General features: G+C 36.2%; 3 protein-coding genes across 4 annotated transcripts; 2 read left to right on the top strand and 1 right to left on the bottom strand.

Annotated features, from left to right (window-relative positions):
- Positions 1–4338: 4338 nt before the first annotated feature.
- C10H12orf29 (chromosome 10 C12orf29 homolog) lies at positions 4339–18987 on the top strand. The gene is made up of 7 exons (XM_003259622.2): positions 4339–4641; positions 9049–9166; positions 11706–11801; positions 12472–12588; positions 14398–14595; positions 15631–15800; positions 17052–18987. The coding sequence occupies exons 1-7, from the start codon at positions 4552–4554 to the stop codon at positions 17238–17240; spliced, it is 978 nt and encodes a 325-aa protein (XP_003259670.1). The 5' UTR covers positions 4339–4551; the 3' UTR covers positions 17241–18987.
- CEP290 (centrosomal protein 290) lies at positions 17844–120597 on the bottom strand. The gene is made up of 54 exons (XM_030819885.1): positions 120281–120597; positions 119584–119712; positions 119334–119411; positions 117886–117955; positions 117537–117583; positions 115045–115188; positions 109570–109623; positions 108953–108973; positions 108675–108827; positions 108103–108285; positions 107353–107442; positions 104673–104795; positions 103613–103727; positions 99465–99634; positions 96542–96704; positions 95075–95175; positions 94915–95002; positions 93470–93582; positions 91857–91941; positions 91178–91320; positions 88448–88612; positions 87959–88108; positions 85827–85942; positions 83830–83932; positions 83509–83739; positions 79675–79848; positions 73975–74086; positions 70869–71074; positions 69794–69945; positions 67859–67970; positions 64854–65309; positions 63606–63770; positions 62203–62310; positions 61851–61985; positions 60400–60666; positions 59659–59766; positions 58840–59039; positions 55892–56105; positions 54812–54949; positions 53426–53647; positions 46653–46775; positions 40918–41063; positions 40431–40586; positions 37334–37457; positions 32792–32926; positions 31504–31590; positions 29631–29795; positions 28688–28810; positions 27636–27808; positions 24391–24532; positions 23168–23241; positions 22473–22567; positions 19190–19269; positions 17844–18236 (listed from the first exon to the last, which is right to left on the bottom strand). The coding sequence occupies exons 2-54, from the start codon at positions 119683–119685 to the stop codon at positions 18006–18008; spliced, it is 7431 nt and encodes a 2476-aa protein (XP_030675745.1). The 5' UTR covers positions 119686–119712; positions 120281–120597; the 3' UTR covers positions 17844–18005.
- A 79-nt stretch (positions 120598–120676) lies between these two features.
- On the top strand, positions 120677–178416 carry TMTC3 (transmembrane O-mannosyltransferase targeting cadherins 3). Of its 2 annotated transcripts, XM_003259624.3 has the most exons (14): positions 120677–120867; positions 126730–126946; positions 131712–131930; positions 132695–132794; positions 138557–138672; positions 139124–139296; positions 144748–145000; positions 151006–151154; positions 153110–153230; positions 154701–154812; positions 167990–168093; positions 169895–170064; positions 172019–172245; positions 174255–178416. In XM_003259624.3, the coding sequence occupies exons 2-14, from the start codon at positions 126758–126760 to the stop codon at positions 175064–175066; spliced, it is 2745 nt and encodes a 914-aa protein (XP_003259672.2). In that variant the 5' UTR covers positions 120677–120867; positions 126730–126757; the 3' UTR covers positions 175067–178416. The 2 variants fall into 2 exon arrangements, with proteins under 2 accessions (XP_003259672.2, XP_030675744.1); XM_030819884.1 differs by lacking the exon at positions 120677–120867 and having other exon boundaries at positions 126277–126946.
- Positions 178417–236812: the final 58396 nt, after the last annotated feature.

Genomic DNA, 236812 nt, shown 5'->3' with positions numbered 1-236812 from the left:
CAGGGGTTCTCCATGAGAACCCCTTACCTCTGCAGCAAACTTTTACCTGAGCATCCAGGTGTTTCCATACATCTTCTGAAATCTAAGTGGAGGTTTCCAAACCTCAATTCTTGCCTTCTGTGCTCCTGCAGGCTCAACACCACGTGGAAGCTGCCAAGGCTTAGAGCTTGCATCCTCTGAAGCCACAGCTGAAGCTCTATGTTGGCCCCTTTCAGCCATGGCTAGATTGGCTGAGACACAGGGCACCAAGTCCCTAGGCTACAGACAGCATGGGGACCCTGGGCTAAGCCCATAAAACCACTTTTTCCTCCTGGGCCTCTGGGCCTGTGATGGGAGGGGCTGCTGTGAAGGTCTCTGACATACCCTGGAGACATTTTCCCTATGGTCTTGGGGATTAACATTAGTCTCTTTGCTACTTATACAAATTTCTGCAGCTGGCTTGAATTTCTCCTCAAAAAATGGGTTTTTCTTTTCTACTGCATCATCAGGCTGCAAATTTCTGAACTTTTATGCTCTGTTTCCCTTTTAAAATGGAATGCTTTTAACGGCACCCAAGTCATCTTTTGAATGCTTTGCTACTTAGAAATTTCTTCCACCAGATACCTGAAATCATCTCTATCAAGTTCAAAGTTCCACAAATCTCTAGGGCAGGGGCAAAATGCTGCCAGTCTCTTTGCTAAAACATAACAAGAGTCACCTTTGCTCCAGTTCCCAACAAGTTCCTCATCTCTATCTGAGACCACCTCAGCCTGGACCTTATTGTACATATCACCATCAGCATTTTTGTCAAAGCCATTCAACAAGTCTCTAGGAGGTTCAGACTTTCCCACATTTTCCTGTCTTTTCTGAGCCCTCCAAACTCTTCCAACCTCTGCCTGTTACCCAGTTCAGAAGTCACTTCCACATTTTTGGGTATCTTTTCAGCAACACCCCACTCTACTAGTACCAATTTACTGTATTAGTCTGCTTTCACACTGCTGATAAAGACTGGGAAGAAAAAGAGGTTTAATTGGACTTACAGTTCTACATGGCTGGAGAGGCCTCAGAATCATGGTGGGAGGTAAAAGGCACTTCTTACATGGTTGCAGCAAGATAAAAGGAGGAAGCAGAAGTGGAAACCCCTGATAAAGCCATCAGATCTTGTGAGACTTACTCACTACTATGAGATTAGCATGGGAAAGACCCACCCCCATGATTCAATTACCTCCCCCTGGGTCCTTCCCACAACACATAGGAATTCTGAGGGATATGATTCAAGTTGAGATTTGGGTGGGGACACAGCCAAATCATATCAATAAATAACATAAAAGGTGACATGAAAATCACAGATTACTCTAGATAAAAATATATTTTTAAATTGTCATGTATGTTTAATTAGAAATGTAAAAGACTAAGACAAATATGAATTCCCACTTCGGTTATGTAAAAACATAAGCTGCTATGAACTTTTTGAAGACAATGCTTTGGGATAAAAATCTGATATGTAAAATAAACTAAAATTTAGAAAAAAGTTTTTAAATGTAAATTGAACATAATTAAAAAAACGAGGTAGTGTGAGAGGTAAATGAAGTAGAGAATAAAGATTTGGCTAAACCCTTGAAAATATTGGCAGAGATACATAGAAAAATATAACTACATTTTGTTTTGCCCTACCTTCTAACTCTAGAACAAAGCACCCATGAAGTAAGTACTTAAGCTACTGGGAGAAACATCCCTAAGAAATATTTTAAGTGGGTTTTGCCTCCAGATAAACACTGTCTACACCTGCGAACTTGTAGCTTCATTGGACTGTTTTCAAATATTCTCACCAAACGCTATTATGGCATGTTACATGTAACATCATGATTAAAGCCATTGTGAGAATTCCTGTTTTACAAAGGAGAAAGTCTGAAAAAAAGTGTTTACTTCTTGAAGTTAGGTGCAAACAGCTACATTCCAGTAGACACAGCAAAAACAGGTCAAACTCATACAGGATTTTTTTTTTTTTTTGTCATTGCAGGGCACATAAAATAGATCTGTACATTTTGGTAGTCTTTAGAATGCCTGGAATCTTACCTTCTCTATCTTTTTAAACTCTCTTTTCTTTTCCTTCTCCCTCACCCCCGTTTTTCTTTTCCTTATTCTCTTCAGTTCTATTCTTTACTGTTGTGAATTTCATTCTGGTCTTAAAAAAAAAAAAAAAAGCTATTACGGCCAGGCATGGTAGCTCACACCTGTAATCCTAGCACTTTGGGAGGCAGAGGTGGGCGGATCATGAGGTCAGGGGTTCAAGACCAGCCTGACCAACATGATGAAACCCTGTCTCTACTAAAAAAAAAAATACAAAACCTAGCCGGGCGTGGTGGCACATGCCTGTAATCCCAGCTACTCAGGAGGCTGAGGCAGGAGAATCGCTTGAACCCAAGAGGTGGAGGTTGCAGTGAGCCAAGGTTGTGCCACTTCACTCCAGCTTGGGTGATAGAGCAAGACTCCGTCTAAAAAAAAAAAAGCTATTACTGCCCTATGAGGATGATTACTGTAATGAAGAATGATGGGAAATTTGTCTCCAGGGCTGGGAGTAGGCCTGAAAATTCTGTAAGTATTTTGTGTTGGCCAAAGCAGGCTCACATTGCGTGTCTTTCATCTTTGGTGCTTACTAGAGCACTAACATATTAGAGAAGAAAGACTTTCTTCTATTTTGTAATCCTGTGACACCACTTTAAGTACAGTGGCTGGTAGCAACTCTTTGGTGACCTTTCAGAATTATGAGAATTGGGCAAAGTTATTGCCCAATTGGCTGCTACCCATCAGAGCAGGAGTCCAGTTTCTAACCGGGAATTGATCCTGTGCCTCTCTCCTGATGAGGATTTGTGTTTCTGCCAGAAGCTTTGCTCCAGGTACTGATGAAACCAAAGTTTTGGAAATAGAAAGTGCTTCCTGAGACATGACTAGCTTTGCAACTACTATTCAAAGAATAAGTAGAGTGTGTTTTAGAAGATGAGTATTTCCCACAAATGACAGAATGTTGGACTTAAAAGGTTCTGTGGCAGTTTGGGAGGTGACAGTTGATAGTTGTGAAAGTTGTTGTCTCTTTGAGATTCGTGAGACAAGCCGCTTTTTAGAATGCCTCTGAAGGAGCAAAGAAGTCACTGGCACTCGAGTATAAAATGCTAAAAAGTTTCTGGTCCCAACAGCACACAGCCAGCATCAGGTGTTTTCTTTTTTGATAAATGTGGGCGGGGTGTGATGTGGGAGAACTTTTTGTGTTTTCCTGTGAGAAAAAGATAGTAGAAAAGAAAGTAAACACTTTGAAATGGCAAATCTCTTTCTTCCTCCCTCCCCTCTGAATCTAGCAATAAAAAAACTGAGAACTTTTTTTAAATTTTATTTTTTTTCACTGTCAGTATTCAATATAACTGTGAACTTTTTAAAGGAGATGTTTTATTCTTTGAGAACCCCCTTACTAGTTAGATGCCTCTAAGTGAGATACAGTTGTTTAATTTTTCCAAGGGCTAAGTCAGTAACATGTTGGACAGTTGTGTACAAGCAGATAAGACAAAGAAATGAGACCTGAGCCTAGCCCAAGCCCATAAAGGATGGCAGTAAAGTCAAAATTTCCCTACAACTTCAGGCTAGGAACTACTACATGCAATGAGATGGAAAGGTTACTATTCCTGAATATTTAGTATTTATTTTATTTAGTCATTGTCCATCTTATCACTTACCCTCAAAATATTCTTTTGAGCAGTAAGTTAAAGCTGTTTTTAGCTCGCAGTTGATTGACTACCATTACTCAAGCCATTTGGGCTGTTGGAGCTCACCTTTAATTAAACAAGATTGCTATGAAAAACTTGAGAATGAAATCTGGTTGTAGGTATTCCTGTACTTTTGGATTAGTCTAAGGCTGAAATTTCGCACTCACTCCGAAAAGAACATCAGAACGGTTTCGACCATGTTATGCTGCACAATAAGGCGTAGTTCAAACGATAACTTTTTTTTGATCCCAGGTGTTTTATTATAGGGTTTTCTGATAGTCTTACCAGAAAGGCAGTTTTCATTCTGCTTGGGAACTGGGGATGTCTCTAGCTATTTCTAAACTTCTACAGTGCTTCCCCCACAAACTAAAGATAACAGGCAAGTAGTTTCCATTGGAACTGTGTTAAATCGACATCTGAAATGTTCATTGCTTATAACTTGATCTTATTTAATTTCCAACAAAATCATTGGTTACTAGGTATTGCTAAGTACACACGTTCGGGAAACGCATTTCTTCCCCCCCCCCCCCCCACGGTTATTAAAACAGAGGTGGGGGGCGGAGGACGCACGTGGGAACGCACCAGGTGCCTCAGCTTCTGCACTACAACTCCCAGAAGGCGCCGCGGCCAGGAAGCCGCTTCTGGACGGGTGATCCCGCCCCTCGCTGGGCTTGGTAGTTGGGGCGCAGCCGCGGTGGCTGGGCGCGGAGTGTGAGTGGCCTGAGCTTCGAGGGTGACTGCTGCAGGGCTTCTCCACGACTGGACCGGGCGCCGCTCGAAAGCGCGCCCTCCATTCGCACTGCTTGTTGTGCTCATCATGAAGCGCTTGGGCTCCGTGCAGCGGAAAATGCCGTGTGTGTTTGTGACGGAGGTGAAAGAGGAACCTTCCTCCAAAAGGGAGCATCAGGTACGGAGGAGCGCCGGGCAGGCTTGGCGGCCCGCGTGGGCTCCTCCCCGCGGCGCTGGCTCAGTGGGAACCCGGCGAGGGCGGCTGGGCGCGTTAGAACTGCCCTGCAGGCCAGGAGCCTCTGTAGGTTTCGCCGGGGAGGTCTGGGGTGGGAGTTCGTACGCCCTGAGCTCCAGGTTCTTGTACTTTTCTTAGTTGTGAGGGAGGGAATTTGCGAAAGAACTTTCCTTATCAGGAGATTCAAACTTGTCCTCGCAGGGAAATGGATAACCCACATCCACAGCATGTCCCTTTCCTTTCAGGTCAGCACCTTTTGGGGAAACCCCCTAATCAGGTAATTGCCACAGTCCGAGCTTTACTACTTTTCAAGAGTGCAGTAAGAAAGGGTGGATATTAGAAGACTTGCTTTACCTGTTCTGTCCGAACCAGTGGCGGTGTTGACAGTAGCCTAATTAGGTCACTGAAGTTCACACCTCATATTACCAGTAATTACTTAATTTATTCTGACTTTGGTGTTCTCAAGGTTTTCTATTGCAGCAACGTGTTTTCCATAGTGTGCCCTCGGTAAATGCTAGTGAGTAACCTATATTTGGGTAATTTTTTCATATTGTACTATAAAACGTTGTAGTCTTTGATCAGTAGAATCCCCAGTGATTAGTTGGGTGCTTCCCAACTTTGCTGATTTCAAACAAAACCAACATGTCCATTGGAAATCCATCTCACTTGAGTTTCATCATTGGCACTGGCTTGCTCGTCTTCTAGACTAAAACTTGTTTATGGCAAAGATTGCCCTGTTATCTTTACTCCCAGCTTCTAGGACCTGGCACGTGGTAGGCACTGGATAAATATTTGTTGAATTAAAGAATGAACCCCGGAATCATTTCATGCCAGTTTTCCATTCACTTTGATGCTTTTTACCTTATAGCATCTGATCTTTTCATGCTTTCTATTGCTGTCACAGCTGTTACAGTTAATATTTCATGTCCTGCTCATTGCACCGCCTAATTGGTCTTACTTGCCACTCAGACTGATCATCACCATGTTCTTTCCTCGTCAAAATACCAGTTATTACTCAATTTGTAGCAGTAATTGGCTTTTTTTTTTTTAGCTGTAACAAAAGTAATCCATATGAAACATTATCATCTGTTTTAGTATTTCACTGTACTGTGATTTTCAACTTCGTATGTTGGAGGGGAGTAGTTTGTAAAAGTATTCTCCACCAGGGAAAATAAGCAGCCCCTTCTCTTACCTCTCTGCAGTTAAGAACAGCTTACAATATCGTTTATATAGCATAGCATCCACATTCTTGATTATAATTCAGGGCCTCCCAGTAATGAGGCTCAATCTACCTTCCATCGTCCTTAAAGTGGATTCTCTGTTTTAACCATCTATTTCATCTTGTGAACATATCAACCCCAATCCGGTCTCATATTTTTGCTCAGACTGTTCACTCTGGATCACCTCTAGAGTGTTTTTAATTTTTCAAGTCAGTTCTTCTCCATAAAATCTTAAATCAACTTAGCCATCTCAGTGATTTCCGCTACCCAGAAATTGTAGAGGGCCACTCAATTGATATTCCCTATTTTAATACACGTACCTTGTTTTTCCATTAATAGTCTAAAGCCTTTTATGACAGGTGGAGGAGAACTTTGTGTACCCCTCAGTGTCTCGTGTTGTCCTTTGGATATGTCGATAGCAAAGAGCAGATGATTGATTTTTATGGAAGGAATGTTTATACTCGTCAGGAGCTCCATGGGGCAGAGTAGTCTTCCCCCCCATAGGATCTTTGATAAATTTAGATACACACACACTGCTACTGGACCAGACCCTGTGGCTCTACCACCCTGGGTTAAATTGATATCCTTTGAAACCAGCATCATAAGTTAGTGAAAACCAGTTGTATTTTTAAAGTACTGAATCCCTACTAGATGATTATATTTTAAAAGTATTGAATCGGTACTAGAAGGGGCTAATTTCTTAGTTTACCTGTTGGCAATAGTGCATTAGTCTTAAGCTCACACATAGCAGTATGTTTATATTGTACAGTGTTGTTTCATTTTGTAAGATGATGCTACTTCAGATACAGACTATAGAAGTGGCATAAGTCTTTTTCAGAAATGAAAATGAATTATAGATAAAAAGTTAGTAGGAACCCAAGAAACTGTCTTTTCCTCATTCTTGGTGCCCTTCTTCTTCCTGACAGTAGAAAAACCATAAATTAAATATGTAAACAGCTCACTACTGATAAAGCTGAAAGGTACAAAAAGTGAGTACTCTCAAAGCAAACAAACTCAAAGGAAAAACAAAAGGCAAGTGATTCTTAGTAGTTTTAACAGTGAAAATTGTTAGGGGAAAAACATGAAAAAAACAAAATCAGCCTCAAATCTTGAGTACTCATGGTGCAAAGACATAGAACTAAAATGGTTCTGAAGTATGTGGTATAACATCTCTAAGATGGCATAGTGGGCCAGCTTGTGCTATCAGCGGGGCTGTATTTATAGGAGTGCTATGAGGTCTCGCCTAAGAGGTGATGCCAGCAGGTTTTACTCCTTTTTTATATTCTGCTTGCATAGTCTAGGACAAGGCCGTTCACAAACTAGATGCTCAAACTTTGTTGAATGAGTTACCACAAAGATTTTTAGATCAACATAGACTCCTGAATACAACTTTCAAAGTAAACAATTCATCAGACTACATGGGGATGTCAGGTAACTGTGAAGAAAACTGTTGTCAAAGTGAAGCCTAACCCAAGAGTCAAGAGATTTGTTTTATAGAGGCAACTTTTCTTTTGCCATCTTGAACATTTTTTAAGTAAATAAACCATAGCTGATACAGCTCAGAAATTTAAGTTTGTAGTACTGTCATGTCTAATATAAATCACTATTAATGGTAGGAAACCATCAGGGGGTGAACTTTCCTTTCAAGCAGATAATGTATTTTCCTAAGAGTATTTGTTGAACTTTATGATGATACATCTGAAGATTTTTAGGATATAAAACTGAATCAAGGATAAAATTGTTCTGAAAATTAAGATGCTTTTAAAGTCTGTGATCTGTTGTGTTTAGACAGAGATGCAAGCTCTGTGACAATGAAGGTATACTAATGATAATTGCTTCATGAAAAGGATGAAAATCATAGTTTTTCAGCCTGTGCTTATAATAGCAGTTGTTTATCATGCAGTTGAGGAGGAAAAACATGAAAAAAGTAAATCCAGAAATCATTTGATTTTGGCTCTTAAAGAAACTTCTTGGTAGCAAATAGAAACTGATGTCAATTATATTGAGAAAGATGCACTGAAAAAGAGACAAGAAGTATGCCAAAAGGTTCTTTGTGATACATTTGAAGGGTGATGACGTGGGTGATTGATTTATGCCTTTGTATATTTCATTTACAGATTTTCTATAATGAGCATCAATTAGCTTTGCAAGGAAAAAAAAGGTTAAAAAAAGGCAAAAACAAAGTATGAACTATCTTCCATCTCTTTTGCCTGCTCCCTGAGAATGTGACCTGAGACAGGAGTACATTACCACATCCTTGCTAAGACTCCTTATGAACCAAGTCTTAATTAAAAAACAAGTTTTGTAAATCACAAAAATGTTTGTGCTTATAAAAAAAGGGGAAAGTCTCATGTACTGAAGAGCAGATTGACTCTTGGGAAAACTGAAAATTATGATTGAAAGATACTTGTATTGAACTACCAGAAGCACTTACGAAGTTTAAGTTAATTAAACATACAATCTAGTTTTACCTTCACACAGATCCAGACTCAGTGTCTGCCTTGCATTCTTCAGACACATCAAAAAACCTTACCTTTTGTTTTTTTCCTCAGATATTTACATGGTATTCCTTTGCTTCAAATTTGGTTAAAGGTTGCCTCCTCAAAGTTTCCCTTTCCACCATATCCAAAATAGCACCTCCTCCCTCTTTCCTTTACCCATTTGTTTTTAGCACTTGCTTGTCATAGCTAACATTATATTATGCGTTGTGCTTCTTTTGTCTCCCTCATTAAAATGCAAGTTTCACCCAAGGCAGGTACTTTTTTGTTCACCTCTGTATTTCCAGTGCTGAAGACAATGCTTAATCTTAGGCATTTAGTAAATAATTGCAGGTATATGATTAAATATACTGAATGCCTGTGCTAGGGATGCAGCGTTGCAAAGAACAGAGGTGGATAAAGAAACGTAAATAATTACAGAATTGTGTAGAAAATCAGATGTTGCTGTGATAGCACAGAAGGGAGGGAACAATTCGGAACTTCACAGAATAAATATTTTTAAATTATTCTGAAAGATGAACCGGAGATCATCCCTTAAAACTAATGAAATTAAGAAGATTTCAGGTGAGCATGTGTGCAAAGACATTGAGGCTATCTATCTTAAACCGATTTTCTCTCTCTCTTTTTTTAAGCCATTTAAAGTTTTGGCAACTGAAACTATAAGTCACAAGGCATTAGATGCAGATATATACAGTGCAATTCCAACAGAAAAAGTGGATGGAACATGTTGTTATGTTACTACCTATAAAGGTAAAATAAAACTAATATTTACTACAAATATTACTTATTTTTCTTAATCACTTTACAGTCTATCTGAAATGAGGCATTTGCTCTTCATAAACCCTTGGAAACCTAAGTATAAGTAGCAAAACAAAAAGGTCACAATTGTTACAGTTTACTTATTATATTATTGTATTTTCTTCTTAGGGGAAAAAAGGAAGGTAACTAAAATATTTACTTAATACCCTTAAGGTCCCAGGCAGTATGGTGCTTGATATATATTATCTCCAATTTGTACAAGTAGCCTCTCCATTTCACAGACAATAAAAATGAGGTTTAGTAAACTTAATTTGTCCAAGACCCAATAGTGACTGAATGGCTGAACTGGCAATGGGACCTATGTTTGTGTGACCCTTAAGCTTGTTCTTCCTGCACTGATTCCAGGGGCTTTATTCCTCTTGGCAGTGTCTCCAATTAATTTCACTATAATGTAGTTTAAGAGGTAGAAATGCAAATAGAAATTATCAGTCATTTTAAGAAGAAATGTATGGAAAAGAGATTTTTTTTTTTGCGATTATTTTTGGATGGTGAGATTACCTCTCACTTCCAGAAAAAAATAGCTCTGGACACATTCCTGGGGCATTAAATGGACATCTGGACACATTCCTTGTATCAGGAAATTTATTCTGAAATGCAGTAAAATAACTGGGCCAAAGCATACATAATATTTGCCATCTTAACCATTTTTAAGTATGCAGTTCAGTGGCATTAAGTATGTTTACATTGTTGTGCTACTATCATCACCTTCCATCTCAAGAATTGTTTTCATCTTATAAGACTGAAATGCTACTCGTGAAACAACAACTCCTTGTTCTCTCACCACCAGCCCCTTGTAACCAGCACTCTACTGTCTCTATGAATTTGACTACTCTAGGTATTTCATATAAGTAGAATCATAGTGTTTATTTTTTGTGACTGGTTTATTTCACTTAGCATAATGTCCTTAAGGTTCATTCATGTTGGTTGCATGTATCAGAATTTTATTTTTAAAGCTGAGTAATATTCCATTGCATGTATCTAGCACATCTTGTTTATCCAGTCAACCATTGGTGGACAGTTGGGTTGCTTTCATCTTTTGACTATTGCGAATAATGCCACTGTAAACAGGCATGAACAGGTATCTGAGGCTGTGCTTCCACAGAAGTGGAATTACTGGATGATATGGAAATTCCAATTTTTTGAGGAGCCACTGTACTGTTTTGCATAGTGGCTGCAGCCATTTACATTTCTACCAACAGTGCACAAAGGTTCCAGTTTTTCAATTTCCTCACCAGCACTTATTTTCTGCTTTTTTCTGTTTGGATTTTTGTTTTTGTTTTTTGATAGTAGCCATTCTAATGGATGTAAATGAATTGCATTTTTTATGTTTACTGGTAAAAAAGAAACAAAAGGTCCATTGAACCAGAAATGATAATATCGTTTTAATCTGGTTCTTCATATTATTTATCTGGATAGCTAATAAGTAGTACAGAATATTTGGACCACTGTACAGCAGTTTCTTTATAAACCTTGGATTTGTATATTTGAGAAAACTGTAAAAGATTTTTCAGACTCTGATGTCTATTAAGAAACTATAGTATCATTATGCATGAGGATGGCAAACTGGGTTAGAATTTAACTGCTAAAGTCAAGTCACAGAACCCAGAGTGACAATGCTTACAAATCCACATTTATTACTACTAAATTGTTACTACTAAGGCATTAAAAGTAAAGATGTGTATTATAGCCAAGGACTGTCTCACAGTAAGGAGTATGGAGAGGCCAAGTAAAAGCTACTATTGTTCCCTGCTTTAGGGCCTTGGCAGGACACATTTTCTTAGATCAGGAACCACTTATGTGTGCAGGCAAACAGCTTGGAACCAGGGAATGCAAAATGGACTCACAGCTGGGGATTTTTATATTTTTACTGGTCACGTAGGTAGGCATCTTGATGCTAAGTAACCAGCTTCAACAGCAGAGCCCTCCAGCATTCTCAGACCAAGCTATCAGTCTCACTCCTACCAATAAAGAATACTAGCACAGTGCCCTGCAACTCCTCAGATCCATGAGTACAAATCAACATTATTAGTATTTTCATGCCTTGATCAGGGGTCAGTGCCATGCAAAACAACTCAGCCTGATTCCAGATGTGTCAGAATTAACGCTTACAGCACAGTGTTATGTTTGGGGGGGAGGGGTGGGGTGAATACAGTTATCTGGTTATGTTTCCATTTTGTAGAGGTAGCTTCAGTTGCCCATAAATGCTGCTTACTCATACAATATGACTATGCAGTGTCCTTATAAAAAAGATCATATATTTACTTTTTGTCTCATCCCCTTCATTCTTTAACCAGAGAAATAAGTCTTCTCATAGCATCAGGTACTGCTAGGAGGTATATATTCTTAGACTGCATATTTTCCTTTGTCTTGAGAAATTAGCCTCCTGTTTATTGACGAACTGTATTCTGAAATGTCTTTCAAGATAAGTTTTGTTTGCGTCATACTTTTCCTTTTGTTATTACTTTTTTAGATCAGCCATACCTTTGGGCTCGACTAGATAGAAAACCCAACAAACAAGCTGAAAAAAGATTTAAAAACTTTCTACATTCAAAAGAAAACCCAAAAGGTTAGTTTTTTTTTTTAACTTTTCATGTTTAAATAGCTGAAATTTGTGGCATATTTATTGCTATGGTATTACTGTACATTATATCTTTCTGTATAATTTAAGCAATTTAGGAAAACTATAATTGAATACTTTTATATATAAAAGGATATTATTGAAAAATATTGTAAAATATTTTCATATTTGTCACTCTTCTTTATGAGTCTATTAAAACATACAAATTACTGCATATTGAAATGAGTGACATATTTTGTGTAAGAGACAAATATGTAATTTTATAAATCAAGTACAAATCTCAGGAAATTAATATTTTTAATTATTAAAATGCTTTTAAATATCTGTAGTAGATACGCTCATTGTATATGCATTCATGTATTTATGTTTATATTTGTATTCATAGTATATTAAAAATTCATAAATCTAATAATGGAATATGGTTACTTTAGTTCGACTGTTAAATACTGTATACAAATGGCGTATATGTAATTGAATATTTAAATTGTTAGTACCCCAATCTTAGGTACAGTCACGTTGTGGTGATAATGAACGGAGAATAATTGTATCACACCTGATATTATGAGGTTTTAGTAGCTGTTCCCATTTTGAGTCTGTTTAGTATTTTACATTTTTTAAGTATCACCACATACAATATTATCTTTTTAATATCTTTTAGAATTTTTTTGGAACGTTGAGGAGGACTTCAAACTAGCTCCAGAGTGCTGGATACCAGCAAAGGAAATAGAACAAATAAATGGGAACCCAGTGCCTGATGAAAATGGACACATTCCTGGTATCATGATATCTCTTCTAGTGCAGTTTTGTGTTTACTAGTAAAATGATCAAAATATCCATTCAATCAGAAATTACAGCATTTTAATCTGGTTCTTCATTAATATATATAGCACAGAATTTCTGAATCAAATTTATGTAAAGTCCTACATTTTATATCAAAGATGTTTCATATCAAGAATGTCCTCTTAGGTTTATAATCTTTTCTAAGATGGCCATTTTTTACTAGCTGTAGTCTGTGACAATAAAGCGTCAAAAGAGAATAGCCTTGATGCCAGGTGCAGTGATCACACCTGTAATCCCAGCACTTTGGGAGGCTGAGGTGGGTGGATTGCTTGAGCCTAGGAGTTTTAAGACCAACCTGGGCAACATGGCAAAACCCTGTCTCTACAAAAATTACAAAAAGTTAGCTGGGCATTGCATTGTGCGCCTGTAGTCTCAGCTACTTGGGAGACTAATGTGGGAAACACCTAAGCCCTGGAAGTTGAGACTGCAGTGAACCATGATCGTGCTACTGCACTCTAGCCTGAGTGTTGGACTGTGACCTTGTCTCAAAAAAAAAAAACAAAAGAAGAGGGAATAGCTTCCAAGTTCTTGTCAGGATAAATGAGATGATCTAGTCTGAAATGAGATTTAAGAAGTGGCTATACCTTTAGATTAGGGATGGGAAAATTTTGCAAAGGTATGCTGAATAGGAAGATATCCCAGATTAAGGTTATAGGTTCTCAACTGGCATGTCTTGAGTGCCCATTATGTGCAAAGTCCTCTTAGTTTCTGGTAATACAAAAATGAAGGTCAGAACCCTTGTCCTCAATGATCTTTAATTAGACATTGGGAGAAATCAACCAATAATAGTATGATTTAAGAACTAACAGGAATGAATACATCAGGTACCACTGGAGAAAAGAGGAGGAATTCCTCATTCAGCTTGTGGTTAGTGGAGGCTCCCAAGAGGAGCAGACATCTGTACTGAAGCTTAAGGACCAGGAAGTCAGCTGACAAGGAAGAGGGAAGATCAGCTTAGGCAAACTCCCAGGAAGAGGAGAGGGCATGGGGTATTTTGGATATTTTATATAACACTTTATTGCAGCTAGAATGTTCAGGGTATATGACATCATGAAGCGGCTGTAAAAGTTGAGGCCAGGGCTCAGATCGGAAAGGCCCTTTTATTCTATCTAAAGGAGTTTGAAGTTTATCCTGAAGATAATGATTTTTAATCAGTGGTACAGCAAAAGCAAATTTAAGTTTTAGAAATAGAACTATGATAAAAGTGGGTTGGAGTTCACTGGAGGCTAGGTGACCAGCAAAGAAGTTATTACAGTAATCTAGTGTAATGAAGGGAGCCAATTCTGGCAATAAGAATGAGAAGGGTAATAGCAATAAACGTGGCATCAGTAAATTGTTCGGTATGTACTGGAACATTTTAATAAACTTGGAACACTTACTGCATTATGTCCATTGTCCCTGAAGCTTGAGAGAAGGTAGAAAACTTATTTTATATAAAAAATTTTGAGTGCTGTGTCTTAGAATAATGCTCAGTTCTTACTGAATAAGGGTGAATTTTCTAGGAAGAGAATGCTAGGTGCTGTGTAGTGAATAACAGGTTAATTCTACAGAATAAAAAATGAACCCTTATGATTTTTTAAAAAGTAATAAACTGTTAACTTTCCCACTGAATTTTAAAGTAATATCTCTTTGTGATAGACACCCAGAAAACATGGGAAATTTACCACAAAAATAGAAATTACCTATAGTGTCAATCCAAAGAAAAACAATCTAATAACAAATAATTTTCTTCTTTATATGATAGGTTGGGTACCAGTAGAGAAAAACAACAAACAGTATTGCTGGCATTCCTCTGTAGTTAATTATGAATTTGAAATTGCCCTGGTACTAAAACATCATCCTGATGATTCTGGACTTTTGGAAATTAGTGCAGTGCCACTTTCAGATCTCTTAGAACAAACACTGGAGCTCATAGGAACAAATATCAATGGAAACCCATATGGTGAGTGAAGACTTTTTCTTGTTCAGTTATTGTAACTGACATTTATAAAGAGAACTTTCTAGGTCAACTTAAAAAACATACACACACTAAAGAAATGACTAACAAATTTGAGTTAGTTTCCTAGGATTATATCCATTTCTGTTAACTTTACATTCGCGGAGAAATGAAACCATTTTATTAATCCAAAAGGTTGATTTTTATCCTTATTCTTTCCTGTAATAATATTACACAACTATGTATGAAAAGTAATGACTCAGTTGTAACCCCCTTGCTTTTAAAAATTCAGGTGAGTCGATTGATGAAAATGCACTTTTCATTGTTATTACAGCATCAATTTAAATAGCCAACGGTATAAAGTAAGTAAAGAATTGGCAATGAATACCATGTTAAGTATCAAAATATATATCATGATGAATTGAGTGCAAGTACTGAGAGCACTATGGGTTACACCTTGCTGACAAAGGGATGGGAAGACAGACCTAAGGATGCTAAAGCTATAATAGGAAAATCCTATATAGAGATCAAAAGTAGAATGCCAGGTGTAAAGAAGCTAAGATGGTAATTAGACAAGTTATCAGAGATACAGTGCAGCTGTTTGGCAAATGTTGAAGAATAGTTGAATGTGGCCAGTGCCACACTGGTACCAAAGGTTGGTAGACTTTGTCTGCAAAATGCCAGAGTAGGTATTTTAAGTTTTGTGGGCCACTCTTCTGAAAGGAGCTACAGACAGTACTTACATGAGTGGGTGTGGCTGTGTTCATGGAAAACTATTTACAAAAAAAGGTATCTGTCTAGACTTTTGGCCTGCAGGTCATAGTTTGCTGAACCGTAGTGAATTCCACACCAAGGTGGAATTTAGAGTTACTGGAATAAGGTGCCAGTGCACTGGGTTATATTCTTTTTAAGGAAACCAACCAGCCTGTCTACCTTTATTCCTAAGTGTTTCAAAAGACTTTATTTGAAGAGGTACGTTTTCTAGTTCTTTCTGAAAGTTCCTTTAAATGAATATGGCTAATGGCAAATTTTCCCACTTAGGGTTAGGGAGCAAGAAACATCCATTACATCTTCTTATACCACATGGAGCATTTCAAATAAGAAATCTACCTTCATTGAAGCACAATGATCTCTTGTCCTGGTTTGAAGGTTGCAAAGAGGGTAAAATTGAAGGAATAGTATGGCATTGCAGTGATGGCTGTTTAATAAAGGTAATGGCAAAAATAGCTCCGGTGGGGTATGTCATCTTATATTCCTACAACATAGTAGAAGTGATACTAAAATTCTCTCTACAAATGGCAGCAATTCTTATTTGCAGTAAAGAAATTTAATTTTCTCATCCCATGTACCACCATTTTTTAAGAGGTAAAACAGTGCTTCTCAGTGTGTATTGTGGGGGCATTGATCGTAACAGGTGTGCTTCAGAATTAAAGCGATACTATATATCCCCTGCGTGGAAATTCATGTTGCACAGTAGTGCTGTCTGAGACATCTTGTACTAACTTAACTTAGCATCTCCCAGACTTGAGTGTAGAATCTGTTGAGTAAAAAGAGTGCCAAGGTAACAGTTGATATATACAGAATGAATTATCTTATACTTTGTTCCCTTTCTGTCTCCTGGACTTGTCTATTTGATTTCTCACAGGTACTTGAAATTCATAATATTCAAAACTGGGCCTAGTTGTAACTCTCTGACTCCACATAATTCACTGAAGTAAAAACTTGGATATTAATTTTAACCCCTTTTCATTACTTCGTACATCCAGTTATCAATTCCTAACAGTTCTAATCTATGTACTTCTTCCCAACCGTTAATTTTAATTTAAGCCAAGATTCATGCTTTAAGTATCATATCACCCTCCAAAAATAGTATCTTTCAGTTTTAGCCCTGTCCTCTCCATTCTTCACAAACGAATGAGCATATTACTTTCCTGCATAAATCTGTTCAGTTATATTAAATATTCATGATCTGGCCCCTGCTTAATTTCCCAGAACTGCTCTCCACCTCTGCCCCCGCAAACATACTCACATTGTGGTTGCTGTAACCATATTGACATGATTGCAATTAGAGCAAAAAACTCCATTCTATCATATAACATTCCTTTCAATTAGAATGCCTCCTTGCCCACATTTTTCAGGTAGCTAGTCTGTACTCAGCAACGGGCTCTATGATTCATAACATTTTATGGAGCCCCTGTTAATGTTCCTGGCATGTTTCCAGATGCTGGACATACAGTCAGCAAAACAAGGTGTCTGCCTTCATGAAGCTCACATTCTAATGGGGAAGATAGACAATAAACAAATATGTAATAGGAGAAGAACAGCTATGAAAAAAAAAACCAGTAAGATAAAGTGGAGTCTTACACAGTACCTGGCAGACAGTAGGCACTCAAAATAAATATTTTTAAGTGAATGAAGATAGTATCTGTATGCTAAAGCTAATACCTTTTTTCTCTTTCCAGGTCCATCGCCATCATCTTGGCTTATGCTGGCCAATTCCAGATACTTACATGAATTCAAGACCAGTTATTATCAACATGAACCTGAACAAATGTGACTCTGCCTTTGACATTAAGTGTTTGTTTAATCATTTTTTAAAAATAGATAATCAGAAATTTGCCAGACTCAAAGATATAATATTTGATGTATAAAATGCAAATAAAATTAGTTTATCATTATATTCTAATCTTGAATATTCTACCATATTTAAAAATATCTTAAGGTTCCTGTTCATTATGAAACATCAATATGTTTTCTACCATTTGTGAAGAAATGAATTTTCCAGTTTCAAGTACCTATTCAAAATTTTATTAAAAACCAGCAAATTAATTTTAATCTCTAGCCATAAAAACATAAGTAATAGTAAGCTCCTAAGCTTCTACAAAGGCTGGATTCTCTCCACTATAACTAAGTGGTAATTTAAAGACAACAATTTAATGTCACTAATTTTCAAAATTAAATAGTTTAAGCTCAATTTAATTTTGCTAGATATTTAACAAAACATACGGCTCAACCTCATAACCTATATGTGTGTATGTCTACATCTGTATATATATCATAGGATTTGAGAATCTTAACATGTATAAATAAGTATACATAAACTCCAATTTTAAATATTAAAATTGCTGAATTTGCCCTCATAGTCTTTAAAAAACTTAAAACATTATGAATGTAGAGAAATTCACCAGAGCTCATTGCCTATTTGATGGCCATAACAAGTCTTCAAGTATATACTTTACTTTTATAATAAGTTGAAAATTTCATATAATTTTTTTTATTAAGAATTCCAATCTAAGTATAAAGGTACAAGGTAGTGAGAAGGAAATACTACAGTTCAGAGAACTGCTTATTTCCAAGTATATTTTAACTTATAAAGTTAATAAATAGTTAAATGAAACAAAGTTTATAGGTGACCTTTAGTAAATGGGGAAGTTAACAGGACTTTCTTCTTCATCTTCAAACTCTTCAGAAGCAGCAACAGGGCTAGTTAATTCAACTCCTAATTGTTCTGAAAGTTTTTTTACCTTCTCTTCCAAGAGAATATTCTTCTTCACTTCTTCCTTGTAATTATACTTAAGATCTTCAATTTCTTCAAAAAATGAAGGATCAAAATTTTCCAGTTCTTTTTTCAGCTTTTTTATTTCCTCCTAATAGAAACATTATCTTTAAAAGTTGCATATAGGAAATATACATATTTTAGGTTTGAACTAAGAGATTTAATTGTAAATATGAAAGCCAAAGTATTCCTGAATGGTCGAATACAGCAATAAAGGCAGAAGAATTAAGATTTTTCTTTGTTCCATTGTACAGTGTAAATAACTAAGTTGTTAACTGTCAAGTCCAGTTATCTATTCCGTAAGTTGTGTTCTAGTCTTTGACTAAAATTTATCATCTCTTACAGTGGGACTTAATCTTTCTCGAAAAGCATGTAAGATCCTCTCGATAGAGTAATCAATCAAAAAGATTTTGTGATTCATAACATTGAAGTTAGTCTGGTTAAGACTTTTGGTTTAGACTTCATTTATATTTTCCTTACAAATATCTAATATTTAATGAATAATGATCAACTTTTTATAAAGTTATTAATATGATCAGGGAAACCTTTGGGACTTCTGACAATTAGGCATCTGGTGAAGAGACAATTCAAGCCTTAGTGACTATTTAGAATAGCCAGTGATCACTAGCTAATTCTCATATCCATGCCTTTTTGTCCTGTTTACAGTCTTAAAAGAGGTAAAACATAGCAAATATTTTTTTAAGGGAACTATAACCTTAGGATTCCTGAAAAGAATTTCAAAAAAAACTAAAGACACTGTTGCCAATGTGACCCAAAACTTAAGAACATGCTAATGGCATATATTTGTTACAATTAAAAAACAAATTTACTACTTAATCCTATGTTGAGTCTGAATTTTTTGTTAGCTTTTATTTAATAAATATGTTAGGAATAGTCAAATGAACATAATTAACTTTGCAATATAAAGGTCAAATATAAGATGTCATTACTGAATTTTTTAGGATACGTACTTAAAGATGGTAATGAAAATAGTTTTCAACAGCTGTTTTCACAAAACGATACTAAAATATAATTAAATATTACCTTCAAATGCTGCTTTTCTAGATCTGACATTTTGAGCTGTGTCTCTAGATCTTTTACTTTTTCCTTTAGTTGATCAGCATCTGTCGAAAAAGTTATACAAATTAGACTCAGCTTTTTCCCACTACGAATGAGTTCAAGGTAATGGATTTGTTCTAGAGAACAGAGATAACGTTTTATGAAACCTAGAACCTGGAAAATACTGGATTTTATGGCTGAAAAACTTCAGGATGTAAACACTTGATGCTACCTCCCTCCATCAAGTATTATAATTCCATAGCAGGCAGAAAGAGGTATGTGCTAGGTATTAGAAGTGTAGGCCAAGTTATTTTTTCTTCACATGATAGAACTTTTACATGGAAAAAATCCTAAAGCAAGGGAAACTTGTTAGGTACGAAAAGTACAACAGAAGAAAAGCAGACCGTTGGGTAAGGGGCTATAACCATAAGCTAGCCAAATGCTCCCGCTATCCAACACAACAGTGGCTATTCCATGTAGGTTATTACACATTTACTGCACAATTACTATGTGCAAAACATGTCATGCAGGCTGTGTAATACAAAGGTAAGTAAGACATAGCCCTGATACTTTGGTAGGAAAACAAAAGTCTCCAAATACAGTACAAAAGTTCTAATTTATTGGATTCACCCTGCAAGTTAACATACCTCTAACTTTATCAGCAGGCAAATAGGATTTTTGCTTTAATGCTATCTTTGCTAGATATTTCTTTTCTTTAGATTATATTACACTACATTTAATAAGTCATATTTTACAGCTTATTGAAAAATAATAAAATACTAAAAGTCTCAAGAAAGTAAGGGGCAGCAAACATTTTCATGGCTGGGACAAGTGTCTTTCTTTTTTTTTTTTTTTTTTTTTGAGACAGTCTTACTCTGTCGCCCAGGCTAGAGTGCAATGGTGCAATCTCGGCTCACTACAACAACCACTGCCTCCCCGGTTAAAGCGATTCTCCTGCCTTAGTCTCCCTTGTAGCTGGGATAACAGGCAAGTGCCACCATGCCTGGCTAATTTTTATATTTTTAGTAGAGACAGGGTTTCACCATGTTGGCCAGAGTGGTCTCGAACTCCTGACCTCAGGTGATCCGCCTGCTTCAGCCTCCCAAAGTGCTGGGATTACAGGTGTGGTGTGCTACTGTGCTGGGCTTGGGATAAGCATCTTAAAAGTTATCTTGCCATTTATATAGACGGTGATTTAGAATTTCCAAAACAGTTCTGGTTTGATTTTAAGCCTTAATCTTTGAAAAATGACAGGTAATCTGTCTACTTCACATCAGAAATAAGGAATTTTGAGGGTTCAGAAATTCCCTTAAGAAACAGGCTTGGAAAGATTAGAGAACTATCTGTGGCCATATGACCCTTAATGCACATGCACCTGATCTCTAATCTCAGAAGCTAAGCACTGTTGGGCCTGGTTAGTATATGGATGGAAGGAAAATTATAAAATTTTCCTCACATCAACAGCATTAATACTGTGTCTAGTGTGGTACATACCAAGCTGGCTGATATGAGACATATTTTGAGAGTATTTAATATGTACTTTTTGTTACCAAGATGTAGCATTGCATAGCGGGTTAAGGGCTAGGAATGCCAAGGAGCTGTGGAGTTTCATAGATTTAGATTTTAATCCTGCCTCTGCTATTTCCTAGCTGGCTTGGGGAATGGTTACTTAACCACTCTGAATCTGTTTATCACATAAAATGGAGACAGTAATACCTATCATATATGGTTGTAAATATAGAATGCTTGTAAGGCAATTAGCGTAGTGTCTAGTACAACTCACACATGATGGCCTTTATTACAAATTAGTAATAGGACTACATAGCATATTGAAAAAGCTACAAGAGATAGTCAAAGATAGTTCAGATATAAATTGGTATAATCCTTTGGAGAGAATGGCATCTCTATCATCCTATCAAACAATGGCATAATTAGGTCAATAGATTAATCATATTTTATAAAAGCAGAAACTTGGAAGCAAACTAAATATCCATCAAAACATAAATGGTTCAATGTGCTTATACATGCAATAATACACTAGAATTATTAAATGGATGAGATAGATTTATGAACAGACCTCAAAAGATGTCCATGATAAACTGTTAAAGGCAAATATGCTAGAAATGTGTATAGTATTAGTTCAATTTTATGTTACTTGCCAAGAAAATATATATACGTATATGCAAACAAAGTCTATTCTCTATCCATAGTAGTTTTGGTCTATAAAGTTAGCCCAATTCGTGAATATCAAACCACTGCTGCTAGGGGAAATATGTACAGACAAGCATATATATACAAACACCTACATATCTCACACAGATGATAATCCTTAAATCCTAAAGATAACTCATCCTGGTAAATTCTATTTATTTACATAAGAAAACAAGGTTCAGAAGTGTTACGTGACTCTCCTAAGGCTAAAGCACTAAACAAGCTTCAGAATTGGAATTCAAATCCCTTCCAACAGGCCCCAGAGCCACAGCTTCTTGCACTATGCTGTGCTGCCCTCTACTGTCTCCATCCTCTGCTCATTTCTCTGTGAAAACTGAAATGAGAATACTGAGCACTGCCTTGTTGGACTTCTGCTGGGGACATGTAGGTTGGATTATTCAAACTTTCCAAGGCTCTGTGGATGTTTGCAAATGTGCTGCGAGTGTTGATTTGGGGATTACATACACGCTTTAGTGAGGAGGTGATTTAGAAAATACAGAATCCACAAATAATGAGGATCTATTGTACATTGTACATATGAACATACAAACACATGTATGCATATGTGTGATATATATGTATACAAAATATGTGTGTATGTATATGTAGGAATGAGGAATGATCAGTAATCACTTTTGAATGGGAATGGAAGGGAGCAGATATTTTTACTTTGTAAAAGGAAAAAATTATAGGCAGTATTTACTTATTTTCAATTTTTAAAAATGTTCAGAGGACTTGAAAGAGCCTATACTTAGAAACTGGAAGCAACAGATTTAGTATTCATTGCTTAGCACTGTATTGTGATTAAATCTGTAACACCCAGATGAAGAACAAAGAGAAAAACACTTGGGTACTTGCTACTCTATAGTATAAACAACACAAAGAGAAAAATGGGAATATTTTTATATTAATAGCATGGAGAGACAAGAGACCCAAAGCTTATCAGGAATTTGATTTTATAGGGAGACAATGATCAGAAATCTGAGCCAAAAAAAAAAAGGGCAAACCCAAATTCAAAAACTTGGGGGTAGTTAACATGTTTTTTAAAATACATTACCAGGTATGGTGCTTTCAGCTCCACTTTGGTCCTTGTTAGCTTCTATCTGATGGATTAATTCTGCTTTCTCTTTATCCAGCTGACTATTAGCTAATCTAGAACACAATGATAATGTGTTAAAAAAATAAAGCAGATATTGCTTCATAAAATATATAGGCATTTCTTATGAACTAGTGATGTACAGTAATCAGAACAAGCTAGTCTTTATCAAAGTAAACATTTACTCTCAACGCTACAGTGTCACCATTCTCAAACAAAAAGCCTGGAATACAAAAGCCTTCACGTTTTTCTTAATATCTGACCTGATGTCATTTGCAAGTGTGGTTTTGTTATAAGAGGAGCCTAATGAAAGCAGGCTACAGAGACCCCTGAAAGTAAAAAATTGCTTGTTCTCTTTCATTAGTATTTTCCTCTGGGAAGCTAAGGTTTAACTCATTCTATGCTCTTAGAAAAGTTTAAACTAAATTACAAATTGGAAACTTATATTAGAGTTGGGTTTATCCTTTCTTTCCAGTGTGTATTATGAAAAAGAGAGTGATTAGCATTAGAGGGAGGAAATAAGGACCTAATAAGCCTGTTAGGCAGTAAAGTTGAAAAATGCTTGTCTCTAGTTGTAGCAATTCTGAGTATATAAAAACTAATAATTTTTTTTTTTAAAGAAAAAAACAAAGTAGTCATATGAACACATGATGTACCTAAGAACTTGAAGCTCCCGTTTAAGGCCTTGCTCTGTCTCAGCACCTTCAGGAACATGTTTAAGAATCTTAATCTTTGGGGACAATGAAAAATTAGAAGATAAGGTTTGCCATGGAAATATGAGGATTTATAAAGATACACATTTTTAACAAAGCATAATATTAAAATATGGTTTTCAAAAGCACGCATAGGCAAATTTCTATGTTCTATTCACCATTCATTCAACAAGTATTGAGTAACTACTGCATAACTGGCATTGTCCTAGGCACAGAGGCTAACAGCAGTGAACAAAATAGGCAATGTTCCGTCTTGCATGGTCCTCATTTAGTGGGGAAACACAAAGAATGCATGTTTAATATGATATGATGTAATATAGTTCCAGATGGTAGGAAGAGCTATCAAGAAAAAATAATCCAGGGTAAGAGGATAAAGAGTGATGGCAAGTAGTATAGGGTTAGGGTTAGGGTTAGGGAAGGTCTCTCTGAGGAGCCTCTATTTCAGCAGAGACATGAAGTCTGGGAGCAAGCTATGAGAATATTTGAACAGTATTCTAAACAAAGGAAACAGGTGTAAGGACTTGATGAGTTTGGATTGTTTAAAGTACTGAAAGAAGGTTAATGTGGTTAAAACATTGTGAATGAAATGAAGGGAAAAGTGGTAGAATATGAGATTGGGAAGAAAACTGGGTGCCAGACCTCATATGTTGTTTTGGGATATGAAAAGAACTTTTAGGTTTTATTTTAGGGTGACGGAGAACCACTGGAAGATTCTGAGGATAGGACTTTGTGCTTTGTGATGTGCTTTATGTTTTAAAAGGGTTACCTGGCAACTATGTGGAGACAGACCGGAAATAGAAATAGGGTGAAATAATGCAAGAGTGGAAGCTGAGATACCAGCTTGGAAATTATTGCAGTTATTCAGGTATAAAACAATAGCTTGGACAAGACTGGTAGTGATGTCTCAAGATGCCAAGAAGTGGTCATATTTGGGATATAGTTTGAAAATAGAACTGACATGATTTAATGATTAAAAAAAATGTGGAGAATGAAAAGAATGAAGTCGCTGATGATCCAAAGTTTCTGGCTTAAGCAAATGGGTGAATGGGGTGCCCTTCAGTTAGATGGGTCTTCTTAATCGAGTCCATTTTTATCTATATAAGACAATGCCAGGAACATCTTGTGATATTATGCATTATTTTATAATGTAAAGAAAAATTACTTACCTGTTGTTCAAGGTCTTCATTGTATTTGTTAACTTTTTGTTCTCTCTCTGTTGCTTCTTTTACAAGCTGTTTAAGGTCAGTAATGCTTTGATTTTTTTTGGCAATATCAGTTTCCAATTCTTTTAACTTGGTTTCATACATTCTAAAAGTATAAGGAAAAAAGTATAGACATGGCAAATAATTTATGTCACTGATTTAAAAGTCAGTTCAAATAACTGTACTAAAAATAAGCAAGAATATCTTATTTTACTGTTTCTTCTAGTCAAAGTTTTAGCTACATATTTATTTAGAACTAAAAAGTGGTGGCAAGAGATAAGGTATCCCTAATTAACAGATGGCCCAGTCAAAATAAAGGATTTGGGTATTTTCCAAGGATGGAGCCTGAATTGACCATTTTAAAATTAATACCTTTTTTTCAATCACAAAATAAGAAAATGCAAAGTAAAATTCTTCAGAATATAAAATTCTGTATTACTAGATATTCTTAGAAATATAAAGATGGCAAATAAAAAGCTTTTCTCACATAAACAGACACACAGGTAGAAAAACACTAAGGGAGACGAAAAAATTGTGCAAAAGCATGGGTAAGAAAAATAGTGTATGATGGGAGAGGGATAAAGCTTGTAAAAATCTGAATAGATTTATAATCATTAAAGAAACGATTAATAGTTCAAAAAAGTACAGACTCCAGAAAAAAAATTTCGTAATTGAACCAAACGGTTCTACAGGTTCATCATACCTAAAGAAAAATAATGCTTACAATATCCAAACTTTTCCAGAGAAATGAATAGAAAGACTGCATTCTAAGTTAAAATGGCCAGTATAGCTTTGGCAACAAAATCTGCTAGGATAATACAAGAAAGGAAAATTATGATTGTCTAAATATATTCAAAAACAGCTTTTGATAGATCTTAGAAACTTAGATTAGAAGGGAATGTTTTTAACCTGACAGAGGCTATCACAGATCTACCACAAGTAAACAGTGAAATATCAGAAGCTTACTCCTTCACTTCATCTAATTTTCTGTTCAAAAGCTACCCAAACAGAGAGGCCTCCTCTGATCACCCTATCTAAAATAGTCCCCACATCACCCTGGTTTGTCCCAGTAGTCAGGAAAAGGCCTGACAAAAAATATGTGTTAATAAGTTTGTTGAAAAAATAATAAAGCACCTATAAAGATGTCAGGATGAGCAAGACCTGTGTCATGGATCCCAAAAGAGATCTCTCTAAACTGCTTTATTGAGAAGGGTATATAATCCTCCCAGAATTAAACTTTAGTAAATTTTTTTCTTTTTCTTTCTCTTTTTTAATGGATTTAGGGAACCTAAATTTGAGGTCAAGGATCAAAACGAGCCTTCTCTGTGTCAAGAGATTTTTACTTAGACTTATGTCTTCTGCAAATGGTTTACTGAAGGCTTATGGTATGCTCAGTGACCTGTATCATTCTTAGATGAAAAACATGTATATGATCTAAAATGCAAAGTCATCTTCAATTATGGTTAAATATCATCATCACCTCTACTAACCATTTATAAACCTTATAAACTCTTTTTGCACTAACAATTTCTTTTGTAGCCCCATAGAGCCCTCTTAGAAAGAACTTGAGCCCACAGAAAGGATATAATTTACTTAAGATCATAGTAAGAATTAGGGTCTTTCAAAACCAGGGAAGCTACCTGGTCCTTTGAAGAAACCTAGGCAAGGTGGGATTTTAAAAAAATAATATCCACCATAAAGCAGAGTCTGGCAATAGGAGGTACTAAGTAAATATCTGTTGAATAAACAGATTTCAGAGTAACTCAAAATTCATTCTGAGTCCATATGTGATTATAGAAGAAAACAAAGGAACGACCAAGAAATCAACTGATAGGGCTGCTGGCTCAGAGCCACTACTAGGGTCCAAGAAGACAGTAGAAGAGACCCCTTCTCCCACTCCATATCATCACATTTGTTATTTCATCTCACCTTGATACTGGCTTTATGACAATAATTTTTCCCAGTGTGTAGATGGGAAAAGTGAGAGCTAGAGTGGAGAAGTGTGGATTCTGGGTACTCTAGGTTTAGTATTAGGACAGGAACCAAGGACTCCTCCAGGACTTCATGTCCATCGGGGCTGTCCTTTAATGTGCCTGCTTAATCTTTCTCCTTAGACTTGGTTGACAGGGGCAAGTACAGTGCAGCAGGCCCTCTGTGGGACTTGCTGTATCCTCACAGTACTAAGACTCCCATCCTAGTTGTAGTGATCACTATCTTGCCTCCCATCAAGACCATTCCAAATAGCAGACATGGAAGATGAAACCCTCAAAGACATCAAAGGGGATATTGGAGGTGCCTGGACATAAGGAACTGTATGAGAATGTTGAGATAAAGATGAGTATGCCTTTTGAAATGGGGGTGGCAGATGTGCTAGATGGTAAAAGATACCACTTCATACAGGATGGCTTTAATGGGAAAAGACACGGGCAGGATACCACTGGTCAATGACTTCCAGACTCCTTGAAGCAGCTGCTTAAAATTGGAAATGAGAATGACACAAAGAGCCTTTTACCTACTCATCACAGTCATGATGAACCACACATGATTATAGTGGCAACAGACTGAATGTTTACTCATAAACTCCCGCTACCTCTTTCATAGCCACAAAAACTAGTTTCACAGGTTGGAATCCCATGTGTTCAGGGTGGGAGAAAATCAAGTACCAGAAAGCAGAAGCTAGTAAGACATCAAAGCTGCTGCTGAATTCATCTCTTGGGGCTATCTGAAGAGAAAGTTGCCCAGGATATAACTCTAAAAGCATTGCAACACAGCCTAGATCCAGTATGCTACACATTGTGACAAGACAGCTCAATTATTCCTGGCTCATACTTGAGAAAGCAAATTATACAATCAAGAAGCTGAAGCTGCGGTTGGAGAAAAATAGCACTCAGGAGAAGCTGAGCAGCCTCAGCCCAGGCTCATGGCTGATGACAGCTTCATGATGCACACACAGCTCCAACTCCTTCGCCCAGCCCCAGCTCTACTCTGTTCCATGCCCTGCCACCCAAACAAGGTTAAACAAGTTAAACATTTCAAGGAAGAAAAAGTCTCCAACAATACTACGTCAGAAAAAAGAGTATTATGTTAAAACAAGAACCAAACAAACTGTTCATCAGGAAGAAACCAGGTTATTCAGAATAGTGTTGTCTTTTAAAACAATGCCAAAATTTGAAATGATTAAACTTTGTACAAGTTTAAAACTCTGTTACCTTGTAACCACAATGGATTTCCAGCTTTTACTGTCAGCACCTTCAAGCTGTGGACCTCTGCTTTCTGCAAACTGCAATCTCTTACCAGTCTCTTCTAGTTGAACTGTGATCTTCTCATTTAATATCTCTAAATTATTCTTTGCTATCCGTAATTTCTCTGCAGCATCAGTTTCCTATCATTAAATGCTAATTAGTATTTTATGAGAAAACATAATACTGTTCTCATAGATTCAGCGTATTCAAAATTATCATTACAAATTGGAAAACATAAATAACCTGGGGCTCTAAATGCTGATTAAAATTTCAATAAATTCAACATTTCTCTCCTTTAAAGAAGCAATATGGCCAATAATAATTAAAACAACAGATCATGAAAATGAGGTCAGAGAAATATATTTAGTTACTAGTGATTACTTTAAATTTGACATTTTGTTCCTCTATATATTTAGAAAAATGGGATAGTTTATACCTTTACACATGTAAAAGATTCTTTGTTTTGACTTCCTAATGCTTACGAGACCTAGCTATAAGCATAAAGTATGTGTAAGTAATGTAGATTATTTCTTTTTCTTGTTTGTTTGAGATGGAATCTCGCTCTGTTGCCCAGGCTGGAGTGTAGTGGTGCGATCTCGGCTAACTGCAACCTCTGCCTCCTGGGTTCAAGTGATTCTCCTGCCTCAGCCTCCCAAGTAGCTGGGACTACAGGCGCCCACCACCACGCCCGGCTAATTTTTTGTATTTTTAGTAGAGACGGGGTTTCACCATGTTAGCCAGGATGGTCTCGATCTCCTGACCTCGTGATCCACCCGCCTCGGCCTCCCAAAGTGCTGGGATTACAGGCATGAGCCACTGCACCCGGCCTAAACATATTAACTTTTATTATCAATGTTTTTCATGGTGGAATGTGATGGCAGCAGGCATAGAAACACAATTCCTCAATCTCTTAATATCTAACTTTATTGACACTCTCATCAAGGATCTACTTTCAGTTTTTCCAAGAGGTATTAAGTAAAATAAAAATCAAAAGTTATAATCAGTCATAAAAGTCATACTTTTTTAAGTTCTTTACGAAGCCTTTCATTTTCAGCAATAATTTTTTCTGTGCCTTTCGTCTTGGATTCATAGTGTATGCTCAACTGATGCCCAAGATGAGCTTTAAGTTTTTCTAATTCAGCCTAGTGAAAAAACAAACAAAATAAAAAGTATATATTATCAAAACAAGGAAATAAAAGATAATCTTATAAACTCATAAATCTTACTTCAAAGTAGTTTTAGAAACCATATTTGATATGATTAGAATTGAAGTCTTCATTTGAATATTAGAACAGAAGTTCCCAACTTTGGCTACACATTAGAATAAATTGATGACTTAAAATAACAACGACAAACATATCTGTGTCAGGACCCACCCTAAAATAATTAAATCAACTTCAGGGATAGGAGCTTGGGCATCTGTATTTTTACAAAGAGACACAGAGGCCGTGGTGGGCGGATCATGAGGTCAGGAGATTGAGACCGTCCTGGTTAACACGGTGAAATCCCATCTCCACTAAAAATACAAAAATTAGCCAGGCGTGGTGGCGGGCACCTGTAGTCCCAGCTACTGGGGGAGGCTGAGGCAGGAGAAGGGCATGAACCCGGGAGGCAGAGCTTGCAGTGAGCCGAGATTGCACCACTGCACTCCAGCCTGGGTGACAGAGCAGGACTCCATCTCAAAAGAAAAAAAAAAAAAAAGAGAGAGAGACAGGTAATTAATCTATGCTGTCAGAGAGAAAAGTGAAAAGTATTGGTCTTGAAATAACAAGAAAGATCAGGTAGACCTAGTCTATAACCCTTAGCCTTGCCTCTCATAAGTTTTATTCTATATGTATAAAATATGTACTGTATTCATTAAGGCCATTTTATATAGTAATGAGCATATTTGAAATTTTCCTAAATAGTAACAAATTAAAACGTAAAATATTCCCCTAAAAATGATCACATTAAAAAAATTACCTTCAATTTTTCATTTTCCTGCTCAATACTAGCCATTTTTTCACTAGTCAATATTCCTGATGCTTTTTTCAACTGTTCATTTTCTCTCTGGACTTTTTCAACTACTTTTTTCATTAAACCAATGGTTTTTTCCAGTTCTGGGATTGTCTTTCCACTTCTACCAGACTACGAAAGAATATGTTAAATCTTTAATCAAATATTTTAGAAAGTATAATACAAAGTACCAACAATACAACAGGCTTATTATACTCAATATTAATAATTCCTGATATTTGAAGTCAAAACTGTATTAATTCAATTCATCCTTAAAACAATTCTGTGAGATAGGAATTATAATTTCCATTTTAAATACAAGAAAACCAAGACTAAGGAAATCTGACATTCCTAAAATCATGCAGCTAATAAGTTAACAGCTTAAATAGTCTAGCCTTGATGTCTGATCAAAATGATTAAGTCTAAATATTCTATTTAGCTAATGTTCTCTCCAGTATATCAGTTTTTCTTTATATGAAATAAAACCACACAAGAGAAATTGTGTCTTTAAAGAGCTTATGAATAATTAAATTTTAATTGCAACATAATAGAGGCAATTTTCTCTAAGAAATGCTATTGCTTAGAAATACAGTTTCTGTTTAATATAAATAGAAGAGATATCTGGAATAAAAAACCTTGAATAAATATATCAACAGAGATGAGTCATCACTTAATAAGTTTAACTGCTTATCATTTAAAATAAAAATAAATTTTAACAGTTTAGCCAAACAGTATGCTTAATTTCTTTTTGCATTTTAGTTAATCATCCATGAATAAGAATAATCCTGAAATACAAACTTTTACATCATTTTAGTATGCACTTTCATAATTAACTTAGATAGAAAAGGTCGAATTAACACATATTTTCACTGATGAAACAAATGTTGCTGTCAGCAAGATATTGTTCTGAATATTTTTCCTTTTTTTTTTTTTTTTTTAAAGATGGGGTCTTGCTCTGTCACCCAGGCTGGAGTACAGTTGTGCGACCACGGCTCACTGTAACCTCCGCCTGCCAGGTTCAAGCAATTCTCCTGCTTCAACCTCCTGAGTAGCTGGGATTACAGGCATGAGCCACCACGCCCAGCTAATTTTCATATTTTTAGTAGAGATGGGGTTTCACCATGTTGGCCAGGCTGGTCTTGAACTCCTGACTTCCAGTGATCTGCCCGCCTCGGCCTCCCAAATTGCTGGGATTACAGGTGTCAGCCACCGCCCCCGGGCTGTTCTGAATATTTTTCTAATAACACATAATATTTTCACTGAATCCATCATATATTTAATATTACTACCAGAATGACTGCATTATGATTGCTTCCATTTATGACACTCAGCAACATGAAATCAGCAGGAGCTTAAGTCTTTGGCCTTGACCTCATAAGCAACATTTATTCATTATATAAGGTGAATAAAAAATAACATAGGGAGAAAATTACAAGAACACAAAAAAAGAGGGGGAGGAACAATATACTTATAAAACATTATACCAAGAAGCTGGGAAGATATCATAACAAATGGTTACAAAATGGCAGCATTGGACCAAGGACCAGTTAGCAGTTACCTCCATAAACAAAAGTATTCCTGGAAGTTAAATGTTTTCAAGGTATGGAGGCATATTCAATAAAAAGAGAGATGAGAGTACGTAAGATATAACAGATGATAAAATACATTAATTTGAGACACACAGAAATGCTTACTGTTTTATATTACAGATGCAGAATAAAAACTGAAACTATAGGGCACTTGTAGAGGCATATCAGTACTTTTACAATATATCTAAACTTTTCATTTCTGGCTTATCACTGCTGAAACCAAAACAAATGTATGGTAAATTCTCACATACCCCTCTAACATGGCCAAGTTTCCGCTCAACTTCTGCTTTTTCTTTCTTAAGAAATTCACACATTTCCTTCAAATCTCTGACTTGATTCTGAAAGATAACAAGCAAACATGTAATAATTTAACATAGCTACAGCCATTGAAAAGAAAAGGCAAACAATTCATGTGAACCATCAATCTCTTCACTATATTGCCAAATCAAATAATTGGGTCTCTATACTAATGAGGAAGATTTTGAACTAAGACATTAAATTAATACAAGAATACTGTGTATATGAAATATAGAAGTATTTCCCACTTTATTGTCTGATGCAATAATACAAATTTAGAATTCTGATTTTAACTGTCTCATATATTGCACATATAGATCCTTACCCAAATGTACACAGCAAAAGGCAAATGAACGTCTAACATTGGTTCTATCAATGTAAAAACCAGAATAAGAAGCAGTACCAAAAAAAGGGAAAAAAAAGTGTGAAAAAAATGGCAGATTAGTGCCCTGAGTAAATAAATAAATAAATAAAGAGTGAGAAGTAAGACTTAGCTTAACTATATCATTACCAGTGGAATTAAAAGATTGCTAACATTCTAGATTAGAAAACAGAACTGAAGCAATTAGCTAGCCAAAAGAATAAAAGCTTCCCATAAATAGGGTAAGACTTGGAAAACCAAAGATTAAAAAATCATTACTAATATCAGAATAAAGTAAAATTTCTAAAAGAAACAAATTATTCTTATATTTTACAGTGTGATAATTTTTAATGAAATATACCACGTATCTTCCCACCTTAGGACATCTGAACTTGCTATTTCTGTTGTCTGTAATTATTTTTCTAGTATCTGTATGACTCACTTCCTTTATCTCTCCTTAGCTCTCTGTTCATATATCATCTTATTAAGGGAAGACCTCCCTTACTACTCTATTTTCAGTTACACCCCTTCCCTCTCCCCATAATCTTTACACCAGTCATGCTTTATTTCTCTCCTTAGCACTAACATCAGATGACATACTATTTAGTGACTTGTTTATTGTCAGCCTTCTCCACTAGAACGTAAGTCCCAAGAGTATAAGGAATTTTTTGACTGCTGTTTCCCAGCACCTGCAGGAGTGTTTGATAAAAAGTAGGCCTTCAACAAATAAATGCTAAAGAGCAAATGTATAAAGTATACCACCACCATGATATATTAGGAATATGCATTTTTGACTTCTTAATAAGCTAATAAAAGTAAACATAACAACTAAGGAAGGAGTTTTAGGCATTAGATTTCCTAATAAAAAACATTAAATTCACCTTTAATCTTGGCAAATCTTTATTTGCTTGTTCAAGCTGAAATTTCAGTTCAATATTTTCAGATGACAACTTCAAGTTTTCCTTCTGAAGCTCCTGTTCTCTCTGACAATGATCATCTGACCCTATTCCTGAAATCTTCAGGGAAATGAAATTAGGAATATTTTTAAAGTTTAATAAATAAAAGCCATAAAAGACATACTGGATAAGAAAATACTGTCAAAAGGTAACTTTTTTTCCTCAAAGGAATATGAGAAAATCAGAGTGTTCTGGAGAAAGCCAAAAATAAGTAAGTTAGAATACAAAACTTGCAGAACAAAAGTTTGTAATATGGTTTGTTTTAATCACAATGGAAGCAAAGCAAGTATGACTTAATATTGTCCACACATATAATGCCTTCATGTATAATTTCATAATGGTTAAACTGATTTATGGTGGTTTTACTAGTCCAAAATAAAGCATGATTGTTATCTAACCGTTATGGGTTGAACTGTGCTCCCTTTACCCTCCACATTTATATATTAAAATCATAATTTCCAGTACCTCAGAATGTGACTTTATTTGGAGACTGAGTCTTTACAGAGGTATTCAAGTTAAAATGAGATTTTAGGGTAAACCCTATTCGACTATGACTGGTATCCTTATGAAAAGAGAAAATTTGGGGATTTAGACACAGAGACATGTACAGAAGGAAGATGATATGAAGAAACAGGGAAAAGATGGACATTTATAAGCCAAGGAGAGAGGCTTGGGAAAGATCTTTCCCTCTGACTGTTCAGAGGAAATCAACCCTGCTGATTTCTTGATTTTGGACTTCTAGGTCTCCAGAACTAAGACCATAAATTTCTATTGTTTAAGCCACCAAATCTGTAGTAGTCTGTTACAGCCACCTTAGCAAATGAATACACTGGGCTACAAAAGAACTGCCATAATTCTTTACTCCTTCGGAAAGCTCTCCTTCATTCTTTGAGCTAAAGTAATGGTTCCCTCTTTGAAAACCATTAATATTATATTTTCATTTCTTTTGACCTGAATCTACATTGGGTCATTATTTATGTTCATTGTTACTTTTCATTCTAAACTTTATTTTTTTAAACTGTGCTTAATTATATTTTTCTATGCATTTTTCTATAAATTAGAATACTACCTACCTCATAGGACTGTTATAAGCATCATAGGAAATAATTTTTTTTAATTATTCAGCACAACTTTCGTTTTTTCCTCCTTTCTCTCTCTATTGGCTTGATGGGCTGTAAAGTCAGTTACTCCACTGACATTATGGGTCTTAAAATATATTATTATAAAATACCTATTACACACGACTTTATAACATCTTTTAGATCCAATGACTGCATGTGTCCATCTGATTTTTGTTTGAGGAGATGTGTGTGCATATGCACATATGTAGTAGCAAAAAAAAGAAGACAAACATTTTTGTTGATATATGTAAATCACAGGAATACATTTCCACTTAATAAGAAAGCCCAAGTATACATTCAAATGCTACCACTATTAGGTTAATACTAGGCAAATTCTACTGCTACAGTTTATAAATGAAGGCATTAGACAGGGTAACTTTTAAGGTTATTTCAGACATGGACATCTGTGATTTCCTGTCCCTGAGCTCTTCTATCTCCCAAACTTCCTGTCTTCTGTGGTTCCTATTTGATTCAGCAAATGATAAACACCTATGAATATCACTGATTGGTAGATATAAAATATATTAAATATTACAGTAGAGGGTAATTCTATCTAACAGATCTCACATGAGGATATTTTTAACACATTTCTCACTAAAATATGATGCAGTTACTATTAGTGATTATGGATCATTTTTTTCCCTAGAATTTTGAAATAATAAAACTAAAGGTATTCGTTGAGATTGTCCAAATTTCTGAAAAATAAATTCTAATGAAACTCTCTCTTGTAAACAGAATTCTTGTATAATGAACTTCATGAGACTTCCAAACTCTTACAGAAGAATAATCCGGTTAAAAGCCATAAACTACTTAAAATCAAATTCTTAGTGGATAGGAGTTAGAGATAATGCATAGTGGAAGTCTCAAATTCTTATTTATTAGCACGTGAAAAAAAGTGTTATGAATTAAATCACTTTCAGCCATTTTCTCTTAACATAGATATTTAATTTTAGTTGATGTTTCCATGACAGGTGACTGGAATATCTGAGGTAGACAGTATAAAGAAAAAAACGATAAATGCTAAACAAATTTTTGTTCTGTACCTCAATGTAAGCTAGCCAAAAGTAGTATATACATAAAAAGTCCATAAACTGTAGAGTTAGACTAATATTCTGCAAAGTGCTTTTTGTTTGTTTGTTTTTGTTTGAGACAGAGTCTTGTTCTGTTGCCCAGGCTGGAGTGCAGTGGCACAATCTTAGCTCACTATAACCTCAAACTCCTGGGCTCAAGTGATCCGCCCACCTCTGCCTCCTGAGTAGCTAGGACTACAGGTGTGCACAATCACACCCAGCTAATTGTTTTTTTTTTTTTTTTTTTTTTTTGGTAGAGATGGGGTCTCTCAAGGCTGGTCTTTGACTCCTGGCCTCAAGTGCTCCTGCTGCCTTGGCCTCCCAAAGTGCTGGAATTGCAGGCATGAGCCACTTTACCCAGCCTATGTGAAAAATATACTTAGGCACACAGCCTAACACCATTTATCATTACCATTATTATTATTTTAGAGACAGGTCTCACTCTGTTGCCCAGTCTGGAGTGCAATAGGGCAATGTAACATCGAACTCCCGGGCTCAAATGATCCTCCCACCTCAGCCTCCCTAATAGCTAGGATTACAAATTTGTTCCACCACATCTGTCTAAATTTTTTGTAGAGACAGGGTCTGGCTATGCTGCCCAAGCTGATCTCAAACTCTTGGCCTCAAGCAATCTTCCTGGCCCTGCCTCCCAAAGTGATTAAATGAGTAAGCCACAGCATCCTGCCTGAGCCTAACACAATATAGACAGCAACACATCCAAGTTTCTTTTTCTCATTATAACAAAAGTATCTGTTATAAAACATGGCAAAAAAAGCCACTGAAGGAACTTAGTATATATCTTAGGACGTTGTACAACACTGTAACAAAATTTTACTGATACAATTTGCTGTAGTGAGATCTTACTTCTAAATACAGCTGGATGGATTAGAAGTTTGTAAGGCAAAACAATCACCTCTAAAGTGCCTTATTTTTGCTATTCATTTATCTAATATAACATTAAGTGAACACCAATTGTAAAAAAAAAAGCACTAAATTAGAAATGCATATTCACTAATTTTTGTAGGAACTAATCAAAAGTTAGAGCTTAAGATAAAGTTTACTAATAGTTAATGCTTTTTCTAAATCTTACACACTTTTCCATTTGCACTATATATGTATGTAAGCTACTTACTATAAGAAAATTCAGTTAACAAAGAAAGAAAGGACGGCCATGTATCCAAACCAGGGACGCGTCCTTTCTTGGCTGGACTGATGCATCAGTTTCATCGCCTGCCTGTGCATCATCCTCAGCACACTGAGCCACTGCATCAGTGTCACATAATCACAGTCCTCCATAGCAGATTCTACGGATCCATGTAGTTGTTGTGACTCACATTTTCAGCTATGTGTCTCTTTCCTTTCTCACTCTTGCCTATCTTATTCTCTTCCTCATTTTTATGTTTATCATTTTGACAACATTCTTGATTAATTTTACCAACCTTAGGATCTTAGTTCATTTTCAAAAAGGGAGTTAAAATCTGCCAACTTACCATTTGTTGATGTAAATTGACTTTATTTATTGTTTGGTCTTGACTCTGATTTATTTAACTCAATAGGATCTAAAATATGTTCTAATTTGTATTTTTCATCATTACTCTAATACCATAGAATATTTCTAGGTACCCAATTAGGTAAGTCATCATTGGTACCTAGTCTCTTACCATTTTTAATTCTGAGTATTGCCATGATCTTTTTTGGTTCTGAACAAAGTGTTTCTTTTGTGAAAAATATCATGCCCTTGTATTTATTAATAATGGTAACAAGGATAGAAAACATAGTTGTATCACACACCTGATTCTGCTTAAGGTGGAAGAATGAAGAAACATGAAAAGAAAAAAGAAACAAAAATAATACACTAAATATTTAAAAAATCCAACAAATAATTTTACATTAATGATTAATGAGGTTTTATAAGCTAAAAATATACCATAAATATCTGAATGAAAACAGTCTTGGAACATGTTTTCCTATTTTATTTAACCGTATACTGCTGCTACAGCAAAATACATAACGATAACTACAGATTTAAAATTTCTAGAAATCATTTATGAGTTTTATGAAAAGCTTAAGAATCTTAAGTTTACTGTTACTATATTAAAAAGGATTAAATAAATTATTACACATCACTACCTGTTAAAAATAAAAGTTGAATTTACTGTATTACTATTAATGAGAAAGATGTAATGCTTTTGGCCAGATTAAGAAAGAAGTTGATTTTACTTTCATGCATTTAAACATGGAAAAAAGAAAAAAAATAATAAAAGATATACACTTACTGAAGGCTTAGAATATGTATCCTTTGAAAACTGTTTTTCTAAAGCATGAAGTTTTTCTTGGAGGTATCTATTTTGTAAATGTAAATCTTCTACAACAGAATCTCGAGGAAGAGCTTGGTGGGCCCTAGGAACAACAATCACAGACTCTTTACTATTCACATTTCATCTTTTTTCTGTTGTACTATATAAAAATACAAGATAGAAAAAAAAAGTTCAGTGTGTTTATTAACACTATATTTATTTTAAATTCTTCAAACCTTCTAAACTTTACAACAAATAAATTACGATATCAAAATTAGTATTATAAAATAATCATCTACAGAGCATTCACTGAAGGCCTCCTTTAAATGATGAGTCAAAAAGTATATTTTGATTTACTGAAATACATTAACATTTTTAAAGAACAGGCATCTATTTATATGGAATTACATAAGATAGTTAAACTAAAATACTCACTATTTTAAAACATTATATAATAACTGCATAATATCCATGGTCTTCTCAAGAAGCTCAAGGATCTAAAAAGACTCTCAATGATTTCAGATAATCATTTAACACTTCAAGTCTAAAAACATCCGCTTGACCTACAAGACCCTCCATGGTTTGCCACCTCCACATCTATCCAACCTTATTGTCCAGGAGTGTACCTCTACTTAGGTAAATACAAATTCACTCTTACCCATACATGAAACATTTACTCTTGCCTCTTATCTCTGCTAGGGTTCTCCTCTTTGATATGCCCCTCCTCTTTAATATCTAGATGATTCTTAAAATCTAGAAATTCAAACTAGAGTTCAGAGAGAAGACAAATTCAATCTTTTCTATATTCTCCAATTACTTCAGCCCGCATGAACTCACATTATTAGAGAAAAAAAAAGAGCCTCCAAAAGTAATAGCAGGTTTCAAAACTAAAATTTGATCCTTGTAAAACCTGCAAAGAATAAAAGTGTTTTGTTTTGAACATATGTTTAGACAAAGAAAAACACGGAGGGGAAATATCCACTGCTGGAACAAGAGAGTAACTATAAACAGATGTCAAGAGAAAGAAAAATTCCTCAATAATTTGTTTTTTCCCTATAAACTTCTAAAAGATTTTTAGGAAATGGTAACTTAGAAGGAAAAGGAAAGAATGTGGATTAGAAGCTCATGAGTGTTCGTTTAAATAAGTTCAACTTCGTATGTTCACATCACATTCATAATGACACAATAGTAAACAGACATTAACACAGACTAATGAATGTAATTTTTGAAGATAAATAGAAAATGTGTATTTACAAAGGGTAAATATTGTCATATCCAAATGTTGCTGGTAGATATCAGCCCTTTACAAAGATCAGTAATATGGTCACAGATCATTTGTAAATACAAAGAAGAAAAAATAGCAAATCACATAAAACCAGCTGAAGTTTACCTTGGAAGAAATGAGCAAAACCGAAGATTAAATAGTTTTAGCTGTTGTTAGAAGAAAATTAAAAAGTTTTAAATGTTAACACATGATTTTATTTTGCTTTTCATGACTGTGACTATATCAGAAGAAAAAAAAAAGATATAACTTGGAAAGAGATTGTAAAGCACACACACACACAAAAATCTCAAAGGCTCTGCTAAGAAATGACATCGGGTGATGCAGGGCAGGGGCGTCTGGTTCCAGGTACAATGGAGTAAATACATTCAATCTTCTCTCTCCTAAATGCATAGTGCAACCATTTGAGGACTTTGCAAAGGAGTAGAAGGCAGATTACAATAGAATACCAGAACTTAAAATAGCAGCAAACAGGTGATGAGTTCACCTTTTCTTTTATTCTGTTACTGCCTGCCCTGAAGACATTATTTGAAACCTGAAGATGGGTGTCTGCACTGACGGAGAGAGCTCCAGGTAAAGCTTCTAATTCTAGCTCAAGTAAAGAGAAAGGGAATCTTTTAACACTCAAGAGAGAATATGAAAACACCTCACTTTTTTTTTCTTCTATCTGTTCTTTCATACCCCAACCCTTAAGCCATCCCATAGCAGTGGTAATAGAGGCTGCAATGGGAACTCATAGAAGCTAATATTTTTTGGGAGGGAAATCTTCTCCAATTGGTAGAGCTATGATACTAAGAGGGTAAGGTAGAAGTCGTTTTTTTCTTCCTCTTTCTACTCTCCTCTTGCTTGCTTGGCTGCAAAGTGTGCAATTCCTGAAGTACACGGCATCGCTGGGTAACTAAAGCCCCAAATGGAAATCCCTAAGGAAATAAAGTATCAGAGAGATGGCGAAGAGGGAGGAGCTCAAGAAAGGGACCCTATAAAGTTGTTTATGAACTTCTGGGCTCACTCTTGAGCTGCAAATGTATGGATCGATCCTAATCAGAATACCAAAGTTTCTAAGAACTGAACTACTAGTACATAGCTCACATACCAGACCACCTATTGTGAGGTACACAGGCAGGACAGATCTGAAGAGTATTGTAAAGGCTTTGAAAAATGGAACCACAGGCCAGGCACGGTGGCTCACGCCTGTAATCCCAGCACTTTGGGAGGCCGAGGCGGGCGGATCACGAGGTCAGGAGATCGAGACCGTCCTAGCTAACACAGTGAAACCCCGTCTCTACTAAAAATACAAAAAATTAGCCGGGCAAGGTGGCGGGCGCCTGTAGTCCCAGCTACTCGGGAGGCTGAGGCAGGAGAATGGCGTGAACCCTGGGGGGCGGAGCCTGCAGTGAGCCGAGATCGAGCCACTGCACTCCAGCCTGGGTGACAGCGAGACTCTGTCTCAAAAAAAAAATTTAAAAAAAAATGAAAAATGGAATCACAGCCCAAGAAATGAGGTTGGAACTTGTGGCCTGAACCTAATTAGACCGATTGCATGCTAAAACAAAAGTATCTACATTTTCTCATAGAATTTAAATAAGAATGAGAGTCTCACAACATAATATTCAAAAGATCAAAAATACAATCCAAAATTATGTGGCATATGAAGAACCAGGAATATCTCAATTCACATGGGAAAAGACAACATAACCCAAGCTTAAGACAACACACATTTATTATTTCAATTTCCAGGGGTCAACCAGTTTTTCTTCATTATAATGGGTAGAACATTTCCATCTAATAGCTTACCTCATATACAATATATCATTTTCTAAGTCAAGATTTCTCTTTTTTAATTCTTCCAATTCTTTTTCTGACTCCAAAGCTCGTATTCCCAAAACCTGATCAACCGTCATGCCAGTTGTTTTTAGTTTCCTCTGCAAAGTAAGTTTCTCTTTATCGGCTCTGTGGAATTTAATATAGAACCATGAAATATACCATTCAGTGTTTGGCTTTTCAATTGCATACTCATTACCAAACCAAATTACAATAATTGTAACATCCTATATTTGTCATAAGCTAATTTATAACAAGATCACAGGAAAATCCATCTACAATTGTTACAATATATTTAAAACACATTTTAAAGAAAATAGAAAGTAAGTAAATCATAGATAATAAATGATCATTTAAACTAGACCATTTCTCATATTATCACCTATGATAAAGCTATATAATTTCCAGGTCACTAAAGGATTTTACATATAATTAGTTTTATAATGATATTTAAACTCACTTGGCAAAAAGATCCTTCAAAGTATTCAACTGCTTTGTTAAAGTAAAGACTTCCCCCTCTTTCTCTTTTAACTTGTTTCGAATTCCTTCTATTTTGGCTTGCCATTTTTTACCTTCTTCCCACCTAATTAATTCTTCTTTAGCATTCTGTAACAATAACGAAGAAGGTAGGAAAATTACCAGTGTTATTTTAAATTTTCTTTAAGATTTATCAATTATAATTTGCCTAGAAAAATTGTAAACTAATATTTCATAGAGAATATGTAAATATGTTCATTTTGCTATACAGGTTGACCATCCCTTACGAAATGCTTGGAACCAGTAGTGTTTTAGAATTTGGATTTTTTTTAATATTTTTGGTATATTTGCATATACATAATGAGACATCTTAGGGATGGGTCCCAAGTCCAAACACAAAATTCACTTATGTTTCATATACACCTTCTACACATAGCTTGGAGGTAGTATTATACAATATTTTTTAATAATTTTGTACATGAAACAAAGTTTTGACTATGACTCATCATATGAGATCACATCAGAATTTTCCACTTGTGGCATCATATTGGTGCTCAAAAAATTTTGTATCTTGGAGCATTTTTGGATTAGATGTTCAACCTGTATAACTCCTAGAATCTTCGGGCATGCCGAGCTATTAGGAAAACTGCTCTTAAGGCTAACTATGCTTTATTCTATCACAAGACAAATAAAATTCTGGGAGACAGTTCTGACTAATGCCAACACCCTTCAGGAGTCTTTAAATGAAGATTCTAATACAACCATGACTAGAGTAAGCTTCTAACGAGAATCCTCTGTACAAACGACCAACCTCATCTATTATCCCATGACAATTTCCTAGCATCAGAGCCCCTTCAAGTCTTCAATGCACATTACTTCACTCATTTGACAGGTACTTATTTAGTGCTAACCATGTGCCAAGTACTACTCTAGAGGCAACAGGAATAGAACAAATGAATAAAATCAGATAAAAAACTGTATCTTCATGAATCTTACAATCTAGTTTCTGCTAGTTGGTTAGGTAGATTGGGGAGAAGGGAGCAAATAATACAGATAACAAAACAAGAAATAAATCTAAATCTATTTTGTAGTAAGTTCATTTTAAACGCTAAAAAGAAAAAAGAAAAAGAAACGGAAGGGAATCAGGGCATTTCAGGGGTAGGTGTCATGGTTTATTATAACTATGATAAAGGAGCCAAAGAAAGCCTATCCAATGCAGAATAGTCTCATGCACTGAACAACTTTCAAATGTTCTACTGGATATCAATACAGTAAAAAATTCTGCTTACACTGGTCTGAGCTAAGAATTTATCTCCAACTAACACATTCACAATAAGTAATTTTTTAATGGTTTTACTATACACTAAGTTTTCTAGGAATACAACAGTCTTATAAAAGGTAAGATTATAGACATTGTTTTGCTGAGAACTGCACCAACAATATGTTTATCAATTTGGAAATCCAATTACAAATGGCAATACCGTCATGACCCATCAGTTGCCAATAGAACACATTTGTGTCAGTCTGCAATCGTAGCTTTGAATTCACATTAATGAAGGTGCAAGCACATGACTAGTTTATTATATTTTCCAATGGAGTCATGCCAAAGCATTTACATGTTGAAATATGAATATTCCTTTTATGTTCCCCCTATATATTTCATTTCGGACATTCATAATGACATTTTTGAAATTATGTAAGTAGGTGGAGTTTATGTTAATTATGCATTTCAATTATAATAGTAAAGGGGAAATTATGAAACATTATATTTTTTATTAAAGGGAATGTTGAATCTGAAAGGGTTGAGAACCATGGTTTAAAGTCAAATTCCTGGGGTGATGGCTCATGCTTATAATCTCAACACTTTGGGAGGCCGAGGCAGGAAGATCGTTTGAGCCCAGAGTTCAAAGACCAGCCAGGGCAACATAGTAAGACATCATCTCAAAAAATTTAAAAAAATGAAACAAAGCCAAATTCTCACTAAGATTAGTTGTCCTATCAAAACGACCTTCTCAAATACTAGAGAACTATATTCTCCAATTCTCGTCTCTAATACTAATCAATTTTTTACCTTATTTAATTCAGCTAATAAGTGCCTTTTAAAAAATGTAAAAACTTCAGTCTGGGTGTGGTGGCTCACACCTGTAATCCGGCACTTTGGGGGGCCAAGGCAGGCAGATCACCTGAGGTCAGGAGTTTGAGACTAGCCTGGCCAACATGGTGAAACCCCATCTTTACTAAAAATTCAAAAATTAGCCAGTCGTGGTGCCAGGCACCTGTAATCCTAGCTACTTGGGAGGTTGACGCAGGAGAATCACTTGAACTCGGGAGGCGGAGGTTGCAGTGAGCTGAGATTGCGCCATTGCACTCCAGCCTGGGCGACAAGAATAAAACTCTGTCTCAAAAAAAAAAAAGTAAAAACTTCACTAAGTGGTTGATAGTTATTAATTTCATTTTTTCTGAAATATGTACAAGAATTTTTCTGTACTCCCAGAAATGTGAATACTAGTGGGGGACATAAGGTATGTCATTAAATAATCCTGCAGCACACAGTACTTTGTTGGGTTTGGACAATTTTATCCCAACTGGCATTACCTGCTAAATTAAGATTAAGGGAAGCAAGACTGAAAGAAAACTGAAAAACAGAAAAACAACAAACATGAATGGTACCATGGGTATTGTGGTGTTATTACATATAGGCTTTTTTCCATGGTTCCTGGCTTATAACTCTCATAGCCCTTGTCCTGGTCTTTAGTTATAATATTGAGTGTGTTAGGCCTTTGGAGCATACCTCAGAAAAGAGTCTCTCTAACCTTCTCCTGTCCTCCTTTCACCTGCCTAAGGTAGGACTGTAATCTTCTCCTGCCTTTCTGACTGTGGGTCTTAAAACCCTAATATGAGGGGGTCCTGCCCCATACCCTAGGAGAAGAAATACCGATGTCATGAAGCTTCCCTAAAAACCAAGAGGACTGGGTTCAGAAAGGTTCTGGAGAACTGAACATGTGGAGGTTTCTAGAGGAAGGTGGCACCCCAGAAGGGCATGGAAGTTCCACACCCCTTCCCCCATATCTCCTCTTACACATCTCTTAACCTGTATCCTTTGTAATAACCTTTATTATAAACTGGTAAATGTAAGTAAATGTTTCCCAGAGTTCTGTGAGCCACTCCAGGAAATTAATCAAACCCAAAGCTGGGGGCTGGGGATGTGGGAACTCCAGAAGTCACAGAGGCCTGGACTTGTGATTTGATCGGAAGCAAGATATCTGTGGGATCTGACACTATCTCCAGGTAGATGGTGAATTGAATTGGATGACACCCAGTTGGTGTCTGCTGCAAAACCAACTGCTTGCTTGCTGATGTGGAGAAATCCCCACATATTCTGGGGGTCTCAGAAGTCTTTTGCATTGATTATTGTTATGGTTTGAGGGCAAGATAAACATACGGTTTGAGAATTTTTTCCAAAACAGGGATGTTCTAGACTGAATGAGAAGAGGGATGAAGACTGGATAAGGGGGTAGTTCTCTTTTCATGTTTTCTGTACCAAAAGCTTCATATGCATAGATTTCAGAATAATATTATTATAACATTTAAAAATTTATACACATTCAACAAATACTGAGCATCTACTATGTGCCAGGCATTGTTCTAGGTGCTGGGAATACAACAATGAATAAAATAGGCAAAGTTCCTGCCATCAAAGCTGATGGTCTAATAAAAAAAAAAATGAACATACAGACAAGTACATGTCTAGTATGTTAAGATAGTAATAAATGCTAAGGAGAATGAAATGCAAGGCACAGGGGTGAGTTTTGTGACATAGGTAGACTACAAACGCTGTTTACAGAGAAAACGGTACTAAAATTTCCAAACAATATGAAAGCATTTCTTGAGTATAAATTAGAAATGCCCAAGCACTGAACCTGAAAAAATATTCTCACTAGATTCCTGAATGCCAATTTTAATACTGGGCATAGACCCCTGTTTTCTCTTTCTAGATAGTAGTAATATCTTATACTGCTATGGATGTGATGGCTTACAAAAGACTTCCGCATATCATGTCATTTTATGTAAAATAATCCTGAGAAACTGGCAACACAGATAGTATTATTCCCACTTTAAGGAGGAATAAACTGAATAAATAAACTAAATAAACTGTAGCACAGAAGAGTCCAGGCAAAGCCACAAGGCTCTTAAAACATCCTGATAGGAATCAGGTTAGAAACTGGTATAGAAACACATCAGTTAGGAACAAACATACCAGTTTCTAACCTATCGCCATTTAAGGATAAGATCAGGCCTACCCCCAATTAGGGAGTTAGCAAAGACAGAAATCCAAAAGAGTAAGGACACTTTGATCTTACAGTTTTCACCAGCAAAGCTTCTGACAGCAAGCATGATGTGACTCCGTGCAAATAGTGTCATCAAAATTACACTGACATTAATGAATTTTCATAGAAAATAATTTTTGGAGGCCGGGCGCGGTGGCTCACGCTTGTAATCCCAGCACTTTGGGAGGCCGAGGCGGGCGGATCACGAGGTCAGGAGATCGAGACCACGGTGAAACCCCGTCTCTACTAAAAATACAAAAAATTAGCCGGGCGTGGTGGCGGGCGCCTGTAGTCCCAGCTACACGGAGAGGCTGAGGCAGGAGAATGGCGTGAACCCGGGAGGCGGAGCTTGCAGTGAGCTGAGATTGTGCCACTGCACTCCAGCCTGGGCGACAGAGCGAGACTCCGTCTCAAAAAAAAAAAAAAAAAAAAAAAAAAAAAAAAAAAAAAAAAAAAAATTTTGGAGCATACTCTACTAAGAAATTTGAATTCCATTACCTATTTTCTATTCAATGCCTTTAAAGACAGAATTTTCTTTTCCATTTTCATGTGATTGAAATTATTTTATAGATATTAAATATTTTCTGGGTAAATTTTATAATAAAAATTTTCCTAACCATAGCTCCTCCATACTGATTTTCTTCAAGGGTAAATATTACTGCTAACATCAACATTTCCCAGTTCACTTTCGATATTTTGAATGTTACCAACAAGTTATCTCCAATTTATTGTCCATAACAAATTTAATTACATGCATTTTAGCCAATTTTAGTTTTTTGGGGGGTTGATTATTTCAATCAGTAATTTTTATTACAAAACGGTTTACTATGAACTATACAATTTTAAGCAATTTCTCCCACAGAATTAATCTATGAGCAGATTGGTTACTGATTATTACTGCAAATACTGAATATATTCCAAATCACTTTGCTATCTGAAATAACACCCTAGTCTCCTGAAAGATTAAAAAGGACCTATTTGGGTCAAAGTGGGGGGTCTTAAAATGTCTATCTTTCCGTCCCAAAAGTCAAAAGCACCAACCTGTGTAAATGATTACTTTGGAGAGAAATGATACACAGTTGAATATATGTAAGGTGTGAAGGAACTTTAGAGGTACTCTAATGTCAGAAAGGTGAATGGAATTGATGCAGTAATTTCCAAGTAAGAGTTACATTACAGGTATCTCCTCAAGTAGACTCTAAATTCCTACAGAACAGAAACTTATTTTAGACTTTTCTACGTTATCCAATACTGCTTATAGTCCTCAAAATTCATATAGAATTAATCCAGCCAGGTCATCAAATTAAGGCAGTATATTAACTGTTAATCAACTATGTATTTAACTTACTCTGTCACTACCTTAAGCATATTAGTATGTTTCTTCACATACCTTTTCTTTCATAGGTTTTAGGTCTGCTTCATCCACCTTTCCTTCTAATTGGCTCTCTAGTTTTTTAACTTTCCTTTGGAGTTCTTCAATTAGACTTTGTTTATTATCTATCAGGGGTTTGTCCTAAAAAATAAAATGTATCTTTATATTTTTACAAATAAATGTAAAACAAAATAGTAAATATTTCAATTATATAATAGCAACTTTCTGAAGCTATCACTGACCATACTTTCTAAATGACACTTAATACATAAGATAATCTGGGTGGAGCCAAGATGGCTGAATAGGAATAGCTCCTGTCTCCAGCTCCCAGCCAGAGCAACACAGAAGACGGGTGATTTCTGCATTTCTGCTTGAGGTACCGGTTTCACCTCACTAGGGAGTGCCAAACAGTGGGTGCAGGACAGTCAGTGAAGCGCACTGTGCGCAAGCCCAAGCAGGGCGAGGCATTGCCTCACTCGGGAAGCACAAGGGGTCAGGGAGTTCCCTTTCCTAGTCAAAGAAAGGGGTAACAGACGGCACCTGGAATATCGGGTCAGTCCCATCCTAATACTGCGCTTTTCCAACGGGCCTGGAAAACGGCACACTAGGAGATTGTGTCCCGCACCTGGCTCGGAGGGTCCTATGCCCACGGAGTCTCGCTGATTGTTAGCACAGCAGTCTGAGATCAAGCTGCAAGGCGGCAGCGAGGCTGAGGGAGGGGCGCCCGCCATTGCCCAGGCTTGCTTAGGTAAACAAAGCAGCCAGGAAGCTCGAACTGGGTGGAGCCCACCACAGCTCAAGGAGGCCTGCCTGCCTCTGTAGGCTCCACCTCTGGGGGCAGGGCACAGACAAACAAAAACTCAGCAGGAACCTCCACAGACTTAAATGTCCCTGTCTGACTGACAGCTTTGAAGAGAGTAGTGGTTCTCCCAGCATGCAGCTGGAGATCTGAGAACAGACAGACTGCCTCCTAAAGTGGGTCCCTCACCCCTGAACAGCCTAACTGGGAGGCATACCCCCAGTAGGGACAGACTGACACCTCATTCGGCCCGGTATCCTCTGAGACAAAACTTCCAGAGGAACTATCAGACAGCTGAATTTGTGGTCTCACGAAAATCCGCTGTTCTGTAGCCACCGCTGCTGACACCCAGCCAAACAGGGTCTGGAGTGGACCTCTAGTAAACTCCAACAGACCTGCAGCTGAGGGTCCTGTCTGGTAGAAGGAAAACTAACAAACAGAAAGGACATCCACACCAAAAACCCATCTGTACATCACCATCATCAAAGACCAAAAGTAGATAAAACCACAAAGACGGGGGAAAAAACAGAGCAGAAAAACTGGAAACCCTAAAAAGCAGAGCACCTCTCCTCCTCCAAAGGAACGCAGTTCCTCACCAGCAACGGAACAAAGCTGGATGGAGGATGACTTTGACGAAATGAGAGAAGAAGGCTTCAGACGATCAAACTACTCTGAGCTACGAGAGGAAATTCAAAACAACAGCAAAGAAGTTAAAAACTTTGAAAAAAAATTAGAAGAATGGATAACTAAAATAACCAATGGAGAGAAGGGCTTAAAGGAGCTGATGGAGCTGAAAGCCAAGTTTCGAGAACTACGCAAAGATTTCAGAAGCCTCAGTAGCAGATGCGATCAACTGGAAGAAAGGGTATCGCTGATGGAAGATGAAATGAATGAAATGAAGCGAGAAGGGAAGTTTAGAGAAAAAAGAATAAAAAGAAATGAACAAAGCCTCCAAGAAATTTGGGACTATGTGAAAAGACCAAACTTACGTCTGATTGGTGTACCTGAAAATGATGGGGAGAATGGAACCAAGTTGGAAAACACTCTGCAAGATATTATCCAGGAGAACTTCCCCAATCTAGCAAGGCAGGCCAACATTCAGATTCAGGAAATACAGAGAATGCCACAAAGATACTCCTCGAGAAGAGCAACTCCAAGACACATAATTGTCAGATTCACCAAAGTTGAAATGAAGGAAAAAATGTTAAGGGCAGCCAGAGAGAAAGGTCGGGTTACCCACAAAGTGAAGCCCATCAGACTAACAGTTGATCTCTCGGCAGAAACTCTACAAGCCAGAAGAGAGTGGGGGCCGATATTCAACATTCTTAAAGAAAAGAATTTTCAACCCAGAATTTCATATCCAGCCAAACTAAGCTTCATAAGTGAAGGAGAAATAAAATACTTTACAGACAAGCAAATGCTGAGTGATTTTGTCACCACCAGGCCTGCCCTAAAAGAGCTCCTGAAGGAAGCACTAAACATGGAAAGGAACAACCGGTACCAGCCACTGCAAAAACACGCCAAATTGTAAAGACCATCGAGACTAGGAAGAAACTGCAGCAACTAACGACCAAAATAACCAACTAACATCATAATGACAGGATCAGATTCACACATAACAATATTAACGTTAAATGTAAATGGGCTAAATGCTCCAATTAAAAGACACAGACTGGCAAACTGGATAAGGAGTCAGGACCCATCAGTGTGCTGTATTCAGGAAACCCATCTCACGTGCAGAGACACACACAGACTCAAAATAAAGGGATGGAGGAAGATCTATCAAGCAACTGGAAAACAAAAAAAGGCAGAGGTTGCAATCCTAGTCTCTGACAAAATAGACTTTAAACCAACAAAGATCAAAAGAGACAAAGAAGGTCATTACATAATGGTAAAGGGATCAATTCAACAAGAAGAGCTAACTATCCTAAATATATATGCACCCAACACAGGAGCACCCAGATTCATAAAGCAAGTCCTGAGTGACCTACAAAGGGACTTTAACTCCCACACAATAATAATGGGAGATTTTAACACCCCACTGTCAACATTAGACAGATCAACGAGACAGAAAGTTAACAAGGATATCCAGGAATTGAACTCAGCTCTACATAAAGTGGACCTAATAGACATCTACAGAACTGTCCACCCCAAATCAACAGAATATACATTTTTTTCAGCACCACACCACACCTGTTCCAAAATTGACCACATAGTTGGAAGTAAAGCTCTCCTCAGCAAATGTAAAAGAACAGAAATTATAACAAACTGTCTCTCAGACCACAGTGCAATCAAACTAGAACTCAGGATTAAGAAACTCACTCAAAACCGCTCAACTACATGGAAACTGAATAACCTGCTCCTGAATGACTATTGGGTACATAATGAAATGAAGGCAGAAATAAAGATGTTCTTTGAAACCAACGAGAACAAAGACACAACATACCAGAATCTCTGGGACACATTCAAAGCAGTGTGTAGAGGGAAATTTATAGCACTAAATGCCCACAAGAGAAAGCAGGAAAGATCCAAAATTGACACCCTAACATCACAATTAAAAGAACTAGAAAAGCAAGAGCAAACACATTCAAAAGCTAGCAGAAGGCTAGAAATAACTAAAATCAGAGCAGAACTGAAGGAAATAGAGACACAAAAAACCCTTCAAAAAATTAATGAATCCAGGAGCTGGTTTTTTGAAAAGATCAACAAAATTGATAGACCGCTAGCAAGACTAATAAAGAAAAGAGAGAAGAATCAAATAGATGCAATAAAAAATGAAAAAGGGGATATCACCACCGATCCCACAGAAATACAATCTACCATCAGAGAATACTACAAACACCTCTATGCAAATAAACTAGAAAATCTAGAAGAAATGGATAAATTCCTTGACAAATACACCCTCCCAAGACTAAATCAGGAAGAAGTTGAATCTCTGAATAGACCAATAACAGGTTCTGAAATTGTGGCAATAATCAATAGCTTACCAACCAAAAAGAGTCCAGGACCTGATGGATTCACAGCTGAATTCTACCAGAGGTACAAGGAGGAACTGGTACCATTCCTTCTGAAACTATTCCAATCGATAGAAAAAGAGGGAATCCTCCCTAACACATTTTATGAAGCCAGCATCGTCCTGATACCAAAGCCTGGCAGAGACATAACCAAAAAAGAGAATTTCAGACCAATATCCTTGATGAACATTGATGCAAAAATCCTCAATAAAATACTGGCAAACCAAATCCAGCAGCACATCAAAAAGCTTATCCACCATAATCAAGTGGGCTTCATCCCTGGGATGCAAGCCTGGTTCAACATACGCAAATCAATAAATGTAATCCAGCATATAAACAGAACCAAAGACAAAAACCACATGATTATCTCAATAGATGCAGAAAAGGCCTTTGACAAAATTCAACAACCCTTCATGCTAAAAACTCTCAATAAATTAGGTATTGATGGGATGTATCTCAAAATAATAAGAGCTATCTACGAGAAACCCACAGCCAATATCATACTGAATGGGCAAAAACTGGAAGCATTCCCTCTGAAAACTGGCACAAGACAGGGATGCCCTCTCTCACCACTCCTATTCAACATAGTGCTGGAAGTTCTGGCCAGAGCAATCAGGCAGGAGAAGGAAATAAAGGGTATTCAATTAGGAAAAGAGGAAGTCAAATTGTCCCTGTTTGCAGATGACATGATTGTATATCTAGAAAACCCCATTGTCTCAGCCCAAAATCTCCTTAAGCTGATTACCAACTTCAGCGAAGTTTCAGGATACAAAATCAATGTACAAAAATCACAAGCATTCTTGTACACCAATAACAGACAAACAGAGAGCCAAATCATGAGTGAACTCCCATTCACAATTGCTTCAAAGAGAATAAAATACCTAGGAATCCAACTTACAAGGGATGTGAAGGACCTCTTCAAGGAGAACTACAAACCACTGCTCAATGAAATAAAAGAGGATACAAACAAATGGAAGAACATTCCATGCTCATGGGTTGGAAGAATCAATATCGTGAAAATGGCCATACTGCCCAAGGTAATTTATAGATTCAATGCCATCCCCATCAAGCTACCAATGACTTTCTTCACAGAATTGGAAAAAACTACTTTAAAGTTCATATGGAACCAAAAAAGAGCCCGTGTCACCAAGTCAATCCAAAGCCAAAAGAACAAAGCTGGAGGCATCACGCTACCTGACTTCAAACTATACCTCAATGCAATAGTAACCAAAACAGCATGGTACTGGTACCACAACAGAGACATAGATCAATGGAACAGAACAGAGCCCTCAGAAATAATGCCACATGTCTACAACTATCTGATCTTTGACAAACCTGACAAAAACAAGAAATGGGGAAAGGATTCCCTATTTAGTAAATGGTGCTGGGAAAACTGGCTAGCCATATGTAGAAAGCTGAAACTGGATCCCTTCCTTACACCTTATACAAAAATTAATTCAAGATGGATTAAAGACTTAAATGTTAGACCTAAAACCATTAAAATCCTACAAGAAAACCTAGGCAATACCATTCAGGACATAGGTGTGGGCAAGGACTTCATGTCTAAAACACCAAAAGCAATGGCAACAAAAGCCAAAATTGACAAATGGGATCTAATTAAACTAAAGAGCTTCTGCACAGCAAAAGAAACTACCATCAGAGTGAACAGGCAACCTACAGAATGGGAGAAAATTTTTGCAACCTACTCATCTGACAAAGGGCTAATATCCAGAATCTACAATGAACTCAAACAAATTTACAAGAAAAAAACAAACAACCCCATCAAAAAGTGGGCAAAGGACATGAACAGACACTTCTCAAAAGGAGACATTTATGCAGCCAAAAAACACATGAAAAAATGCTCATCATCACTGGCCATCAGAGAAATGCAAATCAAAACCACAGTGAGATACCATCTCACACCAGTTAGAATGGCCATCATTAAAAAAGCAGGAAACAACAGGTGCTGGAGAGGTTGTGGAGAAATAGGAACAGTTTTACACTGTTGGTGGGACTGTAAGCTAGTTCAACCATTGTGGAAGTCAGTGTGGCGACTCCTCAGGGATCTAGAACTAGAAATACCATTTGACCCAGCCATCCCATTACTGGGTATATACCCAAAGGACTATAAATCATGCTGCTGTAAAGACACATGCACACGTATGTTTATTGCGGCACTATTCACAATAGCAAAGAGTTGGAACCAACCCAAATGTCCAACAACAATAGACTGGATTAAGAAAATGTGGCACATATACACCATGGAATACTATGCAGCCATAAAAAATGATGAGTTCGTGTCCTTTGTAGGGACATGGATGAAACTGGAAAACATCATTCTCAGTAAACTATCACAAGGACAAAAAACCAAACACCGCATGTTCTCACTCATAGGTGGGAACTGAACAATGAGATCTCATGGACACATGAAGGGGAACATCACACTCCGGGGACTGTTGTGGGGTGGGGGGAGGGGGGAGGGACAGCATTAGGAGATATACCTAATGCTAAATGACGAGTTAATGGGTGCAGGAAATCAACATGACACATGGACACATATGTAACAAATCTGCACATTGTGCTCATGTACCCTAAAACCTAAAGTATAATTAAAAAAAAAAAAAAGATAGGCAAATTTACTAAATTTATAGTAAGAATGGTTCTGAAATTTATCAACAAATTAAATTTAGCAAAATTTTATGGTTCTTTTGCCAGTATTCAGGGAAAAATATAGTGCAATAAAAGATTTACTTCAAAAAAAAAAAGATAATCTGGTAGCTGTTTCTGCATTTTAATACAACATACTAATATGCTACTCTAGAAGTATAAACACAATAGAAGTCACAAAAGAAATTAATTAATCAAAGTGATCTGAAAGTCAGTTTTAACAAACACCATAGATAAAATGATAAAAGCAGAAATAAACTACCACCTCTATATTGTAAATCAGATGTTATCAGAGTTAAATATAAAATTACCTGTAATCCACTGGTTAGTCTTTTAATTTGCCTTTTCAGTTCATCATTCTCTTGATCAATTTCCTCTTTCTCTCTAAGTATTTTATTATAGGCTTTTTGTTTCCTTTGCAGTTCATTATTTAAGTCATTCAAATGATCAGTTAGTGAGTTTTCTCTGTTTTTACTTGTTTTAAGTGCTTCTTTCAATTTTAAAAGATTTTCATTTAAATCTTCAACTTGTGTCTAATAAGAGAAAAAGAAAGGTATTATTCAAGAGTCATCAAGTATCAATGATAAAAGGAACATAAAACAGAAAATATACCATTATAAAAAAAATTCAGTCTGAATTAAGTACACAAGAGAAAAAAAATAACCACAAACTACATATCTTTTTTCACATTCATGTCAAGTCTACCTTGAGGAAAAAAGTCGACTTTGAGAAAAAATAAAATAAAACTAGTGTAAAGCAATTCGTCTTCAACAAACACCCACAAACAAAATTTTATCAAATACGTACATTTCATTTTGGCTGAATTAATTAAATAAACAAGTATATAACAATATATATGACAACGTTTTAAACACTATGAAGCATAAGAGTAGTACAGAACAAATCTCTGACTTGAAGTAATTTCTAACCTAGTTTATAAAGATAAGATATAAAAGGGTAACTTACAATACTAGACAATATGTATGCCACTAGAAAGGAGTTCCTAGCTGTCCTATGGTGAGAATGATGGGGACACACTGTATGTTTCCATCTATAAGATATTCTGGAAAAGGTGAAACTATGGAGACAGTAAAAAGATCACTGGTTGCCAGGGTTTTGGTGAGGTGCAGAGGGAGGAATGAAGAAGAGACACAGAAGATTTTTCGGGCAGTGAAAATACTCTGTATAATACTATAATGATGGATACATATCATTATACATTTGTCTAAACAAACACAGTGTAAAATACCAAGAGCTAAAACAGAGGTAAACTTGGACTTTGGGTGATTATGATGTATCAATATAGGTTCATCAATTGTAACAAATGTACCACTTTCGGGGTAGGAGATATATGGGAAATCTCTGTACCTTCCTCTCAATTTTGCTGTGAACCTAAAATTCCTCTAAAAATATAATGAAGTCTTAAAAAAATCCTAAGTAAAATATTTCTTAAATTTAATTTCATTAGAAACAGTAGTTCATAATGGCCTATCCTTTCCTAATCCCCAAGATGATGATCAGTAAACGAGTATCATAAAGAGACTTATTGTTGAAAAATGCATGTGTGTCTATGTCTATCCACCAATAGTGCATTATAAATTCCCTATTCATCAGCAAAATTACTATATATCATAGTGAATTCTCTTCCAATAGGAATTATCAGGAATTTTGTTATATTAATATGTGTTGATGTTCACCTTTAGCTCTCTAGTATGTCGATCAACGATTTGTTGAACATTGAGATGGGCCTCTTTTTGAGAAGTTGCAGAAATAATACGTTCTTCAGCAGCTGCTGTCATTTCTGCCCGGAGTTCTAAAAGTGCCCGACTAAGTGCCTAAAAATTACAAAAAAAAATGTAATTTTTAAAGGAAAACTGACATTTTATATGAATATATGATACGAAAAATAAACAAGCTTTATTACTTCCTATTTTTCTAAAATATTATGAGTTTAATGGAACATATTCCACAAATTAACAACTCAACTTTTTCAAATAAATCTTTTGTAATTACACTCAATTCTTTCCACACTGAATGTGAGAGTTCAAAATCTTAATAATGATTTTGAGAATTCAGCATTAAATCAAGCTATTACAAAAATCAGGTATGTTTTGTTTTCAAACATCCAAGTTTAGATATTTATACTACTCAGTACATCCTTCCATATGAAATTAATTGAATTTAGGTAGACAAAAAAAGGACTAGGAAAGGCTTAAAGTTTACCCATAAATTTCATGAGCTAGCACAGAAAAACACCAGCATCTTCTAAAACAATTTAAATAGATCAAATCTGAGATAAACTAAAAAAAACCCCTAATAAATCAGAATACACTGACCAACTCCTTCTCACAAAACCATCTCTATGACCCCCTTTTTTCACCTCTTTTTGTCATTATCATACTTCCCTCAATCCCTCAAAGTGTTCAAAATTGTTCATTTGTTAAAAATAGCCTCAGTAGCATAAAATCCCAGTAGAAAAAAGGAAAATATAATGTAATGTATATTATATTTTTGTAATGTACATTAAGATTTTTCCTAACTTCATATAGATAATTCACAAATCTGATTGACAACAGCATAAAAAGATAAATTGGACTATATCTGCCCTCAAAAACAGCATTGTCTAAAATACTGTTTAACAGCATAAGATAAAGCTCATACTTTTTATTACAACATGGAGATTTATACTACCATCTTTTATAAATTTACAAATCTTCTCTAAAAGCAATCTACCACATATTTTTCCTAAATGTTGATAATTTTCTGTTGTTACTTACTTTCTGTTGTTTCTCTTTCAAGGCTAATTGGCTCTTTAGCCGTTCTACTAGATTTCTCATTGTAGTTGTTGGAGCTCTTGAATTTGCTTCTTTTTGAGCCTGAAGTTCAGATTTTAAACACTGTGACTCCTTTTGTGATTGGTCCAGAAGATACTTTAAATCCTCTACTTCTGCTTTTACTTTTTTCACTTCATCTTCATGGTTTTCTTGGAGCCTGATGTAAATAAACATATGTGTGTGTGTGTGTGTGTTTTAATTTTTTTGAGACCCAGTCTCACTCTGTTACCCAGGCTGGAGTGCAGCAGCGCAATCTCAGCTGACTGCAACCTCCACCTCCCAGATTCAAGTGATTTTTTTGCCTCAACTTCCTGAGTAGCTGGGACTACAGGCGTGCACCATCAGGCCCAACTAATTTTTGTATTTTTAGTAGAGATGGGGTTTCACCATGTTGGCCAGGCCAGTCTGAACGCATGACCTCAGGTGATAAGCCCGTCTTGGCATCCCAAATTGCTGGGATTACAGGCATGAGCCACCACACTTGGCCAAACATATGTAATTAATAGAGTGGTTGCTGCAATTAATACCTTGATTAATACAAATTTCATATAGAGCAAATGTTCAGTCCTAAGTATCCTTACAATCTAAATCTTGATGCAGGCATCCAAATCCAAAGAATAATAATTCTTTATTTCACTTAACTACTCTTAAACTTAACAACACATTTTTCTTCTAGTTTCTAATATTTTTGGCAACAATCTTATCAAGTTATTTTGTGACTCTAGTCAAATACACAGAGAATGAACAAAAAGGCATTTTAAATATTATGGCTCTTGTAAAATGTGATTGCTTCCTCTATATGATAGTTTCCTAACCATACTACTAGTAACATTTTTGACTGGATAATTCTTTGTTGGTGGTGGGGCTGCCTTGTGCATAATATGATGTTTAGCAGCATCTTTTGATTCTACCCACTGGATACCAGTAGCACCCCCTAGCCATGACAATCAAAACTGTCTCCAGACATCGCCAAATGTCCCCAAGAGGGACAATGGTGCAAAACTGATCCTCTGTATTTGAGAAATACTGCCCTATATTGACATATTGAAAAGACTAACATAAATTTGCACAGAAATCACATGTATTATTAATTTGTTTACAGTTCAAATTCACTAGCATTATATCTATAACTATATATATGGAAGTGGATACTGTCAAAAGATTTAGTTAATTCAATTAATCTTATTGCTCATTCAGCATTAAGTCTGTTAAACTGAATTAATATATTGTTGTGCATATGCACACTGCATCCGTACTGAGACTTTGACCAATAAGAGGGAGATAGTGTTAAGACATGAACAAATGTTACTCTTTGAGGCTTCTTGCTTTTGGCAAAACTTAAGTCTAACTTTAAAGAGTCATCATCAAATTGTGAAAATATCAGGTTTTACTTAAGAAATCACACAGATCCGAGATTGCGCCACTGCACTCCAGCCTGGGTGACAGAGCGAGACTCCGTCTCAAAAAAAAAAAAAAAAAAAAAAGAAATCACACAGATCCATAATTTCCTAATATACATCAAAATATGCACACAGAGAATACAGGTACAATTTTGGGCTAAAATGACATAAGGTACACAACAATAACTTCAAGTATTTCATGTGGCAAAAAAATGTATTATATAAGGTATTTCAAAAGATGATTTTCTACACCCACAAATTGGATGCAAAAGCACAAGTAATTTTATACTCCAAAACATGACAGAAATTTACTAGACCAAAAATAACATCTCTTGTACAAAATTTAATAGAATGAGGAAAAGAAACTGAAAATACACATATGCTGTTGCCAATTTTCTTTCTTTTAGAGGGGAATTGCTTAACAGTGGCAGCTCCTTAGCAAAGCGACAATAGTGTTAATTCTGTCAGAGGCATTTGAATAAGTGAGTAAGGAATCAAACACTCTAACAGGGGCTTGAGAGCTGAAATGGAATTACAAGTCAAGTAGCTCAACTTTCTCATGTTTTTTCAGATAATAAAATTTAGGCCCATAGAGATAATATTACAATGATTAGAAACTACGTAACTATAAACCTATTTTGAGTTTAAAATCTATGTTCTGATAAATTGGTTGAACAATGTTTAGAATCTCTATTATGTGGCAGACACTCATAAGTGTGTAAACAAAAGTTTTCTATCTGTATGTTATTTTACAGTTTTCAAATTACTTTCATACATGGTATAATTTGACCTTCATATAACCACCCTGAAAGGGCCAGGGTAAGTACTGTTATTTCCATTTTAAAGATGATGAGGCTGGGTGCAGTGGCTCAGGCCTGTAATCCCAGCACTTTGGGAGGCCGAAGTGGGCGGATCACTTGAGCTCACGAGTTCAAGACCAGCCTGGGCAACATGGAGAAACCTTGTCTCTACAAAAATACAAAAAACTACCCAGGTGTGGTGGCACCTGCCCGTAGTGCCAGCTACTCTGGAGGCTGAGGTGGGAAGGTGGTTTGAGCCTGGAAGGTCAAGGTTGCAGTAAGCCGAGATTATGCCACTGCACTCCAGCCTAGGCAATAGAGCCAGACCTTGTCTCAAAAAATAAATAAATAAAAATAAATAAATAAATAAATAAGATGAAACTTAGGCTCAAAGAAGGTAAAAACGAGGTTCTGGAAAAGAATTTGTATTGGCTTTTGAGTCAGACTGACTAGTTTCCAATTATGGCTTTCCTACCTACCCCCAGGCACGCTATTAAGCATTCCTGAGGCCATATCCTCTCTTTAAAATGGGGAAATGATAACATTTGTAATAAGTAGTACTGAGGATAAAAATGAGACAATATACTTAAAAGTCTTAGAACAGTGCCTGGCATAGCAAACACTTATGTTTATCTTTATTATATCACTATTACCATTTTACCTATTTTTACAATACATTTCGAAGACTTACCGTAATTTGATAATTTCAAATTCTTTTACTTTTAATTCAGTGATTTCTCTTTGTCTTTCCAAATCTTGTGATACTTTCTTTAGTTTGACCAGGAGTGAGGAGAGAGAGTCATCTTGTTCTGCTACTGTCTGTTCCATCTCAGCCAGACGAATAAAATGCTTGTTGGTAGGAACTGGAGTGGGAGACTGTTTCATTAAATCCTATAAAATATTAATATATTAGCAATAGGCATGTATAATTCAATGCCATACTTATTCTGTATTTTTAATTTGGTTCCTCAAATGATCAAAATATAATATCGAATCTAAAATGTAATGATTTAATAGGCAATGAAGGCTTAAAGAAGACAGGAAATGCAGACCTTATTATTTGTATTTACAATAGCTAGCAAAATGTCTGCAGGTAGCAGGAGATCAATAAATGTTGACTGAATTAATGAGGTAAGGCTCAAATATGCTAAGGTTACACATTAAAAGATGAAAGGCACGTCATTTCATACATATGGAACAGAATGGTCAAAAGAGGCAAATATGAGCTGAATTCTGGAAGTTAGATATAGGTAAACTCATAGTGAGTAGAATTGGAAAAGAAAGGCAGGTAGGCAGGCAATAGAAGATTGAGTATATGGCTAAGAAGTATAAATATAATTTTGTGAACAGTGGTTAGCTACAGGAGGAAGAATGATCAGAGCTATGTTTTCAGAAGATTATTTTGGCAACAAAAAGGGTAACTTCCATTCCAAAAAAGAAGAGAGCTGAATTTTAATTTACATGGTCTCAAAAATCAATAAAGAACGGAACAAAGTTCTTAGAATCTTACCCAAGCCGTTTGTTTGAATTTATTTAGTGAACTATCAGCCTGTAGTTCTAATTTGTGATGAAGAATATGAAGGTCTTCCTCATGTTTCTTCACAATTTCTCTTTGCTCCTGTTTTACAGAAAATCGAAACTATATCTTAAATTGTAATTAAAATAAATTCACATTTTGAAGACCTTATATATTTTCTCTTTAATCTTCTAAAATTCCTTTGAGATGAGGAAGAAACAATATCTCCATGTATGTATGTATTTAGATCGGTATGCATGTCCCCTCAGACAATGTTCAAGTTGACAAGCCCAGCCTCAGTTCATAATTTATTCTTAACATTAGAATAACACGTATCTATCATCTTTTAACTTATTTCTAAAAAAAATTAAATGTTAGCTTTCCCCCACAAATTTCTAACAAATCTGATTTCTACTGATTACCAGTGTGATATATTTCATTCTACCCTATTGCCTCAACCCTCACCTATAAACTCAATTAAAATATTTTTCAAAATCATGTGATTTCACCATGATAGCTACTCCTGGTTTAGTCAGTGTATAAGAGAAAGATAGATGTACACAAACTTCCAGTTTTACTGACAGAGGTGTAATCCAATCACATGCAAGTAACAATTCTTAAATAGAATCATTTGAAAGCAAGAAAAGAAATATCACTTTAGGGTAAAATAATATTTAGCATTTGCTTAAAAAAACTAATGCATAAAACAGCATAACTCATAATATAATAAAATACCTCTCTGGCTTTTTCTAGAAGATGTTGATACTTCTTTAATACTTCTTCTTTTTGATTTAACCTTGCTTGCATGTTTGCAATGGTTTGATGAGCAATTTTCAACGTGTGGTGAGATTTTGGTTCCATCTCTTTTCTGCCTAGCTCAGCTATGAGCTTTTCTCTTTCTGCAGTGGCAGGCAATCGAAGCCTCAGTTCATTGATTACTTTGTCTTTTGACAGTATATTTTGTTCTGCTAACCTTAAAGCAGATTCTTTCTCTTTTAGTTTCTGCAATGATTAAATTATAATAAATCATTAAAGTATCTTTTTTTCCTTTAAAATGCTTCATCTGAATTTTAGATTAGTTATTAGCCAAAAAAAATTCACTTTATTTTTCACATCATATGTACAATAGCCATTTGATACTTAATAAGGTTAAACTGACTAATTCTAATTGACAGCAGTTATTTGCATGCTTATTTATAAGACTATTACATATGTTAGAAACTTCATTGTTATGATGAAAATAAAAATTAAGGTACTTTATTGAGATATTACAGTTTAGAACTATACATGTATGGTGATACTAGATTTAGGAAGAATATGTAATAAATTATTTCTTTTATTTTGGTCCATTGACTAGCAGAGCATTAGGAGACTAATCTATAAGTCAGTTAAGTACAAAACTGGAATTTTAGAGGCCCAAGTCAATAAATTACTATTATAAAATCTGCAGCTTATTAAAACAAAGAGAAAAAAACAGAAAAATTTTTACTCTTCAGGAGGATTAAGGTGGGTATTTTAAATTAAGTAATTCAATGGCAATTCACATAAATGACAAATCTTACAATTACTGAAGAAAATCTAAGTTTCCTGAACTGATTAAAAATGTACAGTTTTACTTGAAAAACTTCTTTATGTATATTTTTAAATGTATTTGCAGTTTATTTAGATGAAAACTAAAATGAAAATCACATTCAGTTTACATTATGTTCTGAATAATTTAACGAAGATGACAGATTTGATCACCTACTAATCAAATTCAAGATCTAGGTTAAAACAGAAAGTAATTTCTAATTTACCTTCAACCCTTTAACCATGCATTAAAGGCAATGAACTGAAAATTGATTCATAGATTATGTAACATGCAATTCAAAATAAAACCAAAAAAAAAGAATAAAGAGATCATATAAGAGAATATATTGCTCATAGAGCTACAATTAAATGCTTTTTGTTTCCTTTCATATTCAGTGTACCTAAAGGTAACAAGTAGTAATTAAATAGTGAATTCAAATTAACTATATCTGCTGTTCATTATTGGCTATTAGAAACATTATAGGAGAATAGAAAAAGAGTCAAATCAGCAACAGATTCACCATTCTATGCATTGCCCTCATAAAGAAATATTATTTAGAAAGCCCCCCAAACATACCAAATAATACACTAATCAAAATGCAAATTCTTCTAATTACCTCTTCTAGAGATTTGCAAGTTGCCCGTGTTTCTAGGATTATTTGAATGTTCTCCTTGATTTTTCTTAGAGCGATCTCAAGTTGATTTGGAAGGGGCAAACTAGGGTCAGGGATTGATCCTGTAGCTTCTTCAAACTATTAACAAATAGTATGTTTTTTAAAAAAACAGTTACAGCATTGAGAGTAACTATTAATTTTTACAGCTGTATGATAAAACATAGATTAAACCCCTCTTATATTTTAAATATACAATATAACATCAATTAAAATTACATCTGATACAGGAAATATTTCTGTGAGTTAACACTCTAGACTATGCTACAGAGTAACAAACAAGATTAATCATTCATACCTTTTGTGCTGCATTTAGTATTTCATTTTGCTGACGGTCAAAAATGTCTAGTTGACGTTCCAGGTCAACTTCTCTTTGATCCCAGGCCATTTGCCTTTCTTCATGAAACTAAAAAAAAGACAATTTGTGTCAGACACATACACAAAGACAACAGGCATATAACAGGCATTTTATATATATTTTCTTATCTAATCCTCACAACACATTGAAGAAACTGTAATTATTTTCCTTTTATGGAAAAAAATACAAACTCAGAGAGGTGAAGTAACTTGTGTAAGATCACAGAGAAAGGCAGATGTGAAGTAAGGATTTCAATCTCTCCATCCATCCATCCATCCATCCATCCATCCATCCATCCATCCATCCATCCAGCTATACAAAAGATATTTGATGACATATATTATGTGCCAAGCATCATTCTAGGCAATGCAAACATGGCAGTAAACAAAACCAAGTCCGTGTCACCATGGAACTTACATTCTGGTGAAGGAAAGACAGTCAATAATAAACAAGTAAGTATGTAATACGTCAGAAGGTTACAAGCGCTTTGGAGAAAAATTAAGTTAGTTAATCTCTATTTAGGGAATCTGGATAGTAGGATTTACTGTTGTATATTAGGTGGCTGGTGAAGGATACACTGATAAGGTAAGACATTTGAGCTAAGACCTGCAGGCACAGAAAGTATAAATACCAAAGGTATCTAGGGTAAGAACAATTTAAGCAGAGGGAACAATCTCTGAGACAGTCATATGTTTGATGAATTTCATCTGTCTCTGAAGCATATACTTTATTCTATAAGAAGCTGCCTTCTTACTCTATCGGTGAGAGCCAGTAGAAACGTGGAACTGTGAAAAGTCAAATAACCAATATCAAAATAAAAATTAACTTACCAAATGAGGTTCCTTATGTATTGCTGTTTTTAAGACTACTGTTATAAAAGCTAAATAAATACGAATTTTTAGAATAGTTTAGAAAATAAAAAACAAATTATTATATAATCAATTAGTAATGGAAGATGAACTTAATTAGAAGGATAACATAGTCACTTGTCCAATATTCTTGTTTAAAATCTTAGGGGCTCACGCCTGTAATCCCAGCACTTTGGGAGGCCGAGGTGGGCGGATCATGAGGTCAGGAGATCGAGACCATCCTGACTAACACGGTGAAACCCTGTCTCTGCTAAAAATACAAAAAATTAGCCGGGCGCAGTGGCGGGTGCCTGTAGTCCCAGCTACTCGGGAGGCTGAGGCAGGAGAACGGCGTGAACCCGGGAGGCGGAGCTTGCAGTGAGCTGAGATCACGCCACTGCACTCCACCCTGGGCGACAGAGCGAGACTCCATCTCAAAAAAAAAAAAAAAAAAAAAAATCTTAGGAAAAAAACGAAATAAATATAAAATAAAACCTTGTTCTGTTGCACAATTTCTTCTTCAAGATTGCTGATTGTACGTTCATATTCAGAAATTATGTTATTCAAATATTTTATTTCTTCTTTATCCTTGACTAATTCCCGATTTAGTTTAAGTTCTTGAAGACGAAGTTCTTCTATTTTCATATGCCAGTTGATTACCTAAGATTTATAATTTATATACACAAATATAAATGCTATATCAACAAATAACATTCCTCCATTGATGATAATGATTTTAATTGAAAGTAATGGGCATTCTAACATAAATAAGACACAATGTTATCTTTTGTCAAGCTACATGACAAAATTTTATTTAGGATTTCCATAGACTTTTCTACAAATATGTGGGATTTTACAATAAAAATCTTCAAATTATGTTGGAATGGACATCACTAATATTCACTTTCATTTGTTATACATTCATTGAACACTGACTATAAGCAGGTCATTGGAACTTTGATATTACTTTCAAAAACAGAAATCCTAAATGTTTCTAGCCTAGAGAATAGGATGTAGTTGCAAGATAATTATTTTTCATTTAATTCTTTCTAAATGAAGAAAAAACCATATTAAAAGTAAATGTGGGCCCACTACTTGTAGATCAAAGATAATTATGAAAAGTAGAAATCAATTGATAACTACTACAATGTTTAAGAATAATTAGTGTTTAATTAATTTAAATTTTTCTACAGTATTTAAAATTCTTTGCTATTATACAACCTGAACATTCCCACTAAAATCTTTGGTTAGAAAAGCCTAATTTTATTTTTACATATAATAGACATTCAAATCGCCAACATTGCTAAGTTATAAAATCTAAATTAATGAATCATAATTGGAATTTGTATCTTAAGCATTTTTCATATAGGCACATATTAAGAAATTATCATGTAACTCTTTTGAAGATAATGAATTTAAAATTGGCTGGGCACGGTGGCTCATGCCTATAATCTCAGCACTTTTGAGAGACCAAAGCAGGAGGATTACTTGAAGCCAGGAGTTCGAGGCCAGCCTGGGTGACAAAATGAGACCTTGTCTCTACAAAAAAATTTAAAAATTTTAAAAAATTAGGTAGGTATGGTGGTGTGCACCTGTACTCCCAGCTACAACTACTCAGGAGGCTGAGGCTGGAGAATCACTTGAGCCCAGGAGTTCCAGCTATGTTTGCACCACTGAACTCCAGCCTGGGAAACAGATCAAGACCCTGTTTCTTAAAAAAAAAAATCAAGTTTAAATGTTTACCTTTTGGGCTCCTTTGATATCCTTTAAAGTGCTTATTAACTCTTCCAGGCCCTTTAATTTTAATTCCATTTCCATTGTTTTGTTCTCCATATTTCTATGTTCTTGTTGAGAATTTTTCATTTCTTCCATTATCTTAAGTTTGTCATTTTGTAGTTGAATCATTGTTTTGGAGAACTTTTCCTGTTGTGCCAAGGGTAAAGCTCCACTAAACTGTCGTCGTAGAGACTGAATTGTTTGGCGCAGATGTTTTGCTCTGTTTCTCCCCTCCAAACGAGCATAATAGAGAGCCTGTTCTTTTTCATCAAGCTTCTGCTCTAAGCGCAAATTGTAGGCCTCCATCTTCTGCAGTTTAGATGTAATTGACTCCAACTTACCAAAAGCAGTAGCCTCACTCAGTTGAAGAGAGACATTATGTTGGTGTAACTTGGCAATAAGTGCCTTTTCATCAGACTGTGCCTGATATTAAAAAAAATATATTTGAGTTCATTGTAGATTCTGGATATTAGCCCTTTGTCAGATGAACTCAAACAAATTTACAAGAAAAAAACAAACAACCCCATCAAAAAGTGGGCAAAGGACATGAACACACACTTCTCAAAAGAAGACATTTATGCAGCCAAAAAACACATGAAGAAATGCTCATCATCACTGGCCATCAGAGAAATGCAAATCAAAACCACAGTGAGATACCATCTCACACCAGTTAGAATGTCCATCATTAAAAAATCAGGAAACAACAGGTGCTGGAGAGGATGTGGAGAAATAGGAACACTTTTACACTGTTGGTGGGACTGTAAACTAGTTCAACCATTGTGGAAGTCAGTGTGGAGATTCCTCAGGGATCTTGAACTAGAAATACCATTTGACCCAGCCATCCCATTACTGGGTATATACCCAAAGGACTAGAAATCATGCTGCTATAAAGACACATGCACATGTATGTTTATTGCGGCACTATTCACAATAGCAAAGAGTTGGAACCAACCCAAATGTCCAACAATAGACTGGATTAAGAAAATGTGGCACATATACACCATGGAATACTATGCAGCCATAAAAAATGATGAGTTCATGTCCTTTGTAGGGACATGGATGAAACTGGAAAACATCATTCTCAGTAAACTATCGCAAGGACAAAAAACCAAACACTGCATATTCTCACTCATAGGTGGGAATTGAACAATGAGAACTCATGGACACAGGAAGGGAACATCACATTCCAGGGACTGTTGTGGGGTGGGGGGAGGGGGGAGGGGGGAGGGACAGCATTAGGAGATATACCTAATGCTAAATGACGAGTTAACGGGTGCAGGAAATCAACATGGCACATGGATACATATGTAACAAACCTGCACATTGTGCACATGTACCCTAAAACCTAAAGTATAATAAAAAAAAAATAAATAAAAAATAAAAAATAAAAAAAACTGCTATTATAAAAAAAAAAAATATATATATATATATATATATATATTTGTAGTAAGTTTCAAATTTTTCCAATGAAAGTTATCACAGATTAGCCGGGCGCGGTGGCTCACGCTTGTAATCCCAGCACTTTGGGAGGCCGAGGCGGGCAGATCACGAGGTCAGGAGATCGAGACCACGGTGAAACCCCATCTCTACTAAAAATACAAAAAAATTAGCCGGGCGTGGTGGCGGGCGCCTGTAGTCCCAGCTACTCAGAGAGGCTGAGGCAGGAGAATGGCGTGAACCCGGGAGGCGGAGCTTGCAGTGAGCCGAGATTGCGCCACTGCACTCCAGCCTGGGCGACAGAGCGAGACTCCATCTCAAAAAAAAAAAAAAAAAAAAAAAATCAAGTTATCACAGATTTAAAAATCACAATTTACTAAGCAAAGTTTTAACACAGTGGCACATGAGATCTACAAAAATGTAACTTTGCTTTAATACAAATAATTACCAAAGAATTGTAAAAGAAAAAACCTAGAATCAAACAAATTTAAAATCCTAATGTAACTGAATAACAGTGGGGTATGTTACTGGTGTTTTTTTTTTTTTTTTTGAGACAGAGTCCCCTCTGTCACTCAAGCTGGAGTACAATGGCGAGATTTCGGCTCACTGCAACCTCCGCCTCCCGGGTTCAAGTGATTCTCCTGCTTCAGCCTCCTGGGTAGCTGGGATTACAGGCATGTGCCACCACGCCTGGCTAATTTTTGTATTTTTAGTAGGGACGGGGTTTCACCATATTGGTCAGGCTGGTCTCGAACTCCTGACCTCGTGATCCGCCTGTCTCGGCCTCCCAGAGTGCTGGGATTACAGGCGTGAGCAACCGTGCCTGACTGTTACTGTTTTTTTTTAACTTCCATTGCAAATAACATAATACTGATTAGGACAATGTATATGTTTTTATAATTCCCAACATATATAATGGAAGAATATGTAAAAAGTTACATATAAATACAAGAGAAAATACTGTTATTAAAGATTTACTAACCACAGTTCTCAGCATCCTAATTTTGATCAGCAGCACAATTCATCTATAGGCATTTAAATGCTGTACTGGATTAATGAACAATATTCAAATTAAAGAACTTTCTAATCAGATTCCAACTAACAAGAATAACAGCCTCTGGTTGGTATATCTTTTGATTAAAAATGTAACAATGGCCCAGCATGGTGGCTCACACCTGTAATCCCAGCATTCTGGGAAGTCAAGGTGGGCAGATCATTTTAACCCAGGAGTTCGAGACCAGCCTAGGCAACGTAGTGAAACTCTGTCTCTACAAAAAATGCAAAAAAATTAGGTGTGGTGGCACGTGCCTGTAGTCCCAGCTGTCTAAGAGGCTGAGGTGGGAGGATCACCTGAGCCCAGGTGGTGAAGGCTGCAGTGTGCCTTGAATGTACCACTGCACTCCACCCTGGGCAACAGAATGAGACCCTATCTCGAAACAAACAAACAAAAAGTATAACATATCCCGCTCCCAACATCTAATGTAAATTTAGGAAAAAAAGTGGATTCTATATAGAAGAGCCAATACTGCACATACCTGAAAGTCTAGCAGTTGCATTCTGAGGGACTCTACTTCCTTTTCCCTAGATTGTTGTTGTGCATTCAAAATTTCAACTTGCCTTCTGGCAATATCAGAAATCTCTCTCAGTCTAGGAAATGATAAGGTATTTCAGGAACAATTAAGTACACTTTCTAAGTAAATGCCAAAATTCAAAATTTCTAGACCCTTTTTCAAAAAGTCATTCCTTTTCAGCATCTATCTCTCCTTTGTATGAAATATTAAAACAGGATTTCCTAAACTGTTTCATGAAACATAATTCCATGAGAGGTTATCATGTTTGCTATATAAAAAAAACTTCATTCCCAACAACCCTCCTCCCTCTTGAATATTCCTAACATATATTCAGTGCTCTCAGAGGTTCTATCATATATAATTATCTCAAATCATACTTACTATACAGTATTTTCCAAATGTATATAGCCAAAGAACTTCTGTTCCCACACTTTTTTCCATAAAACATTTATTGTCATAATTTGGAATATTCTAGGATAAGGTATTTAGTATTTATCTAAGACCATTACACAGTTAAGAACACAGAATGTAAAATTTCTAGGATCCTTAGATGGATTAATGTATGTTTTTATTTGTTTTAATCTACAAGTTATCAGAAATGTGAAAAGAAACAAAACATGCATTTAATAAAATTACAAAAAAAAAAAAAAAGAGCCTAATGGTAATAAGTCCTTCAAACTCCCTCATGAATACTGTGATAAGCTAATACAGGAAAGCAAAATGTAAAGTTTCTTTGCTTTGGGTTAGAATAATTTTAGTTCAGTGTTACAGATAAGGCAGGTTTCCTCATACTGATCAGAGGCTCTCATTGCCAGTTGCATGATTAACAAAATATGATTAAAATGAACTACTGTAAGTTAGTTCATATCAAAAGAGGTCCATGAGAAGAAAGGATCAATTTTTTTTTTAAAAAAAGGGTCTTTCATAGTGAAAAAGATGTCAAAAACTGATATTCCCAAGAGAACTATCAAGGCTCCAAAGGAATGGTTATACTTTTATGAGTAGGCCATAAAATATTTTTACTATTTATGCTTGACAGATTAACTAAGTGCTCCTTATACTTTTCTACTGAAATATCACCTAATTACAAAAGAGAATGAAAACACAGCATACAGCTGGCACACGGTTTTTTTGTTTTGTTTTTGTTTTTTTGACGGAGTCTCGCTCTGTCACCAGGCTGGAGTGCAGTGGTGCGATCTCCGCTCACTGCAACCTCCACCTCCCAGGATCAAGCGATTCTCCCGCCTCTGGCTCCCGAGTAGCTGGGGCTACAGGCGCACATCACCACGCCCAACCAGCAAGCAGTATTTACTCCTTATATATATTTTGTGTTCTAAACTAGCTGGGCATATTTCTTCATATAAAATGAAAACAAAAATATAACCTCAAGGTTAAGTATAATTGTAGAAGTCAATATATGTTTAATACCTTGCACAGTGACTAGTACATAGTAGATGCCCGATAAATGTAAACTAAATCAAAATCTGAATTTTGTATTATATTCTTACAGCAACCTTATGAAACAGGTAGAAGAGGTACTATTACTCCCTTATTAAAATGAAGAAACTTAAGTTTAAATACAATAAACAACCATTCCTCCTCCATCACCCCTTCCCCCAAAAATCAGTATGTGGAGGAACTGGACCTTTTTGCAATAATATTCCTGAACTCTAAAAAGTGCAAATCTTGAGAAGTCACTTCCTCTTTAACAATATTATTCTCATCAATATTATTACTTAACCCTGTTAAAACCGATCTTAATATTACTTCATCCTGTTCTTATAAAAACAAATCAGTATCAATTACTACTAAGAATTATATACTTGTAATTGGGTTTCTTAAAGACAAATTAAAGAAGATACATCTAGTCAAACAACTAAAATGCTTATATGCACTTACTTTGACACTTCAACTTTTAGTTCCATTTCATTCTTCTCTAATTCTAGAATCCGTTGCCTATCAGCATCACTTACTGCCTTGCTCACGCTATCAGCTAATTCATCTCTTAACATCTGTTCCACCTTCTGTGCATCCAAATTGATTTTGGTAAGCTAAGGAAATGTAACAAAAAATGTTCAGATACATCAATTTTTGGTAGGGTTTTCTTTGTAATTTAGCTTTTAAAGTACTGCAATCCTCTTTACTTGGCCCTTAGTCCACATATTATATTGAGTGTGAAGTGTTAAGAACAGACTGAAGGAGGGTAAAAAATATGAAAGAATCAGAAACAAATTATGGAAACTCTGGTTATATTCCAATCCACCAAAAGTCATTTTTATTAGGCAACTCATTATCTAATAATATCTGAACTTGTAATATTCTTACTTTGCTTAGAATGCAATCTGCTTATTATATTTTACTTCGATTATATCATCTAATAAATAAATCCAAATGAGTTAATAAAATCTTACTCATATAGATTTAGTGACACAGTTAAAACAAAAATGATATAAATGCTTTGAAAATATATTAAATCTCAAGGTAAGAGTTGTGTTTAATCATAAATTGTTAAATACTTGCAAACTATATTTACTGCCACACAGTTTAATGATTCTGACCACATCAAAAATATATAAAACTTCCAATTAGAATGTAAAGTCCCTGAAAGTAGAGATTATTGTCTATTTTGTTTCTAGCTATACTGCCAGTCCCAACACAGGGTCTGACATGTAATAGGCAATGAATAAATATTTGTTAAATGAAGGGATGGTGGTGAAAGGCAATTCCATTGTTTAGTAAATAACATTTCATACATTAAATCTAATAATATAACATTGGTGAGAAACAATAACTTACAGAAATATCTGCTTTCCTTTTAAACAATTCAGATTTAAATCTTTATTTATTACATGAAACAGTCACTATATTAATAAGCTATTTCAGAGATCCAAACAAACCTCTTAACAATAATACAATGTCTACCAAAACTAATTCTTTATTCTATAATTATATGATAAAACTTATAATATCAAACCTCAGCAAATTTGGTTTCCAATTCAAAATTACGTTCCTCCATTTGCTTTAACGAAGTCCGTAAGTGTTCATACATTTTTTGACAATGTTCAGCCCGCTGCCTTTCATTTAATTCCTTCATTTCCAGCATAGTTATTTTTTTTGAAATGGAAACAATGTCACTGTTGGTTATTGATTTCTTTGCCTTATCCATGCTAGATTCATTACCTATATGCAATAATATTTAAGTCAATCTCATGCTGTTTATATTAAAATTATCTCAGATATTTTAGATGCTGTATATTAGAAAGCATTATAGTTCCATGGAAAGCACATTAGCTTTCTGAATTCTATCAGACCTGGACTCTAATCTTAGCTCTGTTACTTCCTGCTTGTGTGATGCCTGTACCATTTAATCTCTGTGGAACTTAATGTTCTTCATCAATCAAATGATTAAAAAAAAACCTATTCCTCACAGAATTGTAGAACTAACAACATAAAGGATTTAGTGTAGAAGTGTCACATATAAGAAATTTTAAAAATGGCAAGCAAACATTTTACTGAAAGGAGATAAGCTGTATGAGAAGCAATGCAGTAAAGCAATGTGACTTTGTGAATATAAGTGCAATGACTTGATTTTTAAAGTCTCACAGAGCCAAGCTGAAAAGTAAAATCTGAAGCCATATGATGGATACAGTCTACCAAATATAATCTGGTCTAATCATTAGTATTATTTGGTCTTTGTACAGACCTAATATCAAATATTTTACATTCTTTTATTAGTGGTTATGCCTTAATCTTATATATGCAGTTATGTAGCTTGTCTTTGGACACAAAAGTCTGTGGCTAAATGGAAAGAGAACTAAAAGCCTCAATTTACCATAAAAAGGCATCGCATAGGAGTGTCATTAGTTAGTCATTTTTTGAGGAGGGGGAAGAAAACATACTTTTGCTTTGTAAACATGGTCTAGAAAAAAAACAAAATTTGGTAGAGTGTTTTGATTTTCAGCAACTTAAAACTGATGTGTTTAGGGTAGCCAATTACTTAAAGGAACTAAGCAGCAACTCACTTTGTAAACAGCCTTCTACAATACCAATAATGCCCCCTCCTGTTTTTCCAGCTTCATAAGTTCAAGTTTTATAACTGAGTTTTCTCAAAGTAATATACACTTCCTGAAAAAAAAATTGGTCTCTATCTCAGTTTTAAAAAGTACTTCATTATGTACTGTATTTATCTTTAAAATTTATTATTTTAGAATAGCTGTTGCAAGCAGTAATCAAGTAACTAACAATGGATCGCTAACAGGTGCTAAAAGTATTAGTAAATTAGTTCATTATGGAATAAAGACTCATTCAAGTAACCTTAGGCACCATATAGAAAAATACTGCAATAAATACCAATATATAAAGGAGTCCTTCTCCATTCTGTATTGTGCTAAACTCTGATAAGAAGAGAAAAGCACATCACAAGGGCTGAAGCAGATTAGCCATCTTATATGTTCTTGGGTTTGGAGTTTTCTTAAAGAGAGGGTAGAGCACAACAGCCCAACACTAACAAATTCCTAGATGGAAAAAAGCTAATGATGTGACATTTTTAAACAAAGATATAAGGGCAACAGGGAATAGGGAAACACTCTTAAAACTTCAGTGATATAAATCCATATATGAAAGAGATTAAGATACGTAAAAATTAAAGAATTTCTGTAGAGAATTCAGTATTAAAAATAAAGATGATAAAATAAAAAGAACCTACTAAAATTGTACGTAATACTCTCTTATGTCTTCATCTAAATGGTATCTTCTTCCATGTAAATACTACACAAAAGTCAATTCATATTTAATCTCTTATTGAGCTAAAAATTGCATTTATAAAAGTAGCTTATGTAAGATTTCCCAATGTTAGGCTTCTCTAAACCAAGTATCTCATTACCAATTTAAGAGAACAGCTCTATTTAGTAATAAAAACCTTGAATAGCTCTAAGGTCTAGGAAACAAATACATGAAAATACATTATCGAAAGCAGCAAATTTATTTGAAAATTATGAAGCACAATATATGAGATAAAATTATGAAAATCTTATAAACTAGGATAACTATTTGAAAAATTAATATGGAAAACTCTAATGAGAGCAACAAAGATTTCAATACCTTCTGAGACAGTAATATCTGTTAGATATACATGAAAATGTTCACTGTGGCTCTATAAGCAATAGCAAAAATATAAAAAGCTAGTCATTTAATCAAACACAGTAGGATATTGTATAAATATTTATAAGTATGATGAATAAAACAATTTTTTTTTTTTTTTGGAGATGGAGTCTCACTCTTATCGCCTAGGCTGGAGTGCTGTGGCATGATCTTGGCTCATTGCAACCTCCAACTCCTAGGTTCAAGCAATTCTCCTGCCTCAGCCTCCTGAGTAGATGGGATTACAGGCACCTGCCACGACGCCCGGCTAATTTTTGTACATTTAGTAGAGATGGGGTTTTGCCATGTTGGCCAGGCTGGTCTCAAACTCCTGATCCTGGGTGATCTGCTCTCCTCAGCCTCCAAAGTGCTGGGATTACAGGTGTGAGCCACTGCGCCCGGCCACAAAAATATTTTTGATATTACTATCTAAACACAGTATAGAACAATGTTTATAATAATTTGAAATATATAAAATATGTAAGCATACAGGAGCAAAAATATACAGTAATATAGTAGTAAAACTATGAGAAATACAACTTCTTTTCAAATTTTCTTTGCTGTTTCCTGGTATCTTTTAATTTAAAAATATCAAGTGATATATAACTAATATAACTTGCACTCAGTGAAAGAACTCATAATAGCATTATTAAAATATCATCAGTTTTAATTGTTAAACAGTTCAAAGTAGCTAATACTTAGTCATAAATTTTTAACATATATGATTTCATTAGAAACAAATCTAACTTAAGGACTAAAAACTAAACTTTGGTGGGGTTAAGTACAGGATTATTCATCTGCCTAAGTTAAACTATTAGGCAGAAAGTTCTTTTTTTAGTCAAAATACTTCCTTTTAATCTAGTATAAAAAAGGAACTTTAAATAAGAAATATTCATTATTAGATGTTAAACATTTTATATTATCAGAATCATAAAACTTACCTAATTTAGTTTCTTGTTCCCAGGCTTGTTCAATAGTGTGAAGTTTTTCCTTGGTAATCTCCAGTTCTTTATTTATAGACTCCACTTGTTCTTTTAAGGAGACATTTTCACACTGAATAAAGGAAAAATAGCACTAAGAAACTACATTGTAATTCAGACCAACACCACAAAATGACATTGTCTTAACTTTATATAACATCTCCTTAAAACTCACAATCCAGTTTTTTACAAAATTAGAATATCCTCCATATATAATACATGTATGCATACAAACACATACATATATATATATATAAAATACATGTATACATATACATACTGATATGGTTTGGCTGTGTCCCTACCCAAATCTCATCTTGAATCATAGTTCCCATAATCCTCATATGTCATGGGAGGGACTTGGTGGGAGGTAATTGAATCGTGGGGGTGGTTTCCCCCATGCTATTCTCATGATAGTAAGTTCTCATGAGGTCTGATGGTTTTATAAGGGGCTTTCCCCTTCGCTCGGCTCACATTCTTCTAATTCTGGCCACCATGTGAAGAAGAATGTGTTTGCTTCCCCTTCTGCCATAACTGTTAAGTTTTCTGAGGCCTCCCCAGCTCTGTGGAACTGTGAGTCAATTAAACCTCTTTCCTTTATAAATTACCCGGTCTCAGGTATTTCTTCATAGCAGCATGAGAACGGACTAATACACATACATATATATATATATATATATATGTATATAATGTAAAATATTATTTTAAAATAATAATCCAAATCCTGTGTTATCCAATATACAGCCTCAATTTCCGAGTGTTAGCTTCTGCCACTAAAGCTGTACATTCATTCTGGCCAAAACTCTTGGAATACTCAAGAGTTTTGCAACCTTCACAAACTAGTGCTTACTTCCTTCATGCACACAGTTGCTGAGCATCCTAGTGTGCCAACAGTGACAGATGATGATGTTTATAGTGAAAAGAAATATAAAATTCTGGCCTTCAGAGTTCTGCCCATTCAGTGCCTATGTGTGTGTGGGTGGGTAGCAGGATTTCACCAGAGTGTGGAAGGCAGCAGATAATAAGCAAGTAAACAAACAAAAAGTCTATTAAAAATGTCAATGTTGGCCGATCACGGTGGCTCACACCTGTAATTCCAGCACTTTGGGAGGCTGAGGTGGGTGGATCACTTGAGGTCAGGAGTTCGAGACAAACCTGGCCAACACAGTACTAAACATAGTGCTAAAAATACAAAAATTAGCCGGTCATGATGGCACTTGCCTATAATCCCAGCTACTCGGGAAACTGAGGCAGAAGAATCCCTTTCACCTGGGAGGCGGAGGTTGCAGTGAGCTGAGATCACACCACTGCGCTCTGGCCTGAGCAACAGAGCAAGACTCCATCTCAAAAAAACAAAACAAAACAGAAGTCAGTATCAGCCAGGTGCAGTGGCTCACACCTGTAATCCCAGCACTTTGGGAGGCTGAAGTGGGAGAATCACTTGAGTCCAGGAGTTTGAGACCAGCCTGGGGAACAAAGTGAGACCTCATCTCTACAAAAAAATACAAAAAATTAGCTGAGCATGGTGATGCATGCCGGTAATCCCAGCTATTTGGGAGGCTGAGGTAGGAGAATTACTTGATCCCAGGAGGGCAAGGCTGCAATGAGCTATGATTGTGCAACTGCACTCAAGCCTGGGCAACAGAGTGAGACCCTGACTCAAAAAAAAAAAAAAGTTGACGTTTGGAAAGAAAATAAAAACAGGGTACTGAGCCAGTGAATAATAGAAGGGAACATTTAGATAGAGTGGTTGAAGGATGTCTTAACCACCAAATAAGTGGTATTTAAGCTGAACTGTGAGGTACGAAGTATTTATTAGTAAACCCAGATGCTCCAAAGGAAGAAAGCATTTGGAATACTGTAAGATCTGAGAGGAAAAAATGATTGAAATGATTGGAGCAGGAAAAGATTTGGAGGATTGGAGCACCCAAGCAGAGTAAGCAAAAATAAGAGTCAATAGTAGTAAAACATAAAGTTGGAGAGACCATCAGGAGTCACACCAGGCAGGGCATGGCATGCCAAGACAAGGAACTGGAATTTAACTTAATGTATAAAAGAAAACAATTTAAAGATTTTAAGGAGGAAGTTGTAAACAATCATTCTGGCTGCACTGTAGAGAATAAAGGGGTCAATAGAGAAATCAGGGAAACTAGCCAGAAAGACACTGTGGAACTCCAGATGAGTGATGATGCTGGTCTGGACAAGGGTTAGAGCTGTGAGGATGAAGAAGACACATATAAATTGCATTTGGAAAACAAAAATAGTAGGGAAAAAGAATGACTACAGAATAACTCTAAAGTATCTGCCTTGACTAGCTGGTTAGGTAACAACATATGTTGAAATAAGAATGACTAGGAGAAAAACAGAAATCAGGAGTTCATTGTGGACACGTTAAATTTGAGATCCCCTTGAAACACAGGAATTGTAAAGTAGGTAATTCTGTAAAACAGAATAGAGCTGTGAGGAAAAAGGCTGGAGATATAAATATATATCTTAAGTTCCTTTATTTTTTCTTTGAAAAAACATAATGCCTATTTACGACATGCCAGGTACTCTAAGCAATGGATTTCAATGATAAATAAATTATATCCTAGAACTTACATTTGAGTGGAGTACCTGGAAAATGAGCCAATATATAATACAATGTCAGGTATTAAGTGTCATGAAGAATAATACAAACAGGGTAATGAGACTAAAAAGAGGACATGCTATGATTAAATAAGCAGGATAAGGTAATAATAATATATTTTTTAAGTAAAGTACATAATTATAGTTTTATATACTATGAATACACAGGAGGGAAAACAGAAGGCTGAGGGTGTTTTAAGTATCTTTCTATCCATTTTTTTCTTCCTTTCATCCTTTTTTACAGGATAATCTTATTGTTTGTTACAAATCTCTTTTTCTCCCACCTACCCTGATATTTTACTACTTCCCTTATTACCACTTTCATCTCTTATCTTCATCACTCTCTCCCTACTAACTCTAAATTTTCTTTCTCTCCTCCCTCAAACTTCACTGGTCTCTTTTAAAAAAAAAAAAGGCTGAGCACAGTGGCTCATGCCTGGCAATCCCAGCACTTTGGGAGGTTGAGGCTGGCAGATTACCTGAGATCCAAAGTTTGAGACCAGCCTGGCCAACATGGCAAAATCCTGTCTCTACTAAATTAGCCGGTCGTGCTGGTGGGTGCCTGTAATTCCAGCTACTCAGGAGACTGAAGCAGAAGAACTGCTTGAACTTGGGAGGCAGAGGTTGCAGTGAGCCAAGATCACTCCACTGCACTCCAGCCTGGGCAACGTAGTGAGACTCTGTTTCAAAAAAAAAACAAACAAACAAAAAAAGAATCCTCTTCTTGATTCTACCTCAATCTACATCTATTTCTTTTTTCTTCTACTATCAAATTTCCAGTTTTTCTTTTGCTTTATTACCCATCCAGTTTTTGTATTTCTTTATTATCTATTCCATTCTTCACATATGAAATCTGATTTTCATGACCTCTAGTCTCATGAACCTTTACCTCTCAAAAAGCAACAATGATTTCCTAAGCACCATATTTGACAACACACGCACTGTGGCTCTCCACCACTAATCACTCTCATGTATTAGCTTGAACTCTGTGCCAAACAGGTGATACTCAATACACAGAAACAAATTAAATAGTTCCTTATATCAAAAGGCTTATATTCCATTAAGGGAGACAGATATGTAAACACATATAATTTGATGTGATATAAATGTGTACTATGTACAAAACCTATGTATAAGAGTGCAGAACTAGTGTAGACAGGAGTGACTTTGTTCCATTAAAAAAAGGATGCTTAAGAAAAAAAAGGTAATGCCCGAACAAAGTTTTGAAACAGGAATAGAAATTCACTGAGCAAAACAACTGGAAGAGTGAAATGTTTCCCTATATATAGAAAAGAGCACGTACAAAAGAACATACATAAGAAAGAACACTGTGCTCAGAAAACTCAGCTGGCAAAATTCATCTCTTGCTCTAGATGACATGAGATAAGTAGGGGACTTGACTTTTACCCTTGAGGTGACTGGTAGCTTTTGACAGTTTTTAAGCCAGGGAGTCACATGGGAGTCACAGGGTAGGATTCATGTTTAGAATGATCATTCTTGTGGCAGTAAGGAGGATGTAAGACTGGAGATAGAGACAGGAATAATGGCTGCCACAATAAAGATAATAAAAAATAAAACTAAGACACTGCCAATAGGGATAGGTATGAGATCTTCACAATTATAACTGGGGCCAGGCGTGGTGGCTCACATCTGTAATCCCAGCACTTTGGGAGGCCAAGGCAGGCAGATCACCTGAGGTCAGGAATTCGAGACCAGCCTGGCCAACACAGCGAACCCCGTCTCTACTAAAAATACAAAAATTAGCTGGTGTGGTGGTGCACACCTGTTAATCCCAGCTACTCGGAGGCTGAGGCAGGAGAACTGCTTGAATCTAGGAGGCAGAGGATGCAGTAAGCGTAAGCCGAGATCGTGCCACTGCACTCAGCCTGGGTGACAGAGTGAAACTCCATCTCAAAAAAAAAAAAAAAATATCTTTAGGAAAGATGAAAAATATTCTTTGGGAAAATGATAACGTTAAAAATCACTCATTGATACATTATCTACAAGATGTCTCTTGCCTAGGACTTTCTAACGCTGGAAAGGATAGGACAGAGGACATGGAGAATGGAAAAAAAAAATTATCACCACACTAAATAGGCATAATTTTCTACAAAAAGTAACATAATCACGTCTCTTTGGCAAAAGCAGCAGAAAGCAAATTGATTATGATTACTTCTAAATAATATTGATAAACATGACTCATAATTTAGTAGGAATCCTGGAAGCTACTCAGAACAATGTTTTCATTTACTGAATGTGTCTGTATGAGCCAGCAAAAGCTTTTGAGCTAATAGAATTTGATCTTATTCTACTCCTGTGAGAGGATCTTAGATAAGAATAATCCAAAATCCATAAGCCTCTATTTCTGATGAGGAAGATGAACAAATCAGGAGCTTGTTCTGTCCTCAGTAAAAGGTATGGAGTTCAAGTGGCTGTAAGAGAACTATAAAGGGTCTAGTCCATATTCACAGATTGTAACTTATGATATTCTACTCTAGTTTTTTGTATTTCTACAATAAAAAATGATGAGAATTTACAGAGTGCATCCATGGTCCAGGAAGAGCCCTTAATATTTCAGTTACTGTTGGCTACATCCATTCCAAGGAACAAAAGCCAGGGACCATGGGAGAATAGTTTGTTCTGGGTACAGGGGTAAGAGAAAGGGATGGGCACTTAATGGGTGCTTCCCTCCTTTGATTACAATATTCTACCTGTTTCACGCTCCTTTTTCTCTTAGATGTCTGGTTGAAAGAGGTTTGATTCAGCTAAATCATGCAAGTGACCTAAGGAGAATGATCTAGATAATCATTCAGAAGTCATTCAGCCACTATAAATAGATAATATGTGTGTGTGTGTGTTATTTGGGAACAAAATATTTATAACTAAACTGAATGAATAATATGGATAATTATATCTCTTAAATTTATGTAAATACAGGAAAACTTTAATTAAAATCTGCCAAATCCCCCCAAACACAAAAATATTGAAGAAAAATGGCTAATTTCACAAGCTTCAAGAATCACACAAACTTACCTCCAGGTGTTCCAAGTTACTTGTTCTTTGAACAAGCATATTATCTTTTTGCAAGATGTCCCTGTACTTAGCAGTCAGTTCATTGTATTGTTTATTAGCCAGTTCTAGTTCAGACAAAGAAACACTATTATCTACAACTTTTTGGAGAGCTGCAATCTTGAAAATGGCCATTTCCTATGTAAATAAAGATACACTGAGTTATGCTGGTGTCTTTTTTTCTGGTCAAGCACTAGCCACTTTTGAGAAAGATAATACAACTTAAAGTAAAACAAATTTTGAAATCATTTTTAAAATATATGATTTCCCATGTAAGAAAAATATGCAATAACATTAATTTCTTTCATATAAGAAATATGTTACTTTGAAAATCTTAATCATAATAAAAATAAAATAGTTTTATAACTCCTGTCATAGTAAAATAAAACTCAATTAATTTGAGAAAACATAACAAACAGCAGCAATATATCACTTGGAATGTATCTTTGGATGGCTTTTCTAAATTTCTTAAGATCAGAAAACAACTTGCCTTTTAATAGATAAATGGGAAAATTAGCATTATCATAGGTAACTTTCACAACTTAGCTATTTATGCTTATTGTAAGCTAAACGGACTAGCTTTAATAACAAAAGAAAACTTTTTGTACACATGATGGAAACACTGGGGGAGAACTTCTATTATAGTTCTCTGCAATAAATAACATCAAGAACTTTAAGTTACTTGGTTCATGGTTCTACTCATCAACTATAGAACTATTCAAAGATATTCTATTATCAACACTAAAATCAAATGTCCAAACTTATAGTTCTCTTAAGTTGCTCTATAATAGGCAAACATTACATAGAAAAGTACAGTAAAGGGTGATGAAAGCTGAGAAGTGGTATAAGGAATAATCAAATTTATGAATGAGGAAGTAAAAAAACTTATGGTTATAATTCATTCTGAAGTACAGTAATGATGGAAATATTTGTAATAGCGCTTCCGATCTCATTTTGGCAGCCTTTCTTCTCCATCTAAGTTAAGTACACACTATTCTACCTTACCCTTAGGATTCAGTTTCACTGTTCTGGGGGAAACGGGTAGATGAGATTCTATTTCGCATCTCTTAAGAATCTCCCTTTTTCTTGGCTCTTCAATTGTTGGGAGAAAAAAATCAAGCTCATGAGCAGGTAGAAGAGGAAGAAAACTGTAATTCTTTTCTCTTTCTATCTCAAACACTAATTGTATTTATAAAACTCTAAGAAAAGTGGATTCTAAAAAAATCTAACACAAAAATAAGAACATGAACATTTCCTTATTACATGTCTGAATAAAAATCACATATTTATTAAAGAATTTCTTGATGCTCAGTATTAAGCTTTAGATCAAGCTGAAAATAGGTTTATTAGCCTGACATCACCCATTACACCCTTTAAAGTGGATAGTAAAGAACCCAAGCCCATTTTAATTTCACTTTTAATTCTGTGTTCCTATGATCCTGTCTAAATTTAGTCATGTACATTGGACATTTACATGCTTAAAAATAAACTACAAGGTAAGGTATAAAACTAGGTGCAGAAGGGTATACATGTCATGTAACCTGTCTTGTCTTTGTTTATGTTTCCAAAAAGGAAACATGAGAAAGATAATAAGTTACCTACAGAGGGTGGAGCAGAATAATATGAAAGGCATAAGACCAGAATTAAGATTTCTCTGATTAAATATTTTGCATATATAGTATATATTAAAATTCAGTAAAAAGGAAAAAAAAGTCCCTAAAATAAAAAAAAATGAAAAACAAATAAGCCTAACTATATATCAAATGTATAACATAATTGCATGAAGACAATTATTTCAAGTAAGTGTAGAACACTTTGCCTATACATTCTCAGCAAGATATATTCTGAAGAAAATAAGACCTGAAATAAAATTTTAAACTATGTTTGGCAGCACTGCTGTTGTTGTTACTATTAATATCAATTCAAGTATTATTTTTCAAATTATTGTATGTATATTGTAGGATAAAACAAACATTTTAATGTTAATAACAAAGGTTTCCTATGTAAGAAAAAAATACAAGTGCAAAATCAAAGAAGGTTAGTAAAAACCCCATACTATTTACTTACCCCATAATGTTATAATCAAACTGGAAATAACAATATGAACTCATAGTTTAAATATATACATATTTTTCTAACTTGTCTGAGAGACTAGTAGCAATGATACTCTGAGAGCAATGATGCCCAGTGGCCAGTTTTTGGTATCTAAATGCCTTCCCCACTAAAAGGAAGCTGGGCTCTTTAAAGAAATGGTTTATTCCAAGTATGGGCATGAAGTATGTAGGTAAGTCTAAGACATCTTATGCTAGAAAACAAGTCAAGCTTTGAGGCTTCGTTCAAAAGACTAATGAATTTTTGTCAAGACAATATAAGAGTCAACTTTAAAGGACTCTCTCTGGCTAAAGTTGAAACAAAAGAATATGACTCCAACTAAAACACATGGAATATTTAAGTCTGTGAGTCTAATCTGATACTTAAAAAAGAGAAAGCGGAGGGGAGAAAAAAAAGCAGGTAGCGCAGAGCACACTAAGTGTGTATTCTGAAAACTGGTAATTAAAGAGAAAAGCATTTATCTTGCCTTTGTAGTAGGAGCTATACTTCAAGATAAACAAATAGCCTGGGCTAATGAGGAAACGCTATTTATTTTACAAAAGCATATCTGTTAATAAATGTAAGTGCATAATATAACTAGAAAATTATGATGTTTGCAACTCCTAATAATTTGGTTAGGCAACAATCATCAGCGAATGCTAAAATCGTTAGGACTGACAAATAATTTGTTATTTGTATGGTATCAAAATATCACTAGTTAACTAAATTGCTTAATAATGGAGGTATATGGTTATCTTTTCTTCTTCTTCTTTTTTTTTTTCTTTTAAGAGAGAGATTCGCTCTGTTATACAGGCACACAGGCTGGAGATCAGTGGCACATGATCACAGCTCACTGCAGACCCCAACTTCCTGGGCTCAAGCGATCCTCCCACCTCAATGTCCTAGGTAGCTGTGATTACAAGCATGTGCCACTACACCCAGCTAATTAAAAAAAACAAACAAAAAAAAAACCTTTTTTGTAGAGACGGAGTCTCACTATATTGCCTAGGCTGGTCTGGGCTCAGGCAATTTTCCTGGCTGGGCCTTCCAAAATGTTGGAATTATAGGCATGAGCCACCACACCTGGTCTGCTTGCCTTTTCCTTAACAGAGTAATCAATTACAAAACATGGAACAACCAGATACTCTTGAAGTGATGCAATATAAAGTATAGAGCATTACTTATGAAGTATTCTTGCCAAAAATGTTTAAACCTAAATGTAACTTAGGGTTCCGACCTAACTTTTAGTAATACAAGGGACACAGGAACAAGTAAAATGACACACACAAAAAAAAGTCAGATACATCTTCAAACATTTTTTGGAGAAAAAGAAAACCAAGGGGATTCTATATTAAAAAGATTTATGAGATGTAACATCCAAATGCTTATTCCTTGATCAAAAAATGTAAAAAATGTGACTATAATCAGGGTATTAGGCGATATTAGAAAATTACTGTCATTTTGTTAGGTATAATAAAGTTACTATGGTTAAAGAAAAAAGGCTTTTTCAAAAGGGTACATTAAATATTTAGGGGAGGAACGTCTGCAATTCAAACATTCCTACAAAAATCAGAAGAAGCAATTATGACAAAATGTTAATAAATGTTAACTATTAATTCAGGTGATGAGCATTATTGATACCATCCTATCTTCTGCATATTTGAAATTTTTCATAGTCAGAAAAAGCAAAATAAGAATCAGATGTACCTTAAATCTTTGCAAACACCCAATTTTTTCACAAACTTCAGCCTCCATTGACAACAATTCATTCTTTTGTTTCTCATTTTCTTTTCTAAGTTGTCGCTCCAATTCTACTAAGGTTGTATATTGCCTTATAAGTGATTTTTCATTCACTTGCAAAACAGTAATTTTCCTACTATTTTCTGCAAGTATTTTTTTCATTTCATCCGAATCCATCTGAAGAGCATCGAGCAAATTCTGCACAAAGACACATCCATATTACTTGTTGAATCTAGCTATCCTAGTTTGTACAATATTGCATACTAATGTTAAAAATGTTTTACTTACATTATATTCTTTTACTTTTATAGCATCTTGTTGGACTTGATCCTCAAGTTTTCTCTTTTCCTCTTTTATTGTTTTAGATTCTGTTTTCCAGGTCTCCTTTTCACTAAAAACAAAATGAAACAAAAAGACAATACTGTAAACCTAATAAAATGTTTAACTACAAGAAAAGATAACTTCAGATTATGCAAATTTAAAGTTTTCTCAACACAAGAGGTAGCATAGCTATTCAGTATCTGAAAACACAAGAAGTTAAAATTTCATTTAAAAAGGGTTTAGCCTAGAATTAAAAATTTTTTTAATAAATGCAAGGCAACAAAGTTATCAAATTATTTTCATTCTTCCCTGATTCACCACTAAATGGGTTATAATTGAAGCTGAATCTTATAAACATTTTATTGAACACAGAAAAAAAGTAGGAAAATAATACCCTTTACTAATTCTAGAAATCAAATTCCAACATTCTGATCCCACTCTCAAATTTGGGTGTTAAATGCTTACAAAATAATTTGAATACAAACACATCTTCTTTTAAGTCTAATTAAAATAGTGACTAAAGTTAATAACAATATATTATATACTTTAAAATTGCTAAGAGAGTAGATTTTAAGTGTTCTTACTACAAAAAAAAAAAAAAAATAAGAAGTATGCTGTAATCCTAGCACTTTGGGAGGCCAAGGTAGGCAGATTGCTTGAGGCTAGGAGTTTTGAGACTAGCGTGGACAATATGGCAAAACTCCGTCTTTACCAAAAATACAAAAACTAGCCAGGCGTGGTGGCATATACCTGTAATCTCAGCTACTTGGGAGGCTGAGGCAAGAAAATAACTTGGACCCGGGAAGCAGAGGTTGCAGTGAGCCAAGATAGTGCCATTGCACTCCAGCCTGGGTGACAGAGCAAGACGCCGTCTCAAGGAAAAAAAAAAAAGTATGTGAGGTAATATATATGTTAAGTAGCTTGATTTAGCCATTCCACAGTATATACATATGTAGAACACCATGTTGTATACCATAAATTCTTGTGAATTTAAAAAGTAATTTAAAACATATTTATATATAAAGTTTTTTTTGAAGTTGTGTAAGACACTGTGGTCTACACATGAGCATTCCACAAACATCTGTAATGTTCTTGGCATAAACCCAGTATAGTGGTATCATTCTCTTTGCAAATGAATGGTTTAGACATGGACATGTGATCCAATTTTAGCAAATGAGATCGGAGTCAATGTCTGCCAGGTACCACCAGAAAAAAATGTTTATTTAAAAATAAAAGCCATGTAGAAAAAAATGCTGTTCTTCTTCAATGGGCACATCATCTTTCTTGAATTCATGCAGCTATTTTACAACCATCATAGGCGATAACAACAACCTTCAAATATGACCTGCCCTACAAGTAGCTTTGTGGTTCTGGTTAGGTCAGATAATAATTATTCTCAGTGTTTAAATCACCTTTGAGTAGGTATTCTAATTCCTATTAAGGAAATAATTCTATTGATTTACAAGAGATGACAGAAATAAGGAGAAATATGTTAGTTCCCTATAAACATACGTGAACAATGATGATGGTGATGATGATGAATGATGCTAACAACAGCTAACATTTACAAACTGTTCATATGTGCCACGCACTAGTCCGAGCATTTTCATCTAATAATTCACTTCTGTTTTACAATAATCCTATGAAAAGGGTATTACTTACAAAGAAACTTACAGATAAGGAAACTGAGACACAGATAGGTAAGACGACTTGCTCAAGCTCTTACAAAAAGCAAATGTTAAATGACTCAAACCCAGACAGGATAATCCCAGGCTTAATGTAATCATTAAGCTACACTGTGTCCATAAACAAGTTCTTAACAGTAGCTACCAGAGTAAAAAAAATAATACAATTGCAAAGGAAGAAGAAGAAGGGAAGAACAAAACATAAATTATTCTTATGTTACTTTCACAATTAACAAGAATATACTGCAATTATATTTATAGTTTTGCTAATACCTATACCTTAGGTATTCTTTATACAACAAACTTTGTTGATGACGAATTACAGCCAATTTTCTGTTATAATCTTCAAGAGAATCTTCTAAATTCTTTAACTTTTTTTCTTTATTTTCTAGTTCCTGAAAAGTGGTTTAGAAATAAGAATGCAAAAAAAAATTGAATAAATGCTGAATTTGAAAGTATAAATTCATATTCTGACAACATTATAGAAAAGTTAAAAGTCACCAAATCTGTAAGCAACACAGATCATTTTTTCCAAGATATTTTGAAAATTTTAGTTTAAGGCATAAAAAAAGAGTACTATACAACAGGTAAAATTATTTTTAGCACACAAATTACCAGATTGCAAAGTTTTATTAGATAGAATAGTTACAAACTCACCTCTAGTCACTCGGCCACATACCCTCTCTTATGAACACATAATTTCATACCCTCACTCAAATTATCCTTTCCAATTATTTCATTTTAAAGATGAAATTGAAATTTAAATAACTTACTCAATACCCAAAAACTCATTAACACTACACTTGGCAATCATTTTTACCAAGTACATATGCTAGGCGTGTTGTCAGGTGCTTTCCATATACATGGATCCAACATTTGAGGTCGGGTCTGTCTAACTCCAAAGGTCTTGCCATGCTTATAGCTCTATACAGCCTTAGGACTGAGAGTCTAAGTACCTGTTTTGCCACTTGGGACAGGTTTTCAGACTCCCAGTTGGTACTCTCTAATCTACTACAAACTTCTGATATATTTCTTATATAAAGATGAAAAAACATGAATTTTATCTCAAAATAAGACAATGCCATACTACCAATATTTGCTGATAGTGTCCCTACAACTCGGTAAATAAGAGAAATAATAATGTTAAAATTATACATTTAAAAATAATAATATATAAAGCAATATTCTAATAAGTAGTTAAGGCTGTCCTTAGATAACACAAAATAAAAATAAAAATCCCAATATTGAGAAAAAGATGAATTCCTGTAATTTCCAAAATAAAAATGAGTACTTAATAATTGTAACTCAAGTATACTCACAAATGGATCACCTAGCAGAGAGAAATAGTGGCCCGTATAATGAAAAACATATTTTCATTGATTCTGAACATATATTTGTAATTATATTTATAATGTATGTGATGTTACAGATAGTCAAATTTCAAATAAAATAATGAAAAGGATCTGTCATTAGGACATTCATAACGACCCTTATATAGACAGCAAAACTGAGAAACCCAGGGCAAGTAGTATAGTAGAGTACCCTTTCCTCTTTGGTGGTAGATTAACCAACACTTTATTGGGTAAAGGGAAGACAAAGATGAAGAATAATTTGGTTTAGAAGTTTTTACTTGTGGCCAGGTGCAGTGGCTCACGTCTGTAACCCTAGCACTTTGGGAGGCCAAGGCAGGCGAATCACTTGAGACAAGGAGTTTGAGACCAGCCTGGCCAATATGATGACACACCATCTCTACTAAAAAAAAAATACAAAAATTAGCCAGGGATGCATGCCTGTAGTCCCAGCTACTCAGGAGGCTGAGGCATGAGAATCACTTAAACTCAGGAGGTGGAAGTTGCAGTGAGCCAAGATAGCGCAACTGCACTCCAGCCTGGGTGACAGAGTGAGACTCTGTCTCAAAAAAAAAAGTTGTTTTTACTTGTGAACGCAAAAAGGGGAACAATTCTATCATGACACTAAAAAGCCTTGACAGACTTTATTCTTTTGTTTTCCACCCAGCAATAAATAAAAGTGCTCATTTACATAACACTGCTTTATAGTAGCCACTTGTTCTGCTTGTGAACCATATATTTCACATGAATGACAGGCGTGTGAACAAGACGTGTGAACATGCTGCTCGTGCAGATGAATGGAATGAATGGTATAAATTGCTTTTATTTATAATATTCCATCTAACATCAAAATCCATACAAAATACATTTCACTGTTACTATTTTGAGAACTCAAAAGGAATACATGAAGACTAAATATTGAGAAAAGTACTATCTGATGCTTTGGTGATGGAAAAATTAAAATAAAGTAAAATAAAAATAAAAACGTAAAGAAACATACTACCAATGATTTTTGTTATTCGCATGTAAAATTTTCAATACCTATAACAAAATTTTCAATACCTGTAACAAATGTATTAAATATTCATTCTGAGAATTAATGATACTGGCACTAGATGGTGCTATCCCATCAGGTAAGTCAATTCCTTTAAAAACAACATTTGATCCTTCTGATTGTCGTAAAAGACTAGTTTCTTTTTCAAGATGGTCTATCTGGAAAAAAAAATCCAGCAATGAGAATCACAACTCTTACACCCAAAGAAAGACAAATTGAAAGATATGTGAATGCCCTGCCAGGAATTTTACTTCAACCATACTTTAGTTTCTGCTTAGAAATGCCTAGGTATGAGATTTAGAATTTTTGTATTCTTTTTAATCTTATAAGGTACTTATTTTCCACTTATAATTTTATAAGAGAAATCCAGTTTCTTAATATTGAAAGAATTAATTCAAGGGGCATTTTTTCATAAAGCATTCTTTTAAAAAAATTAAAAGTTTCCTATTAAATCTACATTATGTTTAACATTTTCTTTTATTTAATAAAATTCTCACCTTTAAATTAGCTTTTGCCAACTGCTGTGAATAATTTATAGCCTCTTTCCGAGATTCCCTGAGCTCCTGTCTTAATTCTTCATTTCTTCCGGTAAGTTGATCAACTTGGGCTTTCAAATGCAGACTGGCATCAAAGATTCCTTCCGCATTCTTTGATTCTATAGCCTAGCAAATTTATATTATATATTAGAAATGTGGAGAAAAACAGTAAAATCATAGTAAAAAACAGTCTCTCTTTAAATAAAATGGACATTTAAGCATTTTCCTATTTTCATTGCCAAGCATGATAATAAAGTATGCCGATTCAAATTCTTATTTATGAATCTATTAAATTTTCATTTACATTACTAAGGATAGTAATTACTTCATTAAAACAATTAAAAAACATCTAGCTAATCTTAATAGACTGGTAGACTAGAAAAACAACCAGACAGGAATAAGATGACCAGGGTTCAAATTTTAATCAGTCACTTAACAGCTGGGCAAGTGACTTAAATTCTCTGTATCTTAGTTTTCTTGTCTCTAAAAAGGGGAAAATAATGTTAGCTCTGCTCCCTACACAGGGTTTTTGTACAGTCAAAATGAGGCATTTTTCTCTGAAATTATATAGCACCTGCATTCAAAGCATGTGCAAAGGAATGGAATACAATACAATATTGAACAATTGATCAATACAACATTCAATTAAGTGAATTTTTCAGTGCTTCCTCTCCACACAATTGAAACATAAATAAAAATAAAGGCAAGGTATCATAACATGGTATTATCTAAGAATAATGAGTAAGCAAAAATAATATGTCAAATATTAAAATATTATCAGAGTAGCATCACTGGCCCGAAATCTCCAACAGTGGCATACATAAGTATATACACACAATGCACACATCTAATAAATATATTTGGACTTTAGATGAACTGTATGGAAAAAACTGTTAAAGGCAAAGTAAATCTTAAAAAATGAAGGTAGAAGCCAAATAAGGTAAAATGAACAGAACCAAATGCAATCTCCTACTCAGGAAGGTGATCTGGGGTTTAACTCTAGGTAGTAGATTCATAAAAGCCTTCCCCTGAAGGAGATTAGAGCAGGACATGCAGAGTAATAACTTATACTAACTCAAAGAGGATATAAGGAAGATAAAAGTAGGTAGAGGAAGGTACTCTGACTGACAACAAGGTGGTCTAGTTAGTTGTCTCATTGAGGAATAGTGCCTTGTCTACATGGACTTCAGTAAAATGAGAATGAGTTAGATAGCTGTTGGGGGCACTGAAAAATATCTTGTAGTAACAAAAAGTGAACTGAAGTGCATAATCCAGAATTATCTGGTCTAAATTGTCATGGATTCTGAAGATTTCTTAGAGAAGTATTGCTAGGTGATTTGCGAATTTCAGACAGGGCCTATGAATCTGAAAAAACAACGACAATCCAGGATAAAAGGAAATGAAGTCTATGCAAACAGTGGCTTCAGGAAGGCCCAGAGATTGTCAACATAAATAGAAATTGGGATTTCTTGGGCTATTCACTGTTTTCATTTGGTCACTAAGTACAGCTGCCCTTGGAAAATTAAGTTTGATCTGGGACACAGTATCAGTAGTGGGCATCATCACAGACAAAAGATGTTCACATAAAAAAAGCATAAAGAATCATTTTAGACTTTCAAAGTGGCAGAGGCAAAACAAAATCACCAATCAGAGAAGGAAAGTCAGAATGAGAAAGATATAATGGGAATCAAATTATTTTCTTGCCTCAGGAAGTTTTTAACATACCAGTATCACTCTCATTCACTGCTAGCAATTACAGTGTTGTTTAAAAAAGTATCCAACTACTGATTAATCATGATTTTTTTTAAAAAAGCAATTCAATAAATAATAAGAAATTTTTTCCTATTTGAAATCAAGCACAAATTTGGGAAATAATATGACAATGTATGCTAAATATGTTCAGATAACATAAATGACATATACTTAAATATTAACAATCTAAAATGTGTGTATTATTCAAGTTTATACACAGATGCTCAATCCTGTGAAATTCTCAAGTCCCTATATGGTAAATATATAAAGAATATTAGTGATGGCTAAATCTCTCTTGTAGCAATGAGTAAGTCTTTAAACATTTAGAATAAAGCCATTTCATAATATTTCTTATGGCATAAGTTCCTAAGAGATCTACACTCCCATAAATAAAAAATGAATTAAAAAAAAACTGCCTAAATGTTCTAGAAAATGAACAAAAGCAAGCAGATTTGGGGGAAAAACCCCTCAAATATGGAAGACAGGACCAGCAAAGATTGACTTTGCCATTTTTAAAGATTTAGTCATAGGGCAGGGTGCAATTGCAGTGATCTATCATCTTTCTCATCTAGAAAACCACAGGATACAGCCCAAAGCCATGGAATAAGTGAAAAGAAAATCCCAATAAGAAAAGAGCCAGCAAAAACGAGCTCCAAAGTCAGTGTAAAAAACTCCTCAAGCTTTCAAGCTGACCCTTGAATCAAAAGAACAGAGATAAAGAGGGAAATGTCAGTGAACTTGAAGACAGATTAATAACAATTATCCAACGGGTAGAAGAAAAGTATTGAAAGCAGCTCAAGAAAAACTACATTTTACATACAGGGAAACAATGATTCAAATGACTAAAAATATCTCATCAGAAACTATGGAGATCTGTACACAGCAGAAAATCTCTCTAAAGTGATAGGGGAAAAATATTAACATAGAAAAATAACTTACATTAACTAGTCTTTCAAGGCTAGGGATAATTAGAGATGTTTCTCCTCCTTTAACATCAGGATCTTTCTGCATTTCCTTAATTGCTTGCAATATTTCTTTCATACCTTCTTCAAGTTGCTTATTTTCTTCAACTAATTCTTTTACTGTAATTACACAGTTTTCTCATTGGATGATCAGATCTTTTTCACAATTTACACTATTCTATACAGATGACAAATATTTCACATATACCAAGGACATCATTGGAAAAATGCAAATGTAAATAAACATACAAAAAAATTCAACTATAAACCCAACGTGAATAGTTGAGTTAAATGACAGACCTATTTATATCATGTGCATATACACACGTATCATAGGCATACTTCTGCTTTAACTTAAACTATGCTTTATATTAAAGCATTTTAAATTTGGTGTTCTAACTTCATCTTGATTAAAGAACACACAAGAAAAAGGAGTTATACATTCTCACAAAAAATTCATATTAGTAACATTCTCTGACAATGAAAACAGCAAGGCAAACCAACTGGATGAGTGACAGACTGAAGTATATACAGTACAGAGGTAATTAGGAGTAAAACAGATTAGAAAACAGAGAATGTGTTAACGTCCTTTTAGGCCCATGATTTTAAGTACAGGAAAAATAAGGGTAGAAAAGTAAAAGATAATTGTAACTTACATTTATTCTGAAATTTGGCTATCACTGTCCTACTTCTTTCTAAATCTCTTTCTTTTTCAATTAGTTCTCTTGAAAGAAATTCATTCTGAAAAAAGCAGAGAGAATAAAATTGATTTTTTTCAACAAAATATCACAATAGTCTATAATTTTCAAGTTAAGAAAAGTTTGATCAATTAAGTATAACAAAACAAAACAAAACAAAAAAAGAGCTATGAAGACATGGCAGCAATCATAAAAATAAGCTAAAATCTAAACAGTAAAGCAGATGGTGATCTTAATCCCACTTTCTCCCTCTCCCAACGTCCATGGTAAAAGGCAAAAAGATATAATGGTTTTTGTCTTTAGTACCACAATCATCTCTTTTAATGTTCTGCCTGGCTTCTGTGATGTTCAAGCTCTATTTCTGCATTTCTACTCTGTGCTTCTTTGATCAATAATTCCTGTGCTATGATTTCATTCTAAAGAAAAATTTAATAAATCAGACAAGTCAATGAGTTCATATCAATGTACTGCATTTTAGATTTTAAAAAGTACAATGTGTATAACTGGTGTTAAAGTGCAAACAAAAATATTCTAACTATAATTGTTACAGAACTTTGTTAGAGACATCATCAAAGAGCAACCACAGAAATATAATTTGGAGAAAAGCTCACCTGAGATCCAAGAAATACTAGTTCTCTCCGTAACTGTTCTGTAAGATTTTCAAGAAGATTTATCTGAGATAATTTTGATTGTGCAGTAATAGACACAGGGTCTGGAAGATTAACCTCAAGCTTATTTTTCAATATCTCTGTCTGTAAGCTTACTTCACTTTTTATTACATCTTCTTTCAAATTGGTATCAGCATACTTTATTTGGGAATGAACCTGTTCTTCTTCTAATGTTGCTACTTGTGATTTATCCATGTCAGCTCTATTTTCATGAATTTGTTGACAAAATATTGGAGATTTTTGCCTAAGTGATAACTTCTGCATTACGCCTGAAGCTGTTGATAAGCCGTGAAAAGATGAATTGCTTTTTTGTACAAAACTAGTCTTCTCTAGTGCTTGATGGCTTCTTGACACCTTCCTCATACAGTCATCAGAAAAACGGCATATGTTATTTATTTCTTCATGGCTTTCCCTGCTAAAGGTGCTGACTAACGATTCTAGATTTCTCGAAGACTGCAGACATGGTGCTTTAAAAATCTCTCTTATTGTAATAGTTTCTGGAGTTGAATTCTCTTTAACTTGCATGGATGAAGAAAGTCTAGTTAAAGGGACAAAAGGGTGCATTCCACTTTCTACACTATGGTGAATTTCAGATAACATTCTTGATAATGATCCTATGGTCATATTCTCTTCTGTCTCATTCTGATCTGACTGTGGGGTATTGAATGATGATCTCCTATGCAGCAGCTCTGCTTTATCTGAACTCCTAATCTGTATTCAGAGTAAATAATGTCTCATTAATCAATCTTTGAATCAACAGGTTATTTAAATAAGCAAATATTTCCCTCTACTTATTTAACAACAATAACAAGATTAGATGTTCAAGAATGAGATAAAGGGGGAAGAAATGAAAGCACAATAAAAATATTTTCCTTTACTCTCTTTGCAATACTTTATTATTACCTTTGATTGTGCTTCACTCATATTTTTGAGGCTCAATAAATCCAATTTTCTTTCACTTATTCTAGCTCCTTGAGAAACGTTTTCAGTTAGGTTCAGGTCCTCAGTGGTTAATCCTATACATAAGAGAATTAACAAACTAAAAACATTAAAATAACCCTCCTACTATCCCAACACTTTAATTCTTAAAACCTACAATCAAGTTTTAATGCAAAGGTAGAATAATTGTTTCCAAAATCCTTCGAAAATTCTACATAGCCAATACAACCTTCTCATCCAGCTCACTTTTAATGAACTATTAATAACGTGAGAACCTAATTTTTGAATTTCATCTTCTCTACCATTCTTTGCCTATTCTATATTAAAGTGCTACTTAATAAGCACCAGTTAAAAGACATATAAAGTAAATATAAATGATGAGTAATGAGTAAACTGATTATTGTACTAATAAATCATGAAGTTTCATTTCTTGAGAAAGTTTTGGATGTATTATAGAAATCATAATGCTAAAAAGAACCACTCTGCTATTACTCATATACGTGCTTGGGGATTTGGGGCAAGTGAAAAAGACAGTCCTTCTGTGTGGTCTTCTTATAAAAAAGCACTGCAATGGCTATTATAAAACTTAACCAACTGTTCTCTTTAACTCAAGTAAAATAAACCCAAAAAAGATGCTAATTTATATTCAATAAAACATTACTTTCACTTAGTAAAGAATAATTTAAGGCCAGGCATGGTGGCTCATGCCTATAATTCCAGGACTTTGGGAAGCCAAAGTGGATGGATCACTTGAGGTCAGGACTTCAAGACCAGCCTGAGCCAACATGGTGAAACCCCGTCTCTACTAAAAATACAAAAATAAGCCAGGCGTGGTGGCTCACGCCTGTGGTTTCAACTACTTGGGAGGCAAAAGCACAAGAATCACTAGAACCCAGGAGGCGGAGGTTGCAATGAGCAAGATCGCACCAGTGCACTCCAGCCTGGGCAACAGAACAAGACAGACTCCATCTCAAATATTAATAATAATAATAATAATAATAATTTACAAGAAAAGCTTTTCAAGGCATAGTCCTTAAGGGAAAATGTTGAGTAACACATATTAACACAAAAACTACCAAGTTTTATTATTATTAATCACAACATATTGGTGCTGTCTAGAAATTAAAATACTATACCCTAAAATTTTCAAAAATTCCATAATTCTAAGGTTTGTTTTTTATTTTTTGTTTGCTTGGTTTTTGTTATTTTGTTTTGTTTTGTTTTTGCCTATTTCAGATTCAGGACTGAACCCACTGACACTTATCTCCTTCAGGTTATTATTGTCATTTATTAAATTTGTAGCAGACCCACAATAGAACAGCAAAAACACCTAATACACAAATATTTTCATATCCAGACAACTCACTTACCAATAATTCTTTTTAAAGGTTTAGAATAACTGAGTATACCTGAAGTTGCACTTCTTTTTCCTCTTTCTTGAGCCATTTGACGAATTTTTTTTTTCAGATCAAGTCGTTCTTCCTCTAGACTTTCAATCTGCAAAGTATAAATTATTAGTATTTCTCTATAGTTCAACCAAGAAAATAATCAATTGACTACCACACTTGCCTCTTTCAAAAGAATCTGGTTTTCAGCTCTGTACTGCTGCTGTTTTAAGCGTTTGCTATTTCTAAATTCAGTTAAATCAATCATTGTCTTTGGTTCAAGGCCTACAATAGAAAGTAATATAATTAAAAGCTTAAAAACATTCAAATAAACTGCAAAAACGTCATATACCATCAAGCAACTGGTTACAATTCACTTAGCCAATATCACTGAAGAATGAGGTAACTTTCTGTGAAAGAATTTTCCAGATATTTAAACTGTAACCCAAGTTAAAATTTTATCACAATTATTAATGGAAATCCTAACAAAAACCTAAAGGAAATTATAAACCAAGATTTGGATCTTTTTAAGCACAGAAAATATGGTGTCTATGACAGCTACCTAGACTGACCAGAAGTCATCTTTAGGAACTTCCAGATTCTTGGCTGTGATCTGATAGTCCAAGCTGATCAGAAGGCTGTGATCTGATAGTCCAAGTTGATCAGAAGTCTAACTTGGGGTCCAAGCACAACTATGGATCCAAGTTAGATATTTTTCACACATATATATCTGTATAAAATACTTATTTGTCTATTTGTCTTTTCTTTAGATAATAGTTTTTACAAATTATCATTTTTAACTAAGAAAGCATTAAATGAAATTTAGCAATAATGATATCGATATTTAGATATTAATTTTCATTTTAAAGCAGCAACTTAGTCTGCACTATCATAACACTCAAATTAGTAATATTAATAAGCTATTTATTAAAACAAATATATGAACTCTCAAGCTATATTACTAATTACTCCTTAAAATACTCGAACAAAGTAAAACGTAAGCAGTCTGAATTATAAAAATCAAGTACTTAAAAATCTTTAAAAGATTTTAACAGGCCAGGCGTGGTGGCTCACGCCTATAACCCCAGCACTTTGGGAGGCCCAGGCGGGTGGATCACTTAAGGTCAGGAGTTGGAGACCAGCCTAGCCAACACGGTGAAATCCCATCTCCACTAAAAATACAAAAATTAGCCGGGCATGGTGGTGCACACCTGTAATGCCAGCTACTCAGGAGGCAGAGGCAGGAGAATCACAACACAGAGCAAGAGGTTTAAACATCTCATCTGTAACAACAGCATTTTGCAAACAAACATGGGTAATACAGATCCTACTTTTGTTGGGAAAAAAAAGGTTAACCTCTGATATGTGGTATTAATAAACTTTCATTTTTTTAAACAAGCAGCTATTACTGAGGAGATGCTAGACCGAATAAAGCAATGTTCCAGCCCTGCTCACCCACCACTCCAACCCCATAAAATCTGATTCCACTTCAATCAGGTTAGCTCCACTTTTATTTCTATTAAATGTTTTATAAAAGTATTTGAAAAAAGCATTAAACTATTTAATAAATAATAATAAACAAAATTTAAATTTAAAAAAAAACACTTGTAAATCAGGTTGCGCAAACTATGTAACTTAAAAGATGGCTTACCCACATGCTCTCTAAGTGCCTCATTTTCATCAAGGAAATCATTGATCTTCAATTCAAGTTTATTGATTTCCTTTGTTAATATTTCAATCTCTCGATCTCTTATTTTAATTTGGTTTTTACAATTCTTTATTTCAACGACAGCATCTTCTAAACCATACACTCCCTGAAAAATATCCAATTTAATTTAAAATATAACATGGTTTACTTGAATAAATTCATCAAGTTCATGATGTTTTTTTTACTAAGTCTAAAGGAAAATGTACATATGCCTATAATTTATATCATTACACTGGCTTTTTATTGTGCTTTTACAAACCAAATCCAGTAATAATAATGATGTAATATGCAACAGTTAATAGTGCTGGAAGTTCTGGCCAGGGCAATCAGGCAGGAGAAGGAAATAAAGGGTATTCAATTGGGAAAAGAGGAAGTCAAATTATCCCTGTTTGCAGATGACATGATTGTATATCTAGAAAACCCCATTGTCTCAGCCCAAAATCTCCTTAAGCTGATTAGCAACTTCAGCAAAGTCTCAGGATACAAAATCAATGTACAAAAATCACAAGCATTCTTGTACACCAATCACAGACAAACAGAGAGCCAAATCATGAGTGAACTCCCATTCACAATTGCTTCAAAGAGAATAAAATACCTAGGAATCCAACTTACAAGGGATGTGAAGGACCTCTTCAAGGAGAACTACAAACCACTGCTCAATGAAATAAAAGAGGATACAAACAAATGGAAGAACATTCCACGCTCATGGGTTGGAAGAATCAATATTGTGAAAATGGCCATACTGCCCAAGGTAATTTATAGATTCAATGCCATCCCCATCAAGCTACCAATGACTTTCTTCACAGAATTGGAAAAAACTACTTTAAAGTTCATATGAAACCAAAAAAGAGCCCGCATCGCCAAGTCAATCCTAAGCCAAAAGAACAAAGCTGGAGGCATCATGCTACCTGACTTCAAACTATACTACAAGGCTACAGTAACCAAAACAGCATGGTACTGGTACCACAACAGAGACATAGATCAATGGAACAGAACAGAGCCCTCAGAAATAATGCCGCATATCTACAACTATCTGATCTTTGACAAACCTGACAAAAACAAGCAATGGGGAAAGGATTCCCTATTTAATAAATGGTGCTGGGAAAACTGGCTAGCCATATGTAGAAAGCTGAAACTGGATCCCTTCCTTACACCTTATACAAAAATTAATTCAAGATGGATTAAAGACTTAAATGTTAGACCTAAAACCATTAAAATCCTACAAGAAAACCTAGGCAATACCATTCAGGACATAGGTGTGGGCAAGGACTTCATGTCTAAAACACCAAAAGCAATGGCAACAAAAGCCAAAATTGACAAATGGGATCTAATTAAACTAAAGAGTTTCTGCACAGCAAAAGAAACTACCATCAGAGTGAACAGGCAACCTACAAAATGGGAGAAAATTTTTGCAACATACTCATCTGACAAAGGGCTAATATCCACAATCTACAATGAACTCAAACAAATTTAGAAGAAAAAAACAAACACCCCATCAAAAAGTGGGCGAAGGACATGAACAGACACTTCTCAGAAGAAGACATTTATGCAGCCAAAAAACATATGAAAAAATGGTCATCATCACTGGCCATCAGAGAAATGCAAATCAAAACTACAGTGAGATACCATCTCACACCAGTTAGAATGGCCATCATTAAAAAGTCAGGAAACAATAGGTGCTGGAGAGGATGTGGAGAAATAGGAACACTTTTACACTGTTGGTGGGACTATAAACTAGTTCAACCATTGTGGAAGTCAGTGTGGCGATTCCTCAGGGATCTAGAACTAGAAATACCATTTGACCCAGCCATCCCATTACTGGGTATATACCCAAAGGACTATAAATCATGCTGCTATAAAGACACATGCACACGTATGTTTACTGCGGCACTATTCACAATAGCAAAGAGTTGGAACCAACCCAAATGTCCAACAACAATAGACTGGATTAAGAAAATGTGGCACATATACACCATGGAATACTATGCAGCCATAAAAAATGATGAGTTCATGTCCTTTGTAGGGACATGGATGAAACTGGAAAACATCATTCTCAGTAAACTATCGCAAGGACAAAAAACCAAACACTGCATGTTCTCACTCATAGGTGGGAACTGAACAATGAGAACTCATGGACACAGGAAGGGGAACATCACACTCCGGGGACTGTTGTGGGGTGGGGGGAGGGGGGAGGGACAGCATTAGGAGATACACCTAATGCTAAATGACGAGTTAATGGGTGCAGCAAAACAACATGGCACATGGATACATATGTAACAAACCTGCACATTGTGCACATGTACCCTAAAACCTAAAGTATAATAATAAAAAAAAAAACAACTTTCCAATATAATATCCTAAAGGCAAAGTGACTCTGAATATGCATTACATATAAAACACTTACCAAAATACTAAGAGAATTACTAAAAGCAAATCAGCAATACCAGTAGAATAAGTAAGTCATTAGTTGCTTGAATTAGTTGTAACCAATAGAAAAGTATAAAAAGTGGAGAGCAGGTTGTATTGACACAGTATGTTCCTGTCATAAATTCTGTCAAATTGGCCAGTGGTGTCACATCTACATGGTGGCCCAATGAACACAGATAATAAAAAAAAGTAATCCTGTTGCTTCACCAAAACTGATTATTTGGACAAATCACTGTGATCAAAGGTTTGAAAACAATTCTCCTGGCAAAAAGTAAATGCTCAAAGGTTTCAATAGTTTAGTATAAATTAATGAGGACAACCTTTATCAAAAGATACTTATGGAATGTTTTTTAAATGGTATGCAGTAAATAGCACAGAATAGTCTGTGAATGGCAAGAATAATTCTAGGCTCCTTGAATGACAAGATAAAAATACATACCGATTCATAATCTTTTAACCTCTTCAGAGCCTCAACTAATTCTTTATCCTTTTCCCTGGCATCAGCCTCAGCCAGTTCAGCTGTTCTCTCAGCCTCTTTAGTTTTCTCTTTTAAAATGTCTAACGTTGACTGAATTTTCATATGAGTCTGTTGAGAAAGGGTTGAAGCACCTACAGAGTAAAAACAAAAATCATGAATTGAATTGACTACTTATTCCTTCAAATCAGTGACCCCAATATGGTGGCAAGAAAAGTGGTATGCCATTTAAAAAAATCCTTTAAAGTTGTCATTTTATATTTGTAAGATGAAAGTTTTGTTTTAGTTTTACTAATACAATTAACTAAAAAACTAAAGTTCAGTAAAATCTTCTTAGCTGAAGGGGTATGGATTTTAAAAGGTTGCAAAATACTGCTTTACAAAGAATGATCATTGTGACACAGACTGCTAGCTGTTCCTAGTATTTAACCTCCCTTTTGTCCACTGTACTAAAACTATGGATTTTTAGCTCGACAAGTGACCATTTGAAATAAAGAACTAAATTTCCACTTACACACAGCAGCTATGTGTGGTCATTTCAGTAATGGAATATAAATGCAAAGGTCATATGTGAATTTCAAAAAAAAATGTTTCTAAAATAAAGGAGTACTCTTTCTCTTCTCTTCCTTCCTTCCTACTAGCTGAAATCCACATGGATATGAGGGTGGCAACTTCACATAAGTTAGAAACCACATGTTGAGATAGGCATAGCAACAAGATATAGGGTCCCTGATAGGGGATATTTGCGCATCTATTACACAAATCCTGCCCTAGTTGCTTCAACTTTGTCTATATTACAGAGAAATAAATTTCTATCTTGTTTAAATTATTGTATTATGCTTGCTTTTTCTGTCACTTGCAGTTAAATTTAATCCAAACTAAGCTAAAAACTTCCTAAATGCCTACTTGTAATATCTTACTAAATTGTTAAAAGACCAAAACATAATATTGCTAATATTCCAAAATTTATTGACACAGATGATTCTCACACTCATTCATTAGAAGCATTTACTAATATATAGGTTATATATTTAATATTGGACTTAGACATAAGTCTAGTACGTTTGAGATCACAAAAGTTTTTAAGAAATGAGCCCAGCTGTCTGGAGCTAACAGCTAAGCTGTGGAACATGACACAGGCTGAGTTGTCCCCCAGTATCTATTCTCCCTTTCGTCCACATATCTATTCTCCTATCATTCTTCCACATGGCCCTACACAATAAACACTGTATTTACCTGCCTATCCTTCAGCACATGCTTTTAACTTTTGTCCCCTCTTCCTCTATCTTGCTGTTTGGGATACAGACATGAGATAAAGCTGCATTGCATCCATTTTGGATGGATTTTGGTGTTGGAAGGCAACACCCTGGAATGCTTAATTCTAGGCCATTACATAGATGAGAAATAAATGTCTATCTTGATTTTGTCATTATTCTTCAGCTCTCTGTTCCTGATAACTAAACCTAATCCTAATCTTATGAAGGAAGAATACCATTAGCCATTACGTTTTACAAGTTAAGTTCAAGATATAGAGTACAGTCTAGTACACACACCTTCCATGAGCTTTAGGGATTATATAACTACGGACTGACTAAAGTGTTATCAGATAAGTCCTTTTCCTTATTTGACAGCACAGATCAATTGCCACTTTTTCTCCTAGTAACTAGAATATGCACAATCCATACCATTAGTCATCCTTTTAAAGCAGTTTAAACTACTTTCAAAGTGTTCTGATACAAATATAATAAACACATATATAGAAATACATATATATATCGTGGGCTCTTGAAGCTACTCAACAGTCATACCACATTCTCCACGTCTTCAATCTTTCAGATGACCATTTTATACTTTCGCTTCTCTTCTTTCTCCTCAAACTTATGAAATATCTTCTCCTATCCTCACCTTCAGCTAAGAACCTTGCTCCCTTGTTCACTGAGAAAAAAGCAGCAACCCGTTTAGAACTTCAACAAATTCCCATTACCAGGATGTCTACCAAGCCACCTACATCTGTATCTATACACTCTACCTTCTTTTCCATAATTATGGATGAACTCTATGTTCCTAGTTAAGGCCAACCTCTTCACTGGCACACTGGGATCCCATCCCATTGCATTCTTAAAAACGTTATTGTTCTAGAAGTTCTCTCTCTCCACTTCATTGATTCATCAATGTTTCTTCTTTAATGGAGCTTTCTTATTAACCTAAAATCATGAGTTATTTCTTCCATCTTAAAGAGAAAAACGTTTTCTTAATCCCTCTTTCCCCTCAAGCTACCACCTTGTTTTCTCCTTCTCTTTATAGAAACAGTCCTGGAAAAGAGTTCCTATATTTCTTTATTACATTTTGTCTCTACCCATTTTCTCTTGAACCAAAAATGACCATTGCTAAGTCCAACAGTCAACTTTTAGTGATCATCTTGACCTATCGGCAGCAATGAACACAGCTCTGAAAGTAGTTGTTTCTTCTTCCTTGGTTACACTCCTCATGTGGTTTTCAGGGCTCTCCATACTCCTGCTTTTCCTCCTAGCTCTCTGGGCTTTCCTTTTCAGTCTCCTTTGGTTGCTCCTTTTTATCTCCCCAGCTGCTAAAGTAGAAGCTCTTTAGATTTTTCTTCTTAACCTACATTTACTCCCTTGGTGATCTTAGCCAGCCTCATTACTTCAATTACTTTTACAGAGACAGTTACCAAACATATCTTTAGCCTAGATTGCTATCCTAAATCTTAAACTGTTATATACAAGTGCCTACTTAACACCTTCACTTGAATGTCTAATAAGCATCTCAAACCTAACATGTCTAAAATTAAGTACCTGATTATCTCTCAACCTGCTCTTCCCACAACCTCACCACGACCAAAACTTTTGGTTCAGACCAAGAGTTCTCTCTCGCTCACATCCTACATCTGATCTGTTAGCAAATTCCATTTTTATCACTTTCAAAATACGTCCAGAACTGCTGCATCCAATAACTCCACTGCTACCACCATGCCCCAAACCACCATCACTTTTCTCCAGATTGTTGCAATAGTCTTCTAACAGGTCTCCCTGATTCTTATTTACCACTCCTACAGTCTACTGCAAACACAGCCTAAGTCAAATTATACCATTCCTATCTTCAGAAACTTTCCCCGGTGTCCCTTCTCACTTAAAAGCCAAGTCTGCACATGAACTATAAGGCTCCACATAATATGGCCTCTATTTACCGCTCTGATCTTATCACTGCCTCACTTGCTGACTCTACTCCAGCCAAAAAGACATCTTTGTTGTTCTCAAACATGCTTGGTACACTCCTGCTTTAGTGCCTTTGAACTTATTCCCACTGCTTAGAGCCATCTGCATGTTTCACTCCTTTACTTCCTTTAAGTATTGGTTCAATTATCTCCTCAGCAAGGCTTCTGCTTCATTTTTGAAATTACAACCATACCTGCAAACACCACATCACTACACTTATACACACATACACGTATGGAATCACTATTTCTTCTTCATGTCATATACATATATATATATGTATATACATATAGTCACCAATTATAATAAACATGTCCATGAATTTCCCATGAACAGTTTGCACTAGTGTGCCCTGGCATAACTACAGTATGTAGTGCTATGGAAATATAACAACACAGATATTGTGAGAACTTATATTCATAGAATTTGATGTGTTAAACAAGGTAATATGCCTCAGGGTAAGGAGAATATGATGAAACACTAATTTGGGTAAGATTAATGTGAAATTACCTCTGAAAACTATCTGCAATGCTGTTACACTGGTCAAAATTTTATTATCTTCCATCCTTTGTTAATTATAAAAAGTTAAATAAAAATAATTGTATCACAATTTTTCATTTCTTTCATACCAGTGACCTGGTAATAAACGTTAATGTAATTTTCACCAGAGGAGAAAAATAATAGAAAATACATCCATCATTTACAAATGTAAGCACTAGTAATATAAGTATAATAATAAATAATATCTTGTACAATTTTTTGAAAATATAAAATTCAAATGGAGAAAACTCAATACTGACTTGACATTTTATTTTAATAAAAATAAAGTACGTTAAAAACATAATGGTAGATAAAATAACTATATATTTATAAAAATACCTTTGCTTCTTTGGAGCTCATTTTCAATAATAAAAGTATTCTTTTCCATTTCTTTTGTATATTGTTCTACTTGTTCGGTGAGCATCTTAATTTGACTGTCTCGTTCCTGTATACCCTATAAAATATTTTAAAACAATATATATCCCTTCATGAATATTAACCTAAAAAGTTAAGGAAAAAAGTAGGTCTGATTTTTTCAACAAAACTGTAGAACATATTTTCTTGTGGGTAAAAGTATGCCTTTTACCATTTTGTACACTTCAACTGTAATACACAATGATAGGTACACTGCTGTTACTCCAATACTGAAAGATGGATATAATGGCTAACACTCTGGAAAATAGGATTTCCAGAACTCCCTAATGTTTGTGGCTTCTATACTTCCTTATATGTTACTTTTCTCATCCTCCATTCAATTCCATCTTTTTACCATTTTGTATGTTTCTGTTTTGCTCTGTGCTTTCTCTTTTATTCAACTTAGCTTTTTCCCCTTTCGTACTTTATTCAAAAATATAGTCCCCTTAATTGCTCTTATTCAGCATATACTTTTCAAATCATCTTCTTACTTGTGGACTATAACTACAGCACAAATAATAAAAGTGTGATTTCCTTTTATTTGGGTTATTTTCACTAAAAATAAAATAGGTAGCACAGTCAAATTATAACCATGCTTTTAGCTTATTTCACATCGTGTAGGGTATGTTAGGACTAAGATACAGTAAAATAAACCTTAACAGAGTATAAAATTATTTTTAAATTTCTAAAAGTTTTTAATCATTTCTTGTTAAATAATTTCTAACCAAAACAATGTGTGTACTATCCACATATACATAGAAAAATAAACACAATAACTCTAGCCCTAACTCTAATCCAGACTCCAAACTTAATTCTAATTTTTTATTGGGACCAGGTGGTATAAGAAATTTCAAAAGACATTATTATACACTTGGGAGTACAAGCCGCTACACTAGGCACTGATGATATAATAAATAAAAGACATCGTTCAGAGTTCCAACTGTAATAAAACTGGTTGATAAACCAAATTCTGATAAGATTTTACCTGCTGTAGAGCCATAACATTACTTTTATCAGCATCAAGCTGAGCATTCTTAAGTTTCTCCCTTAGGTTATGTAACATTTGCTGATACTCAATAATTTCATCATCTTTAGAAGACAAAATTAGCTAGAAATAAACAAAATAGAATCTGTTATGCAAAAGGAAAGTTAATAAAACTTTCTTCATTATCATAAATAATAAACACAATTAGTAGATTTATGATACAGAAAATAAAAATTATTTGAAGTGAGAAAGTATGAGCTACTACTGGCATAATCTCTGTTCCTTTTGTATATACAACCTGAAATTCAAATAGAAAATGATTTTAAAATATACACTGAATTTTCTTTTTTTATAATTCAATCTTTAAAAATATTTCAACCTTTCAAAACTCATTTATCAACAAGAAGTACTTCCATACAACTGTGAAAAGTTTTATACAATTGATCTTTATGAAGTATGCATTAAAATGCAACTAAGAGGCATAAAATATCTTGAATGAATGAAAGAAAAGGTATCTTGTGTTCATTAGCTAGAAGGACCAAATATCATTAAAAAGTTTATCCTAAATCAATCTATAAAACAATTTATAACTTTAACACATACCCAATAAAAATCCACAAGATATTTTTTAAGAACTGGACAAGCCAGTACTATAATTAACATTAAAAATGTTCATAAAGAAGTCTAAAAGCAGAAAAATAATAACATTTTCAGATATTAAAACATACATAAGTTAAAACAAGTATACACTGCTAGAAAATAGATCAATCAATTCAATAAAAGAGACTCCAAAATTAAATTCAAATTCCAAAGGAGTATATAATAAAAATGAAACTGTATTTCAACAGGAGAAAGACGAAATAATAAATGATGTTTGGACAACAGAGTAGCTCTGTTGCATCCATATTATACTCCTTACATCAAAATGAATTATATGTTTCGAAGATTTAAATGTAAAAGAAGGCCAGGCAGAGTCATGACTATAATTCCAGCACTTTGGGAGGCCCAGGCAGGAGGATCACTTGAGGCCAGGAGTTCAAGACCAGCCTGGCCAACATAGTGTGACCCCATGTCTACTAAAAATACAAAAATTAGCTACGCATGATGGAACATGCCTGTAATCCCAGCTACTCAGGAGGCTGAGGCACAAGAACCACCTGAACCCAGGAGGTGGCATTTGCAGCGAGCTGAGATTGTACCATTGCACTCCAGCCTGAGCAATTGAGTGACACTCTGTCTCAAAACAAAAACAAAAACAAAAACAAAACAAGATATTAGGAGAAAAGATGAGAAAACAAGTTTATACTCAGAAGCCTTTCTCATTATAACAAATGTCAAGTCATTAAAAAATAATACATTTAACTAAGCATAAAAAGAAATATTTCACAGCAAAAAATGCCATAAAGCAAAAAAAAAAAGTGACAAACTGTTAGAATGTATTTGCGACATACATGACAATTAAAACACTTGCAGCAATTTATTCCACAGATATATTTGTACATTTGCAAAATAACATATATAAGGATATTCATTAAAACAGTTTATAACCCAAAATTGGAAACTTCATGAACTTCACAAATTATCAAATTAACACCTGTATAAAAAGAAAAATTATATAGCCTTTAAAAAGAACAGCAATACTGTATGTACTGATATAAAACAATTATGAAATGATATTAAGTCAAAACAAAGTACAGAATACATATAACACGTTACCATTTACCCCGCCAACATTAAATCTGGTAAAGACAACTGTTTTTTCCAGGGGTTGGTAGTCTACGGCCCACAGGTCAAATCTGGCCTCCCATGTGCTTTTGTAAATAAAATTTTACCGGAAAACCACCTTGCTCACTTATTTACGTATTGTCAATGGCTGCTTTCATGCTATAAGCAGAGCTTAGTCATAGCAGAGACCAGGTAGTCTAAAATAGTCACTCTCTGGCCCTTTATATAAAGTTTATAGAGGCATGACTGATTCTATAGGCCTTATTTCCATTGCTACTGCTTTTGTCTAAACTACAGGTTATCTGAGCTCCCTAGATGCTAACCAATTCCAAACTGCCAACAAGATTTATGTGAACCCTACTAGAAAGCAATGACTCTAGAAGTGATAGTTTTTAAAATTAGAATTATTCATTCAGAATAATCTCTGATGTTTTTCAAATATACAACCATCATAATCCCAGCTTCTAATATGGTAAGGCCTGACAATTTGGTTAAGGTTGGAGAGTGGTGGTGAGGAAGAAAAGTGTATTTTGAAAAGGCCAAGTTATTCTGATTCCTTTGCTTATTCCCATTCCCACCGATTAACCTGACATTTAGTTAGAAAAACTAAAATTAAACCTGCAACTATTTAACTAATGTATACAAGGTAACTATGAGTTAAGTGAAAAAATTTAAATTATATTTAGAATTATATATTTTAGATGCCAAATATATTTTGGAGTTAGACTTCTATCAAAAAGTTTAAAGTTCAACTCATTGATGTGAAAGAGGTCATTCAGTAACAAATGAGCTAGAGATCAAAAAGGACAGTTTTAGAGCTCTTCTAACCAATAAATAAAATAATGTTTTAAAAACCCTAATAAAAGTGTTATAAACCAGTATAAGACATTTAAACAAAAATAAGACTAAAATTAAAATCTAAAATACAAAAAGTTATGTCAATTGAAAAAAATACCTTCCATTCTTCTACTTTTGCATTGACAGCTACCATAATTGGATCATCTTCTTCATTTTTTGCTTTCAGAAGATCTGTAAGCTCCTGCACCTAAAAGACAACAGTTATTTCAAGAGTTGTTGCAAATTGATGTAACATATATTTACACCTATGCATATTTACATATACATTATATATATAAATATATCTACATACACACATACATATTCATACTTATTATATACACATACACACAGATACACTACATTACTTATGCATATTTATCACTGAAGTCATCCTGGAATTACAGGTGACATTTAATAGTTTCTGCATCTTATAATTGCATAATTATCTTTCATTACTAGAAAATTTTATTTTTAAACATTATTCTACCTTTTAAACAAGTTTAATCCACATAAATACTGAACAATGTATTGGTTTCTAATATATTTATAATGTATTTATTTTAAGATAAAATGAAATGTTATGATCCACAGGATTTTCAAGAGTCTTTTATAGAAAACCCCATAATGACCACTATCTACACATTCATTCAAGTATCATTTATATACCCTAAACTGCAAAAATTAGTGTTTGTGAGGTGATTGGAGAAACACATATGGACAAATATACCAACATGACAACATATTACACTATTAAAAAGACAGACAAAAATTCACAACCTAGAAAAAGTACTTTCTAGTGTCAAATAAATAGTAACGAGATAACATGAAGTCTGAATAAATAAGTTATTCTAAAAGAAATTCTTACTTGAAGTCGATAATGATCGTTTTCTTTTTTTAACTGATCTATTACATTATCTGTCTGATGTACAATAGCTTTCATTCTATTATATTCATCAGTCATCTTCTCCATTTCCTGTACAGACTCTTCTAAATTTTTCCTCATTTCTTGATTCTGAACTTCAATTTTCTCATTAGCTTCTGTTAAAGTCTAAAAAAGTTAGACACTATAATTAAAAAGTAATTTTAAAAAAACTGAAATTTAAACAAAATTAAAATTAAATGCAGCCATAAGTGTCCCCTAGAAAAAAAGAGAATTCTTTATAGACCTTTACTAACTGGCATTGACCAATTAAATCAAATTGAATCAAGAAAATTGTACATAAGGACTTCAATTGTTATTAATGACCAAGATAGGCAAATATAAAAATGGCTAAAAAGTTGCAACTTCAAAGATGTAATTTATTTCACGTTTTACAAGTATATAGTGACAGATTTATACCAAGGAATTTACATGTAGGGCTAAATATTATATTTACATTATAATGAAATTAAAATTTTTAGGAACCATTGCTCTGAATCGACTTCTAGCCATTTTACCTGAATTTCATCAAGATATTGGACAAGCTCATAGTTTTTTTTAGACAACTGTGATCGGTAGTCACTGTCTTCCCCTCTTCTTGATAAAAGTGTTTCTTTTTGTGAATCTATTTGTTTCTGGTAGTCAATAATATCCTGACAAAGTTGTTCATTCTGAAGGTAGCCAAACACAACATTCCATTACAAAACAATTCAGAATAACAAAATTATATCCTCTGAATAGTGCTCTCACAACATATCTTTAAATTCCCAAGATTTCACCACCCTTAAAGCCTCACCTTTTTCTTTAGACGTTTGTTCTACAGAAAAGGACAGGAAATGGTAATTAGAAATGAGAAAGGCAATGCATAATTAAAAATAATAATCAGAAACTAAAGAAAACAAAAAAATTTTAAGAAAATGATGTATATTATCTTGAATAACCAAAGAAAGTAAGACTACTAATTATCTACCAAAACAAATAATATTTCAATTATGTTAGAAACTTAAGAACTTCTATCAGAATAAACAATGTACAAACATTATTTGGCTCAGTAGAACCAAATGATAATCAGAATTTATAAGATTCCACAAGTAACAAAAAATTTTAAAGATTCTGGGTAAGAGAAATAAGAATAGAAATCCAGTCATCTATTCAATTAGAAAACTAGCAAAGAATGGCTTATGAAACAACAAAAAAAGAGTTACCCGCATAGACCCGAGATGAATGTAATACTTAATGGCCTCAAATTTTGCTTTGTTTTCTATTTCCCTAAGACAAAGTCATATCATAAAATCAGTTTGAAAACATCAGTTACTTAGAAGACTCCAGTCCTGGTTAAAATATAAATTTATGTAGACTTTTTTAACAAGTACCTTTGTTGAACCACCACAACCTCTAAAATTTTTTACCAACCTCTCTTCTTAATTTGCTGTTTTCATTTTCTGCCTCCTCATTTCGAAGAGCCAACTAAAATAGTAAAAAAAAAAAAAAAAAAAAAAAGAAGATAAAATTCAGCAGTAATTTTTTTTTTTTTTTTTTTTTTTTTTGAGACAGAGTCTCTCTTTGTCACCTAGGCTGGAGTGCAGTGGTGCGATCTTGGCTCACTGCAAGGTCTGCCTCCCAGTTCAAGCAATTCTCCCACCTTAGCCTCCCGAGTAGCTGGAATTACTGGCATGCATTACCATAACTGGCTAATTTTTGTATTTTTAGTAGAGACAGAGTTTCACTGTGTTGGCCAGGCTGGTCTTGAACTCCTGGCCTCAAGTGATCCATCCGCCTCAACCTCCCAAAGTGCTAAGATTTCAGACGTGAGCCACTGTGCCTGGCCATCAGCAGTAATTTAATATAAAGCCAGATATTCAGCTTATCTACTTAAATTTTAAATCCTCTCTAACAAAGTAGAAAATGTTAAAGCTATTAAGCATTTAATATCAACCTAACACATAAATAATAGGCCAAAATTTTTAAAACTTAAGGATTTAAGAAGGAATTAACAGTTTCTTTTTAAAGAATTAAAAAGAACACACACAAACTCTAACCAAAGAATATAGAAACAAATTAATCTGCTCCCCCAAAAAATACCCTAATAAAATGGTTTTCTGCCCAACATCTTTATTTCACTTTTCGAAATCATAGCTAGACTATTATTTGCTCTCAGTGAACATAAATTACTTAGAAATATAAGGCAATACAACACAATGGTTAAAAGAAGCAATCTAAAATCACACTGGCCTAGGTTTATGTCCCTCATCAACCAATTTCTAGTAAAGCATGAATGAGTTACTTAACATCTCTTTAACTCAGTTTTCTCATACATGTTGACATGAGTTAAACAAGATGCATACAGAGTTCTCAGAAAAATGATCAGTGAATAAAACAGCAAAAAGTTATACAGCATTCTCTTATCTACATATAAGTGATTTCATTTGTGATTCTTGTTTCTCCAAACAGGCAAACATTATTATAAACATTATGATGCTTTTTTTCACCTGTTCTCCAACCCTCATTCCTCTTATGACCTTTCATTTTTCTGGTTCTCCTCTTTATTCAAGGAGACGATAGAATCACAATGGAATACAACGATATTTAAAAAGTCCATAAGAAAGAACCAAATGTAGTATGTGATTCTTTACGGAACTTTGGATATTGGAGGTGGGGAGACTGAAGGATATTATTGGGCCATTAGAAGAAATCTCATTATGGACTAGATAATGGTGTTAAATCAATATTAAATTTCCTGAGCATGACAATTATATTGTGTTCATTGTAGGAGAACATCTTTCTTTTTCAAACAGACAAGCTGAAGTATTTAAGTGCAAAGTATCATATCTGCAATTAGCTCTTAAACGACTCAGCAAAAAATGTGATTGAACAAACAAGAGACAGAGAAATATATGTGTGTGTAAAAATCCTGACAAAAAGATAAAGCAAAGTTGGCACAACATTAACAACTGGTGAATCTATATGAAGGGTATGTAGGTGGTTATTGTTTTTCTTTTTTTTTTCCATCAACTTTTATTTTAAGTTCTGGGGTACATGTGTAAGATGTGCAGGTTGTTACATAGGTAAAAGTGTACGACGGTGGTTTGCTGCACAGATCAACCCATCACCTAGGTATTAAGCCTAGCATCCATTAGCTATTCTTCCTGATGTTCTCCCTCCCCCTGACCCCTTGACAGGTCCCAGTGTGTGTTGTTCCCCACCATGTGTCCACGTGTTCTCATTGTTCAGCTCCCACTTATGAGTGAGAACATGCAGTGTTTGGTTTTCTGTTCCTGTGTTAGTTTGCTGAGGATAATGGCTTCCACCTCCATCCCACGTTCCTGCAAAGGACATGATTTTCTTGCTTTTTTTTTTTTTTTTTTTTGAGACAAAGTCTAGCTTTGTTGCTAAGGCTAGAGTCCAGTGGTGCGATCTCAGCTCACCGCAACCTCTGCCTTCTGGGTTCAAGTCATTCTCCTGCCTCAGCCTCCAAAGTAGCTGGGACTGCAGGCATGCAGTACCATGACCAGTTAATTTTTTTTTTTTTTTTTTGTAGAGACAGGGTTTCACCATACTGGCCAGGCTGGTCTTGAACTCCTGACCTCAAGTGATCTGCCTGCCTTGGCCTCCCAAAGTGCTGGGATTGCAGGCATGAGTCACCATGCCTGACATCTCATTCCTTTTTGATGGCGGCATAGTATTGTATGATGTGTATGTTCCACATTTTCATTATCCAGTCTATTATTGATGAGCATTTGGGTTGATTCCATGTCTTTGCTATTGTGAATAGTGCTGCAATGAACATATGTGTGCATGTATCTTTATAAGAAAATGATTTATATTCTTTTGGGTATATACCCAGTAATGGGATTGCTGGGTCAAATGGTATTTCTGCTTCTAGATCTTCGAGGAATTGCCACACTTTCCACAATGGTTGAACTAATGTACACTTCCACCAACAGTGTGTTTACAATCTTTATGAAGATATGACATTTTTCAAAATAAAAAATTTAAAGAAAGTTTATAATAAAATGCAAAGTACAATACACATTTTAGAAGTTTGCCTATTATTATTATTATCAATTGAAAGTTAATAATCCCACTGTGTTCTGAATTGGGAAATCTTTACAAGAGAAGCTAAGAACTTAATGCTAAAGCATTTAATGCTATTGATGCTTTTTTCCCTTGTCTTCTCAAACATCACACTCTGTTTCTCCTTTCTTGAGCTTTTCCTTAAAGCACTCTTCCTATTTCATTGCTTTATTAGACATTTCTCAGAGATGTGCCTTACAATCACTCTTCTGGCTTTAATAATGTCTACACTGATGATTCATAAATCCTTATCATCTGTCCAGGGTCTCTTGTGAATTCCATATCCACAGATACCCTTTTTGAATATGCCCAGAAGAACCTCAAACTCAACATCTACAAAACTGAAATAATCTCAAGCTTTCCTAATTCCTCTTGTGTTCCTCCTTAATGAATGGCACTATCTACCCATTTAGTGGCCCAACCCACAAAATTAGGCAGACTCTCCACCCTCCCTCTCCTCCAACAACCAATTACATTCACCACATCCATTTACATCTACTTCTCTCATACTTGTCTTTCTCAGGCAAATGCCATCATTAGCACTTCCCTGAATTAACACAAATGTTTCCTTACTAGTCTTGGCCCTTTTCAATCCACTCTCTACAAAGTACAGTAAACTTTTAAAGTATAGATCTCATCATGATATTCTGTGCTCAAAACTCTTCATTGGCTCCTTTTAGGAAAAGAACCAAATTCATTAGGAACTGGCCCTTGCTTATCTCTCCAGAGGATCATAAGAATTAAAACTGGGAAGGCAAGATAGCACAGATTCTTGAGTAAGACTGTTTTCAAATCCTACCTTTACCATTTATAAGCTGTGCAACCATGGGCAATTACTCTTTCTGTGTCTCCATTTCTTCATCTGTATCACGGCAGAAATGACAACTCTCTCATATAAGTATCAAGCAATAATGAATTAATGCATATGAAGTGCCTGACACATAGTAAGGACTCTATGAAAGCTATTTTCACTTATATTTCAGTCAACATGAATAACTGTAGTTTCCTAAATACTCCATAACATCTCTTACCTCTAGGTCTTAGCAAATGCTATATCTTCTACCCAGAATGTTCTTTCTTTAACCACCATATACATCCTCATTCCTCTTACCAGTCTAACTCTACTTCAGGTCTCAGTTTACAGATCACATCCTGCACCTCAAGGCTGATTATGGTATCCCTCTCCAGAGTATGCCAGAATATGACTTTATGTATCTCCCTAAGTATTATATTATCACTATGTTATGCTTATTATTGACTATGAATATTCTTGAGAACCAGAACATAGTTGCCCACTATATCACTAGTAACTAGCACAGTCTCTAGTATGCTGTAAAGACTCAATAAAACTGAATGACTGGTTAACGGCAAAGAAGTAATTGCCAAAGCAACCCATACCCGTATGTCATCTCAAGGAATTGAGCAGCCAAAAAGGAACACAGGACATATATTCAAGTTTTCTCTGTGTGTGACTATGAAAAAAGATAATGGTCTAAGATATAAATGGACAAGGTAGTTCTGATTAGCTAAGGGTGTGTGGTATGAATGATAAGTCAACTGATACAGGTCTATATAGAAGAACAAAAGTCCAGAAAACCACAGACATCCCCCTAAGCAATCTACCAGTATATAAGTTAGACCCTTTATGACTATTAAAAAATCCACAGGTCTGCTATGTTTTGCAGAGTTAACTAAACAGATAATGCTCTAAGAGCTTGTTCCTAACCTTTAAGTGGCATCAATCCATATTGTCTCTACCACATTGTTTGATAGCTAACTTCTATTTGATTCTTTAACATTTTAGAGTAAAATAGATATATGAAGAATGGGGATACTTTTCCTTACAAATCAATTTATGATACATTCTCTTAAATAGCATATCATTGTTTTCTTAAAATGTATGACCCTCAATTTCTGAGAGAACAATGGACAAAATAAAATAAATGGAATATAACACAACAATGACCTAAAGGACACAAAGGTGGAAAACGTTTCTGAGTATAAGGGACAGGACAGTTACCACATGTGGGCACCAAATTTTACTAAGTTTACTAACAGCTCAGGTGAAATAAAAAACAAATAAATGTTAAGTAAATAAATAAATAAAACATTAAATAGGAAGCTGAGGTAAAATAGGAAATTTTCTTCCAGGAAATACAAGTTGATCTGCAAAAAACTTTTTTCCTAAAACTAAATTTAAGTGAACACTGCAAGAATTATTAGTTTATAACAAGGAATAACATGAGGTAATAAAAACTATGCATTAAAAATGTTATTTTAAATATGTGATTTATAAACTGCTGACATGAACACAACTTCTCAAAAACTATACATATATATATCACATAAAATAAGGTACAACCAAAAACAAGATATTTAATTAACCATTATTGAATATATCGAAAGATTCATCTGCGAATTTACTAATCATATAAATACATTGAAACAAACAAATATAACTTTTACCCAAAATAAACTATGTCACTGGAAAGATCACTTCTTTATGAAAATCTATTAGTTTCTTGATACCAATCTTCCAGACAAAAGCATTAATTTTAGGTAACAAGTCTGATGTCCTGAGAAAAATGTACCTCCAAATATAAAGAATCTTCAAGTCATATTCACTAGAAGTACCTGTTCCATTATATTTTAAAATTGGTGATGACAAAATGAACAGTGATATGAAACCTTAGAGATAAGTGTACATCATTTTTCAAATATAACATACAAGATAAAAATTGATACTGTTACCAATAATAATAAAAAGCCAGGTAACTTGAACAGTGAAGATTCATGGAAAAAAAAGTGCTTTACTTGCTCATTAACTTTCTTCTCTTTCTCCAACTCCTTTTCCACGTCCTCCAATTCTCTATCTTTTTGTTCTAATTGTTTTTCAAGTTGGCGAATTTCATTACGTAAAAACCGAGTATCTCGTCCACCTGCAGACTGCTGAGCCATCTTAAAGTAATAAACCCAAAGTATAAATTAATCCCATTATATTTTGAGGTTCAAATGAGTCAACAACAAGCAAATAATTATACTGACTTTAAATTTGCATTATACTTCAGTGCAGATATTTAAAATTATATTAGCTTAAAAACTTTTTTAATTTAACTTACTTAAGGTTTAGTTCGCAGCTAATAACTCCTTAAATTTTTCCTGAGCCACCCACAGATGCAAAGAATTGACTGTTAATCATTCTGTTGTAACCACTGGGCCACAGGTAACCAGACTAAACTGCAAAGGTTCCTGAGCCTCAGGGATCTGGAACCTGAGTACAAACCATCAGAATCTCCGCCCCAGTCAGTGAAGCTGAGTGCCTTAACCTGCCCTTTCTCTCATACCATGCACTGTTTAGACCAGTGCTGTCCCATAGGACTTTCTAGCATAATGGACACGCTCTCTGTGCTGTCCAGTTCAGTAGCCACTCGCTACATGTAGCTATGTTTGGGCATTTGAAGTGTGGCTAGTGCAACTGAAGAACTAAATTTTTCATTTTAATTTTAACCAATGTAAATATAAATAGCTACAAGTGGTTAGTGCTAGTGCTACCATATTAAACAGCTCAGGTTTTGGTTATCTTAAGGTTTGTAGCCAATTAAATCCATTTTACCTCATAATCTTGTTAATTTAGGTCATGGCCAAGAACATCAAATCATTTGGTCATCTAATATGTCTCACGTTCATTTCTTTACCTTATAGTTCTGTTATTCCTCTACCTTAACCAAATTGTTCTTACTCTTTCCTTCAAAAAGCATTCCATTGTGCTCTCTAAAATTCTCTTCCAAGATAAATTAATATTTCACATCCTCAGATTCTTTACTGAATCCTCCTTTCCATCTCCTTGGCTTAGCTGCAACTTGGATCCTTTAGGATATTAATGCCCTTGGAACTCTTTCAATTGGAAGGTGCTCATTCTTTCAGATCCCATATACATTAGGGTCAGAAGAAGGTGTTGGTACTTCTAGGTTTACCCCACCCTGCAACTTCAGGTGATCGCTCCTATCATTCCTCCATCATCCTATAAAAACTTCAGCTGCTTTCTCACAAGATATCCTGCTCTCCATCTTTATCTACTCATGGTAGAAACAAGCCACCAACTTCCCAGTAACTCCGCAAAATGCATTGGGAATTTAAGCATGTGGCCCACAGACGTCTATCAAATGCCCACTAAGCAATCTCCACATAACTTTTGTTCTAGTCTATATTTTTTTCTTGAATTCACTATAGTCTCTCACTCCCACACCCACATCAGATCCTTGTCCAACCAGAACATTCTTTCAATTATTCCCACTATGCCTGTCCTTTGACCTCACAGGACTCTCTAATCCCTCGACTTCTCCCTCCATATCCCTACCCTTCTGCCCACCCAACCCCAATCTTGATTTTCTTATCTATTCAGTTAAGACTTCATCACTTCAACCACTTTCCTACCAATATCTTCAACTGTCCTACCCTTCTATTCTACAGCAGCTACCTAGCTAAACACTAACACAGAATTGATCCAACTCCATAATTCATTTAGTATTTATTGAAAGCGCTTGGCGTTTTCCCGGGAGCTGGATACACAATCAAAAACAATAGGTCATCCAAGTTCAGAGAGTTAACGAGTAAAAGAATCAGGACTAGAACTCCAATCTGTCTGACTACAGATCCCCAACTCTCCAGTCCTTTCTCCAATGTATTTCAGATTTTACGTAATTTCCTTAAAATGTGACCACACCATTTCCCACTCTTTTTAACAGATGATGTCATCACCAACCTCTCAACTTCCAGGCATTATGCCTACAAACATAAAAGCTTCTATACACATCCACTCTTGCTACGCTCATCCACTCTTCCTCCTCAGCTAACACAAAGGAAAAGGGTATTCCTCCTTTCAAAGGCTGATCCATTTGTATTACATTCCTACCTTCTCAGGAATCTCAATGTATTTTGTTCCTCAACAATACATTCATATTTTAGCCCTCAGCTTTGTCAAAAATTACTTCTATAACACCCTTTGGTCACTATTCCTCAAATCCCCACCCACCCTCCATCTCAGTTACTAGTAATCTTTCTGTATATTTCCCAAGACTATAAGCTCCATCCAGCAGTTAACTTTTTATTTTGTTCACAACCATATGCTCAGTCCCTAGTACAATATAAGGCACATAATAGGCATGTAGAACACATACAGAATAAACAAATAACCATGATTACAATCATCCTTATAATTTCTCCAGCCAATAATAATTTTAAAATTTGAAAACAATTCAAAATAAAATTAATGACAATTACATCCTAGGGAATACAAAAAGACATACCTCCAGTTCATTTTCCAGTTTCATTACTTTAGTTTTTAATTGATTTTCTATTTTTAAAAAAAAAAAAAGACAAATGTTTTAATTGATTAGTTACCACAAAACAAACTTTTAAATAAATTTCAATAACAAAATTAATTCTTTTAAAAGAGTCCATCATGATTATAAGGTAACAAAAAGTATTATATGGCAGATCCATAAAATAGGAGTTAGAAATATTTATTATTAAATGTTATATATTAAAAATAAACTGAACATATGTTTTATAGAATATAATTTAATTTTCTACAGTTTAATGAACAAATGGAATTCATTACTTAATACCATAATAAACTTTTTCCAAGGTGCTTACCAAATTTTGCTTGTTCTTCTCCAGCTTTTTCTACTTCTTCCAAAGCCAGCTCCACTTCTTGAGCTTTCATCTAAACATTAAAAAACAGTTATTTCAATATGCCTTTATACTGGAATGTAAGCATTGAAAATAAAAATTCTGTTTTATTTGTTATGATCCTTAGTGCCAGCAATGGCTGGCACATGGAGACATTCAGTAAATATTTGCTGAATAGTTTGTTTGTTTGTTTGTTTTTGCTTTTGAGATAGGGCCTCACTTTGTCACCCAGGCTGGCGTGCAGTGGCACAATCTCAGCTCACTGCAACCTCTTGCCTCCTGGGCTCAAGCAATCTTCCCATCTCAGTCTCCTGAATAGCTGGGACTACAGGTGCATGCCATCATGCTTGGCGTGCCATCATGCTTGGTGTGCCATCATGCTTGGTAAATTTTTTCGTAGAGGCAAGGTCTCAATATATTATCCAGGCTGGTCTCGAACTCCCAGGCTCAAGCAATCCTCCCGCCTTGGCCTCCCAAAGTGCTGGGATTACAGACGTGAGCCACCATGTCAGGCAATTTTCTTACTTAAGACTACAATTTCTAGATTTTTAATAGCATGAAACATTTTTGATTCTCCCTTTTACCTCAAGTCCTCAAGTCTTATATCCAGTAATGCAACATCTCCCTTTGTAATGTTTTTCCACTACTTTTTTTCTGTTCCAATTGCTATTATTCTAATCCATAATTTCAGGTTTAAACTCCTCTATAATGTGATGTCTACATAACTCCAATTTCCTTCAGTTTGTCCTGTATAATATACTCAGTTTTGCCTTAAGGCATATTTTTGTACCTATCAATTGTGTTTTGAAAACCTTTACTGCCTTCTCAATTGCTGATAGCATAAAATATACCTTTAAGGCCCTCAACAACCTATCTCAAAGTACTTACCCAAGATTTGTTTTCTCTACAGTCTGCTACAAACTTGCTGCACCTCGTTTCCTCAAACGTAAAGAATAAACATATTTCCTACTCTCAGTATTTATTTATGGTAACCAACAGCTCTAGAATTCCCTTACTATCTTACCACTGCATTGCCTTCCACTTATCTAACATTACTCCTCAGTATTGATCCTTTGTGAAGTCTTCTGACACCTCTTAAATCACTTCCCCTCTTAACAAATCCCTATAGCAGTCATTGTCTGCATTTGTCATTTGGATCTCAAGATATATTTCCTTATGTTATTTTTCAACATACTCATTCTATTTCCCCTACACACCCTTTTAGAAACTTTAAGTAGAAACTAGCAATGTTTTACACACTAAAATACTTAATTCATATTTAAATATATTGCATTTTTTAGTGGTGATGTAGATATTACCAAGTATTTTCACAAAGATTACCTCATATAAGAACAGATTTTTATAGTTCCACTAATAGCCAAACCTATAGTTAAAATCTACTACATACAAACCTTCATTAGTGACTGAGTAATTCTGAAAAGGTGTATCACATTTTCTTGCTTTTCACTTTTTAGCTCATTTACTTCCACCTAAGTAAACAGAAAAGCAATTGTTTTATATTTTATAACCTTTAAGCAAAATATAAGAACTCTTCCAGATTGTGACAATTATAGTTGTCCCTGAAAAAAATAAATTCATATTTTGTTAATAAATTAATCATAAGTTAATGTACATATCTATTATTATTGACCAATTAAGCACCTTGGATAAGGAAATCAATAAATTATCTGCCAGTTCTTCTTGACGGGGCAGGTCATCTGGGTCAACTTTCATTATTTCTTTCCAGTTTATATTAGGTGGCATCTTGAATTCTTTCACTGTGCTCCACCTCTGTAACAAAACAGGTGGATATTAGCATTTTCAAGGTACACAGTATTATTGGTTTTCTAGCACCTTACATTTTTTGCAGATTATTTCATTATAGCTTTCTGATGTTAGCAAAACAGACAAGCGGGCCACAAAACAGGTAAGTGGGCAAAATAGCCTTGATCAAAAAAGCAGTCGGCACAAACTGTCAGAATGTACCGGCTAAATAAAATGTGACGGAAAGCTTCCTTGCTAACACTAATCTAAATTAGGACTAAGATTTCTGGGTCCCTTCCTCCACACCCTTACCCACAACGCGCGCGAACACCCTAATCCTGGCAAGCGCGAGGGTCTGTGGAAGGCCGACAATCACGCCTGATTTGGAGAAACAGAATTGGCGCTGGAAAAAAATGCAGAAATTAACAACTGGAATGAGTGAAGTTGTGCGGCGGAAACTGGAACCGAAGCAAGGCGGTATTATGGACCCGAGGCTGGAAGGGGCGGAGTAGCTACGCTGTGGCACACGGGCCCTCAGGCTAAAGAACCTGAGCGTGGAGTGACTCGCTAATCCTGCTTACAGGGATCCACCCACCTAGACCAAGCCTGGCAACCAGCGGAGGCTTCTCACTACCGCAACCACCAAGCTGGACCCGGCCGCGGGCCCTGACAGATCCCTATCGCGGTTCCACGCGGACTCTGGGTCCAGCCAAACGGTCCCGAGCAAGCCAAAGCGGCAGCGGGTGCTAGGCGACATCATCCCCAACTCCGCCAAGGCCAGAATAAGATCCCGGATGCAAGGAGAGCCTACAGTTCACGACCGTGGGTGATGCTTTACGTTTAGATTCTCCTCCGGAGTCCCAGGACTCAGTGTTCAGGATGATGAGAAGGCGTGGAACGAGGACTCCAAATCCCAGAGTGCAGTTCTGCCTGAGGCTTGTGCATGCTGGGAACTGAAGTCCCTGAGAAGAGGAGGTAAGGCGCTCCCGGCATGCAACGCGTAAGGCTGCGACGGTACCGGGGCGGAGGGAAGGACCCAGAGGCGGGAGGCGCAGCGGCTCAGGCGCCTACGAACTGGTGGCCTGAACGAGGTAGACCATGACTGTGGTTTCAGTGGCGTCACTGGCTGGGCCTCTCTTCCTGAGGTTTTCCTAAGCCATCCCCTGGCGGAACCGCACCCAGGTGAGGTCGAGCTGTCGGTCAGCATATTGGGAGGAGTTGAGGGGAGCAGTCCTGGGTTAGAGAAGCTTCACCTATTGGGGCCGTAGGGCCTGGTCCCATTCTGAAAAAGTGGGAACACCCTGCCTTCTTTTCAGGCGTTTGCAAGCGGCGTCCAGGGTAGTGCCTTCTGTAAGAAGGAAAAAACAAAAAGTTTTAGCCTTGTTTAGTATCAGAATCTGTCTTGGTAGTTAGAGTGAGAGCCGCGTAGCCGTGATCCTCGTTCCGGGGCGAGCGAAGAATTGACAAGAGGTCTCGGCATCCCCTGACCCCGCCCGCCTTACCTGTAGCACCATTCCCTTCGCGGATCGTGGGGCTTGATGGTTGTGGAGGTGGTATGAAGTGAAGGCTCTAGAGAGGAGAGGTTAGTACTTGTCCGGGCCACTGCCGGGGATGGAGAGAGAAGGGACCCGAGGACTCACCTGTACTGTTGCCACTTGCTTGGTTACCTAGGGTGCCCTTCCATGAAAGCGCCTACTCTGGTGTTTACCACTCTTACTCGTGCAAGTTTTGCTCATCCTGCTTATCTGCTCACAATCATGCTGGAGTATGATACATCTCTACCTAACTTTCCTAAGAAGCTGTAGAGTTAAATCTAAATGGTATTTCCAACTATCTGGACCAGTGCTTTGTCTTTTTATTTTTTAAAAACGCTGCTTTAAAAAGAAAATTACTGTACTTCACAGTAAATTTTCCTTTCGAAAATAAGTAATGAGTTTCTTTTTAAACCCCCAATTTGGGTAAAATAAGTAGCTCAGTACAAAATAAAAAGATACTGATTTTGTGAGATGAATTTTAAAGACATTAGTTAGATTTATAGGAATGACAATTTTACTATTCTGAAAGATTATATGCCAAATACTATTCATTATCTTGTTTATTCTTCCTTACAATCCAGTGAAACAGGTGCTTACATTGTCCTCATTTTCTATCTAAGTTAAGAAACTGAGGCTTGGAGAAGCTAAGTACTCTAACTTAAATAGTGTGATTGAACACAGATCTCTCCAGCTGGAGGACATATTCTTAACTTCTATACACCTCCTCAGACATTCTGGGAAACCAATATTTGTGAAGTGCTTGTTCCTCAATCTTGCTATTTTTATTAAATGTTATATTTTAATTTTGTAAGTGTTTACTCAATAATTTGAATTAAATATTCTTCATGTTCAGTGTTCTTAATTCATAATTTAACATGGGATGGTGTTTCTGAAAAGGGGTTCTGTTCCAGACTCCAGGAGAGGGCTTTTGGATCTTGCCAAGAAAGAATTGGAGGTGCATACACCCCCATTGGAGGTGGTGGACTAAGGATTGTTATAGTTATTTCTTGATTATATGCTAAACAAGGGGTGGGTTATTCATGAGTTTTCTGGGAAGAGGGTAGGCAATTCCTAGATCTGAGTGTTCCTCCCCTTTTTAGACCATATAGAGTAACTTCTTCACATTGCCATGGCATCTGTAAACTGTCATAGCGCTGGTGGGAGTGTCTTTTAGGATGCTAATGCATTATAATTAGTGTATAATGAGCAGTGAGAACGAGCAGACGTCCCACCTTTCTCGCCATCTTGGATTTGGTGGGATTTGGCTGGCTTCTTTACTGCATGCTGTTTTATCAGCAAAGTCTTTATGACCTGTATCTTGTGCGGACCTCCTATCTCATCCTGTGACTTAGAATGACTGACAGACATCCTGAGAATGCAGCCCAGTAGGTCTCACCCTTATTTTACCCAGCCCCTACTCAAGATGGAGTTGTTGTGATTCAAATACCTCTGACAATGGTAGGAATGAAATTTAATAGTTACTGAGCACATGTTATGTCATACACTATGCTTACTACTGCGTGTTTATTTTCATAATAGAAATCTGTTTGCTGTAACACCTTTTCTTCTGGTTTTTTCATTCATTATAATTTATTTTTATGTATTCACTTACAAGTTTGGTTTTGTTTGTCTGTATTACTCTTTTCTACCCTTACTGCCACCACCCTCTTGCTCACATTCATAAACTCAAGGTGCCTGGTCTCTAATGGTAAATTTTATTCTAATTTTTCAGAAGTGAGAACAAGTTCATAGAAGTTAAGTAATAATTGATGAAGCTAATATTGTAACCTAGATCTCAGTAACAATTGTAACTAAAAGCAAAATCTTACCTAAATTTTATTCTTTAACTCATTCTAAGATGTATTTTTTATCCTGTTTCCTGTGCTAGGCACTGGGGATACAGCAGTGAACAAGTCAGCTCTGGCTTGAACAAGTCAACTAAGTATTTATGCATTGTAGTCTGTTTGTACCTATCTGTGAGTCAGGAAATTTAACTCAAGTTCTAGTTCAGTAACTCACTGTATATTTTTGAGGAAAATTGCCAAAGCTCTATTATTTTTCATCAGATTTTTTGCACCTGTCAGTTTTCATCAAGAAATGGGACTTATGTGACAATGTTGTAAGTGGCCTTGTTATAAGAACACTTGTCTGGACCTGCCTTCTTTCTGCCCTAGGCTTTTGTGAACAGTTTTATCTGACCAAAATCACTTCACAAGAAGGCCTCACCTTTTATAATTGCTTACCTTTGTTCTCTGTAGCAATGAATTTATATTCCTTAGATGTTACTTCCAGTTCCTTTTTGCTGACTTACCAAGAAAAGTCATAGTATCTTACTTCTCCAATCTCTTAAACAAAGCATGGCCATTTTGCATCCATTGTGTATTCTAAACATTTTGTTTTGCCTTATCTTCATGGCAAATTAAGCCATGGTTAATGGCTTAATTCACACTGACTCCCTACTAATCTTTCCAGTTTCCTCATTGTTGAAGGAAGACAAGTGTCTGCTTGCTGCACACTCATTCTTGTCCACGAAATTAAGGCAAAACAATTTGCCTTAATACAATTTACAATTTTATTGAAGGGATTGTATTTAGTTTTGTATATCTATAATGTAGCTCATGAGAAGTCTTTGTGAACCAAAAAGTATTTAAGACAGGTCTCAATTTAGAAGTTTATTTTGCCAAGGTTAGGGACATGCCCAAAAGAAATAAACACTGAATCATGGAAGAGACTACATAGAAGAGACTACATAGTCTGTAGTCTCTTCCTTTCTCTAAGATGATTTTGAGGGCTTCAATATTTAAAGGGGAAAAATCCACTGGAAGAGAAAAAGGGTAGATACGGTAATCTACGTGTTGCAAGAGAAAAAGAGCAGAGAGGGAAATAGATATTATGTATTCATGTGGGGTGGTAAATCAGCACTTTACGTAAGATAAGGTGAATGTCATAAATTAGCTACCTGTGGAGATATTTAACATTTGATGTGTAGCTGTCTGCTAAGAACAAAAGGAGAGCAGTTTCTTGCATGACTCAGCTTTCACCCTAATTTTTTCTTATAGGCATAATGAATTGAGATCCCAAGTTTTATTTTCCTTTCACATTTCCAATTGCACTTGGATTTTGTGCACATATATAGTAACACCCCATTTTTGTAAGCAAACAGAAATCAGTCATCCCATCCACTTAAACTGCATTTGTGAGTCTGCTTCTGTGCCTAGGAAAAATTAGAAGTTCTCACAACTAACAAGAATAGTGTGTTACATGTTTACAATAATGGCCCCCAGTGAGTCATGTCCCTGTCTGTCTATGCCTTTGTGTAAATCTGTCCCTTCCCTGCAACCTCTACTTTGCAGGTGACTCTTGGAAGTAACTTAAGATGACTCCACAACTGAGCTCATAACATGCTCTCTCTCCCTTTCTCTCATACTATGCTCCCTTGGGGAATCTTAAAAATTCTGTTATCTTGGCCATTTTATAACTTCTTCTCCATTGATTCAGGATGTACCTTACTTGAATAATAATTTTTAAAATATGCATTAAATAGAGCCTTATAAAGAGCTTGTGCATTGAACCTTGCCCTCCTGTTGTCCTGAGATCATCATTTAAGAAGCCCAAGCTAACCTATTAGAGGATGTGTTAATAAGTAGCAGAGACTAGTTTTCAAAGCTGAGAAATCTACCCCTTAAAAGCCATCCAGCCCTAATCAAGCCACGGGATAACTATAAGCACATGAGTGACCCAGGCACAACTAACAGAAGAACCATATACATACCTATATATTTGTGTGTGTGTGTGTGTGTGTGTGTATATATATATATATACACATCAAATAAAGATATATTGAAGAATTGAATTATTTTGAATGTATTCATTTTTAAGTACTTCAGATGCCTAACTTAAAGAAAACTTTCTCAATACTTAAAGAACTGATTAAATTTAGGAAATAAAACTTAAAACTATAGCAAATCCCAAGTTCTTATAAAAATTCCAATACTGTTTGTGTATTTACCTAATTATTATACTTTTCAACTATAGTTGTGAATCCAGAAACTACATAGTCAGTAGTTTATTATATTTAATATGTTTATTCTACATATTATTATATATTTTAAAATTATAGTTATGCAGCTAATATATCAAAGTCTCCAGGATGTCAGATTCTTTTAAAGGTTGCAGTTACTCTAAAAAATCAGATGCATAATTTAATATTGTTTATTATGCATATTATTATATATTTTTAAATTATTTAATTTATTTTAAATTATTTTATTTAACAATAATTTAACAGCTAATGTATCAAAGTCTCCAGGATGTTAGATTCTCTTAAACATTGCAAGTACTCTAAAGATTAGATACATAAGTTGTTCCCAAGTATAACTTTAAAGCATTGAAACCACAGGTTTAATTTACTTTTTTCTTCTATTAATTTTAAACTTTCCTGTGGTTAGAACATTTAACCAAACAACAGGTTGTCACCCCAAGTGAACTGATGTTACCAAGCCAGTGGCCTGAGATTATTTATGGGAAGAGAGGTTTCTGACCTGTACACAAAACTTGATTTTTACCTACCCAAAGGTAGATATCCTGAGTTGTTTTCATTTGGTTTTTCTAAATTACAACATGTATATATAGCTGTCTTATATTGGATCCTATTTCCTGATTTCTGTATCTTTGTTTCTTAATATACTGTTTCATTTTACTAGTGTACCTTTTCTCCTAGTTTCTTGAAAAGGAATATCAGAGGTAAATTTTTTGAGACCTTTAATGACTTAGGTTTTTATTCTACTTTCCTACCTGGAAAATTTAGGTTTATTAATATAGAATTTTAGTTTAGAAATCAATATCCCTCAGAAGTTTGAAGCATTACTCCTTTTTTTAATTTGGAAGGGAATTTTTTGTTTTGTTTTGTTTCTAACTCACAGCATTTTGGGTGAAAAAAATGATTTTTGATCTCTGATCCTTACTCTGGAAGCTTTTTTATTTCCAGAAGCTTTTAGAATCCTATTTGTTTTCAGTGTTGTAAAGTTTTATGGAATTTTGTGCCCAGTAGAAAAGGAATGGACAGACTTTTTTTTTTACTTAGCCTTTATTTTCAATATGCTGCCTTTTCCCTGTTATCAGAGACCCTATGTTTTAAATAATCCACAGAGGAAACCTCCAGTCTTCTGCCTTGGAATAGGAGAGAAGGTTACTTGGCTTTATCTCCTAAGAGAGGGGGCTGACTTAATGTCCCTGTTATCAGAGACCGTATGTTTTAAATAATCTACAGAGGAACTCTCCAGTCTTCTACCTTGGAATAGGAGAGGAGTTTACTTGGCTTTATCCAGTAAGGGGCGGGGCGGGGGCTGAATTTCAACAATGTGATTAGCTTATGCTTCTTAGAAGTGGATGGCATTTTAGCTGAGCTTTTCTCTGGAGAATTAGTATGCAATTACTTACCCACCTACTAAAATTGAACTTACTTGGAATAAATATGTTCCTTATTTTATCTTCATGATTTTTTTTCCAGTTTTTGTCCAGAAGTGCTTATAGAAAAGATGGCTGATATTAATCTAAAAGAAATAACCTTAATAGTAGGTGTGGTTACTGCCTGCTATTGGAACAGCCTCTTTTGTGGTTTTGTTTTTGATGATGTTTCAGCAATACTGGATAACAAAGACTTGCATCCATCTACACCTTTAAAAACTTTATTTCAAAATGACTTCTGGGGAACCCCTATGTCTGAGGTAAGTAATTACTTATATATTACTTGTTTATGTCTCAGATTTTGAAATATTCTGGTATTTTATTACTTCTAGGTCTTTATCAACATTATCATCACAGCAGTTACAGATTTTTAACCCTAAAATTTTTATATGAAACGTAACATGTTTGTAATAAATTGAACAGGAAGCTGAGGATGAGGTTATCTTCTTTAAAGCAGTACTTGATTATTTCTTTGCCTGTGTACCTTGGCTGCTGCTTTTTTTTTTTTTTTTAACTTTTAGATACAGGGCTACATATGCAGGTTTTTCACATGGGTATATTGCGTTATGCTGATGTTTGGGGTACCGATCTGTCACCCAGACAGCGAGTATAGTACCCAATAGGTAGTTTTGGCTTAACTTCTTAAAAATAAAATATATTTATGTGAAAACCAAATGTATAGGGAGAGCAATAGGTGTAATACATGCCTATTTCTTGCTAATTGACTTTATTTCTCTTTTTTCTGTTTTGTGAGTAAGGCAAAAGAGATGTGATATATTTCAACATTTTAAAATATGGCAACTTCAATATAAATAGATAAGACTTTAAGAGTAAAAATAGTAAGTACACATATTGCCAATTTCTCTTGCAGAAAAAGTGGTTATTACAAATTTTGAATCTTTGTCCTATCTCTTACATAATAGTTATTCAGGTTATATATTGAGAGCCCAAAAGTTTAGTTCAATAATTTAATTTTTATTCATCCATATGGTTCACTTTTATGAGGGTATTTTTACTGTTTTGAAGGTCACTGTTAAACTGTTTGGGATTAAACTCTTATCAGCTTGATATCATATAGAATGGATTCCAATTTTAGTTATGTCATATATTAGCTGTGTGAAATAGGTGAGAATACATCTTTCAGATGGAAAGTCATTTTCCTGATCTGTAAAAGGATAATTCCTTTCCAAAATAAAAAAGAGAGTAATGCTTCAAATTTCTAAGGGATATTGATTTCTAAACTAAAATTATATATTAATAAACGTAAATTTCCCAGGTGGAAAAGTAGAATAAAAACATAAGTCATTTAAGGCCTCAAGTAATAAATGAATTACTTTATCTACACTACCTGGCACATAGATATTGAATAAATTGTTGAAACATAACATGTAACTCTCTGCAATGTTAACATTATGTTTCTCGGTCATTGTGGCCGCTTTCCCCATTCCCCAAATTTGGAAGCCTCTCAAGGTTAGGGATGGACTCTTTCATTCCTCTGATCACAAGCATATATAATTATTTTGTCTTATTTAGTAAGAAGACTTTATTCGCCTTTTTGTTCTCACCCAATTCTAGCTTTTGAAAAAAAATCTTTTGATAATAAGGGGGAAAATACGGCCCTATTATACATTATTCTAGACAGCTTGTCCTCCTATATACCTACCTTTGATCTCCAGAGACCCTCAGAACTATGTGTCCATTCCCTCAATTTATGCTAGTATCTGTTATGATTTTAGTCATAATGTTGAGGTTTTGAACTGATAGTTTAGCTGGCCATATTAAATGGTCTTATTTTCTAGATTAGGCTATTCTTGTATTGCTATAAAGAAATACCTGAGACAGGGTAATTTATAAGAAAAGAGGTTTTATTGGCTCACAGTTCTACCAGCTGTACAAGAAGCATAGCAGCATCTGCTTCTGGGGAGGCCTCAAGAAGCTTCCAGTCATGGCGGAAGGGGAAGAGAGAGCAGGCACTTCACATAGCAAAAGCAGGAGTAAGAGAAGTACGGTGGGAGGTGCTACACAGTTTTGAACAGCCAGCTGTCACAAGAACTCATTGTAGCAAATACAGTACCAAGCAGGGTGGTGCTAAACCATTCATAGGAAATGTACCCGAATAATCCAATCATTTCCCACCATCCCCACTTCCAGTATTGGGGATTACATTTTGATGTAAGATTTGGGCAGGGACACACACATATCACATACCATGGTGTCAGTGATCTGTTCAGTGATTTTCTCAGCTTTGCAGATTGAAAATTTGATTTTGTCCAGAAAGCCCGTAAGCAGATGGACTAAGAAAAAGACTCATATGTTCTGACAGAATGGATGAACAAACTAGAATAACAGTTTATTAAGAGTGAAGAGTGTAGTTTCCTTGTATTTTCTGATGGGCATATTCTCTCCCTGAAGGCAAATGTGACACTAGGGAAAATTATCCTAGGTAGTCCTTAGGTGTCATAGGTTTCATGATAAGCCTGGAATTAGCATATTCAAAGATCTAATCATTGATATCATCAAGTTATGATAGCCTAGAAGATACGTGTCCACACGTATCTTACAAGAATTTTTGTGCCAATGTAGGTCTTAAAAACACATTTTGGGCTTAGGACATTCTCCTAAGCCATATAAATACTGCCATATTAGGGGTCTTTGGACTCCTGTGAACCTCTCAGTGTTTAGATTATCTCTCTAGTAGGCTTATGCTATAGATATGTGCCGCTCTATTTATTGATAGTTCATTTGATCTCAACCCTGACTGCCATATTAGAATTTGCCTGGGGCATCTAAAGAATGAAAACATATTACCAAGGCTCTGTCCAAACCTGTTATTTCAGATAATCTCAGAGTGGGATGTAGGTATAAATATTTTTGTCTTATTTTGTATGTGTGTGTGTTTAGTTGTTGTTTTGTGTGGGAGGGAGGGTGGGGCTTTTGTTTAAGTCATCCAGGGGATTCTTTGGTATAGCCGTGGCTGGGAGCAAGGGGGCTGTAATGAGCCACCTTCCTCTGGCATTTGGCCTATAAAGTACCTTGTGCTAAGGTAACTTCTGCAAATATTTTATCTCATTATGATTTTGCCATCCCTATATTGAGATTCACATTAACAGGGAACTGTTAGCTTAATCATTCATTATACTGTTGTGTATTTTTATTGCCAACTAATATCATGAGTAATTTTTTCTTTAATATGCCCGAAAGTAATAATGATCTGAATTGTTTTATTCATAATGGCCCTAGGTGTTTTCACAAAGTAAACTTGGTATCTAATAGGCTGATGATTATTTGTCACAGTGGAATCTGAAATAGATCCCTAATGAGTTATGTGAATAATTACTTATGTTAATAATTGGTCTATTAGTTGGTCATCACCTATAGTATATGTATGTCTAATAGTCCTAACTGAACAATTATGTATACTGAAACTCAACGTACATATTCCCTTCTACTTTCTGAGTACATCCTTTCACCTAGAATATTTGTTCCATTGTAGCCACAGTGACATTTCAGGTACCCAGAGGGTTTCTAGAGTCCTTTTCTACTTTCTAGTACAAATCATGTCAGTTCAATACAGTGCCTTAAAAATAGCTTTATATGCCTGAGATGAAATTTGAAGGATGTAAAGGAATTAGGCAAGCAGGAAAGAACATTCTAAGTAGATAGTACATTATGGAGTATATAGTCAGTACAGAGACACTAAAATGTTCCTAATTTCAAGATGGGAAAGATTTATTCTTTGTGTTTCCTAATGTTCCCTAGTAAGGATGAACAGGCTTAAGTCTACTTGTGTGCCAGAAAGTTACAGCAAAATATCATAGGAAGTAGAAGAGCAAAGAAGCTGAATATGGATGCCTATATTAGTCTGTTTTGCATTACTATAAAGGAGTACCTGGTAATTTATAAGGAAAATATGTTTATTTGGCATATGGATCTGCACACACTGTACAAGCATGGCAACAGCATCTTCTTGGCTTCTGGTGAGGCCTTGAAAGTTTTACTACCTGTAGAACGTGAAGGGGGAGCAGGTGTATCACATGGTGAGAGAGAGAGCAAGAGAGAGGGGAGGAGGTTCCAGGCTCTTTTAAGCAACCAGCTCTCACATGAACTCATTACAGTGGGGAAGACACCAAACCATTCATAAAGGACCCACCTCCAATGACCCAAACATCTCCCACCAGGCCCAACCTTCAACATTTCAGCATGAGATTTGGAGGGAACAAACATCCAAACTATGTCAATGCCCTTTGTATAAAACTACAAAAAATAACTTGATTAATATTTTATATATATTTGAACTGTGTGTTTTATTCTTAAATCTGGTTTGGTTTTGTGTTAGGGAAAGAATTATTTCTGATTAAATGTAACTTATAATTTAAAAAGAAAGTCAGTACTTTACATGAAATTTTATTTATTGCCAAAGGAGAATACCACAAGAATGGTGTCTATTTTCATATTCTAAGAAAGTTTTTACTCTTGTATTACTCTCTGTAATTTGGGAATTCCTAGTTTAATATATTCAGATTTATACATTATGGAGATGTTTTTCATAAAACAGCTAGACAGTACCTTTTTGAGTCATCACTATTTTAATTGAACTGGTAAGCATTCTGTTCTTACATTTCGTTATGAAGATCTAGCCAGTAGTTATATGAACTTTTGTATTGCTAATAGATATGGAGGCAGGCTTTGGAGAGAATCCCGTGCTCTAACTTGACCAATGCCGGCATTGTCTTTTTTTAAAATTGTTATATTGAAGAGGAATTAATTGTCAAATGTCCTTTTACTGTTAGTTCTCTGACCACTGTATATCAAGGAGGAAATTAACCTTGTTTGTGGACTAAGGAAATAGAAAAATACAGATTATAAAATTTTATTTTTGTGTTACTCTTAAGACATTTCATATTTTATTGTTATTTCTCAGTAAAATGTAGATATTAATATCTTTAATGGTAAATGCAATGATGAGCTTTTGTACCCTGTTGGACCAAGGTACTTTAATAATCACTGATTGTTTTTTCCTTGTAGGAGAGAAGCCACAAGTCTTACCGTCCCTTAACAGTATTGACATTTCGCTTAAATTATTTGTTAAGTGAACTAAAACCAATGTCATATCATCTCCTGAATATGATTTTTCATGCTGTGGTTAGTGTGATATTTCTCAAAGTATGCAAACTTTTTCTGGACAACAAGAGTAGTGTGATTGCTTCTTTACTTTTTGCAGTGCACCCAATACACACAGAAGCAGTAAGTAAAACTATGAATTGATTTTTTTTCTTTTTCCTTTTTTACAAATCCTGCACAGTGATTATAATGGTATATATTTTTAAGCAAAAAAAAATTTAACCCTGACTTTAATCCAAATATTTGAAGACTCTTAAATTCATACAGTTAATTCTTAACTTTCTAGTACACAAAGTCTAACTTCCTACTGTGTAAAATTTTTAAATTTAACATTTTTGAAACATAAACATTTTTCATTCAAGAATATAAAATCTTTTTAGAAATATATACATGAATACAGTTCTTCGGTCACTTTTTTTAATGAACAAGAATTTCTAAGGACTATTTAAAGTTTATTGTCTTTTTAAACTTTAGTTTTCAGATTTATTATGAGATATAACTTTCTGAATTTATGGTACCTTTGTATATTAAGAACATTCATATTTTAAGAAAATATGTAAGAAGTACTTAAATTCTAAATATTCTACCATATTTAAGTGGTTACCATTGGAGAAAGCTGGATAAAGAGTACACAGGATCTCTCTTTACTAGTTTTGAAACTTCCTATAAGTCTTATTTCAAAATAAGTTAAAAAAAGTATAAACTGTTAAGAGTCACTAATAAATTTCTATTTATGTAAGATTCACAAATTCACCACCTGAGGGCACCCAAAGAATGTTTAAGAAACAAATGTACACTTGAAAAGTTAAAGTATTTTTACCATTATATATAGTAATTTTTCAAGATATTCTTTATTAATACAAACCCCCTTCATTTTTCCTTTCTAGGTAACGGGAGTTGTTGGAAGAGCAGAACTTTTGTCATCTATCTTTTTTCTAGCAGCTTTTTTGTCATATACCAGATCAAAAGGACCAGACAATTCCATAAGTACATGTCGCACATTTGATTTTTTTTTAACAGTGCTAAAACTTGATTAAGGAATTTTTATTTATTCCAAGTGCTTCTTATAACATTATATACCGCATTTGGGATTCATCTTTATATATTGTTTTACTTTAGCATATGTGAAAATATGAAATATGTAACATTGCTAGTATTTATGAAGTTTGTGTATAATTTATATTTTTATCTTGCGCTAATAGATTTTATATGATCTAATTTTAAAAACCAAGTAACCTTAGAATAGAAGAGTTTTAGAGTTAGTCCTAGTTCCATCTTCTGTTATCTATTAATGATATAGATTCCAGTATTTCAATTGTCTTTGGATAAATAACACCTGGTAGACTATCATATTGTTTAGGCAAGGTTAAAAGCCTCCTAGAATATAACTTTTATTGTGTGTTGATCATAGCTGTTTATTGAGCTCCTACCTTGTGACCTACTCTGGAAAGTGCTTCGTATACATTAGCTCATTACTCTTAATGATTCCTGGCATTATCAGAAAACAAGTTCCAGGCAATAAAAATGATTTTTTTCAAGTGTGGGCACAGTGGGCACAAACCTTTAAGTTCTCGGGGAGGGGGCAGATTTTCTCACTGTAGTTCCAAGGTACTCATGACAAGAAGCCTAGTTTTATGTGTGGAAACTGAGGTTCAAGAAACACATGATTTAGCCAAACATCTTAGAGTGTTCTGGATTTGTAATAGAAGTAGGTTTGCCTTTGCTGCTTTGCGCAATGCCTTCTTAAAACAATTTGAGTGGCAGCATAGCATAGTACTTAAAAGCATGGACTAAAGAGTCTGGTTTCAATTTCTAGCTCCACTGTTTATTTACTAGTTCAATTCACTGTAATACATCAGGCAAATTAACCTCTCTGTGCTTACATTTCTTTACCTGTTAAATGTGCATAATGATAGTCCCCTACCTGTGCAGTGCATCATGTAGTAGGAGCTACTTTTGTAACTAATATGGAATTGCAAACCAATATCCTCTTTAAGTACCATCCTCACCAAAGCCTGAATGGTAAAGTTAGAAAATACTGTGGCCTACAGGTTTATAATCGGGCTCTCAATTACCTGTTTAATATCTTCTGCCATTCTTGCCCTAGCTGTCTTCACTATAGCTAGATAGACCTTCTTGCTGTTCCCAAACAGGCAGAGCACCCACCTTTATACCTGCATTTCCCATTATTGAATTTTCTTCCCTTAGATCTTTAGTAGTCTCATTTATACACTACTCTATATTATCAGGCCTCAGCTTAAGTATTTCTGTCTTAGAAATGCCTTCCCTGTTCTAACTGAAATAGCTTTTCACCAAATTGTATCTTTTGTTCCAAATACTTGTACTTGGTGATTTTTAATGATTTCTTATTCTTTACAATTCTAATATCTTGCCTTATTTCCTTAAGAATTACTTATTTGGGCTGGGTGCAGTGGTTCACGCCTGTAATCCCAGCACTTTGGGAGGCTGAGGCGGGCGGATCACATTGTCAGGAGTTTCAGACCAGCCTGGGCCAATATGGTGAAATCCTGTCTCTACTAACAGTACAAAAATTAGCCGGGCGTAGTGGTGGGCGCCTGTAGTCCCAGCTACTCTGAAGAATGAGGCAGGAGAATCGCTTGAACCTGGGAGGCGGAGGTAGCAGTGAGTCGAGATCATGCCACCGCACTCCAGCCTGTGCGACAGAGGGAGACTCCGTCTCAAAAAGAGATCGCGCCACTGCATTCCAGCCTGGGAGACAGGCAGAATCCGTCTCAAAACAACAACAAAAAAGAATTATTTGAAATTCTTAGTCTGTCTCTTTAAGTAATTCTGATTTAGTAGTATGTTATTATGTTTGTTCTCTCTGTTTTATGATTGTTGTATCCTTCAGATATTTAGTTGTTTTGGCTTGTGAGCACAAGCCACATGTTCTTCTAAAGTTATAAACCACTGTGCCTGTTAAAGGGAAAGGCCGGGGCCACTCTTTGTTCATCCTGTGAGTCCGAAGGGATGAAAGGAATTATAAACCAGGATATAAAGTTCCAGGTTCCGCAGAGCTACTGTGGATCACTATTGTTCCTACCAGTGCTACTAGGCACACTCTTTGTTTTCTTTAAGAGAATCAGCATTAAGAGGCCAGTCCACCATCCCTCTGCATTTAAATGGTAGCTCTGTGGAAGTTACTGCCTAGGAGTGATTGGTTGGTTTGTACCTTTTAAAAAATACCTACCTCTTACCCCATCAAGACCTCTGAAGTACTCTGCTTTTACCTCTGGAACACCCAGTAGCCATTGTAGCTGTGGATTTCTGCAGTAACGGAGCAGATAGTGATCTACCCAAAGCAGTCAGGAGAGGATAGAACAAAAGTTAAAAAAAAAATTCCCACTGTTGTCTCCTGCCTTAAATGTAATCCCTCATAACACTCACAGAACCATACATGCTTAAAATAACCTCGAAATGCTAAGGTTTTCGTGTTTTTTGTTTTTTTTTTTTTTCCAAAAAAGTGTCTTAGAAACTATTTTTCCCTCTTACTTACCTTTTTCTAGGGTTGATTTTTGGGGAAGGGACCAACAGGTCAAGCTAGTTCACCATTTCACCGAAACAAAAACAGAGTAATGTTGTTTTCTATGCCTTTAACTTGCATTTCTGAAAATACTCATTTCTAACCTGAAAATACATAGTTTACATTTTTCTTTTGTTTATTGCTTTCTCACAATAGAACGTGACCTTCCTTAGGGTAGGTAACTTTTTCTCCGTTTTTTGATCTTCATTTCCTAAAATGATTCCTAGTTTACAGTAGGTGTTTAGTATGAGTATATTGAAGAAATAAGCAAGTGAATGAATGTAATGTATTTTAAATTCTAATTGAAAAAATACTGAAATCTACCTTGGACCTCTCTTTGTCCTCTTAACCACTATGATACTTTGTACTCTTAGTAATTTTACTCTTGAAGCCACAGTTTCCACATCATCTTTGTAGTCCCTATTGTATCTAGTATACACTGGCCTGTGCAAAGGTTTTCAAGTTGTAATTATTTATATTCATTTTAACTTCTATATTCATGTCCCATACCCCTTTTGTAAATATGGTCATCCAATTTCAGGGTCTTTACACTTGAATTTTTTATTATTTGGGTTTCTGCTTAAATATCCACTTAAATGTTGTCAATATCACTACTCATCTTTCCCAGTGGTGCTATTTTTATTTCCCTTCATCCTCTTTTTTTCTCTATAACACTTAAACTTTGTCACCATTTGACAGAGTATATTATTACTTGTCTCTCTTCCCTATACCCTTGAAATGTAGTAGATACTTAAAATAACTGTTTGAATAAGTGATTGCTGAAGATGTGTTTCTTTTACACATGTAGAGTCAGTTTAGAAGCCTGTATCTTGAAATGGGAATGGATTTAAGTGTCCTTAACTTATTTACCAGGTATACTTGTTTTGGACAAAATCACATGTAACTTTTAACCACAGTGATCTGATTATAAAATCAAAGTGTTTATGTAGTAATATAGTCACTAGAGGCTGAAGAACTGAAGTGATTGGTTTCAGTAAGACATTTGCATTTATTACTCTTAGTTGGTGAGATGGAATTCAAGGTTGTAAAAGGTAACCATTTGCTTTTTCTTCCTTGGAGTAGAAATACAAATTACTGAGAAGCTCTGAATTTAAAATCAGAAGAACCATGTTAAAGTCTTGGTCTCCTTATTCTTTGTTACTTTTTAAAAAATACCTCTACAATTCTTTCCTCATCTTAAAAATGGGTATGATTACATCCATGTTCTTACTCCATAGAGTGATTTTAAGATTCAGTGAAATAATATATGCCAAACTGGCTATATAAACTGTTTAAAATATCTGCTTTCAATGCTATTATTTCCTATGAGTTTTTATGTAGACATACACATCCATTCATACTATTCTCTATATCCTTCATTTGCCTAGCTTACCCTCACCCCTATTTATTTATACATCCACCTTTCCCAATTTTTCCATGTCCTGTATATCCTTCAAGGGCCAACATTAGGTCCAGCCTGTTTTGTAAATAACCATCTTCTGATTTCTTCCTCTATGAATTTCTTGTTGAATTTAGCATTGTAGTATAATATAATCTATTAGTATTGATGTTTTGGCCTAATGAGATTATAAGATTTTTTTTAAAGAAAGAATATTATTATACTTAGTATCTGCAACAGTTTCATGGGTTTAGTTTTTTTCATTTATTTCTTTGTTTTTGGTTATTTTTTCTTTCAGTAATTTTAGTCTATAGAGTACTTTGAAAACAATTTCAAAAACAGGTGTATTTCTATATTAAGCCCAATGACAAAAGAAAATGTATTCAATTCGTGAATTCTGTTCTTGTTTATATTTAGATTTAAGTCAATTATTTGAATTTTTGCTTTAGTTAATAGTCTTAATAAAAACCGAGGTCACGGCCGGGCACAGTGGCTCACGGCTGTAATCTCAGCACTTTGGGAGGCCGAGGTGGGCAGATCACCTGAGGTCAGGAGTTCAAGACCAGCCTGACCAACATGGAGAAATCCCGTCTCTACTAAAAAATACAAAATTAGCCAGGCATGGTGGCGCATGCCTGTAATCCCAGCTACTTGGGAGGCTGAGGCAGGAGAATCACTCGAACCTGGGAGGCGGAGGTTGCAGTGAGCTGAGACCACGCCTTTGCACTCTAGCCTGGGCAGCAAGAGTGAAACTCCGTCTCAAAAAGAAAAAATGAAAAGCAAACTGAGATCACACAGTCATACTACCAGATCTTTTTTTAAACTAGAAAAGAATTAGAGGTTATAGTTTTTCATAAGAAAACTGAAGCCCGGAAAAGCTGCCCAAACTCACAAGTTCGCAATGAACTTTCACAGTTCATTACTCTTTAGTCAAATTACTACTACATGGTAGACACTTACTTGAAGTCAATGAAGTATGTTTTTCATTTAAATAGAACTTACAGTCTATTGCAAATAGAAGAATAGTATTTATTTAAGTGCCTATTGTTAACCACTTTCATTTTGGTTTTTATAAGAATGGGCTAGACACAATGGCTCGTGCCTGGAATCCCAGCATGGTGGGAGGATGGCTTGAGGCCAAGAGTTTGAGACCAGCCTGAGCAGCATAGCAAGACCCTGTCTCTACAGAAATTTTAAAAAAAAAAAAAATAGCCAGATGTGGTGGCACATGCCTGTAGTCCTATTTGGGAGGCTGAGGCAGATGGATTGCCTGAACTTCAGAATTCAAGGCAGTAGTGAGCTATGCTCACACCACTCTACTTACTACAGCCTGAGTGACAGAGCCAGACCCTGTCTTAAAAAAAAAAAGTATGGTACCCTACTTTTCCCAATAGTTTTAAATTTTAAGGTTTTAATAATTTATCAGTTTAATAAAGTATAAAGATATCCGTCATAATTTCAGGAATTTGTCTTCATTTCAGGATGATAGCTTATTAATTATGACACTCAAACCTATAAATTTCTCTTCTCCAAATTCACCACCCTACCTTTGTTTTAAAAGTTAGTATTTGATTAAATAATTTTTCCCTTTGTAAAAAATTTCAGTTCAAATTATACATGTTGATATTTTGCTTTGAATGTATAAAGTAAAAATTAAAATTTAAGTATATCTTAAAGTATATACTACTAATTAATGAGAAATAGCACTCATATGGATATGGAATCACAAGTAAAGTTTAAAATATCTTTTTTTGATGTTATAAAATTGTTTTCTGAATTTTTATATTTTCTGTTCTCAAATTGCAGTATGGACTCCAATTGCATTGACAGTGTTTTTAGTGGCTGTTGCAACATTATGTAAAGAACAAGGAATAACAGTTGTAGGAATTTGCTGTGTGTATGAAGTGTTTATTGCCCAGGGGGTAAGCCAAACTATAAATATATAAATTTTCTTATTGATATCTGTTATCCTAGTTGAATCAGATTTTATTTATTTTTATTTTCTAAATGTATCATTATGTAAATTAATGTGTTTACCAATAATAATACCAGAAATCATGTTTTATCCTCATACCTACTGAAAATTACTTAACATTTTATGATACTTTTTAAGTGTTTTAAGAACTGTATGTTAAATTTCAGTGATGGAATCATTAGGCAGCTTGGAAAAGTATGCAATAGTACTGTACAGTATAATTCATTATTAGGTAAGACTATTGAGCTCAGTTTTATTCATTATTAGCTTTACACATTCTTCCACATTAATTTTATAATTACACTTGTATCTAATCTTGCAATTAGAAAGTACTACAGTATTGAAAACATTGAAATATGTTGTTATTTGTTGCTTAAAACATTTCTTTTCTTTTTCAGTATACTTTGCCATTACTATGTACTACTGCTGGACAGTTTCTCCGTGGAAAGGGTAGCATTCCATTTTCTATGCTGCAGACACTAGTAAAACTCATTGTCTTGATGTTCAGTACATTATTACTTGTTGTGATTAGAGTCCAGGTTATTCAATCCCAACTTCCAGTATTCACCAGGTATGAAATTCTGGTTCTTTGTTTTCTTCATTCTTTTTTTTAACTTCGGATTTTAATGATTATAAATGTTGCAGAAAGTATTTATTTTGTTTTTTGACAGTTTTATTAAGCTATAATTAACATTTTTTAAACTGCATATATTTAAAATTTACATACTGATAATTTTTGACATATGTATACACCCTTAAAGCTCCCACGATAAAAATAATGAACGACCCATCCCAAACTGGTTAAGTGTTAAGGTTAGTGTTAATTTAGTCTCCTATATCCTTAGTGATTTTTGTCTACTCATTCTGTCAGTTACTGAGAGATGTTGAAATCTCTGACTATACTTGTAGATTTCGCTATTTCTCCTTGCACTTCTTTGTTTTATGTGTTTTTGAAGCTCTGCTACTAAGGTGTGTAAACAACTAGGATTGTCAGGTCATCTTGAGGAACTGATCCCTTTGTCATTATTAAATGAGCTTCATCCCCAGTAATAGTCTTTACTCAGAAATTCACTTTTTCTTATCCCAGCTATCTTTCATTAGTGTTATGTGGTGTATCTTTTTCCATCTTTTTACTTTTTACCTGTCTATGCTTTTATTTATAAAGAGGATTTCTTGTAGCATGCATACAATTTGGTCTTTTGTTGTTTGGTCAGATAATCTGACTTTTAGATGGGATATATCATTGATTTATATTTAATATGATTATTGATATAGTTTGATGGAAATCTGTCATCTTGCTAAAATTGTTTTCTCTTTGTCCCATCTATTCTTTGTTCCCTTTTTTGTCTCTTTCCACCTTCCTTTGGATCCTTTTTTTAATATTTCATTTTATCTCCTTGTTGGCTTATTAGCTATAAATCTTTGTTGTTTTAGTGTTGCTTTAGGGATTTTGGAACATCTCTGCTTATCACAGTTTACCTTCAAGGAATATTCTAATTTCGAATATATATATAAAATAAAAAATATCAGTATATATAGTATAAATATATATAATATACATTTTATATATGTAAGAACTTAACTTTTGTGCAGTTTGTGTATGTTTTCCTTGAACATACATTGCTTTAAACAATTGTCTTGGAGGAATTTAAACAATAACAAAGTATTTTACGTTAACCATGAATCACCATTTCCAGTGTTCTTTATTCCTTTGTTGGATAAGATTTTTATCTGGTACTATTTTTCCTTTTACCTGAAGGAATTTCTTTAGCATTTCTTGATTAAAAATATCAGGTTTTGAAAGATATTTTCTCTGGGTGGAGAATTCTACACTGGCTTTTTCATTCAGTATTCTGAAAATGTAAATCTACTGTCTTCCGGCTTTTATTATTTTCAGTGGGAAAACCTCTATCCTTATCTCTTTATGCTAATGTATGTCATGTGTATTTTTTTCTATGCCTGTTTTTAATATTTCCTGTTTACCATTGTTTCTTATATATTTATGTTTCTTGTGCTTAGGTAAACTGAGCTTCTTGAAATCTGTAGGTTTTAATTTTGTATAAATTTTGGAAAATGTTTAGCTAGTCTTCAAATATTTTTGCCATCTTTTCTTTTTCCTCTTTTTCTTGTATGTCAGTTAAGTATATTTAAGTTTCTTGAAGTTGTTGCACTGAAGCTGTTTTTTTCCCTCAATCTTTTACCATTTTTAGTTTGGATAGTTTCTTTTGCTGTATCAAGTTCACTAATCTTTTTTCTGCAATATCTAATCTACTCTTAATTTCATCTAATTTTTTCTTACCGCTGAATCTGTTTTCATCTTCAGAAGGAAGTCTGATTTGAGTCTTCTTTTATATCTTCTATATCTCTACATGTTCTATTACTTTAATGTCCTTGCCTACTAATTCTGTCATCTGTGTCATTGCTTGGTCAGTTTTTATTGAGTAAATTTTCTCTTCATTATAGGTTGTATTTCTCTGCTTTGCATGTCCAGTAATTGTTGAACAGATACCATTTGTGAATTTTACCTTAATGTATTCTATAAATTTTGAGTTTTATTCTGGAATGCATTTAAGTTACTTGGAAAATGTTTTATCTTTCAATCTTGCTTTTTTTCTTTCTTCTTTCTTCTTTTTTTTTTTTTTTGAGAAAAGAGTTTCACTTTTGTTGCCCAGGGCTGGAGTGCAATGGCGCGATCTCGGCTCACCGCAACCTCTACCTCCCAGGTTCAAACGATTCTCCTGCCTCAGCCTACTGAGTAGCTGAGACTACAGGCATTCGCCACCACGCCTGGCTAATTTTTGTATTTTTAGTAGAGATAGAGTTTCTCCATATTGGTCAGGCTGATATTGAACTCCTGACCTGAGGTGATCCGCCCACCTCAGCCTCCCAAAGTGCTGAGATTACAGGCGTGAGCCACTGCGCCCAGCCCAGTCTTGCTTTTAAGCTTTGTTTTGTGGGACCACAATAGCATTTAGGATAAGACTAATTTCACTTCACTACTGATGCAAGATCTTTTTGACTATTCAACGTGAACTGTAAATTATGAAGATTTCCACACTGTCTGCCGAGGAACTATTCCTGGCTCGGTATATTTGGGAATTTTTAGCTCTAATACATTCAGGAGGTTTTTGCCTGATTGTATTAGTTTTCTGAAGGCTGCTGTAACAAATAACTACAAACTGGATAGCTTAAAATAACAGAAATTTGTTCCCTCACAGTTCAAGAGGCTAGAAATACCAAATCAGTATGTCAGCACAATTGGTTCCTTCTGGAGGCTCTAAGGAAGAATTTGTTCCATAACTGTCTGCTGGTTTCTGGTGGTTGCTAGCAGTCTTTGGCATTCCTTGGCTTGTAACTCCATCACTTCAATCTGCTCTGTCTTCACATTGCCTTCTTTCCAGTGTATCTCTTTCTTCTCCTTTTATGAGGACCCCAGTCGTTGGATTTAGGGCCCACCCTAACCCAGTATGACCTCATCTTAACTAATATTGGCAGAAACTATTTTCAAATAACACCACATTCTGAAGTTAGGGTAGACATGAATTTTTTAGAAATATGATTCAACCCACTACACCGACCATGGGTATTTCCTCACATATATGTGCTGATTTGAACTCATCAATATCGGGCCAGGTGTGGTGGCTCACGCCTGTAATCCCAGCACTTTGAGAGGCTGAGGTGATCACTTGAGGTCAGGAGTTTGAGATCAGCCTGGCCAATGTGGGGAAACCTCATCCCTACTAAAAATAGAAAAATTAACCAGCATGGTGGTACACGTCTGATCCCACCTACTTGGGAGGCTGAGGCACAAGAATCGTTTGAACCTGGGAGGCAGAGTTTGCAGTAAGCCAAGATTGTGCCATGGCACTCCAGCCTGGGTGACAAAGCAAGACTCTGTCTCAAAAAAAAAAAAAAAAGAACTCATCAATATTGAAAACTGGAGAGAGACCCTCTACAGATGTCTCAGGTTCTCTTTCTCAGCAGCTTTCTTCTGTCTGGATTCTGCCTCACTAATTCCAGCCTCCCACACTCCTAGGGCTCCTAACTTCATACTCTCAATTCAGTATACCACTGGGCTCAGCCTGGGTTCCCGCTTGCTGTTTTACTGACTAAAAACACTATCCAGGTACTAAACTCTTTCCAGAAAAAGCTCCCCTTATTTGTTTTTCTTCTCTCAGGTATTACAGTCCTTTTTCACCTTATGCTCAGTGTTTTAAAAAAATTATACCTCTTATACAGTTTTTTAGTTGTTTAATGCTAGAAAGCAGAAGATATACTGAATTTTAAGTCTGCATATCATATTTATCTACTTTAACATTTAGCCTTTTGTCATTTCACCTGACTTGGCTAAAATTTAAAATGAAATTTATACTATTTCCCTGTTCAATTTTAAGTTATTGCCATTACATGCAAGAACTTTTATTTTTAACGAAAGGCCAACATGTTATTCACATTATGTTACATGATCGTGCATTGCTGCCGCTGGTTAGAATAAATTTTATTCAGATACTTTTTAAACCCAAAACTGTGTGATATTTTCACATAACTATCCTCACTAGCATTTTTTTTCTTTAAAGAATAATTACTTGTTAATGTCCTGGATTTTTACCTCTGAGTCTAGCCATGCTAAAATGAACTCGTGCAGATATCACAGTATTGGAAATAGAGAAGATTGAATTGTTTATATAAGACTTTGGGTTTCCTTCTTAGTTTCATTGGTTTTCTGTTATTCCTTTTAGAGAATTTGAATCAACTATTTTCTATTTCCCTATCTACAGTCTAAAAATATAGTTTATAGGTGTGAATTTATGTATGTGTTAGTAGGTATGAATATGGTGCTTACAGCATATAAATATTTTCCAAATAAAGCATTTCAACATTGTGTATATATGTTTGTGTATGTGTGTATAAATTCTATTACCCTCTGAAGTTGGATTTAATATGATTTGATTTATTTTGACATTAACTCTTTCTTTAAATCAGCTATCCTAAATAAACTGTAATTTTTAAAACTAAACTCTGAATAGTGAATTATAGGCAAAAAGATAACTTTTTATTCAGTTCTGCCGGTTATTTTGAGAATTCAAGTTCAGACTCAAGATTTATTATTTTTATCTGAAAAATAATATGTAAGTTGTGAGATTCTGTATGAAAATTTTGAAATGATATTATTTGTTCAAATAGTATTTATTTTTATCAAATATTTGATATGTTTTCAGAAAATCAAGTCAAATAAGTGGTAGTAGTTGATTTTCCTTGGCTTACTCATTTTAAAATGAGAAAATGGGTCTTTTAAGTACTATCTATTATAACCAATAAAATTTAGAACACAGACTAAACTAATGAAATGTATATATGTCGTGGCCTGGGAAAAGATAAACTATGATATAAGCTTATATTAGTATTTACTAAGAGAAAAAGTAGAACACAAATTCTTACATAGGCCTACACAGTTACTACTTTTTACTAGAAATTTGGTTTTTAGCTTCCTAGGAGTCAAAGAAAAGAGGGAAGAAAGCTAGGTGATATGGTTTTCTCTCTCCATGACAGGAGAAAACTATATGAATTTTTTCCAGGAAGCATAATTTTTAATTAGCATTTAGCTCTAAAAGAAATGTCTCATGACATTGGTGAGTGTTTTCAAAAGTGATTCGTACAACACATACAACAATAAATCTTATACTTTTTGTTACTACTTTTAATCAAAAGGTTTAATGGAACACTTTTGTAGTATTGTAATATTATAGGATGCATGTCTGAATTATTCTGATAATAAACAGAAATGGATGACCTGCTTGCCTTTCAAACAGTCCTTCATAAATATCACTTCTCTGAAGTAGATGTTTCATAAAGTTTTGATAGTTTGAACCCTAGCAAGAGTCTGAGGTACACATAACATTTGTCTGTGTCTTCTGTTTAATAAGATGATATATAAAATGTTTATTGTTTAGTGTTTTATTTATGTAAATAATTCTGTATTTTTAAAGTTTTATCTGTAATCTTTTTTTAATCCTTTATACAGGTTTGATAACCCAGCTGCTGTAAGCCCAACTCCTACAAGGCAACTAACTTTTAACTACCTCCTTCCTGTGAATGCTTGGCTGTTATTAAATCCTTCAGAGCTCTGCTGTGATTGGACCATGGGAACAATACCACTTATAGAGTCATTACTAGATATTCGAAATCTGGCCACATTTACTTTCTTTTGTTTTCTGGGGACTTTGGGAGTATTCAGTATCAGATACTCTGGTGATTCCTCCAAGACTGTTTTAATGGTAAGAAACTTTTCTTAACTTTCCAAATGATGTTACATTCAGTTGAATAAGTAAGAAACTACCTGTAATTCAGCAAAAGCATCTTTTTAGAAGTATTCCTTTCTTTGTTCAACAGCATCCCAATTTATAAACGTATTTGAGTTTATCCCAAAATTCTCAGTTAATTTGCAGGCACAATTTGACATATGTTCAGCACATAAAGTATTTCTTACCTTTATCCAACTAGATTATACACTTTTTGAAGAAAGTGATTATATTGTATATTATTTGTTTTCTTGGCACAGAAAAGAACATCATGTAAGATATACAACTAGAAATATAGAGCTTTTCAGTTCTCATGAGCAAGGTGGTTTTTATTACTCCCTTAGCTTTTACTATGTTCGGAGAACTCTGATTATTTGAAAAGTTTTTTTTTTTTTTTGGTGGTGGTTTTTCTGTACTGTTTTTTTTGTTTGTTTTTGTTTTTTTTTTTGTTTTTCTAATTTTCTTACCCTGCCTCACTTCATACTCATAAGAGTTCTGTTTTGTCTTCCTTTTTAATTATTGAAGACAGGCTGGGTGCGTTGGTTCTTGCCTGTAATCCCAGCACTTTGAGAGGCCAAGGCAGGTGGATCATTTGAGGCCAGGAGTTTGAGACCAGCCTGGTCAACCTGGTGAAACTCTTGTCTCTACTAAAAATACAAAAATTAGCTGGGTGTGGTGGTGGGTGCCTGTAATCCCAGCCACTCAGGAGGCGGAGGCACAAGAATCACTTGAACCAGGGAGGTGGAATTTGCAGTGAGCTGAGATTGCGCCACTGCACTCTAGTCTGGGCGACAGAGCAATACTCTGTCTCAAAAAAACAAAAACAAAAATAAAAGTTTATTGAAGACAATAGTACATTTTCTCAGGCATTTATCGTATGTCAGTATGTTTAATGAATTGCAGATACATAATTTTTTGCTGTAGCTGCTAGATTGATTTATTCATTCAATAAAAAGTTAGACTTTACCCTTCGTGCAGTGCATTTTAGGTGCTGAGGTTATGATAGTAAATACACAGTTCATGTTTCCAGAGAACTTACATTCTAGAGAAATTTGAATGTCTTGAGATACAGAGTAGATTGAAAGATTGTATTTTCTATTATCCTTGAACATGTTGAGTTTGCGTTACTGTTGAAACATCCTGTTGGACATTTTGAACAGCACTTTATGTCTGGAGTTCATAGAAGATACTTAAGCTACACATAGAAATCTTATTCGTTAACATCGAGGTGGTAATTGAAACCAGGATGTAGATAAGGTGAAATGTAGATGAGGTTATAGAGCAGCCTTTCTCAACTGGGGTTTTGTCAATTCTACCAAAGATGGTAGCTGTTAACATTCTACATGCACAGAAGTTCACTCATACTCATAATGGAAGCCTTAGAGTATTTGGTCTTAATTCTCCCCAGAAAACAGTTGAGTGGGCTAAATACAGTGAAAAGAGAAGATACCTACAACTAGGTCTTGAGAAACTCCTATATTTAGATGTTGAAGAGAAGGATCCTAAATAGAAGACAGATTGAATGAAGAGAAAAGTAGGAAAGTGTATTAAAGAAAGACCAAATGGTTAACACTAACAGATGCTCTTGAGGGGGAAAGTGAGATCTAGAATCTGTTGGATTGGACTTCTTTTAGTCTGTAGTTACTTAAATGAAATTTGTTTATGTGCAGTGAGTGATTTGATGAGAAAGTGAAGAGAGCTAGTATAGATAACCTGTAGGAATAATTTAACTTTGTTTCAAAGGATGGGATAAACTTGATTTATTTCCTCCCTAAGTAAGGGAAGACTATGCTGGTCAGGCAATGGTTTCAATTATAACAGACTGCTAATCTTATGTAGGGCCTGGGGAAGCATTGAGATCTGGCATTGGTAGACCTTCAGAGGTAGGAGGGAGCAATGTCAGGGAGAGACTGTTGATTGATTGGCATATAGAAGCATTTTTATTGGAGTACTCAGCTACTCAGCTGACTTTTTTGAATGCAGATATCCCTGATGGGTTGGCTTGCAGGAACATATTTATTAAGTTGAAATGTTGACTGGTTAAGTGGTGGACTTAAGTTGATTAGTTAAGTGGGCTACTTGATACTATGGCAACAAAATCTTTTCCTAAGATCATGGGAACTTGTTTTGTACTTGAGGTATGTAACAAATAGGGAAGGTAGCTTAAAAGATGTATTGTTAAAGATGTTTAAGGCTGGAGAACAAAAGCATGTTTAAATATAGATAGGAAGAATACAGTTGATTAGAAAGTGGTTAATAAATTAGAGAAGGGATAATTGTTAGTGAAGTTTATGAGGAGCAGGAGATACGGAGCACAGGTTTGCCCTGAGATAGAAGAGACGCCCCTTATGTTACAACAAGAAAGGAAATGAATGTGGATGTTGGTAGGTTTAGTAGCAGGAATTTGAAGAAATTCTTGTTTTATGGCTTTAGCTTTCCTTGTAAATTAGGAAACGTAGTTGCCTGCTGAAAGTGACATGGGTCAAAAATTTGAGAAAAGTAATGAAGATTCAAAGCAGTCAAGAAGAGTGGAAGGAACTTTCCAGAGAAACGTAGAAATCCTAAACAGTCTTAAGGATAAATTTGAACTTGGTGCTCATGCTTTTATGACAGTATTAATCTGTTCAGCTTTGGGACTTTCTCTAGCAGTGCGTTGCCACTCTGGTAAATACAGACAAAAGAAATAAATGGTAGAATACATCTAAAGCTGGAGTTTTGCTAAAAGAAAGGTTAAAAAAAAAGAGGTAGGGGAATTAAGATTTTAGCAAATAAAATAATGGTGTATGTAACGTAAGCTGAATTTAAAATGTATATAAAAATGGAACAGCTGTGGCTTTAAGCATAACTCTACTTTCGGTATAGTCCTAATAAATGTACTATTTTTTTATGGTGATATTTTCTGAAGATCTCTGGAAGGGATAAGTAGAACAAAGGAGTACCTAACAGATACCATGTTAAGCACTTATTAGATAAGATGTCATATATATGTCAACAGCATAATGTAAGTTGTTATTAATCCCCATTTTATTTGTAAAGAACTAACTGGGTTCAGTGGCTCATGCTGTAATCCCAGTGCCTTGGGAGGCAGAAATGGGAAGATCACTGGAGGCCAGGAGTTTGGGACAAGCCTGGGCAAGACAGTGAGATCCCATCTCTAAAAAAAATTTTTAAATTAGCCAGGCATGGTAGTGCATACCTGTAGTCCTAGGTGCTTGGGAGGCTGAGGCAGGAGGATTGCTTGAGCCCAAGAGTTCAAGAATGCAGTAGACTATGATCATGCCACTATACTCTATCCTGGATGACAGACAAGACCCTGTAAAAAAAAAAAAAAAAAAAGGAAGAAGAAGAAAAGAAAGAAAGATTCTGGAGGTGACTGAGTGGTTTGCCTTATGTAGGAAATGAGAAGTAAAGCAGATTTGTCTCAAACTCTTTGCTCTTTCTACTAATATCATAACATTTAAGGATAGTTTATGTTACTGGAAGTAGGAAATTACAAGATAGTGATAGTTAACTAGGTTGGCATACATTATTAGAAAGCATATTAGGACCTGTGAATAAGTTAATCATTAGAGACATTCCTTATCCCAGAACGTATAGATTTTTCCCGAGAGATTTTTTTTGTTTTGTATAGCTTATGCATCAGTCTACAATACACTTTTGAGTGAATTAAACACTTAATTTCTTCAAGTGAAATTGCCTTAGGGCGGCCATGAATTAATAGGTATAATTTTTTTTCAATGAACTACATATTCAGGAACTTTTCTTTATCTGTTTCACATTTTTTGCTGATTATTTTTGTCAAGCATCTCTGGGAAATGGAAAGTGAATTCTATGCACTCTTAGTTTTTCTTACCTTTTTGATTTAAAAAAACTGAAGTGTCAGGCCTGTAAATTGGTATGATGGTAACCAGTTTGATGGTAGTGATTTTCCTCAGATTCAGTGTTGCCTTATTACAAATCATTAATGTGTGAACATTTGTGGAGAGTATTCTTTTCAATGTATATATCTCTATATTTCACAAATTAAGTCAAATAGAAAAAAAAGACATTCTTTCACCTTAGCCCATTAGAAGAGTCTCAAACTTGTGAAGCTAAAGGTTTAACTTGTTTATTCAATTAGGTACTATAAAACAAATCGGGGTAACAAAATATGGAAGGAGATGTCCATAGAAACAGATTTCCTAATAACGACCAATCTTATTTCCTTCACAAGCTATTTATGTGCTAGTTTTTTGTGGATGTATAATGTGGAAACCACATGTCATCCCATTTTCAAAATGGTAAGAAATCTAAACATTTTTATGATGTTTCATTTCAGTGTTCAGTGTTATATTAATAATTTTAGAAATTCTTGTAGAATGAAAGACTATTGGTTTAAAGAGGGGCAGTTTTATTTTTATGCATACACTAAGCTAGTTAAATACATTTAACCTTTCAGGATGTTATGTGAAGTAATGCTAAGGTACAGTAGTCTGCTATCTTGTCTGAACGACACCTGATTTCATTCCCTCAGTTTCCAATATCATGTGGTTTCTTAAAGTAGTAAAGTTGTAAAAACTGACATGTTTAGCTTTTTTTTAATCAGCCTTTGTGGTTTTGTTTTGTTGAAAAACCTATTAGCATATTTCATTATCATCTTATTTTTACCACACGCACATAAGTTAGATGTGTAAAATTTTTATTTATTTAATTTGTATTCCTCCTAATTGAAGTTTTTTGCCTTTTGACCAACCTCTCCCCAACCTTCTCCCTCCAATCCTGGTGACCACCATTTACTGTACTTCTGTGAGTTCAACTTTTACAAATTCTACATACAAGTGAGATCATGTGTTGTTTGTCTTTCTGTGGCTGGCTTATTTCTCTTAACATGGTGTCCTCCAGGTTTATCCATGTCAGAAATGACAGGATTTCCTTCTGTTTTAAGGCTAAATAGTATTCCAAAGTGTGTATGTACCGCATTTTTTTCATCCAGTAATCTGTTGATGGATACTTAGGTTGTTCCCATATCTTGGCTATTGTAAATTGAGTAATGCTGCAATGAACAGGGGAGGTCAGATCTCTCTTCAACACACTGACTTCATTTCCTTTGGATCTATACCCAGTAATGAGGATGCTGGATCACATGGTAGTTCTATTTTTAATTTTTTGAGAAGCCTCCATACTGTTTGCCTAATGGCAATGCTAATTTACATCCCACCAACAGTGTGCAAGTGTTTCCTTTACTCTACGTTCTTGCCAACATTTGTTATCTTTTGCCTTTTTGGTAATAGCCATTCTTACAGGTGTGAGATGATATCTCATTGTGGTTTTAATTTTCACTTCCCTAATGATAGTGATGTTGAACATTTATATACTTGATGGCCATTGGCATGTTGTCTTCTGAGGAATATCTATTTAGCTCCTTTGCCCATTTTTTAAATTGGATTGTTTTCTTATGATTGTTTGAGTGTGTTATTTTAGATACAATTTCAAAAAGTACTTCCACTTTTTATTTGAGTGGATGAACCTTTATTGTTTAATTTTTGCTTAAAAATGTGAATATTTACATTTATTAAAGTTTTTATATTTTACTGTGCAAGCATATTCTTTACAGAAAACCAGTGAGATATAGCTAAGTATGCTTCTCAAATTTAAAATGCTGTAATGGTTTAGATTTTAATTTCAAGGAGTAATCGCTCCCAAACACACCTAGAAATCTTGTTTTCAAAGTTCTTAGATATCCTCTAATTTTAACTTTTAGAATTCAAGGTTTCCATTTCACCTTGCTTACATACATCCTGATGTTTGTTAATGCCTAAGTTGCCTTCTTTATGTTTAAATTCATATTCTTCACAGCATTATTAAAAATAGTTTACCAGTACACTATCCAAGTTAAATGATAAAATATTTGGATTCAAGTATCAGATGCCCATATATTTCTTAATTTATTATAAATTATTATAAATTTATTATAAATTATTAAATCTTCTTTTTTTTTGTAGGCGCTTTGTTTAATGGCATTACCATTTATTCCTGCATCGAACCTTTTTTTTCCAGTTGGATTTGTTGTTGCTGAGCGAGTATTATATGTTCCCAGCATGGGGTTCTGTATTTTGGTAGCCCATGGATGGCAGAAAATATCAACAAAAAGGTGAATTTAAATGTCAGTTCATGTAATGCTTACTATGGAATTAAGTGTGACACATTTAAAAATTTAAATATTTAGTTCAGTTTTCTAAGTCATGCTTTTGTATCTTTTGGTTTTTCGTCTCCATAGTCTCCTCATTTGTCTTCTAAGTCAAGTTAGGAAAGCTCCATGGCACCTACTTACTCTGTGTTCTTCCCCATATTTATGTAATTTGATTTTACAGCCTGAGACAGAACAAACTTGAGTCAGATCCAAATGAAAACAAGGATGTTACTGAGAATAAAGTCACAAATGACCATTGCCACTTCCATATTCAGTGAACTAAGATAATAGTCATCCTACTTAAGTGAGTCGTATTGAGTTAATATATACTCAGTTGTAGAAAATGGCACAAAGGACTGTAAATGTAAAAAGTCACATTTAAAAATTGTTTTTTTCCATTTTTTATCATTTATTTTAAACAGCTTTTGAAATTGCATATAGTAAGCAATCTGTAATTTCTTGCTATCATCACTATCTTCATAATAATTTTTGTATCCTAGTTGCCTCAAACTAACAGTTAAGGAACAGCATAGTCACACTGTGTATATGCTTAGGAACTATAATTGTTATAGGTATTATCTCATTGTATACTTACGCTGTGGCACTAAAATTATCAAATCAAGCTAATTGTTAAAGGTCAAGTAATACTAATGTAATAATATTAAGTTTGAGTTTGCAACTTGAAAAATAAATAGTCACTTCTTTCACTTTCCTATTTTCCAGTCACCCCTCACCCCACAGAATTCTGACTTCTCTCCACTTCACCCTTAAGCATATAACAAAGTGCCTCCTAGTAGCTAAACTAAGTCAACTCTTTTAATTTAAAATTTATTTCCCTAGTGTCTGTAAAAAGTATTTGTCCTGATTAATTCTTCTGGCTGCACCTGCTCTTTCAATATTTACATTTTTCAAAGTCTTATAGCCACTTTTTTCACACTGCATGTGTTCCACAGATAATCTCATCCATGTCTGCAATATTTAACTGCCATCTACCAAACCTTTTCTCTTAGCTTCTACCCATATATCCATTTATAATCACTACCCATTTTTGGATGCCTGCCATGTACCAAGTGCCATGATAGACACTTTAGATTTCTCATTTAATCTTGACACTTCTTAAGTCTACTTTGCAGATGTGAACATTGAAGCCATATAGGTTACCCAAGATCACACAGCTAGTAAATAACAGTCTTGTTTCAGATTTACATCTGACTGCTTCCAATGACCATGTTCTTTCTCATCCATATTTGTGTGTTCTGGTTAAGTGGATCTATCAAAATGAAAGAAATTAAAACATGTTATAGGAACAAAAACACAGACTCAGAGACTATTAATACTAAACAAGATCATAAAGATAGGTGAGGAATTGAGCCCTCAAATAATTAACCTAAAGTTGTATAAGTAATTTGCCTCTGTTTAATGAAGAGTCACTTTTACTATGCCTTTTAATAGACAATTCTAGCTTTACAATAGATAAATAAACCAAAAATATGATGATAGTCTTGGTATAAATTGTAAGTAAAACATTTTCAAATGTGATCAGTGATAAGGTTGACCCCTTTCTAAACTCAATTAAGAATACTCAGTTGTAGAAAATGGCACAAAGGACTGTAAGTGTAAAAAGTCACATTTAAAAATTGTTTTTTTCCATTTTTTATCATTTATTTTAAACAGCTTTTGAAATATAGCCAATATTAGCATATATAATGCAATTGACTGGAAGGTCATATTCACAGTATTTAATTTTTGTGGTGTTGTATCCTCTAAAGTTGGATGATCATTAGAATGAATTAGAATAAATTCACATATGATATTTTAGGAGCATTTAAGATACTTCTTACCTCTGTTCTAAAAGGTAAAATGCTTTTGGTGATGAAGACAATCTTTTTTTGTTTTGCTTTTTTTCTCTTAAACAGTGTATTTAAAAAGCTATCCTGGATTTGTCTGTCTATGGTGATACTCACTCATTCCTTAAAAACATTCCACAGAAATTGGGATTGGGAGTCTGAATATACATTGTTTATGTCAGCCTTGAAGGTAAAGTGTTGTTCAGAATGACAGGAAAGTATGTCATCAGTGATTTCTTGGAACAGTTTCTAAGCTGTTTTAAGTTTGTTTTTAATCAGACATTTAACAGTCAATATTAAGTACTTTACTAAAAGATTAATGAAAATAATTTGTTGTTTAACATATGCCATAACCAAATGCTCTGAATAATACTTAGCTATATGTCCAAAGCATATATGATAATTCCCTAAATGCTATACAGTTATTGGAAGCTCAAATGACACAATGTTTAAATCAGAATACTATATTTCATTGGTTCTAAAGGTGCTCATTTTTTTCCTTTTTTATATCTCTGAAATTAAATAAGTCTTACTGTGAAAAGCATCTTAAATTAGTGGCCTTTTTTCTCTCAATGGTACTTAAAATAATGGTTTATAATTGATGGAATCAATTCAGTAAAATAAAATGTACAGCAAAAAAAAAGCACCCAACGATGTGGAAAATAACCAGTGGTTACAATACCATCAGAAAGATAAGAATTGGCAGAAAGGAAGGATACAGGATTTCTATAGAATGGACATTATAAATCGGAAAAAGGTCTTTTAAAAAACAAAAATTTGTTTTCTATGAAGGTTATCAGCAAAGATTTTTTCAAGCTCTCCCTTACCAGTACCCCTCTTCGGATATCTGAATTTTTACTTCCTTTGGACTATTTCTTAACTCTTAATTGCTTAGCTTTATTGGATTGCTGCTTCATTCCAGTAGTCTGTGTGAGTTCTTGATTCTCCATCTGCTTAAGATCAGATGAGTGTCTTCTTATACAACTCAATAGCTCTACTCTCTCTCCCAACTTAGAAGTCTGCCAGCAAGTGAGACCTCATTACCATGCTTATTAATCCATACTCCTAGGATACCAGTGGAGCCCCATAATTTTCCAGAATTTTGCTTATACTCACTCTCAGGACAGTGGTTGGAACCTATAGCCACAACCACTGCAATTAGTTCCTTGGCTAGGTGTCATCTATCTGCAAGAACACCACGGCAATCTGTGAACTCTGAAAGCACAGATTGACTCAAGAGCTTTAATCTCAGGGTTTCCATTACCATAATGGACTACATAAATAACTTTAAATATGACAAGTCTAAAAATAAGTCATCAGTGCAACATTTAAACATATTCTCATGTTCCAGTGCTTTTGCTCCTAAAAATACAAATGGCAGAGCAGAAGTTTTGAAACACCACTGTGCTTTCATCAAATAACATTTTCAGTAAAATGTTAATATATAACGTGAATGAAATAAGACTGCTATGGTTTTAGTATGTTGTTCAGGTGCAGGGAGAGTAAATTTGGTCAAGCGGTCTTTATTTGACTCCTGTGTCATCCCCAGAGACATTTCCATAGAACATTATTTTCTTAATAGTATACCAAACAAATATCTGTATGAACTGGAGTCATTTTTTTTAATTGTAACTTATTTCTATCTCTGCTTGTATTTAAGGTAAATAAAAATAATGCCAAACTTTGGAATAATGTGGGTCATGCTCTGGAAAATGAAAAGAACTTTGAGAGAGCTTTGAAATACTTCTTACAGGCTACTCATGTTCAGCCAGGTATGCATTATTAACTAATAAATTCACGAATTTTATTTTTTAAAAAGTTTTGATTATCCTTGGGGGGAATAAGTTTATTTACTAGCTTTATTCTAAATGACTTGAATACTAGAGTTCAGTGCTTGCTTATTTTGAACTGGATTATATATAATAGCCACTTAATATCAGACTCTGATACCAGGCTGGTGGCTCACACCTGTATTCCCAGCACTTTGGGAGGCTGACACAGGAGGGTCACACCAGGAGTTCATGACCAGCCTGGGCAACAAAGCAAGATTCTGTCTTTACAAAATAAAAATTAAAAAATTAGCCAGGCATGGTGGTGTGGGCATGTAATCTCGGCTACTTGGGAGGCTCAGGTGGGAGGATTCCTTGAGCCCAGGAGTTAAAGGCTGAAGTGAGCTATGATCACATGATTATACCACTGTACTCCAGCCTGGGTGACAAAGTGAGACTGTGTCTCAAAACAAACAAAAACATTTATGGATTTTTTCTTAACATAGAGTTGTTGGGTGGCATGGATATGGATAAGCAATTTTGGTGGAATGATGGGTGCAAAAGCCTGATAGTAGTGAGCTTAAGAGAATGGGGAAAGAATAATTGGGGACAATTTGTATAGAAAACTCTTTTGAAGGGTGTTGATAAGAAATGGTGGCAGTGCTGGGTTTGCAGTCAAGAAAGGATGGTAAGATAAGAGGGTTTTGGCTTTTTTAAACCAGTTTGGGCCAGACACAGTAGCTCGAGTCTGTAATCCCAGCACTTTGGGAGACCAAGGTGGACAGATCACTTGAGGTCAGGAGTTTGAGAGCAGCCTGGGCAACATGGTGAAACCCCATCTCTACTAAAAATACAAAAATTAGCCAGGCATTGTGTTGGGTGCCTGTAATCCCAGCCACTTGGGTGGCTGAGGCACAAGAATCGCTGGAACCTGGGAGGCAGATGTTGCAGTGAGCCAAGATCACACCACTGCACTACAGTCTGGGTGACAGAGTGATACTCTGTCTCAAAAAAAAAAAAAAAAAAAAAAATTTGGTATGGTTACATGTTTTTCTCTTGCAACTTTTTAGCTATAATAGTGATGGCATAGACATGGAAAATTCTGTTAAATAGGATTAAAGTTTTTTCAGTTGTGTATTACTCATCAAGAAAGGGTTTAAGGAGTGAATAAATGATGAGCCACAGAATCTAAGCTGGTTAAGAAGGGATGTGAGAGAGGATGAGGGATGGAGGAAAGGTAACAAGATCAGTGGATCTGAGGAATTGTTGGTTTCTGAGTAGGATGTAGCTAGAGCAGCAGTATTTTTTGACAGGAGTGCTATTGGCGTTTTGAGTGTAGAACTGTATTATAGGATATGTACTAGACATGGCCCCCATTCACCAAATGCCGTCATTATTTTCCATTCAGAGTGATGACCAAAAAGAAACCCCTACACATTACTAAATATCCTTGAAGGGGTGCAGAGTGTCAGACACTGTTGTTTTTTTCTAGTAAGTACAACTATGACCATTGCACTAACTGGCTAAGGTAGAAAGGAGGTGAAAATCATTTGGAAAAAAGGTCATCAAGACCACAGTATTCAAAGATTAATATCTATATGGATTATGAAATCACTAAATGATTAAGAATTTTGACAGAAGTAATGTTAGAGAAAGCACCAGGGAGCCAGGGTCTGTGATCCAGGAATCGATGACTACAACACTGATAGGAATAGTAGATAATAGAGTTAAATTACAATCAGACGTGAGTATGGTAAAAAGGAGAGAGAATTGTCCAAAAATGGCAACATGGATCAAGGAAGAAGATACCTGTTCTTCCCCCAGGCCCATTGTGGCAAAGGATAGAAAAGAACACAGTCACCACTTGAAAGGGCTAAAGGTAACCATGTCTCCAAAACAAAGCTAAGTTTCAACTAGAGAAAGGTGAAGAAACAGTTGTGAAAATATAACTGATGGTCTAGCCTTTCAGTTTTATCTCTCTTAGCCCTTCATGTAGTTTAGTTTTTCTTGGAATATGGGATTAATGTCCTGTACTTCCTTACTTCTTTGCCTTTATTCTCTTCCTTGAGACTAGAATTTCTCCCTTCTCCCTTTCCTCCCATTTTCCAGTGACTTCTCTTATAAAAACTCTTCCTATCTTTACAGCTATAAGCAAATAGTTTTCATCTGTAAAACCCCTTAACTTCCTCTATATCTTTCCTATATTTGTAATTTTCTATTTAGTGCTATATTTTATTTATTTAAATACTAATTTATTTAAAATATTTATTTATTTAAACTGTGGAGCTTCCTTGGGGTAGCAGGAACATCTGATTCATTTTTGTACCCCTGCATCATCAAGTAGGGTCCTATATGCAGTCAGCAGTCACTAAATATTTTAATTCATTACTTTCTTAAGTCTTGAGATGTGCAATGTATATATTAATTATATTCTAGGAGTTTTTAGAGAAGCAGCCATCTTTGATTGTCAGGCACACAAGGGCTTTGAGACTGAGATGTTACTTAGGCCCTTCAGACTCTTCTTTCTTGTTTCTAAAATGGGATGGTAATTTCTGTCTCACAGCATTGTTGTAAATACTAAGTTAAGTGTGTGTGGGGTGTGTGTACACATTCAGTTTTGTCTAGTGAATAGTGTGCCTATCACAGGATGTTGCAGGCATGGACACTCAATTTTTAAATAATTTTCCCCCTCATTGTCAATTGTCACTGCTGTTTTTGAGATATTTGCTGAACCTTTCTTCTTCAGTTTGACTTTACTATCACACTTTCAGAATTGCTGTTTCTATTAATAATAAGTCATGAGATAGGAAAACAAGTAAACCAGTTTATTATATTATGAATAAAGCATTTTAAACTTAGAAACATTGAATGTGGCATCTAGAGGTTTCTTGGCTTATTCCATGTTTTTTTAAGCTGTATTCTTCCTAGATGGGTTTGACAGATGAAATGACATGTTATTTTACTGTATCTTAGAGTTAGATAGTTTAGACGGGGCAAGACAGTGACCAGGAGAAGGTTAAAAGGGACAACTAGTGTGATGGTTAGTTAAAAGTTTGGACTCTGGCATCAGACCTTTTCTCAAATTTAGTTCAATCACTCTAAGCTTTCTATCTATAAATTTGGAGTAATACCTCCATTCTTTTGTATGGATTATGTTAAATACTGGTTATATAAGACTTAGGCCAGTTTCTAGGCAATAATGTATATTCAATAAATATGAGCTGGTAAGTATTAATGGCATTATTTTCACTGGAGCCGGGAAAGGAGGTTGCCGAGTCTGTCCTGCAGACTGTGGCTGAGTGACGGATGAAAGAGGTATGCTGACACAGGTATTTTGCCTGACAGTGCAGCTAGGAGACCACACAGCTTAGCACCGCCAATGAGAGAGTGCAGCAGCCACCAAGAGAGTGTAGCCTCCATAAGCAGGCCCTGGTCGCATTTATTTAATACAGATTTAATGATAAAGGCTTGGAGCAAACACAATTTGTGGGTAATAAACATTGTCAACCCCCGGAGTAGAGAGCAGTCCTGTGTGCGAATGATCAAAGGTTGGTTTCTGGAGACAGGAGTAAACAAATTTATCTAGTTAAGTTCCTTTACATTCCCTTGTTATCTACCCTTTGCTCTCAGGCTCTGGATAAGAGAATCTAGCTGCCTTCAGCCATAATTCTCTTCTGAAGCTTTTGCAAAACCTCCTGGCCTTCCAAAAAGGTTTGCATCTTTCCCTATAACTTTTTCTTACAACTTTTCCCACCACCCTGACCGAACTCCTACATCTCACCCTTTTCTGTTTTTTGCATCAGGTTTTGTTGATTGAAGAAAGAGTACAGATGTGTGCAGCAACAGGTTTGTCAGGCACAGCAGTTAAAACTCATATTCCGGCTTTGCATCCTAGAATTAGTAAATAAGACAAACATGAATATAATCAGTAATATTATTTTCCAATTAAGGAGTGACATGTAGTGTTACTTGGCCCCTCAGTCCAGCGTGTGTCGTTACTAAGGAACCCCACTGGGGGTATGTTAATCCCTCCTAGCCAAGCAGTTACGTTATGAAAGACCGGGAAGGGGGTGTCTGCCCAGGTAGCAGGGTGAAAGAAAGGCGGATTTAGAAGATGGGCCTAATAGAGAGTAGCAGGTACAGATAGCAGGCAAAGTGAGAGAATAAGAAAAACCAATGTCCTACAAGAGTTGTAATGTACAACAGAAAGCATAGTAAGGAACAAATTATCTGGAGTGAATGGTGTATGTGTCCAGAGCAGGATTCCCTCAGCCTCCTGAGTTGTCTTCTTCAGCATCCCGCAGGTAATGTCTGGGGCTTGTGTCATTCAAGAAAACCGCATCTTCTGGGGCTGCAGGTCCTGCAGGGTCGTTTCCTTCATTTCGGGTACCAGGTTGGGTCCTAGCAACACCATAGTATGGTTTGATGCATCATGCTGGAATCCATAGAGGACCTGAGTTGGTGTGAACACAAGCATATTCTCTTCCCCATGTTAACAAATCATTTGGACCACACCATACATTACTATTTACATCCTTCCATAAAACCACAGGTTTTATGTTTTGAAGGACTTTAGTGAAATGCTTTTCTGTGGCTGATTGAAATTTATCATCTAAATTTTAAAAATTAAGGGTAAATAAGGCTTGTGCCAATAGTGTTGCAAGATCCTTACTCATATTCCCCATTTTTTGTTTCTTGAGCATATTTTTAAGGATAGAGTGGACACGTTCTACTATGGCCTCTCCTTGAGGGTTATAAGGGATACCTGTGGAATGTTGGATATTCCATGTGTGACAAAATTGTTGACATTGTGAGCTGGCATAAGCCAGACCATTATCAGTTTTAATTTTTGTGGGCCACCCCATAAACACAAAAGTTAAGAGAAAATGTTTAATAACATATTGGGAAGACTTCAGGAAGAGCATGTGTGCTAATTAGGTGAGAACTGGTATCAATGGATACATGTATATCTAAGTTTTCCAAATTCAAGGACGTGAATAACATTTGTTTGCCATAACCGATTAGGTTCTAGTTAGTCCTCTAGGGTTAACACCTGTTGAAGGAGGGGACACGCCTGTGAGTTGGCAATGTGGGCATTGTAAAATAATTTGTTTAGCTAGTCTTTGGGTAGGTTGAAATTGTTTAGTTAAGTTTCTTCAGTTTTGGTGGAAAAATTGATGCAATTGGGTGGTTTGGTCAAGCAGTGATGTCATAACTTGCAGGTCTGCTTGTTCATTGCCATAAGCCAGTGGGCCAGGCAGTGAGCTGTGGGCTCGAGTATGTGTGTTAAAAATAGGATGTGTACGTTGATCCAGCAATTGCTGAAGTCGAAGAAAAAGTGTACAAAGGTGGGCTGGAGAGTGGACTTAATGAGGGCTGTCTTAAGGTTCTGTAATAAATAAACAGAGTAAGCAGAGTCATTAACAATATTGATAGGCTGAACAGAAAAGGTCTCCAGGGCCAATATTAAGGCTCCAACCTCAGCTCTCTGAGTGCTGGTAAATCCAGAACGAGTGAGGGAATTACACGGTTTCCACCAAATAGCCACTTTTCCATTTTTACCAGAGCCATCAGTGAAAAGCATTAAAGCATTGGGTATGGGGGAGTGAACTACTTGTGTAGACACAACTACAGGAGTACGAGATAAGAACTGAAGTAGTTTGTCAGCAGGAAGGGCATGCTCTGCATGGCCTGCATAAGCAGAGAGTGCTATCTGAAGATCTAGAGATAGGGGCAATATTGCTTTGTTGCTTTTTACTGAAAGGAATTCTTATGACATCAGGGTCATAATCTAGAAACTGATTGCATCATCTGCAGCCTGTATAGATGACTTTACTAACTAGCTGGATATAGGGAGATAGTGTTTTAGTCCCAGTACGAGAGCAAAAAACCCATCCTAGGAAGCATAGCCCTGGGGCTGTCTGTCTTAATTAATTCTGTTGGGGAATGTTTAGTAGGGAAAACACACAATTGAACTGAATATCGCAGGTCTGTGCAATCTAGTTGCCTCTGAGAAACAGCTTGCTCTATTTCCTCAATTTCCATTTTTGCTGCAGGAGTTAAATACCTGAGAGAGTCTACCCTTTAGGATAGAAAACAGGTTATGTAACTTATCAGTAGTTATGCCCAAGATGGGGCAAAGCCAATTAATATTGCCCAGTAATTTTTGATAATCATTTAAGATATGCAAGTTGCTAGTATTTAATTTAACCTTTTGAGGCCTAACTGACCAAGAAGTTAGTATGTATCCAAGATATTTTCAAGGAGAAGACAATTGTACTTTTTCAGGTGCTATGATTAAACCTCTTAACTGTGTATTCTTTATGACAGAGGCATATAAACTTAAAAGTACTGGCTCTGTTGGGGATGCTAGTAAAATATCATCTATAAAATGAATAATCTTGCATTTAGGAAATTCTTTTCTACTTGGGAGCAAAGCCTGATTTACATGATACTGACACATGGTAGGACTGTTCAGCATCCCTTGAGGAAGCACTTTCCAGTGAAATCAGTGAGCTGGCCTTTCATTATTGATAGCTGGTATTGTAAACACAAATTTTTCTCTGTCCTGTTCTGCAAGGGGAATAGTATAAAAACAGTCCTTTAAGTCCATAATGACTATAGGCCAATCTTGAGGAATCGCCAGGGGGGGAAGGGAGATCCTGTTGAAGGGGCCCCATAGGTTACAAATTAGCACTGATAGCCTGTAAGTCATGCAGAAGTCTCCATTTGCCAGACTTTTGGGGAATGATGAAAATGGGCGAATTCCAAGGGCTGTTTGACGGTTCTGTATGGCTGGCTTTTAATTGCTCCTCAGCTAATTCATGGGCCAACTAATTCATGGGCTCTTTGTAATTTTTCTCCCTTTAAAGGCTACTGTTCTACCTAAATAGGATTTTGAGAGAGCCATGTCAGGGGTAGGAGAGGAATAACAGTGGCCATTATTAGAAAGAGGTCTGCAGAATGACCTCAGTTAACCCTCTCATAAATGGGCTAGCAGTTCAGTTTTCTTTAAGGCTTTTCCTTATCTCTTTATAAGTGCTGAAAGTAATGGGTTCATATCACATTGCCTTGTTGATCTTGCATTGCCAGGCAGGCTAAGAGCTCCCCTTCTAACGCCGCTACCTAAGACAGGGTCCCATAGCTGTAGTGTATCCCTTGTCTTCCTTCCAATTTATTGGAGGAGGGGGGCTCAGGTAAAACCTCCGTTTCCTCTTTGGTATTTTTGCCCTTTACTGGCGGGGCTGAGGGAGAAGGAGGAGACGGTAAGGTAGGTGACGGTTTCTCCTCCCTTCCCTTTTTAGGCTCTTCTGTGTAGTGCGGGACCAAAGCAGCCCTAACTAAGGCCCATAACATTAGAGATGCTACTGGGATCCGATATCCTTGGGCATGATGTTAAGATTTCTCCACACTTGTTCTCAGAGCCCTATGTCTGGCATACCTTCTTCTGGGAACCATGGGTTATGGGAAACAGCAGTTTGCATTATGTCCCTTAATTGAGCCTGCGAAACTGGGGCTCCACTAGCTTTAAGCAGCTGTTTCAGTACTTTTATATACTGTTTCTGTTGAGCTGACAACTGCTGTCCCATGATGAAACCCTAGCCTGAACAATTCCCTCGAACTTGGAAATCCCAAGCGGGCACCAATGACTTACTGCACAGTCTCTTCACCTTCGTTTTTGAAGGTTCCATCGCAATCCATTGCAGCCTTCCTCACACAGGGCACCACCTGCCGAGTCTGTCCCACAGACTCTGGCCGAGTGACGGAGGAAAGAAGTACGCTGACACAGGTATTTTGCGTGACAGTGTGGCTAGGGGACCGACCGCATGGCTCAGCACTGCCAACAAGAGAGTGCAGCAGCCACCAAGAAGAGTGCAGCCCCCCTAAGCCAGCCCCGCTTGCATTTATTTAGTACAGATTTAATGATAAAGGCTTGGAGCAAACACAATTTGTGGGTAATGAACATTGTCGACCCCCCAGTAGAGAGCAGTCCTTTGCATGAATAATCAAAGGTTGATTTCTAGAGACAGGAGTAAACAAATTTATCTAGATAAATTCCTTTACATTCCCTTGTTATCTACTCTTTGCTCTCAGGCTCCTGATGAGAGAATCTGGCTGCCTTCAGCCATAATTCCCTTCGGAAGCTTTTGTAAAACTTCCTGGCCTTCCAAGAAGGTTTGCATCTTTCCCTATAACTTTTTCTTACAACTTTTCCCACCACCCTGACCAAACTCCTACAGGAGGTGGCAAAAAAGAGATGTATAATGCAGGGAAGAAGGCTGAAAGAGAATGGATAGCAAATGGCTCTGTAGGTATATTTGTTCATTGGGCACGTATTTGAGAATTTACCATGTGTCAGACACTGTTTTAAGTGCTGGGGAATCCAGAAGAAATAAAACAAATTTCCTCCCTTCGCGGAGTTTCCATTCTAAATAAAGGCACAAACATATAAGTAAACAAATACACACCACATGTAAATATATATATATACACACACACCCAAAATATATATATACACACACATATGCATGCACATGTGTATTCATCTATATGAAAGTGATAAAAGCTATAAAAAGGGCATAGAGATTAGAAATTTTCAGAGAAAGTCTCTTCGAGATGATAATAAACTGAGAGAGCAACCTTTGCACATATACTCTGGTGTAATTTTGAGTATCACTGGCTATGCAGAAAACAGTAAAGAAAAGCAGAAAGATCATTTAGAAGGCTTTTGCAGTAACCCAAAGAAATGATTGAGTTGTAATTTTTTAATAGCAATCTGAAGTACATGCGACATCCAATAGACTATACATGTTTAAAATATATAATTTTATAAGTTTTGGCATATGTGTATTATCTGTGAGACCATAATTACAATTAAGATACTGAAAATATCCATCAGCCCCTCAAATTCCTTGGATCCTTTTCTAATACCTCCCTCTTACCCCTTTTCAGCCCAGCCTTCTCTAAGCAAAAGCTTTCTATCACTACAGATAATGTGCTTTTTCTAAAATTGTATATGAATGGAATTATACTCTACGGACTCTCTTTTTTTTTTTCCTGGCTTTTTTACTCTGCACAGTTATTTTGATACTCATTCATGTTGTTGTATGAATCAAAAACCCATACCTTGGTGTGGCTGAGTAGTATTCCTTCACGTAGATATACCACAGTTTGTTTATCCATTTACCTGTTGATGGATGTTTGGATTGTTCGCAGTTTGGAGCTGTTACAAACATGGCTGTTATGAACATTCATATACCAGTCTTTATGGATATATGTTTTCATTTCTCTTAGGTAAAAACCTGAGAGAAAAATGGCATGGTCATATGATTTCTGTATGTTTAACTATTTAAAGGCTGCTAAATTATTTTCCAAAAAATGTATTTCCCACCAGCAGTATAGGAGAGCTCTCCTGCCCTTCTTAATTCTTCATTTGCTGAGAATTTTTAACACAAATAAATGTTGGATTCTGTCAAATGCTTTTGTGCACCATTTGAGATGATGATAAGGTTTTTATTTTTTTTGTCTGTTGATATAGTGGATATCATCATTTGATTTCATAATGTTAAAACAACCTTGCCTTCAGTAATACACAATTTGATTGTCACTTATTATCTTTATTATATTTTATTTGTTAAAATGCGATTCGTAATTTTTACATCTATATTTATGAAGGATAGAGAGTTCCTAGGAGATTCCAGATATTTATAAATTTATCTTTTTAAATAAATTGATAGTTTTGTGGACAGGAAATACTGAAACTCTACATAGTTGGCTAAGCCATCAATGTGAGAATACTTCACTGTTGGGCAGCTGTGTATTAGTCATACACAGTTCCCTGAAAACTTCCCAGCCACATCACATTTGCATCCCTAGGCAGGATGACTGAGATCACATGTGAACGAGTGTCTAATAACTACTGTCATTTCAAACAAATGGTGAGTGTAAACCTGTGTACACAGGTGTTTGTTACTATTAAAAACACATGCAAACATTCATGCAGGTAAGTTGATAAACTTTAGCAGTGAGGTAAGTTCCTTTCTAAACAAAGTTCCTTTGTTTTCCTAGTGAAAATATGATATTAGAGATGTGAGGAGAGATAAGAAATGAAATATACTCAACTAGGATTCTGGAAAAATTAACTGATTATAGAAACCTAGTATTGACAAACTGAGACTACATTTGAGATTTGTGAGGTCCTCATTTACAATTGAATTAAAAGCTAGATTGTTAACTCATGCTGCTGTTGTTTTGGATAGGTTCTCCTAAGAGTGGGCTTGTTCTTTGAAGTTCCTTTAGCTCTTTAGTCATTTAAATGTCATTGATTTTTTACATCTTGCTTGCTTCTCTTACCTTTTTTTAATACTTAAATTTATCTTAAAAGTGATACTGTTTTCCCCTCTAGAATCTTAAAACTTTGTAAATTATAAAGAATTGCTTAGAAATTATGTCTTTCATTTTATTAGCTGTATTGAGTGGCCTTTTTGATGCTAAACGATATCTAATTGCATCTCTGCTCTTTGAAAACATAGGGCTGCTATACTCTAGTGTCTGAAGTCTACATTAATGACAATATCTCCTGGCCATAATTCTAAGAACATGATTTCAATAGATAGTAATTCACCTCATTTTTAATCTAAGTATATAATCTCTTTCTTTTGTAACATTGGTTGGGGATAATTTCAATAACATTTTAAATACTCAGCTGGCATAATTACACTTTTATTTTAACAAATTTTCAGTTTATTCTTAAATTCTTAGTGTATAATTTTTTCAGGTTCTATGTACCTTAGCTTTTCCTAAATAACATTCTGAACTCTATAAACATATGGTATGGATTTATCTGTTAAAAAAAAAAGTGATATAAAAGCAAAGACTACTCCATATTTTTAATTGACAATAATAGTACATATTCATGGGATATATAGTGATGTTTTGATACATGTAATGCAAGCAAATACCCTGATCTAATCACTATACTGTATATTTTTATATGCAATTGGTAATACAATGATTTTCAGCCCTGATTCTACATCAGAATTGCCTTTAACACTTTTTATGAACATATTTTTGCAGATTTCATTTCTGAACATTATGTTTTGATGGACCTAGGTGGGGCTGAAGTATCTGATTTTTTTTTAAACTACACAGGTATTCTGATTTGCAGCCAGAATTAAGAATGGCTAGCTTAAACGTTTTTTTGCTTGACCCCTCCTGGCTCCATGAGACTCAGCAATACATCTAAAAAGAAAAAAATCAACTTCCTTACTCCTAAACTTATCTATAATCAAACCTGGACTGCATCTGCCAGTTTTTGTGCAGTGCATACAATTGCCAGCCTAAAACAGTATATAGCAAGTTGTTAGGACTGTTACTCAGGGAATGCCCAAGATATATATGCTTGGCCCCTATGTGTCCTAGGAGTTGCAGACAAAGAATTATTGCACAATTGCAAAATAATTGGTATCACAAGGCAAGTAGTAGTCATAATAAACCTTTTCATGTCTGTTCATGTTGAGTAAAAACTGTCTGATTTAAGATCTTCTACCTTCCTTCTATCATTATTCCAAACCTTTGAAATATTTACTGGCAAGTATATCTTTTTAAAAAGCTACTGTACAATGAATCCTCATCTCTCTCCTATTTCAACTGCATTTTTTTTCCTATCCCTGAATAAATTTGCTGGGATTTTTACTTTCCACATCAGAAAATGAGACATAAGTTCCTGACATCCTAAAATTAACACAACCTTTTAAATCATTATGTTCCATTATACTATCATTCCAGCCAGTCACAAAAATTTTAAAAAATCGAATGGCAAAGTTTTTTTTCAGTCTCTTTGCCCCTGTTCCACCATGATGCGTATTTGTTATAACACTTGAAATAATTCTAAAAATCCTGATGATTCATTTTCTTGTAGAGTTGAGCTATACCTTTTGAGTGAATTCCTTTTTTTATTTTATTTTTTTTATTATTATTATACTTTAGGTTTTAGGGTACATGTGCACAATGTGCAGGTTTGTTACATATGTATCCATGTGCCATGTTGTTTTGCTGCACCCATTAACTCATCATTTAGCATTAGGTATATCTCCTAATGCTGTCCCTCCCCCCTCCCCCCACCCCACAACAGTCCCTGGAGTGTGATGTTCCCCTTCCTGTGTCCATGAGTTCTCATTGTTCAATTCCCACCTATGAGTGAGAACATGCAGTGTCTGGTTTTTTGTCCTTGCAATAGTTTACTGAGAATGGTTTTCCAGTTTCATCCATGTCCCTACAAAGGACATGAACTCATTTTTTATGGCTGCATAGTATTCCATGGCGTATATGTGCCACATTTTCTTAATCCAGTCTATCATTGTTGGACATTTGGGTTGGTTCCAACTCTTTGCTATTGTGAATAGTGCCGCAGTAAACATACGTGTGCATGTGTCTTTATAGCAGCATGATTTATAGTCCTTTGGGTATATACCCAGTAATGGGATGGCTGGGTCAAATGGTATTTCTAGTTCTAGATCCCTGAGGAATCGCCACACTGACTTCCACAATGGTTGAACTAGTTTACAGTCCCACCAACAGTGTAAAAGTGTTCCTATTTCTCCACATCCTCTCCAGCACCTGTTGTTTCCTGACTTTTTAATGATGGCCATTCTAACTGGTGTGAGATGGTATCTCACTGTGGTTTTGATTTGCATTTCACTGATGGCCAGTGATGATGAGCATTTTTTCATGTGTTTTTTGGCTGCATGAGTGAATTCCTAAGCTATGAGATTAAGTAAATGGAAGCAAGCTTTAGTGTAGTAAAATACAATGAAGGGAAGGTAATAAAAATTTCTTCATTACCTTTATCTCTCTTATGTCTCAACTCTTCAAAAATCCATCCAAATAGTTTTTTCATGCCATGTATGTATTTTCTGTCTTTACATGCTTTAAGTAATTTTGTGTATACCATTGGTTTTAAGTTATAACAAGTTAAATTACAAGAACTTTAAGGAAGAAGCAGGACCTGTTGCCTGCTTTTGCATTTTTGCCTAGTGTGTTTGTTTGTTTCTGGAAATATGTCTTCTCATTAGTTACACTGAATACTTGTTTATATACCGAATACATTTAATCATTTCATTGAGTATATTGAATATATCAGTTGTATACTTGCCAACAAATGATTGTTTTAAAATTTTAGATGATATTGGCGCCCATATGAATGTAGGAAGAACTTATAAAAATTTAAATAGAACCAAAGAAGCTGAAGAATCTTACATGATGGCTAAATCACTGATGCCTCAAGTAAGTTGCCATAATTTATCTATTGTGTCATATCTATTAGATGTCCATATTGAGTAGAATTATCTAGAAGGAAAATCTTTATCTTTTCTTTAGTTAGTTGATATAAAAGTAAGTTTTATAAAGAATTACATTTTTCTAGCTCACTTAATTTTTTTTTTTTTTGAGACGGAGTCTCGCTGTATCACCCAGGCTGGAGTGCAGTGGCACGATCTCGGCTCACTGCAACCTCTGCCTTCCAGGTTTAAGTGATTCTTCTGCCTCAGCCTCCCGAGTAGCTGGGACTATAGGTGCATGCCACCACACCCAGCTAGTTTTTGTATTTTTAGTAGAGACGGGGTTTCACCATATTGGCCAGGCTGGTCTCGAACTCCAGACCTTGTGATCTGCCCACCTCAGTCTCCCAAAGTGCTGGGATTACCGGCATGAGCCACCACACCCGGCCATAGCTCACTTAATTTTAAAAATTGTTTTTATAGTCCATTTGTAAAAACTAAATTCATAAAGTATGAATTTTAGATATTCTTGATTATGAGTTATCAGCGAGTTATATGACTAAATATAATTTTATTTATGTATATTAAGCATACAATTCAACATTATTCCTATCAAAAAATAAATACAAGTGATAAAATTAGTAGATACATCTCTTGCTATATTGTGTCCATCAGTTGTTATAAGATTCATTAAATATAAGGTAGTATCAAAATTGGAAGATCTGACCCTATATCAGTTTTTGTGTTAGCAGCAAAATATTTCTGGGTTGTGACAATAGGGTAGTTAATTTATTCCAGAATACTAAGGACTCACTTGTCTGGTGACGTTTGGAAATTAAACACTCTGATTATTAAGTTAAGGTTTTTATAATACATAGTATATATGGATCCAGACTTCCAGTGAACACAATAAATTAGATATGATAAAAACTAATAACAAATACAATTTAACTGTTAGAGTTAAGGATTAAAATAACCCTTAAGGCCGGGTGCGTTGGCTCACGCTTGTAATCCCAGCACTTTGGTAGGCCGAGGCGGGCAGATCACGAGGTCAGGAGATCAAGACCACAGTGAAACCCCGTCTCTACTAAAAATACAAAAACATTAGCCGGGCGTGGTGGCGGGCGCCTGTCGTCCCAGCTACTCAGGAGGTGGAGGCAGAAGAATGGCGTAAACCCGGGAGGCGGAGCTTGCAGTGAGCCGAGATTGTGCCACTGCACTCCAGCCTGGGCGACAGAGCGAGACTCCGTCTCAAAATAAATAAATAAATAAATAAAATAACCCTTAAAATGTCATACAGTTCAACTGTAAAAAAAAATTAACTACCCTATCACTATTAATATTACTATAAATATTATTACAATTGAGAAAACTTCAGCCCAGCTTAAGCTATTTTTTCTGAGGGCATAAGACTATGCCACTAATTTTACCACTTTATTAAAAATAAATAATAAAAATGTAAAAGAAAACACAAAAATGTGAATAAAAATATTTTACAGTATCCTCAAAAATGTAAATAAAATAATACTTTGTGGCATTAAGGATATATTGTTTCATTCATGCCACCTTAGTGGATTATTGTTAGCTTTTTATTTGTATCTGTCTTTTTCTGAAGTCAAACAAATCAGAACTTTTAGAATTCAAGGTCTCTTAGGTTTGATCAAAACAGGAGTAGAACCCTGATCTCTCAGTCCAGTGTATTTTTTACACTATGTTCTGAGTTATTTTGAATTAGCCAATAGGAATATGTACTTTTGATTTTTGATACTGAAATATCAAATCATGAAAATGCCTTTTCTTCTAAACAGATTATTCCTGGTAAAAAATATGCAGCCAGAATTGCCCCTAACCACCTAAATGTTTATATCAATCTGGCTAACCTGATCCGAGCAAATGAGTCCCGACTGGAAGAAGCAGATCAGCTGTACCGTCAAGCAATAAGCATGAGGCCCGATTTCAAGCAGGCTTACATTAGCAGGTATCCCAGTTCAACTTTAAGCTATCATTATGGAATATTGAAACTGCATCTCCATGTACATTTTGAATGAATTGGCTTTTTTTGAAAAAAATTATATTTTTAATAATCTTACTTAGCAACCAACTGCATAGAAAAGCATAACTTTTTAGACTGACAGTCAGATTTTATTGATTTGAAATTAGCAAGGGGAATCCCTAACTTGTAAGAGCCAACTTAGGTTTTGTATTAAGGAAAGGGTAGAAGCAGCTCTATCTTAGTTTCATTTTCTTCCCATTACCAAAATTGTTCTTTTCCTATTTAAATTAAAACTTGAAACTTACATTTTATAATAGTTACTTCTAATATCAAACTCTCAGGAACTTTCTTGGTTTTTAGAGTTGATAGGTTATTGATGCCTTTGACACAAAACATCTTGGTTCTCAGCAAAAAAAAAGTTTTCTGGCACCACATGTTAAAACTTCATTTATTTTCTCATGTATGTGTTATCATTTGTATTATTTTTGAGGAAAAATTTGTTTTGTAGCCTGGTCCAGAAAACTAATAGTAATTTGTAACATTTTTTCTTTAGGGAAAGTACATTCTGAATTTAAGTTTTTGAGATAAAATCTGTCTGTAAGTTGGGGTTGTCTTTGTTCCGCCATGCCCATTGAGTTTAGCAGGGTTGTATCTATAAATAACACCTGTCATGTATTAATCCATAAAGAACTATTCAACAATCTCTACATTAAAAAAATAATGTTTTGGACAAACATTCATTCTAGAAGTGGTTTTAATGAGAATATTAATTGTTGTTCCTCTTATTTCTGTTCTGACACTATAGGAAAGAGTAGTATTATAAGAACTCTCATATCACTATTTATGTATTATTTCTACATATGTAAAAATAATTCTTTAAGCAAAATTACTTTTTAAAATTTTCTAACAGAAAATAGAACCACACTAGAAAGATTTATACAGTGGTTTCTTAACTGGTCCTCAATTCTAAGTGTGTTCCTCAAAGTTATCTACAGGTCAGACTAATCCCTCCCACTCTACCTGATTAGCTTTTTTTTAGTCCTTTTTCTGTTTGTTTGTTTGTTTGTTTGTGACAGAGTCTCACTTTGTTACCCAGGCCGGAGTGCAGTGGTGTGATCTCGGCTCACTGCTACCTCTGCCTCCTGGGTTCAAGTAATTCTTGTGCCTCAGCCTCCCTAGTAGCTGGGACTATAGGCGCATGCCACCATGCCTGGCAAATTTCTGTATTTTTAGTAGAGACAGAGTTTTGCCATGTTGGTCAGCTGGTCTCGAACTCCTGACCTCAAGTGATCCGCCCACCTCAGCCTCCCAAAGTGCTGGGATTACAGGAACGAGACACCATGCCCAGCTTTTTTCTTTTTTTTTCTTTTTTTTCTTTTCTAAGAATGGTCATATTATAAGAAGACATTGATGAGGACTAAATTAATATAAGGGGTTACAGATTTTGAATATTTTGGTTTTTTGCATAGTGAGCCTTGTATTATAGATTCAAATATTGGCATTTCTCTTACCACTACTATATGTCGTTTTTTTCTTCTAATGCTGTTATTTTGTCACCTGACAAATTCATTAATCCCTTACTCTGGCTAGCCGTCCTTTTTCTGATGCAGTTTAGTCTGTCTCCTTTTAAGATAAAGTCAAAGAATATATTTTTTCTGTCCTCCTTCCTGGATTCCTCCTGATAGGTTGCCCTCTGAAATCAGGCATAATTTTTTTCTTCTTAAATAATATTTGAAAATATATCAAGCCAAATATACTGAACTAAGGAGTTCAGATTTGAGGACAGTTTCAAAGAGTTGTTTTTGAAAGAGAGTTTTTTAAGAGTCTGAGTTAAAAGAAAAAAAGCTGTATGTGGAAAGGCTTAAAACTTGGCAAAAATTGTATCTACAAACTGAGATGGTAATGTTGTAAGTAAAGCTTGTATTTGATTTTTCCACAGAGGAGAATTGCTTTTAAAAATGAATAAACCTCTTAAAGCAAAGGAAGCATATCTTAAAGCACTAGAGCTGGACAGAAATAATGCAGATCTTTGGTACAACTTGGCAATTGTACATATTGAACTTAAAGAACCAAATGAAGCCCTAAGAAACTTTAATCGTGCTCTGGAACTAAATCCAAAGCATAAACTAGCATTATTCAACTCTGCTATAGTAATGCAAGAATCAGGTATGTTTTCTCAAAATATTTCTGTTTATACAAATTGTAGTTTATAGTATAATAAGACCTTAATTTAACTTTATTACCCATAGCAAACACTTTATGTATTGACAGTTTATAGCAATACTGTGCTTAACTGATTTATAGAAAGAATATTTAAAATACTTGAAGTAAACTATTTTCAAGCAACATGCATTCTAACATATGATAATACTGATTTTTAATTCTTCTGGCATGTGTTAAGACTAATATTTCAGGCAGTCTATTAAGCAACATTAACTATTTTGTCATTTTATATACATAAACGTAATGTAACTTATTTTATATGTAAACTCTCCAAATAATATGAACTTGTGAAATTTTTTACATAATTGGCTGTGAGGAGCCAAGAGCATATGTTTTCAAAAAAATAGCATTTTATTTTCTTTTGATTCATAAGAGCAAATACTTTTGGCACCATTTTATATCCAGTTTTACTACGTTTTCTGAGATATTATTGTAATTTTTTATATTTCCTATAATTTAGCAAAACTAAATTATTAACCACAGTAAATCTGGATCCTTCATCCATATTTTATATAGGAATTTCAGTTCTGCCTCATAAGATAGTGTATATGATTTATAATCTTTCTAATTTTTAAATTAGAAAAATCTCTTTATTATCATGTTTAGTTATTTCTTAGATACATTTCATAAAACTTTTGTAAAATATGAAAGAATCATAAAGTCATAGTATTTTAGAGCTAAAGAGGACCTTTGAGTTTGCATTTGCCAGTCTTCTATTTAGTAGAGTGAAAACCAAATAGATTTTATGATTGCCCCAAAGTCATATGGCTGCTAACCCAAGATAAGAACTGAAGCCTCCTGATTTATTTTCAAATTTTCTTTATCCATTGTGCTGCCAAATAAAAGAATAGAGAGAAATCTTTATGCCTAGTGTCCAAAAAAGTATAAATTTGGAGAAAAGCTAATATTTTGGTAAGGTTTTCTACCTTGATAATCATGAAGGATGCTCATTATTCGACACAAGATTGTACTATAAGGTTTGTAATTGTAGAACTTGAACTTTTTTTTTTTTTTTTTTTTTTTTGGCAATAGAAATTATCTCAATGGAGATTTGTGTCCTGCCAGGCAGTGGCTGATGCCTGTAATCCCAACACTTTGGGAGGCCAAGGTGGGAGGATCACTAGAGACCAAGAGTTTGAGAATAGCCTGGGCAACATAGTAAAACTCTGTCTCCACAAAAAATTTTAAAATCAGCAGGGAATGATGGCTCATGCCTGTAGTCCCAGCTACATGGGAAGCCAAGGTGGGAGGATTGCTTGAGCCCAGGAGTTTGAGGTTACAGTGAACTATGGACACAGCACTGCCCTCCAGCCTGAGTGACATAGTGAGACCCTGTCTCAAAAAAAAGAAGATAACATGTTTCCTAAATCCTAATCTTATAGCCCTATATTTAATGGTATGTTTTTGTCCTCAAAACATTCCTAAAACTTTGAAGTAACATTTTTTAAAATGTGATATAGTAATTCTGAAGCTTTTTTCTACCCAGTAATAGGTACTATTTGCTGAACATGTTTTCAATATACATCATATAATTATTAGAAAACTCAGTTAACCCAGAGAAGTTAAATAACATGTTCAGTATATAAAGTCATAATGTTATCAGAATCAAGATTGAATACATGTCTTTGTTGGCAAATCCCATGCTTCTTTTTCTGAATTCTCTATTTTCCATTTCCAATTGAATTCTAAATTATAAAAGACATTTCTCTCCTTTTGGTTTCTGAAGCACTGTTACTGCTTTAAAGGAAAAGAAATAAGCTATCTTTTTACTGTTTCAAATATTTTGCTTTTCCTATGAAGACGTCGACATTTTTGCTTTCTACTTTTTTTAACTATGGAAATTAGTTGTTTCAAAGCTGTCTTTTTGTAATCTAAGTATTTGAAAATGGCTTTGTTCCTCACATTTAATTATTTTACTAACAATATATTTTTTCTTTAAAAAAACTTTCTAGGTGAGGTTAAACTCAGACCTGAAGCTAGAAAACGACTTCTAAGTTATATAAATGAAGAGCCACTAGATGCTAATGGCTATTTCAATTTGGGAATGCTTGCCATGGATGACAAAAAGGACAATGAAGCAGAGATTTGGATGAAGAAAGCCATAAAGTTACAAGCCGACTTCCGAAGTGCTTTGTTTAATCTGGCTCTCCTGTATTCCCAGACTGCAAAGGAATTAAAGGCTTTGCCAATTTTGGAAGAGTTACTCAGATACTACCCTGATCATATCAAGGGCCTCATTTTAAAAGGAGACATTCTGATGAATCAAAAGAAAGATATACTAGGAGCAAAAAAATGTTTTGAAAGGATTTTGGAGATGGATCCAAGCAATGTGCAAGGAAAACACAATCTTTGTGTTGTTTATTTTGAAGAAAAAGACTTATTAAAAGCTGAAAGATGCCTTCTTGAAACATTGGCATTAGCACCACATGAAGAATATATTCAGCGCCATTTGAATATAGTCAGGGATAAGATTTCCTCATCTAGTTTTATAGAGCCAATATTCCCAACCAGTAAGTTTTCAAGTGTGGAAGGAAAGAAAATTCCAACTGAAAGTGTTAAAGAAATTAGAGGTGAATCCAGACAAACACAAATAGTAAAAACAAGTGATAATAAAAGTCAGTCTAAATCCAGCAAACAATTAGGAAAAAATGGAGACGAAGAGACCCCCCACAAAACAACAAAAGACATCAAAGAAATTGAGAAGAAAAGAGTTGCTGCTTTAAAAAGACTAGAAGAGATTGAACGTATTTTAAATGGTGAATAGCATTAATATTTATCATGACAATGGTATCAAAGAACATCAGTCCGTATCATGTGATTGCTTTTACTGGGAGCTTTGAAAAAAAGTTCAAGGGTTCTTAATGGTCAGTCATGAGCTGCCTTGAAGTAGGATCAAAATAAGATTTTCATTAAAGACCTATATTATCCCAGGATGTATATTCTGTATCACTCTTTTCAGAGTGTGAGTGAATATAGCAGAAATACTACAGTGAAAGTGACAGATTTACAACTTTTATTATAGAAAGAAGGTGTTTCTGGCAGTGTAATCTTTACTGCTCTCAATTAAAAATAATTTTGAGGCCTGAATGATAATCCCTTGTGGACAAATCCAACATGTGCTGGTTTATTCTGTTAATTCCCATTTATTTGCCTACTTCATTTTTCTTCCACCTCTTAGAATCTAACTATGAATTGAAAACACTTATTGAACTTTTTTTTTAAGTAATTCTGTTTAATCAAGGGATTTGCACTACAAAAGAATACTGGCTGAGTTTTAGAAGGAATGCTTGATGAAACATTTTAAAATAAGTCATGACATGTTAGCTTGAGAATGTATTTTCATAATTGTATACTTGTTTTTAACTTTAAATGCAATTTTTAATCAGGTAAAGTTTGACACATGTATAGCTACATACACACATTTTTAATGGTGCTCATATATACTGTATTTTTTGTTTGATTTTACTTATTGAGAGTGTCACAACATGAATCACATAATCATTATTTTTTTTTTTACTTTTACTCCCCAAACTATTCATGTTTCTTAGATCGTAGTCATTGAGAAGTCCCAATAACTCTAAACTTTTGAGTTATAACATAGTAAACTTCTCTTTCATCTTTGTGTTAGCTCTGTCATCTTAACCTGGATTTTAATTTTTTTGTTTCCAAAGTCACAATTTAATTATTCTTAGATACCTTAAGCCACTGAATTCAGTTCTGTTTGACTGAAAGCAAAACAATGTGACAGTTTATTTTGAAACACTAACTTCTTGATATTTTGTTATGGTATATCTTTTTATTAAATATTTATTTTGACTACTGAGCTTTCATAAAATATTTGAACCTATTTTAATCATCAAGTATGGAAAACAAATTACTATTGCATTTTCCTACATATGCATATATTATGGTTTAACCAGAATTGCAACATTTTTGGCCTAATGTCTGGATATAAAAGATAATTAGCCTACTATAGTATTAATAAAGTTTTCAGTTGGTTTGGGCAAATTTGAACCTGAAAAATAGGCTAAAAAGTAGTTACAAGTTAAACTTACTAATTTAAACCTGATTTTTTTTCTTGAATTAAAATACATTTTAAATGAGCTTTATAATACCTTAAAAAGTTGGTTCTAATTTAAAATATGAAAGCTCTGGCTATCATCCTGGGATAGTAATTTCTAATTATGTAGTATTTCAAAACTATATATTTTTTAGTTCTTTTGGGATAACTAATTTCTAATTATATATGTTTCAAAAACCATATCCTGTAATGTTTTTTAAGAATTGTTTTATAAATAGGTCATAAGATACAAGGTCTGCGTTAAAAGACCCACTCTTACTAGGTTCCCTAAGGATCTGCCATAGATTTTTTTTTTTTTTTTTTTTTTTATGTAGTTTAAAGCAAGCACTGATACCAGTGGGAGTTGGTCTTGATCTAGGAGATTCTGTTAAGCATCTAAACAATGCCTAATTTCAGTTCTTAGGTTATGGCTTGTGACTCTAGATAAAAGATGGAGAATACCTCATGTACTATGACTTGAAAATGAAATCTTAAAATTCTTACGCTCTCTCCATGTATCTTCAGGAAAAGTTTGAGTGTGATCTCTTTTGCCATAGTATCAAGTGGAGGGTAGTTCAGAAAAGTAAAAGGAAATCTTTTGTGACAGCAGACTATAATAGAAGTTTGAGTAATATTTTAATAAATTTATATAATTCAAATGATAAAATGTATCAATGTTATCCAATGATTTTTATTTAAAAATTACCTTATTATTATAACTGTGCCTATTACATAAAAAGTGCTCATGTATTTGAATTTTAAATTATTTAAATCAAGACCACCATAAGTAATTAATAATTTAATAATTGTTTTAAATCAGTGGTTTTCAACCCCCACTTCATGTTAGAATCATCTGAGGACTTTTAATTTGGAATCCACCTCATAACAATTAAGTCTAAATTTCTGGAAGATGGAGCCATGCTTGTTTTTCCAAAAGCTCTTTGATTCTAATTTGTAGTCAGAGTTGAAGACCGCTGCTCTAAATTAGTTCAGGAAAATCCTTTTATTTCTCCCATGTTAACTTTTAAAACTAGTAATGTACCTAGTTAAGTTTTGATGGTTTAAATTCCACTAAAGAACATATTATTCTAATAACTAGCGTTTATTACATGAAATTTAAGAGCTTAAGTTCCATCAAACTAGCTCTTGTGTAAGATTATTATTTCTTCTCTATAACTTCAAAATGGATATTTCATTCAAACTGTTCAGGTGAGAAAAGATAATGAATTTTTTTTTTTCCTCTGGAGCTGCCTGTTCAGTGAGATGGAGGAGGTGGGCACATTTAAGGTCAATTCACTAACCCATGGTTCAGAGTTCTGATCATATGTAAGTTTGGAAAAGAAAGCTTATCACAGGTTTGTATGCTGGTGAATGGACAGAGTTTTGATTCTTACTGTCTCAAAAGAGAATCAGCTCTCCAGCAGTTCTAGAAAAGCTTTGACAATCCCCAAGGGGCAGTGTTACCTTACTCCTTCACTGCTTCTTAGAAGGTAGAATTAAGTTTCTGGAATTGCACCTATATGTTTTCTTATTAACATTCAGAATTGAGAATATTAATTTTTCCAGTGAGTAGTTTTCTGAAATTGGTAACTTGGAGAGTAAAATAATGTATTTTGCTTTTCAATTTTGTGTTTACTTTTATGTAAAAATTTGGTATGTGAATTACACAGTTCTAATAAAACCTCATGCCTTTTCATTACATCTAATTTGAACTCTCAACTTCATGTTACAGAATGCTTCTTTAAAGATGCTTTAATGAAAAGTATTAAGAAAACATATAGATTTGTATGTCAATTTATACTTCAGAAATCCATATATTTGTCATATTTATTTTTTTAGAAACCTCCTAATTGGATAACTAGATGGTATTTAAAATGAATGCCCAAAAATATCTTGTAACTTTGTCCAAAAGTTTATCTGTTGGAAGCTGTCAGCCATTCATGTAGAGAGTTTATAAGAAAATAATTTAAAATTGTATGCATTTTATATTACTATGGTATCTGTACCATATTTCTAAGTATTCATTATTAAATTGGTACTTCTTAAAACCATAACCTGGCTTGCCTTTTAGTGTTAAAAAAAAATACAACATTGTATATAGAGATTTCTTCTTTTATGAAGAAGAGCTGACGTAATTTATTAGCACTCATCTGAGAAAGACATTAAATAAGTTTCTGAGAGTGATACATTTTCAAACATGAGTGACAACAACCAAATTAAGAAAAGGAAACAACTCAGACTTGGAATTTTATACGAATTTCGTTTCTATATGTGCCTGGTATTGTCTGTTTTGATGGTTTAAATTCCACTAAAGAACATATTATTCTAATAACTAGCATTTATTACATGAAGTTTAAGAGCTTAAGTTCCATCAAACTAGCTCTTGTGTAAGAGCTTAGAGGAAATTGGCATAACTTAGAGGAAATCGTTCTGCCTATATGTCCTCAGTGTCTTCATCTACAAGTTGGGAAAAACATTTTCCTCTTAAAGTTGTGAAGAGGATTTATATATTTATATGATATATTGTATATATTAATATATTTAAATTGCTTAGAGTTTCTAGCACAGTATAAACACAAGGCTTAAAGTCTTGGATTTGATGCATATGACTTAATTTGTATTTGTGCTAGTAGCTGTAATGTCAGTGACAGGATAACAAGCAAATGATTAGAAATCTAATAGTAATGCTTGTTCCTTAGCTATCTATGCTAACAAGTACATAGATAGCCTAAAATAAATTATACTTAGGATGAAGCTGAAATGCATAACTGGTGGAGCCAAGATGGCTGAATAGGAACAGCTCTGGTCTACAGCTCCCAGCGTGAGCCACGCAGAAGACGGGTGATTTCTGCATTTCCATCTGAGGTAACAGATTCATCTCACTAGGGAGTGCCAAACAGTGGGTGCAGGACAGTCGGTGTAGCGCACCATGCTCGAGCTGAAGCAGCGTGAGGCATCGCCTCACTCGGGAAGCGCAAGGGGTCAGGGAGTTCCCTTTCCTAGTCAAAGAAGGGTAGCACACGGCACCTGGAAAATCAGGTCACTCCCACCCTAATACTGCGCTTTTCCAATGGGCTTGGAAAATGGCACACCAGGAGATTGTGTCCTGCACCTGGCTTGGAGGGTCCTATGCCCACGGAGTCTCACTGATTGCTAGCACAGCAGTCTGAGATCAAACTGCAAGGTGGCAGCGAGGCTGGGGGAGGGGCACCCACCATTGCCCAGGCTTGCTTAGGTAAACAAAGCCAGGAAGCTGGAACTGGGTGGAGCCCACCTGGAAGGAGGCCTGCCTTCCTCTGTAGGCTCCACCTCTGGGGGCAGGGCACAGACAAAAAGGCAGCAGGAACCTCTGCAGACTTAAATGTCCCTGTCTGACAGCTTTGAAGAGAGTAGTGGTTCTCCCAGCATGCAGCTGGAGATCTGAGAACGGGCAGACTGCCTCCTAAAGTGAGTCCCTGACCCCTGAGCAACCTAACTGGGAGGCACCCCCCAGTAGGGACAGAATGACACCTCACTCGGCCAGGTACTCCTCTGAGACAAAACTTCCAGAGGAACTATCAGACAGCTGAATTTGTGGTCTCATGAAAATCCGCTGTTCTGCAGCCACTGCTGCTGACACCCAGCAAATAGGGTCTGGAGTGGACCTCTAGCAAACTCCAACAGACCTGCAGCTGAGGGTCCTGTCTGGTAGAAGGAAAACTAACAAACAGAAAGGACACCCACACCAAAAACCCATCTGTACATCACCATCATCAAAGACCAAAAGTAGAAAAACCTACAAAGATGGGGAGAAAACAGAGCAGAAAAACTGGAAACTCTAAAAAGCAGAGCACCTCTCCTCCAAAGGAATGCAGTTCCTCAGCAGCAACGGAACAAAGCTGGACGGAGAATGACTGACAAGTTGAGAGAAGAAGGCTTCAGACGATCAAACTACTCCGAGCTACAGGAGGAAATTGAAACCAATGGCAAAGAAGTTAAAAACTTTGAAAAAAAATAGATGAATGTATAACTAAGATAACCAATGCAGAGAAGGGCTTAAAGGAGCTGATGGAGCTGAAAGCCAAGTTTCGAGAACTACACGAAGATTGCAGAAGCCTCAGTAGCTGATGCGATCAACTGGAAGAAAGGGTATCAGTGATGGAAGATGAAATGAATGAAAGGAAGTGAGAACGGAAGTTTAGAGAAAAAAGAATAAAAAGAAATGAACAAAGCCTCCAAGAAATATGGGACTATGTGAAAAGACCAAACATATGTCTGATTGGTGTACCTGAAAGTGATGGGGAGAATGGAACCAAGTTGGAAAGCACTCTGCAAGATATTATCCAGGAGAACTTCCCCAATCTAGCAAGGCAGGCCAACATTCAGATTCAGGAAATACAGAGAATGCCACAAGATACTCCTCAAGAAGAGCAACTCCAAGACACATAATAGCCAGATTCACCAAAGTTGAAATGAAGGAAAAAATGTTAAGGGCAGGCAGAGAGAAAGGTCAGGTTACCCACAAAGGGAAGCTCATCAGACTAACAGCTGATCTCTCGGCAGAAACTCTACAAGCCAGAAGAGAGTGGGGGCCGATATTCAACATTCTTAAAGAAAAGAATTTTCAACCCAGAATTTCATATCCAGCCAAACTAAGCTTCATAAGTGAAAGAGAAATAAAATACTTTACAGACAAGCAAATGCTGAGTGCTTTTGTCACCACCAGGCCTGCCCTAAAAGAGCTCCTGAAGGAAGCACTAAACATGGAAAGGAACAACCACTACCAGCCCCTGCAAAAACATGCCAAATTGTAAAGACCATTGAGGCTAGGAAGAAACTGCATCAACTAAGGAGCAAAATAACCAACTAACATCATAATGACAGGATCAAATTCACACATAACAATATTAACTTTAAATGTAAATGGGCTAAATACTCCAATTAAAAGACACAGACTGGCAAATTGGATAAGGAGTCAAGACCCATCAGTGTGCTGTATTCAGGAAACCCATCTCACATGCAGAGACACACATAGACTCAAAATAAAGGGATGGAAGAAGATCTACCAAGCAAATGGAAAACAAAAAAAGGGAGGGGTTGCAATCCTAGTCTCTGATAAAATAGACTTTAAACCAACAAAGATCAAAAGAGACAAAGAAGGCCATTACATAATGGTAAAGGGATCAATTCAACAAGAAGGGCTAACTATCCTAAATATATATGCACCCAACACAGGAGCACCCAGATTCATAAAGCAAGTCCTGAGTGACCTACAAAGAGACTTAAACTCCCACACAATAATAATGGGAGATTTTAACACCCCATTGTCAACATTAGACAGATCAATGAGACAGAAAGTTAACAAGGATACCCAGGAATTGAACTCAGCTCTGCACCAAGTGGACCTAATAGACATCTACAGAACTGTCCACCCCAAATCAACAGAATATACATTTTTTTCAGCACCACACCACACCTGTTCCAAAATTGACCACATAGTTGGAAGTAAAGCTCTCCTCAGCAAATGTAAAAGAACAGAAATTATAACAAACTGTCTCTCAGACCACAGTGCAATCAAACTAGAACTCAGGATTAAGAAACTCACTCAAAACCATCCAACTACATGGAAACTGAACAACCTGCTCCTGAATGACTATTGGGTACATAATGAAATGAAGGCAGAAATAAAGATGTTCTTTGAAACCAATGAGAACAAAGACACAACATACCAGAATCTCTGGGACACATTCAAAGCAGTGTGTAGAGGGAAATTTATAGCACTGACTGCCCACAAGAGAAAGCAGGAAAGATACAAAATTGACACCCTAACATCACAATTAAAAGAACTAGAAAAGCAAGAGCAAACACATTCAAAAGCTAGCAGAAGGCAAGAAATAACTAAGAGCAGAAGTGAAGGAAATAGAGACACGAAAAACCCTTCAAAAAATTAATGAATCCAGGAGCTGGTTTTTTGAAAAGATCAACAAAATTGATAGACGCAATAAAAAATGATAAAGGGGATATCACCACCAATCCCACAGAAATACAAACTACCATCAGAGAATACTACAAACACCTCTACACAAATAAACTAGAAAATCTAGAAGAAATGGATAAATTCCTCGACAAATACACCCTCCCAAGACTAAACAAGGAAGAAGTTGAATCTCTGAATAGACCAATAACAGGCTCTGAAATTGTGGCAATAATCAATAGCTTACCAACCAAAAAGAGTCCAGGACCTGATGGATTCACAGCCAAATTCTACCAGAGGTACAAGGAGGAACTGGTACCATTCCTTCTGAAACTATTCCAATTGATAGAAAAAGAGAGAATCCTCCCTAACTCATTTTATGAGGCCAGCATCATCCTGATCCCAAAGCCTGGCAGAGACACAACAAAAAGAATTTCAGACCAATATCCCTGATGAACATCGATGCAAAAATCCTCAATAAAATACTGGCAAACCGAATCCAGCAGCACATCAAAAAGCTTATCCACCATGATCAAGTGGGCTTCATCCCTGGGATGCAAGCCTGGTTCAACACACGCAAATCAATAAATGTAATACAGCATATAAACAGAACCAAAGACAAAAACCACATGACTATCTCAATAGATGCAGAAAAGGCCTTTGACAAAATTCAACAACCCTTCATGCTAAAAACTCTCAATAAATTAGGTATTGATGGGACGTATCTCAAAATATTAAGAGCTATCTATGACAAACCCACAGCCAATATCATACTGAATGGGCAAAAACTGGAAGCATTCCCTTTGAAAACTGGCACAAGACAGGGATGCCCTCTCTCACCATTCCTATTCAACAAAGTGCTGGAAGTTGTGGCCAGGGCAATCAGGCAGTAGAAGGAAATAAAGGGTATTCAATTAGGAAAAGAGGAAGTCAAATTGTCCCTGTTTGCAGATGACATGATTGTATATCTAGAAAACCCCATTGTCTCAGCCCAAAATCTCCTTAAGCTGATAAGCAACTTCAGCAAAGTCTCAGGATACAAAATCAATGTACAAAAATCACAAGCATTCTTGTACACCAATCACAGACAAACAGCGAAATCATGAGTGAACTCCCATTCACAATTGCTTCAAAGAGAATAAAATACCTAGGAATCCAACTTACAAGGGATGTGAAGGACCTCTTCAAGGAGAACTACAAACCACTGCTCAATGAAATAAAAGAGGATACAAACAAATGGAAGAACATTCCATGCTCATGGGTTGGAAGAATCAATATTGTGAAAATGGCCATAATGCCCAAGGTAATTTATAGATTCAGTGCCATCCCCATCAAGCTACCAATGACTTTCTTCACAGAATTGGAAAAAACTACTTTAAAGTTCATATGGAACCAAAAAAGAGCGCGCATCGCCAAGTCAATCCTAAGCCAAAAGAACAAAGCTGGAGGCATCAGGCTATCTGACTTCAAACTATACTACAAGGCTACAGTAACCAAAACAGCATGGTACTGGTACCACAACAGAGACATAGATCAATGGAACAGAACAGAGCCCTCAGAAATGATGCCACATATCTACAACTATCTGATCTTTGACAAACCTGAAAAAACAAGCAATGGGAAAAGGATTCCCTATTAAATGGTGCTGGGAAAGCTGGCTAGCCATATGTAGAAAGCTGAAACTGGATCCCTTCCTTACACCTTACACAAAAATTAATTCAAGATGGATTAAAGACTTACATGTTGGACCTAAAACCATAAAAACCCTGGAAGAAAACCTAGGCAATACCATTCAGGACATAGACATGGGCAAGGACTTCATGTCTAAAACACCAAAAGCAATGGCAACAAAAGCCAAAATTGACAAATGGGATCTAATTAAACTAAAGAGCTTCTGCACAGCAAAAGAAACTACCATCAGAGTGAACAGGCAACCTACAAAATGGGAGAAAATTTTTGCAACCTACTCATCTGACAGAGGGCTAATATCCAGAACCTACAATGAACTCAAACAAATTTACAAGAAAAAAACAACCCCATCAAAAAGTGGGCAAAGGACATGAAGAGACACTTCTCAAAAGAAGACATTTATGCAGCCAAAAAACACATGAAAAAATGCTCATCATCACTGGCCATCAGAGAAATGCAAATCAAAACCACAATGAGATACCATCTCACACCACTTAGAATGGCCATCATTAAAAAGTCAAGAAACAACAGGTGCTGGAGAGGATGTGGAGAAATAGGAACACTTTTACACTGTTGGTGGGACTGTAAACTAGTTCAACCATTGTGGAAGTCAGTGTGGAGATTCCTCAGGGATCTTGAACTAGAAATACCATTTGACCCAGCCATCCCATTACTGGGTATATACCCAAAGGACTATAAATCATGCTGCTATAAAGACACATGCACACGTATGTTTATTGCGGCACTATTCACAATAGCAAAGAGTTGGAACCAACCCAAATGTCCAACAACGATAGACTGGATTAAGAAAATGTGGCACATATACACCATGGAATACTATGCAGCCATAAAAAATGATGAGTTCATGTCCTTTGTAGGGACATGGATGAAACCGGAAACCATCATTCTCTGCAAACTATTGCAAGGACAAAAAACCAAACACTGCATGTTTTCACTCATAGGTGAGAATTGAACAATGAGAACACATGGACACAGGAAGGGGAACATCACACTCCGGGGACTGTTGTTGGGTGGGGGGATGGGGGAGGGACAGCATTAGGAGATATACCTAATGCTAAATGATGAGTTAATGGGTGCAGCACACCAACATGGCACATGGATACATATGTAACAAACCTGCACATTTTGCACATGTACCCTACAACTTAAAGTATAATAATTAAAAAAAAAATAAAATGCATAACTGAGACACCTTAAAATTGTACTACCTTGTGCTGTTCACTGCCATCAGGGAGGTAGCATAAAATGAAAGATAAAGTCTGAAGACTGGATCCAGGCAAATTCATGTTCTTTGTAACTCACTTTCTTCGTCAACATTTCTGTGACTCAGTGGATAGCATATTTCCATCAAGTAGCACGTATAACGTGATGCTTTCATGTTTCTGCCTTAAATAAAATAACCCTCAAACCATATTTTGCCCTTTCTTAAAGACTTGCATGGTCAAAATTTTGTCTTTATTTCTTGCCTCCATGGTTTAGTTTCAAATATTGGGACCATACACTGACTAAATAAACCCATACTAAAGTATAAATGATGGGTGAATCTTATTAGCCATATCAAAGGTTAAGTCAAGTGAACCACTTTCTTTGTAAAGTTTCAGGCAGTAGAATGGGTTTCAGGGATGTGACGTTTCTCTACCATTCTTCCTTTCTAACTAAATTAGGTCTCAAAAAGCTTTCTAACTGCAACAAACACTTCTGACCAGGTAACCGTTTTGGATTGGCCCTGACAGGCCAGGTTACTGAACTTTGAGAGTGGAATTGAGTAACCAGATTGTTAGCAGAATCAGGTCTAGTTTTAACAGTGATATGTGTAAAAGTCCTGGGCCGTGGATAGCATGCAAATTTTTAACATGGTTTCCTTTATGACTATTTGCTTCAGTTATCTACAGTTTTCATTGCAGGCTTCTTTTTCTCTGCCTATCACTTAAATTCTAGTGAATACTAGTGTTCTTTCTCCACTTTTTCTCTTTCTGTGGAGCAGTAGTTTCAGCTATATATATTCCAGATCTCTAGCCCAGATTTTCTCCAAGCCCAAGAACTATGAACCCAATGGTTTACTAAACATCATATTCTCAGGCATTCATTGGCCCCATCCTCTTCCAAATGCATGGCCAGTGGATAAAAAGTTTACTATAAGAAAGAAAAAAAAGCATGTACAACGTGAAGCAGGGAAGAGGCGTAGGGGAGAGACACCAAAGGATTATAAAAGCTTGCCTATGGTTTACCTACTCAAAACAATGACAAAGTTTAAGGGCAAATAAGCATGATTATGGGCTTACGTTAAAACAAATACTACAAAAATACATAAAGACTCTACACCTTGTGGCCTATAATCCCAGTACTTTGGGAGGTCGAGGTGGACAGATCACTTGAGGTCAGGAGTTTGAGACCAGCCTGGCTAACATGGTGAAACCCCATCTCTACTAAAAATACAAAAATTAGCCAGGTGTGGTGGTCCATGCCTATAGTCCCAGCTACTTGGGAGGCTGACGCAGGAGTATCACTTGAACCTGGGAGGTGGAAGTTGCAGTGAGCTGAGATCACACCACTGCACTCTAGCCTGGGTGGCCAAGAGAGACTTCGTCTCAAAAAAAAGAAAAAAAAAAGGATCTAGAACTTTTAAACCATCAGAAGAAAATTCTGATGGAATATAATGAGAGAGGGGAAAATTTAAAAATGCAGTACTACAGAAGCTGTTAGACTTAATTAATATAGCAGTAATTACAGTGAATAAATGGGTTAAATAACAAAAAGGGGCTCTTGATGTTTATATTTTATGTTTGAATATTTAAATATATAACATTTAATTATAAATGTGTTATAAAGCTTCAACAATATGCTGTCTCAAAACACACGTGATATAGAGAAGTTAAAGAATAAAAGCATGACAGTCTAACAGGAAATACGAACCAAAAGCAAGCTAGTATAGGAATTTTAATACATGACAAGATAGAACTTAAAGCTAAAGGGAAGAAAAGGAATAAGGGAAAAATGAATAATGTGTACTGGTAGAATCATAGAACAAGAAGATATGTTTATCATAAATACATATGCCACCTAATGATACAATCTAAAAATAGATCAAGCAACAATAGACAATAGTACAAGACAGTAGATAAATCAAAAAATGTAGCTGGAGATTTTAACAAAACCCTCGAGGAAACTAATGGATCAAGCAGAAAGAAAAATCACGTGTCCTAAGGCTTAAACAATAAATAATGGTAAGTTTAAACTATAAATTTGTATGTAATTTTACAATTGACACAGAGATTATGCCTTATTTCTTAATACTTATAGGAGAAGTAGACTAAGTATTAGACTACAAAAGAAACCTTGGTAAATTCCAGAATACTATGCCCATAATACAACAAAATTAGAAATCAATACCAAAAGAGTGGAGGAGAACATCTTCAGGGAGGATATAGTTGGTCATGGCATGCCAAAATTCTCACAGCTACAACTATTTTTTTAAAAGACACATTAAAGGGCATATTTTAAAACATATTGGAGAGTTACAGCCAGGCGCAGTGGCTCACACCTGTAATTCCAGCACTTTGGGAGGCTAGGGAGGGTGGATTGCTTGAGGTCAGGAGTTCGAGATCAGCCTGGCCAACATAGTGAAACCCTGTCTCTACTAAAAACACAAAAATTAGCCAGGCGTGGTGGTGCCTGCCTGTAGTCCCAGCTGCTCAGGAGGCTGAGGCATGAGAATCACTTGAACCTGGGAGGTGGAGGTTGCAGTGAGTCAAGATAGCGCCACTGTACTCCAGCCTAGGTGACAGAGTGAATCTCCAAAATAATAATAATAAATAAAATGAAATAAAATAAAATGTATTAGAGAGCTATGAATAAAAGCAATTAGAACCATGAAAATTAAAATCCAGAGAGAAGAGTCCTTCCAAGGAGAGCCATTTGCCATTTCCAGCTAATTTCTTCTTTTGGAGCATTTGCAAATTCTGCATATGGAATGAAACTTTGGATTGTCCTGAGCAAAGGAAACGTACCAGGAGAAAGAGAAACTGGCAGAACTTTGGGTAATCACGTGGGAATGGCATTATATATCGAAAACTAGAAGAGACCAAACACAAAGCTGGTTCATCCCATGAGATATATACTGAGTTCTCCATTGACACAGGAGATTGTTGGGCTTGACTGTAAAAGTACAGTAAAATCTCCCATATTTTTGCCTTGCTGTGGTGACAAAATCCTGTAGAGGGGAGCCTGCATCAAACCTAAAACTGATCTCTCTTGTACCCCATATATACTTATCTGATTTTGAGTTACATATCCAAAAATGCAGAAAAATATGACTAATAAGACAAAAAATAGCAGCAGACATACTAATTAGCCAAAAAAAATGCTAAGGTTACCAAATACTTTAAAATAACTATAGTAAAAAGAAAAGACTATCGGGCATTCTTGCATTGGTGTGGGGAAAAAAAAAACAGACTGAGTAATTTATTTTAAAAGAGAGGTTTCATTGGCTCACAGTTTTGAAGAATGTATAAGCATGGTGCTGGCATTGGCTTGGCTTCTATGGAGGGCTCAGGGAGCTTTTACTTATGGTAGAAGGTGAAGCAGGAGCAGGCACACCACATGGCAAGAGCAGGAGCAATAGGAGTTGGGGAAGCACCGCACACTTTTTAAACAACTAAATTTCATGATAACTCACTCACTAGTGAGGAGATCACCAAGTGGATGTTGCTAAACCATTAATAAGTAATCCACCTTTGTGGTCCAGTCACCTCCCACATTAGAGATTACAGCTGAACATGAGATTTGGGGGGACAAATATCAAAATTATGTCAATCCATCCCTTCAAATCCCTTTTACCTATGAGCCTGTAAAATCAAAACAAATTATTTACTTCCAAGATACAATAGGGTACAGACATTGGGTAAACATTCTCATTCCAAAAGGGAGAAAATGCCCAAAAGAAAGGAGCTACAGGCCCCTCACAACTGTGAAATCCAGCAGGCCCATCATTAAGTCATAAAACTCCAACATAATCTCCTTTGACTCCATGTCCCATATCCAGGGCACACTGATATGAGGGGTGGGCTCCCAAGACCTTGGGCACCTCTACCCAATGCAGCTTCGCAGGATTTAGCCCCTGAGGCTGCTCTCATGGGTTGGAGTCAAGTGTCTGTGGCTTTTCCAAATGAAGGGTGAAAGCCTCCAGTGAATCAACTATTTCCAGGCCTGGAAGACACTGGTCTTCTTCCCTTCCCACATTCACTAAGTAGTGTCCCAAGTGAAAATTCTGGGTGGGGCCTCCAACCCCACATTTGCCCTCTGCACTACCTTAGTAGAAGTTATCTGTGAGGGCTCACCCATGCAGCAGGCATCTGCCAGGACCCCGTGGTTTTCCACACTGATATGGTTTGGCTGGGAGGTAATTGAATCATGGGGGCAGGTCTGTCCTGTGCTGTTCCCATCACAGTGAATACATTTCATGAGACCTAATGATTATATAAGGAGAAGTTTCCCTAAACAAGCTCTCTTCTCTTGTCTGCCACCATGTGAGATGTGCCTTTCATCTCCTGCCATGATTGTGAGGCCTCCCCAGCCACATGGAACTAAGTCCATTAAACCTCTTTCTTTTGTGAATTGCCCAGTCTCAAGTATGTCTTTATCAGCAGTATGAAAACAGACTAATACAGTAAATTGGCACCAGTAGAGTGGGGTGCTGCTAAAAAGATACCCAAAGATGTGGAAGCAACTTTGGAACTGAGTAACAGGCAGAGGTTGGAACAGTTTGGAGGGCTCAGAAGACAGGAAAATGTGGGAAAGTTTGGAACTCCCTAGAGATTTGTTGAATGGCTTTGACCAAAATGCTGATAATGATATGAGCAATGAAATCCAGGCTGAAGTGGTCTCAGATGGAGATGAGGAACTTGTTGGGAACTGGAGCAAATGTGACTCTTGTTATGTTTTAGCAAAGAGACTGGAGGCATTTTTCCCCTGCCCTAGAGATCTGTGGAACTTTGAAGTTGAGAAAGATGATTTGAGGTATGTGGCAGAAGAAATTTCTAAGCAGCAAAGCATTCAAGAGGTGATTTGTGTGCTGTTAAAGGCATTTAGTTGTTAAAGTGAAAAAGAGCATACATGTTTGGAAAATTTGCAACCTGACAATGTAGTAGAAAAGAAAATCCCATTTTCTAAGGAGAAATTCAACCCAGCTGCAGAAATTTACATAAGTAACTAGGAGCCAAATTAATCCCCAAGACAATGTGGAAAATGTCTCCAGGGCATGTCAGAGGTCTTCATGGCAGCCCTTCCCATCACAGGTCTGAAGGTCTAGGGAAAAAAAAAAAGGCCAATCCCAGGGTGTCTGTGCTGTGTGAAGCCTAGGGACTTGGTGTCCTGTGTTCCAGCCACTCCAGCCATGACTAAAAGGGACCAAGGTACACCTCGGGTCATGGCTTCAGAGGCTATGGCTTCAGAGGCTACAAGCCCCAAGCCTTCGCAGCTTTCACATGTTGTTCAGTCTGCAGGTACACAGAAGTCAAGAATTGAAGTTTGGGAACCTCCGCCTAGATTTCAGAAGATGTATGGAAATGCCTGGATGCCCAGGCAGGTTTGCTGCTGGGGCAGGGCCCTCATGGAGAACCTCTGCTAGGGCAGGACAGAAGGGAAATGTGGAGTTGGAGCCTCCACACAGAGTCCCTACTGGGACACTGACTAGTGGAGCTGTGAGAAGGGGGCCGCCATCCTCCAGAACCCAGAATGGTAGATTTACCGACAGCTTGCATTGTGCACCTGAAAAAGCTGTGGACACTCAACACCAGCCCATGAAAGCAGCCAGGAAGGAGGCTGTAACCTGAAAAGCCACAGAGGCATAGCTGCCCAGGACCATGGGAACCCACCTCTTGAATCATTGTGACCTGGATATGAGACATGGAGTCAAAGGATATCATTTTGGAGCTTTAAGATTTGACTGCCCCACTGGATTTTGGACTTGCATAGGGCCTTTAGCCCCTTTGTTTTGGCCAATTTCTCCCATTTGGAATGGCTGTATTTACCCAATGCCTGTAGCCCCATTGTATCTAGGAAGTAAGTGACTTGCTTTTGATTTTACAGGCTCACAGGCGGAAGAGACTTGCCTTGTCACAAATAAGACTTTGGACTGCAGACTTTTGAGTTAATTCTGGAATGAGCTAAGACTTTGGAAGACTGTTGGGAGGGCAAGATTACTTTTGAAATGTGAGAACAAGAGATTTGGGAGGGGCCGGGTGGAATGATATGGTTTTGCTATCTCCCCACCCAGATCTCATCTTGAATTCCCGAGTATTGTGGGAGGGACCCTGTAGGAGGTAATTGAATCATGAGGGCAGGTTTTTCTTTTGCTGTTCTCATGATAGTGAGTAAGTCTCATGAGATCTGATGATTATACAAGGGGAGTTCCCCTGCACAAGCTCTCTTCTCTCATCTGCTGCCATGTGAGATGTGCCTTTCACCTTCTGCCATGATTGTGAGGCCTCCCCCACCACGTGGAACTGTAAGTCCATTAAACCTCTTTGTTTTGTAAATTGCCCAGTCTTGGGTATGACTTCAGCAGCAGCATGAAAACAGACTAATATATACATTCTCTGAAATCTAGGTGGAGACTGCCAAGTATCCTCCTCCCTTGCACTCTGCATGCTCACAGGCTTAAATTAACACCACGTGAAAGCTACTAAAGCTTATGGTTTATGCCCTCCAGAGTGGTGACCAGAGCTTTGGCTAGGCCCCCTTGAGCTGTGGCTGGAGCTGGAGCAGCCGAGATGTGAGGAGCAGTGCCCTGAAGCTGCACAGGACAGCAGGCCCTGGGCCTGTCCCAGTAAACCATATCTTCCTCCTAGGCCTTTGGGCCTGTGATGGGAGGAGCTGCCTCATATATCTCTGAAATGTCTTCAAGGCCTTTTTGGCTTTGATGGCTACAAGCACCATTTTCTTGGCTACCAGCACCTGCTTGTATTTTAGTCCTGCAAATCTCTCTAGCAAGTGGCTGCTCCTCAGCCCACTTGTATTCCTCTTCTGATAATGCTTTTTTTTTCTCTGCCACATGGCCAGGCTGCAAATTTTCAAAACTTTTATGCTCTGCTCCCCCTGTAAATGTAACTTCCAACTCTTAAGCCACTTCTTGGCTCCCTTATCTGAGCTAGGCTATTAGAAGCAACCAGGTCAATCTTGAACACATTGCTCTGTAGAAATTTCTTCTACCAGATACCCTAAATCCTCAATCTTAAGTCCAAACTGCCACAGATTCCTAGGCCATGAACACAATGCAGCCAAACTCTTTGCTAAGGCATAACATGTGTGACCTTTGCCCCATTTCCCTATAAGTTCCTCATTTCCATCTGAGACTTTGTCAGCCTGAACTTCACAGTTCATCTCACTATAAGCATTTTTTGTCACAGCCATTTAACCAGTCTCTAGGAAGTTCTAAACTTTCTGTCATCTTCCTGTCTTCTTCTGAGTCCTCCAAACACTGTTTGTTACCCAGTTTGTTATCCAGTTCACATTTTCAGGTATCTTTAGAGCAATGCTCTGCTCCTCAGTACCAATGTTCTGCGTTAGGCCATTCTTACATTGCTATAAGCAATACCTGAGACTTGGGTAATTTATTTTAAAAATTGGTTTAATTGGCTCATGGTTCCTTAGGCTGTGCAAACATGGTTGTGGCATCTGCTTGGCTTCTGTGGAGGCCTCAGGGGACTTTTACTCATGGTGGAAAGTGAAGCAGCAACAGGCGTGTCACATGGTGACAGCAGGAGCAAGAAAGGGGAAGAAGCGCCAGACACTTTTAACATTCGGATCTCATGAGAAGTCACTCACTGTCATGAGGAGAGCATCAAGGGGACTGTGCTAAGACTTTCATGAGAAATCCATCCCCTAGACACCCAATCACCTTCCACCAGGTCCACCTCCAACATTGGGAATAATATTTCAACATGAGATATGGGGAACAAATATCCAAACTATATTATAAAACATGAACAAAATGGATTGAAATATATAGAATTTTAGTATAGAATTGAAATCTATAGGAATGAATCAATTGTACATTCTTGAACTGAAAAACATATGAAATTAGGCTGACTTAACAGAAGCCTGGACAGAGCAAAAAATAGAATTAGTAAACTCAAAAACACACCCATACAAACTCAACCAGCTGAAATACAAAGAGAAGAAACATAAAGAAAAGAACAGAATGTAAAAGACACATGTGATAAGTAAAATAGTGTAACACTCATTTAAATGAAGTCCCAGAAGAAGAGAATAAGGCAAAAGCAGTATTTGGGTCAAAGGAGGGGCTTCAAGATTGCTGACTGGTAGAATTTCATGCTCACCTCCTCCACTTAGAAGACCAAAATGGTGTATAGATAGTCAGACTTCAAATACAGTATCCAAGAAAAAGCTCTGGAATTCAACAGAGAAGTGACAGGAAACACCGAAAGCAAGGAAGAAGGAAAGGAGGTAGCCTGCTTAGCCCAGATTAGCCAGGAGTAACTTCCCAACTCAAAGGGTGAGTGAGAGACTTCCAGCAGCCCACATCCCCACTGCAGAATAGTAAAATCCTGGCCACAGAAGAGTCTCTTGACCCTCCCTATCCCTGAAACTAACATAGGGAGCTGCCAGGAGATGATTGTAGGATAGGATTGCTCCAGGGAGGGATTTCACACTGAGTCTCACAACCTTTCTGTGACCTAAGCGGCTACAGCAGGATGCCATTTTCAAACCTAGCATTTGGCAGACTGCACACTCTCCTGGGACAGCATACTGGGACTGAGGTGTTAGGGAAATTTAGGCTGTTGCTGCTGAGACTAGGGCATGATCTGGGAGTGCTTCTGCAGCCAGGGCTGAGAAGTGAGCAAGGGGTTGGCTGTAGCTGCTGGTGCCAGAAGTGAGTGCTTCCAGGACTGAGACTGTGATGCAATTGGGTGTGAGCTGCCACTGAGACTTAGTCACAAGATGGATGTGGGTTTCTGCAGCCAGGGCTAGGGTGCAAGCTTAACAGGAATTGCCAGCCCCAGGGTTGGAGAGGTGAGCCCCTCTGGGAATGGGGCATGAGAGAGATGCATTTTTCTCACCTTGAGGCCCAGGCTGTGGCCATCAAGGCCAACCACACCCTCTCTACCATTTGCATGGTAGTGACTGCCTCCTCACTCAAACACTCCAGGAAGGGCCTGAGGATCATCACACCCCTATCAACTACAACTTGTGCCTGCTCTAACTATTGGGGGGACATGAACACAAGCCCACCCAGCCCACATTCACCCCACCTCTGAGACAGAGCACATAGCCTGGGGTCCTGGAGATTGCACAATCCAATCCACCAACTTGGGCATCTGAGCACTTCTCCCAGGAACTGGAGGATGGGCCTAAACTCCTGGCCACTATCACGTCAGCTCTCACCTACCTGCAAATGCCACCTGCAGGCCTGGAGATTGGCCTGTGCAGCTCATTTGCAGCCAACACCAACATCAATGCACACTACTCTGGATGCAGAGAATCATCCTACCACTGCTGCTGTCATTGTCCATGCCACATTGGATGCCTCGGGGCCCAAGAACCCACCCACCTGCCCAGTCAACCACTGTCACTACAAGCATCTGAGAAAGACAAGTGGAAGCCAAAGAATCAGCCTGCCAGTAACCACCAACACAGGTGCCAGCATATGCCACCTTGGGGCACAAAGTCATACTCAGACCACCACTGCCACCACTATGGCCTGAATACTGGCACAATTGGCATCCTAGTACCCAGGACAACTTCCACTAATAACTGCACCCTAAAAAACTGAAAAAATCACAGACACCACTAATGCCCTTTGCAGCCAAAGAAAACATTCAGAAACTACATTAATACGTGCACTTAATATCAAAGCCAAAGTGCCTTACTGTATTAGTCTGTTTTCACATTGCTACAAATACCTGAGGCTGGGTAATTTATAAAGAAAAGAGGTTTAATTGGCTTATAGTTCTATAGGTTGTACAGGAAATGTGCTGCCAGCATCTGCTCAGCTTCTGGTGAAGCCTCAGAAAGATTTTACTAATGGCAAAAGGTAAAAAGTGAGCAGGCACATCACATGGCAAGAGCAGAAGCAAGAGAGAGAGGGGGAAGTGCCACACTTTTTTAAACAACCAGATCTCTCGTGAACTCAGAGCAAGAACTCATTTATTGTATTAAGGGTAGCACCAATTCATTCCCACCTCCAACAGTGGGGATTACATTTTAATATGAGATTTGGAGAGGACAAGCAACCAAACTATATCATCTACCTAACCAACATCATAGGATACATGTCAGGAAAACATCCTCCTCCTGTACACAAGTAAACTCAAATTTGGAAGAAGCAACTATTACACCTGTATTATTCTGGGTTCTCTAGAGGGACAGAATTACTAGGATATATGTATGTCAGAGCCAGTGTCCAGTAGTCCCTGAAATGTTTGATCATTTCCCTTTCCCCAATGCACATTTACCCTGGGAAAAGGCCAAAGGTCTCCTTGAGGAAGAATGAGAGAAAGATTCACCGCATAAATTATCAGTAATGTAGTGGGGTCCTCCCTCAAGGGGACCCGGTTTTGCCTTCTTTCAAGGGGTTCTGGGTCTGTAAACTGGCTCAAGTCTGGAAATTGATTGAGGGGCCGTGATTCTCTCTTTTTATAATTCAAAGTAGTCTTTTGTTCATTCAGCCTAGAAGTTTTCTGCTTGTATAAATTAAGTAGGAATGCAGTAGGCTTCCTATCTATTTCACTTCTAGGAACACTGATTAATTCACCAATACCAGAGGTCTACACAAGTCAGAATATTCTGATCACCACTTTGCCTCTGCTGTCCATTACAGTAGCTATGCCCACCTTGCCTTTGATGGTTGAGTGCCTCCACTTGGCCCCCACCACCTATGGATCCAACTATTCTCATTGTATTTAAATTTTGTAGTTGAGTGCCTGTGGTTCCCACCCTTAGATCTGACATACAGAGAAGAGTAATTACAGGGGTCTTCAAAGATGCAGGTGCTGCCCTCACAAATCTATTTCAGAAGGCATTGGTCAAAGGTATATCTTCTGGACCCTCCCAGCTGGGATGAGTAGGTCTAAAGTGACTAATCCATTCCACCACCCTAATCTCCCTAAGCCTTTTGATTCCTTCCTCTACATTAAACCAAGGGAGATCAGGCATTTCCAGCTCACTTACAGTGGGCCATCATTTAATCCATATTTCAATTAACCAAGCAAATAAACTATTAGAACCCTTTTTAACTCCCTGAACTGCAACTTTAAAAGCAGAGTCCCTACTTAGTGGACTATATAAATATATTCAGCCTGATCCAACTCTATGTTCCTTTCCCCTTTATCCCATACTCTTAATATTCATTCCCATACCTGTTCTCCAGGTTGCTGTTTATATAAATTAGAGAACTCAAGCAGTTCTTTTGAGTGCAACATACCTCCTCATGGGTCACACTTTCTACTTTACCTCCTGGGGCCTTCCAGGACTTTAGCCTAGTTATAGGTCTAGAAGCAAACAGAGGTGTTGGGGGTGGTTCCTGAGGGGACTCAACATTACCTTGCCTGGCAACTGCCTAAGGGGAGGTCATCACTGGTGCCTCAGGCAGCACAGGGTTTATCTCTTCACATAGAGGTGGAAAGGCTGATAGCAGCATGGGTTGGGGAGGGGACATTACCACTACTGGGGATGGGGAAGCTGTTTCTTCTGGCAAAAAAGTTCATCAGGGTTTATAAACTCAGTGTCCCCAGCTTCATCAGGGTCCTCCCACACATCTCCATTCCAAGTTTCAGGGTCCCATTCTTTTCCAATCAATGCCCTCACTTTAACAGTGGACACCTGGCAAGGCTGTGCATGCATCTTTCGCTGCAGGTCACCCACTCGCATGATAGGAGCTTGTGTCTGTTTTTCTACAGTTTCAGCTCTTTCTCTACAAGAGATAAGACTCTCACTCAGGGCAATCTTAGCAGATTTGAGGCTCAGTATCTGCTTCTGAAGCTGGGACACAGAATCCCTGAGTTCATCATTTTCTTTGATCACTTTGTCCACTGAACTTAGGAGCAACTAACCAGCTTCATTATGTTCCTTGGTTCTCCACATATGGTTAAAGATATTATGTATATAGCCATTGAACTTCTTGCCTCTTGTGAGCAGTGAATCACGAGTGTCAAGTGCATTTATTTGGCATAACTCTCTAAACGGTCCATGCCAAGGACTATCTGTGTTCTCCATACTCTTAGAAATAGAGTCCTTAGCATTTTTGAGTCTAATCATATTAAGCAGCCAACTCCTGAAACCCCAAAACCAATGAGAAAACTCTATCTTTAATATTCTGTTCCTCTAGAACCACTCCTGGTACAAAAATCTGTATTAGTCAGGGTTCTCTAGAGGGACAGAACTAATAGGATATATATATATTGTGTAAGTTAATATTTAATATATATAGATGTATATAAAGGAGAGCTTATTAAATATTAACTTACACTATCACAAGGTCCCACAATAGGCTGTCTGCATGCTGAGGAGCAAGGAGAGCCAGTCCAAGCCCCAAAACTTAAGAACTTGAGTCTGATGTTCAAAGGCAGGAAGCATCCAGCATGGGAGAAAGATGTAGGCTGGGAGCCCAGGCCAGTCTCTCCTTTTCACCTTTTTTCTGCCTGCTTTGTATTTGCTGGCAGCTGATTAGATTGTGCCCACCAGATTAAGGGTTGATCTGCCTTCACCAGCCCACTGACTCAAACGTTAATCTGTTAATCTTTTTTGCCCATACCCTCACAGACACACCCAAGATCAATACTTTGTATCCTTCAATCTAATCAAGTTGACACTCAATATTATCCATCACACACCAGATGCATAAATATCAACATAAGGACAAATAAATCATGAAAAAGCAAGTAAATATGACTCCTCCAAAGGAACAGAATAATTTACCAGAAATAGATATTTTCTTTTAAAAAAAAATTCTTTTTTTTTTCCTGAGGATCATCTTGCTCTAATCAGAAATATATCTTAATTTTAAAAAATTAAAATCCCAAGTAAAGAATTCAAAATATTAATTTTACAGAAGTGCAGTGAGATGCAAGAGAATTCTAAAAAACAATACAAAGAAATCAGGAAAACAGTTCAGGATATAAATGAGAAATTTATGAAAAAGATATATATTTTTAATAGAACCAAATAGAAAGTCTGGAACTGAGGAATTCATTGAAGGAAATGCAAAATACATTTGAAAGCTCCAAAAATAGAATAGATCAGGCAGAAGAAAGAATCTCAGAACTTAAAGACAGGTCTTTTGAAATAAATGAACCAGACAAATATAAGGAAAAAAAGTATAAACAATGTGAACAAAGTCTTCATGACATTTGGAACAACATAAAGCAACCACATATTTGAATAATCAATATCCTTGAGGGCAAAAGAAAAAGAATTATAAAACCTATTTAACAAAATAATAGATGAAAACTTCCTAATGTTAGCAAGAGATTTACATAAATACAAGAAGTTCAGCTATTGCCAAGAATATACAATGCAAAAATGTCTTCTCCACAGTACATTATAGTCAGACTGTCTAAAGTCACAGATAGTGATTCCCAAAAACAACAAGAGAAAAGTGTGTCTATACATATATAAAAGGAATTCCATCAAACTAACAGCAGATTTCTCAACACAAACCTTATATGCCAGAAGGAAATGGGATGATATATTCAAAGTACTGAAAGAAAAAAAAAACCTGACAGTCCAGAATATTAGATCCAGCAAAATCATCCTTTATAAATGAGAAAAAAATATAGTATTTCCCAGACAAGCAAATACTGAGGGAATTTGTTGCCACTAGACTGGCTCTACAAGAAATGATCAAGGGAGACCTGAATCTGGAAGTGAAAGAACAACATTTACCTAAATTAAAATACAAAAATATATAAAACTCACTAGTTAATCAATACACAACTGAGGATGAGAAAGAACTCAACTGATACAATTACAAAAATTCACCAAGCCACAAAGACAAACTATAAGAGAGAAGAAAGGAAGAATAATATATAAAACAATCAATTAACAATATGGAAAAACAAAGCCTCACATATCAATAATAACCTTGAACATAAACAGATTAAATTATTATATTAAAATATTTATAATAGCTGAAAGGATTTTAAAAATTATCCAACTCTATGGTGCTTACAAGAAACTCATGTTACCAGTAAAGACACACATAGGATGAAAGTTAAAGCATCGAAAAAGGTATTCCATATAATAGATAAAGGGGATGTTACCACTAACCCCACAAAAATACAAAAAAAAAAAAATTAGAGACCATTATGAACATCTATATGCACACTAACTACAAAACTTTAAATAAATGAATACATCCCTATAAACATACAACTTTCCAAGATTAAACCAGGAAGGAGTTGAATCCCAGAACAGTCTAATAATGAGTTCCAAAATTAAATCAGTAATAAAAAGCTTACCAACCAGAAAAAGCCCAGGACCAGATGGATTCCTTTGTAGCAACATGAATGGAGCTGGAGACCATTATCCTCAGCAAACTAATGCAGGAACAGGAAACAAAATACCACATGTTCTCACTTATAAGTGGGAGCTAAACATTGAGCACACATGGACACATAGAAGGGAACAATAGATACTGGAGACTACTTGAGGGTGGAGGATGGGAGGAGGGTGAGGACGAAAAACTACCTATCAGGTACCATGCTTATTACCTGGGTGATGGGATAATCTGTACACAAAACCCCCACAACACATAATTTACCTATATATTAAACTTGCACATATACCCCTGAAACTAAAATAAAATTTTAATAAAAAAGATATTCCATGTAAACAGACACCAAAAGCAGTAAAAATAATGTAGACAATCAAAGTCATTATATAATGTTAATGGAATCAATCTGGCAAGAAGATATAACAGTACTAAACACTGGATCACTCAGATTCATAAAGCAAATATTACTAGATCTAAAGAGAGAGGTAGACTGCAATACAAAATAACATGGGTGACTTTAACACCCTACTCTCAGCATTAGACAGAATATCTAGACAGAAAATCAACAAAGAAACATTGGATTTTAACTGGACATTAGACCAAATGGATATAACAGAAATTTACAGAACATTCCATCAAACAACAGAAGAATGTATACTCTTTTCATCAGCATATGAAGAATTCTCCAGGATAGAACAATATGATAGGCCAAAAAGCAATTCTCAACAATTTTTAAAACATCAAAATCGTATCAGCTATCTTCTCAGACTACAGTGAAATAAAACTAGAAACCAGTACCAACAAGAGCTCTGGAAACTGTACAAACACAGAAGAATTAAACATGCTCCTGAATGACCATTGGGTCAGTGGAAAAATTAAGATGGAAATAGCAAACTTTGTTGACGTTGTGCATGGAGGCTCTTACCTGTAATCCCAGCACTTTGGGAAGCCAAGATGGGCAGATCACCTGAGGTTAGGAGTTCAAGGCCAGCCTGGCCAAAATGGTGAAACCCTGTCTCTACCAAAAATATAAAAACTAGCTGGGTGTGGTTGTGCACACCTGTAGTCCCAGTTACTAGGGAGGCTGAGGCAGGAGAATCGCTTGAACCCGGGAGGTAGAGGTTGCAGTGAGCCAAGATTGTGCCACTGAACTTCAGTCTAAGTGACTGAGACTCCATCTCAAAAAAAAAATTAAAAACTTTATTGAAACAAATAAAAATGGAAACACAACATACCAAAACCTGTGAGATACAGCAAGAGCAGTGGTAAGAGGGAATTTCATAGCAATAAATGCTTACATAATAAAAGTCGTAAGATTACCAATTAACAATCTAACAATGTACCTCAAGGAACAAAAAATCTAAGAACAAGCAACATCCCAAATTAGCAGAAGAAAAGAAATGAGAGCAGAACTAAATAAAATGGAGTTTAAATAATAGAAATGATTAATGAAACAGAAAGTTAATTATTTGAAAAAATAAAGAAAATTGATAAACTGCTAGCTAGACTAACCAATAAAGTAGAAGAGATTCACTCAAATAAACAAAATCAGAAATGAAAAAGGAAATATTACAACTTGATCTCACAGAAATACAAAAGATCATCAGAGACTATCATGAACAACTATACACTGACAAATTGAAAAACCTAGAGGAAATGGGTAAATTCCTGGACAGATATAACTTACCAAGATTGAATCAGGAAGAAATAGAACTCCTGAACAGACCAATAATGAGTAGCAAGATTGAATCAGTAATACAAATTTTCCCACCAAAAAAAAAGCCCAGGGCTGGATGCAGTCAAAGCCAAATTCTACCAAATCTATAAAAAAGAACGAATATCAATCCTCCTGAAACTATTCCAATAATTTGAAGACAGGAAAATTCTTCATAACTCATTCTACAAGGCCATCGTTACACTGATACCAAAACCAGACAAGGAAAAACCAAGATAAAAAAAACCTACAGGGCAATATTCCTGATGAACATAGACGCAAAAGTCCTCAACAAAATACTAGTAAACCATATTCAACAACACTTCCAAACAATAATACACTACAATCAAGTGGGATTTATTCCAGGGATGCAAAGATGATTCAACATATGCAAATTAAGAAACATGATACATCACATCAACAGAATGAAGAAAAAACCATATAATCATCTCAACAGATGCAGAAAAAGCATTTGACACAATTCAAAATTATTTCATGATAAAAACCTCTTATCAAACTTTCTCTGCCATGTGAGGATACAATGAGAAGGCAGTTGTCAGCAAGTCAGGAGGAGGGCACTCACCAAGAACCAAATCTGCCAGCACCTTGATTGTTGACTTCCCAGACTCCAGACTGTGAGGAAAAAAAGTCTGGTTTTTTTAACTGTTATTTTAACTTCAGGGGTACATATGCAGGATGTGCAGTTTTGTTACATAGGTAAACATTTGTCACAGGGGTTTGTTATACAAATTATTTCATCACCCAAGTATTAAGCCTAGTATCCATTAGGTATTTTTCCTGATCCTCTCCCTCCTCCCACCTCCACCCTCTGAAAGCTCCCAGTGTGTGTTGTTTCCTCTATGTGTCCATGTGTTCGTAATTTAGCTACCACTTTGGTTTTCTGTTTCTGAATAAGTTTACTAAGGATAATGGCCTCCAGCTCCATCCATGTCCCTGCAAAGAACATGATCTCATTTTCTTTTTATGGCTTCATAGTATTTCATGGTGTATATGTACTGCATTTTCCTTTTTTTAAGCCATTTGGTCTATGGTATTTTGTTACAGCAGCCAGAGATGGCTAAGACACACTCAGAATATTTTAGAGTTGAAAGGGAGGAACCAAGATGGCTGACTAGAAGCAGCTAGTGTGTGCCACTGTCACATAGAGAAGAAAGAGTGGTGAGTAAATACCAACTCTTTTACGGAACATCCAGGTGGACACATTGGGATTCATCAAGGAATCAACCCAATCCATGAAGAATGGAGAAAAGAGAGACAGGACAACCACCCACTCAGGACTGGCACAGAGCCAGGAGAGGTCCCCCCACTGTGGGGAAATCGTGAGTAAGTGAATGTCCCTGGGAACTCACTTCTACCATGGAAATTTGCAACACTGAGCTCAGGAGACTCCCCCATGAGGTCCCCACTGGGGCCTCCTGACTGACACAGAGAGCTATATGAAGTCTGGGCAGAGCTTCTGCTTAGGCATGCATGGAGTCCTGGGAACCTTATATTCCTAGGAATCCTGGCATTAGCAGCTGAAGCTCAAGCAACAGGAGAGGTCAGGCTCCCTTACACACCTTCATGAAAGGGGCCAAATCCAGGAGGCAGAACAGCAAGAAACAGCATGCCTCACCTCCACTGCACCTCTCAGGACAAGGGCCTTTGGCCTGAGATCCTAGCATAGCCACACCAACCCTACCTAGGTTCTTAGGCCAGTAGCAGCTCTGTACTTCCCTGGCATGGAGCTCCCAGAGGGAGAGGCAGGCCATCACTTTTGCTGCAGCCCTCATCACTGTTGCCTTCAGACTCTCCTCGCCTGCTCATCACCAGGCAGGGACCCCATGGCTTAGGCTTACAGTGCAGCTGCCCCACCTCAGGCTGACTGCACTGATTGATAGTGTCTCTGAATTTCTCTGGTGTGGATCCCCAAGAGACAAGTGAAATGCTCTCTGCTACCACCACTGCCAAAGTCCCCTCCCTGCTGCCTCTAAGCTTGAGAGGGTACAGTAAGCCTGAGCTTGCCCCAGAGCTGCAGTGTGCAGTCCAGGAGTGCCAAGCCAAGATGTGAAGCCAGCACTTGAGCAGGCAAGGATTGCACACTTTCAGAAGATTGAAACAGATCATAGGTCCCCTGCCAATGCCCTGTGAAACCAAGGACAAGAATTCAGCTACAAAGAAAAATCCTGCACAAAACCTTGGCCCTATGAAAACATCCAGAAAAGAAGTCTACTGACTGTATTCCAATTATACTACAGTTAAATGTATATCAGTCCACACAGATAAGAAAGAACCAGTGCAAGAATGTGGCAACTCAGAAAGCCTTAGTGTCTTCTTTCCCCAAAACAACCGCACTAGTTCTCAAGCAAGCATTCTTAACCAGGCCAAAATGGCTAAAATGACAGAAATAAAACTCAGAATATGGCTAGCAACAAAGATAATCAAGATTCAGGAGAGAAAGTCAAAACCCAATTCAAGGGATCTAAGGATTACAAATAAAACAATACAGAAGATGATAGATGAAATGGCCAATATAAGAAATATCTAAAATGATTTGAGAGAGCTGAAAAACACATTATAAGAATTTCATAATGCCATAACAAGTATTAATGGCAGAATGGACCAAACTAAAGAAAGAATCTCAGAGCTCAAAGACTGGTTCTCCAAATGAATTCAGTCAGATAAAAACAAAGATAAAATAATACAAAATAATGAAAAAATAAAAACTGCCAGAAATATGGGATTATGTAAAGTGACCAAATCTTTGACTCATTAGTATCCCTGAAAAAGATGGGGAGAAAGCAAGCATCTTGGTAAACATATTTCAGGATATCATCCATGAAAATTTCTCCAACCTTGCTAGAGAGGCCCATATTCAAATTCAGGAAATGTGGAGAACCCCTGCTAAGTTATACACAAAGAGATCATCCCTAGGACACATACTCATCAAATTCTCCAAGGTTGAAAAAAAAAATTAAAGGTAACTAAAGAAAAGGGTCAGGTCAGCTGAAAAGGGAACCCCATCAGGCTAACAGCAGACTTTTCAGCAGAAACCCTACATGTCAATATTCAGCATTCTTAAAGAAAAGAATTTTCAATCAAAAATTTTATATGCACCCAAACTAAGCTTCATAAGCAGAGGAGAATAAGATCCTTTTTAGACAAGCAAATGTTAAGGGATTTCATTACTACCAGACCTGCCATAAAAGAGGTCCTGAAGGAAATGCTAAACACAAAAGAGAAGGTCCATTACCAGCCACTAGAAATACACACTTAAGAACATAGACCAGTGAAACTATAAAGCAACTACACAAACAAATATGCTTAACAACCAGCTAACCTCATGATGACAGGAAAAAATATGCACCTATCAATACTAACTCTGAATGAAAATGACAATAAATGACCCAATGAAAAGGCAAAGAGTGGCAAGTACGATAAAAAAGCAAGATCCAACAGTAGGCTGTCTTCAAGAGACCCAACTCACATGCAATGACACCCATAGTCTCAAAATAAAGGGATGAAGAAAAATCTACCAAGCGAATGGAAAACAGATAAAAATAGGTTTTGGTATTCTAATTTCAGATAAAACAGTCTTTAAACCAACAAATATCATAAAAGACAAAGAAGGGCATTACATATTTGTAAAGGGCTCAATTAAACAAGAAGACTTAACTATCCTAAATATGTACACAGCCAAAACGGGAGCACCCAGACTCACAAAGCAGGTTCTTAGAGAGCTACAAAGAGACGTAGAGAACCACACAATAATATTAAGGGACTTCATCACCCCACTGACAGCATTAGACCAATGAGGCTGGAAACTAACAAAGATATTCAGGACCTCAACTCAGCACTTGATCAAATGGACCTAATAGACATCTGCATAACACTCCATCCAAAAACTTACCAGGGTGTGTTTCCAGTAGCTTAAAAGGGAGATGAAAGGTCTCTACAAAAAGGATCACAAAACACTGCTCAAAGAAGTTGGAGATGACACATGTAAATGGAAAAACATTCCATGCTCATGGATAGGAAGAATCTATATTGTTAAAGTGGCTATACCACACAAAGTGATTTAAATATTCACTGCTATTCCTATCGAACTACCAAAGACATTCTTCACAGAGCCAGAAAAAACTATGCAAAATTCATATGGAACCAAAAAAGTACCCAAATGGTCAAGGCAATCCTAAGAAAAAAGAACAAAGTTGGGAACATCACATTATCAAACTTCAAACTATACTATGAAGCTACAGTAACCAAAACAACATGGTACTGGTACAAAAACAGACACATAGACCAATGAAACAGAATAGAAAGCCCAGAAATAATACTGTACACCTACAGCCATCTGATCTTTGACAAAGCTAAGAAAAACAATCAAGGGGGAAAGACTCCTTGTTCAATAGATGGTTCTGGGATAACTGGCTAGTCATATACAGAAGATTGAAACTGGATCAATTGAAACTTTTATTATGCCAAATACAAAAATGGACTCAAGACGGATTAAACACTTAAATGTAAAACCTAAAACTATAAAAATCCTGGAAGATAACCTTGGCAATACCATTCTGGACATAGGACTGGGAAAAGATTTCAATATGAACATGCCAAAAGCAATTGCAACCAGAAGAAAAATTGACGAATGGGACCTAATTAAACTAAATTGCACCTGCATAGCAAAAGAAACTAACATACTAAATAGACAACCTACAGAATTTGAGAAAATTTTTGCAAACTATGCTTCTGATGAAGATCTAATATCCAGAATCTATAAGGAACTGAAAAAATTTTACAAGCAACAAGCAAATAACCCCATTAATAAGTGGGCAAAGGAACTGAACAGATGCTTTTCAAAAGAACACATATATTTAGCTAACATCATATGAGAAAATTCTCAACATCACTAATCACAGAAATGCAAATCAAAACTGCAATGAGATACCCTCTCACACCAGTCAGAATGGCTATTATTAAAGTCATAAAATAACAGATTCTGGCCAGGTTGTGGAGAATAGGGAACACTTATACATTGTTGGTGGGAATGTAAATTAGTTCAGCCATTGTGGAAAGTAGTTTGGCAATTTCTGAAAGAACTTAAAGCAGAATTACCATTTGACCCAGCAATCCCATTATTTGGTATATACCCAAAGGAATACAAGTCGTTCTACCATAATAACACATGCACTTGTATGTTCATTGCAGCACTATTCACAATAGTAAAGACAGAATCAACCTAAGTGCCCATAAACAGTAGACTGAATAAAGAAAATGGGGTACATATAAACCATGGAATACTGTGCAGCCATAAAAAAGAATAAGATCTCATCCTTTGCAGCAACATGGATGGAGCTGGAGACCACTATCATAAGTGAACTAATTCAAGAACAAGAAACCAAATACCAAATACTGCATGCTCTTATAGTGGGAGATAAACTTTGAGTACAAAGAAGGGAATAACAATACCAGGGCCTACTAACAGGAAACACAGCATGAAAGTTTGAAAATGTTCATCTTGGCCATGTTGCAGAGAAAGAAATAGCTTTTTTGGGAAAGGGATTCAAGCATTCTGTGGAGAAAAGACTTACTGGAGATGTTTACATAATTAAAATGGAACCAAGTGCTGATAGCCAAGAGAAGGTGAAAAGGGTCTTGAAGGCCTTTCAGAGACCTTTGCAGTAGCCCCTCATATCATAGGCCCAGAGGCCCAAAAGGACTAAATAGTTTCAGAGGTGTCACTGCTCTGTGCCACCCCAGGAGGCTGCTTCCTACATCTCAGGTTCCCCAGCTCCAGCCCTACATCAAAGGTGCCCAGGTGTAGCTTGGGCCTCTGCTCCAGAGGGTGCAAAAGTAAGCCTTGGCAGTTTCCACGTGATGTTAAAACTGCAGCTGTGCAGATTGCAAGAATGAAGGAAGCTTGTTGTCCTCAGCCTAGATTTCAGAGGATGTATAACAGAGCCTAGGTGCCCAGAGAGAAGGCTGCCACAGGGGCAGAGGTCTCACAGAGAACTTTTACTAGGGCAGTGCAGAGAGAAATGTGGAGTTGGAGGCCCCATATAGAGTACTCACCTGGGCACTGCTTAGTGGAGCTGTGAGAATTGAGCCACTGTTCTCTAGACTCCAGAATGGTAGCTCCACTGGCAGCTTGCCTGAATGCCACAGGCATTCAACTCTAGTCCATAATGGCAGCCTCAGGGGCTGAACTCTGCAAACCCACAAAGGCAGAGCTGCCCTTGGGAGCCTACCCCATGCACCAGTGTGCCCTGCATGGGGGACATGGAGTCAAAAGAGATTATGGAATTTTAAGATTTAATGACAGCCCTGCTGGGCTTTTAACTTACACAGTGCCTGTAGCTCCTTTCTTTTGGCTGTTTTCTTTCTTTTGGTGCAGGAATGTTCACACAATACTCATAGTCTCATTATATATTGGAAGTACATAACTTGTTTTGAAAGCTCATAGGTAAAAGGAAATGAGTCACTGATGAGACTTTGAACTTGGACTTGGAAATTTTAATTTAATGCTGGAATGAGTTAAGACTTTTGAGAGACTATTGAGAGAGATTATTGTATTTTGAAATATGAGAACAACATAAGAATTGGAGGAAAGGGGAAGAATTATACAATTTGGATATTTGTCCTCACCCAAATCTCATGCTAAATTATAATCCCTAGTATTGGAGGTGGGGCCCAGCAGGAGGTGATTGGATTATGGGATTTGATCTCTCATGAACTGCTTGGACCAACCCCTTGGTGACAAGTGAGCTCTTGCTATGAGTTCACACGAGATCTGGTGTTTTGGAAGTGTGTGGCACTCCCCCTCCTCCACTGTCTCTCATCCCTGCCTTCATTATGTGAATTGTCTGCTCCTGTTTTGCTTTCCACCATAAGTAAAATCTTCCTGAGGCTTCCTCAGAAGCAGATGCTGTTATGCTTCCTGTACAGCTTGTAGAACTATGAGTCATGTAAACTTCTTTTCTTGTATATATTTTTAAAAAGTATAATTATTTTGAAAATGTTTTTGAAAATTATCCTGTTGCTGCATGTATCAATAGTTCATTTTCTTTTATTACTAAGTGGTATTCTATTGCGTGGATATACCACAGTCTGATTTTTCACCCATCTGTTGATGAACGTCAAAATGGTCATTTTTATTTTTGTTTGGTGCAGTAACTCTTCTCTTTTATGTATTATGTATTTTTATGTAGAATGTATTTTATGTATTATGTAATTTTAAATTGACAGATAAAATTGTATGTATTTGTCATGTATAACATGTTTTACTGTATATATACATTGTGAAACAACTAAATCTAACTAATTAACCTATGCATTGCCTCACATAGTTATTTTGGTTGTGAGAATGTTTTATATTCACTGTGTTATTATTTTTCAAGAATACATTATTAATGTATTGTTGAATATATTATTTATATACATTAATATATTATATATATTATTAGATGTAATAACCATATTGTACAATAGACTTCTTGAACTTATTTTTCCTGTCTAACTGAAATTTTTTATCGTTTGACAACATCTTCCCAATGCCCACCTTCAGCCACCAAAACCCCAAGAACCACATATGCACTATTTGTCTTTCTGTTCCTGGCTTATTTCACTTAATATTCACTTGACAACCTCCAGGTTCATCCATACTGCCACAAGTGACACTACTTATTTTTTGTAAGGCTGTTCCATTTTGTGTGTGTATGTGTGTGTGTGTGTGTGTGTGTGTGTGTATACTATATTTTCTTTATTCACCTATTGTCACAGGTTGATTCCTTATCTATTGTAAATAACATTGCAATAAACACAGGAGTGCAGATATCTCTTTGGCATACTGATGTATTGTTATTTCTTATACCCCATAGTGGAACTGCTGGATCATATGATAGTTCTATTTTTAATTATTTTTGAAATTTAAAAAATTGTTTATAATTGACACATAATAATATGGTGGTATATGTAATGTTTCAATATATTATATGAATACATGTGTAATGATCAAACCAGGGTAGTTGGCATATCCATCACCTCAAACCTTTATCACTTTTTTGTTGTGATAACTTGCAAGATCTTTATTTTTAATTTTTTGATAAATTTCTTTCTCTTTTCCATGATGATTGTTCTAACTTACGTTTCTATCAACAGTGTGCAAGGGTTCCTTTTTCTCCACATCTTTGACAACAATTATCTTTGGTCTTTTTGTTAATAGAATTTGAGCAGATGTGAGCTATTTCACTGTGGTTTTAATGTGTATTTCCCTGATGATTGGTGTTGTTGAGCATTTAAAAAATATACTTATTAGTCATTGTATATTTTCTTTTGATAAATGTCTATTCAGGTAATTTGCCCATTTTTTCAATCAAGTTATTTTCTTCTTATCAAGTTGTTTGAGCTCCTTATATATTTTGGATATTAACTTCTTATCAAATGTACAGTTTGCAAATATTTTCTGCCATTCTGTAGGTTCCCTCTTCATTCTGTTGATTGTTTTCTTTGCTGTACGTAACCTTTTTCATTAGATATAACCCCATTTGTCTGTGTTTGCTTTTGTTCCCTGTGCCTTTAGGGTCATATTAAAAAGTCATTGCTCAGAGTAATGTCAAGGAGCTCTTCCTCTATGTTTTCTTCTTATAGTTCTATAGTTTTAGGTTTCACATGTATGCCTTTAGTCCATTTTAATTGATTTTTATATATGGTGTGAAATAAGAGTCTAATTTTATTCTTCTGCACGTGAATATCTAATTTTGCCAATATCACTTATTGAAGAGACTGTTCTTTCTCCATTGTGTGTCCTTGGCAACTTTGTTGAGTATTAGTTGGCTGTAAATATGTGTATTTATTTCTAGGCTCTCGGTTCTGTTCCAATGGTCTATGTGTCTGCTTTTATACCAGTACCAAACTGTTTTGGTTACCATAGTTATATATTTTGAAGTCAGGTAGTGTGATACCTCCAGCTTTGCTCTTTCTGCTTAAGGTTGCTTTGGCTATATGATGTATTTTCTGGTTCTGCATAAATTTTAGGATTCTTTTTTCTATTTTTATGAATAATGTCATCTGTATGTTGATAAAAATTGCATTGACTCTTGTTATTAGTCTATTCTTACACTGCTGGAAAGATACTACCTGAGACTGGATAATTCATAAATAAAAGAGATTTAACTGGCTTACAGTTCTGCATGGATGAGAGGCCTCAGAAAACTTACAATGATGGCAGAAGGGGAAGCAGGCACCTTCTTCACAAAGTGGCAGGAAAGACAAGAGCAAATGGGGAAGTGTCCCTTAAAAAGCCATCAGATCTCAAGAGACCTCACTCACTATATGAAAACAGCATGGGGAAAACTGCCTCCATGATACAGATCCCTCCTGTGACACATTGGGATTGTAAGGATTACAATTCAAGATAAGATTTAGGTGGGGACACAGCCAAACCATATCAACTCTTTAGATCACTTTGGGTAGTATGGACATTTTAATAATAATAATTTTTCAAATCCATGAACATGAGTTATCTTTCCTTTTGTTTGTGTCTATTTAAATTTCTTTTATTATGTTCAATAGGTTTCAGTGTGAAGATTTTTTAGCTTCTTGGCTAAATTTATCCTAAGTATTTATTATTTTTTGTAGCTATTTAAAATAAAACTATATTCTTGATTTCTTTTTCAGATTATTTGCTGTTAGTGTATAGAAACTCCACTGCTTTTGTATGCTTATTTTTTTTATCTTGAAACTACTGAATTCACTTACTTGTTCTAACAATTTTTTTCATTTTCTTTTGTCTTTGAGACAGGGTCTTGCTGGGATACAGGCATGTGCCACCTCTCTTGAGTAATTTTTGATTTTTTGTAGATATGAGGTCTCACTATGTTGCTCAGGCTTCTAACAGTTTTTTGGTGGAGTCTTTGGGTTTTATATGTAAGATCATTTCATCTGCATAAAGATAATCTAATTTCTTCCTTTCCAATTTGGATGCCTATTATATTTTTCTCTTGCCTAATTGCTCTGGCTAGCACCTCCAATACTATATTAAATAGAAGTGTCTTTGAAGAAGGGTCCTCATCTTGTTTCAAATCTTAAAGGAAGAACTTTCAACATTTGCACATTGATCATAATATTAGCTGTGGATTTGTCATATATGACCTTTACTGTGCTGAGGTACATTCATTCTATACCTAATTTGTTGATAATTTTTATTTTTATCATGAAAGGATTTTGAATCTTGTTAAATGCCTTTTCTGCATCTATTGAAATGATCATGTGGTTTTTGTACTTCATTTTATCAATGGTTTGTATTACATTTTTTGATCTATGTATGTTGAACCATCCTTGCATCTCAGGGACAAATCCTACTTGATCATGATCTTTTTCCTTTTTCTTTTTCTTTTGTTTTATTTTTTCAGAGACAGGATGCTGCTCTGTTGCCCAGGGTGGAATGGAGTGGTGCAATAATGGCTCATTGCAGCCTCAACTATCATGGCTCATTAAGCCTCAGCTTCACGGGCTCAAGTGGTTCTCCTATCTCAACCTCTCAAAGTGCTGGGATTACAAGTGTGAGCCACCACACCTGGCCATGAATAAACTTTATCTGTGCTGTTGAATTTGGTTTGTTAGTATTTTGTTGATGATTTTTACATTTATGTTTATTAGGGACATTGGAGCGTAGTCTTCTCTGTTATAACATCTTTGTTTGGCTTTGTTGTGAAGGTGAGGCTGACCTCTTAATAATTAGTTTGAAACTATTCTCTCCTGTTTAATATTTTAGAAGAGTTTGAGAAGAATTGGTATTATTTCCTTAAGTGTTTGATAGAATACAGCAGTAAAACAACTATGTCCTGGGCTTTTCTTTGATGGGAAACTTTAAAAAATTACTGTTTTAATATCCTTACTCATTGTTGATCTGTTAAAATATTTCTTCATATTTTAGTCTTGGTAGGTTGTGTGTGTCAATAAATTTTTCTATTTATTTTAGGTTTTCTAATTTGTTTACATATAATTGTTCATAAATGTCTCTTGTGATCCTTCGCATTTCTGTTGTATCAGTTGTAATGTCTCTTTTTTCAGTTCTAATTTTATTTATCTTCCTTTTTTTCTTAATTAGTTTAGCCAAAGGTTTGTCAATTTTGTTTATCTTTTTCAAAATCCAATTCTTAATTTTGTTGATCTTTTCTGTTGTTTTCATAGTCTCTATTTCATTTATCTCTGTTGTGATCTTTATTATTTCCCTCCTGCTCCTAATTTTGGGCTTAGTCTGTTCTTGTTTTTCTATTGGCTTTAGATGCAACAATTGGTCATTTGAGACCTTTCTTCTTTTTTGATGTAGGCGTGTATTACAATAAACTTCCTTAGTGGTGCTTTTGCTGTATTTTCTATATCTGGGTATGCTGTGTTTCCATTTTTGTTTGTCTCAAGAAACTCTTTAGTCTATCTTTTAGTTTTTTCATTGACCTGGTATTAGTCCATTCTCATGCTACTATGAAGAATTTATAAATTAATTTATAAAGAAAAGAGATTAAATTCACTCACAGTTTTGTATGGCTGGGGAGGCCTCATGAAACTTACAATAATGGCAGAAGGCACATTTTGACAGGGCAGCAGGAGAGAGAATGAGTGTGGTGCAAAGGGGGAAGCCCCTTAAAAAACCATCAGACCTGTGAGAAGTCACTCATTATCATGAGAACAGAATGGGGAAAACCACCCCCGTGATCCAATTAACTCCACCTAGTCCCGCCCTTGACATGTGGGAATTATTACAATTCAAGGTGAGGTTTGGGTGGGGACACGGAGCCAAACCATGTCATTCTGCCCCTGGCCCCTCCCAAGTCTCATGTCCTCACATTTCAAAATGCAATCATGCCTTTCCAGCAGTCCCCCAAAGTCGTAACTTATTCCAGTATTAACTCAAAAGTCCAAGTCCAAAGTCTCATGCGAGACAAGGCAAGTCCTTTCTGCCTATGAGCCTGTTTGTTAAAAAGCAAGTTAGTTACTTCCTAGATACAATAGGGGTACAGGCCTTGGGTAAATATACATATTCCAAATGGGAGAAACCGGCCAACACAAAGGGGCTACAGGCCCTGTGCAAGTCTGAAATCCACTAGGACAGTCATTAAACTTTAAAGTTCCAACATGACCTCCTTTGATTCCATGTCTCACATCAGGTCATGCTGATGCAATAGGTGGGTTCCCACAGCTTTGGGCAGCTCCGCCTCTGTGGTTTTGCAAGATACAGCCCCACTTTGGCTGCTTTCATGGGCTGGCATTGAATGCCTGCAGATTTTCCAGGCACACGGTGCAAGATATCAGTGGATCTATGATTTTGGGGTCTGGAGAATGGTGGCCCTCTTCTCACAGTTCCAGTAGGCAGTACCCCAGTGAGAACTCTGAGTGGGGACTCCAACCCCATATTTTCCTTCCACACTGCCCTAGCAGAGGATCTCCATGAGGGTCCTGCTCCTGCAGAAAAATTCTGCCTGAACATCCAGTCATTTCCACACGTCCTCTGAAATCTAGGTGGAGGTTCCCAAACCTCTCTTCTTGTCTTCTGTGCACCCACAGACTCAACACCATGTAGAAGCCACCACATTTTGGGGCTTTCACCCTTTGAAGCAATGGTCTGAGCTGTACTTTGGCCCCCTTTAACCAAAGTTGGAACTGAAACAGCTGGAACTCAGGGCACTATATCCTAAGGCCCCACAGCACAGGGGGCCTTGGGCCTGGCCCAGGAAACAATTTTTCCTGCCTAAGCCTCTGAGTCTTGATGGGAGAGGATGCCATGAAGGTCTCTGACATGCCCTAGAGACATTTTCCCCATGGTCTTGGTGATTAACATTCTGCTCCTTGTTACTTATGCAAATTTCTGCAGTGGGTTTGTATTTATCCTCAGAAAATGGGTCTTTCTTTTCTAGTGCATCATCAGGCTGCAAATTTTTTGAATTTTTATGCTCTGCTTCCTCTTGAACACTTTGCTACTTAGAAATTTCTTCCACCTGATACCCTAAATCATCTCTCTCAAGTTCGAAGTTCAACAGATCTTTAGGGCAGGGGCAATATGCTGCCAGTCTCTTTGCTAAAGCATAGCAAGAATCACCTTTATTCCAGTTCCCAACAAGTTTCTCATCTCCATCTGAGACTACCTCACCCTAGACTTTATTGTTCATATCATTATCAGCATTTTGGTCAAAGCCATTCAATCAACAAATCTCCAGGAAGTTCCAAACTTTCCCACATCTTCTTGTCTTCTGAGCCCTCTAAGTCTCTGGGATGTTTCAAACTTTCCCACATTTTTCTGTATTCTTCTGAGCCCTCCAAATTATTCCAACCTCTGCCTGTTACCTACTTCCAAAGTCACTTCCACATTTTCGAGTATCTTTACAGCAGCACCCCACTACTCCCGGTACCAATTTACTACTGTATTAGTTTATTCTCATGCTGCTATGAAGAAATACCTGAGGCTGGGTAATTTATAAAGAAAACGAAAGATTCTCCCCCAGGGCCTGAAAGTTCGGGGGAATGAATAACTCCTCCCTCCTTAGGCCCAGTCCCAAGGTGCAAGGCTACTTGCACCAGCAGTGTGCATCATCAAGATAGCAAAAGCAGGAAGAGAGCTGGCTGGAAGACACATACCCACTGGAGATCGAGAGAGAGAGGCCGTCTCGGTAACATGTAGCAGTTATATCAGACTGAGACACTTCCTGTTTATAGGAGACTATAAAACCCATGCCCCCTTCTCACTTGGGGCTGATGCGATTTTAGGCCTCAGCCCATCTGCACCCAGGTGCTCATTAAAACAGTGTGTTGTTCCACACCACCTTGTGTTGTTTGTTGGTGCGTTCTCGGGGTTCAAACCAATACAAGAGTCTTGCATCAGGTGCTGAAACCTGAGACGGGCTCTGGTCCATGTCCCCTGCGGACCTACCCCTCCACCCCAGAGAACAGGCCACAGCAGCTGGACAAAGGAAGCTCCTCAGCCTCCAGTCACCTCTCTGTGCATGCACATTGGTCACTGATCTCACCTACTGGTAAGTTTCCTGGGAGTCTGGATAACAGAGAGAAATCCTCACAGCCTCTTTTGGTTTCTCTGGTCCAAAAATCCAGCGTTGGTCCAAGAAGTCTCCGGCTTGTTTGAAGCACTCGCTGATCATCTGGTCTTAGGGGGATGCCTCTAAGCCATTTGATCCTGTTCTAGGAATGAAAAAGGCAGCAGTGAGGATTGCTCCTTTTATCATCTCCCTGAGGCCATCCAGGATGGTCTCCTTTTCCTTGTTCTCCCCAGCGTACCCTTTGTTATGGGAAATTCCCTGTCTTCCATTCCAAAGAACAGCCCTCTAGGCTGCCTCATAAAAAACCTGCAAACTTTAGGCCTCGGGTAAGATACCCAAGTGACCTGTCTTTTATATGGCAATTCAGTTTGGCCACAGTACGAATTTGATAATGGGTCCAAATGGCCCGCAAATGGAACATTCAACTTTAAAATTTTAATTGACTTAAGCAACTGGAAAAACGGGGAGAAATTCCTTATGTCCAGGCCTTTTTCACACTCAAATTACAACCTGACCTCTGCAATTCTTGCTCACCTATTCAAATCCTCCTTCTCCATTATCGCCACCCTGATCGCCTTTCTCCTCCCGACCCTACCTCTTTTTCGTCATTTGATCCAGCAGACTGCTGTGCACCCCTCCCAGCCCCTACCTCTCCCTCTCAACCATCTTCTTTAATCCCCCAAGCCTTCTCTTTTTCTTCTCAGCTGTCATCTTCCCAGCAGCCATCTCCTCAGCCACCACCTTCCCAGCTGCCATCTTCCCATCCAGCACCGCCTCCAAGAGTATCCACTTCTTTTCCTACACTGTTCTCTCCTCAGGACAATTCTAGCACTGCCTGTACCCATTCTCCTCCCTCATTGCCCTCTCCTGAGGCCTATAAACCCATCCCGCCACCTTAAACCCCTGTCTATTCTCCACTGCTTATTAACTGAACCCCCCTTCCCCCTTCAAACCCTCAACAGAAACCACTTCCAGGTTCTTCCTTCTCTCCCGTCCATACTCACTCGGGTGCCTTCTCTGACCCATGCCCCACCCTTACTTCAGCACCTGTGCTAGAGTGCCCCCTTTGGGAAGTAGCAGGAACTGAAGGTATTGTTAGAGTTCGTGTTCCCTTCTCCCTCACTGATCTCTCTCAAATTAACAACAGACTCAGTTCATATCCAGAAGATCCTACCTCTTATATTAGAGAGTTTCAGTACTTCACCCAGTCTTATGAACTAACTTGGCATGACCTCTACATTATCCTGTCTTCCACCCTCACCCCAGAAGACTGGGACCGTATCTGGACCTTAGCTCAGGCACATGCTGATACAATTCCTCACCAGGCTCCTACCCAGCCTACTGGCACAGAGGCAGTCCCCAGCCAGGACCCCCACTGGAGTTATCAAGATGGGGCCCCTGGACACTGCTATCGAGACATGATTGTGTATCTCCTTGCAGGACTCAAAAAGGGTGCCCATAAAGTGGTAAACTATGAAAACTTTCAGAAATCACCCAAGGTCCTGATGAAAACCCAGCCCTTTTTCTCTCTCGTTTAACTGAAGCTATGAGAAAATATACCAACCTAGACCCAGCCAGCCTAGAAGGAACCACTATCTTAAATGTTTGATTCATCTCCCAATCCACCCTTGATATCCAGTGCAAGCTTCAGAAGCTTGATGACAGCCCTCAAACCACACAACGAGACCTTCTTAATTTAGCATTCAAAGTCTTTAACAATCATGAGGAGGAAGATAAAAGGCAAAAACAGGCAGAATTTCAAATGCTTGCCTCTGCCATCAGGGGCCCTGCAGGCCCACGGGGCCACAGCTCCACATGGGAGCCTCCTAGTAATCCACCTCCACCTGGCACCTGTTTCAAGTGCAGCAATGAAGGCCAATGGTCCAGACAATGACCTAACCCAGGTAAGCCCATCAGGCCATGTCCCACCTGCGGAGGACCCACTGGAAGTCATACTGTGAGTGACCTCTGCAAGGACCACCCCCATCTCTTCCTGAGCTGGCCAAAACCTCCTACTTGGATCTCATTGGCCTTGCCGCTGAAGACTGATGGTGCCCTGGAATGGATGCCCTGGCAACTACCATCTCTTCATCCAAGCCAAGGGTAACCCTGATGGTGGCAGGTAGGCCAATATATCTTTTAATTGATACCAGGGCAACCTACTCTGCTTTACCTAATTTTTCAGGACCCACCCAGTCCTCCAAAGTCTCTGTTGTGGGTATTGATGGACAAGTCTCCAAACCCTGAGCCACCCCTCCACTCTTCTGCTCCCTTCACACCTTTTCCTTCACTCGCTCTTAGTCCTGCCCTCATGCCCAACTCCACTCCTAGGCAGAGACATCCTTTCAAAACTCCATACTACTCTCCACTTCCACATTCCCCATGGTACCCAACACATCCACCCAGACCCCTCCGGTGCTTCTAGCTTTCTTCTACTCCTCCAACCTCCCACCCTAAAATATGCAACCTTTGCTTATCCCCTATCCGTAGTTAACCCTGCTGTTTGGGATACTTCCACACCCTCAGTTGCAAAACACCACACCCCCATCCTCATTACCCTTAAAAACCCCACCCAGTTCCTTTCACAGAAGCAGTATCCAATCACCCAAGCAGCTCTTGTAGGCCTAAAGCCTATCATTTTCACCTCCTTCCAGTCACCTATTCTGCCCAACAAACTCCCCTTTTAACACACCAATTCTAACTGTTAAGAAGCCAGATGGAACCTATCACTTAGTCTAGGACCTCAGGCTCATTAACCAAGCTGTACTCCCAGTATGTCCAGTAGTTCCTAACCCATACACTTTACTTTCCACAATTCCCTCCAGTATATCACCCATTTTTCTGTCCTAGACCTAAAGGATACTTTTTTTTTTTATAATTCCTTTGCACCTCGATTCTCAAGACTTCTTTGCCTTTATGTGGGAAGACCCCTACACCCGCCTTTCACATCAGCTCACCTGGTGCATACTACCTCAAGGTTTTAGAGACAGTCCCTACCTTTTTGGACAGGCCCTTGCTTACGACCTCTGTCCCTTATCCCTAAAACCGTCCACTCCCCTTCAATATATTGATGATCTGCTCCTATGTACCCTCTCTCAAAGATTGCAACACCCATACTCTCTCTCTTTTAAACTACCTGGCACAGCAGGCGTATCAGATCTCCCCTTAAAAAGCACAAATATGCACTCCCTCAGTCATCTACCTAGGCCTAGCCTTTACCCTGCAAACCCAAGGGCTCAAAACTGACTGCATATCCCTCCTCCAGTCCCTCCCACCTCTGCAAACTAAGGAAGAAATTCTCTCTTTTTAAGGATTAGTGGGATATTTTAGGCTTTGGGTTCCCTCCTTCACTCTACTTGCCAAACCCTTATACCAAGCTGCTAAAAGCCCTCTCCATGAACCTTTAAACCCTGCACAGCCTATTACCCAACCTTTCTGTCTACTCCAAAAGCCTCTCATCTCAGGCCCCATCCTCACTCCCCCAGACCTCACCAAACCTTTCTCCTTCTATACTGATGACATGGAGTTGCACTAGGTGTTCTAACCCAGTATAAGGGACCTACTCTCCAGGTTATCACCTACTCCCCCAGACCTCACCAAACATTTCTCCTTCTATATCAATGAATGACGTGGAGTTGCACTAGGCGTCCTAACCCAGTCTAAGGGACCTACCCTCCAGGTTATCACCTACCTATCCAAACAGCTTGAAACCACAGTTCTCAGATTGCCTGCTTGCCTCCAAACACTGGCGGCAGATGCTGTCCTCACCCTTGAAAGCCTAAAACTATCTCTTCATGCCAACCCAACAGTTTATTCAACCCGTAACATCAAAGACATGCTAGCTCACCGCAGTGTACTAAGTCTCATCTCTGCCCCATGGCTCCTCCAACTGTATGCTTTATTCATAGAAACTCCCCAAATCACTGTGCTAACCAGCTCCTGTTTAAACTGGCCATGCTCTTACCTGAAGCTACTGCCTCCCAAGACCCTGCACACTTCTGTGTAGACACTGTTCAAACCTTTCTTATACCTTTTCCAAACCTAACAGACCAACCCCTTTCAGACGCCTCCTTTACTTGGTTTGTAGATGGCAGCTCCTTCCTATATCAAGGATGCCAACATGCTGGCTATGCTATAGTGTTACGCCCCACACAATATTGAAGCCAGTCTGCTCCCCCTAGGAACCACCTCCCAAAAAACTGAACTCATCACCCTCACTCAAGCACTCACTCTAGCAGGTGGACAACAAATTAACATATATTCAGATTCTCATTATGTGTTCCACATAGTGCACTCACACTCGTCCATCTGGAAAGAATGGGGTTTCCTAACTGCAAAAAACACTCCTGTCATAAATGGCTCTCTCATCAGCAAACTCCTTCAAGCTGCCAGACTCCTGCAAAGTTGCCATCATTCATTGCAGGGGCCACCAAACCCCAGACAATCCTATATTGGCTGGAAATGCTGTAGCAGATAAGGTAGCCAAACAAGTAGCCCTACAACCTGTGTAAGGCCAGTTTCTGTCCCTGTCCTTGTTCTCTCCTCTTTACTCCTCAGAAGAAAAGGAGGACTTCCAAGCCCAAAACCTTCAAAAGCAAGGGCCACGGTATGTCAAGGAAGGGCGTTTCATTCTTCCTTACTCTCAAATAATCCCTATCCTCCAAACCCTCCACAACTCTTTCCATGTTGGTTACAAACCTCTCTTGCAACTTCTCCGCCCTATTCTCACTTGTCCCCACCTTTCCAGCCGTATTTGAGAAATTACTCAGTCCTGCTCTATCTGCCATTCAGTGTGACCTCAGGGTTCCCTCTGGCTGCCGCCTTTTGATATCCACCAAGCCCAGGGCCTGGTGGGTAATTATATGTATGATGAGAGTTTCTGTGATGACATTTGCACCTTCTGAAGTTGTTGGGAATGCTTCTACCCACCTGGAGAAAGTACAAACAAAGACTAGAAGATAGCAGAGCCATTTATAGGGCAGCATGTGAGTGAAGTCTACTTGCAAATCTTGCCCGGGTAATCCTCCCCTTCTTAATCCAGACATGATCTTTCATTCGTGAAGCTTCAAATGAGGTCATGCCTCTCCCTGTTGACACCTCCTTGTCCTCTCAACATAACTGTCTTGCAGGCACAGAAGTATTTCTTTGCCAACCTGACCCTCACAAAAAGCTACAACTGAAGTGGACAGGCCGATTACACTGTGACACTCAGCATGCCAACTGCAGTGAGAGTCCAAGAACTCCCTCACTGGATCCATCGCACCAGGGTCAAGCTCACCCCCAAGGCTACTTCTTCCTCCAAAACGTTAACAGCAAAGTGGTCATCCTGGCCAATTTCTCCTACCATGCTTAAATTAACCAAATTGTTTCTTTCTTAGAGCCAAAAGACGAGGAAGACTAATCACTTGCTTTTAGAAATTGGCCTATATCTACCTAACTGCCTGCTGTACCTCACTTCCAACCAAAAGTCTTAATACAGGAATACCTCTCATCAAATCCTAATATTGTCAGTAGCTGCCCTGCTGTCCACAGCAGCCCCTCTGAGCTGCCGTGAGTGTTATCAGTCTTTCCACCATGGAGGAAAAATGCAACAATCCTTTACTTACCATACTCATATAGAAAAATTCTGTTATGGAAACTTAATTGAGGAATGTATTGAATCAGGGAAAGGTTATTGTAAAGTAAAAAATCCAGAAGTATCTGGCAGTTGTAATGGGGCTGTATGTCCAAAAGGTAAGCAGTGGCTTTGCTTCACCAAAATTGGACAATGGGGAGTAAATACTCAAGTGCTAGAGGACATAAAGCGAGAACAAATCTGTTTGGCTACAATCGTAGCCAAAGCAAAAGCCAAAACAAACAACTCCCCCCACCACCCACCCAAAATCACCCATGGTATTTCCATGCTTTTACACAAAACTAAAAGCAGATGTATCCCTTCCCAAGTCAGGAAAAAACTGTAGATCTAGGAGAAAGCATCACACTTACCATGAATGTGTCCAATTGCTGGGTATGCAAGGGAGCGCGTATGAGTGAACAGTGGCTGTGGTATGGGATAGACATTCCCCCTTCGTTACTGGCATCCCAAAACCCCAGCCTCACTTTCAGTCCTCAGGAACACCCACAGTCCTAGACACTTATCAACCCAGTAAGAGGGGCAGTGTGCATATTCCACAAGTGGACTGATGAAACCCATCACACCGTAGGTGAAAGCCCCTGTCACCAAACCCTAACAGTCAACGCCTCCACAGCAGAGTGGTGGCCAAGGTTACCCCAAGGAGCCTGGTCTCCTTCTAACTTAAGCTACCTCAATTGTGTCTTGTAAAAAAAGGCCTAGTACTGTACAAACACCACTAACCCTTATGCTGCATACCCTGCCTAAGTGCACTATGGGACAATCCTATGAACACCAGCCTACAATGGATTGCCCCTGAAGGATTCTTTTGGCTATGTGGAACCCAGGCTTACTCATGGCTACTTTATCACTGGCAAGGTACTTGCTTCTTAGGCATAGTTAAACCTGGATTCTTTTTACTTCCAAAGCAGGTGGGCAACACCCCTGGAGTCCCTGTATATGATAACCTAAACAGAGAAAAACAATCCTTAAAGGCAGGAGGAAGCCAAAGATGGCAAGAGGACAAGTGGCCTCCACAATGGATCATTGAATATTATGGCCCTGCCACTTGGGCTGAGGATGGTTCATGGGGTTATCACACTCCCATATATAGGCTAGACAGAATAATTATACTACAGGCTGTTCTAGAGATAATCACTAACCAAACTGCCTCAGCCCTGGAAATGCTTGCACAACAACAAAACCAAATGCACAAGACAATTTATCAAAACAGGCTAGCACTAGACTACTTATTAGCAGAAGAGGGTGGGGTCTGTGGTAAGTTTAATATCTCCAATTGTTGTCTTAACATAGACTATAACAGAAAAGCGGTTCTAGAGATTGCCTCAAACATCAGAAAAGTAGCCCATGTACCAGTCCAAACCTGGAAGGGATGGGACCCCCACAAACCTTCCAGGAGGGTGGTTCCCTAATTTAGGAGGATTTAAAACGCTGGTAGAGACAGTAATCTTCATCATTGGGTTCCTCCTGTTTCTCCCCTATCCCACTGATAATGAAAGCCATTAAAACTTGTTGAAACTACAGTTAACTGCCACACAATCCAGACGACGCTCCTGCTACAGTGACACAATGGATACCAACCCGTCTCTCAGGAATACCCCAAAAATTAAGTTTTTCTTTTTTCCGAGATGCCCATGCCACCCCCTATGTCATACCTGAAGTAGTTATTGAGAAAGTTGTCCCTTTTCCCTTTTCTATAACCAAATAGACAGGAATTAAAGATTCTCCCCAGGGCCTGAAAGTTTGGGGGGGATGAATAACTCCTCCCTCCTCAGGCCCAGTCCCAAGGCACAAAGCCACTTGCACCAGCAGCGTGCATCAGCAAGACAGAAGAAGCAGGAAGAGAGGTGGCTGGAAGACATGTACCCTCTGGAGATCGAGAGAGGGAGCCATCAGGGCACCACATAGCAGTTAGGTCAGACTGGGACACTTCTTGTATACAGGAGACTATAAAACCCCTGCTCCGCCCTCACCTGAGGCTGACGCCATTTTAGGCCTCAGCCCGTCTGCACCCAGGTGCTCATTAAAACAGCGTGTTTCTCCACACCACCTTGTGTTGTTTGTTGGCACATTCTCAGGGTTTGAACCACAAGAGCCTTTCAGAAAAGAGGTTTAATTGACTCACAGTTCTGCATGGCTGGAGATGCCTCAGGAAACTTACAGTCATAGTGGCAGGCACTTTTACACAAGGCAGCAGGAGTGAATGAGTGCCCAGCAAAGCGGGAAGCCCCTTATTAAACCATCAGCTCTCGTGAGAACTCACTCACTATTATGAGAACTGCCTGGGGGAAACTGGTCCCATGATTCAATTATCTCCACCTGGTCTCACCCTTGACATGTGGAGATTATTACAATTCAAGGTGAGATTTGGGTTGGGACACAGAGCCAAATGATATCAGACCCGTTGTTTGGTCAGGAGTATGTTGTTTAATTTCCATGTTCTTGTAAAATTTCTGAAGTTTTCTCTGTATTTATTTTTAGTTTTAATACCATTGCAATCAGAAAACATACTTAATACAATATCAGTCTTCTTAAATTTGTTTAAATTTGTTCTGTGTCATATCACATGACCTATCTTGGAGAATGTTTCATGTACTGTCGAGAAGAGTGTGTATTCTGTAGCTGTTAAATGGAATGTTCTTTATGCGTGTCTGTTAGATCCATTTGATTTAGAGTGTAGTTTCAATTCAGTGTACCTTATTGATTTTTGTCTGAGTGATCTGTCTATTGTTGAAAGTGTGGTGTTGACATCCCATACTATTAGGCATTGCAGTCAATGTCTCCCCTCAGATCTATTAATAATGCTTTACATATTTATGTGTCCCAATATTGAATGCATGTATATTCATAATTGCTATATCCTCCTACTGAGTGGACTTCTTTATCATTATATAATAACCTTTTCTGTCTTTTAAAAAATTTTTTGGCTGAAAGTCTATTTTATTGGATAAAAGTATTATTACTTCTTCTTCAAAATAGCTATCTTAAAGAAGCTCAATACTTTGGGAGGCTGAAGTGAGCAGATTGCTTAAGCCCAAAAGTTTGAGACCAGCTTAGACACCATAGCTAAACCCTGTCTCTACAATAAATACAAAAATTAGCTGGACATGGTGGTGTGAACCTGTAGTCCCAGCTACTCAGCAAGCAGAGGCAGGAAGATTGCTTGAGCACCAGAGTTTGAGGTTGCAATGAGTCATAATCACATCACTACACTTTAGCCTGGGTGACAGAGTGAGATCCTGTCTCAAAAAGAAAAAGAAGAGGAAGGAGAAGAAGAAGAGGAAGAGGAAGAGGAAGAGGAATAAGAAGAAGAAGAAGGAGAAAAAGCAGCAGCAGCAGAAGCAGCAGCAGCAGAAGCAGCAGCAGAAGCAGCAGCATCAGCAGAAGCAGCAGCAGCAGCAGCTCAGTAAATGTCTGGAAAACACAGAAAAACAATATAATAAAACTAGAAAAATAATATGTGATCAGAATGAGAAATTTAATAGAGAGATTAAAATAATAATTTAGAAAACAAGCAGAAATCCTGGAGATAAAAAAATACAGTGAACAAAATTAAAAAGGCAAGAAATAGCATCAATGGCAAAATTAATCAAGGAGAAGAAAGAATCAGGGAACTTGAAGATAGATTATTTGAAAACAAACAGTCAGAAGAGAAAAAAAGCATAAAAAGAAATAAATATTATAGGATTTTTGAGACAATATCAAAAGAGCAAGTTTTTGAATCATAGGAGTTCAGTAAGGAGAAGGGAAAGATAAAGGGGTAGAAATTTTATTTTTAAAAACAGGAGCTCAAAACCTAAAGAAAGATGTAATTATCTAGGTACAGGAAGGTCAAAGGTCTCCAACCAGATTTAATTCAGATAAGAGTACCCCAAGGTATGTTATAACCAAACTGTTAGAAATGAAGCACAAAGAGAGGATTCTGGGAGCAGCAAGAGCAAAGAAATGAATAACATAAAAGAAAGTTTCAATATATCTAGCAGCAGACTTTTCAGCAAAAATCTTACAGGCCAATAGAGAGGGAGATAATATATTCAAAGTGCTGAAGGAAAAAACCAGCCAACCAACCCTAACATATTAAGGAAAGCTGTCCTCAAGAAATGAAAGAGAGATAAAAAAATTTCCCCAAATGGAAACTAAGAAAGTTCGTCACCACAAGACATGTCTTACGAAAAAAGCTAATGAGAATTCTTGAAGCAGAAAGAATTCTAATGAGTACCATAAAAATATCTGAAAGTTTAAAAATCATTTTATGAGGCCAGCATCATCCTGATCCCAAAGCCTGGCAGAGACACAATAAAAAAAGAGAATTTTAGGCCAATATCCCTGATGAACATTGATGCAAAATTCCTCAATAAAATACTGGCAAACCGAATCCAGCAGCACATCAAAAAGCTTATTCACCATGATCAAGTGGGCTTCATCCCTGGGATGCAAGCCTGGTTCCACATACGCAAATCAATAAACGTAATCCAGCATATAAACAGAACCAACGACAAAAACCACATGATTATCTCAATAGATGCAGAAAAGGCCTTTAACAAAATTCTTAGCCCTTCATGGAAATACTTACTCTGCTGTTTTACTCCACCCTTCCTTCTATTATGTTGATGCAAAAGTAATTGCGGTTTTTGCATTGAAAGTGATGGTAAAAACTGCAATTACTTTTGCACCAACCTAATAATTCTATTATTTTAGTTTACATTTTCTGACTGGCTAGCTTCAATTTACTTCTACAAAGAGCCATTTAGAGGGTTAGTTTTTTCTCATGATTAGCTCATGTGTTTCTGGAGGTGTGGGGACCAGAGCATATGACTCAGATCTAAGTCATTCTGCACATGGCATTGCTCCATTCACTGTGATTCACTTACAACGGAAACCTGACTAAATAAAAGTGGGTGAAATGACCCAAGATTTTACTAACACTTCATTGACTCAAAATGAGAGAAAATGTATGTTTAAAATTGTGGCAACCATCTTTCCACTGTAAAGAGAGATCCTATATGTGAATAGAGCCAGGACAGAGTAGGCATATGATAGAAGTAGGAAATTGGGTTGAAGTGATATTGTTTGAGGGCCTGGTTAAACTGTATGTGAAAAGACAATAACATAAGTTAAAGTAGAAACAACTTGAATCACAACTGAGTGGTTGGCCAACTTTTGAACAAGGACTAGACTTCATAACTAGTCTGGCCAAGCTCAGGAGGTCACATGAAGAGCAATGTGGGCCTCAATTCCAGTCTTGGAAGTTGACAGATTTTATTAAGTGTAAGCAAAACAACTGCTTAAACTGTTCTCTGTTTAGGCAATGGTTTAAGCAGCATGTCCTGTGGCCACACTGAATAAGACCACAAGATGAGAAACTTTGTTTTGAATTCAGCATTTAGAACATCAAGTAAGGTCAAACAACGAGAAAGGTTTAAACCAGATCCATTTTATTTAAAAATAAAGAGATTAGAGAATATTGTTTTGGTGTAAGGGTTCCCTTTGTTTTCTTTTCTTTTCTTCTTTCTCTCTCTCTTTCCTTTCCTTCTTTCTCTTTCTCCTTCCTTCTTTCCTACATTTCCTTCCTTTTCTTTTCTTTCTCTCTCTCCTTCCTTCCTTTCCTTTCTTTTTCTTCCTTTCTCTTTCTTTTTCTTTCTCTTTCTTTCTTTCCTTTCTTCTTTCTTTCTTTCTTTCCCTTCCTTCCTTCCTTCATTCTTTCCTTCCTTCCCTTCTCTCTTTCCTTTCCTTCCCTTTCTTCTCTTTCCTTTCCTTCCCTTCCCTTCCTTCTCTCTTTCTTTTCTTTCTCTTTTTCTTTCTCTCTCCTTCCTTCCCTTTCTTTCTTTCTCTCTTTCTTTCCTTCCTTCCTTCCTTCTCTCTTTCTTCCTCTCTCTTTTCCTTCCTGCCTTCCTTCCCTCTTTCTTTCTTTCTTTCTCTTTCTTTCTTTTCTTCTTTCTTTCTTTCTTTCTTTCTTTCTTTCTTTCTTTCTTTCTCTTTCTTTCTTTTCTTCTTTCTTTCTTTCTTTCTCTTTCCTCCTTTCTTTTTTTTCTTTCCTTTTTCTTTTTTTTGAGATGGAGTCTCACTCTGTCACCCAGGCTGGAGTGCAGTGGTGCAATCTCTGCTCACTGCAACCTCCGCCTCCCAGGTTCAAGCGATTCTACTGCTTCAGCCTCCCCAGTAGCTGGGACTATAGGCACGCACTACCACACCTGGCTAATTTTTATATTTTTAGTAGAGACGGCGTTTCACCATGTTGGCCAGGCTGGTAACTCCTGACCTCATGTGATCCACCCACCTCGGCCTCCCTAAGTGCTGGGATTACAGGCATGAGCCACTGCAACCAGCCTCCTTTCTACGTGTAATTTGAAGTCTGAGATAGCTGTAACTACAGTGGCAGGGTAGAAAAGCCAAAAATTCTCTGCCCTAAGCTAGTATTCGATTCAAGCAATATTAGAAGTGGGAAACTAAGCAAGAGATATGACTGGTAGCTAGAAAAATCATATCCTAGCTTCTCAGGCCCCTCCCATATTCTTCCAATTAAGTAATCATTGCCTGACAATGGGATGAATTGCTCCCATTGAGAAAATACACTCCAGAGGCATAGATACAAAGAAAAAGGAAATTCAGCTCAGGGCTAAAGAAACTGGCAGTGCAGTGTCATGTACTAGTTTCCCAGGACTGCTGCAACCAAGTACCACAAATTTGGATGGCTTTGAAAAACATACATTTGTCATCTCACAGTTCTGGAATCTAGAAGTCTGAAATAACATGCCAGCAGACTTTCTTCTTTCTGGAAGCACCCGAGACAGAATCTGTTCCATACCTCTCTCCTTGCTTCTGGAAGTTGTCGGCAATCCTTTGAGTTACTTGACATGTAGACACATCACTTTAATCATTCACATGGCTGTCTCCCTCTGTGTGTCTGTGTGTTTCTGCTCCTGTTATAAAGACACAGTCATATGAGATTAAGAGCTCACCCTATTCCCATGTGATATCACCTTAAGTAATCATTTGCAGCTACCCTATTTGCAAATTAGGCCACATTCTTGACGTACTGAGAGTTAGGATTTCAATCTATCTTTTAGGGGTCCACGATTGAAAGTACTACAGTAGCCATGGCCAACTTCTTGAAGACAGAAAATCCAGCCATGTTGTCCAGATTTAAATACTCTGATTCTTCATGATAGTTCCCCTTGTTTACTACCCCATGAGACAGAGAAAATGAAATAGGTTAAAAATATACCAAGAGTTCAAGTAAGTTTTACTTTTAGACAAATCTCAAGCCTTACAAAAAAGAGGCTAAATTTTCTCAAGCCTTAAAATAATCCTCAGGCTCTAGAACCTGAGGTTAAATGAAGTACACTGATAAAGAATTACAGGATGCACTTCAGATATGGTCATAGACAAGAATTGTGTAAACTCAATAAATTGAATTGTCAAAGCAGGTGCACATAAATTATAGATCTTACCTGGTATCACATTTTATTAATTATTTAAAGGCTACTCACAAACAGCAGGTATAAGCAAAGTCCATAGATTTCAGGTTTGCCTACAATAAGAAAAATAGACCAGAAATATCCTACTTTGTAGATAGGAAATCCCCCTGTACAAGGAGATCTGGGGAAGTCATTCTTTTCCCCTGTTATCTCCACTAGGGAAGAAGTGGTCCACTAAACTGCCATTAACCATTTCCTTCTCAACAACAGAAGTCCTTAGAGAGCAGAACTATATTTCACTCTTAGGACAAGGAGTCCTTAGAGAGCAGAACTATATTTCACTCCTAGGTCAAGGAGTCCTTTCTTTCCCTGTCATTCAAGATATTATATGAATTATGTATCAGCAACCACTTTAATGTTGTTTACATTCCCAAAACAGCAGCTTAAAAGTGTGTATTGAATGTTTTGGGATTTATTAAACACAGTATATAGCATTAGTTCTCTAGGTGAAGAGGCGTTAGAGATGGATCTGACTGAGAGGACTGTACCTCGAATAGCTATTTTGAACCCAGAACTCTGTGTGGTCAATGAATGAGATTTTTATTTCCCATTATTTCTTTGGGAAAGCGAAGGAGGATGTGTTTTATGTGGGATGTGACATAAGTTTATTACGTAGACAGATATTTTTGAGGGTTTATGAATGGGAAGATGAAGTAGCCAAATGATTGGACATTTCTTTGGTTGTTTGTGTATTGTTCAACATCAATTCACCCTAATTCCAGTACTGCCATTGTGGATTGATTCAGGGATGCTCTATTGATAGAAGCATATAATCCATGGTGATAGAAATAAATATATTCCATCCCCTTGGCTAGTCATTTATAACGAAGTTCAGGAATTTGAGTGTGACACAATCAATATTAGTAAGGTGTTAGGACTGGCCAGAAAAAGCATCTTGCTCTTTTCCCATTAGATTTGATTAGAGATGACCTAAGTCTGAAGTTAGAGCAGCCTTCTCCAAATAAAAAAGACACAGAATCTGATAGTAGAGGAACATGATAGATGAACAGAAAAATATCGGTCCAATTGTCTTTGGAATTGGATATCCTCTCAAATGGAATTGAATAAAATCTACTAGTACATAATTCTTAAAAATTTAAATATATTTTCAGTGCTTTGTAATCCAGTAAAAACTTCTTTCAAAGCAACATATTTTTCTGGAGTCCATCTGAGATTAATTAAAGACAGATTAGAATGATAAGATTGCATAACGGGAGGAAATATCAGGGCCGTTATTTTGTGTTCTTTTTTTCTTTTTTTTTTTGAGATGGAGCCTCACTCCATCACCCAGGCTGGAGTGCAGTGGCACAATCTTGGCTCACTGCAACCTCCACCTCCTGGGTTCAAGCAAGTCTCCTGCCTCAGCCTCCAGAGTATCTGGAATTACAGGTGTAAGCCACCACACCTGACTAATTTTTGTATTTTTAGTAGAGATGGGGTTTCATCATGTTGGTCAGGCTGGTCTTGAACTCCTGACCTCAAGTGATCCTCCCGCCTTGGCCTCCCAAAGTGCTGGGATTACAGTCATGAGCCACTGCTCCCAGCCCTAGATTTTGTATTCTGTTTTGAAGATATACAAAAAGTAATGTGCTTTAAAAGGTCTACGTGATTCTTCTCCTGGCTGACCTCCTACCTCTCCCTTCCTCATCCATTTCGCTCCAGCTCAATCAGCCTCCTTGCTGAACTCCCACCTCAGGGGAACTTTGCCCCTCCCAGCCTTTCTTCCTCAATGCTGTTCTCTCAGGTATCCACATGAGTTTCTAAACTCATTTAGATTTCTTTTCAAACAAAATCAAACATCAACTGCAATTTAAAAATTTAAGGAAATCACAAGGGTAAAATGCTGAAAAGGTAACAATTACCTACAGGTAAGAACATGATGCTAGATGGATAACCAGGTTTTCTTTAAAAAAAAAAATCTATTAAAAATGAAAAAGGAAATAGATTAATCGTCATAAAGGCCATGTCTTCAAGTCCAATATATACGGCTCTGCCTTCCTAGAATTGACGTACTTAGTGTTGGCACATAGTGTGGCAATTGTGGTGGGTTGTGGAGATTTTGGTGAGTGGAATAAAGGATTGTAATTCTGCAAAATGTATTTTTAAAGTAATTCTCCCCTCTGTATGGTGCTTTTTTCTTTTTAGGGTGTTTACTCTTCATCATTATTTCTTTGTTCTTATCTTTCTCCCAAGATAGTTTACATACGTAATCGCATCTAAACACTCCTGAGGTCTTTGAAAGTCTTGAACAGCCAATTATGAGCAAGGTATAATTCAGAGGAGAGGGTTGTTACTTTAAAGCATAGCTGGCATGATGAGACATAGAAGTATAAGCCTAAATTTCCACACAGAGGCCAGTGGGAAAAGAGCCCAAAGGAGCCTACTCATGCCTATAAGCAGAAAAAGGCAAAGAAGGCCTTGAGCCTTTTAGTGTAGTCTGGGTCAAAGATGTACTGGAGTCAGAGATAACTTGACAATGACTCAGCGAAAAGAAATCCAGACTTCTTTATTGTGGCTTGGCAAGTTGGCCAAATTAAATATTTGGTGAAATAGAGAAATTGATTCAATAAAACCACAGTTGTTAAATGAAAAAACACTGGGCCACTTATCTGTAGAGTTTATTGCATTTCCCAGTCTCAGAAGATCTGGAACGTGAAGATGACTGTGTTGTTGCTAACACTAAGAACTGTGCTACTCCATATTCCCTTGAATTCCTACAATAAACTCCCATCACTGAAGGTACATTGGAAGTTTTACATCCATGTTTGTGTATGTGCACTTACATGTGATCTTGAATAGCCTGACTAGGACACATACTGAAAATTTATTAGTAATAAACGGTTTGTAATGGACCACAGATCTTTATATGTTTCAGAAACCTAGGTGACAGAATTGTAAGAATTGTATTTTTGTATCAATGATAACTATATTTATTATTCAGAAAGTTGTTTGCTAAATATATTTTAATTAAGAAAATATTTATTTAAATAATAATTACTATTTACTGACCAACAGTATTCGAGTTCTAAGTATATTTTCTCATTTGATCATCACATCTAAAGAGATATAATTTTAATTTCCTTTTTCAAAATGACAAAATTGATGTTTAGAGAGTTAAAGGAAAATTTTTAAGAATATAGCTCATGGCAAATTCAGGATTTGAAGTTAGATGTAACTGACTCTGAAGTCTGTTCATTCCACTAGCCTGCTCTCTCTCATTATATGTTGTCAGTTTATTGGTGAACCCTCGCTGTCTTTAAAGAAATACTTATTTGCATAATAATAACAGCTATCATATACTGAGCACCAACTATAAGGTATTGTGTTAGGCTAAGTCTTTGTCATATTGCCTTCACAGCATAGAAATAGGTATGTAAATGAATAAATGCAATAATATCTGAAAGAGTATGTTTATTTAAACAGTTGATCCCATAGGAAAAGTAGATTTAAAGAATACTTTCATAGTCACTTTCACATGCTCGTTGGGTGGAATGACAAATGAAATGGCAGAGATCATTTACATTATTTCTCTTTCTCCTTTTAAGCATACAAATTAATTGAAGTAACTATAATGTGACCAGAATGGAATGCCAATGTGCTGCACACATGCACAAAAGTATTTATTTTTATCTTTTTTGCGCTGAAAAGGGTCACTTTTTAGTGCAATGTCCACAGTGTTCTTGTATAACGGGATGGGAACAGCCCTTTAAACTTCTTATTTAATCCTCAGAATATCCCTATATGTAGGTAATTATATTAGCTCTATTTTACAGGTGAAGAGGTTGACACTTGCCCAAAATGTGCACCGGTATAATAAACCCTCTTTATAAAAGTAGCAAGGTAGATGTCAGTAAATAAATTCATGAATCATTTCAGTATCTTCCCCAATTGTTATGAGTTCCTCTAGTACTATGATTGTGGTAGGCTAAATAATGGCTCCCAAAAGATGTCCACATACTAATTCCTGGAATTTGTGAATATGTTACCTTATATCAGGAGTCCCCAACCTCCAGGGAACCTGTTTAGGCACTGGGCAGCACAGCAGGAGGTGAGCAGTGGGCAAGTGAGTGAAGCTTCATCTGTATTTATAGCTGCTCCCCATTGCTTGCATTACTGCCTGAGCTCCACCTTCTGTCAGGTCAGCAGAGGCATTAGATTCTCATAGGAGTGCAAAATGCTACTGTGACCCATGCATGCGAGGGATCTAGGTTGCATGATCCTTGTGAGAATATAAAGCCTGATGATCTGTTACGGTCTCTCATCACCCCCAGATGGGACTGTCTAGTAGTAGACAACAAGCTCAGGACCCCCACTGTATCTACATTATGGTGAGTTATATAATTATTTCATTACGTATTACAATATAATAATAATACAAATAAAGTGCACAATATATGTAATGCACTTGAGTCATCCGGAAGCTATCTCCCCAACCCCAGTCTGTGGAAAAATTGTCTTCCATGAAACCAGTTCCTGGTGCCAAAAAGGTTGGGGACCACTGCCTTATATGGCAAAAAGGCCTTTACTGATGTGATTGTTAGAAATTGTTGTCCTAGACTACATAGTTGGGCTAAATGTAATCACAAGGATCTTTATGAGACACACACACCCACACACAGATTGAGAGAGAGAGAGAGAGAAAGAGATAGAGAGAGAGAGAGAGAGAGAGAGGGAGACAGGAATGTCAGAAGCAGAAAGGAAACTGACAGTGAAAGAGGTTGTTACGTGCTTTTAAGATGGAGGAAGGGGGCACGAGTCAAGGAATGCTGTAGCCTTCAGAAGCTGGAAAAGGAAAGGAAACATTTCTAAGTCCTCCAGAAAAAATGTAGCCCTAGGAATTGCTTGATTTTATATTTCTGATCTTTAGAACTGTTAAGAGAATACATTTGTTGTAGGATACTAAATTTGTGAGAATTTATTACAGCAGCAATAGGAAATTTCCAATAATTTTGTCCTATTTACCTAGGGAATAAATAGAACCAGGGTTCGAAATCCAGGTCTGTTTCATTCCCAGTCCATTTCTTTTCAAACATGCAGCATTTTTCCTGTTTATATTATCAGTCTCTCTTGGGCAGTCTGTATAAATATTGACAAATTTAAATGTTCAATTCCTCTTCTCAAAAATCTATTAGCAAACACATTTGCTTTGTGTTATGAGTCAAGTGATGTCATTTAAGTGTTTTTGTTTTTAAAGAGCCAACAAGAGGACAAGATTCCAATCTTACAGGCTATACCAAAGAGTAATGGCATAAGACTATGAAACACTTGCCCTTCGACACTGAAATTAATGCGCTTGATGTAAAAATGGGTGAGACTAGCCATTAGTAGATAAAAACTAGGTTTAATAATATGTTGCTAATGGCATGTTGCTATTAGACCAAGGTGTTTTCAGAATCTAACAAAAAGTAAATGATTTTTTAAATACTTTGATGCTGACAACCTGGTTAAATCCTCAGTAAGATGTGATTGCAAGTTTAATCGATTAGGAACTAGTACTGAATTGGTTATCCATATATCTTTATGTCCTAGCCATTTAAAGGTAAGGAAGAGACTCAACAAATATTTTTGAGTGATTGAATAAAACTGTTCTATCAGATATTAAAAAGTACTTAAAGTTACAAAATAACTAAATCTATGACTTGGGTACAAAAATAGACACAATAATCAATGAAGATAATTTAAAAAAACCCAGAACAATATACTAACATAAAAACAACAACAGTATCATGCACCGATGCTTATTATGAGCCAAGCATTATGCTAAGTGCTTTAAATGAATTATCTTATTTAATATAATAATCTAGTACTATTTTCATCTCTCTCCCTTAAGGAGGTTAAGACTTGAGGAGATCAAAGTGGTAAAAAGAGGTTTTCTGTTATGCTAAGTACAATGAATTTACCCACTCTGCTCTACTGACTTGTACAATTTAAAACATGATAAAGGTAGCTTTTTAATTTCATAAAGAAAAGCTGATTTTAAGTAGATGATGTTAAGATGGTTGCTTAAAGCTCTTTGTCACATTATTCATCAAAATTAAGACATAAAAGACAAAAGTCACTAAGTTGACAAACATCTTGATGAATGTTACTATCTAAAAATTAAAAATTTGCATTTTAGGAACATAAATAAAACGAAACCCAGAAGAATATTTAAAATATATGTTGTACTTGAAAATTTACTCACCTAATATTTAAAGCATTGTTGCAAATAAAAAAGAAAGAATAATTATTCCAATAGAAGAAATCAATAAACAATGTCCCCAAAGATGTAAAACAAATGACCCGTAAGTATATAACATGTTTAGCCTCAGGAGTAATCAAAAAGTACAAAATAAAATTATAATGAGAACTTTCTCACAAATAGTCAAAAATTTTAAAATGGTAGCACAAAATATTGCAGACATGGGAGGAACATACATTCTCATAAATATTAATTGAGATGTAAATGGATATAGCCTTTTAGAGGGAATAATAAGAAAATGGAATCATAAGGTATAAAATATGAAAACTCATTGATCCACAGTTCCATCTTTGTGAATTCATTTTAGAAAAATAATGAAATAAATATGTAAAAATATGAATACCAAAAACATTATCTCAGCATTGTTTATGATACTGAAAAATTGACAATTACGTGAATTTACTGGAAAGAGGTTTACAGTATATTATTAGGTGAAAGAGGCAAAAAGATATGCATAAAAGAATTCATTAGAAGGCATAATTGCATATAAATACTGTACATATATTATGTGAATGTTTATATTTATCCTAACTCATGAAAAAGGTAACCAAATATTAATCTCTGAATGAATGGGATTATGGGTGATTTTTAGTTTCCATGGTATGACTTATCTATATTCTATAATTTCAAATATAAATAGGTATTTTCTGATAATCAAAAAAGAAAAGCAGGAAAAACTAAAATTAAAAAAAGAATAAGGTTACACTCATCTACACTCCACATCTGATCCTGTACTCACTACCAGCTTTAAAAAACCTCTAATGAGTCATTTTTATTTATTTATAAAAATCCAAACACTTGAACTTGGCATCCAAAATCATTCACATCTGGTCTTACCATACAATATTGACTTCATTATCCGCTTCTGCATCCCATGGGCCTTTTAAATACTTTAAAAAAAATGCCAAACCCTTTTTTTTCTCTTCTGCTGAAGAACCTGTAGCCTTCTTTCATTGAAATCATAATCTCCTCCCTGAAGACTTTCCAGTTCCCTAAGAAAGTTAGTGCTCTCCAAGCTTTGTCTTGAAACATTTTTCTTTTCTTTTTCTTTTTTAAAAGAATTTTAGAGATGAGGTCTCACCATATTGCCCAGGTTGGTGTCATACTCCTGGGCTCAAACGATCTGCCTCCGTTAGCCTCCAAAAATGCTGAGATTATAGGCATGAGCCATGGTGCCTAGTCCTTGAAGCATATTTCTAAGTGATTTTTCCATTGTCTTCCTACCTTCTGCAACTGCGGACCATGTGCTTGCATTTATTCCAGATAAATACAAATAACATATATGGCAGCTATGTTTTCCCTATCTCTTAGGAGTTGAAGGATTTGGCACTAGAAGAAGTTGCGGGTTAAATGGAATAAAGGAGAGATTTGTAAAAGTTTGCAATAAAGTCAGTATAAGATCAGCACAAGTGTAACCAGATATTCTTTGCATGTAATTAGGATTTACTGTAATTAATTATTTGAATGAAGTTCAGACTGACAATTTAAAGCTCTTTTAAGGCAATAGCTCACGGGACTCTGTGCTAAGAGATGTAACAAAAAATAAATGGATGGAAGGATGGATGGATATGGATGATAGATAATATTGTGTTGCTCTCTTTAATTATGGATTATGAACCTATGGTCATATACTATTCTGAAAGTATGTTACAAAATTGCCTCTTTCAGGCCAGGCATGGTGGCTTATGCCTATAATCCCAGCACTTTCGCAGGCTGAGGTGGGCGGATCACTTAAGCCAGGAGTTCGAGAATAACCTGGCCAACATGGTGAAACCTTTTCTCTTCTAAAAATACAAAAATTAACCCGGTGTGGTGGCCCACACCTGTAATCCCAGTTACTCTGGAGGCTGAGGCATGAGAATCACTGGAACCAGGGAGGCGGAGGCTGCAGTGAGCCGAGATTGTGCCACCACACTGCATCCTGGGTGACAGAGTCAGACTCGGTCTCAAAAAAAAAAAAAAAAAAGCCTCTTTCAAACTCTTTTTCTGAAAAACTTTCGAATGTCTTAGAAATGGCACTTTGTTTTTGAATAACATGCTGACTTTTCAATTGGTAGTAGCTGCTTGGAATTCTGCGTTGGCTTATCTTCATTCAGGAGAAAGGAGGACTATGATCAATTGGCAATTGGAAAGAGATAAAGGTTTGGCAGTATATGTCATCCCTGG

This window comes from Nomascus leucogenys, chromosome 10, assembly GCF_006542625.1.
Source record: "Nomascus leucogenys isolate Asia chromosome 10, Asia_NLE_v1, whole genome shotgun sequence".
Lineage (NCBI taxonomy): Eukaryota > Metazoa > Chordata > Mammalia > Primates > Hylobatidae > Nomascus > Nomascus leucogenys.
This window is presented reverse-complemented; position numbering and strand designations above follow the sequence as displayed.

Excerpts from the sequence above, each read along its gene's own strand:
- C10H12orf29 (XM_003259622.2), top strand. The coding sequence starts at position 4,552 with ATGAAGCGCTTGGGCTCCGTGCAGCGGAAAATGCCGTGTGTGTTTGTG. Across the intron at positions 12,589-14,397 it reads TGAAAATGGACACATTCCTG|GTTGGGTACCAGTAGAGAAA; the intron begins GTATCATGATAT and ends TTTATATGATAG. Across the intron at positions 15,801-17,051 it reads GTGATGGCTGTTTAATAAAG|GTCCATCGCCATCATCTTGG; the intron begins GTAATGGCAAAA and ends TTCTCTTTCCAG.
- CEP290 (XM_030819885.1), bottom strand. The coding sequence starts at position 119,685 with ATGCCACCTAATATAAACTGGAAAGAAATAATGAAAGTTGACCCAGAT. Across the intron at positions 119,412-119,583 it reads TATTGATTTCCTTATCCAAG|GTGGAAGTAAATGAGCTAAA; the intron begins GTGCTTAATTGG and ends CTGTTTACTTAG. Across the intron at positions 65,310-67,858 it reads TGCAACTGCTAGACTTTCAG|GCACAGTCTGATGAAAAGGC; the intron begins GTATGTGCAGTA and ends TTTTAATATCAG.
- TMTC3 (XM_003259624.3), top strand. The coding sequence starts at position 126,758 with ATGGCTGATATTAATCTAAAAGAAATAACCTTAATAGTAGGTGTGGTT. Across the intron at positions 153,231-154,700 it reads TGTTTATGTCAGCCTTGAAG|GTAAATAAAAATAATGCCAA; the intron begins GTAAAGTGTTGT and ends CTTGTATTTAAG. Across the intron at positions 154,813-167,989 it reads GGCTACTCATGTTCAGCCAG|ATGATATTGGCGCCCATATG; the intron begins GTATGCATTATT and ends TTAAAATTTTAG.